Source organism: Oreochromis aureus, linkage group 5 (genome assembly GCF_013358895.1).
Source record: "Oreochromis aureus strain Israel breed Guangdong linkage group 5, ZZ_aureus, whole genome shotgun sequence".
Lineage (NCBI taxonomy): Eukaryota > Metazoa > Chordata > Actinopteri > Cichliformes > Cichlidae > Oreochromis > Oreochromis aureus.
Window position 1 is genome coordinate 30,331,871 of NC_052946.1, and position 288,358 is coordinate 30,620,228.

The window sequence follows — 288,358 nt, forward strand, 5'->3', positions numbered from 1 at the left end:
CAAGTCCTGCTTCCAAACTTGCCAGATCCAATTCAGCTGAACACCAGCATGTGTTGTAATAAGCTTGATACCAACAGGCCTCACTCTCAAACCACAGGGCCAAAAAGAGCTAAATAGAAGAGGCCTTCCCAGCAACCAATGTCCTTGCTTTATTGGGTGAAAACTGTTTGGTGGCAAGTTAATGGCCTACACAATATTAGGCATATGATTTTAATTTTATGGCTGATCACCGGATGTATATGTTATTAGTTGAGAAAGTTTATTTCAAGCAGAACTGCTGTAGTATTTTTAAAAGGGAATTACAAAAAACATCACCCTTCTATATTTCCATTGTAAATCTGCAGCTGCTCTTCAGAATCCACACTGCTGTAAAATCCAAGCCTGTGAGAATACGTTTTGATTCCAGCATGTGCGCCACCAACTCCCATCATGAGCTCTCAAAAAGAATTTTTAGTCTCACAGAAGCCACACAGGAGCTACGGGGGTCCCATTAAAATACTATCTTTGACTGCTGATATCATTCTGTGCCTGACATAGACTGTAAGTATGAAGCAATATGTGGAAATCTAAATCTGAAGAAAATACAGTCAGTGTTCAAATGTTTTTAGGTAGTTTCAGCGGTAAAGCACCTAAAAGTGTATTAGTTGTTGTCTGAACTGATGCTGGAATCTATTTGTGGAGAGGTGCTGGCCAGAACTATTTCTTGTGTCATTTGGTGGAAAAGTAAATGTGCTTCAAATTTCAGAACTCCGCTCTGACTTGTGATTTCTTTTTTCTGCCTCTCGGGCCGCTCGATCAAGCTCACACAGAAATAGTCACCGTGGTATGTACAGGCAAACTAACCTCCTTAGAAATGTTACACCAAGTAAAGAGATTATGAAATGATATGCTAAATAAAGAAGTTTGCTTCATATGCTCGTACTAAGCATAACTAAACCCAAGGATTGGGGATTTTATTCACAGCATGTCCTTTTTTTGGTTAGTCAGAATTGGACCCTTCACAAAGTAAGATGTTTAGGCACTCAATATTAATTTCTAAAGGCATGTTGGAATTTCCGTCTGTTATCTGCCTTCTGCAGACTCAGTCCCTCTGCGCTGCACTCACAGTTTGCTAAGTGGCTTGTCACCATTGTTTGCATTCACACCAAATGACTATAAAGCTTGTTCATTGGTTTCAATAAAGCTAACAAGCGCATTTTTCAGTGTGGATGCACAAAACAAAATAGCTGACTGTTTCTAAATGTCAACCTATTCCCCCAAGTGATTTATACACAATCATACTGCAAATACACAGAATTGAATTTGCCAACACATAACAGGCTCACAGTGTAGATTTAGAATGAGACTGGGCTGGATGCTTTGCAGACTTTGTAAGATCGATTTGCGTGAGAACAGTCCATGAAAGATGCAGTCCCAGAATTCACTGCAGAGGACATATAAAAACCAAACTCACTGCTGAATGTTATTAAAAGTATTGCTGGAATCTTTTTGAGCCATGTACTTCGAAAAGATAGATTTATAGATGATGCAACCAGTTATTTTTGGCATAAGAAATAAATTGGGTCAGAATTATTTCTTTTGAATGAAACAGTGACTGTTTCAACTCAAATTCTAAAACTACAGGCATTAATGTGCTGCAATAGCCATCTCCACCACCCTGTGAATGCTTTTCACCTGACTTCTGAATCTGGCTGCAGGAATCTGCTCTCATTCAGCCACAACAACTTTAGTGAGATTGGGCACCAATTTAGTTGATAAGGCTGAATTTAGAGCAGTTAGTCTTTTTAATGTCCTGGCTATAGTTATATAAAGTCAGACGGGTTATGTCATTTTCACTCTGAAAAAAAGTACATTGGAAGTCTATTTCTCTCTTTGCAGGTGCAATTTAGAACGCTATATCTCCAAAGTCAACTCCATAGGTGGCACATATTTGCACCATTTCTTCTAGATTTTAAATCTTTGTGCAGGCAAATGCAAATAGAAAATAGGCAAAATTTTAATTTCTCTTTTTTATGGATTGGCTGTTTATTTAAGTTAAATAAAATCTATTTAATGCATGCCAAGTTTCATTCTGCACCTGTCTTGTATACTGGTTAGTACTGCACAGTAAGAAGGTTCTTGCTTTTCTGGGACCTTTGTGCTCCCTGTGCCAGGTGGATTTTCTCAGAGTGCTCCTGTTTGCTCCAGCAGCCCAAAGACATGTTTTTTTTTTTTCTGTAGGTTAACTGGTGTAGTTTAGTTTGCTGTAGGTGCAGATTTGATATAACCTATAAAGCTTTGTGGTGTCAGTAAAACTGTTAAACTTATTGGAAACCTAATTTTGCTCCCTCTGAATGTGTAAAAAATTAGAGGATTGTCAAGTGTACATCAGGCAGTACCTACTACAAGTACTGCTGCAGTGTCGAGCTGTTGTACCCCTAAAGGTAAAATAGCTTATTTTCTGAGCGTGTAGTTACATCAGATTGGGAAGCTCGTTTCTTTATGCTCGGGCTTTGTCCACAGTTGAATTTTGGAGAAAAGGAACAAGCACATGTGCTGATTGGAAAGTGAAAATGATCAGAAACTACGTAGCTTTGTTCATATTGGATTAGCGAGGAGGTTTACTGAGGCAACAAATCACAAGGAACATTTTTGACACGCTGAGAATTTCACATAAAAGTCAGGTTTCTGATCTCTTTGTTTGATCTTCTTTCCCAACTTGGAAAACTGATAGAAAATGCTGATTGTGTCAGTATTACGTCAATATTCTAGCGACCCCCCCTTTTTCTATCCACGTTTTACCTGCCGGGACAAGCCCCATTTGGAGATAAAGCTAGCCCTGACGCTGACGCGCACTCGGGAGCGCGCACTCCGGAGTGGTTGACTCTCCTCATCATAAAGAAGCAAGAGACAGTCCGGATGCTCGGCACATCCCGGAGAGCGGACTACAGAGCTGCTGCTGCGCTGCGTTTCGGTCCTGTCCTGCTGCCAACCTGCAGCCATATGAGCGAACTGCTGTTTGAGGCTTAAATAACATCAGAGGAAAACAAGGAGAAACAAACACAAAGTAAGGAATCATCTCTGTTATAATTCTGGAAAAACGAATTACATCATTGCCAGAGAAAGTGCTTAGATTGCTTACTGTTGCGGCTAATATCGTTTCTTTGCTTTCCAAACATTGTTTCAGGTGTTTCTGTGACGTTTTTAAATTACTGCTATTTTATTCGTTCTGCCCTTTTTAAATAGATATTCATACTCAAACAGCAGACTGGGTCCAATTCCCAGTTCTGATGCCATCATGGACTTGAATCTTTATTTCTGAATCCTTTTATTGCAGATGTTTTAAACAGGATTGCTTCTGTCTGTAGTCCTTAATATTGTCACACAGGCTATTTTAATAACTTAATTAATGCTGAGGTTTTCCTTTCAGATTCACTGATTTAAAAAAAACGCGGTTTGACTGGCAGGCAGAGCGTCGCTCTTAACGGTTGTGAGCAACGAGTGAGTGTTTGCAAACATCGGATTAGATTTGGCTTGATGGCGGAAAAACAGATTTGACTCGACAATTAATTTAACTTTTGTGTGTCCTGCTGTCATGCTTTTAAATCAGATCAACATTACAAAGGAACTTAATGGATGAATGGTGTGGATAGTTATAAATGATCGGAGCGATTATCTCTTCCTGACAGCTCATTGTTGCTCACTGCACACCAAAGACGCTGTGTGTAACAGTGTGTGCGTGAGTGTGTGTGTGTGTGCTCGCGTGTTTGTTAGAGAGAGTGAGTGAGTGAGTGAGTGAGAGAGAGATGGGGGTGGGGGGGACTCTGTGTGTCACCTTGCAATTAAAAGTGAAAGGAGCAATTTTTGCAGACTCACTTGAAGGAGTTAATGCTAATTAATAGCAAGTCAATCAAGCAGGGGCGCATTAGACATGATCAGAGGGAGTGTGGAGGAACCCCACCGTGAGTGGACCTCAGGCCCAAATAAAACTGATTCGATCTTAAGTGAGTTGGAAATGAAAAGATAACTCAAGGACACATTTACAACATTTGATGTTCAAGTGGAAATTAATTTTGTGTCCTTTTCCAGATTCGGTTCAAAGACTTGGAAGATAGTGATTTGTCGTTAATGTTGTGCCTGGCAGAAGCCGCACACACTGTAATGAACCGAACTAGCATCTAGTCTACTGGTATCAAAGACCGATTGAAATTACCTCGAAAGAATCACTGTTTGTTTTCATTTTGCTCTTTCACTTGCTGCACAAATCTCCTCATTTCTTTCATCTTTTATTGATTTTCAGCCTAAAAGGCTACATTGCTAAACTCCCATCCAGTCTCCTCCACCGTGGTGTGAAACTCGCCTTGATCGCCACTGCCAAGCGTGGCTGCATCTGTTTGATCAAGATGCTTTCAACATTGGCAGGCAGTCAGTGCTGCTCGCTTCCACGGAGCGAGGGGGGAGAAGGGAAACTTTGGGTTCATATAATACGTTTGCATGCTTCACTTGATCATCTCTAAACAGGAGTACCCCCCCCCCACCCCACCTCGCTGACCGGTCAAACTGTTCCCATGCAGAATGTCCGGAGACAGACCCAGGTGTCCACATTTCATGGGTTAGAAAGGGGCAAGTATTGTTGTCAGCTGCTGAAGCCAGCTCTTTGTTGTTTGTTGTGTGTAAGAGGGGATTCAGCTGGTGCCCTTATCTGCCACAAAATAAGAGATGCCACGACACTTTGTTCTAATTAAGACAGGATAAATCCTCCCTCTCTTTCCATCTCTCTCTCACACTCCCGCTTTGATTTCAGTCTCTCTCCTCTCCCTCCCTCTCTCTTCCTGCCTCACTCCTTTCTTTCCCGCTCTCCTCTCTCTTAGAATTACATCTTATTTTCTCCTTTTCACTCAGTCCCCCCACCTCCTTTGTCTCTCTCATTCTCTTTCCTCTCTGTGGGATGCCTCTTGCTGTGCTTCTGGTGCTGTTTGTGTCTCACAGCATTTTTGGAACATGCCTCTATGTGGGTGTCTGGAGGAGGTTTCCCCGCTGTGAGTGTGTATTTGTGTGCATGCGATGATTGTAATAGAGAGAAAGCGTGTGTATGTGTGTGCGTCAGTGCATTCAGACGGGCGATAAGGGCCCCATCCCAGGATGTTGCTGATGTTACTTTGCATCAGTGACAATGTTCTGGCCTCGTTCCACATCTGTTGTACCTGCGACCAAATTACCACCGAATCATTTTGTCTCTCCCTGCTCCCTGCTCCGGCTCACTTGGTGACAGATGGACCTTCCTTATGGCTCTTGTTTTCTTTTTTTATCACCCTATGTTGCTTCCAGGGGCCTCCGCCATCCAATAAACACCTAAAAGCTGCAAAATCCTCCCAGTCTATGTGTGAATCCCATTGATATTGTTTGTGGAGGATTGGGGAGACAAAGCACTCTTATATTGCTGAAGTCAGTGGTATTGGCCCTTGAGGAAATGAAGTTTTATGGTGTTAACTGCAGCTTGGCAGACATGTTTATTATGCACAGGCATTTACTGGAGCTGTAATTTAGGTGCTTGTTATTGAGATGATATTTATGATAATTTGGTAGCATAAACTAGAGCTATTTTACAAATGATAAGGAGACTAGTAAGTGCAATACATCAAATATTCAGCATTATTCAAATGGAATGGAGCAAAACTGAGTTATATTTGTGACACAGCAGATTACACATCTATATTTCTTTGTTTAAATGTGCATTTTTTCTTCTTCTCCCGGTTTTCTTTCTGGTTCAAGCATAAACTCGAGCTGCTGCTCAGTGAACCAAGCAGCTGAAAAGAGATAGGTGGCTTTCCTTTTTTCCTGTGCAGCCACACACTCCCGAAGCGGCCCCTGGTCTCTTTTTGACAGCCTGTAATAAATTTGCAAATTGAGCATATGCTCACAAGCCTGATTATTAGCTGGTTGATAACTTTCTGCTCCAGTGGATAAGATCTACTGAGTAATTCTGACATTAATCAACAGGAGTGTATTCCTGAGTTAAACTTCAAATCGCTGTATGCGGCCTGGAAACAAGAAAAAAAAGTCTCGAAGGTGGCCTCTGTCTGACAACAGTCTGTTCCTGGATTCTTTGTTTGCTTTATCCTTATGGCCCTGCTGGTTGCTATGAGGGATAAAACAAGAGGAGCAGATGGCTCCTGGAGGTTTGGTGTCACAGCAGGTGAAGCTAAAAGATGCACACGTACAGCAGTTTAATACCAGGGTGGCCTCCTGTTCCGCCTCACTGCTTTTCCTCTCTCACTTTCCCAATATGAGCCGCAGATCTGGGTTCAATCTCTGTTAAGTCTATTCTTATATGAGTGTGTCCCGCTTAAGGGACTGACCAATTGATCAAAGCCCAGATAAACGCCCCTGATCTCATCAGAGCTTAATCATCCAGCCCTCTAATAGTGCCCCCTTTGCAATTTCTTGTGAGATTACCTATCATTTCATACTTACTCCGCTCTACTCTGATTCATGTGTCCCAGGTGGCACCACACTGTACGCCAGGCTTATAAAAACTGCTACAATATATATTGTGTTTTCTACACACAGTTAGAGAAAACCTGCTTTTCTCCGACCTGCTTCCAAAAAAATGTGGATTTTTTAAAACATTTTATTAGATTTTATATTACTACACACAGTTTCCCTCTGTACACTGATGAGCTCAGACACCAATAAATCTTTACACCTTTGAGAGTTGAGGTTCAAAGTATCATCCAAGATGCGTTCCTTTTAAAAATCTGTTTTTGTGTACTTGGTTGTTATTACTTCTGGACTTTAAATTTCCCATGGCATGATGTGAATCCTCTCCACTTCACATTATAAATATAGTTACACATAAACAGCCAAATATGAGCACCATAGTGCTGATGATAGATTTTTGTTGTTGTTGTTTTTGTTATTTGACATTAGGAGCAAATAATAAATAATCTAATTGGTTTTTCAGTTCCTTAAGTTTTTTTTCTCTTTCTAAGTCTGGATTAAAAAAAAGACACAACTTCATGTTATTTGACAGTCACTCACACACTTTGCGTTTTTTAGTTATTAAAGCCCTTTCCTAAAATCAAACGTTTCTGTCTATGAGAAGACCTAAATTTAGTTGTGGTAAAAACAACTTTTTAATATATGCAATTATAATGGGTTCCAATTCCTAATATACTGTTAAAAAACACTGTTGACTTTCCACCAAAAATGCAGCAATGCACAAACAAAGTCAGAGCCAAACCCTGCAAGGTTTCTGACATGAATGTAAAAAATAAAGGATTTAAAGCATTCAAAAGAAAATAGAAAGCACAACGAGTTTTTTGTGAGAAAAAGAAGATAAGAGCAATCAAAGTTGTTGTTGTTGTTGTTGTTGTTGTTTTTTAAGCAGAAAATGTGAAAGAAATAACCAAAACTGTCCCAACAGCGGCAGAAATCCTTGAACCCCCTCAGTGCTATTAAAAGTATCATTAAATGGGTTTTCGGAGCTTTTTATTCTTTCAACCAATAGCTATCTCACAGAAGCCATGAAAGCTAACGCCCAACTATAATTTGCTTGTTTAAATGTTGCCATTCAAGTTGCAGATTACCTCACTGTGGAATGAAAGTTGCCGGGCCACTCGTTTGGCCCGCCATCACCTCAGTAGCAGAGGCCCTGCTGTGCCCTACCTTCAACACACAGGCTTGTATAATACAAGCTCTGGCAAGAAGCTGTGTTGTTCATGGAGGTTGTTTATCACACACAAGAGACTGTGCTTAAAATGTGGAATGCCACCCGGAGTGCTCCATTATCATCCCCATCCTGTGTCTCCTCAAAGGGCCACCTGTTAGCAGCACATGAAAGTATGAGAGAGGAAAACAGGGAGCTGCTATGCCGAGATACGTGGCCTTCCTCCTTCGCCGCCTGCTTTCTCTTTCACATAGCACATCTATGAAGACCTTACTTTGGAATGGGTGCCTTCTTTTTCTGTGGAGGTGTAACAATGTTACTTTTTTATACTGGGAAAATAATTTTTTGAAGAGCCATGTTCTATATATATATTTTTATTGCTTAGCTTCTCCCATTATCTCCAATTCAGGTGATGCTGCTGTTTCTAACTCTACAAACAATGTGCGTGTTAATCCTAAAATATGTAGGTGTATGAAAAAATTCCTGACACAATAAACCATCAATAGAATAGATGTATTTCTTTAAAGAAATAGTTCAAAATCTTTGTAGAAATTATTTATTTATTCCTCTTTAAAGCCGCCTAACCAAAACTACAAGTTTATTCAAACAAGAAGCCATGAATTAGGTACTAGAATGCATTAAAAAGATGATCGCACATACATGATTTTGATTTCTTTAGTTTTTTTAGGGCACTCTGATGGACTGGTGCCCTGGTCCAGGTGAAGGGTGTACGCTGCGTCTCACCCTGTGGTAGCTGGGATAGGCTCCAGCCCTCCTCGCGACCCTGATAAGGATAAGCAAAGAGAATGGATGAATGATTGGACTTTATTTCTTTAGTTTATTTAGAGTCCTCTGATGGACTGGTGACCTGGTCCAGGGTGTACCCTGCTTCTTTCCTCATCACAGATAGGCTTCACTCCCTCCAGATAATGAATTGTATAACTAGGTAAGAAATGGACAATATATGTTGTGTATGAATTTTTATAACTAAAAGTCATTTTCGGCCATAGTCACCGGACAAAACTCTTAAATAGATATCAGGTGTGGTCTAAAGCTACATGACTAAACCTGGAATGTAAAAGCATATACACAATAAAAGCCTGTAAAAGAAAAAGATAACATACCATTATTGCTATAGTCACTGTATAAGCAAACAGTGACAGAAATAATTGTGTAAGCAACTAAAGTAAGAGTTAGAGATAACAGTAACAGTCAGCTTTCTCAATCCACTAATTGCCCGCACAACTGAGCAATTAGAGCATTAGTAGGTGTGATGAGGTCAAATGGTGAGTTCTGAAAAGGGTCTGAGTTGCCAAAGCTGTTTAGCTAACAGACAGGCATGTATCACAGGAGTAACATAAGCTGGGGCATCGCTTATGTGGCAAGAAGGCACATTTCCCCAGATGTCAAGCCATTACTGTGATAAATGTGTACAGAGGACTTTGGAGATGTAATCCCTTAATCAATCCCCTTGTTTCACTGCCCTGCACCACAGTTAACTTTAAATGTTTTGTTTGTTTCCCTTCTAAATCACCCCTTTGACCAGATAAGATCCAAGCCACTCGATACCAGCATCAATTCATGTGTCAAACAGACAGAGTGTAATCCCAGCTAAACACTATATATATGTGGGCGACACAGCTGATTACCCTCCCCTTCGACACTCTGCGGGCCTGTTTGACGATAAAGGTCTCGCCTCAGTGGCCAGCCCCACACTCTTGTTTGTTTGCTGCACAACTGGTCGAACTCCCGGAGGCAAACGGACAACGTTTGCCTTTTTAAATCCCTCGGAGCAATGCCGGCACCCGTAGTGCAAACTTCCCCTGACATCACCAGAATCCTCTGCAGCCCGCTCATCCACACACCCTGGCACCTGTGTGCTGTGTTTAGAAACACCTAAATAACTGACTTTAAAACCAAGGGTGTGCTTTTTCAGCTTGGTGTGTGTGCGTCACTGTGATAAAAGAACTGAGAGCTTATCAACCCCCCCAACTCCACCTTGGAGACACACACAGCACATGTGCCCACCATCACTGATGGCTCAATACTTTCCCTCATTGATTTTCTGTATGCCCTGCACTGCCATTTGTCTTTTAACACAAAGGAGTTACCTGCCACAGCGCCATAATAGCACTGTGTATGTCTGTCGCAATGGATTGTGCTGGCCTATTTAAGTGGAGGAGAAAACAAACCATCCTGTGTACATGATTTGCCATTAAGTTTGGGGTTTTTTAAAATACAGGGCAAATTGTGTTATGATTAAAGAAATAAACAAACATTTTCTAACATAAGGTGCAGATCAGTGTAAGCATCTTTAAAGGTTAATGACGGCTAGAACACATCAAGTTTTATAGTGAATAATTTCTGCAGTATTGAGAGGTCAACATGTTTTAATAGATTAATTTCGTCATTATGACAGTTATTTATTTTATGAAATTACTTTATTTTTCCCATTATTTATTTTTTCATAATCTAATTAATTGCTAGTAAAATAGAAATAATTTCTCACATCACAGCACAGGGCAGGATATCTAGCAGGACGACTGTAGAAATTGGTTCTAACATAAGCACATAGTACTCTATTGGATTACAATTGGATCTGAGCTTCATTGCAGTGCATGTTGGGATATCAAGATGGGAAAACTATTTTTACTTTTTTATTAAGCACCATTTCATTCACATTTGGATGAAGTGCCATTGTAGATATACAGAACCTCATATTTTAGTTCAGTCACACCTCACACATATGTTGACTTTTGCAATGAAAGGTACGGTTGGAGAGCACTTGAGACCGTTGAATAAGCAGTGATGAAGCATGTGCACATTGCAGTATCTCATAATGAGTAAGGCATAGAGGTCCTTGAATGAAGGGTGGAAAATCATTTTTTTAAATGAACAAGCATCTCACCATTGTCTCTTCAAATCCACCAAAATAAATGTGTGTGCTCGAGAGGCTGGCAGTGAAGTAGTCGCAATTTGTGGGATGATGAATACAGCAGAGTAGAGTACTCATCACAACACTCAAGGACCTGTGGTCTCCCAACTTTAGCTTCTGCACAAAAAGGCGGATAGGCAGAGCTAAATGAGGGACGCCCCTTTTGGAAGGAAGTTGCTCTAATTGTCTGATATTTTTCCAGAAGGACATGTCACTGAAGGAAATAATAATTGTTCAGGAACAGTCGTAGGAGAATGAAGAGGTCACAATTTATTGGAAAGGGAACTTGCAATATCAACTTTATAATGATGCTAGATGGAAAACCTGTGGATCATTAAAATAACTGGAAATAATGTTTAATGTGTGTACATTAATGTTTGTATATTTCTTTTAGTAACTTTTATTTTGGATAAATGCAGAATATGCAGATTATACAAATTATATAATAAAATTGAGTGCTGAAAGATAGGCAACTAGTATTTGATACTCAAAACTAATTGTTTTTTAAGATGTACAAATCCTCAACATAGCTTCTGTACTTTTGTGGAAAATCTGATCAAATCTGAAGACACCGCAGAATAAATTATGTGCAGCACTGAGAAATATTTTCTCCTCCCAGTAGGTGGTGTTGTGCTGGACAGACAATGGCTCTCTCCTGGAGTATGTTGCTGCTGTTTGCCACCCTGGCACTGTCATACAGCGCTGAGCATGGAGCTCCTCATGGCAAGAGGAGGCAGGCGCAGACCTCAGCAGGTGGCAGCAATGCCCTACAGCACCGCTCGCAAGGTCTACAGGGCCACGGATATAGCAGGAACCGCAGAGGGCACGGCGGCCGGGGTGCCAAGGCTGGAGCTGGGCTGCTATCTCACAGGCCCCTGCAACCCTTGGCCAGACCTGAGGATGATGGGACAGGCCTGGAAGGTCTCAGCCCAGTGAGACTGGAGATGGGTCCAGGCAGGGACAAAGACAGAGCTCGAATGAGTGTGAAGAGTCCATCCCAGGTCCAGGAGAACCACCTTGTAGGAACACGCAAGGAGAGAGGGCATGGGCATGGAAATGGACATGGGCACCATTCTGAGCACAGGAGACAAGGGAGCCGGCGTGAAAAGGGGCGTCACAGAAAAGGTGAGTGCACCACAAACCTACACATACATTTGTGCTCAAAAGTTTGCATGGGCATGAATGTCATGGTAATTTGGGCTTTTTCATGATTTACTTGAGCTGTTTTTGACTTTTCTTTTTCCATTTTGGAATGAATGTACAGCAAAGATCTTTAATTATTTAAAAAAACAAAACAAGGATTGGTGTAAAAATTTTAGTCTATTTTGTATTTTCTTTGATCTATACCGGGTCAAAAGTATGCATACAGGCTGAAATATATCCATTTACTCACTCAATTTGTTTTGGTGCTGAAGGTTCTGCAATGTCTTTTAATTTGACAAGACCAAGATTTATTAACTTCTTGTTATCATAATTGACTACATCAGGTAGTTTCTATTTGCAAGCACAAAAAGGATTTGTTTAAAAGCACTCAGACCAATATGCAGAACAATGGGAAAATTCAAAGGAACTCTGAAAGTCTAAGAAGGAGAATTGTAGATTTACACGTGTCAGAGGTCTATGGAGCCATTTCTAAACAACTGCAGATCATCAAATAATCATCAAATAGTTGTACATAAGTACAAGTTATTCACATGTGTCACCACTTTGCCTAGAAGGTCAGACAAGAGAAAAGTACCAGTGGCACTGTACAAAGCAGATGAAATAATGAAGTAGGACTACCTCCAAATTCCTCAACTTCACCTCAGATCATTGTCCTGCTAGGATATAGCAATGTTCCAGCATGACAATGATCCCAAATACAAACCAAAACTCTTTTGGATGGGATAAACCAGGCTAACATTAACCTGCTGGAAAGGCCTTCCTAAGTCCCCGACCTTACACCTATTGAAAATTTGTGGCCTACATTTAAAAGCCAGGTTCATGCCAGGAAATCAATTAAAATGAATTCTTTAAATGTCTTCTGTCAAGATGAGGGATCAAATATTCAGGCAGAATTATATCCAGAGGTTTGCTGATTGCTACCAAAAGTGCCTCAAAGTCTCACATTAAATGACATTCATATCCATGATGACTGAATGGAAACTTTTGACCACATCGATATACATACATCAGAGCCATTTAGGGGTTTCACTGCAAACTACAGGAAACTTTACACAGAAGTCATGTAGCCTCAGCAGGAAAATGAAGTTTGAATCAATTCAAATGAATGACAAATGAACTCTAGTTGTGATAGTACTGTAGTGTGGTATTATTGTGTACCTATACACTACTAACATGGAAACCTGAAAGGGACAATGTCATTGTAAATGTAAATGTCAGTTCACCCAACTTGCAAAAGACATGTTGTCTCATAGGTACCAATCTACATGACAACTTTCTACACTCCATCTCGATATTAAATGATCAGATGTCAGAATTTAAAACATCAATTAAGAGCAACATCCTTGCCTAGATCTATGGTCATTATATTGATACTGATATTGCCAAAAAGGTTTCACGAGTAGAGGAAAGCAAAGCAAAAACAGTTAAGTTAAGCATCCCACTCCATTTGTAGGCAAGTAGCCACGCCTCAGGGGCACAGCTAAAAAAAAGGTCTTTCTGTACATTGTCATTCTTCCCATGGTGCTCAACAGAACAATTGCTGTTACCTTAGAAACCACTGTTATATGTCATAACACTGTCAATTTGATCGAGTGGACAGTTTCAGCAGTTCTGACCCAGACAAACCTGTTTGGCTTTGAACCTAAATTAATAACAGTTACATTTGAAAGGTTCTGTAAATATGACATAATGTGACAAAATACAGTACTTTCAGGTATTAAAAGGAAATGTAAGAAGCTCAGGGACTGCATGACAGCTTGAAATACATTCTCATTTACCTCTACTGACTCTGATTTTATGTTATGAATGATTGTGGAGGTGAACTCAAGTTTTTGGTCTGGTGTTTGCAGAGGTCCAAACTGTGCAACAACAGGAACATCATCGTGGTGCACAGATGACACTGAGAAGCTTTTTATTAGACTCGTGCTGCAGAATAAATCATACTTTATGGAAACTTTGAAGAATTAGTCATAGCAAACAGAAAAACAACAACAATAGCAACAAAAATTAAAGGTTAAAAACATCTAAACCCCTTCAGTTTGAAATGCCATAGTGACAAAACTGTCTCATCTTAACTGCAGTTCAATATTAGTTTATTAGTATATTTTTATTGTTATTATTATTTTATATATTAGTATTTTAGATTAAACTTTCTGTAATAATCTACTGATATGATTTGCTGACATAAAAAAAAAAAAATGTATCTCTCTCTGTTCAGGGTTTTCTCCAGAGCTGAGCTCTGCATTGAAGGACAGAGATCTATTTGAGGATCCTCTCTCCTCCTCTGCTTCTGCCACCTCCCCCTCCCTCAGCATGACCCCACCCAATGAACCCCCTTCCCCCATCATTGGCGTCTTTGGCTCCGGCTCTTCTACGGTTACCACGGTGATGAACGAGCATCCCCCAACGCTGTCCCCGGCCTCAACCAAACCCCAGGTAACCAACGAAACTGGAGTGGTTATTAAAGGCTGGGTGTGTTGTGCCTCAGTGTGATTTCAATGTGTGGTGGAAATAGAGTGAAAATGGGCCCCATTACAGCCGTTATGCTGCCACAAGCCTCATAGCTCATCATAGAAATGGCACTCTCTACAGTGTGAACCCAAAAGTGCTGCTTGTGAAAAACGTCCTCCAGCAGGCCAAACTGGCTGGTTTTTGGTCACAGTTTGTATGATGGATATGGCCTGTTCTGTATAACAAAACGGCACCTCTGGAACCCAAAATCATGGCGTTCAGAGTCCAGCAGCACATTTTTCTGTAACTACCTTCCTATTCCTTTATTAAAGACCACCTCAGGGCAAAATCTATGGGCGCAGAGAGTCTTTTTTTTGTGTCTGGCTGGGCATGTGTCATGAAAAAATCTGCAGGGGTTATGAGGTATCACTCACCCCCCGTCACAGCCACCCAGCATGATGCTTCAACAACATTTATAATGGAAAATAATAATATATGGTTTCCTGAGACTCCTTCAGTCTGTTACAAATGAAATGTGGGGACAGAGAGAGTCTCTACATCAGGAAAGTTTTTATATTTGCCAAAACTGCCGTTAACACCCAACAGCCTGTAATATGTTTTGGGGAAATTTCTGCCATAGGACGATTTCTGCCTCTGTTTCACTGATTTTGTTGAAGAGATTTATTCAACACAACAAGTAAAACAGATTTCAATTGCCGCTAAAGTAAAAATTCAACTAGTTGATTTTCTATATAAAAATATGACAGTTAGGAACTGTTGAACTGCAGTTTGAAGAAAATTGAAGACATTTTGTGTTTCTTTTTAAATGTTTCTTTAGCGCTCACCGTCCCCCATTAACTTGCGTGTTGTGTGTGCATGCTTGACACCTTTTTCAAACCATTAGTAAATGTTATTTCTTTCAACCACGACCCTTCTGTAACCTTAACTGCATGTTTACTACTAAAGTCCTTTAAACCTTCATCTTTCCCAAACCTAACAAGCTCCTTTTGTACCACAGTCTAACTAAGCCTTACTATTGTGCTGTCACTAAAAATGGTTATTACATAGAGGTCTGCTTTTAGTGCTGCTTCTCTGCAGGCAAAATAATCCAAAATTATCCGAGTCATTTCCATTAAATTTGGTGGAGCACAGGCAAAGTGAGGCCCATCCAATTTTGAGTATCCCTTTCTTTAAAACTGCACGACGAGCACTGACCTCTGCAGAGTTCTTTATTTTTACACAGTAATTTTTAACAGCACATCTTAACAGCTGTAAGTTTAAAACAAACAATGGTTTTTAGTGAGGACCCTGGCGATGAATCATCATGCATCTTAGATCTCCTAATCACTCCTGATGGCATGCTCATGTTTGATTCATGAAACCTTGCTTTACCAAATATGTATGCCTTAGGATTGATCCTTTAAAAATAACAGCACATTGCTTAGTCACAACTGGAGTGAAAGACGAAGGAAAACTTTTTGGATGAGATTATGGTGATAATAGCAGAGATTATAGTCAAGCATTCTGTAGTATTTAATGGACTAAGCACTCTGACTGCTGACCAAATGAATGTAGTGCTGAAGTGTGTGGTCACTGCATTGAACAAGGTAGAAGCAGACAGACAGAGCTGGAAAATTCATCCCAGCTTTGGCCTCAGATGTATCCTGGACCTTATAACCAACAGAAAACTTATTTTTACATCAAATCTAGAGCCTGATTAGAAATAATTTCCTCATGGTTTTCAACTTAAAGTCATTCTCATTAATGAGATCCCTGACGTTTTGCTGCCCTATAATAATCTCACCCTAACCCATTGATTCTCTGATTCTTATTTACAAAAGGTCACTCGTCCTTTTTAGCTCATCAAATAAACAACTGGCAGTTGGATCATTAAAACAAGTGACATTAGGAATGAGGATGTTGGTGCAAGCTACCAGGACACAGGCGGGATGAACTAGCAAAATGTGATAAAACTTTTGAGTGGCAAAAACACAAACAAAATATTTCCAGGAATGGTCAGGCTATTTTCCAGGGGACTGACTGGTCTGTTGTTTTGATCTCTCATCTCAAATGTAATTTGCTCTGGAGCGGTTAAGCTTTAAGACATGAATCATCCCTGTAACACTAAAAACCCAGGATGAAACTTTTAGTTTCTTTGCTTTCCTTCTAAATCTGCTTCACATTAAAGGAGGGGAAAAAACAAAAGTGGGTAAAATAAAGACATTTACAATACACAGAAGACACAAAGAGACTATAAAGGTACAGACAACTATGTTTAAAACACGACAGGTGAAATCAATTAAGACAGGATAAGGAAAAACAACAAAGACAGGGAGTAAAAAATATATGACACAGACAAAGATCTTTCAAAATAAAATAGGGTGTCAATGCACGCACAAGGCAAGAATGGGGAAGCAAAGCAAACAAGGAAAAGGACAACGCTCAGGAAATGCAAAGGAAAAAGTAGAAAAGAACTATGACTCTTCTGAGACCCCAGAGAGCGCAGGAGCATACTGTACTCTGACAGCAGTCAAATATTATTGGGCCAAAGCAGAAAAAGCTGTTAGCCTCTCCTGAACCCAGATCCAGTTGTACGAAGATGCTGAGAGGCTTCTTAATTAATGTTCGATTTTATGCTGATGGTTTAATGAGCAGTAGAGGACAAGCAGGTAGCCCCCTGCAATTAAACTGATTGTTATTTTCACAGGCACATTTCCTGAGGGTAAAAGGACACAATTTGGATCCAAGAGGAGCTTTTTTTTTAATTGATCAAGCAATCCCCGTGAGATATCACAAAGTCCTACTGTGTAACATTTCTATTTTGTTTCACCTCTCTGAGGAAAGTGGCAGTAACCGTGTTCTTATGGCTTTTATTCACGTTAGGGATGTCTTAGCAATTCATCAAGAAGTTTTGCTTTATGACTAGACCATCAAACGCCGATCTCCACAACAATATTTTATTAAAGTACTTTTATATAAATTTGGATCAGTCACAAGGTATTAAGCTACTGACATGAATTTTGAATATCCTATTAGGAGCCTCAGAGTGCTATGTTTATGTGCCATGCATTACGCAGTACCACATGTCCTGTACTAGATTTTTTTAGCCATTCTTTGAGCCGTATAAATAGGCAGAACAGGAAAAAACTATTAAAGATAAGTAAAGATTCACAAATAAAGAAAAGGCAAGAGCAGCTAGAGGGGCAAAAATGTATCCATCCTAAAACAGCTGTTTTCTCCCACCTAATACAACAACACAATGGCTTTTTGATGATAGGTGATCATGATCTTGTTTTTAGAAAAAGTCCTTAAAAGGGACCTGTTATAATTATTATTTTTGTCAAGTACATTTCCTTCAAATACAGCAGATATCCTTAAAAGGATCTTCTGTATTAAGGATATCTTCTCTGTGTTCTCTGGCTTTGAGCAGATATGTCCCGCTTACCAGCTGTTCAAATCTTCTGTTTGGGAGGAACAGCCAATTAGAAGAAAGTTGGCCTAAAATAGCTTGTTTCAAACAGAGAATGAACAGATGCAAGGGCCTGTCTCCATCTAAGATAGAGCAAAGATAAATAAGGATCATTTTAAACTCATAACTGTGCATAGGTACTCGAGAAGAGTCGAAGAATTTGGTTCAGCAAACCTTGTTTTATTTTCTTTGACATATAGGAAAAACAGTTTTAAGTGGTTCGGGTCTTTTGGGTGGGCTTTTGTCTCACTCAGTATAGAAACCATCATTGTCAACCATCATACCTATAGTGCATCGCATGTTGCACTCTGCCATCCTGACATAAATGCATAAGGCAAAGATTTTCTTGCATGCTAATCACTTCCATTTGCTTTCATAGCTAAGACAACAACAAAACATAATGAAGTAAGAAATTACATTTTGTACCTTTCCATAACTGCAATGCAATTTCTTAAAAAAAAAAATACAGCTGGATTTCACTTAAACATGTCACTTCAACATCCACTCTGTGCTGTGTATGATCTGCAGGCAGTGGCTGTCCCCACTGACTAGAAAAGAAAAGGCATTTGTGCAATGAACTGCAAGTCTGTAAACTGTTTATATATTAACCACACAAGTTCTGCATGATGTGTATTTGTATGCTGGTGTGTGGCCAGCCATGTTCTCTGTTACCAATCGATTGGTTTTTAAAGCTCTGCTGCTATCCCTGTTGTCTCCGTGGGGATATTTTATAAATCAATGAAACATCACTGCTGCTGGTCACAACACAAGTCCAACGAGTTTCATTAAGAACACACCGAATACATTTACTAGCAAAACACAGTGAGAAAACCGAAATACACTCATTTATTGCTGCTGTGGTTTAATTGAAACAACTAAGCATTCATCACAGATGACAGAAATGTATTTACTGTCTGTGCTTGATAATGTCAGTATATGAGTATGGGTAAAAGGTAAGGTGTAGCTTCAAGGTACACTTTCATTTTCAGAGGTCTGGACGAGGAAAAGGACAAGGAGAGGTGATGCCAACGTTGGACATGGCTCTCTTTGATTGGACAGATTATGAGGACATGAAACCCGCAGACAACTGGTCATCTTCCAAGAAGAAAGGTTAGTAACGTTACTTTAATTTAAGCAAGCATGCTAGATGAAAATAATTCTAATTATCCTCATTATGTGTGATTAGTCCCATATATTTCAACTAACAACACCTCTTTAGCCACACTAGCAGCTCCCCAAGATATTCCTAAGGTATAGAAATACTCAATATCTGAACGTCTGTGCTCATTATGACACTATGTCTAACAGCTGTAATGTTAGGAACAAATACAACTTAAATTATTTTCTTAGACACGGCAGTTCAGTCATTGCAGATTAAAGAAATCTGCAGAATATTAAAAAAGTATTCAAAATTAAATATTTTGTCTTTATTGACACTAATGAAAAAGAAAACCCTCCTGTACAGAGTCTGGATGCAACACATTTCCTTCAGTCAAACAAAAACACCACTCAGATTGTGCTGTTTAAAAACAAAGACAGATGGATGAGTTCCCACCTAGAACCCAGGGCACCAAAGACCTCATTCTGTGAAAACTCTTTGAGAAATTATGGATGAGGACCTTAGTTTTACTGACCATATTGAGACTGTAACTAAAACAGCTTCTGTATTCAACAAATATAGCTCAAGTGAGATGTGTCAAAGCAAGATGTCGAGAAGCTTATTCATGGCTTTATCTGTTGTAGATTTGAGTACTGCTATGCTGTCTGTATCATCCTTCATAAAAAGACTATTAGACAGCTACTGTTAGGTCAGAATGCTGCTCCTGCAACTTTAACAATAACTAAGAAAAGCAGTCAAATCAAACCAGTTATTGGCTCTCATTATTTTAAAAAGAAGTTAAAAACAGCATTAATCAACACTGCTGGACATTTTAAAACTATTTAACTGCACTTATTTTTCTTATGTTAATTTTTTCATAAACAATAAACGTTTATTTTAAAATGTTTCTTTTAATTTTATCTTGTAAAACACTTTGGATAACTTTGTTTGAAAGGCCCTTCATGAATAAACTTCCCTTGACTTGCTTGTGGCTCCACAGAAACATCAGGATATCTATGTTTTTAATTTATCCACAAGAGACCTTGAATACCGTCAGAAAATCTCACATCAATCTATTTAACACGTGTTCACTGTTTAAGTAAAGGCATCTGCTGATGGTGCTACAGAAAGGTTAGGTGATGTGCCATTAAGGAGAAACCTTGAATATCTGCATCAAATTTTATGGTAATCTGTCACCACTGTGGTGAAGAGATTGACTGACTCAATATTGCTATTACTAGAGACATGTTAGGATGGCTACAAACTGCATTATTGGCACTTTATTTAAATTATATTTTAAATTTAAACAACTTGAAGTTACGGTGGCCCTGAGAGGCCAAACGGACTGCAACTTAAGAAAACACCAGCAATAAGAAAAACGCTGCAAAAGCACACAAAACACAACGGAAATGGGGAAAAACGACAACGGAAATAGGAAAAAACTAAACACAAATAGGAAAAAAGAAAACACAAATAGGAAAAACGAAAACAGAAATAGGAAAAAACACATTTCCAAAAGCACAAGGGAAGTGTTTCTGGGGAGACAATAACCCGACGGACCAGTTGCACGAACCAAAATATGCTAAGAATTGCGCTGGGAGACTTAAAAGAACTGGAGGATCTATCGGTTTTGTGAGGAAAGAAAAGACGAGAGGTAAGTGTGTTAGCCTAACTATTAGCCTAAAAATCCATCATCAGTATTATATGAATCATGATAAAACACGCCTACCATGTTTTGGGTTCCTGCAACTGGTCCGTTGGGTTATTGTCTCCCCAGAAACACTTCCCTTGTGTTTTTTCCTATTTCTGTTTTGTTTTTTCCTATTTCCGTTGTGTTTTGTGTGCTTTTGCAGCGTTTTTCTTATTGCTGGTGTTTTCTTAAGTTGCAGTCCGTTTGGCCTCCCAGGGCCACCGTATGAAGCTCAAGTAAATGAAATATAAACTCAATACATATCATAATCATTTTGTAAGAAGTAACAAAGCACTTACTGCTGGGGGGCAACTGGAGGGCTTAAATCTGCCATCAGTGTTTACGGGTGTCATGTTAAATATGTGAAGTAGAACGTCATTTTTATACATGAGGATAGCAGCAAGATTGAAGGGGAATGTTTACAAGACAGTAATGAGGCCTGCTATGATGTATGGTTTAAAAATGGTGACACTGACAAAAAGGAGGCTGAGCTGGAGGTGGCAGGGTTGAAGATATTGAGACTTTCATTGGGAGTGACCAGAATGGACAGGATTCAATATGCATACATCAGAGTAACAGCTCAGCTTTGGAAACAGAGTTCGAAGACAACAGAAAAGATTTTTGGATGTAGTGAAGGAGGAAATTCAGAGGGTTGGTGTGACCTAAAAGGATGCTAGGGATGTGGGTCACATGGAGACAGATGATGATGGTGACCCCTAAAGGAAGCAGCCGAAAGAAGATCACACTCCAAGTATAATTTTGTTACTGCGTGAAAAACCCAACAGTTTGCTTGGATGACGCTGCACACTGATCAGTGGTTTGATGCTCAAAGAGCTGTTTTAATTTCTTGTTCTGCAGACAAAAGGCGGAGTAAGAACCTCAGCAGTGGAAATATGACTGTGGATGCTGATGCAATTGAACCATGTGACCACCACCTGGACTGTCTTCCAGGTCGGTATAAACAAGAATCATACTTATCTTCCAGGACATTACTAATTTCTTATCGCTCTTGGCAGTCATCTTAAAATCCATTTATTGACTGTTTATAAAGTGATAAAACACCACACAGACCATGTATTCACCAGCATTGAAAACAGTGTTTTACACTGTTAGGACTGTGGTGTTGGTGTTGTATATTAAATGTCTATGCACACGTATAAAACATGCTTGATTGCTAAACGATGTGTTTTTCTTGAACAAGGTTCCTGTTGTGACCTGAGGCAACATGAGTGTAAACCTCACAACAGAGGTCTCAACAACAAATGCTACGACGACTGCATGTGTGAGGAAGGTGAGAGATTATTACTTTAGTTTTTTACTCGCTATAGCATCATTAGGCGCTTTAGCATCAGCATCAGCTCATCTCTTCATGTGCAGTTGTGCATTTGGGTCACTTCCCCCAAGTCTTACTGTTTACAATTAAGATTTTAAAAGTCTTTGACTGGTAATGGGTCCCCAGAGGGACTAAAAGATTAGAGGCTGACTAACATAGCAGTAAACAGAAAATTTCAAAGTGTCAGTAAATTGAGATTTTTAGTGTTTCATGACATTGTTTTGAGCTTAAAGTTGTTCATTTCATAGATTATGTGATGATAATGCAGAATTCTAACAAATATTAAATGTAAGTAATTTAATTTATACCTTCTCAGCTACATTAGCATTGCTGATTCAGCTCTTTATTCTATCCTAAAATAGAGCATCTCTACTAATGTTAAAGTACAGCCTCTAGTCATTCAAAGACTCATATTTTATCCAATTCAATCACCTTTTCAGATAATGGGTCACTTGTTATCTTTCAGGGTTTCGTTGTTACGCTAAATTTCACCGGAAGCGACGCGTGACCAGGAGAAGGGGTCGCTGCGTGGTGCCGGAGTCAGTCAGCAGTGACCAAGGGGGTTTCATTACCATATAAAGAGGAGGTGGTGAAGGCCAAGGTGGAGGAAGAACATAAAGAATGACACCCCCCGCCCCCCGACCAAGGAGCCACATGACCCTGCTAAACTGACCAAGTACTTAGAGGTGATGACTTGCTGGTTTTTCCAATCAAACCCACAATATATAAATCACCCTGCTGCCAACACCTAGTCAGCTAAAGCAAAGTAACAGGTGGCCAAAGTGGAAATAACATTTCAATGTTGCATTGTGGGATACGTTATGCAGCCTAATCCAGCAAATCACCAACTTTAAGCACACTTGTTTTAATTTAGTGTTGTTCATTCCCTGCAGGAAGACGGCCTCTCCAAATTCTTTTCATTAAGAAAGCCTGCAGTTTTTTTGTCTTTTTATTTGCCTGGTTGAAAAGATTCACTCATTGGGTGACACATCAGTGACTGAAGTTTGTAGCTATCACACAGATTAGGTTTTAATATTTACTGCCTTCATGGTTCCTGTTGATGTGGTTTAATTTTTAGGCAAGAACAGATTTTGTAAGTTTTCATCACGCTGACCTGTTCAAAATAATTTTTAGTATTGCTTTAAGATCTTTGGAGTCCCAGAACAGTGGCTTTTACCGCTTCAAGACTTTTAGACCAAGTTAAATAAAAATGGAAACAAAATAATGTTAAAAAAAATGATTTTCTCTTGGACTATTTGCCGTGACTATGTGAAGAAGCGTGTCAGATTTCGTTCCCCGTCCTCTTCTCTGAGCTGGTATTCCAAACAACTGCTAAAAGTTATTTTTTAAATATTATCTAAACTGGTCTGCTGTCCTGTACTGTATATATGAATGTGTTTGAATTACCAACACCTTTTTTAATTGACACCACTGTTAAAAATGTGCTTAATGATAGTAAGATAAACAAAATGCTTGTCTGACCTTCCATTTTACATGTTTGTTTTATTTATTCAGTACTCAAACACGTGTTTATATATTCAGTTCTTCTGCCTGTTTTTATTTTTACAATTAAAACACTTACTAGGACGTACACTGTGTGATGCTAAGCTGTTTCTACACGTCTACACACTGTTTGGCAAAACCATCTTTGCTATTAATCCTAAAAAGCAAATTCTCTATCCTTTAGACGGTAATTTTATCGACACTATTGTGTGATGAGACACAAGGAGAACATTTCTAAATGCAATTCTTATATCGCATAAAACATTTATTTGAAAAAAGTGCTTTACTCTTTTGAATTTTTGGACAAGAAAACATTTGATCTTCTTTTAAACTAGTGCTCAAACAAATATGATTTAAAACAGACATTTTTTGTTCATTTTCATAATTTCAATGAATAAATGACAGATAAGTAAGTAAAAACACGCCTACATTTCCTAAAACTTCAAACAGATAAAGTGATAAGCGCCTTCTTAGGGATTGACAGGTGGAATCTGTCTTATTTAAACTTTGACATCATAGGGTCAAGTTTTTTCTTTGCTAATGAGGTGTACAGTGTCACAAATCTAAAGAGCTCTCCAAGGCCTTCACAAGTAAAAGGTTTTGATTCTTGTGAGTCTGCCATGAGATTTAAAAAGATTTCCAGATAGAAACAAATCATTATTCTATAAATGGTGCAGATTTTAAATAACTGTTCATTTTTCCTGGCTGCCACAGGAAATGTATCTCATTTTGAAGAAGTGAGAAAAAAATCAGTCTCCAAGTACCTGAAAATGTAATCACGGGATCTGCAGATAACTCTCACAACCATCTGTATCAGTCTACAATCTGAGAGACACGTATTTGCAGTCTAAAAAGAGAATTGGAGCAAAACTATAATTGGCCAGTGTCCATTTATACAGAAAGACAAGACCTATTAGAATAATGTGTAAGCTTCTTCTAACTTAGGCACGGTGCTGGAAATGTTATGGCTTGGGGTTGCTTTGCCGCCTCAGACATGAGGCAACTTGCAGTCACTGACTCAACAAATAATTATTTATCTTACCAAAGATTATTTAATTGATCATAAGAGGTTATCTTTAAGAAAGCTGGACCTCACGTGGAGAGGATTAATAATTTAAACACACTACAAGAAAATAAAAAGAAAGTCCATGAAGTCCATAAAGATTATTAAAAATTAAGAATAATGACTGCAAAAATATATGTCTGCTAAAGAGAGCTATACAGACTCTTGAGATTAACACATACTAACTTTGACAAAAAAATGTCCCATTTTAAATAACTTCTAAAAGAAATTATTTAAAAAACATGTTCACAGGTAAAGATAATGAAAACCACTCCATGTGATTACTCTACCGCTGGGAATCTATGAATTTTTGGCACTTAAAATATGGTATTTATGTTATAATAACACCATATTTTCCTTGTTTTTGATTAAATTAGAACAGAACAAAATCATTTACTTTGCTTATGCTTTAGGAAAATCTATGCTTTAGGCTTACCTTGACACCTACATGTGTTTATGCAAATCAGTCAAATTAACACCTGCTTTTATAATAAGTAAAACATGCAGCAGCCAAAGCCATTTAAAATTGTAAAAATAATAATAAAACATGCCAGTTTCACTGCCACTGCCAAGCTAGCAGGGTTGATGGTGAAGGATGATGCTTGGATTGTTAAATTCTTTGTTTTTTCTTTTGGATGTGAAATCCATAGGCAGGGGGAATAGCAGGAGCCATTGTTATCTTTACATGTATGCAAAATTAACACGATAATGGTCAACGTAGCACACACAGGCTGTGATGCAAATATTCAGACTTGGTTGGGTTGTTTGTTTTTGGCTCAGGGTCAAAGGAAATCACTGGAAATGGGTAAAAGAGCCACATGAGGCTGCGACGCTGCAGTTTCAAGAGGAATAAGCCAAACATTGTACCAACCATGAAATAATAATTCGAGTCAGTTTTGAATTTAGAAACTGAAAAGATGTGTCCTTGTATTCTATTATAAATAGGCTTTTGGAACAAAAGATGGTGGGGGTACTGGAGGGTGGTTCATCATTCTGTGGAAGAGGCAAGTCATTTAATAGTTTAAGAATAACATTTCTCAGTGTAAAAACACAAAAAGAATGTGAAATCTTCATCATCTTCAGTGCTCAGTATCATTAAATTGGGATAAATCTTTGTATGCAAGGGACAAGGCTGAAAACCAACGGCTGTGATGTTGAGTTTTGCCCTCAAGCAGCTGAAGTCCAGTATCCAGAAAGCTTTAGAAACCACAGCAAGTGATGCCCTCGGTTCTGAAACACTTAGAGCGTGTTGTTAAATGGAGAGGTGATGCAACGCGCAGTGGGAATCATGCTTAAGTGTTTCTGGCATCAAAGTCAAATTAAGCATATGTTTGGCTTCGTTTTTGTTTGTTTTTTGTTTTTTTTAAATCCCCCTTCTCCTATTTATATTTTAAACTTTCTTGGAAACAGGGTTGCACAGAATATGTAATTAATCCCCTTCCACCACTGGGCCAGAAGTTAGTTAGCTAGTCCCTTTCTTTCATTATCTTATATCAGAGTTTTAAGGAAAAAAGATAAAATCTTTATGAAGATGAAGACTAAATGGCTCTCTTTGATCGATACACTTTGTAATGTAAGCCTGTTTCAAAGAGAGCATTTTCCTTAATATGGAGATTTTTGAGGGACGAAAGAAGCACCATCTATCTTCATGTAATAAGATAATCTGCCAGCTACACTTAAGTCTCAGAATGCTTTAACACAAAGCTTACGACACATTAGAGCAAGTGCAAGAAATTACATTCAGTTCAAATTACACAAAGCCTCTGCAAATCTATCCATATCAATATTTCATTAGATGAAGAAAGTAACACAGATTTTTCTTTCCTAAGCACCATCTCAGTTGAACTACGATTGTGCTATCCTGATTTACAGGCACAAAATAAAAGCAACAGTCATGTATTTTTTATATTTACCTATGTCAGAGTGCTCTGGTAGAGTGCCCTGTTGAAACCTCGCCAACAGCCAGAGAAAAGATAGATTACACACAGCCACATCCCAGTAGGGCTGCAGCTACAACAAATGCATGTTTACCTTTCTTGAATTAATTAACCCCCACAGTGTCTATTTTAAGGGAACTTTTCCAAATCAGGTTACTTCTAAGAGCACATAGATGAGCAAGAAATGAAAAGAAGTCACATGGGGCTAGTCCGAAATCTGCCTCCACGTGTCAAAACATCAAAGAAATTATTTGTGCTCAGTTCAAATATTAGTTTTTTTGTGAGTGCTGAATCTGTGCTGGACAAAGTTGTGATGTTACACTACAAACTGTAACATTTGTGTGTTTATCCCACTGCAGTCTCATTTTCACACACATGTATACACGAGCACATTCAGGACAGCACGTTAAGGCTGCTACATTTAATTATGGTGGCTTTTAAAGAATTAATCTTTCAGTCAAAGAGAAAAATTCATTTGTGTGTTGCCACAGGGGTCAGAGGTCACATGTGGGGTCAGAGGTCACATGTGGGGTCAGGGTTAATGCTGGATAGTGCAGAGACCATATGCCAACACTGGGCCATGAATCTCGCTTCAGTGAAAAGGGCACAGAAGTGCCAAAGACTGAGTCAGACTGCAGAACAGAAATCACAGAGAGTGAATCTCATATTAACATTTTAAAAGTTCGGCAGCTGCTCTCATCCACAGTGACTTACAGCGAGCTCAAAGGTTAAATGTGCTAAAGTCCAGGGACATAATGTCACACAGGCATCGGTGAGGAAGGCAAATGGCAGTCACGTAAGGAACGAGTGATACATACTTCATGATTCTGGTCATTTAGAATAGTAAGAACCAAAGGGCAAGGAACTCTCACCCTTTGAAATAATATAATAATCAGACAAGCACAGTTTTGAATGATTTCTACAGCTTTCAGCTGCACCTCCATCCACTGATTCTCTTCCATCATGGTGGGTGGAGCCTATCACAGCTGGCAGAGGGCAAGAGGCAGGGTAAACCCTTGACAGGTTGCCAGCCTGTCACAGCATCTGCACCTCCTGGCTTTCATCCACTGGAGCTGTACGTTTGGCAGTGTGATGACAGACGAGACTGCTTATACATATTTTATATGCTGTAAGTGTTTCTGTGGTGATATATGATTATGGCTATTACATATGTTTTTGTTAAAAACTATACTTATGGACTGAAAGACAAGAAAAATGTTTTCCACACCAGCTGTGTAAGGTAATATAGGAATGCACCTGCAAGATCTTTTGACCGGACTGTGATTTAATTGGACTTCAGCAAACGTCTTCAGGAATCTGGGATCCATCAATCCATACCAAATTTCCATGTGTTCTCCCTCCAGTTGTTGAACTAAATAAAGTTTTAGCCTACTTTGAAATCTGATTTGTGAATCCTTGTGAATTGAGTCCATATGTTGTATTCATTAAGACTCAATTATCATCAGAAAGGTGTTTACTAAGAACTCAGTGACATAGCTATAGGTTGTTTTTTTTTGGGGGGGGGGGATATATTGTACCAGTATCTATTTAAACAACAGGCATCACCATCTGCTGCAAGTAATGCTCAAAGTACTCCTTCAGTCACAACTTCCTTTTAAAGTCATTTTCACACTACTGTCTGTTAGTGCTCCTTTGATGTTATCAAACACAAAAGTTCTATGACAGTCTAATGGTCTTGTGGATACTGGATGATTTAATAATGCATGAAAACGTCTGCAAGAGTGTATGCTGATATGTTGATGTGCTGCCTGACAGTGTCTCATTAGAAGTAGCAAACAATAATAAACACATCTATCAGCATATACGTGACTACCAAACCCCTTTTTTTAATAAGCAGTGTCATTGTGGTATTCTATTTCATGAGCTGTAAACACACAGGCTTCCTCAAAATGTGCATTGATTACGTCACAGCTGGTCCAACCTACAATAAAGCTTAATGCTGCTTGACGTTAGCGTTGTTGATGTTCTGTTGAAACTGCTTTGAATACAAGTGACTGAAATAAACTTACTGAGTTCCTCTTTGGAGAGGCTGCTGGTTCACTCTCTCTGGCTGTTTCTGATATTAAGGCCCATCCATTTCATGCTGTTTAGTCGTGCTGAGTAAACTTAATAGTGTGTCACATCTGACAATGGCTCTCTGTCTTTAGCAACCGCTGATAGCTAAACCATTTTTAACTTGTTAGCTGTCCTCCATTGACCTTTGTTCTCCAAGCATTTCTTTTATATTTTTCCTTTTTCTATCCTTACCTGGGTAAAGACATGATTCGGGATGTGGATTAGCAGTTACTAAAATACAATAAATTAGCTGTGCTGTGAATGCATCTGCAAGAGTGGGTGGACTAAGCCACTTTGCCTCATTTGTAAGGGATGAAAGAGGCATCAGAGAGCTTCACTATTTGGAGCCCAGGGTGCTTGGGTAGTCAACCTCTATCACCACACTTTATATTTAGTTGACAGAATAATAATAACTCTTAAATAAAATTTTACTCGTTTAATTTTTTTAATATTAATCTTGTATTTTTTTCTGTCAGCAGTGAAAACTTCACAGATTTTTTTTAAATATTAATACACTTTTAGATAGGCCACTTAGGAAAATTGAACAGGGGTGTGATGCGAATCTGAGTACAGTTATATCCTCCCGAGAATGTGTAATAGAATAGTTTTTGGTCCATATCTTTTGACTTATTTGAGCTACTCTACTAAGATGTAATAAAGAAAATTCTGGACTTTCAATTGAAATCTCGTGTGTTTGGGTGGCCTCTTTTTACGGAGCCCCGCAGGGGACATGGGAGAAAAAAAAATTACGATGAACTTTTGCGAGATCTCCCGAGTTTGTTTTGCGAGATCTCGCAAAAGTCCGTCTTAATTTTTTTTTCTCCCATGTCCCCTGCGGGGCTCCGTACTCTTTTAGCCCCAAAGAGGCAGGAACTCACAAAGAAAAGTTCTTTTTTCAAGGTTCTCTGGAATATGTGGAAGTCTGCTGTATTGAAACTACAAAGTCCAGAAAACGGACTACAGAATGCCCATCTTACCTCACCCTAATAGGTTTTACCATGCTGTTTACCATGCGGGGAATATAAACTAAAAACACGAGTGAAATGTCATTTCAATATATAGAGAGAGTATATACAGTTATTATTAAATTATTAAATTCAAGTTCTGCTTAAGGAAGTGATCCAAGAAGCACGGAAGCGGCTGACTGCCGCACACATATTTCCGGGTCTCTTAGTTAGTTAGTAACCTTCCTAAGCAAATTTGCCAATTGGACCGCACCCCAGGGGCTGGGGGAAGGGGTGAGAGGGTGAGAGGGGCAGGAGTCACATGGGAACGAGTCAGGTTGCTGTCACATGGCTTGTGTTTGCAAGGCTGAGCCGACGGGAGGAGGGGTTTGGACAGAAGTTTGTGTAAGAAGAGAAACTGCGGTACTTTTTCATGTAGCTCTTTAACAAGTTGAAACGCCGAATCGGATCAAGGAGGAGCTGCTTTGTCCAAACAGACAATTATGGAAATCCCTGCCATAAATCTAAAGGTGAGGTTTACTTGCTGCGTTTCTGATTGCCTCGGTTTGTACGCTCAAACAAACGCTGGTTTTCAATGAAATGTCAGCTCTGTTCCTCAGTGGTAATTCCTCTGTGTGGCAACTACCTTCCTCTGCTTGTGACTCAGATCACAGTAAACTGCTGCTCTACTTTTTGCTATTAAGTAAGAAGTGTTTAAGGTAATGTTCAGGGGATAAGGTCCCCCCATTTTTGAGTGAGTGGCAGCAGGCCTTTTGACAGAGGTCAATATTTAAACATATAAACATTTATTTTCACTAACGCTGTGTTTTGGCAAACACTTTAAAAACTCATATGCAGTGAATTTGGAGGGAATATTAAATTATAAACGGATGCCTTTGATTAACTGTGAAACTGAACAGGGACAAAAGTGTCATTGTGCTCTGTCCACAGAATAAAATGGTTCAAATGTAATTTTGGACAGCTCTTTCAAGGATTATAAAACCTGTGATGTCAAAAGTAGGCTTGAAGGACACTAACACTAACTAATATCCTGTTTTGTGTAATATCATGTATTTTTTTATTTTCGTGCAGTGTATTCAAAACAGCAGAAAAAATCTAGTCATTCATTCATTTTTTTCAAATCAATTGATTTTACTTTGTTTCACAGAATTGAAGAAAATCATATGTATAAATAATGCAGTTTGGCAGGGCTGAAAACAATGACTTCAGTCTTCTTGGAGGGCTAAATAAAAAGAGGAAATCATTGCTATAGATTAGCTGATGATCTGAAGCTTTTAACTGGTGTGTGAGTGATAGATAGTTCAGTGTAAACACATTTTTGTCCTTCTCTATTCCAGGCCATCGTACTGGTGCACTGGCTTCTTACAGTCTGGTGAGTATGAGCACAGGCTTTTTTTCCACAAACCTGAGGAATTTCTCTCCTCTTTTGGCACACAGACACATGCTTATACTCCTGATTCAGGTCAATTCTTTCACCTACATGTCTTGTCCTCTGTGAAATTGCATGTAACTCTCCTGGAGTGTGTAAGAATCTGTCTCGTATGAATTGTGTGTTTCCTTCAGGGGGAGTATGGTGTGGCCGGTGCCGTCCTTCACATGGTCGAACTTTAGCGTTTTAGCAGTTGGAGTGTGGGCGATCGCACAGAGGGACTCAATAGATGCAGTGATCATGGTGAGTCTCTGCCTTCATTTCTTCATGCGCTCTTATAGCATCATGTGACACATAAAGTAGTCCAACTTTAGGCGCAGTGCTGCATATCTGTGCTAACCTATTTGTCTGTGGAATCTAGGGCATTCTGTGAGCATCCCTTTGAAAAAGATAGCCCTTAATTTACCACAGTACAGTAGCTGAGGCCCTCAGACAGTTTACATTTGCTTAAGGAGCCATTTTATTTTAAATGTTTGAAGTTTCAGAATTGTCAACCCTCATCATACCGTAACTCTGCACCCTTGACTGGAATTTCCATTGTACATTAGTGACATCAGCTGACTAAGGGAAAAAAACCAAAACAAAAGTGTGACTTGAGAATTGTTTTTTGATTGTGTTCTGAAGCAAGAACAGCTTTTAATGAGAGCTGTTATCAGATAGAAGGAAAACTTGTGCAGTTGGCTGTTCTGTCTGTCAGAGGAAACTATTTAGCGCCTCATCCTGACTGTGGGTCAGCAAAAGTACTGAGCCCTTCTCATAGACTGTATATAGAAGATGGCCACAATGGGTTGCGGTTTTTCAAGGCTTTAGATTTGGATTGAGTTTCACATTCTGGTTTTGGCTGTGTTCATTTTTTTTTTTTTTTTTTAAGTCAAATCTGACCATATTAACATGAGCAGGCAGTGAGGAGGAGTTGCCATCTATTGCTAGCTTGTTTGGTTAGCAAGGTACCTTCATAAAGTGTTGTAATATCAAATGGGATGCTTATTCTGACTTGCAACAAAACAGGCTTAAAATTAAAATTTTCATAATGGAGATAGTCAAAAGCATATTACTCACATGTGTTTTGTATGATTGAACACCAGAAACAACACCAGATGTCAAAATGCTTTATGCATTTTGACATCTGTGTAACGTTGGACATTTTAGCATGGGAACTGATTGGCCTGTGAAGCCAACCTCAGGGGCTGCAGCTTTTGGTGCTTCAGCTTCAGCTCTGATTTCATTTTTCAGCCCCAGAGGTTGCTGCATTTTAGTTGTGTTTTCACTGCATAAATACATTTATGCTGATGCAAAATATTTGTTACACTCTAAATCTTCGTGTCCTTGTAATGGGCGGATTCTTTCAGTTTCTGTTTGAATGATGTGGTTACTTGGTTTGTTTTAGTTAAATAAAATCTTTACTGCAATTGATGGGAAATTATATTAATCTCAGGGGGCTATGTAGCTTTGTGGATGACTCTAACCCACTATGACTAACTTTAACTGATAGATTTAACAAAGCTATACTTAAAGTCCACCTTTGAAGGCTTCATGCTTTGAGTGTTTGAAATGAAGGGATGAATCTTGATCAAAAACTAGCTGTCTGCTTTGTTGTTCTTTGACAGTTTGACAGTAATGGACTCTGTCACTGTACTGAACATTTGAGAATTATAGACCCTGTGATGTAACCACAGGATTCTTTAGCACTGAGTGGTATTTTAAATTAGATCAATCACTCACAAGTCACCCACCCAATCAACTGCAGGTAATATAGCCCACTATATAGCTTTTCCAGTATTGTTAAGTCTTGGCAGCATTTTTCTCAGGTGCCTTAAGTGAACTTACTTATTTTCAAGTGTTTAACTAATAGCATGTTTAACTCATATTTCTCTAATAATTATTTTTTTTATTGGAGAGTTATTTCTCATCTTACAATATGGATATTGACTGTCCCACATTATAAGACAAGATCTTTTTCTTTTTTTTTCTTTTTTTTTTTGTAATGGCTTACTGTAAAACTCTTTTTCCAGAACATGTATACTATACTTTTGTTTTTTTATATCACACCCATATATAAGTTAATATCCTTCAGCAACCAAATGACTTCATTTTCCATGTTACAATTATGTCGCTTTACATGTCTCTTTTGTGTGCTCCCTGTAGTTTCTCATAGGGATGATTTTGACAATATTGACCGACATCGTCCATCTCGGGATATTCTACCCACGCAGTGACCTGAACGACTTGTTACGCTTCAGCACAGGGATGGCCATCTTCAACCTGCTGCTCAAACCCATGTCCTGCTTCTTTGTCTACCAAATGTACCGCGAGCGAGGAGGAGATTACAACATCAACTTTGGTAAGTACGACTAGAAGGGTCACGTACAGTAGCATAAAACATTTTGAGATTTGAAAAGATTTTGGCTCAGGTTCCTTAGTTTTTTTCATTTTGTTATGATGAAAGATGTGAAAAGTTACTTAAAGCAGAAATACATACACAACATTTCAGAACTAGTGAGAAAGTATCTAAAATACCTGAGTCTACCCACCGCTTACAACCAAAGCTAAGGTATGGAGTAATGCATGTGTCCAAGGGCACTTTGATATCTTCCTTGTGTTGTTTTATGCCGTTTGCCATGAAAAGCAAACGGCATAAAATCTGCCGCTGAGCGAAAGCACTGGCAGATGATTCCACCGTCAAACTGATTAGTTATAGTCACAAGACTTAAAATGCAGAGAAATACTTGAGCTGCAGCTCGGCCAGTCAAAGAAACCGTTTCTCAATGAAATGTTTATTACATTTGTGTGTCATCCTGGCAACCAGTTTATACTGCATGGAGAAACACATTAAGCCCATGCAGGCCTACGAGTGTATGATCTGCCATGATAGCACATGGACAGAAATAGCGCAGGAGTGATGTGGAAAGAAACACAGATGGACTCAAATCTGATGAACACAGAAAGAGACACTTTGTGTTGGTACTGACTTTTGGGTGTATAGCGTTCTGTTTGCAGGCAAACATCTAATAAGCACGCTAACAAGTGAAGGGATGGTTGATAAAGTATGTGTGGTCATTGATTTGTAGACTTTACCTCTCTCTCTGCTGAGAGCTTTTCCATTAGAAATCCCACTGAGCTGTGACGTCTGCTGGACTCTTAAATCCCGGAAAATGTTACTCATTCATTAGCGTTTGATCCATAATAAGAGCAACAACAACACAAATGGGAAAAATAAAACCACATATTGTTGGTGTAATTCAATTTTATTACTATTAATATTAGTATTATAGGCAAAAATAGTATGTTATTTCACATCATGCTGGGCGAAGTAATGAAATTTCTCTTGCATTGTGACCCAAAACTGCAGTTGACAAAATATATTTCCTGCTTGCTTGGCAGATAATTGAATATTGATGAATGTGCTCTCTCTGTGGTTTTACTTTACCGCCACATTCACACAGCAGGTACATCCATTAGAGTGTGTAATGACTGATGAAAGCGGCTAATGTCAGTTTCAGACTATGTGAGTTTTAATTGCTGCCTGATTGCGTTGTTGGCATTTATATGGTTCCCCGCTGCACTGAGCACTCTGGGAACCAGACAATCAAGTGCATGTGAGTGAACTGTTGATTCAGGTATTTGGGGCTCCCAGAATTTTGATTGATGGACCTCTTATGGTGGTTGAATTACTCTGAGTTTGTGTATTAGACTTAACTTTTACATCCAATGCAGCAAAAACTGCACATTTGAGCCATCACACTTTTACGGTCAGTCAAAATGACTGTGGTCATTAAACCAATCACTGCTTAGCACCTATAAACAGGCAAATCCAGACTGTCAAAGCACATAGAGGTGAGGCAAGTACTTTACATGGGTAGATGAAAGCCTCAGAAACACTGAAATAGAACAGCAAGTAATAAGCTGTGATTTTCTTTACACTGTGAATGATTGGCAGGTAATTAAAACTATAAGCAAAATTGAAAGGAACAGGTGCCTTCTCATTTGTGAGCCATAGATGGTAGCATTTTTTTAATGTACATCTTGTTTTTACTGAGTTGGGCCATATTTTGTCTTCAGACCTGCCTTAATTCTTCATGGCATAGATTCAACATGGCTCTGGAAACATTTTTCAAAGATATTGATCCATATTGACACGACTGCATCACACGATGTTGCAGATTTGTCAGCTGAATTTTCTTTTCCATCACATCTCAAAGGTTCGTTCTTAGGTTGAGATCTCGTGGCATTACAGTGAGATCATTTTAATGTTTAAGAAACTATTTTGTGATGATTTGAGCTTTGTGAGATTCCAAGTTATCCTGCTGGGTAACTTGGCAGCTCTGGTGCAGTAGGAATTGAGGCTTATTAGACAGGGCACCCTTTTTTCCAGTCTTCTGTAGTCCAGTTTAAAATTGTAGCCTCATTTTACTGTTCTTAGCTGAGGGGAGTGGTGCCTGGTGGGGTCTCCTGCTACTGTAGCCCATGTTACAAGTTTGAAGGGTTGTTAGTTCAGCGATGGTCTTCTGCACACCTTGGTTGTAATGAGCTGCTTTTGCCTTCCTATCAGCTTGAAGCACTCTGGTCATTCTCTTCTGACCTCTGGCATCAACAAGCTACAAAAACAATTGTGGGCAATTTTTATTTGAGTGAAAAGGCACCCTGTTTGAGTTTAGGATCCTATTTATGTTTACGGCTAACTTCAATCATTTTGAGTTTTTACAATTGGCATTAGAAAAAGCCATTAGTTAACGGATTTCAATAAGTTCATACCTCAAACTGTACCAGTGTTATCCAGGGTTTGTTGTATTTGCTAAAGAGACTTAGCAAGCCCTCTCATGCTTAAAAACACACACACAGATAAGATTAATTTTTATCTCTGTTTGTGTAGTATGATTTTTAATCGTGTGCACGCAAAGAATATTGTAGACAGACCAAATAGCAGTCTGAACAGTTTCCACATCATACGGTAAATACTAGGCCTAACGCCTACCAGGGACCTTTAAGCTTTAGCCAACAAATGCATATTTAAGACTTTTTTAGGAGTCTGATTTTCATACAGTGCACCTCAAGACATTGAAAAAGTCAGTAAAAACTCTGCAGCCAGGGAAACTAAATACAACAAACGACTGGAAAATTGACGGTTGGTTGCTAGATAAACATAACAAGTCTGAAATGACAGACTCATCTTTTAAACACTTATCATTAATTTTGAGCAATGAGTCTGCTGCCATTATGTGTGAACTGTACCAGAACTGTGCCGTGATGTAAAGTGCAACAGCCTTGCCAGCGATAACTAAGTAAATTGCAGCTTAGCAGACTGCCTGCCATGCATTACCCTTAAATTAATGTGCTCCGAAATTAAATTAATGTGCTCTCCTTTAATATTTGTCCCCAACTTAAAATTTCGTTATTTTTCTTGCATGTCATCCCTTGTTCTTTTTGGCATACCTTACTGTCACACCTTAGTATTTAATTTTTGTAAAGGCTGATTTTTGTTGTTGTAGTTGGAATTTGATCATTTCTTCTTCTCTTCTCTTCTCTTCAACCTTTTGACCTCTCAGACTTTGAGACCTCTGTGGACAGTCGATGCACTACGGATAGTGCTGACAGTGCCTTTATTGGGCGCCGCTATTGATTCCTGGCCTCTTCCCTTTTTACAGTTTCTCTCCTCCAATCATCTCCTTCCAACTCCTTCTATGCAGGAAGTAAGATCCCATATCAGGCTGCAGGATGATACAGAGAAATAGATTTTTTTCCCCTTTTGTATTTCTTTCTAAACAATCATCTTGTCAGTGTTCTGTTGTCCATCTCTTTGTGTTTTTTTTAATCTGTCTTTTAATTTGACTGTTCCCACCTTCAGTAAGCCCATACCTGCCTGCATTGCTATGTTTGTTTGTAGAGATTGCTCTTATGCAAACACTATTTATTGTGTTTTAGGAGTTTATATGTTTCTGAAAGTTTGCATCAGCTATATGTTTTATTCAGGTTTTTAGTCTCCAGATGCCTCATTTGTGCTCTTGCATTGTATTTGCATGTATTAAAAGCAGAGCTGCATGATGCTGCACAATCTAAAATGAGCCTAATTAAAATCAACATGATGTGATCTGATACTAGACAGTGAGTATGGCCTGGTTTTATGCGCACGCTTTGTTGAGCTTTATGTGATGCCATCCTTTGGTCAATCTTTGTGCTATTGCCATTATTCCCATACAGCTGCAGTGAAACCAGATTTCTTGTTTTACTGGCATTAAAGGTGCATGTTTGTCACCGCAGTTGGACTCTGGACTGTGCAGAGGTGCTGTCTTTGAAACTCCAAAAGGGGATAGTTGATATTCTGGCCATGTCAGAGTTTGGACTGTTTGTTGTAGATGCTTCATGTGAAGTCCCTTTATAGAATTCTTCATATACGTTCTCATCTATAATACAGCAAGGAAGCTATATCCTCTGGTAAATGTTTTTTTTTTTTTATAATCTTGATTATTTGACTGCTGACAGAAGGACAAGAGATTTTTCATGTTCAATCTCACATCAGTGAAGTTCCTGTGCACAGACTCTTCTCAAAATGACTAATCAAACAGTCGTGGGGAAAAAAATAGAAGTGGTGAAATGGGAGGAATTTCTTCTTCCATCAAAGAAGGATTTTGAATAAAAGTGGCTGTTTTCTCAGTCTACCATTCATCAGAGGGAGTGTGTGTTTTTTAATGTATGCTGGTAATAACAGATTCAAGCGCTGTCATTTATATTTCTACAGACATGGCTAGGCAGTTGACTCAAGATAGCAAATCTGCACAACCGTTTCATGAATCTGTGTGTAAGGAGAAAGGGAAAAAAACAAAGAAAAAGATTTGAGCTTTCTGTGTGCCAGTACTTTAAATATGTATATCAACAACAGTCCAGTCTCCAAGGTTCATGATTAGATGTGGTTAAAAATGATAACTGGTGTTGAAGGTTTGTGGCTTGTCTCTGCAGGTTTCCCTTCTGTATCACGAAACAGAGATGCCTATCAGTCCATTGACCAGCAGGATGACTCCTCTACCTCAGGAAATCCCTTCAACCAGACCCCGGACAGCAAACCAGGAGTTCGCACTTACTGAACCAAGCAGCCGTTGAGCAATGCAGTGTTTTCCTTTCAGCAACACCTGTCCAGCACTTTGGGACAAGTATTATAATCGATTCTGTGTCATCCCTGTTTTGTACAGTTGGCGTGTAACTCTGAAAGTTTTATTATGCTAAGTAGTCATTTGTTTGAACTTCAGAGTGAAATGTGGCATAATTACACCCATTTTCATTTCATACTTTGGCACATACCTGCTGAACGCACGCAGAGGAAAAACTGTTCTCCCATTCCCATGCTGTGATGCCGTACTTTTCACCTTCTATTTTTAGTAGACAGGTGTTGAATTGAACCGCTGTGTCTACAGCGGTTTTGTTTTCTGTTACCTTTTTTATTTCCCAGAAATGTGGCACTTTCAGATGCTAAGAGTCCGTTTCTCATTTTGTAAGCAGTAGATTAATTTTTTTCAATTGTTTTTTTTTTTTTTTTATTTTAAATATTACAGTTCTGCTGACTAGACTGGAGGTTTTTGACAAAGGAGAAATGAAATTAATGTCCATTGCTGTGCCTTGGAAGTTACCCTTTGCTTTTGTATTTTTTCACCCAATGTGAAATTTGAACTGCTTCAACCAAACTGAACGCATAGCAAGAACTGTAGTTAATGTTTCATCTCCTAACTTGGCATGAAAATACACTCACTGCAAAGCAGATGGGTCCTATTCATTTATGCTGATATTTAGTGTCTTCAAAGTCCATACTAAGACTTTTTTCATATCAAGCTGCCAATCTACCAAAATGTAAAATATAGAGACTGCTGATTTTTGTAACATCACATAATCGTCAGTTAATGATTATTAAAAAAAAGTAAATGATTGTTTTCTTTGTTATTCTAATGGTTACAAGTAAATTGCTTAAGTATGTAAAACCTGTTTACAGTATATACACAGTAAATTACAGACCACACCATACTGATATGTTAGAATATGTCTCTGCTGTGTAGGCACAAGAGATATGAGAAAGTATTATTACACTAAAACTGTTCAAAGCTTGAAATGTTCACATCAGCACTGTGGTTACTGAAAATGTGCAACACGTCGTTCACTGAGCTTTTCAAGAAGTGTGTACTCTCAGTTTTTGCTGGCAGATTGTCCGACTTTGGTAGCGATATGAGTGTAAAGAAAAGCGGCTACAGGGATTGCATCATTTGGACAATTTGGAGTCGGTTCACTTTTGAAAGTGTTACAAGATTGGAGTTTTGTGTTTTTTGAAATCCTGATGAACTGTGTGACTAAATGGAGATGTGGTAACTATACTGGTCACAGTATAGAGATGTGAAATTATGCATGCCATAGTAGCGTGACCTATAGATCACAAGACACACCTTACTTGCAGTTACTAAAGAGCCTGTAAGAAGCATACTAAATAATGCAGAGTTGCAGTATTGCTTATGTAATGTTAGACAACTTCTAAAGTTTACTGTAAGTTGTGTTTTGAGAAACTGTTTTTGCACCAGAAGAAATGCAGGTTACCATAAGTTAACAAGAATAATTTTTTTTAATTAAGCCAAATGTTTAATCTAATAGCCTATTAATGTTATTTATGTTATTTATCAAGCTTTTATGTTAAGTTTAAACAGATATTACTGCTGTTGCTACTAAGAATTTCTATAATTAAGATAAAAAAATGAAGGTAACACTTAACTCACAAATCACAGGCTGAGGCTACTTTCACTATAGCATGGCCCCCACATACCTGTATTCAGCCCTGGCAACATCTGGATGGTGCCCTTGGGCTTTCCTCGGATCAAGGCATCAGTGAGCTTCTGGACAGACTGTAGTCCAGGTTCAGCATCACAGTTCATAAAGTCTGGATTCAGGCCTGTTGAACATGAGGGCCAGTCAATATCATCAGTGCCTTCATCATTCAGGGAGCTGCCTATGCACGTTTGCCATATGAGGCATTGTCCTGCACCAGGTGGTACTTAGTGCACCAAGATAAGGTCTGACAGTGCGACTGAGGATTTTATCCAGGCACCTAATAACAGTCAGGGTATTATTGGTTAGCACATTCAGGTCTGTGCAACCCTCAAAGGATATACCTTCCCAGATGATCGCTGTCAAACCGGTCATGCTTGAACATGTTGCATAACTTTTGCCGTTGCATCTCCAGAGTTTGTTGTGAATCTGCTGTAATTTGTAAGGAGAACTGGATGTAGCGGAGGGTTCTGGTGTTCTCTGCCACTGGGCTGTGAGCAGAGGTCCCACTGAATGACATCATGCTTTCATTCCACCCTTGTGGATTCTGATTCTGAGAGTTTGGTGTGAAACATACACAAGTAGCCTGCCAGAGGCCTTTTGTTGGGCTCTGGCAGTGCTCCTCTTGTTCCTGCCCACATAAAGGAGCAGATACCGGACCAGCAGCTGGATTGTTGCCCTTTTAGAGCAATGTCTTTCTTTTGTGTTTAATGGTCAATCTCCTCCACACCTCTGAGTGTGCAGGAGACACACAGTTAACATGGTGTGGATGAAAATACCTGAAGGAGTGGGCCTGAGTGGGCTGCAGGTTTCATCTCCTCCACTAGCAAAAAAGAAAATGAAAACATCGGTCAGAGGGATCTGTGATCTGTGGCCTCCACGTGTCATTTGCACAAAATCAGGTGAAATTGTTTAAGTATTATGTGGAAGTTTAACTGATTCTGTGTTATTCTGTGATGATCAAGTGTACCCTTAATTTTTTTTTTTTTTTGCACAGTCCATTTTCTTGCAATTTCATTTTTTTTCTTTTACCTTCTCTCATATACCTAGTTCCTCTCATCCTGCTCCACTAACATATATCTTTACCATTCATTTGTACCCCCGTCACAGAAGACAAGAAAAGACATTCATCTTCCTGTCCTCCATGCACTAAACCATTTTTGCACTCCACTGTGCATGCTCTGAGAGTCACACTACTTTCAATTTTGGCACATTTTGAAAATTCACGCTACAATGAGTGAGTTAAAATGACACAAATGTTTAATACACACAAAAGAATCATGAAAGTGAAAGATTCGTTCTCCACTGCCTCCCTCAGCACAGTTATAAAAATTCAAGTGACACAGTTGTACACACGTGGAATGTAAACCACCTCATTAGCATTTTTTACCCACACCTCTGGTGAAAACAGGTGTGGCTCAGTAAATTATATGTTGTAAATGAAAACCTTTTATATACTCTAAAAGTAGTAAGTTCACAGATTATGAACCTGTAGTCAAGGTTTTTGTCACTAAGGGCTTTTATTATGATGAGGTAGTTAGCTTAAATGGTTTATTGTCCTCAAATGTGCAGGCTGTGGAGCTGAAAGCCCTTGAGCTGAGAGCTTTGTCATCTGTTTGTAGATTGTAGTACCTTGTGGGCTTCTTTATAAAGTAGGGAAATTCAGTTTCTGCCACAATAGTATTGTTGAGTTTAAAAAAATGTTACAAAACAGTGTAAAATTTACATAAAAATAGAATTAAATGATTTCAAAATTATATAAACTTCATGTAAAAGAAAGGACATTTCAGAAATAAAAATGGGGACAGTTCACCAATTTGTCAAAGACTGCATGAGCAAATCAGTATATTCAAAGTATTTGCTCATCATCTATGGTGCGCAATATTAAAAGACTCGTAGGATCAGCCAAATTCCATACGCAAGGACAAAATCAAAACACAACGGTTGTGATCCACAGGGAGCAGTCGTGTAAAATAGACACGATTCTGTAGTGGTGTATGCAATGGAAATCTCTGCATGAGCTCAGGATGCTTCAAACAATATTAGTTATGTATTCAGTAAACAGTTTCTTCTTGCACTGGTAAGTGCAGCCTCTACCATTTAAAGACAAAAAAATATGATCCTAAAGCACTGTCACCTTTTTAGGGAGCTCAGTTAAGATGGACTGAGATGAAGAAGCTGCTGTGTGCATACCAAGAGGTTAACTGGTCAAAAAAAGTAAACTCTTAAACCTCTTGGAATAAACACCACATATTTTAACATCCACGCATCCATTCTCTTCCGCTTATCCTTGTCACCTTGGCTGGAGCCCCTACCATAGGGCGCGAGGCAGGGTACACCCTGGAGAGGTGGCGCCAGTCTAATAGAGACAGACAACCATTCACACTCGCACCTAATTTAGGTTTACCAATTAAGCTAACCCAAACACGGGAAGAACATGCAAACTCCACACAGAAAGGCCCCTGCCAGGTGGTGGAATCCAACTCAGGACCTTCTTGCTGTGAGGCAACAGTGCTGATCACCGCACCACTGTGCTGCCCTATAGTGAAACATTATGCTTTTGATTAAATGTTTGCTTTTTTCTATGGGAATGAGTGTTTTTTTCCTCTATAAATTTTACTCTCTACTTTTTGGTTGGTTAGATGGTTGGTTTAGGATAATAAATGATTGATCACATTAATGAGATTGTGACTTACGCACTGGACTGCCTCATTCAGGCTTGTTGTATAAAGACAGCTTTGACGTGATGGCTGAAAAGTTATGAATATACAAAAACACAAGTGAAGTTTGGAAAGCGTCTGATTTCCACTTTCAACTTGGCACTCCACTGTTTTAAAAGAGACAAAACATGGCAGCCATAAACATGGGTTTGCTCATATATATGAGCAAACCCCCAACCATAAACATGGAAGCAGCAGCCGTATTTTTTTTTCTCATATTATTTATCTGCCATATTGTAGGTCATCCAGGAGGGATGTCAGCCAACAGCAAGCCATGAAACTGAAAGAACCAAACAGCACAGTTAATATGTTCTCAGCATACAAAGTAGGCTCACGATTGCAGTTTAAGTTGAGTTGATTATTCACACCTGGGGAAGATGTTTAATTCATTTGCTCAAATGATTTAAGGATACGGTCAAAAACAAGGTACCATGATGATCTTTGAAAAATAATTTCCTTTTTTTTTCTTGTGATAACAGCTAGCTGAGGACAAAATGTATAGATAATCTGTGAAAGATAGAATGAGAGGCTGTGGCTTTAAAAGAGAAAAGAAAAAAAAACAACGTACGAAGACGACAGAGAGGGTGAAGGTGCACCAGAGGAGGTGGGGGAGGAGGTATGGCCACGAGCTCAACAAGCTGTTGATTAATAAGGAGCTGCAGGACTGCCTCTCCTGAGCCTTGCATGCATGCAGGTTTAACACATCCTCGGGCTCACACCTGATTCCTCTGAGTCAAGGACACGCTCACTCACTGCCATTGTGGTTCTATGCAATAAAAGGAACTCAATTTGTCAGCTCTGTTATTGCATTAGCCATGATCCCCAGAGAGCTCTGAAAAAAATGAATGCGTGGGCATCAGGACTGCAGACTTCCAACACCAATTTTCAGCATCTTTAGGTGTCCAATATTTCTGAAATGAAACTGGCCTGTAGGGTTTTTAAGGGAATTTATGTTGTTAAGTGAGCTATGTTTTCATTCCTCCATATTTTTTATTTAGAAAATCTGCTAATTTCTCTGTGGTGACTGAGATAAATGATGGCATTACTATAGTTTCATTTTTTCTCTCTCTAATGAGATATATAAGAATATAAGAATTAGTAACACAATCTAGTCTGTCAGCTTCAATTTACAGTTTAGGTTATGGAGATTTTACGTATTCCTTCATTTATTTTTGCCCTTCTTTCTCTTGTTAGTCTTTACTGTTTTCTCTCTAATCGTCAAACAAAAACTCAGGTTAAAATAAATTTCTGTTTATAAATGTGATCTCTGTGTAAATACAAAGGAAAAAATATTTTTAATGACATGCTTTCAGCTGAGGGTGAGGGTAAAAATGTGACCCTGAAAGCAACTGGGGTCAACCTGACTCCCTTGGCTGTGTTCCTGGGTAAATTATACAGCATGTGTGAGTGATAAAAAAAAAAATATTGACAAGCTCAAGCTGATGAGTCTCTAAATGAGTCTAGATGCACAGGAGAAAGAATCTTTGGCTTGCATAGATGATAAGTTATGGAAAGCGTTACTTTGATATCCCAGTCTTCAACATCTTAACCCCCCACCTGCTGTCTGGAGCTGCTCGGCAACCAGCCATAAGAAAACTACAAAAACAAAACAACAACAACAAAAATGCTCAAAAGTCCTCTGAGATTAAAAAGTGTTTACATGTGAAATTGATCCAGCAGTGACATTTTTATGCCTCAGGCATCTGGAGTCCCCTAGGAGAGCGCTCTCAACCCTTGACCTTTTCACACTGCAGCCTCATGCATCTGCCACCAGCGATAACGGCATCAAAATTGATTCCAATTACCCTCCAGTCCACACAAGCCTGAAGAGAAGGGGGTCAGCAAATCCCTGCCCATTAGGCAAGGACTGATTTATTTGCTGGATATAAAATAAAACTAAGTAAACACAATGAAAACAGAGTCAGTGTTTCTTGGGGTTATTTCACAAAAAGAAATCTGGAAAAAGGTGCTACTTCCTCTCTAATTTCAGTTCTGTTAAAAAGTTCTGAAACCATTCTGCAAAGGCAGTTTGGTTACAACAATCAGTCAGTCTGCATCACATCAGGTATCATTAAGAAGACAGAAATTTAAAGACAAATATTCTCAGTGTAAGTGGATAAAAAAGACTAGAACTGACAAAAAAAGGAAATGGATGTAAATAAAAAGATAATGCTAATGCTCTACAAAACTCATAAAGGCCCAATAGGAATAATCCCAGGAATAATGACTGATATCCTCCCTGGTTCTTGGACCTTAGGTTTGTAGTGTTTATGAGGGAGGGATAGCTCAGAGGGCAGGGATAGCTCAGAGGGAGGGATAGCTCAGAGGGCAGGGGTAGCTTTGAGGGTAGGGATAGCTCAGTTGGTAGAGTGGTTGCCCCATGATCGGAAGGGCGGGGGTTTGAATTCACTGAACGGCTACTCTGAGGTACCCCTGAGCAAGGTACCGTTCCTACACGCTGCTCCCCGGGTGCTGGATTGGTGGCTGCCCACTGCTTCACTGGGTGAATGGGTTAAATGCAGAGGACTTATTTCCCTATGGGGATTAATAAAGTATGTATTATTATTAAGGTTTCTTTTGGTTTTGAGAATGATTTTCTCCTTTGAGAGTTCATGATTCCTCTATTTTTGAATTTGTTTCTTTTGTAAATTAGCTTATCTTTGGTTTGGAGTTCTGTATGTAGTTTGTCTTTTCATCAGTGTATCCTCAGTTTTCCATTTCTGCATTCTCAGTTTAGTTACAGTTTCTTCCTGTTTTATTTTGGTAGTCTTTCATTTCTGGCGCTTTTTAGTTTTGATGCCCTGTTGGCTCATTGTTCCTGATTAGTTACAGCTGTGTTCCCCACCTGTTTGCTCTCCCCTCATTATCTTTTGTATAAATTGTCTGTTTCTGCTTATCCTTTTTTGTGTTGTCCCTTTTGCTGTGTCTCCTTTTTCTGTGTCCCAGTTAAATCTGATATTTGGATTTCCTGCTCTGCAGATGGTTTGGGATTTTTTGGGCACTTTCTTTATTTCGTTATACTTCTGGCATTAAAGATTTATTTTTAAATTTTGGGTCTGCAAGACTATAAGACACTCAATGTTTCATAACAGAGACATGTTTTTATATCCACTTTAAAAATCATCAAGACTGGTTGGTATCCTGGTAACAAAGTCCAATATCTGTGAACTTCACTAAAACATTTGATCTAATTTATGAGGGAAAAAAAGAATAAAGAAAGTTGTGGCCATCAGGTGTAACCACGTGACCCTTATATCAAATTGCAAAGGAAAACAAGCTTAAATGGAAAAACCACATGGTCTTTGATTTTTCTCGACATTTGATTTTATTTATTATTTTTATTATTTATTTTTATTATCTCTAAGATCTTTTATATACAAATGTAACGCACTAATTTAGCAATCTGTGCTTAGAAATGCTTATTCTCAAGTGGTCATGTGACTCCTTCTGGACTTACTGTTTTAAACTGCCCAACTTGCAAACCTAGCTTGCTGGTGAGTAGATAACTTAGCAGTCCACCCTCTTGTCTAAATATGGCTGAGTCCGACCTCCAAAAAACATGAAAGTGGCCAAAAAAAATTATTTTTCTTCCTCTACTTCTTCCCCCTTCTACCTCCTCTTCGTCCTCCTCCCTTTAGGGCTCACCACAGTGGATCATCTCTACATATCCTAAAATCCTAATACTGAGGCTCTGAAATGTGGAGAAACCATCTTTTATATATAGTCTATGCTTTAATCTTACAGAATATTCAAATATTCTCACTACGCAGGCTACCATACCCTTTTCCAACTCAACTAGGTTACACTACAAGCCTCAGACATGAAGATATTACTCTTCTTGTCTAGGTCTCCACTAAAGTCTGTTAATATTTTTCCTAAAATGTTTATTCCTTTAACATTTCACTGGGACCAAGTATTACAGTCAGATTAATGTGTAATTTATTAGGGCAGTCCAAGGGCATCAGTGCCTGAACCGACTTCCCATGACTGATTCAGAAGCAGGTATTCTTTTTTTTGTTTTTTTTGTTCTGTTAACTTGTTAATCCTTTGTGGAAAATTTCCATTGCTCTCATATGATCTTTGTAACTGTAATCCATTCAAATATAATAGCACATTTTAACAAATTAACCTGTCAAACCATTTCCAGCCAGCTAATTTTTAGAGCTAATTAGAGTTATGTTTTCATATTGAGTGCACTTCTGTATGCAGCATAATTAAGACTTTTAACTGTATTTTCACCCTCATTATAAAACCATGTGGTTTTATTCTTAATCTGCTCTATTTGCACTAACTGCATTCATCTTATTGTCATACATTTAAATTTCTTCCCTGACCCAATTTCTCCTGAATCATTAAACTTTCATTTTATCTTTTCCTTCTCTTCCATCTTTAATGCTTTTTTTTCTCAATTACATGTTGATTAGGATTTGAACATTTAAAAAATGGAGTTGTGAAGGCAGCATATCCTGTTAGTGTCTATACGAGCACTTCCAGTAAAATAAATGGCACAGAGGAGTGCTCTGTCTTTGCAGTCAAAAGAGAACCATCTCTCTTTAAACTTTCCATCCAAATGTGGTATAAATGATCCTCAAAAATATTGATATTTTTTTTCATGATGTAAAACGGCCTTTGGTTTTACCCCCCCGCCCAACCTACAGTAGGTGAGGAAGCACAACTCTTAGAGAGAGAGGGAATAATGAATAGTGAACATGAGCCTTGTACTTGGATGAGTGCAGATGATGAATGACCAGAGGGAGGAAGTACAGGACCAGAGCAGAAGCGCAGCCATTTGTTACTCTGCTGTCACAAATGTATTTTTAATGAATTTGCACCTCTGACTCTTCTGCAGAGCAAGACTGTTCCTTAAGGCCAATGTGACCCCAATATTTCCTCTGAAGTGGTGGCTCTGAATAAACCCACTTTAGCTTCTCCGGTGTAATGTAAATAACCTTGTCCTTCTGTTTGCTCAAACCATCAGTCTGGCTCCTCATTATTATCCGTACCTGTGCCCAGAATAGTTTCTGTGCTGGTAGCAGGTGTGGAGGTTTCACCTTGAATTACTACTTAGTGTGAAGCTGTGTATTACTCAACTATGTTGTTTTTCTTGGCAGATTAAAAGTCCTTTGAAACAACATCATTTACACTCCTCGACGGTCTCACCTTAAGTGATTTAAAATTCAAATTGTCCTGGTAATATACAGCGTGGAAGCCCCTCTAGATCACCCAGCCTTTGCAGTGAAATGTAAATACTTTCATATGCCAAGTCTTGTCAGTTTTATCATGGGATTTGTTTAAAATGCCAGCGTGATTAATTAAGAAAAGATAGAAGGGAGAAAGAAGGGCAGGAGAAGAAGTAAGAGTGTAAAAGTTTTCTACTGCTTTCCTGCAGGGCAAACACCTTAAAGCATGCCGCTGACACTTATGTGTGATGAAGTCCAGAGGCAAACCAAGAGGAATATATTTCATGCAGCAGTACAGAAAGCCTTAGTTGGCTGGGATATTGGGGATGAGTATGATGTTGGAAAAAGCTAGCAGGAGATGGAGGTTAAGGCAAGGCCAGTAACATTCACACACCTCTGCCATTTCAGCTCTCCTGCTTTTTGCATGTGGATGTTGAAACTGCAGGCAAAAAAAAAAAAAAGCTCCACACACAATCCTGGAATAGACTGCCCCATTTCACGTTACGCCGATGCACGAGATGATACACATGACACACATCAACATGTGACCTCAGCTGACACCAAGAATGACACACACATCATTGCATTTGCTGTGTTTCATCTGTGCTGTCACGCCGGTTCAACAGTCTTCTGGGTAATCGGACCCAGGCAGTCATCCATCATCAGCCTCCACAGGAAATGTTTTATGCAAAGAATAGATACCAGAAAAAGCAATTCCACACACACTGTAAAAAAAAAAACGACAGAGCGATAATTCACAGTCTCAGTGTACTCATCATTCTAACAGCAAAAACACAAACAGAGCAACAAAAGGCAATCCAGAAACGTCACCTTATTCACTTTTGTTAATGAATCCCATGACAGCTCTTTATGATATTGTTGTCTTTGTCCACATTGAATAAGGAGGTCCTGTAAGTCAGGCTCTGACAGGTGTGAGTCCTTGGCCTCCGTGTACATCCAGTTAGTGTCAATCCAAGGGCTCACCTTGGAGCTGTTGACAGCTTCCTGCTGCTGAGAAAATGTCATGGTGTGGACAGCCATGGGAGTCACATCCCATCCTGTGCTTGTTATAGCTGAATTAAAGCACGCTGGTGCAATGAGATGGTGTTTATGAAGGCATCTCATTGCCGCTGGACGCCTCTGTGGGGCCCCTCTGCCTGCCTGTACGGCGGGTCTTGACAGGATTCTCCCTCGAGCATCAGTGGGCGGCTGTTCTTGTCTCTGTCTTTGACACAAGTCTGGTTGTCACTGTGAATGAAAATAAATGACAATGCTCACCGTAAAACCAAACACATGAATCTTTTTGATGTCAGTGACTACATTTAACAGCATATATTACAACATTTTGGGTGAACATAAACAGAAATACAGATAATTGTTTGATTTTACTTTTATATGTCATTCTGATAAGAATGATGAAACAAGACATAAACATTTAAATGTGTGTGTGTGTGTGTGTGTGTGTGGGAGGGGGGGTCATTAGTTCTACAAATGAACAAAAAAGAAACACACACACACAAAAAGTTCCCTCAATCACTCAAACCTTTGCATCAAAGGCAGAAAAAATCCTCTGAGACTGAAGAATTTTTCCTGAGGTTTGAAGTCCTTAAATTAAAGTACATATAATCTCTTATTCACAAAACAAACAAAATCTTTCATGCTGTGTGGCAGCTCTTTTTTTCTAGCTGACAGTTTCTACTTAACATGAGTCTTCAGCTAGAGAAACCCTCAGTTAATCACAGCAAATATCAATACCTGTCTTGACAGTCTTTTGTCATTGTGCTGTCTTCATAGATTTTCAGCATCGTCTCAGTGCGGTCATCAAGGTGCTCTTTGGGCCCTTGAAACCTGCGAGACACATTTTAAGGGATGATTACACACAAACACAACGTAACTCTATCCACAGCCTTTCCTAGTAAGCCTGTTTGTTTCTTTAAAAAAATAGGTCACAAATGTTTTGCATGTAGTGGGGATAAAGATACACATCTACATTTACTGTGAATAAATGTCAAAGTTTTGCATTTGTGTGTGTGTCTAATACTTCATATTTTAGGAGATCGTGCTCTCTGTCTTTATGTAATCACTGAATCATTGCACCCAGACATTTCTTGCATAAATTTGTGGATGAAAGACTTTTATGGACATTGTGTTACTTTCACTCTTTATAATTTACTTACTTTCTGAAAGCTGATTATTTTTGGTGGAGCTTTCGTGTTTGAGTAACGAGGCTGTATCGTGTTGTATTTCACAATAAAAACTGTATACTTGGGGGCTGCTTTTTTTTGTGCTGCAGATTGACTTAAACTGTTAACTATCAGTGAGAGCTGCCTCTGTGTTGCCAGACATTGTAGTCATCCACTTTCTTAATACAACACCTGGGCTCAAGTCTCTCTTTCACTTTAGCAATGGACAGGATGTAGGGGCTGATCTGTCTAGCGATGGTGGTGAGGTAAGAGTTCTCCTGCTTCAGCTGCATCAGGTCCTGAAGCTGGGCTGCAGTCAGTAAACAAAGTTAATTAGACCTATAAAAAAAAGGAGCTTTAAATTTGAATTTTTGTTGTCATTATTGGGGACAAACCTTCATAGATCTCCTGCTCATTCGTGACCCTCTGAAAAGTCTCATCCCACATCTGCAAAGAAAAGGTGCAAAGTAAGCTGATTCTCACAGAGCAAAATGTTGCAGGAACTGCACTTGGTTCACTCAAGGGATACATTGGCATTTGCAATTTTCTTTTTTCTTCTGTTTGCATTCCCTGTAGTCTACATTTATGACAAATGGGTGAAAACTAGCTTGTTAATATGTAATATTTAGCTAGAGGTACCAATCAAGCACAAATGTTGATAGGTTTTAATGAGAAGTGCCTGGCAGAGGCAAGAACATACTAAATGTCAGGTATCACCTGGCGCACCTCTTCAAACATGACTCTCATAGTTTCTACTGTGGAGTACTGGGCAGCTATCTGACTGTCAATGTGTAGCGATCTGTCCAGGATCTCCCCCATTTTATCTGTGTTGATGATGGAGTGGTGCTTGGTCAAATCTCTGTGCAGCTCCTGGACCTGGTCCTTCAGATTCTGCATCTCTGTCTGCAGAGACTATAAACACACAGACATGCACATATATAGGGCAACCTGTAAGAACTTTCCTTCAAAATGATGGGTGTACAGATGCTTGTGAAGTGCAGCTGAGCATGAAAAACTTGCTGCTCACTACACGAGTTGAAAATAATCTCCTGGTGGAATTTATGCTGCTGTGTTTCACTGCTTTACTTCGTGGGCTCCTCGTGTACTGTTTCGTATCTCAGTGCGTCCAAATTCAGGTGATTTATAAAGTAAATATAAAACGGCAAAATATTTCATTTATCTTTATAACTAATATATCCTATTTTCTACTGATTACAAAAGCCTACTAAAAACAACAAATCATCTTTTTTATATTTAAGTAGCTGTAAGATGATGGTTCTCTTGTAACCATCATCTTAAGAAAAGAATCACCTTCAAACCTCTTACTCCTTGGTGTAAATATAATTAATTGTACAAACAAAAATATTTTGGGGCCTAAGGATTGGGTAATTACTATAAATCCTAAAGGTGAATCCACAATATTACAGGTCACACATATCAGCTCACCCTGTAGGCGTTCTCATAATTGCGGCAGTGCTCAGTGAAGGGTGTTTCCCTGCCCTCGGCCAAAAGAACCTTAGTGCAGATGTTGCGGTGAGAGGTGGGCCTTCGCCCAAACGCCGAGCCCAGGGGCATCTCACTGAGCGACGGGGAGCGACAAGACACAGAGAGAGGGGACTGGAGCCTGAAGAGACAGGACAAAAATCACACCTGCCTTTGTCCTCTAGTTTATACATGTGCTGTAACTGTCAATACCCACACTTTGTGTTTTTTGGAGTCATTTTTTAAATTAATTTAGTTAAAAATTTGTATATATTGTATAAATGGTTTATATACAAACATTTTGTCACAGTTTGTCGCATGATTTTCCATCAATACCCCCGACCCTAAACACATCACACGTAGCTTATCCCTATCCTTTAAACCAATAGAAGATTAAAGTTTTATATTTAGTTAATTGAGCTCCATTATTGACCATACTGGCCAGTATCATCAATGGTTGATATGCCTCCTAGGGCTGTCACCATATCACCAGAATCATGGTCAGAAGAACTCAGATTAAATATATTACCACAATATCTTATATTAAAAACAAAATTCAATTCTTAACAGTCAAATTAGTTAATAAGTCAAAACCTATAATATGTTTACATAATTTATTACAGGTTTTGTGTGTTTTGGTGAAATAATTAAATCAAATACTGTGCCAGAAAGTCAAGAGAGTCTGTAACCTTTACAAAATTTACTACATGCAAATATAGTCCATTTTTGGTTCTATTTTTCTTTCATTCTTATTTTTTGTTAAACTTTATCATGCTACACATTTTTAAAGCATATTCAAAATGTATAAGTTAGACTAATTTGTAAAGTCTCCTCTTTGCTTCTTCTTTCTTGGTACTTTGTAAGCTGTGCTGATTGTAACTCAAAGTTTTAAACATGTAACCTCATCAGTCACTTAGATTTATTATTGTAAGGTCTACCTTCCAATATAAAGCACCTTGAGGTGACTGTTGTTGTGATTTGGCGCTGTATAAATAAAACTGAATTGAATTTAGAAAGTATGAAAATCAGTACAGATATGTAAGCTACCAAAATCAAGTATCCACTATTAGGATCTTACTAATGTCTTTGGTGACAAACATAAATTTTTACATTTTCTTTCTATAAAATACTGCAAAATTTGGAGAAAGCAGACCATCTGCTGCTGTTCATATTAAAAACTAACCACAGAAAAAAAAGACAGACAGAGACAGTAAATCCGCAGAGGAACTGTTTAGAAGTTGTCACTATCATGAGTGCAGTCATGAGTAAATCAACATAACTGCTGTCACTCAAAAGAGTAGCGTCTTATTGTCATCACTTCTCTGAAAGTATAAAGGTATGCAAGCACAGCATGTGGTAGCGCAACTAAACCTGCTTTTATCTGGGTCCTGGTAGGACCATAATTTTGGCTTCATGCCTAAAACAGCATAAACAAGCAGAAAGGCGTTTTGTGGTGGGTGAGGTGTGAATGGATTACTCTCATGTTTCCATCTCCAAAAATCCAGGCTGTGTCTCAACACAGCTGATTAAAGACTTTGACAGTACTAAAGCAGCAGCATTCTTTGCATGAAAGAACTTACATGTACCACTTCACTGAGCTTCTGTTCTGTGAAATTATGATAAAAATAGGGCCAGCCAGCTGGCTGTCCACCAATCCCTGCTTGGTTTGCATCCTGCATTAGAAGCATTCAGACACAACAGCACATTCAGCTGAGTAACAGGCTACACCATGTGGGTGGTATTTTGAACTACCATATGGTAAAGAAAAGCTAATTTATTCCTCTGTTTCTGAATTGAGGTACAACGTGAAGTTCGAAGACTGATCAGTCAAGCACCTTGTGTAACCGCTGCCATCCTACAGTGTCACAGGCTTTAATGGAAATGTACCCACGAGTGCTAAAGCCAGGCTCTGATTCATAAACAAATTTAGCCAAATCTACACTGCAGTGGTGACTTAAATAAATATTCTGGGCTTACAATGCAAGTTAAGGTATATGTTATATACTCAAAAAGAAAAGAAATTACCTGCAACCTGGTGGCCTCTTACTCCTGCCTCTTTGTCCAGAGCTGATGCAACAGCAAACCTGTCTGAAACATATATTTCTCTCAGTCTGCTCTACACGTTATCCTCTGAACATCCAGCCCCTGTCCTCCCAGTAGTGACGCCAGTTAAAGACTTCGCCCGTGCTAAAACAGTGACATCAACGGTCTGGAACAAAACGGTCGGGCGGCCCCTGCGTGCCAACTTACAGATGAATCCGAGAGAGTTCTGTGAAGCCGGGATAAAAATAGTGCCAGGCGGCCGACTGACCACCAATCCCTACCTACTTTGCATCTTGCATTGGCAGGGCGTTAACTAAATTGCAAAGGAGAGTTGTCAGTATGTTGGCATTAGTGGGTGGGCTTAAGGACCTGTGAACAGTTGCGAGACACTGATGTGGAAAGAAAATGATCAGGGGAGTTTGTGTATGTGGATAATGACGTAAAGCAAAACAAGAGAGGACTGAACTCTTCGTATTTTTATGGGTAGCGGCATGTGTCATTGTAATGTAATTACAATGTGTAATTAATTTTATTTCATATTTTACTATTGAGAAGCACTTTGGTGTACCTCTGGTCTTTAAATGTGCTATATAAATAAAGTATTGATTGATTGATTGATTGATTGATTGATGTGTCATATTTACTGTCGACTTAATATGATTACAAAATGAAACAAATCTGTTTTGTAAAAAAAACAAACCCTCTTCTGATAATGTAAAGCTTGAGGAAAAAAAGAGAAAAAAATCACTGTGCAGGAACTGCAGGAGCACGTGCAACCACTCACGCATCCTTCTCCTGAATGTTATCTGGCCACGGCAGGACCAGACCTTTTTAATACAGGACGAAGGGCCTCCTGTCCAGCCTCCACACGACAAGGTGAGTTACATAAATATATCAGCGTACAGAGCTTACAGACAGATGAAATAACTGCCATACTGGCAGTCAGCACGGCGCCTCCTTTTGTCTCACTGCAGTCCATGTGCACTTGCAAAACATTTGGGGATTTTGAGTTTGGATGCTTCACAAGTGTGAAATTTTCTGCCCAGACTTTTGTTTTCTTGGAAGAATACAAAAGATGCCGTGGAAATATTCAGTTGGTGAAAGCACAATGTAAAAATAAAACTCACAGGAAGGGATCAGTTAGTGATTACATTTAAAGTGGTTCTAAGCCAAATGATCTTACCGTATTGCAGCACTTGTGGAACCAGTGACAGAAGGAGGGCAGCGTGGTCCTATCTGCAGCAGAGGCTCTAGACAGCGAGCAAACTCACTTCTGTACTCTGTGTTGATCTAATAGAGAGCAGAGATAAAGTCACTCAGCCTTATTCGGGTTAAAAAAAGAAAAAAGTACTTTAAGATTATACGACTTATTTGAAAATGCATCTGTTGATAATACAATCATAACACCCATGTCTCCATCATAGATTTTTTTTTATAAGAGATATATTTGTTAGCATGTTGCTTTAAATATTGAGATTACAGATATAGAGACACAAATGGCAGAAGCACTGCGGATATATTTTCTCATAGACACACCTCCTGCTGTCTGCTTTGCTGATTGGATTTATGAGATTAAAAGTTATGTGAATCTTCACCAAACCAGGAAATGTCTTTTGAGTTCACGAATCTACATACTGAAGCTCTCCAGTTGCCTTGAGATGATTAAATGCCTCACCCAAGATGTGTTACATATTTCTTTTTGCTTTCCTAGATTATAATCTATCTGTTTAACCGAGTGGCTTTTAATGATAAGTTTTAATAGCTCTTCCTGTATGAGTGATATTTGTTGCTGTCTGCAGCATTTATGTTATGTATTTCCACATATAACACAAAAACATCTCAGCCTTGCTTGCTGGAGTGTACTTACTTAGTCCTTTGCTATGCTTAGTCTTGCTGAAAAGATTCTGGGTAATTTGTTAGCCCATGTTTTGTTCTGATTCATTTATCGTGTGTCCTCTGTGCTTCTGTCATTTTGTCAGCTATTTCTCTTCCTTATTTAATCTGTTGCATTAAGCTATCAGAGATCCGCAGACAAACTGTGTTCTGTCAGTTATTAATAAACAAATATAGCGCACGTTAAAAGGCCCAAAACTTTTTTTTAAAGAAAAAGTAGTTCTGACTAAAAAAGAATAACAGATTAAACAACTAAAGGCTCCAGTGGATCGCTTTCTCAGTGTAACCTTTTCTATGTCTGAATGATGCTGTTCCTACTCACTTTGCTGCTCTGCACTGGTTTCAGTCGATGAGGGAGCTTTACAATCCTCTTCAGCCTCTCCATGAGTTGCTGTGTACGCAAGAACATCCAGGTGTGATTCAGTGACCTGTTTCACCTCCCCAAGACACTGTGGACCTCATCTATTTAAAAGCCTATTCAGTGCAGCTAATACGGCAACTTTTCTCTTGCCAAGAAAACTTCCCCAGAAAGAACAGAGCCCTTTGTGTACGCAGCAGACGGGGCAATCTTCTGTTATTAATTCATGCTTCTTCTTCCATACTCACTCATTCACTGTTACTTTCGTACGTCTTTTACTGAAAAAATACTAAAATACTGTCAAAATTATGGACATGGATCACAGTTTCTGTTCACCCAGTTTTTCATATACTTACATAGCCCATATCCAAAAACTCAAACTTGTTAGCTGAGCTGAGGAAGGCTGAACAGGTGACAAGGTGGACCTTTAAGGATGAAAAGTTAAAGATTAGAGTAAAAACAACAGATGCAGTAGAAGAAATTCACAAATGTATGCAGATCTATATAATACAAATCTACTGAAATAACCTATTAGCTGTTTTTTACTGTTGCTTTCACTGGCTGCTTGATTTGTTTTTGAAACATAAACCGTTTTGTTAAGTTAAAAAAAAGAATGTGTAATGGGGTGAAATTCTTACCCAGAATGTTTAAAAAGAAAAAAACCGGAGCCTTAACAGTCAAAGAAATTTCCCAGTTTAAACACAGTTAAACACGAGTAGTTAGTTGTTGTAAAAAATAGTGATGTATTGTTTACTTTATAATCTTTATCGTATGCTATCAGCTGTTTTGTTACCACCGTACTGTTTTTATTTCTTTATTATTGTTTTCCTTTTAGTTTTGTAATGTAATATCCATAAACAGATTCTATTTGGTTGGTTTTCACAATATGTGACACAACGTAGGCTTTTACAGCTTTTACCGTCGTTTTTGCACCACAAATTGGAGTGCTGCTGTATTTAACATTTTAACCACTAAATGTACTATGAAGATGAAATAATAAATAATAATCATCACAACTTTTGTGAATTAATGATTTAAAAAATAATGTATTACTCTATAAAAGTTTACATTACATTAATGTTAATATTTTTTGTGCAGATGCAGCCTTGATAGTATTAAACTGTATTTATAAAGGAAGGTATATTTTTTTTACAAGGTTTCTTGTAGTTAATTTGTTAGATTGTATCAGTGCCTTTAAAATGTGACAAGTGTTAATATGTGACCAGGTGGGAGTGATACTCTTCACACAATTGCCACGACCCAGTGCATGATGGGATTGATTGACACTGAAGGGGCATCTTGTGTATTCTCTCAGAAACCTGCAACTTTGATAAAATCTCAGCATTTGATGTCCTTGTAATGTGAAATGACTGTTTTAGCTTTTGATTCATTTGTAACCACAGCTCAACACTGGCTAACTGAATATGTCATAGTTAAATCAAAACAGATCATAATAAGTTGATTTATTATTAAAATTATATGCAGACAGATTTTTATGCTTTATTCACTGCATTATTGCAGTACAATCAGGTAATTCAAGTACTTTTTGCTGATATTTCGCGTTTTTACTCATTCTTTTACTAGTTCTGTTAATTGAGTATTTTTATGTTGTTCTGTGTGTACTCTTAATTTTTTAAGGATCCGAGTATTTTCTTTCAGGGTCTGATAGTTGTAGAGAAACAGAAACATTTGTCTACTTTGCAGCACTTAACCTGGAGGGTAGGTAGGAGTGCAGTAAGGTGTGACAGTTGCTCCTTTAGTGCTTTCTCCTTTTCTTCATGTTGGCTGCAAACACACAAATGCACAAATATGTAAGACTACACCTTCACATTCACACTTGCCACAACACACAGAGGAATCAGCTCAGGAGGTGCAACCGCAAACAACATACTCCATATTTCCAGGAGCTAATCTATCTGTCTTCTCTTGTAACAAACACACAGGCACAGATGCCGGCTCAGATACACAAAGCCTGACATAAATAGCCTTTAACGCCCTTCCGGGAAGGCAGCCGCTGGCTGGCTTCCAGGCAAGAGGGAGACAGAAAGAGATGGAGGACACCGGCCACAAAAAATCTCATTAAAGATCTCCACAGAGTGCAACTCCATACACTCACCCACTCAAATACATAAAATTGTTCCCATTCAATCATGCACACGTACACATGGAGTGCTTGGAGAGGCGAGCAAAAGTGCTTGCAACATTTTCCAGACAAAATAAAAACCTGGATAAACACAAATTTAAGTTTGAGAGTTTATCATCAGTTGGTGATAAGCCATTAGTCTTTCATAAATTTTACCTGACGTGCAGTTAATTGAACCAACGTACTAATTAGCTGCAACAGTGGCATTTAATCAAAGTTTACTGATTCTGATAGAAATCTATTTGTAATTATTTTCGTGGCATAGAGTCAATGTTAAATAGTTTGAGAAACAAAAGTTCTGCACAAGCAAGCAGCTAAAAAGTAAACAGCAGAGTGGGAAAGAAAAGATAATATTCTCAAGACAGTGTATTATATATTTTCACTTGACCCATCAGTCGTCATGAATATGTTCTGATTTAATGCAAAATGTAGAAAATCTACAGACAGCTTCTAGGCTTTCCCGGAGCAGTTGCTTTTGTTGATATTATAGACTTCAGTAAGTCTGTGATTTACATATCATATATTTGTTTACCAACACTTTTCAGTTGGCCTTATTTTCATTGAATGGATGCAGACACAAGCTGCAAACATTGACTTAAAAACTATAATCCTACTGAAGTGGTTTAAATTCAGCTCCATGCTTTGTTGAAATGAAAATCATCCAAGAAAAGGCGGACAGAGATTATTCCAGAGCAAACAGGGCACTGCTATTTATCACCCTGAGCACAATGCAGCATGATACAATGGAAAAAGGTATCAAGTCATACAGTGACAGCGGAATAATGGCATTCGGCTTCGTAAATATTATGACACAAACTGTGTGGAACAATGAAAGTGCATTTTCATGTAAGAACGGTAACTCTTTATAAATTTGTTTTTTACCTCTGAGCCGCTTTTAGCAGGATCTTCTTCCTCTCTTCTAGTTTTTCCTGTCAGATCAGAAAGGAGAAAACAGACTCTTTTATTCACCACAAAATAGCCTTGAGGTCTCTAACACTAATTTTCAACATAGTGAAAACACGGGTGTAAAATCCACAGTGTGCTTTCTGTTCTGTTTGATTGTGCATTTTGCAAATAAAATTCACTCTTCTCTCACAATTAGGTTAACAGAGACATCCAGTGGCCAAGCAGTGCTAATGGTGCCAGAATGTGCTGTGAAGAAGATGATTGGGGCAGATGATTAAATCTAAATAAAACTATCTGACAGCCATTCAGTTAGTCCAGATTAGTCCACTTCTCTGCAACTAATTTAATCTAAGCAGACCTGACACATTAAATCCTGGTAACCCAATGGATCATGTGAACATAATAAAAACATTTGGTATTAGAGATGATCTCTGCATTCACTTTAAACCCAAAAATATTTCTATAGACAGAAGTTTAGAGACAGTTGGATTTTTTTCCAGTAAACAATTTTAAGATTCAAAGAAGAGGACAGGGCAATAATCCTTTTTCTAAAGCTAAGGGATCATTTTAACATCTTTACACCTCACCACACCTGTCATCACAGCGCCTGTTGTGGTTACAGTGTTTAAACATTCTGATGCGTCATCATCAGAGCTAGACTGAAACGCTGTCAACACATTCAAATAAATATTTGTGTAAGCAGTTTTCTTTTCCTACAGTTGGCTGGGGAGGATAAACAACAGCAGCTGAATAAAATCGGATCAATATGTGACCTGCAAACTGTTGAACAGACTGCAGATTGCGTTCTCTTCTTCCTCCACGTTCAGACACACTTCTCCTAGCATAGCTCTCAGCAGAAGAATCGCCTCTCCAGTTGAAGTTTGCAGTTCCTTTACCACCTACAGAGGGAAGAGAGCGCTTGGTGATAATCGTGAGCTTTTTAACAACTTAATTAATGGGAATCATCTTTCATTTCAGGGAATGCAAGATAGTTCACTTGATTGTAGCACTTGATTGTACAGATATGCTTAATAAAGTCCTTGAGATTTGGACTGGTTTAAGTGTAGCTGTTTTTTTTAATGCCCAGTTCCAGGTAAAGCACACAAAACACAACAACCGCCCTTATTTCTGAAATATGTCCCCAAGCACCTTCAAGCCTGACGACGTGGTTACCCAGCCAGGCTGGGGATCAGATCTGAGGCAAGAGGAGTTGGGAGTTTAAGTATCTTCGGGTTGTGTTAATATGTGAAGGAAGAATAGAGCAGCAGACTGATAAGACCTCTACTCAGAGTAGAGCCTCTGCACCTCCTGATCCAATGGTGGTTTTGATATTTGACTAGGATGGATCTGATCTTATGAACCAGAACATAAGAGATGATGTCTCTCAGATGTCTTGATGAAAACATCTCTGTACAGTCTTAGTTATGATGGTGGAGGGGTGTTACAGGGGAGATAGAGGTCTGAGGAACTATGCTTGAAGTGCTTGCCCCGTAATCTAGAACAGGATAAGTGGCAAAAAATGGATGGACATACTGGAAATACTTTATTACTTGAAAATGTCACATATATGACTCTACAGTTCTATAGACTCTATGGTCTGGGTATGCAAGCTTTTCTTGGTAAGCCCAAAAAATGGGCAGTCAAATTGAAGCAAAAATAAAAATTTTATTTTAACGAGCTAAACAAATTTTGGGAACACCTGCACTACATCTCACATTATTATCAACACTTCAGAGTACCTGAATTATTCATAATGCTTTTTTTTTTTTTTTTGCCTTGAGTGTCATGAATATGTAGATGAACAAACAGGACTCTCTCACCAGCACAGCCTGGTCCAACATCTCACACCCCTGCACGTAAGCAGTTTCAATATCAATGCAGTGACTCCGACTCTCCCTGGGGAAAAACAAAAACACACCTGAATTAGCATGGAGAAGAGAAGAGAAGAGAAGAGAAGAGAAGAGAAGAGAAGAGAAGAGAAGAGAAGAGAAGAGAAGAGAAGAGAAGAGAAGAGAAGTTCTGACAGTCGTAAATTTTATGCAGCGGGTTCACTCACACTTGCATGTCCCTGAAGCATTTGATGCAAAGCATAGACTTATTCTCTGTAGAGAATAGGATGTAAGGTTCCTCGTGGAGAGCTGCGGAGACACAGATGCCTTTTAACTTCAGCTCACAGGAGTGCCAGAGTTAAAGTACTGCTATTCTGTTATTCTCATGAGCCGTATGTAACAAGTAAGGTTCATAATACAGACACAGGTTGCTGATTAAATTTAAAGACCACACTCATACCGACTGGGGTGTTAACACCACTCCTTTTTATGCTGCTTTTAAAAATTACCCACCACTGCGTGTGAGAGTATGATTAACATGTAGCCAGGAAAATTCAGCCGTAGCACTGGAATAACTACAGTTCTTATGAACATGTTTCTACACAGGTGTAATTGAGCCCCGTAGGTGAGTAATTCTTTTGGAGTAAATTACAGGTGGCACTCACAGCATTTCCTGTGTTTGGCTTTGGTGCGTTTGGCCAAGGACACAATCTCATGGTGGGAAAACATTCTGGCCTTGTGTGTCAGCTCCCTGCAGGCGGCGCACAATGGCTGGCTGCAAGTGTTACAGTAGTACATCACCCCTGTGTCCTGTATAAATAGGAATATTAAAAAATGTTTTAAAAGATTTATGAATATGTTTTATATTAAAATTTTCACTCTTGTACTCAGTGGTCATTTACACTTTAATTTAGAGAACATATATTATAGGAAGAATGTTAGCAGCATTATAATTGCATATGAAACATCAAAAAATTAAAACTGAAAAGCTGAAGTAAAAAATAAGGAGTTCTACAAACACTCCTGCAGAAATTAAGTGTTCAGCCCCTTTAAAAGCTGCATCCCTGTTAACCTTTGGTTTCTCCTATGCACTTATAAAGTCCAAGTAATAGGTCACCTGTCTCCTAATATGTGGCTATGAAATAAGCATGCCATTAAAAGGGACTGTTTTGGATCCTGGTAAAGCTGGCTGGGTTAAGCATGTGAACTGTATGTTTTAAGGCTATTTACTCCTGGGTTCAAATGAGCTTTGAGGCCATTTACTACATGCCTTTCTCCTGACTTTCCTGTCATAATAAAGGCTAAAGAATGGAAAACCTTTAAGAGAATGCAGGTAATTTTCTGGTTATCCATGGGCTCATTTAACATGAATTAATGTTGGTCTGTTAGATCAGTACCTTTTTGTTGCTTTCCTGGTCACAATTGGCACACTGCACCGTCTCCTCAGCATCTGCATTGTTGTCAACAAGAAACTTCAGAAGACGGTCCTCTGGTGGGAGGCTATTATTCCCTTTTACTATAGATGGGTATCTGTGGCAAAGACAAACAGCTTAAAAAAATCTGTTAAGAGGAATCATGAAAGTTATCTACAAACAGTATTCTGTGAATTTTCAAGTTCACTCCTGCCAAGAATCACTAATACAATAACAACACAGTAATATGCAGCTCTTTTTAAACTATACTTTCTGCAGTCCAGAGTTGTCATCCACTCATAACATATAGAGCATTCTAAAAAAAAATGCAATAAAAAAGGGCCTGACTGTCAGTCTATATCAGAGAATACTTTGCTTTTCTAAACTACACCAGACAGGTTCATCAGTTTGTAAATGGTGACAGTGTTTTTACAGGAGGCTGTGATTCAACACATAGTAATTTAAAATCTGTGTAACATGCAAAAGATCCATTCCCTTTTGCACAAAATCTGCTAAATCAAACATGTGGAGCTACCAACTATGGTGACCCCTTGTGAATAATGGAGCATCTAAAAGTAGCTTTTAATGTGATGCAGCACAGAGTAAACACACCCCTGTCCCAGTGTTTTCTAAAACACTGGGGGGGTTAGTGCTTTTTTCAAAGCACTAACATTTTCTCTCTTTTTTCCCCCCAAAACTGAACATTTACTTTACTAAGCAACGCATCTTTCTTCCAGCATTGGAATTAGTAGCAAAAATAACCAAAGATGCAATTTAAAAACAAAAAACAAACTTAAGAAAGTGAAGAAACATGATAGATAGATAGATAGATAGATAGATAGATAGATAGATAGATAGATAGATAGATAGATAGATAGATAGATAGATAGATAGATAGATAGATATTTCCAGTGATCTGCAAAAATATAACAAAATCACATATAATATAAGACAGAAAACAAAAATTTTAAAAAGAAAGAAAGAAAATTGCAAAACGAGCTTGTCCCCAAGTAGAAGAATAAAAACCTTTCAAATATTTTGGTGCAGTATTACAGCAACCCTGAGGGGGCAGCACTGGGGACCTAAACACTGCCGCCGTCACCGTCGAAGAAGAGAAAGCGGAAGACTCTGTCAAATAAACGTGCGCTGTAGCGGAGGTTTGGTGGTGTGTTATCTGGAAATTTCTAGCAAGAGCTATCTGTGTAGAGAAAGCGACAGCGTGTGTAACCTTGTCTACAAAGCGACGTTATAGTCAGCGTTAAACATGTCTGTTATTTCAGAGGAACATGTTCGAGGTGGCAGCGTTTTCAAGGATATTAGCGCAGACGACGACGACTGGCAGCCCACTGAGATTGAGAGCCTGTGTATGAACTGCTACAAGAACGGTACAACACGTTTGCTTCTGACCAAAATCCCTTTCTTTAAAGAAATAATTCTGAGCTCCTTCAGCTGCGCCAACTGTGGCTGGACAAACACTGAGATCCAGTCTGCGGGTCGGATTCAAGAGCAAGGCGTGTGTTACACGCTGAAAGTCAAAACAAAAGAGGACCTAAACCGAGAGGTTGTAAAAGCAGACAGCGCGACCACAAGGATCCCCGAGCTGGATTTTGAAATCCCTGCCTTCACTCAGAAAGGCTCTCTGTCTACCATTGAGGGTCTTTTAGACAGAGCAGTCGCAGGGTTGGAGCAAGACCAGGCTGTGAGGCGAGCCACAGATCCTGAGGTGGCTGGGAAGATAGAAGAATTCATCCAGAAGCTCAGGAAGCTAAAAGAGGTTGAAAATGAGTTCACGCTGGTGATTGAGGATCCATCTGGGAACAGTTTTGTGGAAAATCTTGTTGCACCGCAAAAAGATGAGGCTCTCACAGTAACCTTCTTCAAGCGGACAGTCCAGCAGGATATACAGCTGGGAATAAAGGCAGATGACGACCTGGATGAGGAACCAGAGGGCAACGACCTGGAGACGATGAGAAATGAAGTTCTGACATTCAACACTAACTGTCCCGAGTGCAACGCACCAGCCTCCACCAACATGAAACTGGTCCAGATCCCCCACTTCAAGGAGGTAATCATCATGGCCACTAACTGTGACAGCTGTGGCCATCGGACCAATGAGGTGAAATCAGGTGGAGCGACAGAGGCACTTGGCACCAAGATCACCCTGCACATCACTGATCCTTCAGACATGACCCGAGATTTGCTGAAATCAGAGACGTGTGCCGTCATCATCCCAGAGCTGGAGTTCGAGCTGGGGATGGCAGCCCTGGGTGGGAAGTTCACAACTCTTGAGGGCCTGCTGAAAGACATCAAAGACCTGACTGTCTCCAAAAACCCCTTCATCTGTGGGGACAGCAGCACTGCAGATCGGGTACAGAAGCTGCGTGAGTTTGGAGAGAAAATAGACAAGATCATTGTAGGAGAACTCGATGTCCATGTCATCCTTGATGACCCTGCAGGGAACAGCTATTTACAGAATGTCTACGCTCCGGAGCCAGATCCCGAGATGACTGTTGAGAAGTACACCCGCTCGTTTCAACAGAATGAAGAGCTGGGACTGAATGACATGAAGACTGAGAATTATGAAGAGAAAAATAATGTGCCAGCAGTACCTGGAGGGACTGAATGAGTTTATCTGTGCTAATTAATGTCCAAAAAGAAATCCCAGTATAATTAAGTTGCTCCATATTTTCGGCCACTTGGACACATTTTAAGTTAAACACTGGGTGAATACTCCCTTTCATTGGTATGTTGATCAATGAGAAGAATTCCAAGTTTTCTAAATGTACTTTAAAAATAAAAGGCATATAATAAGTTGTATAATAACACATTAAAATGCTGTTGTTAATCGTACATCCTTGATGACTTACTGCATTCTTGTGAAATCCCTGAAGATGGCACTGCATTTACTCAGATTAAAGTGATGCTTTTCTTTTAGTGGACCACATTCTGTGTGACAAATGTATTTATTTTGACACCTGTAAGCGTGCCATCATCCAAATACTGGTATTTAATTGGCAGTTTGACTCTGAACGATGAATTTTACTTTTTGTCATTGCCTTCAGCCTGAAATACAAATTCTCACTTCACTCATTTTTTCAGTAGTGTTCTCAATTTGTTGTACCTTGAACACAGCATTTTAACCTTATTTGTTTACAGATTATCAATATTTATTTTTTTACAGTGTAAAATATCCTATTAGCGCAGTATTAACTGACATGGAATAAACTGCAGCAAATTTCTAATTTCAAAGGTTAGAATTGGAGTGTTTATGTTTGATTAAAAAATCAATTTGAACTGAAGAGCGATTCGTTGTCTATCAACCAATTAAATTACCTTACATCTAATTAATACTGAATAAAATGACCACTTATCAAGGATGGTAAGAAAGTGTCTTATTTTCCTACACCTGTTTTAAGCCTACTTGTAGACCCCAAAACTTGTTACAGTGTGTGTTTGTTTTTTTAATTGTTTAAATAAAGTGTTTTTAGAACCCTCTAAACCAGTTTCCTACACTTGATTCAACCCATTCCTGTATTTAAAGAAATAAATACAGGACTGGGTTGAATCAAGTGTAGGAAACTGGTTTAGAGGGTTCTAAAAACTGTACATGAAGACTCAAACCCAAATGCTGTACAACCACACATAACCAGTTTTTGTTACATTACCACATCTGCACAGGCCTGTTTGACTTAAATATTGTTCTTTTTGCCTAATTTTTATTCAATTGCAGTGGTGCAATTGGTCCTCGACTATGAACGTTTAATCTAATTTTCATAGCAACAGGGATCCATTGTGTTCTACTAATAGAGTTGTGAGTTCCGAGATTATGTAGTTCTTGAGTGAGCAGCTGTTAGCTGATGGAAATAGCTGCCAGACAGTGGGCCCCTGTATCCTGAGGTCAGACAGCAGAGCAAAGTGGCTCTGTGCCCACTGAGTTATTACTATAAAAAAAAAAAAAACAGATCCAATATGCATATTATATGTAAAACCACAGTGTTGGTATTACTTTGACTTTTACTGTTGACTGTATAATCTGATGCACCTCATGACAGTTAAACTAGCTCTGAGGCAGTTAGATGTGGGGTTCCACAGTCATAGATTTTTCAAGGGAATTGTATGTTAATAAATTCACATATCTCATTTGCAGTGTAATATGGGTATATGTAAAGAATCAATATAAATTCAAATATAAACCCAGAGGAATTTGATATACAATGTTTTTGTTTTTAAAGCAGTTCCGGGTTTGAAACTACAAGAAAGCAGAAAGCATCTCAGAATAATTAAAATACTCTCAAATTCATCACCACTATATCTGATTCAGTTAAGACAAAGCCTTATGCGTTCTGACACAGTAGAATGAGACCGATGTAATCACTGTCCATTAGAGGACCTTTTTTATGGACCCCTGCTTTGATGAGGGAAAGTTAATACTGCAGATCTGAAGGTGACTGTGAACCACGGGTCATTCCTTAATAAGATATTAAATGGACTGCTATCATGTGACTTCTTTTGATTGTCCTAAGCTGTTAGCACTGCTGCCAAATACCGGTGTGCTTTGTTTGCTTTGTGACATGGCTTCATGGAACTTGCAGCCCCTTTGCGTATTGGGGCCAAGGGCTAAATAAGAGACTGGGTTGACCCTGCAGCTGCTTCAGCCACTCAGTTCTGCCCTACCCACACCGGGCCAGCAGTGGGTCATAGCAGCACCCTAAAAAACAAAACAGTGAGACTTGATGTTCTTCAGTCTCCTGCACAAACCCAAACAATCTATTTTTTAATTTACATGGAACCAATCCTGTTGAGCAGCGCTGCCCAAAATCCTTGAGGTGTTTTCAAGAAGTAAAGTTATATTTTATTATAAGAATCCAGCTTTATCATATTTTGACAGTTTTACTCAACCTTCTAATACAAATTATAAGTAATGTTGCTGTAAATTGTGTAAGGTTGTAATTCAAAATGAGAGTGTCTTTAAGCCACCAAAACCACAAGTCATTCACTTTGGTGTGATGTGGAGGCTCAGGTCTCCTAAGCACATACTAAAACACCATGTTTGACTTATACTTTCATAGTCTAATTTGACCATGACGAACTTCAAAGTGCCCTCTCTTACCCACAGAGGGGGCAGCTGAGGCGATTGTCAATAGTCCGACCTCTCAAGCAGCGGCCACAAAAGATGTGGTAGCAGTCCAATAAACATGGGGAATGGTACTGCTCATGGCACAGGTGACACACCAAGGGATGAACATTAGCACAATCCACTTTACACAGACTGCCCAAGTTGTTGAAGATTCCTCCTGCCATCTGGGAACAGAGTACATGAATAACAACAGTCCGTTAGTTTGTTCTTGGAACAGCCTTTTTTTTAAAACTACAAAATCACATTACTCTAAAAAGCTTTCGATTGTGCTGTGATACTGAATTACACCCCAAAGACCATCCCAAGTGTGATAATGAAACACTTTGATCATGAATAATTAAACAAGGACAACATTTATCGCTTACCTTGTCAGACAAGTAATACCAGCCTGTAAATTCGGTGACTATGCACAATCCACAGATCATAAATATATAACATAAAAATAGGATGTCATCACTAACATTATATCCACTATCAAACTAAACTTACTGTAAATGTAGCAGGCCGGTCTGTGGAAAGCACAGAGTGGCTCTGTCTTACCTTTTAGTGGTGCTATCAGCTACCCACAGCAGGAATGACAGCAATGCAGAAACTCTTCAATAGTAGGGCGATGGGCTCTGTCTGCCAGGCAGCTGACAGCACACACACACCTCATGCCAACCCCACGTGTTGCCAAAGTGCAAAAGGGAAATTTAATATTGCCATCCCACACAGACTGTAACAACAGTTGTCCTATTTCTAATGTCCTCCTGCTCAATCCCACATGTTCATCTGGAATATGTACATATATTTATACAACCTACTCATTCACATGTAATCTGTAGACTCAAGTAAAGTGAATTATTCCAAGGCCACATGTTTACATATATATATATATATATATATATATATATATATATATATATATATATATATATATATATATATATATATATATATATATATATATATATATATATATATATATATATATATATATATATATATATATATATATAATATATGGGCATATATATATATATATATATATACAGACATATATATGTATGTATTGGAAGAATGGGCCAAAAACAGCGAGCAATGCTTGAGTTTCTCCATACAGATAGTAGGTATTAAATAATTACAGTAACATGTTCAGTGTTTTCCTGTGATTTTCATTATTACACATGACTTAATTTATTTTGCATGTTTTGATTGGATGGGTTGTTACTGACATCTGGCAAGAATTTCATGCCAATAGCACCTTTAGAAATATGTGTTGCATGTTCAATACTTACTTTACCCACTGTATATAGTCTAAAAATAACTGTTTAGACACATTAGCGCTAATCGTATTGTTTACATCCTCCAAAACTGTTATATATGTTATATATATATGTGTTTTTAAATAATGTTTGCATATGTAGGTATGTGTATGTATATGTATACACATATACATCAGTCTGTTTATCTGTGCTTTTAATTTTACACAGCATCTGAGGGAGTATAGCTATAATTTCATTATCCTTCCCTAATAACAGTGAACTACAGGAAAAACTGTAATATATTGTAATGCCATCTAACAAAATTAATTTTTTCCTCAAGTGGACCACATTCTGTGTGACAAATTTATCTATTTTGATACCTAGAAGCATGTCATCATCCAAATACTGTTATCTTAACTGAGTTTGGCTCTGCTCTTTGATTTGGCAGCCAAATCAAATGAATCTTGAAGTTTGTGGTTGCCTTCAAACTTAAATACACATTCTCAGTTCTATCGGTAGTTTATTTTTTTAGTAATACTGTTAGTTTATTGCACTGTACCTTGAATACAGTCTTTTAAACTTTTTTGTTGCCAAAATATTATTATTGTTATTATTTTTATTTGTTTTCTTTTGCAGTGAAATATATCCTATAAATAACTTATTTTATTGGTTCAAAATGTAATGTATGTACACACACACACACACGCATGTCAGTCTGTCTTTTATATAAATTTTATGCACCATATGACAGAGTATAATGACAAAAACAGAAAAAATTGTAATATGTAATCACAATAATTGTAATGTCTTCTACCACCTTTGAAGGTATATTGATAACCTGCATAACACTATTACATTACTATTACTATTTATAATATAATAATAATAATGATGGTAGAATATCTTTTATTATTTTCTTTTATAATTCATTATGCTAGTTAGGTTATTACATATGTGTTTGATGTTATTCAACTTTTCTAAAAAAATTTATCTTTCCCTTTTAAAACCTATAATACTTAACTACGCACCTAACAGGAAGCTGTGTAGCTAAGTGCTAGGGTAGCGTCTCGCAGCCATCTTGAAATGCACTTTTCTGGGCAACTATTTTTAAAAAAAATATCAAAATTAAAACATTTTTAAAAATAAATATAGTATTATTATTTTTTACTTGGCCCAACATCAAGGTTTTAAAACCCCCATTAAATCTACAAGTTATACTTTATATTAAACATTTTAGCCACGTTTCTGCTGATCCAGGAATTTTATAGTTCTAAGTGCAATAATCTCTCTATGTCTGGTTCCACTCCAGCTGACAAACTACTGATTCGCGTCTTTGTTCGCGTCTGAACAACTTTGTTCGCGTCTGAACAAAGTTAACGTTTAGTGCAACTTTAAGTGGCATAAACAATTTCTCGTACCTTCTTTTTTCTATGTAGTGCGACATAATCGAGACTAGAAAAGTCGATGCGATCGATTTTGCGGCCGGCTCTTATATTTCCCGTGCAGCCTTTGCTCCTTCCCTTTTCGCTGAATTTGTCAGCCATGGCTCCGATTGTGAGTAGTAACACGACCAAATAAAAGTGCACACAGGCCACTTATTTTAGCTTGTCTTTCCATTTATAGACGTGTATATACGTGTGCACAGTAATATAGAAGAAACGAGTGTTCACGCGCGATTTTGTTTGCCTTTTTTAACGTTTCGTCTCAAACCACGTTTTGCTAACTGTTAGCGTAAGCTAGCAGCGATCGACGTGAGGGTTAACAGGGTGCATGTAAACAGTTGTTCATGGTTTTTGCAACATTCTTTTACGATATTTACTTAAAATGCTAGTATAAAATGTCTGGAACATATTGAACACGCTGTGACTAACCGCTAATAAAGATATCTGAACACTATTGCTGCTTCCTTACGCTTCGCTTTGGGGTTTTTCCGAGTTTAAGCAACTTTCTCCATTTGTGTTAGAAGAGGCAGGTGGTTAAGAAGCCGGGTGGGAAGAAGAAGAAGCAGATCCTGAAGTTCACCCTGGACTGCACCCACCCTGTTGAGGATGGCATCATGGATGCTGCCAACTTCGTGAGTAGATCACCTCTGAGAGAAATGACATCTTGTCTGGTAATCAGTGCAGCAGCTGTCAGACACAAATGCTCTGTGTCAGACACTACTGTCAAATAAGGGGCATCAATCAAAGCCCTGTATTAAGGTTCCAGTCAGTTGATATTAAAAGAAAAGAGAGAGGGAAAAAAAGACAGATGTCAGTCATATGTTCATAAGAAACTGATCTGTACGTTCATAAAGAGGCCTTCATTTCTGGTGCTTGCTGTGTGTGACTTGCTGTGTCCTCTGCACATGCAGGAGCAGTTCCTGCAGGAGCGCATCAAGGTGAACGGCAAAGCTGGAAATCTTGGTGGTGGTGTGGTGTCCATTGAGAGGAGCAAGAGTAAAATTGCTGTGAACTCTGAAGTTCCCTTCTCAAAGAGGTAAATAAAAGAAAAACAGTGCAACTATGCCATATTGTATTATTTGACTGGTCAGTCATTTGCCATTATACCAGCAATCCTCAGTAAATGCTGTGCACAGTGCTTGCTACAAGGCCTAAAAAGACAAATGTTAAGTTTAAAGAAAATCTCTGTTGTTTGTGTGGAATAGAGAAGTATGCAGAATCCTGTTGAATATAATTTTGAGGGAAATGAAACGCATTTGACATTTCAGCCACAGTAATATTGTAATAGACTTAATGAACAAACATGAGAAGACTCCAAACAAATATGGCTGTGTTTGGTTGTCACTTACACAGTGGTTGCAAAATTTTACTGATACTCAGCCTGAATGTGTCTTCTGACTGATCATGCTGTCTTTGTGGTTTCCCACTTATTTGAGAGCTTGTGATCTGATGTTTTTTCCAGTTCCAGCGCAAGTACATTTATCCAGTATTACATGAGCTGGTTTCACACAAGTGTGGCAATAAATACTCTGGACAGAGACACCACTGGAGAGTATCTACCTTATGTGAGAAGCCAAGAAATCTCATAAAAATGCTTAAAAAACAAATGATTTTTAGGGATCAGATAAGTTCATCATTGCTTGCCACATCGTGCAACAAGGTCCTGCTGCACCCTAATATGGGCATAACATCAAGTTTGATGTGTGTAGACATAACAATAAAAACTGACTGAATTGTAGGCTATGACACACAACTATGGTCTCTTCCTATGGTGTGTCATCTTAATGTGTACTCATGCTGCCCCAACTGCACAGTATTTTCTTCTATGCTTGAATTCATTACCTTTTTCACAAATTTTACTGCCACCTTTTTCTTTTGTGTGTGAAATTGTCATTGATCAGTGCCTAATTTCGTGTTGCATTCCTGTTGGTTGATTTAACAAAAAAAGAGGTAGGTTGTAGCATACACTTTGTAAGGTCAGTACACACTAGGGTGTCGTTGTGTGTCAGGTACAGAAAGCAAAGTAGAATATTTATTTTTTGACCATACTGTGTACATTCTGTGTCTACAGTACGTACAGTACTAAGAAAATACAAATACCATGTATTTAGAATGGTGGTATTGAAAGGTACCATAAGTATCGGTTCTGGTGACATGTGCCTACTGTGGAGGTCTCGTCCTCTGGCAGTCAGTTCTGAAGAAACATGCCTGCTGCTTAAAGGTTCTTCTGTGAACACATGAAGCAGTCTAAACACATAATGAGAGTTTCAGAATTATTGTATTAATGGTGGATTTGTCTGAAGTTTTGTGAATATTTTAAAAAACCAAAACTAATATCTAAAAGTGAGGTCTGTTTGAATTTCGATTCAGATTTATTTATATAGTGCCAAATTACAACAACAGTTGCCTCAAGCACCTTCGAAACACAGATGTTATTGTGAAGTGTAGTGCTTAATGTAACTGATTAGAGTGGCACAGCCAAAATGGTTATCTTGTTATCTCGTTATATATATTTATTAGGCTGTAGCCTCCACTTAATAATGATTCTAATGTTCTATTTGGACAATAAACAGTATTAACTATATAATAACCTAGATATAATAATGGTATATGTATTATACATCTGATCATTAAAGTACTTGAACTCCTTTTTAAAATTGGCTGTACCAAAGTTGCAAAACATACATATGCCCAGCTAATCCACATGTTTTAAATGTTGGGTTATGTGGGCCTGTGTGCATTTCTGGAACTTTCCCTAACCACCTTTATGTCCACTTCATACTGTAATTGTTCAGTAAATTTTAAACACCACCACCAGAGGGGGACTGTGGCACTCTCAGCCTTAAATGAAGCATTTGGTATAACCAGTGGAGATCTCCTAGGTTAGAGCTGATGCTAAAGCAAATTCATTTTGTGATCCCACTTTTCTGCTGGTCACGTTTATGGCAAAAACCACACAGAGCTCTTTTTTGTGCATCTGGGCTACTGAGAGTTTTAACTGTTGTACGTCGTGTTTAACGATTTCTACACCTTAATATAAATCTAGAAAAACAGCAGGATTTTGCTGCTTTTCGGTACATAAATTGTGAAATTTAAGGGCAGATTGACTCACACTCTTTCTGCTCTCTGCTTCCATTTTCAGGTACTTGAAGTATCTTACCAAGAAGTATCTGAAAAAGAACAACCTCAGGGACTGGCTGCGGGTGGTAGCTAACACCAAGGAGAGCTATGAGCTGCGCTACTTCCAGATCAACCAGGATGAGGAGGAAGAGGACGAAGATTAAACCTTACGCCGCTCTTAATAAAATACTTCGAGAGAAAACCCTTGATGGTCTTGTGTTTTATTTGGAAACATTTGGTTTGATTATGTTATCTGGATCCCACACAGATGATAAAAACAGAGATATGAACATGTGACTGTACACTCTGATTTCATTTAGCGTTTTTCAAAAATAATCCTTGATATTTAGATGCATGATGACAACTTTAATTGCATATAAATCTCTAATTTTTAGATTTAGGAATATTTTCTGGTTCTTTATTCTGATGTGGGATGGTGTTTTTTTTAGTCATCTGGTTATAAAAAGGTTTATTTGCATTGTGTGATTGCCCCCATCCCTCCTAAAGTCCTGCAGCATGTGGGATGAGCTGGGACTCTCAGCCTTTCATTTGTATATTTTGATAAAAGATAAAGTGACGCTGAAGCTGATACTTCCTCTGCTCAGCTCTCTGTGGGGCATCCTGTGATACAGCTGTGGTAACCTTGACAACAGTTAGACCACTGGCAGTCAGGACTCCTCACAGCTTGCAGTCATCAGCCTGCACTTGTGTGTTTTGTCAGGACAGTGTGGACGCTTGCAAGATGAAATCGAGTCAGGTGGTTGTTAGTTGGGGGTTTTATGCCTTAATTGACGTCTAAATCAACCAAAGCGTCCGTTTACACAAACGGTTTGGCTTCAAAATAGAAAGCAGTGCTGTGTTTCCACCTGCAGACACACTTTGAAGTGGAGCTTGTGAGTGAATAGAGCAGCAGCTGTGCGAGAAAGTGGGAGAAGTTTCTGTCTCAATTCTCCGGACTTCCAAAAGGAAATGGACAGGCGCGGGGAGTGCATCCGTCTATTAGCAGCACACGGCGCACGATGTGCATTTTTTTGCACGCTACTAGTTGAAGTGGTAACTAGGAGAGTATGACTAACTAGTTGTGGGTGAAATTATGGGATGCATCGTCATGGCAACAGACCAGACGTCACAATCTGGGCATGTGTGTTCCATTTTTGTCTTTCTTATTTTTCAGACTGGAAGACCTGGATAGAGATCATTGGAAAATATATATATTTTTTTAAAAATTATTTTTTTTATTTTACTCTTGGAGAGAAAGCCCCATGTTCGTTGCACAGAAATAAAAAAAATCTTACATTTTTCACAGCGACGAATACTATTCTTTTTGGGTGAAGAAAGAGACTGTGCTGCGGCGTCTGGAGGGTTAACTTTCAGTATTCCCAGCCTAAAAGGGGTTTGGGGGCTATGAGATAAAGATGCCGGGGTCGCTGAGCAATGAAGACGAGGGACAAGACGACATGGATTTTGAAGACGATATACCAGGTGAGGGAAAGGGGAGAGGCGGGGTGTCCTTCAGATAATTTTGCGCCGCTACGCCTTGAATGCGGGGAAAAGGGCTTGTCCTGCGTTCCTGAGACCGGAGAGGAGGGGTGGGGTGCAATAAGCAGAGTCATGCTATTATTTTTTTGGACGACCTACAGTCTTAAAGGTGGCAAAGGGTTGTAGTTTTTTTTTAATCTCTCCCCCCCACAGCTGTCCTCACATTCATCCTGATTTGGGGGCACGATGGAAACGCTGCTGCATGGTTTCTGTGGGCTGCCTTTTCTTTCACAGGCTGCATGCGTGTACAAGTGAATGGCTTTGAGTCCAAACACAAGTTTTGTTCAGAGAGCTGTTAAAAAAAACCCGTACTTTGCTCGTTTCCGTGTCAGTGTGTGCATTGGCGATTTTCTGTCCCTTTTTAGCTCGTGGATGTGCTCTTTTGTGGAAAAAAAGAAGGGGGGCTCCGGTGACAATGTGCGTGTTCATTTTGTGGATGATGCGCTGCCGTTAGCGCTCGTGATTAGGAAGCTGTTTCAACTTTAATTCTTTTTTCTCCCACTGCATGGCCGCAGAGGTGTGAAAGCCACGTGTGGGCTACAGTAAACAGAGCTTATCAAGTGTGCTCCTTTGCCTTGCGCGCTGATGACACCGGTTAGGTCACCGGCAGCCCTTCAGCTCTGGGTCGTGCGCGAACTGGAATTAACTCTAACCCACATTCTCTGCGTGCTGCTAATTCATTTCACATGGCAACTTCATACAAGAGAACCTGTGCAATAACATTCTCCAGGCTGAAAAATGAACATGTCATCAACTCTGGCAGTGAACCAGCTTTCAGTGCTCTTACAGTTTCCTCCCTTTTTTAAAAAAAATGGTCAAGATCAAATCAAGTCACAGGGGGTTTTAAGATTCCCTAATTAATGACCATGCACAAGAAGATACTTGCCAAATTTGGGCCATTTTGTTTTCTTTTGGCTGGTAAGTTTGTTAGGCTTTCTGGCAGGTGTCAATCCTAGGGCACAGGGGAATCCCAGTCTTAGTTTTTTTGGCAGGCATGGCTGTGCTTACTTGTGACATTTACTCAAATTGCTAACTGTGTGGTCCATAATGTACACCAAGGAGCAGGCATCAGAATCTTCATCTGCGTAACACAAACCCAGTTCTGAACTGCTAATGATTGGTTTCTTGATCTAGTGATGCAGCAGCTCAGGTGATGAAGTGCCCTCTTGTTGCAGCCTGCTGAGCTGAATCCAGACATAAGATTGTCCCGTGCAGCCAATGAAGTTCCTTTTATTTTAAAGTTCTTATAGCTTGCTCCAAACATCAGATGGTTGATGTCAAGGGCAAGATTTAAAAGATCCTGCTTTGCCCTCTGCTTCACTTTCACATTACCATGTGGAAAATGTTTGTGGTTGTAAAATACACTCCAAAGCCAAAAACAAAAGTCAGAAAGGTCGGAAAGTAAGAGCCCTGCTTTGGATCAGAGAGCTAGTTTCAGTGAAGTCAAATCACCCCCCAAAAATGAGGTCAGCTGACTCCCTCAATATACTGAATGACCAGGTTTTTCCATCAGTGGTTTTTGTTCTTCCCTGATAACAAAGACATTTTCCTGGATGACAGTACCAGGATTCATTGGGTTAAAACTGAAAGAGCGATTCAATGAGCACGAGACATCATTTTCCAACAGGGACTGGCCACCGCAGAGTACAGACTTTAACCCCTCTAAGAATCTTTGGGATTTGCTAGAGAAGATTTTAGCAGACTGTCAAGCCCATCGCCAATACAAGGCATGAAAGTAACACAGCTCTAGGTGGAAATAGGTGTTGTGACATTGCATAAGCTTATTGAAATGATGCCTTGATGAATGCTGGCCATGATCAAAGCTCAAGGTGCTCAAATGAAATATGTGAGTGTGTGACTGCTTTTTATTGGCCGGTCAGTGTAGATTCAGCATGAAATGAAGCTTCTAAAATCCAATGCAATGTTTTCTCCAGCAGCAGGCCCTCCTCGTCTTAAGTGTTGCTCAAATAATGCAGTGATGCGGAATATAGAATACATGTGAAAGAAGGCACAAGACGTTTTATTTATTAAATATCTTGCTGGTGTGTCTGTTGCATTGGTATTAGGTATTGCTCGTTACAGAGTGACGAAAAGCCATTTACTGGGACACTACTTCGGTGGTTTAATTGTGAGCAGTTGTCACAGTACTGAGTTGCCAAATTACAATCCTTGCTCATTTCGCATGTGTGTTATAAAGCTCTTGAACATCTGAGGCTTTGAAGTGCTGTCACAAAAAATGAGGTAGCATGCATACAATTACTAAATTCAAGGGTACCACTGGTTACCATTTCTTAGACAGAAAAAGGTAATTTACGCCACAGTATTCAAAAATTACCTCTGCGTTTAACACAAGGTCTGAGTATTGTGATATCTGCATTATTTGAGAAAATCCTTTGCATTAAACACACATTTCTTTTGTTTATATACATATTTTTTGACAAGGGTAATTTGTACTTGCTAGTTTTTCTGTGCGTTTATGTGCATCTTAGCAGTAAGCAAGTGAAAAACGAGACAGACAAAGAGAACGGAGAGTCAGAGGGGGAGTTAGAGCAACATCTGTGACTGCCATCCATATTTAGAGGCAGAATACAGGCACTGATGTGTGTCCTCAGTAACGCATTAGTTTGTTAAACATGTATAAGAAAGGAAGGCTGCAGCTGAATATGGCAGGTGAGTGAATATATGTCAGTATTAATTAAGTCTAAAAAATGAAGAATGTGTTTAAATTGCTTAAATATGCTTTGATAGGATTTTTGTAGTCATGTGTTTCTGGCTTCAAAAAAAATTTCTTGTAATATAATAAATACCAGTGTGATCCTCTGTGATGACGCACAATGTACCTACTTGAGGGTAAATCTAGTGAAACTCCGACACAGTGGTCCATATTGGTTTTGTCATCATGAAATTGTTCACAAAAGGGAGTCATTCTTCCTAGTCCGAAAATATGACTGTTTTATTGGAATAACTTTCCTTTAATTTGTCATATCACTCACTCATCACAACAAAATGCTGCGGATCAATTGTTATGCTGCTGATACACGAAGCACTTTCCAGACAGTTTATGACCTCATCAGCAGGCTTCAAAGTGATAGACAAGGTCAGAAATCCAGGTCAGAGTTTTCTACCATGAAGACACTTCAGTGCAATTAAAACACAACAGTGTGGGAGCACATTGTGTGCGGACTTCAGACCCCAAAATGCTATCCTATCACAGTCTTTATTTGTTGTGCCATGTAGCGTCCTAAGTCCCTTTGTTTCACTCTGGGCACTTACACTGTCACAGATTGTTCCATTGTGTTTTCTCTTTTAATTGCTTTGTTCTTCCATAAAATTGAAAGATTATCATGGGCTTTTGTGTGCCTACAAATGTTATCCCCAGTTGGAAAAGGGGCTATTTTTGGATCCCTCACTGTGAAAGTTGACACAGTTTTTTTTCTTAATGCGTGTGTATGTAGCCTAAGCATAAAAAAACATGCTTTTAAATATGTTTTTGCAAATGAGTGGTACATCATTTCTTATCTGTTTCCTATCTGTTTATATGGGATGTGCTATGACCTCAGAATAGATATACTACAATTTAATGATGCTATTTAGGCTTTATCCTTCCATCACTTAGATGATAACATTTTCTAATAATAGCCTACGGATGCTTTTGTCTGAAGGCATTTAAAGCCCGAGCCATAAGTACCTAATCGATGAAGAAAGGAAACCCTTTGGCCTCGTCTTCCCTGCATTGTGGGAAGCAATGCTGGGCAGCATTAAGTGGGTATTTCCACACAGGGGCCAACAGAGAAATGACTAATGTGCTTTCCAGTAAACTCTATCTTCCTCACTTGGGACTCGTTCATGAATCTCCCTTCTAATGGGTCAGTCTGGTGGCCAAGCCCTTGCAGGAAGGTCAGAACTGTGTCTGTGCCATCCGTCCACATTTTACAGAAGGCTTGTTTGCCAACTGGAGCTTTGGTCGTCTTCCTAACACAGTCTGTTGCCAGACCTCGGTGTGTCACATGACTGAGCACCCTCCCCTACTTCCAACACCTGGCACTGCCTGGTCCAGTCACCAAGCAGAAAGAATATCTCTCCCCTGATGGCTTTCCCCACGGGGACTTCACAGGCCATTTACTTTAGTCAGGGTTCAGATTTTAAGGCAATTCAGGTGATAAACACAGAGCTGTTTCAGGGAGCTGCATTGCTGTGACACATTCCTGTGTAACAAAAAATGATTACTGAGAACCCATGTGTTCAATATTTTATTTGACTCTCTGAGGATCTGTTATCAGCACGTCTTTTAAAGAAACATCAGCAAGCTAACATGGCCCCAGTTACAGCGCTTACAGGCTGATGTTTGGCAGATTTTATATTTAGAACATATATATATATAGTTTAGTGCCATCATTAATTACAGTAATGAGCGCGCAAAGCACAATGGTACAGCAGTAAAATAATGTATGACTGCCATTTTTTCTGCAAATTAAAAAATCGACTAGATTATAGTGCAGAAGAACGGATCATTATTAGTAGCTGTCTTATGGCGCCACGGTGGTATGTGTCAAATTTTCCAATAAACCAGTTGAACCTGTTGAACTAGTTCATTTAAAACTGCATATACTGAACTCAGTGAAAATATCATCAAAGTGGGGCTCATCCGCTGGGGACCTTGAACATCTGTATCAAATTTCACGTCAGTCCATTTTCTAATTATTGAGAAATTTTAGTCTGAACCATAGAGGTTAAACAACCAAGAGGCTGACATTGTCAGGCCTTGAGCATCAGCAGCAGCATGGCTAAAAAGAACTCAGCTCAGTCTGCTCAAAGTGAATTAGGTGCTTATCACCGAACCATTTAAACCCCACATCAGTAACACCGCATCACCACTGTCAAGTTGGATTGATTTATTTTACAATAAGCAGAGCCAAGGGCACAGAGATATGAACTGTACGCTTTGTGTAATCCAAAGCCATCTCGATCTGCACCTGAGCCATGTCATCATCTGTGCATCTGAGAGAGATGTAAGGCTTGCCGTGCTGCCGTCATAAGTTGCCTGGCAGGTGGCTAACCATGCATCTGAGACATAAAAGAGTTCCCCGTTTGAGCTACTGAATACATAAACTCAAGGCTTTATTTAGAAAAATAGAAAGTGGAGAAAAACACAAAGGTCTGTGGGAGAAGAAGAAAGAAGGAATGAGTAGCAAGGCAGTAAATGTCTGTCAGCACCTTTCCTATAATAATATTGGCCAAGAAAAGCACAAGTTACCCCCAGTTAGGGTTGAAGAAGGGATGACACAATTCATCTGGAAGCCAGGGCAGCACAATGAGTTTGACATTGCCTCTGATTAAGGCTTTGAAATCACTGTACTGTATTTGTACGCGTGGAATACCTCCTGCTAGCTTTGCTAAATAGAGGATAAGTGGCTGGTGAGGTTTGTGTGTCTACTACACAGGAATCCCTCCTCCCCAATCTCTCACTCCAGCTACCCAGGGGAGTGGTAGACTGCAGGGCTAGTGTTGGCTGATTGACTCTGATACATGTGCTGCATATTTCATGCCCTCCAGTCTGTCTGCGTGAGACACAGAGAGACAGGAGACATGCAGATAGACAGACTGGAAGAGACAGCGAGACAGTTGGGAGAATGAGATCAAATAAACCTTTTTGGGGCACTACAGTTTCGTCATGTGTGTACAATATTTTCTCTGTGTGACTTTTTACAGAGATGTATTGTTTGGGACTGTCGCTCTCCCTTACTTACTCCTCTGTGACCCACTGTGGCATCAGTGAAGTCTGCTGTGCTCAGCAGTCAGCACGTTTACACAGCAGCTTTGAGACGGTACAGCTGACAACCAGCAGCAGGTCCCTTTAGTCCCAGCAAGCATTAAAGGCAGAAGATATGCTCAGTATACCTCAGTGGTCCTCTAGGGAGTTCCCATTTAGCGGCAGGCCATGCACTCCATTTATTTGTGTTTTGATGGGTAAAGTTGATGCACACTCAATGATGTGTGATTATGAGGTTGATTTTGCCAAGTGCTCCTGTTGGTCTGACATTGATTCATCATTGTTATTTTCACAGGAGGCTAACTGACTTTTCATCGTGGTGAGCTTTCACAGTAGACTGAGCCTGCAGCAAATGAATATTTGTAACATCTATTGTTCATTTTTAATCTTTTTGATTAACCATTTTGTCTGAAATGTCAGAAATTTCGATTTCGATTTCCCAGAACCCGGGCTCGCGTCTTCATCTCTTGTTTTGTCTGCCCAAGTTTAAAACCCAAAGGTGTTTAATTCAGAGTAAAATCATATCCACACTTTGATAAAACAAAATCAAAAAATTGAATAACCACTTATTGAGGCAGCAAAATGTACGAGTCAGGCTGAATTTGTCAGTTTAGTCTTATTGCAAGCTGAATTATCTCTGTCGTTTAAGTGTACTAAGCAAATAATTCTCGTTTCCTCCGTGTTCAGATGAGGATGACGAAGGTGAGCGCAACACAGTTCCCCTCACACCTCTCGACCGCTTCTTTTCTGACGACGAGTCCCTCAAACAACAAAAGAAGAAGCCCAAAAAGATGAAGGAGGGAAAACTGCCGAAAGTTAAGAAGAGGAAAAAAGAGGTAAGGCGTAATTCACATTCAGCACCATCTGTCCAGACCTCGGACATAACAGCTTGGCAGGCATTTTGGCTGTAGCCGTATCCCGCATTCTCTATTTCTCAAACCATCGCTCTTTTGATGTCTCTGCAATTGGATCAAAGGTGTGTTTTGGCTGCTGGACTGCCTCTGTAATCTAAATGAGAGGCAGTGGACTGTCTCAGGCTTAGGGGAGGTTGGCAGCAGTGTCACTGTTACTGCCAGTGTAAGCTGTGGGCTCCAAGCGACAGTTTAGAGTGTAGATTTGTGCCTGTGGTGCTGGTGCTGATGGCAGGGACTGTAGGTCAGAGGCAATGTGTTCATGCCAATCCAGTAGCGGGAGTCAGAGTTATGACAGAGCGGTTTTGACAGTCCTTCGCCTCTAGCCTCTAATTTCCAATATTTAGATAGCAGGATTGAGCTTTGATTGGCTCAGAGCATTAACACCAGCGTGATGTTGATAATATTCCAGCTTATGAGGTGAACGCCTGCTGCTTTTTTGTGGCTAAAGGAGACAGAGAATAATGAAAAATTGTAAGCATTAAGAGGTGGCACAGTAGTGTGGTGGTTAGTGCTTGCTTCTTTACAGCAAGGAGGTTACAACCCCTCTGCTCAGGGTTTATCTGTGTGGAGGTTGCACGCTTTCTGTGTTTGAATGGGTTTCATTCAGGTATGCCAGGTTCCTCATATCAAAGTGATTGTTAGGTCAATAGATGATTCTAAATGGGTCATAGGCATGCAAGAGTATGTGATTATCTGTTTTGCTGCGTTAGCACTGTGATTGACTGGTTACCTGTGCAGAGTGTACCCTCATTAGTCAGACTCTAGGCAAGATTTTAAGAAAATGGATGGATGCTACCATCAGTACTGTACTTTATATTATTTGAGTTCCATTTTCTGAGGAGACACTGTTTATAAATTATTAATTATTTAATTTTCAATTTATTATTAAAGAGTTGGTTCGCCACAAACTCAAATTTGCATATTTTTCATCAGGCCTCTAGTGCTATTTATTCATTTGTATGAGCCGCCCAATTCTGTAGATATTGGCTCTAGACATGTTTCCTTTCTCTTGAATATAATGGCGAAAAATACATTTTATTTTGTAGTATTTAAAGCACCAAAAATATAGTAAAAAAACTGAGATGCAGTGCGTCATTCTGGAGTTGTTAAAATACATATTTTTACCAAGTTTTCAGCCATTTTATGTAGAAACAGTTTTCTTTTTACAAATTTGCATCCATCAAAAGAAGTGTAAATAAGCTTTCTAATGGTATAGTGGGGAAAAAACAAGCAGAGTGTATTGAAACAAGCAGTTTTAGGTTAGAGATCCAGTTTTATTCATACAGTGACCTTGTGGTTAAAAGTGCTGAAATTCGGATGATGATTATCTTTGGGCTAATAAGTCTATGAATGACCCTGTTTGCACTACAAAACAATGCATTTGATCCACCGTTACTTCATGATCTGCAGCTTGAAGGGCCATCCTACAAATAAAGTCTGCATTTTTGTGAAGTCAGCTCTTTAACTTCTGGAAAAGTTTTGTTTCTTCAAATTTCTTCAAAAGCCCAGAGGCTAAAAGAAATATTTATTATTCAGTAATTACAGGAATTCGCTGTATTCCCAGTGATCTCCCCGCTCATGTTGGCGAGCTGTAACCGTGTCAGTGACATAGCCAGGATGTTCCCCTCCGCTGACTGGAGATGCCAGGAGTACCGTGAGGAGTTTGGCTGGCCATGCTGCCACTCGGCCCTTTGGCTGCTTGTGGTAAACACTAAGCTCTGGGTCTCACTGAGCTAATGAAGCGGGGGGCTCCCCGTGACACTCTCCTTTCCCTAACTTACAGACACTGCTCTGTATTCTCCTTTTCTTCCCTCTCCTCCTGTCTCCCACATGCATCACCTCACTTTGCTTTGATTATGATGCTGCTGCTTTCTTTCGGTCTTGCTTTCTTGCTCCCCACCTTGCTGTATTTGTGTCTTTTTTCCCCTCCCATTGAGAAACCATTGCTCCTGTAATTCACTTCCAGTCACTCCCCAAAGGCTGGTGTCAGACAGGGGCCAAAAGTCAATTGGGGTCAGAGACTGTCAGTAGCACATCCCAGTCTGAGTTCACAGCTACTGGCGGGAGTAATGATAGCCACAGAGAGGTGCGCTGCGTTTGCTTGTCTTCTTCAGTCTGCAGTTAAACAAAGAAGCTGTGTAGGTATGACAGGATATTTAATGGGCTTTTAAAATATCTGTTAAATCAGTGAATTCTGGGTTCATGAAAAACAATTCATTTTAGCAGCAGAGGAAACTGCTGCATTTTGGCCACAATAAAACCCCCCCATGTAGCTGGTTCTTGTAGCATTCACATTTCGCTGAAATACAGTCAGTTTGAGATGAGCTTCTGTCTTGTTTTTATAACTTCTATATCCTCTCTGGGATTGTGAGTCAACAAAGAGCTGTTTCTGATTTCTGGAGAAAAGGAGAGGCCGTTGTTTAGAAACCATAAAATAAATTCTTAGAGCAGTTTTCCTTTTTTTCCTGTTGCACTACATTTTATTGAACATCCACTTCTTCGCTCATTTGATATTTTCTGTGGCATCCGCTCCAATCTCCCTAAGGCAGAGCCATTATGGGAAAGCATCTAATTTGATTAGGTTATCAGCACTTATCTGATTTTCTTTCCTCTGAAAGAACAGACACCATCTTTGCTGCTGTGCTGTTGTGTCCTTTGCTTTTATGATATGTGTTTAACATTGAACTCAGGGCCACCAAGAGACTGTTGCACAGTTTCACCTTGTCTTTGCAGTTGCTCTCAATAGTGGTTCTGCTTCTTTGCTTTTTGCTCCTCCATCTCCACCCCATCCCCCATCCACAATCTTCAATTTACTCTCTCTCTCCTTCTTTCTTTCTCTCTCTCTCTCTCTCTCTCTCTCCCTCCTTCTTCTTCTTATGCATAAATGAGATTTGTCTAGACGGGTGCTGGAGCACTGGCTCTGCAACCACAGGCCTCTGCATAACAAGCTCGTTATGCAAACGTGTCTGATTGGATGGCGCTGTTCCATTGGCTGCTGCTGTGATAGAGTGTGTGTGGGGGGGGGTGGGGGGAGTGAGTGGCAGGATAGAAAGAAAGAGTGAGAGAGGAAAGAGAAAGGGGGAGAAGTTAAGAGATAGAGTGAGAGAGAAAATAATGGGGTGGAGGGGTGAGAGAGGAGAGCTATGAGATGTAAAGGAGAGAAAGTAAGAGGAGGAGAGAGAGAGAGAGAACGAGAGAGAGTTAGAGAGAGCCAGACACTGCTCAAATTTGGTCACCATGGCAACACAGCCAGGCTGCTGGTAGGGTTGGCGGGCGCTGCGGCAACGTGAGCCTTTCCACTGCGCTACAGAGCGAAACGCCTGCAAGTCTCTCCATGGAGCCACACAGGCCTGCTGAGCAACAGGCAGCGAGCAGAGCACAAAGCTGCTGTGCTCTAATTTTGCTCCACTGCATGTGCACACACAAGTTCACTCACACATACAGTCATGTTTTACATATGCATAAACACGCGCGAAAAGGAACTCTCACAAAAATAGCGATTTTTTTTAAAAAAAAGGAAAGCACTCACAAAGAATGAGCGCACCCACACACACACACACACACACACACGCTCAAAAAAAAGAAAAACATGTCCACAAACACACAAAAATGCTCTCTCACAGGAACGTGCCCAGTCAGAGACAGGGGCACAAATGGAAATGCATATGCATACTTCCACAGGCCTACCACATTCAAACACACAAATAATTAGGTGGCATGTGCATGATGAGAGAAACAGCACACACTTTCCCCCTCTCGCTTACTCATGCGCACATACTATCGTGAGCAACCACTAGCTAGAATTTGTTCATATGCAGCATTCTTGGTCACACAAACAACACCTGTTAACTGTTAAATCCATACAGCCTTCCAGATGTCTCATATTAAACCAGCAGGATGCAACTCAGGCTACAGATTAACTCTGAGCTCTGATTGGCTTGGGTACCTCTTTTTCTGGGTTTTCGTTTCGTGTAAAAGCACATTTAAAAGGTGACCATGCATCCGCCTTGACTCTTCATCAAGTCACTGCTTGCTTGTACTAATTTAAATATTTCATCACAGGCAGAAGAGTTATCATATTAGCAAGGCAGCGACACTTTCGAGTGATGTAATTTAATTTATGCAAATGCCATCAAGTAGAAGCTTTTATCTAAACTGCTTTAAAGTGCATTCACAGCATATGTTTTTAGAGTGGGTGGCCTCTGTGGGAGCTCTAATCCCTCACCCTGGCAAAATTAATGTCATGCTTATTTGCTCTATCAAGTTTAGTATTTTAATTATCCCCACCTTTTTATCACTAGATATAAATTGGGTCTCAGAAGATAGCGCCTAGATTTCTTTTGTCCTGCTGTTTGTAAAATCCAAACCTGGAATCTAGTTGTGTCTCAGGAATCTGGCTTTGATGGCAGCTTTAGTCAGTCACACTCACGCCCTTAGGTAGAGCTGAAGTGAGATTCAAAGCCAGATTCTACTTGTTTACATTTATAAAAATAGCTGCTTGGCAGAAGCTCTACACTACATCAAAGAAATAGCTTAGACAACATTTTCATTTAGTAAAAATATAAATCCAAATATACTAAAATATACTTTCGGCCTGTAAAGATGCCAGATTGAGACTGAGAAAGATTTTAATGAGTGACATATTAACCTTTGCACAATTAAACAATATGCTGGGCTTGGTTATTTGGTTGTTGGTGTATATGTAATGTTTTTTTTACCTTCTCAAAATCCTCCAGGGAGCAATTCAGGCACGACTTGACAGTGACCTGGAAGAGACTTCAGAGGTGGAGGAGGAACGGGAACGTCCGGAAATCGGCTCTGAAAGTGAGAGCAGCATGTACGGTCCCACCAAGAAGAAGAAGAAGAAACCTAAGGAGAAGAAAGAGAAAAAGCCCAGAAAGAAGAAGAGAGATGAAGAGGATGACGATGATGATGATGATGATGGTAACATGAAAGTAAGTGTATGTTCATGATGCTGACAGAAATTGTCCAAAGTTGTTATCACACAGCACAAGGCCAGCCCTGTTTTCCATGCTTTAACTCCACTTGGTTAAGGTCAGTGAGCTGCCTGGGTGAAATGTGCGGGGAGCTGGACTGTGAATTCGCTGGACAATTACCTGCTGTTCTCACATGTGCAAATGGAGGGAACCGGCAGGTTAAAGAGCGTTTAGAGTCTGATCCGTTTGTAACGGACATTTGCATTTCTCTCACCTTTGTCAGCTAATCTCTAGAGAAGTTCGGGGGGTAATGCATGTGTAAAAATCACATTTGTCAAAATAAGTGACCATTCATTTCTTTATACAATAATCTGACGATAATGAAAAAACGTAATGATGCCAAGACTAAGTTTAATATTAAGTCTCAATTGACTAATGGTAGATGAAGTCAGGGAAGGTGTTTAACTTTTTAGCATAGTTATCATTATTATAGGCTTGCTTTGAAAGAAATAGTGTCTGAAAATATACCGAAACCTTGAAAACATCCTTTTTTTTGGATGTGGAAGGGTAAAAGATTAAAATAACTTTAATCTTCACATTTCATGTATTAAACATCATTAACATATGTGCGTTGATCTGTTATCTGTACACCCCTAGGAGCCTAAATCATCGAGCCAGCTGATGCACGAATGGGGTCTTGAAGATGTTCAGTATGGCTTCACTGAGGATGACTATAAAACCATTACCAACTACAAGGCTTTCAGCCAGTTCCTCAGGCAAGCATCTAATTTTGTCTGGATGATCTTTCATTGTGCTAAAGTGCTTTGTTTTGCCTCAGTTTCTCTGGACTGTCAAAGTCATTCTCTGAGAGTCTTCCAGCAAAACTCCACTGTGAGACTAGACTGTGTTGTGACGAGCAAACACTGCTCTTTTTGTTTGAGCTAGAAAGCTCGGCTGTTGGTATAAAGAGTCTGTCTCACCTGGGGCTGTCTGGCTCGGCTAAGCTTCTGCTCTGACAAAGTGGAGCATGAGCTCCTGCAGTGCCCCCTGTGTGTAGTCAGCTGCTTACTGGATGCCTGTGACAGCCAGGAGGCTCTGGGACTCGGTGCTCTGACCCACTATCTTTCACAGGCCAGCGTGCCAAACCTCAAGCTGTTGCCTGACAAATCGCAAACATGAAATGCACACAGCAAAGCAGGGAGAATAAAACTTAAGGGGCAGTGGAGTGTCAGCAAATCAAGACCCAGTTCCCTCCAGTGCTGTGGGAAGTAGAGCTTCTATTAACAGGAATGAAGTGTGACATAATAAAGCTGCCATTGTTGTTTCATCTCCCCCTGGTTTGATTCAGGCCTCTCATTGCCAAGAAGAACCCGAAGATTCCCATGTCAAAGATGATGACAGTGTTAGGGGCCAAGTGGCGAGAGTTCAGTGCCAACAACCCGTTCAAAGGTGCATCTGCCACCGCTGTGGCCGCCGCTGTGGCTGCTGCAGTGGAAACGGTTACTGTGGCACAGCCAACGTCTGTCAGCAGCAGCCAGCTGAGCTCTCAGCTGGGGCCGATCAAAAAAGCCAAAACCAAAGAGGGAAAGGGTAAGACCTAATAAAAAGCGAGATCATTTTTAAGAAACGATAGCAAGAATGCCATCTGATTAACAGATCTCATGACTGACTCTGTGTGTGCCAGGACCAGGAGTTAGAAAGAGAAGTAAGACTGTGAAAGAAGTGAAGAAGAAGCCCAAGCCGAAGAAGACCAAATCAAAGTCGGGCCAAAGTGGGAAGAAGAAGAAAGCATCCTCGGTATGTCTTGCAGAACCCCTTTCCCTCAGCTCATTTCTCAGTTTTTTCAGTCCATGCTTTGAATGACATCAAAGCCACCGGCCTGTTTGCAGCACTTATTGTGAAAGTTGGTTTATCTTAATTCTTTCTGTAGTTCTGCGCTCCTTAGTTTCTGTGTTTGCTTTTCTAGAGTGAGGAGGACTTCCTGGAGGAGTCGGACTTTGATGACATCAGCATCCACAGTGCCTCTGTGCTTTCTGATACCTCGGGGGCCGCCACCAAGAAAAAGGCCCGACGTGGGCGGAAAAAAAGGAAAAGTATGTTTACTGTCTACTCTTGCCATGCTCTGCGGTGTGTTTTTCCCTCTAAAATCCCATTGAAATCCCTCAGAACCAGACTGTTTGATTTTGGGTAATGAGTAAATTAAAATGTATTTTTTTAAGCTTTATTTATTCTGGGAATGCTTTCTAAAGGCAGATGGTCTTCCACAGCAGCTAGTGTGCTTATACTCATTAAGAGTTTTTTTTATATAGAGGATTCTAATTATCTTTTTTAAATCTATGCATCCATATCCATGTGACTCTCTATATGAGGGAACTGCCCATATTTAAATATTCTGTAACCTTCTCCAGAGGAGGACGGTGATGGCTATGAGACAGACCACCAAGACTACTGTGAGGTTTGCCAGCAGGGTGGAGAGATCATCCTGTGCGACACCTGTCCCAGAGCTTACCACCTGGTCTGTCTGGACCCTGAGCTGGAGAAGGCCCCAGAGGGAAAATGGAGCTGTCCACACTGTGTAAGTACATTAGTTTGAGCAGACTGACACATTTTGTAAGGTGGTGACTGCCCAAGTTGGATTCATGAGAGTTATTTTTGGTGATATCTTGGATGCAACTAGTCCAGGGCTATACAATGTAACAGCCTGAACTGTTGGCACAGTCTTTAACCGTCAGCTCAAGTGTGATGTGAATACGGAGTCAATAAAACGGGGTTAACAGAGAATACATTTGTTAACGAGGCTGAACTCTTTCCATGTTAATAAAAAACTGTATGCAATTTTTAGTATTAATTTTTAGGAAGTCTGAAACATCTTCTTGCTGGTCAGGTTTTTCATCTATTAAGGATTGAAACTCCCTCAGAAGTATTGTTAACACCTGCTCTGAAATCACAGGGATCAGGCAGAGAGATTAGTGCTCACTGTGAGGAAATCAGGTGATAAATAAGGCAAAAAACATTATTATCCATCCTGAGCATGTTTTGCCATCTGAGTTCAGGAAGTTGCTCTCAGGTCGCTGTTACTTTGTACCCAGTGTAGAACAAACAGATACTTAAAATCCTTCATTACCTCAGATATTAGACAATTAATGCTGACAGGGGTCATTCAGGTTATTTTTCTGTGATCATTATTATTATTTTATTTTTAATGGCTTTTTATTCTTATGATGTTAGTTGATTTCTGCCTTGACGTGCAACAGTGTTTGTGATTAGCATTTAAAGACTGTAGGTTGTGTGACTATTAAGAGGAATGTTTGACTTTGTGAATAGGTTTTGTGTATAAACTGCAAACAAACTGTGCTTTTTCAGGATTAGATATCAGAACCTGAAAACAGCCAAGAAATCACGCAATTAAGAACAACTGGACTTTCAGTGTTTACAATGTTCGTTATCTTAACTTTACTTTCTGCAAATATCTCAAACTATGTCTGAAACATTGACATAGTTAGAGTTAAATTGAATATGGATGCTTTGTTTTACTCCCTAACATGCCCACATCAACTGTGTCCTTTAGGAGAAGGAGGGAATCCAGTGGGAGGCCAAAGATGAAGATGAAGATGAGGAGGAGGCTCCAGGTGAGGAAGAGGATGACCACATGGAGTTTTGCAGAGTTTGTAAAGATGGAGGAGAGCTGCTGTGTTGTGATACCTGCCCATCATCCTACCATATCCACTGCCTCAACCCGCCGCTTCCCGAGATACCAAATGGGGAGTGGTTATGTCCGCGCTGTATGGTAAGCTCATCTCAGTCGCAGTAGAATTTGATATTGTTTTGCTGTAGTTTAAAAGGGCTAATAATTAGGCTTAGGTTCATGAAAATGTTGTAGTCAGAACAACTGGACATTTTACATACACTCATGATGGACATGAATGCCATGAATGGTACTTTGGGGATTTTCAGGATTTCTGAACTGTTTTTTTCCCCAGCATAAATGGTTGTACAGCAGACACTCTTAATGATTTTAAACAAGAACTGAGTGCACAAGTTTGATTTATTTTAGATTTACTATAATCCACACAGTGCCAAAGTGTTCTTGTAGTTTCTAATATATCCACATACTCTCAATGATATGTGGAGAAACTTTTCTTAGCAAGATGCATCTTGACAGGACACTTTTGGTAGTCATAAACAAACTTAAGGCATAATTCTGGCTGGATATTTGGCAACTCTTCTTGGCAGAATTGGTAAAGTTAATTAGTTGGTTTCCTTGAAAGTATCCAGTTTTTAAGCCTACTTCACACATTTTCAATAGTGTTGAGATCTGTGTTTTAGGAAGCCCATTCCAGAAGTTTAATCTTAACCCACTATATCCATTTCAAAAAACAGTTTTTATGTTTGTTTGGGATAACTGTCTTGTTGGAGTACTCCACTGTATTCAAGTTCTTGAACTTAGTCCACCTTTTTAATAACTTTATAGCTGGTACAATAATCTTAGATTTGAAAGTCTCACCTTTAAGCCTCTAAACACTGTCATTGTGGTCAGCTTGCCAAATTGTTGATTCTCTGACCATAAAACTTTCTCTAGGAGGCATTTCAGTCCAGCTTGAAGGTGTTGGTTTTGTTCAGCACCTTCTAAATCCATAGTGATGTAAAACTCGATTCATTGTTTGAACAGATGATCTTGGAATCTGCAGGGGTTTTTTTTTTTTTTTTTTTTTTTAGAAATGGCTTCAAGAGATCTTCCTAAATTGTATAAATCTACAGTTTTCCTTGTTAGAGCTTCACCAAGTTCCTTGGACTTTCGTATTGGTCTGAGTGTTGTTAAACAAATCCTTTTCTATGCTGGCAAAGAGAGAACTACCCGGTCAAAATAAAAGACATTGTAGAGACTTTAGCACCACTAATGAAAAGCTTTAAGTGAGTGTATGTTTGCATACTTTTGACCCTGTGTGCATTAGAGAAAATTGAAAATAAATACAAACTTGTGCACCAAAATCTTATTGTTTTAAAGTCATTAAAGATGTATGCTATCAATTCATTCACCATTCATCCTGGAAAAAGAGCAGTTCAAAAAATCATTAAAAGCCCAAAATTAGTGTGACATTCATCTCCATGATGAGTGTAAGTAACCCTCTGACCACAATTGTATATGTACACAATGATATTTAGTTTAACATTTTCTTTGGTGATTCAGTTCAAATTATTTTGTTTTTCAGTCTTTTCTCTTTGATGTTTAACGTCATGCTGCCCGGGGAGTACAAATGTGACACATTTACATCATGTTGATGTTAATTATAGAGCGCTGTCACTGATACATAATTGAATAAAGCATAAATATATATTGTTAGAAAGCCACAGCAAATAAGGGGCCAAAGTGACCTCTTTCACTTTGATAAGTGTGCACACCTACAGCAGTTTCAGCCATATTAGCTTGTTGATGTTAATGTGAAATATGTCTCGTTTAGGAGGGTGAATGCTTGTCAAAGACTTTCATATTTTTACAGAAACTCATTATTGTTACTTAGTCAGAAGCTAAGAAGAGCTGAGTGTGTAACAGAACCTTACTTTTTCCTTGCAGTGCCCTCCCCTCAAAGGAAAAGTACAAAAGATTCTGCACTGGACGTGGGGAGAAGCTCCGCTGCCAGCCGAACCACCTACAGGACCTGATGGCAAGCCAACAGATCCGCTCACCAAGCCCCCGCTCAAGGGCCGCCCAGAGAGGGAGTTCTTTGTTAAGTGGGCTGGCCTTTCGTACTGGCACTGCTCCTGGGTCAGCGAACTGCAGGTGAGATGCCAGAAGTCAGTCCAGTCTCAAATTAACATTTCTGCTCTTCTTGGCCAAAGTGTTCTCTTTGTTAAATATAGAACAAACCAAAGGAGCCAAGAGAGGATTTTACTGGACGATCTATTACTTTTTAATATAATATTAGAAAAACGCAATGTCCTTTAGCTATTTTGTTTTTAGAGCAATCTATTTTTCAGTTTTTCATGGAGAAGTTTTCCGTCAAATGCTCGACACAGTACCTCATTTATTTTACAGGAACTTTTTCTTTACTAATATCAGTCTGGGTTTTTTGTAACTAATTAAATCAGTTTCATTGTTATAGATGGAAAATAATATAATGCATTTTTGTACCTCCTTCGCTCAAGGAGGTGCTTGAAGGAAACTTACAAAACCAATAGTTTTGCTTTGTTGCTGGTTGTGCAGTTGGAGCTGTACCACACGGTCATGTACCGGAACTATCAGCGTAAGAACGACATGGACGAGCCCCCGCCATATGACTACGGCTCCGGAGAGGAGGAGCTCAACAGTGAGAAGAGGAAGAGCAAAGATCCCCAGTATGCTGCGATGGAGGAGCGCTTCTACCGTTATGGCATTAAACCAGAGTGGATGGTTATCCACCGGATACTCAATCATAGGTGGCTGCTCACACAGACTCTCAGATCAGGATTTTCAGGATGTATTTAAAATACAATAAATTTTATAGACCTGAAATTATAATAACAAAGCTACTGCTCTGAATTAATTTGTACTAGTTGCCATCTTGCTTTTACTCTCTCACCCATATTTCTCTTTGGATGGATGTTATTCATCACCACATAGACAAATGAGGTTATTGGTCTTTAGATTTTCTTACTTTTTGAAATAATTAGAATATTTTTTCTATTTTGTTGCTTATAAATGATTATAGCTAAAGCTAAATGATTATCTTCCATATGGCGGTCTCATGTCAAGTTGTTTTTCAGTGTCTGTTTAATGATCAGTATGATACACTTTCTAAAACCTGCAGCTGTTTTCTGCTTTGTAGTTTTGATAAAGATGGTGACGTGCACTACTTGATCAAGTGGAGAGACCTGCCCTACGACCAGTGCACCTGGGAGGTGGATGATTTTGACATCCCAGATTATGAAAGTCATAAACCTTCTTACTGGGATCACAGGTTAGTTAACTGTATTTTGTACCTTTTTCAAGTAGGTTTGTCACGGTGTGAAGATGACAGCGAGAACACAGAAATCCCCTGCACACAAAAGTAAACAAAAGCATATGCCTACATCTGCCGCTGTTTCCCTTCATCCTCGCCCTCTGTCTGTGACAACCGTTAGAGTCATTTGTTGTCACATGAAATTGTTGCTTCATTATTTTTTTTCCTTTTTCTCAGAGAGCAAATTTTAGGAGAGGATCAGCGCCCCCTTGTGGTGAGGAAAGGCAAGAAACTAAAAGAGGACCATCCAAAAAGAGAAGTCCCTCCTGATGCTCCAATCATAGATGTAAGTTTGGATATTTGGGTCCACTTCTGCCAACTGAACTGTGTTTGCCTGCAGCAGGTTTTTGCAGCAAACATTTCAAAAGTAATGCTGTCGATCTAAAGCTACAATTTATCGTGGCTGATCATCTTGGATTCTATATTTTAACTGCACATATACAGTACTGTGAAAAAGTATGAGTCACCCCTCATTTCTTTGCATTTTGTTTGGAAAATGGTAAATAGGTGCTACGAAATATGGGCTACATGGATATAAAGAATAGAAGTCAAAACCGGAGTTTGTACCATTCTAATGAGCTTGATATGAACACCTTCATTCTTCCGGACAGCCTGAACTCTCTTAGGCAATCCTTCATATAATTTCTTTAAGTATAATTCAGGGATAGTTCTCCAGGCCTCTTGAAGGACATTCAAAGCTCTTCTTTGGATGTTGACTGTGTTCTGTTCAATTCTCTGTCAAGAGGATCCGACACTGTTTCAGTAGGGTTGAAATCCAGGCTCTGGGGAGGCCAATCCATAACTGATAGTTTTCCATTGTGTGTTTTTCTATTCGGGTATGCTTTTACTGCACTGAGAGTGCTTTAAAATGGCATTGCATGTTGGATCAAAATCTTATGGTACTGTTCTGCAATTATAATTTTAGCAGTTTTTGCAAGATCAAACCATGATAGAGTTTTCACCATGTTTTACATGGTGAAGCACCAGATGCATCTCTCAGATCTTATCTCGTTTTCCTGGATTTTTTCACATTTCATAAGGACATGACTTTTAGATACTGTTCATCTGCTGTTGGTAGTTTTTTAGGCCTCCCTCTTCTTGTTTTGTCCAACTGTTCATTTTTTTAAAGGCAAATTATGTGTTTTTGTGACAGATTGCTTGTAATGAAGCCCATAAAGATAAAATTTCAGATTTGTCCTTTGCTAAGTTTTCTTATGTTTATGCTAATGTTTTTTTATGCTTAAATGATTCATAGGTTGATATTAAGTTGTTCAAAAACTACAAGATCTGGACTGAAAATGAGAGCCAAAGTAAAAAAATAAAAAAGCATTGAAAGACCTTCCGAAAGACACATACAAGATACTGCCTCCTTTTTCTATTATCAGCCCACCATCAAGTTTGAGCACCAGCCATGGTACATTAATGCCACTGGGGGAACGCTACACCCGTACCAGCTGGAAGGCCTGAACTGGTTGAGGTTCTCTTGGGCTCAGGGCACAGATACGATCCTGGCTGATGAAATGGGCCTGGGAAAGACGGTGCAGACAATAGTGTTTCTCTACTCGCTGTATAAGGAGGTAAGACTGAAAGGCTGTCCTCTTTTATCATTTCCATATTGCATTGCATAGATCACATTTTGGTTCTGTGAGTGTAATTCATAAAGCACCTGTTAGTAATATAAATGGGAATATAAACTTAGAGCTAATAATATTGTGCATAAAAAGTAAAATGATAAACTGAGTTCTTCTTCATGTGATGTATTTTATGGTGAAGTAACCTCATGTCTCCGGTCTCTGTCAGGGTCATTCCAAAGGACCTTTCTTGGTGAGCGCACCCCTTTCCACTATCATTAACTGGGAGAGAGAATTCGAGATGTGGGCTCCAGATTTCTATGTGGTGACTTACACTGGAGACAAAGACAGCAGGGCAATCATCAGGGAGAACGAGTTCACCTTTGAAGACAGTGCAGTAAAATCAGGGCGAAAGGTGTTCCGTATGAAGGTAGTGTACCTCATGCTCATCCATGTTTTTCTCACCAAACCCCAGTCAAAATACTGTTTTTCAAGTGCATGCATTTTGAATCCGCAGGTAAGGTGGTTGGAATTGTACCAGCATGAAATAAAGGATGATTTTACTTTGTTTTTAATTCATTTTATGCCTATTACATGCAGCACATACTAAATCATCGTATCTGTCATGCGATCTGCTCCCTTGCAGAAAGACACTCCTATCAAGTTCCATGTGCTGCTGACATCTTATGAGCTGATTACTATAGATCAAGCCATTCTGAGCTCTATCACCTGGGCCTGTCTGGTGGTAGATGAAGCCCACAGACTGAAAAACAACCAATCAAAGGTAAAACTGCACCGCCTGCACTGAGATATATCCTATCATATGCTTTGGAAGCAGAAACAGCATCCTTTTAACAGAAAAAGAAAAATGCATGAGCAGGATGATGAAGTAATTTTGAGAGGAGAGTGTATATCTCTGCGTATGGCATTGCCTTTCATCGTCTTGCACAATGTCTCATGCTCAGTTTTTCAGAATTCTCAATGGGTATAAGATCTACTACAAGCTGCTGCTCACTGGAACTCCTCTTCAAAACAACCTAGAAGAGCTGTTCCACCTCCTTAACTTCCTCACCCCAGAGCGCTTCAAGTATGTACTGTCTCTTTTCTATCGTATATAATTTCCTACCTTTTATTTTTTTTCATGGATTTCATGCATTAAATTATGATATATAATGTTATGAACAATAAAAAATAAAAACAGGTATAAAGTAAATGTAAATAACTTCATAATAAATAATTCTGTATAAACTGATTTTTAAGTCTTTTTTAATAGTCTTCTAAAGCCAATGAAAATTCACCATCATCTAATATTTTTTTGCCCATATAGACTCAGTTTCTGTGCAGCTCAGGTAAACTGGTATAGATTTTATGACTGATCCTCCTTATTATCTTATAAGTTCAGCCCAGTAATGAGTCTTGTCCATTTTAAACTCCAGAATTTTCATTCTGGAGTTTCACATGTTCCACATTTCCAACGTCACAGGCACAGCTAACTGACCAAAACACTTTTACATTTTGTGATGAATCAAACTATCTGCATCCATTTTCAAGCAGTTCTAAGTCAGCGCATTGTACTGGAGCAAAAATAGATAGATCTCTTGTTTTAAATAAAACACATTTAAATCAAGAAATAGGCTTTCTTTAATATAATTTCATTTCATTGTGTAATTCGTCTCCATGTGACCTGCAGTAACCTGGAAGGCTTCCTGGAGGAGTTTGCTGATATCTCTAAAGAGGATCAGATCAAGAAGCTCCACGACCTGCTGGGACCTCACATGCTCAGGAGGCTGAAAGCTGATGTCTTCAAGAATATGCCTGCAAAGACAGAGCTGATTGTCAGAGTGGAGCTTAGCCCCATGCAGAAGTAAGCCTGAAAAAAAATAAGCATAACCATTTTGAAGGAAGCATGGGAAAATAATTGATTGTGATTTTCATTTCTTCTCCTGATTCTATCTGACCTCTGACCTGCAGGAAATATTACAAGTTTATCTTGACACGAAACTTCGAGGCTTTGAACTCCAAAGGTGGAGGGAACCAGGTGTCCCTGCTCAACATTATGATGGACCTGAAAAAGTGCTGCAACCACCCTTACCTGTTCCCTGTGGCCGCTGTGGTAATGCAGATTTACTTTATTTGTTTTATTTCAGAGTACAGAGTATCTCTTTAAGATGCTAAGGATTACTTATATCAACCAACACAGAAAACTAGAAAACTGCCCCTTTTTCTGAGTTCGGTTTAACATGTTATTCAGAGATACTGTAGAAAGCAATGATTCTCGAGCTAATCTCCATCCTGGCATTGATTGTTTTATCTTGAAGGAGGCTCCTGTTTTACCCAATGGTTCTTATGATGGCAACCTACTGGTGAAGTCCTCAGGAAAACTGACGCTGCTTCAGAAAATGCTAAAAAAGCTCAAAGATGAAGGACACAGAGTTCTCATTTTCTCTCAGGTAACACTCAAATAAATGTATGTGCCAGAGTTCGTCTATATTTTAGCCATTTCTGTGCGATGGCAGTTTTATGTGATGAATGACATCAAAGACAATTTCAGTTTTTTTAGCTGTAAGGTCCAACATTGTGTTTACAGATGACAAAGATGCTGGATCTGCTTGAGGACTTTCTTGAGTTTGAGGGTTATAAATATGAACGTATTGATGGGGGAATTACTGGAGGTCTAAGGCAGGAAGCCATTGACCGCTTCAATGGTGAGGGGTTTTTTTTTTTTGTGCACTTGCACATTTGTCTCAGTCTGGCTTTCACTTACTGACACACTCTTAAACACACAAAGCAACTCGCTGCTCTGTTTTATGTCACAGCACCAGGCGCGCAGCAGTTCTGCTTCTTGCTTTCAACACGAGCTGGAGGCCTTGGCATCAACCTGGCCAGCGCAGATACTGTCATCATCTACGACTCTGACTGGAATCCTCACAATGACATCCAAGTACGGACTCCACATAGAATATGAGATAGATTCTTATTTAAATGTTTAATTATTATTATTTATTTGTAATTTGTAACAAGTTGAGCTTTAATTCTCAAGTAAAAAATCATCTCTTTAATTTCACCTCTTCACTCCAGTGTCATGCCTTGTATCTTCCTCTTTGTTACAGGCATTTAGCAGAGCGCACCGTATAGGCCAAAACAAGAAAGTGATGATCTACCGGTTTGTGACTCGAGGCTCAGTGGAGGAGCGAATCACCCAAGTGGCCAAAAGGAAAATGATGCTGACTCACCTGGTGGTGCGCCCTGGCCTGGGCTCCAAAATGGGCTCCATGTCCAAACAAGAACTGGATGACATCCTAAAGTTTGGAACTGAGGAGCTTTTTAAAGATGAAATGGAAGCAGCACGAACAATGGGTCTGTCTATGTGTATGCTGACGTATGTTTCTGTTATGAGGGTTGAACAAAAGCGTACCCATTTTTATTGGGGTTTGCCGAGTCAAAGATGTTCCTATGCTAGAAACCTATTTGTATAGATTTCTATCAGCATTTCTAAGCTTACACACTTTTTCTCTGCTCAAAAGCGCCTCCGCTCGTTATTAAGTAAAAGCCTCTCATTACCAGGTGATAACAAAGATGGTGAGGAGGGCAGTGTGATTCACTACGACGATGATGCTATCTCAAAGCTGCTGGACCGCAGCCAGGATGCCACTGAAGACACAGAGATACAGAATATGAATGAGTACCTGAGCTCCTTCAAGGTGGCTCAGTATGTGGTGAAAGAAGAAGATGGAGAGGTGAGATTTTAACCGTGTTCACATCATGTGACATCATGATAATTGGGGTCGCACACACAAAAAGAAGAGTTCACCAGCAGACTGTAGATCTCATTTATATCACAGTTCAATTATTTTGCTCAATACGCTACCTTCAACATGCTTAAAATAGGCCTTGTTTTAGAGATACTTACGCATGTGTCCTAATGTGCTATTATTCAGGAGGAGGTAGAGCGAGAGATCATTAAGCAAGAGGAGAACGTGGATCCGGACTACTGGGAAAAACTCCTTCGCCACCACTATGAGCAGCAGCAGGAAGATCTGGCGCGAAATCTGGGCAAAGGCAAACGCATCCGAAAGCAGGTCAACTACAACGATACGACCCAGGAAGACCAAGGTAGGCTCAAGAGACACACAGAACCTCCCTATCAACAGCAGCATGTCTGCCGAGTTTTATTAGAGAGACAAGAGTGTGGCATTATCTCAAAATGGGATCATTTGGGTGTATCCTCTTCATTGTAACTCTTTAAAAGAGCTATTGGCGACAGAATTCATTATACTGCCCTAAAGCTCACTTGTACCTCATGCATTTATGTAGTTTTATCAATGGGTGTCAAAGCACTCCTTTTTGGAGTAATTCTGCATGCTCAGCATCCTGTCGATTGTAGTTGTCCTGCAGTTGAACTTTTATTTAAGAGTGAATAAAGACTTTAAAGCTCAGTGTAGCTTAGAGTACACTCAAAGTTAAAGTGATTGTCTGCCATAGTTGCCAACCCTCACTTCACTTCCAGAGGCCTGAAGTGGTACAGTATGTGCATGCCCGACTGTAGTGGTCTGTAGTAATCTGCAGTGCCATGGCGCCCTCAGGTGGCCACCAACAGAAGCGAACGCAATGTACTGTTTCTCTTTGATGTGTGGCTCAGAATGGCAGGATGATCTTTCAGACAATCAGTCGGAGTACTCCGTGGGGTCCGAGGACGAGGACGAAGATTTCGAGGAGAGGCCTGAAGGTAGGCAGCAAAAAACACGATAAGCCACATTTGAATATAAACAAAACAGATTCTTACTGTATTATTTCTGTCATTATACATGTCCCTACATGTGCCCATCTTTCTGACAATGGACTTTATTTTGTTCTACATAGGAGGACGCAGACAATCACGTCGGCAGCTCAAGAGTGAGAAAGACAAACCTCTTCCACCCTTACTGGCTCGGGTTGGAGGCAGTATCGAGGTATGAATTCCAGGAAGTCCTCACATATCTTCAAGTGTATTGGCTTACTTTAATTGTTTGTCTTACCAGATCATTTTGTAGTCAGTCAATTTAGAATATTTCCTTATTTGAAGAAAATTTTACATTTTTGAGCAGCACGTCAGGAAGCATCACTGCTCTGCAGCTGATCATGTGCTTCTCTGTAAAATGAGAAATCAGGATCAATAAATTCTCACCCGTTATTACATTATAAAACACATATCCACAAGTATAATTTAGAACTGTTTTAATATAAAAGGGAATACTTCTTATGTCTTTCTACTGCTTCTTTCTGACTTTTTGAATTCATAACCTCTTTATCTAAAACCTCTCTATTACTCTGTTTTCTCATTATCATCATTTCAAGGTCCTTGGGTTCAACGCTCGTCAGAGGAAAGCCTTCCTTAATGCCATCATGCGCTGGGGCATGCCCCCTCAGGATGCTTTCAACTCTCACTGGCTGGTTAGGGACCTGAGAGGGAAGAGTGAGCGCGAGTTCAGGTGAAGCCCTAATATTATTCATTCTTCAACTATGACACAAGTAGCGTTATTTGAATCAGCTGTAATTTTGTTTTCACACAGTGCAATTTTTTCTCGAGAGGGGCCTGTCATTATATTAAGTGGCAGCTCTTGGCTCTTTCATCAACTGTTTACACTGTTTGCTAGCCCATGGCAATGCTCCAGATCGCTCATATCAAGTTGGTAAAGGTCGGCCTTGCCAATTTCACTTTAAATTGGAGCAGTGGGAAAGAAAATGCCCACAGGTTGTTAAAACTCTAAAATTTTATGCCTGCAAATTATAACATGTCACTCCTGTTGCTGCTATTGCAGCAAATAACACTATTGGCAAACCTATTACTTTGACCTCGTTCTCAATCAGTCAGTTGAAGTGATGGCATTATGTTTTACCTATTCAAATATCCCCACAACACTGACATAATGAGCCAGAGGTGACAGCACACAAAGCGACTCACTACACTGCATCAGCCTTTACTTAAGCTGTCTGCTATGTATTGATAGTTACTTTAATAATTAGAGTTGACACATCTTATATGTAGTTATGGATACCCATTTTACTAAGCTTCATTAAACAGATCAGAAAATATTAACCTGTAGCTTACATGCTGATGTAGTGTAACAGTGCACCTGTCTAGTACACAGTGTCATCTGTGTAGTTTCAGTTTCTAATAGATGTAAAAATGTACAACATGGTGAATAAGGCAAATCTGGCATGAAAGGTAGGGTATATATGTGCTTCCAGCAACAAACATCTTAAGCACTCGCTGTGGTGTTCGGACCGTGTCCAGTGTGTAATAAAAAGCCTGTGAAACGTATATAATCGTCTTTTCCTAAAGAAGAAGCTTTGATACTGTCAGGAGAGTAGTTTGGGCAGAGTGAGAGTGTGATACACTGACTGAAAATGGGCGTCTCACACCAAGTTTTTTCTCATGATGTTGTTATTTAGGGAATTCTCCAAAATGTCATGTCATTTAGTGAGCCTGCAGCGGAAACATGTTTGAGTTCAGAGTGTATCACCTCGAAACAGTGAGATTTCTGCGATCAGGGTGTGCATTCTTGAATGACGTTAAGATGACAGGAAAGGAGTGCATGTCTGAAACAAGGTCATTGCTACCTCCCTAGTCGTTAGTAGGGGTTTGAAAATGTGAGGTTGTGCTGGTAACCTTATAGAAATATTTGTGTTCCTCAGGGCCTACGTGTCTCTGTTCATGAGACATTTATGTGAGCCGGGGGCAGATGGAGCAGAGACCTTTGCCGATGGAGTCCCTCGCGAGGGGCTGTCTCGTCAGCATGTTCTTACCAGGATCGGAGTCATGTCCCTTGTCAGGAAAAAGGTACCGATTATTCAGCCAAAGAAATTTTCATCCTTTGCTGGAACATTGAGATTAGAAAAAGTAGGTCAGCCCATCTTGGAAGAAGCCAAAGCAGGGGGGGGTAATCTTTGGGTACAAACTTTTTCCTGCTTTGAACATCATGCATATTGCAAAATAAGATGTTTTTTGGAGATTTGTTGGCAGTGAATACATCTGAGACTGAAGTGAATGAAGATTTGTGTGTAAAGTGTTTAGAAAGGTTAGAAAGTTACTAAATACAGTTTCCACAATATTCGCCAATGTAGGATCACAGGCTAATACTACTTTTTCTTTATATTATACAGTACTGTGCAATTCTCTTGAGCCACCCTTGATTTCTTACCTTCTTACAATTCTTACAAATGGTCCTTTACAATAGTTCTTTTGCTGTTTTGTTTTTTTTAGTATTTATTTTTATTTATTTAGTCATTTAACACTGACCTATGAATAATTTAATCATAAAAACACACCTAACTCAAGGGATGGAGGGACCAAAGAAGTAATATGGATGGCATCCAGGTGAAGAGACTCTCAATGACTTCTTCAGTCACTTGGAAATCACTGAAAGTTTGATTTTGTTCATCTGGACTCTGTTTCCAGATAAACAGAATCAACTTTCTGGGATTTCCTTACCTGAGTTATTCATCCCGCATCGAGATTTTGACTCACTTGGGTAAGAACTGCCTAAAATTGGCATGTGAGTACAAGCAAACAGCACGTACATCACTCTTGGATCAGTGATGAAATGTTGTTCCAACTTTCTGAGGTCCTTCAAGAAGCCTGGAGAACTATTCCTGAAGACTACTTAAGTAAATTAGAAGAAAGTTGCCTAAGAGAGTTTAGGCTTTGTTGAAGAATAAAGGTGATCATACCAAATATTGACTTTCAGGCTCATTTGAACTGTTAACCTTTCTAACTGTCTGTCTTTATATGTTTTATTTCCTGTTAACAGGTGTTTTAATAAATTGTTGCACCAGTTTTCACAACAAAATATAAAGAAGTTATGACGAGCTTGGGACTTTTGCACACTACTGTATAAAGCAAATAAAAATAGCTATATTAATTAATTTATTTAAATCTACACATAGTAAACTTGTAGCCTTTATTTTTATGATTACAGTATTTTTAAAAAGTATAATATTACTGTATTACCTGCTCAAGTACTACAGATAGAGATTAGCAAGTAGCTACAGCTGGCAGAATACAACTCTTCCCTTATGAGAGCAGTTTAAAATTAGATTTTCTATTAATGTTTTTGTGCATGGCCTGTGGCAAATAAAGTTTTTAAAACGTGTTGAAAAACCGAGTTGCCATGATAACTAGGCTAAGTTTGAAGTTAAAATGAGCTGGTCCATCTGGCTTGAGCCAGAATTAATATTTTACTAGTGCTTAATTATGCTACATGTACTTTATAATTTTATAATAGAGTTCTTCCTAATGCCTTATTTAAAGAAAGTAGGACATGCAGTGAAAGTATAGGATCTTTTTATTACAGTTGAATCTCTTTTTTTTTTTACTGTAGGTCCAAGAGTTTGAGCATGTAAATGGGAAGTTAAGTTCTCCTGATCTGATTCCCATTGGAATGGAGCTGAAGAAACTGAATGAGAGTGTATCCTCTGATCCCAACACGCCTGTGCCAGCCAGCCCTGTTGCTACTCAGCCCAGCACTCCTATCCCACAAGGTCTGCTTTGCTCATGTTCTGTTTTCCTCTAAATGTTAAAGTTCATGCTGTATCACTTTATGACTGGAAATGAGCTGAGTTGTTGTTTTCTGGAATGTAGAAAAAAACGAGTCTTTCTTGGGTACTGCAGAGGACAAGGAAACCACAGAGCCAGAGAGCAAGAAACTGTCAGAGCAGGAAGTGAGTCCTTTTTTCCTCCCTTTAACCACTACTTTCTTTCTTTTCTCCTTTATTGTCTTGTCCATCATCTCATGGGTCATCACACTGTAACCATAACTCATCATTCTCAGAAGACGCTTGTCAAACTCAGACACCTTTTAACTTGTCTCTTTTTGCCCTTTACCGACTCTATCCTTTCTCCCTCTGTTGTCCTGTCTGTTTTCCCTCGGCAGGCTTCCACTGTTGAGCCAGCATCTGCACCCGAGAAGGCAACTGACAGTGACGAGAACAAGGGCAACTCAGAGGAGAAAACAGGAGATGAGAGGAACAGAACCGAGTCGCCCTCCACAAAGACGGAGCCATCTGCTAACCCAAAAGAGCCAGCTTTCAAACAGTCCGAGGCGCAATCTACTCACACCTCACCTAAGAGTGAGTGGTTTATGATCTGTGTGCTCCAGATTTTATTCATCTGCAAGGCTGTGCTTTGTTTATTCATTCTTTTTTCTTCTATCCTCAGTGGAGCCATGCAAAGAAACCGAAAAGTCCTCAGAAAAAGGAGACACTGATTCTCCTCTGGCAAAAACTGAAGACAAGGAAAATAAACCAGGTAAACATGCTATGACTCCTTAAATTAAAGATGGAGGATTATTGTGCTATATACACCACTATATACACCACAGATATTTATTTTAATGAACTGTAACTTTTGCAGATGATGTAAAGAGTGAAGATGCATTAGAGGGTCGATTAAATGGAGACAAGGACACTTTGGATGAGATGGACGAGAGCAGGAAGGAAGACAAAAATGGATTCAAAGCAAAGTTCATGTTTAATATAGCTGATGGAGGTTTTACAGGTAAGAATCAATCCGATTTCTGTTATTTGTCCTTAATATACCTGATGCTGACTGACCCGGTGTCACCTGCAGTACTCTGGTCACATTCGTCCTTCATATAGACATATGAGATAAAGCTGATCAATTATACTCTGAGCAGCTATATCTGCTCAAATTTATCTGTTATATCTGCTTTGGTTTATCTGTCTGCTATATGTTTAAAATATACCAGATATATACTATATATGCTATATCTAGTCTTGCAGCTGGAAATCCTAAATTTAAATATGACTCTGAGTTCGCAAAGTCACTAACAAATGTTGTGTCACTGGGAGAAATTGTCAGTTATAACCTCATCAGGTAGTCTTCTGAGTCTGATTTTGTGAGACAGCTATTGGTTCTTTCTCCTCCCACTTTTCCTCCCTTTCCTCCCGTGTTTTCTTTGGTTTACTCAGAATCTCTGCAGGTTATTTCAGGTGTCACACTGATTTATCTTTGTTTTGATATAAGTTTTGTTTGTGTGTATATGCTCTTATTTCTCTTTACGTGTTACAGACATATGGGATATTACTTTGTATTTTTGTAAGAACCCTGTTTTTATTCTTACGCCGTCAGAGCTGCACACCCTCTGGCAGACTGAAGAGCGAGCAGCGCTGTCTTCTGGAAAGATGCATGACATCTGGCACCGTCGCCATGACTACTGGCTGTTGGCTGGCATCGTGACGTATCCTTTTCTCCAGAGTGAGGAGCGAGAAGCATATGGCAGAGTAATGTAATTACTTATGACAGAAGTAGCTGCGGAGCTGATATTTACAAAATGTGAGGATGATGTAAAACTACGCTTTCCTGCTTCCTTTTTATTTGAAGAATTTTATGAGGTTTTTCTTGCTCCCGTTCGCTTTCTTTGACCGTGAATTTATCTCAGACATGGTTACGCTCGCTGGCAAGACATTCAGAATGATCCACGTTATGCGATTCTGAATGAGCCTTTCAAGACCGAGATGCATAAGGGCAACTATTTAGAAATGAAGAACAAATTCCTGGCTCGCCGCTTTAAGGCAAGTGTGGAGTTTTTGTTTTTAAAAAAGAAAAACAGAAAAATAACAATAATACATTTTTCACATATTATAATCTGAATACAAATGGAACCAGTTTGCATCTCCCTGCTATGTCTGCATTTCATACACACTTCTCTTTGTTTCTTTGCCTCTCTGTAGTTGTTAGAGCAGGCTCTGGTGATCGAGGAGCAGCTGAGGCGGGCAGCTTACCTGAATATGACCCAGGACCCGAGTCACCCTGCCATGGCACTCAACACGCGCTTTGCCGAGGTGGAATGTCTGGCTGAGTCCCACCAGCACCTGTCCAAAGAGTCACTGGCTGGGAACAAACCTGCCAACGCCGTGCTGCACAAAGGTCCGCAGCCCAGTGTCAAAAACAGCAACAGTTTAACCTGGCAAGATTCAGCTACCCAGTGCTGAAAAATAGCTTTTTGCGATGCAAAGTAACTGGTTTGTTTGTGCTTTGTTCTGTTTCAAATCAGATGTAGGAGGAAATATTAACTTGAATCTCCCTAAAATCTTCCTAGAATTACCAGCACTTCAGTATTTTTTAACTGACACGACGTATTTTATGAAATAAATAATATTTGTGTTTCTTTCACAGTGTCCTGTGTTGTTAGAATCAGAATACTAATACCAGAGGAAATTATGTGGTCACAGTTGCTCCAAGACAGTAAGAACACTAAGGAACAAGTTAAAACGCCAATATAAAAAATTACAAATGTTACAAACAATTGCAGAATAGCTCCAATAATAGAAACAGCTCTACGTATGTCATTCAGTGGTGCATTTGGGTAATCTTAGCCTCTAACTGAGCGTGCTCCTGTGGCTGGTCAGCGTGTCATGGAGTGTTTGGGTGGGTTAGAACTAGAAGAGATTTATAACAAGTGAAAAAACTTCTGCAGTTACACTTTAAAAAGTCTTTTTTCATGTTATTTGAAACAGTGTCAGTCTCATTTCACTAATTACTAGTACACAAAAGCTACTTTAACCTGTTAATAATACATGTTTTGTTTCCAAATGGAGACAGCAGTAAATTCCATCCATCCAGATAGAAAACAGGATGCCAAAGGAAGCATTTACAGATATTTCCACTCCACTGTTTTGTGAAGAGCTTCTAAAAGGCAGCCAGTAAATATCCTGTTTGACACAGTGGCTTCATTTTATGTTAATTTGACTCACCATTAAAACATGCTTACAGTGATTAGTAGGATGAAAGTTTGGGAAGAGGCCAAAGACTGATTGAAACTGAGGCGTTAAAATGTTATCGTTTCAAAATGATGCTGACTGTGACCCTCACTGATTTGTCTGCCAGTGAAAAATGTTTTGGCATTTAGTTCTTGGCAGTTGTTAATTTCAGGTCCTGGAACAAACAAATTAGCTTTTTTAATTATTTGAGGTTCACACTAATTTTGTCAAGGGTGTTGGAAAAGTTTTAAATGCATTTTCCCGACATTTTATCTCACTCCTTCTTTTAATACTAACATAAGTGAAACTGCTCTTGTGTGTGTTCGTGCTCTTGCAGTGCTGAACCAGCTGGAGGAACTTCTGAGTGACATGAAAGCAGATGTGACACGACTGCCCAACATGCTGTCCAGGATCCCACCGGTGTCGGCGCGCCTGCAGATGTCTGAGCGGAGCATCCTGAGCCGCCTCACCAGCCGAGGCAATGAACCTCCACCGCAGCAGGTGAGATGGAGCGTGGTTGTCAAGGAGATCAGGTGGTTTTGGAAAGCTTAAAACAAAACGTAATTAAAATTATTTGAGCTCATTTCCTGTAAAACATGTTAAGGCTCAGAAGTGGGCAACTTGGCTAAGTAAATTTAAGAAAAAAGAAAAGCTGTGTCCCAAAACCTTTGAAGTTCTTCGTTGTCACAACTACACAGCCACATTATTCCTTTGAAATCTCAAACTTAGGCTCGCTATTCCCCACGGAAGATTTCCCTCAGGTGTGATATGGGGAAAGAAAAATCTCCCTTAAGTTGTTTACTTTCACCACTGTGCTCCACATTTTGCTCCCAGAGGATTTAACAAAAAAATTGTTGTGTCTTTACTTTCCTCTCTGCTGTAGAGTGTGTGTTTTGTTCTGTTATACAAGGGATCATTTCAGCCAAGTAGTCTCTGTGGCCATGTGCTCTGACAGTCTTTTTTTGGTTGTTATGACAACGCTTTCCTGACCATGAGACAGTCAACATACTTTCCTCCGCTTTTATCTGTGTTTACTTTGCTGGTGTAGAAAGAAAACTTCTCTGACAGAGCAACTCAAGCCTGTTAAGTTCTGTATAGTAGAAAAAAAACCTCCTACTGAATACCTGCTGTAATCACAAAGATGTTTACAGCAGGATGGCTAATCCTTTGTGTGTGTTTCAGCCGTTTAGTCCAGGTGGGTTTGGCTGCTCCCAGATGTACAGCGGCAGTTTTGGAGGGGGATTCAGAGGACCAGGCGGACAGCCTATGGTTAACTACAGTCAGATGCCCTTAGGACCTTACGTCAGCGGTAACAATCAACATTTTGCACTATATCGTATGTGAAACACAACACGGGTTGCATTTTAATTTCATGTGCAATAGACTGAGAGATTACATGTACAGTAAATGATGTCAACTTGGCAAACATACAATAAAAAGCTACAAGCACTAACCCAGAAGCACTAGTTTTCATTGTTAACTGCTTAGATAAGTCAAGTGATTGTTAAGGATCATTTTAATTAAGCAAGAATCCATGTTAATCAACTTATTATCATTGTTCTTGCTATCCTTACTTAATGCTAATAGGCAGTCATTTAAGAGTAGAAACCCACAGGTTTTAAACAGTCACATTAGCTAAATTCTATCTTCCCACATCACTGCAGATGTCCATTGTGCACTTTGGCCTATGACCTAGCTTTATAAATAGCTGGTCATAGAGCTTTAATTTGTCATAGAGCTAATTTTGGGGGGGGGTTTAAAGAAAGATTTAGAATTTACTGACTTTGTTTTGCCTTTAGACAACTGTCTCATACCATCTGGCAAAATTCTCATTGTGCTTTAAAAATGTAAACATTCACATTCATAATGTTTGAGTGAAGCACTAAAGATCCCTTCTCTTTTCAGTCTCCTCTAATGGCCCCCCACCCCCTACAAGCCATCTGGACAAGAAGTCACTTGACTCCTTGAGGGACGTGGCTACGCCTGACCTCAAATCAGGCAAACCTAGTGATGTCATCTGTATTGAGGACTAGACCAGCTCTGTAACACTGACCTCAGGTCAGAAACTCCCAGGGATGGAATCTCAATGGATGACTACTGACCAACTCTTACGCCACTCTCTCCTTGTTCTCTCGCTCCTTCCTAACTCCAGATCTAAAAGTCAAGCTCTCTTCTCTCTACGGATAAGGCAATTAACTTTTTAATGCAGACGTATGTATCTTAACAATTGCACTTTTATCTTTAAAGAATCCTATAGAAGTATTTCAGTAGATGTTTGCTTTTGTTTACCTGTGATGGAAAGCTGCGGATTAGGAAGGAAAATGGAGCAGCTTTGAAAAGAGGATTTTTTTTCTTTCGCTCTGCACTACAGTGGAAGACTCGAGCAAGTTGGTGGCACTGAGTTCCTGACGCGCTTGATTGGGGCTCATTCTGATTCTGGAATGTGTGTTTTATTTGCGCCAGCCTCAATTCTTTTCATCTGCATACACTCAGTTGCTTTTACTCATCTGCCTATTTACTGTACACTGTGACTGTGCTCCCCCTGGAGCTTGTCCCCTGTGAAGAGTGGAGGAATCGAGGATGCCTACAGTCATAGCTTGATAAGAGATTGCTTTTTGAAGGCCAGTATTGTTATTTTAAATAAACTTGTGTTTTGTCATTCATGTTGTAACCTGTGAAGAAAATATTGATTTGAAAGCATCGAGAACTATTAACATGTATGCAGTAGCTGGACACAGGCTTTCGGAGAATCCTCTAAAGACTGCCACCTGCTGGTAATCTTAAGAAAGTAATTTCTGCTAAACCTGCAGGGAGACTTGACTGCAGTACCTGGGAACATTGGCCTCTTGTACTGTATATACTGAGAGACTGCTGTTTATTTTACCTCACATATGTCTAATGATAGTGAACACATGTAAACATACATGGATGAAATCAGAAGCCTGGCTTAGTGTTGTACATGAAAATCAAGTGAGAGAAAACTTTGGGAGTGGCAAGAATGATTTTTAATGCATTTTAGAGAAGACTGAGTATTTCTGTGTATGGTACAATATTTGTGATTCTTTCTATATTTGAATGTTAGTAGTGGCTGTAGAGCTTAACCCTGGGGCCATGACCGGTGGGACTTCATTGTAAACAGGGACCCATCTGGTACATCCACATACAGGGCTTCAGTGTTACCAAGACTAGAGTCCTGAATGGAGGGTGGAGTTTTATCCCTCTTATATCCCAGGGACTTTCCCAGTTCCCTTTTAATTGTTAGGACTAAATAAGAACACATGTGCTTATGGTGCAATGTCACCTCAAGTTTAGCATTTGATGCAGACTGCGCTTTTGTTTGCTTCTCTTTTTGTTGAGGTTAAATCTAATGTTTTTGGTCACTTGGTGCCATTAAAGGATATGATCCAGAATGATTTGTTCTTTGATGCAGTGCATTTCCTCCGCAGAGGTTAAGACTGTAAATTGTGGTGTCACAGTCAAAGCTTTTCATTCGAAGTAATATTCTCTGTGTATCAGCATTCAAGGACCATCATTGCTTTTAGATGATGTCGTCACTTCCAGCCTCCTTAGTAACAGTGTACGTGGTCATTTATTGCTTTACCTGGTGATAAGGCTACTACATGTCTACTCATTCCATCTACTGTTTTCTGCTAAAGTGACTGTGCACCTGGTAAAACAGTCTTTTTATAAATTCACACGTATTTAATTTTCTATTAACACACTGCAAAAATATTAGGACTAAATGTACAAATCTATCTTTTTTTTTTCTTTTTCCAAAGATATGTTTGTATTATGATTATTATTATGCCATTGCCACGGCACCTATTTGAAAATGCTGAAAGGATAATTGTTATTGACTAATCTAAAGTGAAGAAATAGTGATTTATGGTGAGTGTATATCCTTACTCTGTTTTTTGCCAGTTCAAATGGTTGTCCTTAGGTGCTCTCTTCTGATTCCCTCTTCATTTTTCAGCTTGTATCGCACTCATCGTTTCTCGAAATGCTTTGACTTAAAAGTCAAATTCAAAACATTACAATTTGGAAAGCATCATGAGACTAATCTTGAGTGCACTACGCTTTTTTAGTGTGAATCGATGCTGTTTTCGTTACCGTTTTTGTTCATGCCAGCAACTACTTGACCATGACATGGATGGTTGACAGACAGAACCTCAGAAACATGTAAATACTTGTTGAAATTGAAAGATTTTTCAGAGATAAGTCCATGTCATATAGATTTTTGTATTAAACTGAAAAAGATGAATGTTTACTGGATGGTGTTGCCATAGAACTGCTATGTGCACTGTATGTGCTCATCAATCAAAAACTTGTCTTTTTCCTCTGGAGCTGTGACCATGAGATGACGTCGAAAAACATACGTCGAAATACTTCACTGAAATGCAATCAAACTGAAGTCAGTATGAATGTAATGTCTGTTAAAAAGGCTTCAGTCTAATATTACCAATATGTTAACAATGTATGCACATGCTTATTAACGTGGCTTCAAAAGCTACCAAAAGACCCTGTTAAAAGGCACCTTTGTTGCAGTGAATGCACAGCATGTGAAGCGTTTGATGGTTCACTTTTGGGAGGTGGTGGTATATCAGGCATTTACAGACAATGAGCGCCAAGCAGTGTTATGGTACTGATATTTGTGCTGTATAGCAGTTGAATGAAAAAGTGAATTGTCATCTTTTTATTTGTATTCTGTGTATTTGTTCAATGTGTTTTAATAAATCTTCTGAACAACAGAATATTTTCTGGTCAGTTCTTGCCCTGTACTCAGTCTGGAAACAGCTGAAGAAGCATGCAGATAAATAACTGAGCTGAGGATTTCATAATCAAAGCGAATGACATTTGTCTACACTTCTCCTCACACATTACATTGTGTTCATATACAGCGACTTCTAGCACATGTTGCAGTGTGCATGAGCTTGCAGAACTGCAAATGTGATTATTGTCAGAAATAGAAATACTGAAGTACTCTGAATGAAAAAAAGAAAGCCAAAAATACTAAGTGAATGAATAAATGTAACAATAAATAGTAAAATTCTGATACAGGACTGCTAAACACAGAGTCCAAGAGGCAACTGGCCCACCAAAGGGTCGAATCTGGCCAGCTCTCCCAGCAGTTTGCCACACCTTTTGCCAGACAGGAGGAGAAGCCAAACCCCAGGTAACTCAGACAAAGAAAGATGTATTAATATAACAAAACAGAACTTTGACCTTGCAGTGTTAATATGTGTGCACGCCATATAAACATTGGAAGGTGTGATGGAAAAATAAATAAATTTAATAAAGAAACAATATTGGACAGTAAGTAGAATATATTAAAGTAGTGACTGCAACATAAACTAAAGTGAATCAACTGGTGGTGAGGTGTGGAGCTTACCATATGTGGCTTGCCATCACACTTATTAAATTAAATGGGTGTTTACCTGTATTTCTTGTCATTATAGTAAGCTTACTTAAAATCAAACTGGGTCATTGAACTTAAGGGAGTTTGATCACCCTGGTCCAATTCAAATTGAGTACCTTTATTTATGAATGCTGATAGTTTGTGGTTAACATGGTCCCAAGATGCTTCCATTGTGATACTAACTCACCAGTTCCCCATGTTGTTTCAGATATTCACTGTAGTGCATCCTGGACACATTGCCAAAACATGACAGGGCTAGCACAGACAGATGACACACTCTCTGTGGCTGATTTAGAATAACCAGTTACCCTAAATTGCATGTAATTTGGTCTGTGGTCACCAAGACATAAAATGTGCATGTATGGAATCGTCAGTCAAATGTGATTTAAAAAGAAAAAAAGAAAAGTTTTTTGGTTTTTGTGTGATTTCCCGTTACCCACAGATTTCAGTTCAGGATTCTCTGAGTGCATCTCTGTCTCATAATGTCAAAAGTTGTGTATCAAAATGTCTAGCTTTAAAACAAACCTATATAAAAATTGCTATTAAAATAAGTCCATATTTTTGTTTTTTAGAATGCAAGGGATTATTTCCCATCCTCTCAATGTGTCTAACTTAAACAAAAATAATAATAAATAAGAAAGTATATACATTTATCTTCCACTCAGATAATAAATTGCTTCTTTAAAGTCCGTATTAAAGCTTTTATATAAACGCACCTAAAACACACAGGCTGTGTGTGGTGTGGGGGGAACACAAGGATTATAGTATTAAGAATTACTTTGCTGGAGAACCAAATGTATTTTTTCATCTATTGTTTTAATTCAACCGGCTGCCTAGCACAGACACCTTCATCCCACACGGAAGTGCTGTGAGATAGCGTTGCCCCTAATTCCTCCAGTCCAACCCCTTTTTGTCTGAATCTCGCCCCTGATTGGTGGAAATATCATCCGCTAGGCATTTCATTGGCTGCATGCTTGCCTTTGTCAATCTGCTATTGGTCAGTTGTGACTGAGAACCCTCACCCCGCTTTGTGCCGCTGTCTGGACAGCAGCAGGGGTCTGGAGAGTGGGAGGAGGGAGAAAAACCAAAGAAAGGACAAAATGAAACTGGATGAGCTGAGGGGTGGCGGGTGGGGGCAATAAAAAAACGAGAGGGGAGACAGAGGGAGGAACCGAACCAGGCAGCCAAGAGAGGCAGCGAAAAAGGGGAGGGAGCAAAGAAGGTTACCTCATCTGGAACTGTACACACGGTGCAGGGGAGAAGTTGTGGGAAAGTAAACAGGACAGGAGAATTCCAATCTGTGTTCAGCCACTTGCAGCCCTCAGAGGAGACTATAAAGATGAGTGTGCTGGAGCTGTGGTAAAAGCTGAGAGTTTATGGGAAGCTACCAGGATTAAAGGGTCATCAGGGAGTGCCTGAAGCTTCTCGGAGGACACACTACTGAGGACAAGGAGGTGAGAGGCATATTTGTTGTGTTCCAAATAGGTTCTCCCTTTCCTTGTCTTATTTTTTTTTTTTTATCATTTTAATCTGTCTCTTCTCCTTCTCACTCCCCACTCTCAGCATGGTTAGCATGTTGCAAAGACAGCAGCTTTGTCCAAGAGGGCTATTGATGGAGTGGAGTTGGGGGTGGGTGTGCTGGTTTGTGCCTCTCTGTCTCTCAGTCCGGCACTTAGAAGGGCAGCTGAATGGACAAGAAAATGTGGAGGAGAAGAGCAAAGGATGGGAATGGTAGATACCCGTGTGGCCCTTTGGCAGAGTACACACCATCATGGACGATTAAACCTGAGCCTGCCTCAAATAGCCAGCAGGGATACAGAGGATGAGGCCTTGTTATGATAGCAATTTCAGAGACAGACACCAGGAAGGATGAGAGAGGGATTGGTGGCTCAACCTAGACCCAAAACACCTACTGGCTGGGTTTTTTAGCACACTTCTCCACTGCCTTCAGCTATAAAAGAGATTCCCTGGCCTGATCCCGGCCTAAACCATTCCAGTTTGACGGTTGCTTCCCGGCGTACAATGGCCCCTTCTAGGATGGATTTCACACTGCCTCTATACTCTCAGCAGAATAGAAAGGGGACACAGGAGGGTGGAGGGTTGGAGTTGGGGGGCCTAAGGGACCTCTGACCAAGTAATTTGCATTTTGTGCTAGGGCTCTGTTTCTGCTTCACTGGCCGGATGTCCAACGCATTTTTTTTTTTTAAAGAAACTCTATGGGCTCACTGTATCAGATTTTTTTCTCCTTAGTCACAGTCCAGCACTTCCAACAGACATTAGGAATCCATTCATGCATGTCTTTAAATTACCACAAAGACTTTACTATCAGTGGACACCCTCTTCATTTTGCCAAACATTCACCCATGAAACTTGCACACATGCACTCACACAGTGTACACATGTAAGGCCTTGAGACTGAACTTAACAATAAGCCATTTGATAGTGGGTACACGCCTCCCAAATGTTTACCGGTGTACTGTATCACACACTGACTACATTCCCCTGGGATGTAGTCAAGAATTAGATAATTAACTAGTAGAACACATTCAGAACTGTTTGGATGTAGAAGCTTATCTGCAGTATTTTGTAGTCACAGTAATGTCATGTTACCCAAACATGTCTTATCTTATTTCCTGTTAGCCCTTTTTGATAACAAATTCTAAGGCCAAGTCAACTTAACAAAACTGGTAACAAATAATCTTCACCTATTGTGCAGTACCTGAGTTTAGATTGAAAAACTGAAGGATTTCATTAGCCTAATCGCCAACGACATGTTTAGTAGGTTAGTTGGTGATTCTAAACTGGCTATTTTTCTGAATGTGAGTGTGAATGGTTAGTTGTCCCTCTGTGTTAGCCCTTTTAATGTACTGGCAAGCTGTTCAGGTCCATCATGGCATATTCTGAATTACAAGTGAATGGGTTTACAGACACCATCTCTACTTTTTTAATAAAGTACAGTTAGGTCCATATATATTTGGACACTGACAAAAGTTTAATTTTTACCTGTTTACTGAAACATATTCCAGTTATAGTTATATAATGGACATAATGTGTAGACTCAGCTTTTATTTGAGGGTATCCACATTCAAATTGAGGGGTTTAGGAGTTTCGGCTCCTTAACATGTGCCACCCTCTTTTTAAAGGCACCAAAAGTAACTGGACCCAAAAGGCAGTGTGGGCAATTCCTTCGTTATGTCATTGTCAATTGAACAGATAAAGGGCCTGGAGTTGATTTGAGGTGTGGCACTTGCATCTGGTAGATTTTGCTGTAAACAGACAACATGCGGTCAAAGTAGCTCTCCGTGCAGGTGAAACAAGCTTTTCTTAAGCTGCTAACGGACAGAAAAACAGAAACGGAAAAAAACCCATCTGAGAAACTGCTACAAAGGAGTGGCAAAATCAGTTTTGTACATCCTAAGAAAGAAAGCAAGCACTGGTGTACTCAGCAATGCAAAAAGACTCGAACGTCCACGGAAGACAGCAGTGGTGGATGATCGCAGAATCATTTCCATGATGAAGCAAAATCCCTTCACAACAGCCAACCAAGTGAACAACACTAAACTCCAGAAAAATGCAGTCAAAATGATTGGGCGGTGTTTCATTATACAGATGGACAATGACCCAAAGCATACAGCCAAAGCAACCCAGGAGTTTATTTAAGCAAAGAACTGGAATATTCTTGAATGGCCAAGTCAGTCATCTGATCTTAATGAGCATCCATTTCTCTTGTTGGAGACTAAACTTTGGACAGAAAGGCTTACAAATAGACAGCAAATTCCTCCAAGTACTTTTGAGCCCCTGAAATGAAGGGGTTGTGTTAAAAATGCTTGAGTTGCTTATATTTTTATGCAATCTTTTTGTTCAACCCACTAAATTAAAGCTGAAAGTCTGCATTTCAGCTATATCTGAGTTGTCATTTAAAATTAATTGTGATAATGTACAGAACCAAAATTAGAAAAAAAAAGTTGTCTCTGCCCAAATATTTATAGACCCAATTGTAGTTGGATCAGGTGACCCTGAATCCTTCCTTAGTTATGCCGCAATTGGCTCAGGCTGTTGGCAGCTTCCCATGATGCCCTGGGTCTTTGTTCTTCATTCACCTCTTTTCACTTTCTGTGTTTATACACTCTGACAATGAAAGTTTGCCCTGTTACTTTGAGCTGCATAACTCTGTGTTTATGCATTTAATCATTAGTTGTTAAACTCAGGCTCACTTCCACAGTCTGGCCTTTGTCCAGTCTTCCTCCCCTCAGCCCCAACCGGTTGTGGCAGATAGCTGTCCCTCCCTGTGGCTGGTTCTGCCAAAGGTTACTTTGTGTTAAAAGGGAGTTTTTTCTTCTCACTGTCACCAAAATTTGAAAAAAAAAGTTGTCTCCTCCCAAATATTTATAGACCTAACTGTAGTTGGATCGGGTGACCCCGAATCCTCCTTTAGTTATGCTGCAATTGGCTCAGGCTCTTGCCAGCTTTGTTCATAGGGGGTCATCTAATTGTTGGGGTTTTTTCTGTGTTATTGAAGTGTCTTTACCTTGCAATATTAAGTGCCTTGAGGCAACTATTGTTATGATTTGGCATCATATAAATAGGATAGAATAGAAGTGAAATTACATTTTTGAGCCATAAGGAAACATTTGTTTGAAATTCAGTGAAATTGACTATGTTTATTAATTAGCAATAACAGTCTCTTCTTTTGATAAACTAACCTTCATCGGTCACAGTGAGTGTTAAAACAAACATAATGCTGGCACTCACTCAAAAGTTCTCTTAGTGTGGGAATATCTTTTTATCTTGTTTTTGCTTCAGGAACTATGAAAGGAAATGTGAAGTTTAAAAAGTACTGACATAAAGCATTGACAAACAACCAGTGTTGGTTAAATTAAGGTAGGGTTTTCAAGGTCTGACACTTTGTATGCCTTTATAATGTTGGAATTTTTGATTAGTAGTTTCAGTCAGAAATATAATTCTATATAACCTTTACACTACAGAAAATGTCTTTTGGAATATGATAATTCTCATACAGGATCTTTGGGTTTTAAGGACTGCCTTTTTCCCCTTTGGTTTCAAAGTGGATTTTTTTAAGGGGGGAGTTTTGCATTTATTTGCAGTGTGGAGTAGACAGGAAAGGAGGTGAGAGTAGGGGAAGATGAGCAGCAAAGGGCCGTGGGTAAGACTTGAACCCAGGATGCTGCATTTCAGCCATATGGCACATGGTCGCCTGCTCAATCAGTGAGCTGAACTGGAAAATAGATTTTTTTTACTTGATTTGACTGATGTAATTGTGCGAAAACAACTGTGTTCTTTAATTTAGCAATTCAGCAGCAATGTGGTATTTTGAAGTCTCTTTATGTACTCTGTGAACTATGTTATAGATACTCATGTATGTGGAACTGCTGACGGTACTGACAAAAAAGCCAAAACATCAAATTTGAGAAAAATAATTAACTTGGTGTCCTGTTCCAAACATAGGTATGCACCTATACTTTTCACCCCATAAACTATTTTCATCTTCAGCCTCTCACTATTTACACTTTTTAAAAATCTTCTATGTTGTTTCTGCACAAATGTGCCAACCTGTCTGATACTGCTAAGTTATGCAAGTATAGAAATCTGATTTTGGAACGTAAGAAACACTAGGAACTAAAGCTTAGGGCACCCTGACCTCTGTAGTATTGACTAGCCTCTTTCAGATTTTATGAAACTAAGATTTCAATTAAATGACATGTTTAATGGAATTGCAGGAAGGTTTAATTGAACTATTATTAAAAGAACTTCTTGAGATTTCGTAAGAAAACCAAAGACATTCTTTCATTTGGGAGCACATTTTCATATGTACCATGATCTCTGATTTGACTGGCACATCAAAAGAGCAGCCACCCCTGTTTGGCACTGACAATGAAAGTTTGCCTTGTTACTTTAAAGTGCACAATAGCGAACATCAAACAAACACAATGTCAAATCTAATGCTAAAGGCAACAGCAGACTGCAGAAATCTAAGAAAGTCACTGCACATATCAAAAACTGAATTGTCTGAGATTGTTTACATAAGACATTTTAGATTTACCTAAGTGTAGTTCTTGTAACTATTGTTGTTCTGTGGTCCCAGTTGCTGTTTTTATTGTTACGCTCTAGCCTGGAGCAAGATCAGATAGAAGAGACTGACATCTACTTGGAACTCAGAGGAAAGCCATTCAGGAGTTTTTATTGGGAACAGGGAAATATTCCCACTATATTTGGATGCTCCAGTATTAGTCTGTACTATCTTTTATGTGGACAAAGAGCAAATCAATAAAACACTTACAGCATACATCATACAAGCTCATAATAGCACTTCACACAGGGATTTTTGTTGAGTATTTGATGTTACTGGAGAATTCCCCTTTATGTATCAGACAACTTTGATATTTAGAAACACTTGTGATGAATGTTATGATTTTTCAGGCATGTCTCTGAAAAATCTAAGGGGGTGACTTTTTTAATGATTATATGCAGTAGACATTGGAGACGTTGAACCTAAAAACGCAAAAAACCTTCTTCCTGGTTTCTTATTAGTTTTTGCATATTTGTCATACTTACATGCTTCAGATCATCAAACAAACTTTTAGACAAACAAAAAACAAAGATAATACAAAACCCAGTTTATAAACACTGATTTCATTTACTATGGGAGAAAAGCTATCCAAAAGTAACTGGCCCCATGTGAAAAAGCAACTGCCCCTTAAACCGAATAAATGATTGCGACACCCTTGCAATCAAGTGTTAGCAATAATTGGCCATGAGTCTTTCACATCACTGCAGAGGAATTTTGGCCCACTCTTCTTTACAGAATTGATTTAATTCAGCCACACTGGAGGGTTTTTGAATGTGAATGACCTGTTTAAGGTCGTGCTAAAACATCTCAATTAGATTTTAATCTGGACTTTGACTAGGCAACTCCAAAACCATTTTTAAAGCAGTTCAGAGGTTTACTTACTGGTGTGTTTCATATCATTGTCCTGTTGCATAGCCCAAACGCGCTTGAACTCTAGGGCATGAACTGATGGCCGGAGATTCTCCTTCAGGATTTCATGGTAGAGCAGAGAATTTTTGATCCCAAGTCATCAACGTCATAAAGCAGCAAATCAACCCCAGACAATCACACTACCATCATGTTTGTTGTGGTGTGATGTTCTTTTTATGAAATGCTCTTTTAGTTTTATACCAGATGTAACGAGACGCAGTCCTTTCAAAAAGTTCCACTTTTCTTTCATCAGTAATATTTTCCCCAAAGTTGTGGGGATCATCGAGATGTTGTTTGGCAAAGGTGAGACGAGCCTTTGTGTTCTTTTTGGTTCCGACTGGCTCCAACAGTCTTGGTCGTTGTGTCCTTGGGCAAGCCACTTCACCCGTTGCCTACTGGTGGTGGTCGGAGGGCCCGGTGGCGCCAGTGTCCGGCAGCCTCGCCTCTGTCAGTGCGCCACAGGGCAGCTGTGGCTACAATGTAGCTTGCCATCATCAGTGTGTGAATGGGTGGATGACTGAATGTAGTGTAAAGCGCTTTGGGGTCCATAGGGACTAAGTAAAGCACTATACAAATACAGGCCATTTACCATTTACAGGAGTGTTTTCATCTCTCCCACTCTCAACTCTCCCACGCATGCCATTTTTGCCCAGTCTATTTCTTATTGTTGAATCGTGAACACTAATGTTAACTGAAGCCAGTGAGGCCTGCAGTTCTTTGTTGTTCTGGGTTCTTTTATGGCCTCCTGGTTGAGTCGTCGCTGTGCTCTTGGAGTATTTTTGGTAGGCCAGGCACTCTTGGCAAGGTTCACTGCAGGTTTTCAGGCTCACTCACTGTGGATTGCTGGTGGCCCAAAGCCTTAGAAATGATTCTGCAACCCATCATGGCGTAATGGGTTGCTTTTTAAGATCCTTTAGCCCAGAGGTTCCCAAAGTGTGGGGCCCGCCCCCTAGGGGGGGCGCAGAGCCATTGCAGGGGGGGCAGGGTATGAAAAGGAAAAAAAAAAAAAAAAAGAGCGCTTGGACACTGCTAATGGACAGGTTTTTGACGGGGCTCCCACACAAACGCAAAGCAGGAGATGAAGCATCGCCAAATATGTTTCCAAACCAACTTCCTTCCAAGCCAAAGACAGGAAAATATGATGAAGCATATCTTCCCTTTGGCTTCACCTGCACAAGTGCCAAGGTAGGTCTCCCCTGCAAAACTAGTTTCCCTGCGTCGGGAGCAGCGCTGGGCTCTCCAAATCACGGACAAACAGTATCCCACATTCTTGATTTTTAGTTCACAAACACTTCTTGTAATAACTAACTACTCCTGACATTTTGGACATGTTAGCTCTTTATGCAGTAAAGTTACGGTGGGATACAAATAATATCAGGCTGATCCTGCCGTAATTTGTTCCCCCGGTTCAAATCACGGACAAACAGTATCCCACAGCTGTTTTTGTTATTGAACCTATTTTGCACAGAGAGACATTTTTTGAAAAATGTATTGATAGCAATGTTGAATATTATTACACAGGAAAAAAAAACAACTACACCTAAAATAATTACACCGTGATGCCTCTGCCTTTCTAAATGGAGGGACAGTAACTGCGTGTGTATATGTAAGCGTGTAAAACCTGAAGATAGTCAGATTAACAGTATTTTGTCTCTATCTGCCATTCTGCAATTCATCTCATGTAAACAGTAACGTGGCGCACAGCGTGACGTGAAAAGAGGCACATACCTTTGACGTTGCGTGACGAACTCTGTATTCCTCCTCCACACGTAAACGCAAAAAAGGAGTTTTAAATAATCTCCGTTTTCGGTGAATCGCAACGCCGTTTACGTGTTGACGAAAAGCCCAAACGCATAGAAACACCTGAGTTTTCAAAAATACCCGTGTAGGTGTGGACGTAGCGTAAAAGAGTTAGTAGTATATTTTATCACTACCTGTAATTTATTGCCGTTTACTTGTATTTGCTTAATTGTTTACTAAATGTTTGAGGTGTGAAATAAACCGCAATGGAGTTTGTAAACAAAATATGGGTGTGTGTGTTTGGAGGATGTGTTTGTGTGGGGGGGGAACATTTTTCTTTTAAAAAGGGGGGCCTGGCAAAAAAAATTTGGGAACCACTGCTTTAGCCTATTTAACTTTACCAGAAATTCAGCAGGCCTATCCAAATCTGACTGGCATATTGGAACAAAACAGGTTTTGAATATTCCTTAACAGGCTCCTGTTAAGGAATGAGCTGATCACAGCTCATTGGAATTCACAAATCTTGGGTGAAACTCTTTTTTTTTTTTTTCTTTTTTTTAGCATATATACAGAAGAAATATATCAACATTTGATACAGGCAATGTCTTTGGGCCTTTGTTTTCTAACATTTGAATTGTAAGGTGAATAACAGCATATTGATTAAAATGTTCCTCTAGACCTTTGAGTAATTGCTTTCATTCATTTCTAATGGCTGACTGCAGGACTTATTGAACTTAACCTTTCTTACATATGTTTCTGTCAAATCCTCCAATTAGTGATGTATTGTTAACCTCACAGGTAAATCGAGGCATACAGAGACACCCAGATTACATGTAAAATCATCAGTAATGGTTTTGCAAAAGAACAGGTGAAAATAAAAGAGAAGGGAATTAACATAGATACTATAGTAATTTGGGCTAGTTTGGATTAATCAACAATCCATTTCAAGCCTATGCAGGTACAGCAGTCAGTTAGTCTTACACATTTTTGCAGATATGTTATACTTAACATACATTATGTTTTGGTAAAAAAAAAAAAACTACTTCTGGTCAACACAGTCAGGATATTCTTCAGCCTTTGAACAGTAAGGGACACACGTGTATTGCCCACTATTGTGCTGTGTAAACAAATGGGATATGGGGAAGTCGCAGTTAGTCCTACTGTTTCCTTGATTAATGTGACATCACCAGCAAATGTGCTGTTGTGAGCTGACATTACCACCAAATCTCTGTACAGCAGAGGGCATGTGAAGGCCAAAATGGTTCTTGAATGAATAATATATCCCCATATGTCTGAACAGTGAAAACATGACAGCAGATCTGGGAGAAAGTAGGAATAAACGATCAGAAATGTGTAAAGATAGCCCTCTTATCATATTGTGCTTACAGTGTGTTATTGCATTGCACATGGCCTTTGGCACAGGCGTCTTGTGAATCTCTCGTGATCATTCATAAAGTATAAACCAATAAGGCTTATCTTCTGGGTTCAAAGTCTTTGGTAGGGCAAGTCTATGTGTAAGCAAATCCATGAAATCCACAAATGTCTGTGAACAACCTCCCACTCAAATTGTTACGCCTTTTGACAGCCAAAGAAAGACATATTCCGTTTGTTCTCAAAGAACTGTTTGCAGTTACTAAATTGGCCAAGTCACATTTATATCTCCTGATAGGAAGTCCACCGGGATGCTGAAGAAAAGATGAAGAAGGAAGGAATGCCAGCGGCAGAATCATCTCTGCCTGGCACTGTTTGTTCCTGTCAATGGTCTGCTAGTCTCTCATTGTCTGCTGAGTGTTTGTGTGCCACTTTCTGTAAAGGAAAACCCTAAAGTAGTGGTGCTCTCAGTGACTCTCTGTTGCATCTTTCCAATGCTGTTTATTCAGTCATCACCAGCTGCTGTTCTTTGCTTTTGTCTATAGATATATACAATATAGTCAGCCACTGACTGTTGGCTGTGAGGTTTATCTGTATTTGGTCTAGTACTAAATATGAAGCCCAGCAGTTGTTTTTTTCTTCTAACTTTAAACTCTGTGATTTAATTTCATTTTTAAAGAAAATTACGCACCCTTACTGCTTTGTTAAGTTGTTAAGTAAACTACAATAGAGAGATGAGATGGAATCATGGAGCACAAATTGGATGCCAAGGACCCACAAGATTTCACTCAGTAATCAAAGACAGCACACTTTGAATGGAAATAAAATGCAGACGAGAACAATACTAAATATGCAAATCCAACAACTGCCACATTTAAAGTACGACAAGGTTTCAGCTACAAGGTACTCTGTAAATGTGTGTCCTGGCACACCAAGGTTTAAGCGTAAAAAAGACACAAATATTCCACTTTCCCTGTACGCATACATCCCTCCTCTCATTACCACATTTGGTACACAGTGAGGGAGTTTTCAGAGCCCTATGTAGGTCAGGGACAGGGTGTGTAGGAGTTGGTTTCATCTCTATTCTGTGATGTATCTCATTTTCCCCACAAGAATAGCTTTCACACAGAACCACTCCTGGGGCTCTTTATTTTTCTAAGCTTGAATCTTTTTGATGGCTTGTCCAAATGCTTTCTTTCAAAGAAAGTTTGTTCAGAATACCTGTCATTTTAATTCTGAGGGGGCTATTTCAAGTGAAAGATTCTGGGTTGCGGTTTTCTATTAGTATTCACAAGCAGAACCTTAGTTTAAGCCACCAGCTATCCTGTTGTCTTGAAATAATTCATAAACATCAATATTTCCATTGTCATTCATGTGTTGGCTCAGGCCAAGTCTATAGTGAAGAAATGAGAGTGATTCTCCATCCAGTAAGGCTTTTATCTGTGGAAGCGTGACAGCAGAAACTTTCCAATAAACTTGGTGTTAAGCTTGGCTGATGTTTATTTTTTCACTATTTATGTTTTTACCCTACTAACATTTCAGTCTGGCATGTGTATGATAAAGATGGTGAAATTTACATTCACCTAAATAAATAAATACATAAATAAAATGAAGCAGTATGAAGGAAAGGTATGAACAGTGGGCTGACTAAATGATTGAACTTTGCTACTTGGCTAACTGGCACCAGATATGCTACTTTGTTAAACTAATTGTGTTATCAAGTGCTACAGTCAATCACTGGCACTGTACCCCAACAGTTCCCCTCCCCCATTATAGCTATAAACAAGAATACTGACAAGTATAATGGGGGGGTCTGTCCAAGCCTTTCCAAAAGGGTCACTGTTGACAACTCAGCTGAATTCTGCTGATATACTTTTTTAACTGTAAATAATACTAAGACATTCAGTTTCATAAAGAAAAGGATAAACACCATTGCTAATAAGTTATTGCAGTAACAACCCAGCTCATGTTCATTATTTGGGTAATAGTAGCTCAGTGCTATCACTTAGCTTAACTTAGGAAGACACTGATTTTGGAGCACATGAGTGTATGCAATTCAAACTTTGGGAAGTACCTCTCATAAGAGGTCATTCCATCAGCTCATGAAGCCGTAGCTTTAAAGCATGATCTCACTTAAAAATTGTCAAACAAACGGAAAAGTGTTGAAGAGATTCTGTGCTCACAGTCAGTGACCCCAACTGTTCCAGTGTGTGGTGCGTTTATTAGCTGACTTCTGCACCTTGAGAAAATGTGTGTGGTTGCATAATGGTTCCTGATGCAGTTTTAAAATGTTTTTTTCAGCTTGCATTTTTTTTATTTGTGTGTAACCTCCAGAGGTGGTCGAGTGTACATGTGTGAATGTAAGTGACACTATCAGTGTAAGTCTCCTTTCTCTCTCCCTGTGATTATTTTGTTACTTTTAGAATAGCTCATTACTCAAAATGTAAATTTGTATTTAACTGATAATGACACTGGTAGTTCAGGACACGTCTGCTTTCTTTTGCTTGAAGACCCATTCCAGCATGTTATTGCACACCAGTGAGCTGAATGGAGAACCAGTTTGAGGTTTTACTCTCTTTAGTCGCAGCTTTCTAAAATAGTCCACAAAGCAGTATCTGTGTTGGCTAGCTCACCTTTATCACTCAGAATACCCCCCACAAATTTTATTAGGTACACTTTAATTCTCACAGTCTCACATTTCAACAGGTAGCTAGGCTCGGTTAAATGTTCCACCACCATCCCTCAGGTGGCATTTTCATGTAGGAATGTACGTTACGTGACCTTAATGCAGGTCATGCAATGCAGTATCAGTTTAAGAAAGTGGAGGGTCTTTTTTAAAAAAAAATGTTTTTAAAAGGGATTTCTAAATACACCAGCATAATGCAATACTGTGATATTGCATAAACCCTATTGAAACATTCATGCATTCCTGCTACTTCTTTCCTTAAAAAAAATCCTCCTTTCTTTTACAAAGAGATGCAGTGATAGGTTACACAGCCACAATCCAAATGTCTAGTGAATTAATCAGTACCTCACCGCAGTGACGAATGTAGAAACAATGCTTTTCGAGGACAGAACAGAAGTTTTTTCATCCACAAAAGAGTCATTGTTGAGTTGACCAGGGAGTGGGCCGAATGGAGAAACTGTGTATGTGGTACAGAGGTTGTGAAAGAGGTCAAAGGCTGTGTTGGCATGCAGTTGTTAACAAGCAGAGAACCAGTTTCTGAGGAAAGGCTTGTGCTCTTTTAAATTGTTCTGTTTTTTGTTAATTTAAATACCCACAAATGTTAGCAATATTCCAACATTTTCCTAAAACTACTGTTAAGTTTTGGGGACTTGAATCAGCCCTTGTGTTCCTTAAAAAACACTTCAAAAATCACCATTTCCAATCTCTGCAAAAATGCATGCTTAACTTTACCTAACACTAACATGAGGTAAGTCAGATGAATCAACATGATAAAGCAAGTGTGTAGTTCATCTCTGAATGTTTGTAGTTAGTCTGCACTGCCTCTCTCTCTCTCTCTCCTCTGCAGAATATCCAATGTGTTCCCATGAAGCAATTTTTTTCTCTCTTGTTTTTTTGGCCCACTTTGCACCAGAAAGAGGAAACCAGCGTGCTGAAAAGAGTGAACTATAATTGTTAGAAAAACACCAACTATGTTGACGGCTGGTAAAAACACATTCAGTTATTTTGTGTTATTTTAATTACCCGAAAAGGAAAATGGACAGAAGAAAGAAAGAAAGTATGAACTTATACAAAATGCAGCAAGATATTAAAAACAGTTTTATTGATTAAAAAAAAACACTATAATTCGGACATAAAAAAGTGGTATCGTGCACAAAAACAGTTATTTTTGTGTTATTTTAATTACCTGATGTAAAATGTATGAAAGTCCATTACTGTATATAGTAACTGTTAAGTCTAATATACCCTAATAAGCTATAGTACTTTTTCCTTTGGGAAACCGTCTGTGCAGTCTGCAAGTTGAAGAAAGATGTTGAATCTATTTAATTATTCTTGAAAAATAATTTAATTCTGTTTTTTTTCACACTGCATCAAATTAAAGTTGATTACGTTGATTAAGCATCATGAGGTGGAGGGTGGGGGTGGTTCCCTATTTTTTTTTTGTTGGGAGTTTGCAACCCTAGTTTTGTGTTATTTTAATTACCCATGTTGGTATGTTATTGGTGTTTCAAGATTAAAATGAAAACTAATGAAGCTACTCTTCAAACACATTTGCTTTAGGATTGAAAGCCATCACTAAACCAGAAGCACAGCACAAATAAACATCATCCAAATTGAGCTGTCAGCAAGCAGTAAAAGCTAATGAGAGCCATAACAGACATTATCCTTGTATCCAGGTCAAACAAAATTGCTCACAATGATTTTTACAATCCTCAAGCAACATGTTTCATGGCTGTGTTCCCGTGCAGCCATCCCATGTTTAGCTGCCTCCGCTCCGTGCTGTCATTTTCCCAAAGCAGTCTGACAAACTGCCCCCCTAATCCCAACAATGTTCCCGGACTGGAAGCAGTTTGGTGCTAATCGAAATGCAAAGCAGATGCTGGGTTCAGGAGTGGTACACTAAAATGGGCCGAAATGGAGTAAGTACAACATATTTAATAATTGTGTGGAGCAATTTAGTACCTTGTGGGAATGTGTGTGATAGAAATTATAAAACAACAAAATAAAACAGAATTTTGAAAGTACGATTGCAAAATCACAATGAAATGGCCTTTATTATGTGTACCTGTGTGAAAGATTCTAAAATCATAATGTGTTTATTGAGAAGACAAGATGAATTCAGCTTCTTCTTACAGTGTTCTCTATGCATCCATAATACAGTTATCTGTTGTGTGAATGCCTTAATTTCCTCAGTATTTAAAAAAGTGTACATGAATGTTATTTCTACAAAAAAAAAGTCCACTGTTCATCCTTTTGTTCTGAACACACTGCAAGGTTAAAAGTTCATTTTTTCCAGTTTGGTGTTGTTTAGTAAAATACAAATCTTTATCTCCTACTTCTTTGTGGCTGTTAAGCAGCTTTGGTATGTTTGCAAAGTTAAGACGACATTCCAGTCTTCGAGCTTATTTACCTTTTTGCCTTGATCCTGGTATTAAAAGTGCAGTTATGGGAGTTAAAACAACATATTTAATGTCTGCACAATGTTTTGTGATGGAGCAGCTTATTATTAGACTTGGGATAATATAACCACCACCTTTTCTCTGCTTTCTACTTGGAGTGTAGTATTACCCTGTCATTCAGTGCGTCAAGTAACCTTATCTTTTTCAATGCTGAGATCTTTTTTGATTACGTGGACACAATACTTTTTCTTGTTTTGTTCTCCAAGTTATTATCTGTTATGAAAATGTTATAAACAAAACCATTTACACTAGACGTTTCACTCTTTTTCAGCGATTATGTCTACTGTGGTGTCTCAGCAACTGCTAAAACAGGATGGAGAGGATGATGACGAGGAGCAAGGAGAAGAGTTTGAGTTTGATGACAGTACAGATGAGGATAAACTTCAGGAAGACAGTAAGACGATCATAGACTGTGTCAAACCTGTCCAAGCATCAAAGCATGAAGACAACGTGACATCAGGCAGCATCTCACAAACATTTACTGACAGCACACGGCTTCCTACAGCTTCACCTTCTGCTGGGCCAGACAGCGTTGCCACCAAGGATCCAGCTTCAGTTTCTACCACAGGTAACTAGTGTACAGAAGTAAAAGGGGTATCAGGCAAATGCTCATGTGGCTTCTTAGTTACATATTTTGTAAAATAATAAATAAATTCTACAAAACAGCATAAGTGATTGGCCAATCTAATGTGTACACTGGGGGCTGTGCGATTATAGTTATTATATTTTTAAGGAGAAAAGTCAGCAATCTTCTTTAAACAGTTATTTATAGTAAAATTTATTTATTTTTTAGATAATTTTAAATGTCAAGGGATTTGCCAATTTTATGTTTGAACTGAAACAGATAGTCCCTTTGAAATCCTTTTAAGACCACCCATTTACTCCTTTTTATCTTCCACTACAAAACTTAACTCTATCAAACATATCAAAGCCACACATCAAACAGATAAAAGACCATGGGATTTCATACTCACTTTGGCTGATGGACTACATACAGTCCAAGTCGGTCTCAATTGAAATGATTGTGCAATACCATATATTAAGAAAAATAACCTTCAGAAATGCCTTTCTTCCTTCCATTTTTTTTTAATTTAAGAAGAGGATTTTATTAAAAAACCAAGTGAAAGGCAGCTCTTGCGCAGCTCACTTAAAAATTCCCCAGGCATCTGAAAGTATTAGGCTATTTCCTGTAAAATTATCTTCTGATTTAAGGCAGTTTCCATTTACAAAACAGATGATGAACAGCCTGAGAGCCTACTGCAGTGCGGTACAATGTAAGCCTCACAGTGGAGAGGCACAAAAACTGACAATCAGTCTTTGTGCTTCAAACAACTCGTCTAGATCTAGAATTACTTATAATTTTCCAGACATTTTCACACCTGCACAGCAATGCTGGCGTCACCACAAAAGATGAAGATATTCATTTTATTAAAACGTAATGCTAGCCATCCAAAGTGGACCCAAGTTGTGGCCTTGGGCCGCATGTTTGGCACTCCTCAATGTTAACAAACCGCCAGCCAACATGCCGACGCTTGTCACAGAGCAACAGCAGCCTGCAGACACAATCCACCTTTGCATAATAACAGTATATGATTGCATTCACAGCAACGAGCTACCGCAAGGTAACTTCGGGCGGCGATCGTGTGGGTAGCTGTTAACTTGTTCTTTACGGAAGTTACATTCCTTGTTTTTTGCTTTTTGCGAACTGTCTTTCCATCTATGTACAACCCTGCATCAACAGCTTTATTGGGCACGCGGTAAGGCTAGCCATTGAGGTACAGTACCTCAATGGCCTCTGGTATTCGTCTCCTTTTTTATGTTGCGGCTTTTGAGCCGGGTCGTAACAATGGACACAGGTAAACAAACGGATATGAACCGAAATATCAGAAATAAGTAATTTACTCGTGTAGGCATCGACAAAAATATAATAATCTAATCCATGTCCTGACGAAACTAGCTGGCATAGTTAGATATGACGTTACTCAAACTCAGCACTGGGCAGCCGCATAAACTAGTTCAAGGACAGCCGTTTGCGGTGATCGGCTTTTAAGGTAGTGAAGGACTGTCGCGGTAAGAGATGGGCAATGCTGTTTCTTAGACGTATAGCTACTTTTCTATACATTGTATCCCGTAAACACGTAACACGACACCCAGAGCAGTCTGTGAACACCTCTAGCCTGAGCAGCAATGTGACCCACGTGGCTCGTTGGTCTAGGGGTATGATTCTCGCTTAGGGTGCGAGAGGTCCCGGGTTCAAATCCCGGACGAGCCCTAGGTGTGTTTCATTTTTAATAGTAAGAATCACCAGTATAGGTGAAGAGAGCTTCTCTTTCAGCATGCAGTGGTTATTTGTGCATATTTATCTTACAGTGCTATTTCTGTACATATGTGCTTCATTTTCTTTGGAATAATTTGCCTCATGCTTGCTGTTTTGCTATTATTAACATTAAGGACTTCAGTGAATTACACAGAGTCGGTAGGTACTTTCAGCTGCCCCTTTGTTTCCCAAGGGGTTATGACAGGACATGGATCACATGTGTGATTTGGCACAGACTTTTTTTTCCCCTTCCTCGGGATGGGCATCTGGTGTAATATCTGCGCCCTGAGGCTGGGTGTTTCTCCTCCTGGCTTCTCCCAAGAATCTTTTGCAAACATGATGACTGTGTAACCTACATCATGGATTTACCACCTTCATAACAATACTTAGTCTGTTTTCATTGTTATGTTTTCTTAGTACTAGATTACAATACTGCTGGGGTAGGCACATGACCCTCCATGACCCTGAATTAGATAAGCAGAAGAGAATGAATGGATGGGTGGATGGATTATGATTACTCATGTAAAAACTTCCAGATGTGGAAATACTGTATAATTTATAAAACGTTTTTAATAAGCATCCAAAGCTTTGCACTCAGTGTTACATCCTCCTGTCTTTTGGTCTAAAAAGCAAATAAATGTCTATCAAATGTAGTGAGGTAGAAGTATGAAATAGAATAAAGTCAGCAGTATAAGTGAAAATGTCTGTGTGGTTGGCTGTACAGGGGTTTCGAGTCATCAAAATGATACCTATTCTGGTTACAAAAGACTATTAAAAGTACACTGAAAGTACAAATGGAATAAAATGGAGCTTTCTTATCCACAAAAGTGAAGTGTTCTGATATTTTTCACCTGTGAAACCCACACGCTCCAGCCCTGTTATATTACGCAACTTCCATTAAACTGCCCCTGGGCATAACGCTGAACTGCTACCTACTATGCTACTGCCTAATAGCTCATCTCAGGTAAGCTGAGATGTAAATGTGATTTTTCATTACTTAATGTGATCTGATCTGTTTTCTGTAGCCAGACAGAGTCTCATTGACTTCAACCAGTTGCTTGTGGCTTTAATCTTTCCTTAAAAGGATTTAATTGTTGCCCGAAGCAGACAGGCGTTAGAGAGCAGAGTTAACTTTCCTCTTAATTGGATGAACTTATGTAGATATAAGTATGATATATTTACTACCTGGCTAATGTTGCCAAATAGGCCCTGGTAATTACATGCTCAGATAAAGAGGGAGATTTAGGTCTTGGAGAAGTTCTGTTGGACAAAGTGGAGTGATTAGTCCTTAATTAAAAAGCTTTTTTAGCAAGTATGTGTGGTAATCCGTTAAGTGGGCTGTGAGATGCGTAGGGGAATTCTGGGTGTCGATAATAGTGTGTAGTGGAGGTCTTATGTAATCGAGGGCTGAGAGCAGCTAAAATGTAGATTCTTCCCTCACTTAGATGACTCAAGCTTTTGTGAAAGGTGCCAAAGGAGACTGATCATAGCCTTTGACTAAGATCACCTTTTTTTTTGTACAGAACGTATGCCATCAGAATACATTACAATCAAGCAAATCTTTTAGCTGTGGTTTATACACATATTGCTTCACTTTTAGTAATACTCATGAGTTTATTTAAATTCTAAACACAAAGTTAGTTTATGAAAATTTCTGCATATGAGTAGTAAATAAATAATAAATACACCAGAGTCACAAAATGTCTTTTTATCATGTGGTAAAGTTTCATTTTAAAGTTTTTACATATGTGCTTCATTTTCTTTGGAATAATTTGCCTCATGCTTGCTGTTTTGCTCTTTTTGACAGATGTTCCAGTTACTGAGTCACCCAACTGGTAAGTTGCCTTCAATTATGATCAGACCATGGGGAAAATCACTAAGGGGTGGTGGAGAAAATAAACTCATCACTATTATGTCATTACGCCTGCGATTATGTCATGCTTGCACTTCATCCAAACATGACATTGAGTCGGAGATACTGTGACGTTATAACATTTAGATGCCAGATGACACGTCACAGATAATGACAAGAGGTGATGTCAAGTATGAAGTGCTTCTGCTGATACAGTTCTAGAGGGAAATCACAGGATTGCCTGACTCACAATGATGCATACAGTATATTAGGATTAGCCTCATCTATAATTCATAATGTAGTAATGTAAATTTTACAAGTCTTTCTTGCAATGCAATTTAGTTTTATTCATATAGCACCAAATCATAACATATATCAACTTAGCACACTTTACATAGTAAAGACTAGACCTGGTTTCTCTCCATTATCCTTTGCAAATGTCTCCCTAGTGGAAATGAAGCAAGTCTAAATGTATGCATGTACTGACAGTGAGGTGCATGTCGATTACAAAAACGGGGACAGTGTTTCTGTGAAGACCCGTGTGTTTGTTTTTGTCATTGCTTTGAGTAGAACAAATTGAATTCCATTAATCTTCATTGTATAAGTGTTGTGGTACCTGTTAAAGCCCTGCACATATGGAACGCCCACAGGTTCATTCCAGGTTTTTTTTTGTTGTTGTTGTTGCTGATTAGACTTCTTAGAACTGTGTGGGCGTGTATGACTATAAATGACAGCTCCCTCCCTCGCCTGTTAGCTTTGCTCTGAGATGTGGGGGAGGACTCCATGTACTCATATCTGTACACAGAGTCCTCACATAATTCCAAGCAGAAGTCTGACTGCCTCCAACCTGAGGAGTGGTCTAATCAGCCAGAATAGCTGAATATGCTTGTGTGGGTGTACAGGGACATTAGGAGGCAGATCACGCCATAACTTGGCGCATAATACTAACTGCGTGGTTCTCTGCCACGGGGAGTACATTTTACTTATTTTTGTTGTGATTTTGGAAATATTACATATAATATTTGACATTCACGAATGACACTTCCTACATGCATGAATACATGATAATCCAGTACCTGACTCTGAATCATTGGAAATGTAAAATGAACAGCAGACACAATATCCTTTCCTGAGAAGGTGCATGAAATGACCTCGATATTGATGCAGTCAGAAATCATCTTTCATGCAGTTAAGATGATTTGCTGTGAGGCGTCTGCATAGTAAATGATGATTTGATAGTTTATTGATTCCACTAAGGAAACTGTCTTTTTGCCTCCTGCTCTCCACGGGGAGGTCAGCAATCAAAGTCACTTACAGAACAGAAACCCAGACACTGACGGGCAGAATTAGTTTCTCCAAAGCATATTTCAGCTCACGGTGAGCTTGAACTCACCGTAAGTTTGAAAGGCAGTCATCCTATTAAATCCCCAAAGGTAAAATCCATTACGCCAGTCAATAATAAGGAAAATAAAATGAACACTGAAATTATCCGCAATATTCAAACACTTGACTTACACTGGTTATATCGTTACAGCTGAACTTATCAAAAGGTAGATTATCCCAGATTCTAAGTGGTATGTTTGATTAAAAGAAGGACAGTTCTCAGTTTTCAGCTACCCATAATCACTCAGGATCACTCAGGGTTCACGACTCAAGTGTAGAGCAAAAACTGACCCGTGTGTTTCAGTCCCACAGGAGAGATATTCTGGCACACATTTAAGAAAAAGCTGTACAATGTCAGTGATAGAAAGGTGTCAGAACGCAGGAAAGATTGTGTGGAGATACGTAGCGACAGACTGGTCAAAGAGCCCACACTGACCCCATCTCCTCTGTTGAAAGTGCTTTAATGGGCATGTGAGTGAATGGAAGTAGACGTGGTCTGATGAGTCACATTTGCTGTTACACCATGTGGTTGACTGTCTATGTGGCAGCAGGACACACTATTTTAAAAAGGCTGCAGAGGCACGCTATGGGCAGTATTCTGGGTCTTACCATTGATTTAGATTTTATTTTGACCTGTAACACTTACTAAATATTGTTTAGTTTTTAGAGACCATACACCCCTTCATAGTAACACTCTTCCCTGATGGCAGTGTCGTCTTCGGCAGATTAATAGCTCTTACTCTACTACAAAAATTGTTTCGGAATAGATTTAGGTGTTGTCTTGGCCTCTATATTCCCTGGTGCTCCGATCAAATATCTGGGGGATGTGCTGGAAAATTAAGCTGTTCTTTGTTCTTCTTAGCTTTGTAGCTTATACTGCTTTTTGTACTATATTTTACACACTGACCTTGTGTGCAGTTCTATTGTTTTTAGTTCTGTCTATGAAAAAAACATTTTAAAACTACAAAAAAAGACCAAAAAAACCCCCCTTTGGTTTGAGATCTCATCAGAATAATTTCTCTCTACACTCTGTGCTTGCTTGATGGAAACCATGAGGTCTCCCACCTGTGCTTCTAGGAAGTGTGTTCAGAAACCTCTGCTGATAGTTTGGATTCCTGTCGACTTTCCTGTGCTGAAAGAAGTTGCCTGTGTTTGAGCACAGGTGTGAGCGTGTCTGTATGTGTACGTTTCTGCTGTGTGCATATGTGAGTGCATAAATGATTATATACGTGTGTGCTTGCGTGCCTGTGTGTGTGCGATAAAGTCACAGCGAGGTCTTGGCAATTTCTCATTTGGGAAGATTTCTGCTGAGTGCACATTTCCAGTTTGGTTTAGTCAATAGTCTGCCTTTTAAAGAAAAGCTATCAATAGCACTTTCCACAATCAAGGTGTTAAGACTGTCAGCACATCCACTAAATCTGTCAGCAGTTTTAGAATAATATTACCAAAATTACTTTGCGATTGTTATTGTAGAAATATGTTTTTTTTAACACTGCTATGACAGCACATCAGCTCGTTACAGCTATTAGGCTCAAAGCAGCACTTCTCTCCTGAGTTTTATGTGCATGCCAGTGTTTGATACCAGCATTTACCTCTGACTTCACATTTTATCCCTTGACAGATAGTTTTCATTAAACGGATGACACGGAACCTCAGCAGTGAAAAGATTAGCACAAAAGATACCATGACAACGTGTCTGCATGCATCTGTTTTATGCACACAGAGCTCTAACCTTACAGAATAACTTTTTTCTTTTTCACTTTTTATTGTTTTTCCCCACAGAAGTTTTTTGCCTTCACCTTTTTTTCCCTTTTGCAACTTTGCGGGGAACTTTACACATTTGCCCTTGGAAAGCAACGTGTCTAATCTACCATGAAGAACACATTTATTTTTCACAGCCACTTTGTTTGAAGAACTCTCACCTTGTGCTTCCCTCTGTTGGTTGTGCTGTGAACGAAAAAGAAACAAAGATGATTCTGTAAAAACATTAAAAGCAAACTAGTATATAAATATAATGAGAAGCCATGAACTCAAGACTTGCAGTGCAGTCTAATTGGAGTCTGTCATGTACACCAAAGCTTGGCATTAACACAATGTGCAATTTGGAAAAGGTTCAGGATAAGTAGTGGGCAGATAAAGGGTTACTCAGTGTGCTTAATAAAAACACTAAAAGTGCTACTGTTTATTATTTGTTCTTTAAATTATGTTTGGACACTTTAACTTAGATGAAGATCATTCAGATCACTGTGGCGAGGTGTGGTTTGTGGTTCAGCTGGGGATGTGTTCACAACGTTTAGTGGCGTGTAGTGTCTGTGCTGCACTCAGCGGTGATGCGGGGGTCATCGGACGCTTACTATGGTGAGAAGGAGATGGCAGGGCCCCGCCGGCTCTGGTAATTCACTCCACGGGAGATTTTCCACTAGAACAGCATCGTGATGACACCCTACGCTCAGCCTTTCACCAAGTGATAAGAATTGATGGTCACACGGTGTGCCCTGATGCAGCGCTGACCTACCCGCATTTTGTATTGATTAAAGATGGGCTTTATCGAGTGAGTCGTGACACTCGCACAGAAGAGGAACACGCCCAGCTGTTGGCGCCTAAGAGCTGCTGCGAAATGAATCTCCAGGCAGCTCATTATAACCCAGTGGCAGGGATTATAGCATATGACAATACTCTGGAATGAATTATGGCCCAAATTATTGGCCGTGCATTCGGGGGGATGTGCACCGATGATGCGTGTCCAGCCTGGGATGTGAGCTGGTCAACTAACCGGCCATACCAAAAGAGCCTTTGCGCCCTTTACCATTAGTGGAGGACCCTTTTGAGCACATTGATATGGACCTCTTTGGGCCATTTAACCTTAACCAGAGTGCATGGGGCTATATTGTATTAGTTCTGGTGGATTATGCCACTGAACAACATTTCTGCAAGGAGTATGGTGCAGGTGCTGTTTCAGGTCATCTCTTGAAAGAGATACAGCACATTGTTCATGTCTTCCACACGAAAGGAGCTGTATAGGCATTAAATTGTTTTTTTGCAATGTGGGAGGTGACCCAAGCATCCAAAGGATTTTCTCCCTTTAAATTACTGTTAATTACACCTGAAGAGAGCATGTGCAGCGGATGGCCACGGTCCTGGAGTCCCTGAGGCTGGCGGGTTCACTGGCAACCCGAAGGAATGTGTGGTTGGATGGAGGGAGGTATAGTATTTGGAGTACCACTTGGGAGGTGGGGAGGTGCGCCTTCAGATAGATAAAAAAGCAGCTGTTGCATCCTGCCTGCGTCCCAAGACCAAAAAAGAGGTGAGGTGGGCTGGCTGGTTACTACTGCTGGTGCCTGGTTTTGCAGAGCCTGACCGACGCCTTGACTGATCTCACCCGAAAGGGGGCAGAATAAAACCGTCAGTCTGCAGTTTTATTCTGCAGACCAGTCCATTGGCCAGGGCGCAGATGGTTGTGGCTGATTTCCTGTCCTGCTCGCACGGAGGGGGGGAAGTAGGCTAGGCCAGATAGCTCGCCGGCCTAAGTTGGGCGATGGGGGTTGTGGCGGGATGTTGTTTGTGACTCAGCTGCAGGGGAGAGGGTGGAGCAGTGGGTTCCGGGTGTGGTGTCAGGGGAGGCTGATGCACACAGCTGTTTTCCATCGCATGGCCATGCCTTCCCTACTTCAGTAGGATGCCGAAACCTGGGGAAGGTGTGCTGCACGGAACGAGGTGGCTGAAAAGCCGCATGAGCAGGAAGCAAATTGTAAATGAAGTCAGTCACGTGTCTGTAACACTGTGTGCTTTGGGTCCTTTCTACCACACATATTAAGAGCAATCACCAGAGAAATTCTGATAATTCCAAAGGGTCACAAGTCTTTTCCTTTTAGCTCTATCAGAGATGATCAGGAGAGATCAGGGGGCAAAATGGGTAGAGATTTGGCATATAGCACTGCTCTGGTGCTGTTGGTAAAGAGAATGGAAACAGATGGAAATGCAGTATTTGCATTCACGCAGCTTCCACTTTAGGCTGTGCTCTGCCCCAGGCTATGTCATTTGCATTGAAAAATCATTCCTCTTTCTCTCCTTAAGCTATATGACTCACTAGGGCTTATAGGCAGAGATAAGTTGTGACGGGGGTGCGCAAAGATATTCCTGGATCGATTGCTACCCTGCTCAAATTACTCATACTTGACATGAATGCACACAGTCAGGGAGGCAATCTGTGTATCACTATTGTTCTGACTCTGCTCTTTTCCCACACAAGTAATTTTAATGACAAGAGATCAGTTCATTGCGAGAAATGTGATGAGAAATAGCTCTTTTTTTGTTTTCATGTGGGTGGAGATCCTTTTTGTCCTTCAGATTGAGATGAATGATGCCACATCATAGACAATGCATCAGAGTAATACTTTGCAGAACTTGACACCACTGTAAAACCAAACGGTATTATCAGTAGCTGTAATACAACATGTTGGCAGGGCGTATCTGCTTCCACCTATGTGGCAAGCGTTTATTGTGCAACAGGGAATAAATGGCACAAATGAGAACTGAAGCTATATTTATATATATATGTATAATTTGAAAATATTTACAATGCCTTTTGTGTGTATATGTAGAGACATAACCAGTTTAATGTAAAAGAGGAGAGAATTTAAAACGGTGTTTGTGATGTTTCCATCATGCAATGCTTCCACCACAAACACTCAGTTAATCTTACCTTTTCATAGTCCATAGATTGCAGATGGTACAAACGCCTTCCTGCTAGCTTTGATCACTGTATGCGCTGTGCATGCTCCTGCAGTGAAAGATAACAGTTTGCAAGATTGTTGAATGCCAACAGTGTATTTCAAGCTTGCAAGGCTACCTCCCCAACAGTTCCCGTGGACAACATTCTTCTGGCACGTCTCATTTGTCTACCAGTTGCCCATCACTCTGAGTAGCTGCTGCTGCTGGTACTGGCATTGCAAGTGTTGCTGAGGTGTTTAGCTGAGAGACAATTTAATTAGTGTAGATGAGATTCTCCTACATGCTGGATCCTGTCATATTATCAGTCATGTGGGGGAGAAAAATGCCTCACTGGCAGCATCAACACAAGCATTGTGATAGCTGTATCAACACGATTTCCCCCTGTGGTGCTAGAGTCTGATTTTAATAGCTGGTTCAGGGCATGTTTTCATTCATAAAGCCAGTAGTAATTATAGTCAGCCTCAGGCATGACAGACAACGATATGACAGTGCTCAGGGACAAGTTAAGTGACTCAAGTAGCACACTTTGGGCTTTGCAAAAGTTCTTGTGAATAATTGAATCAGCAAAGTATAGCCCAGTTACAACTGAGGGTATCACTGTTTTTTGGGGTTTTTTTTAATGGCATAACATTGCTGTCACAAGATTTAAACAATAATTCTATAATATGTAGCTATTTTCAGTATTGGTAGGAAGTTGTTCATGACCAAAGAGCCTCTAAATACCATTGAAAAAACCCCAACAATTAAAAAATACCCCAAAAAAGAAAGCAATGAGACAGGTTATAGAGGCTGAGCAGTCCTCTTAATTTATTATTGGCTTCTGATCTGATTTCACAACTGCATATCAAAACACATAGTGGCACAATGTCCACGTACAGTTTAGTGTTCATATATATGACAGAAGTCATTGAAATTTTCCTTTTTCTGGTGGCTTGGTAAAAATTATGTTAACTTTTACTTTTGATGTTTCAAAAAGCTTGATTAAACGAAACACAAATGAGAAAACAAGCAGAAATTATGTTAGAGACTTTTCTTTGGTCATTGGATGGTGCCAGAATTCCCCAATGCAGGAAAAAAACTGTCATCACTTCCAACCAAATTTCTTTGAAATCAGTTTTTGTCTTGGAGAAACCTCTTAAATATCAAATAAGCACAAAGACAAAAGGGACAACAAAACATCCTCTTTGTTAGAGGTAAAGCTGCACAGCTGGCCAAATTGGGAAAAGAATTCTGTTCCTGTTTTCCGAAAGAAGTTACTTCAGAAACGTCACATGAATTTGACAGTAGCAAGATGTGTTCTGTCACACTTTAGGGAGTGTGCATTTGTACGCTTGAACAGCAAAGAACTATTTTCGACCACCCCCCACCCACCCACCTCCAACCACTCTGCCTCCCCTTCCTCCCATTGAAATTAACTTATTATGAGGCACACAGAACTCGATGTTAGTTTAACTGTGCTAATGTTTGGGTACCTTCCAGTGCCTCAGCAGCAGAAGCAGATGAGCCCAGTGCTTCAGTTCCTTGTGTAGGACAGGAGCTCCAGGGTTTTCCTGTGGCACCATCAGCTGTGGAGTCCCCGGTCGATTCAGGAGACCACAGCAAAGAAACCGTCAAGCAAGGCTCGAGGGGCATCCCTGAAGGTACAAAGCTAAATTATATTGACAGTGAACCGATGCACCTTATATTGTAGATCAAGGGTTCAATTTCAGACCAAAAAAGATTAAACCTAAGCTTGCCTTGGGACTCCAACTCATTCCACCTATGTATTACAGTGTTCACATTGCGGATAGATCTGATAGAAAAACCAATATAGCCTCCAGAATTGGGTAAACAGTACTGTGGACCACACCATAATGACACTGGCAATATGAATTGTAAACAGTATTTTGTTAGTATCACGCATTCCATCTCTTGACCTTGATCAAAGGTGGCAAGAACACCGTATTACAAATCTGCGGTCATCTCATGGCTCATTGATTTCTACATTGAAAGGCCAGACACACATAAAGATGCCTTCATGTGTATAAACACATATGTACCCCTTTCAAACATATACTGGCTCACACACACACACACACATTCTGTGCCATGATTTGATTTCTACACAGACATGACATGAATCCAATTAATTTAGGACGAGGATCAATAGAGTACCATTTCCATGAGGGAAAATTGCTTTCGGATTTCGACTCAGTCAGCAGTGCTGCTGTTTGAAGGTGGCTCAGAAACGAGAGATGTAAAGGAGCCCTGCAGTACTGCATGACGTTTTTTATGTCCCACCCCTCTGATGCATTTTCACACAGGGGCCTCCGCTTTAGTCTGAATGCGTACAATGCAGTTAAATTGATCAAATAATGGAAGTATATTAAACCTTTCTTCCTGATATCTAAAATTAAAATACAGAAAATGGTAGATGCAAGCTGACTTAAAGCAAGAAAAATGACTACAGTTGTGCTGATGCTAATGAGAAATTTATTACTATTTCACGCTTGCCACATTTTCAGATAAAGTCTTCAGTTGTCGGACTTTGTATTTTCCATGTGGATTAACCTGCGCTTGAACCGAAGTTGTGTATTATTTAGACAAATTCTGATTTAGTTTGACAAAACATATTGCGTGCGATTCATCATGAATAATTACGTTTTTCCTCTTTCTTAAAGCAACAATATATTTTGTGATCATAGATATTATATGGATTAGAGTGTGCCTTTAGATGCAGTAAGGACTAAGAATGAGTTTATTCAAATGTCATTTTGTTGCTGTGGAGAAAACTTAAATATAAAGTAAGAAAACACAGTGAAGAACTTCTGGTATACCACATTTAAAGTAAAAAGCCATGTTCCCAAGAGGCCCAGTCACTTTGCCGATATGCTGAGAGTCAGGCTGATAGCCCAACTCCAGTTGTTTTCGTCTCTGTTGTGAATCCTCTTTGAATGCACAGGCATCGGAAACCAAGCGAGGTATAACGAACATTTGTGGAGCTAATCCTTTTTTGTTGGGGGAAAAAAAGAGAGAAAGAAAAGAATACTTTATCTTCTGGCTTGTATTGCAAGGTTATTTTAAATTTTAGACTCAATAATCCATGATAGAATTCACATCTTCAGTCAGATTAATTGAAAACAGTGATTGTTGCTGTTCAGGGTTTAGGGGAAAGTGTTGCAGACAAATCACAGTTTAAGACCAAATCAATAAAGCTCACTGAGCTAAATTAGGCTGAAACACTCTCAAAGCAGTTAATGACAAATCCTGCCAAGCGTGGAGAGAGAATGGGTCAATAGCTCAAACAAGCCTGATACAATCATCTTATGTCATGTAGGCAAAGCCGTTGTGGCAACAATACACAAGATACACATGATACTTGGCAGATCTTCCTATGAATGATGATGTTTAAATGCTGTTAATGCCACAAATATGGAAATATTCAAAAGCTAAGTGACACCCAGAGTCTAAACGATAGAGCATAAACATTCAGTCAGTGTAAAGCTGTGTTTGATTGTATTTGTTGTTTTTTGAGAGATATAAAAGAGTGATGTAACAAAAGCAGGTGCAGCTATTGTACTGAAAGTCAGAACAACAGTGTTTATTTCAATTCTGCTGTTTTACTCTGCCAACTCTGCGTGACTGAAGCCGAACCACCGACGGCAGAGGCTTCGGAGGTGATCTATGATGATGTTCCAAGCGAAGAACCCCTCTCTCCTGATGAAGGTTAGGAGCTGTAGACACCTATTCACTTTTTTTGCTTGCTTTCTCATAGATCTCATTATGCAGCTTCTGATGTGTAATAGTTTTTGTGTTTAGCAGATATGATCTATGAAGACGTTCAGAGAGACACTGGTGCTTTGGAGGCAGGCAATGGATGGAGCTCCAGTGAGTTTGAAAGCTACGATGAGCATTCTGATAATGAGGCCAAACTACCAACAAAGAGCAAGGTAGAGCCTGTGTGAATGCATCCGTTTCCTTCTCTACACAAGTTGTCATTTCTCTAGATTGTAAATGGCATCATGACTGACCAGGTTGTTTTGGTTGGTTTCCAGCAGATAGGAAAAAAAAATCAATGTGAATATTTCATCTGGTGCTTCTGCTGTGCAGTTGTCTTTATTAATGTATAGAACTGTAAGGAAACTATAAATAACATAAAAAATGTATACCAGGCTGTCTAGCTTTATACTTTCATTGTGGGATGAAAGTAAACACAAGGCATTTCTTTTTGAAAAGCCTCAGATCTCTTTGCCTCTTTTCTGCCAAGGATGCTGTTAATCAGTGTTCGGCTTCAGAGTGTCCTTCCACATGATGGCACTGTGTTCACATTCACAATGTGCTGCATTTCTTTTCATGCTTCACCAGCCTTCAACACGCATACACCGTTGCAGGCATAAGAAAAAATTTCAATCACTCTAATAAAAGTATTTTGCTCAGTTGAATCTTTATCAATGTATGGATTTATACCTACCTTTACATATTTTTACATATTGAAGGTGTTGATATAACTCCATGGAAATCCAAGAGAAGCTCAAGTTAAATTAATGCTTTGAGAAGCGAGGGAGACCATAGGTAACAAAATGCTGCTTGTGAAGGGAGAGAAAAATGAGTTCAGGTAATTACACGAGGGTGTGGTGTGAAAATCCCTCCACAGGTCTCTTTGCAAACTTGTCCCAGGCCACTGAACAAAAGGAACGATTCAACGTCACTGGTTTGACAATTAATGGACCATTAAAGCCCAGTAACCCTTTTTGGCAAGTACAGCCTTGATCAAAAATATACTTTTTTCAATTAGCTTCGTCCAATTAATTTTATACCAAGTATACCTAAAGTTCTCATCTTACCGAAGAAACCTGGGAGACCTGCAATAGAGTTTCCTTATTTAATATGTTCACTAAACCGCCTGACCCCTGCCATCCTTCTCTAAATCAAAGGCCATCAGTCTGATACTGCATAACCCCTCTGACCAATGCAGTGCTTCGAGCTTTCACTCTGCGCTTGTGATTAATTCCCAGTGTTTCGTTGCTTGTTTTGCCTTGATCTCTTTGCCTCCATTTCCCTTTTCTGTTTCCTTTTTCCTGCTTTCATCCCTCTTTTGCCTTTTGTGGCTAAACACAACCCGCACCTATGCCCTGCCCTTCCTTGTCCGAAACCTGTAGCTCTCTCCTGAAGTGCGTCGGCTGAGGGAACGGTGTGCCAGGACCAAACGAGAACTGGCCATGAGGCTGTCTGGAAAGCACAACTATGACATCAAGGTATATCTCCAGCAGCAAGTGAACACAGCAATATCTCACCGTGTCTTTAGAGAGCTAAAAATCACTCTGCTAGATGTTTGCCAATAGGATTGACCCTGAGCTGAAATATGCTGTCTTGTATGCTCAGCTGATATAAAGGCTTAACTGGCTTGCCATACCATCCTTCCCAACTTTCCTGTGGACTCTGACTTTAATTTAAGATTCCTGGTCGGTCTATTGGTCTCTCTCTCTGACTCTCTCTTTTCCTGCCTGGTTTAATATTAAGATATATTTGTGGAACTCGTTAATTATTAACTAATATTCAGCATATTTGCTTCCATAAACACTAGCGCAACTTGCCCCCAATTAATGACCTACTTTCCTGAAGTAGCATTGTTTAAAAATACTAGCACTCTGGGTATATTCTGGGTCTGTGGAGTCTTGTTGCAGGGCTATTCTGATACTAAAGGTGGAGTTTGTGGTCAGCTGAATTCTCCCACCATGAGCTACGCAGCTCTGTTGCTCTCATGTGGAACTCTCTTACCATAATCTTACCATGATACGCTCATAGACTCGCTGATTAGAGCCTGTTCAGCGACCCACAGGGAGTTGCAGATGGTGAGATTCATGATGAGTCTACTGAGCGCCACTTCTCTCCATCTCTCTCCAGAGGTGCACAGTAGGTTACCAAGTTGCCACAGCATGGCACCTTCCTCATGCACTAACACTCCTTTGTTGTCTCTGTCTGCTCTTTCTAACTAGGTTCAGCAGCTCATGAAGGCAGCAAGAAGCGGAACGAAGGATGGGCTTGAAAGGACCAAAATAGCCGTCATGCGAAAAGTTTCCTTCCTGCAGAGAAAAGATCAATTGGGTAATGCAGGAAAGTCTAAAACTTTGTAAATCTTGGTCAACTGGCTTTTGGGGATAGAAGTTATACTATGTTTAGGAAGTTATGAAGTTTGGGTTTTGTAACTCTTTACAGTTGACACTTTGAATTATAGGCAGTTGCTTGTATATAAAGCTAGCCAAGCCAAAGAAGTGTTTCAGGGAGAGAGAGTAGAAAGTCTTACTTTTTCTTTATACAAATCCCTTCAGGGAGAAATGAAAGCACTGTGAAAAACAGATCTCACTGATTATAACTATAATAAATAAAACAGACACGCTTCCTCAGTTTTCCGACAGACAGTGTGGTCGAGTGATTCTTTTTTTTTTTCTTTTTTTGATGCTAGAGAAAGCAGAAGAATGAAGCACCTCATGTGTTCTCATATATGTTGCGTTATGAGGACCTTCGCTTAATGGATTAGCATCCATTAATGGAGAACTGAGCAGCCCCATAAACCACAGGCACTAAACCCACACCTCCAACAAATCTTAAAGCCATCACAAAGAAGTAAAGAGGCCAGTGTTGCTATTTTTAGGTATTGATCGAAGGAAATCAACACAGCATTGTATTTCTTTTCCACCAGTCCTCTGTCATCGTTCCAAAATCTTTAATTGGAATTTTGGAAGCTTCTGGTATTTATGTCTTTATGGTTAGTGGTGAAGTAGGGATTTTTGAAACTGTTGAATGTCTTTGTGCCAATGCAGAGATGAGAATGTTTTGGGCTGTGTCTTTGCAGTCACACTCCTTTGTGCCTCCTTTACTCCTACAGAAATACAGTATTGTTTGATTTTTATTTTTTTTCATTTTTCTAAAGGCCTCTCTGCCTCACCCGCTTTCACTCTCTCACTTCTTTCTCCATTGCGCTCCCTTTTCAGAGAGTACAGAAGTCTCTTCATATTTTAGAGGTAATAAACTTAGTGTGTCGCCGTTTTTCTCCAACTGCAGTGAGATGTGAGGGCTGCATTTTTGTTATTCTCGCTCTCCCTGCCTCAATCTGTGTCATATACGCACTCTTTAACCATTCTGTGTCATTCTCTTTTTTTCCCCATTTCTCAACATCTACAGAAGAGGAGGATGATGCAGGATATCTGGATGTGGCTGTGTCAGAAGTGAAGCATCCTCCCCCACAGCTGAGCCCGATGCCAGAGGGGCTGACCAGCCACCAGGTACATCAGAGGGCTTTTTGTCGCAAGCTTGTGCATGTTCTAAACGTAACATCTTTATGGTTATTGTGTTTCCAGTTGAGGCTGTTAATAGTATTTATTGTTTCCGCAGTATTTGCCTCACACTCTACTTTTCATCCTCTTTCGAAAAGCGTTGCATTTTGTATCTGGTACAACCGTTGCTTTCATGTCAAACAAATCCAATGATTCATGCAGTCTGCTGTAAACCTTGTTCAAACTTTCAGTGTTTTCCTCCTGTGACAAACATATTATCATAGTTCAATCCATCAGACTGTGCCATGCTTAACTGAAAGCATACACATACTTCTGCCCAATCATATCTTCTTTGCGCTAGATCTCCTGACTGGTCTGTTGTCTGCGCAGGTTGTCAGGCGCCATATCCTTGGCTCCATCATTCAGAGTGAGCGCAGCTACCTGGAATCTCTCAGGAGAATCTTGCAGGTAAGCTGTTTAGTCCAGTTGTCCTCTTCTGCCACATGCAATATCATCAAAATTTAACTGTTATGAATTACACTGAAAAGAGAAGCGGCGGTATCAATCAAATTATCGAGGTGTCTCGGTGTAAATAATCCTGATAAAACACCCATCCTCGTTTTTGTGATGTTGTACCGCTGCCGTGGGAGAGAGGCACAGTTGTGGTTGCATAGAAGGGGTGCAGCTTCGCGTCCTTAATCTCCCTTTTTGGAGGGGAAAAAGATGCTTGTTATCTCCTAATCGGTGAAAAATAAGAGGCGCACCTACTGAAATGGAATAAACAGTGATCAGTGGCTTCACAGCAAAATCCTTCATTGTAAAGATAGAATGGGCTACCTTTGTTCTTGAGTGACATGATTGCTTATTATACATAGGTTGGATTAGCTCATTTGAAATTTCTCTTTTCTTAGTCAGAGTCCTGATAAATATAAATATAGTATCTTCAAACATATGAAAATAAGAATCTATACCTACCACAATTAGATACAGAATTGTAAATCCATTATTAGAACTACATTTTTTATTATAACATAGAAAAACTACTTTGCAGTTATACTGAGCTACCTTGCAAATTTTTTATGTTAATTATCAGTTTGCTGTGGTGGATATGCACAGACAAGACTTGCAAAACAACTAGAAGGGCTCTTGGAGAGCAAATCCTTTTCCAGTGCCAATGCCAATGCCCTATCTCCAGTATTAGCATTGAGTTATAATGCTCATTTCCAGCTCCATATTTCCTCTCTTGGACTCTCTTTGACATCATACAGATCCAAAAGTAGAAGAAAAATGTTGGTAATCAGCCATTTAGAGCTTGGCACGAGTTTTTGGTTCATAACAATTACTTGCATATACACTGAGCTCATTATTTTAAACTTTGTCAGCTGTAATAAGAGTTGCACCCAGCATGTAACAAGTGTATATATGACAGGAAATACAGAAAAGTATAATGGACTGCACTTTAAAAATTTAATGGACTCTTTCCCAAATTTAATGGGTTCTTCCTTCAGATCTGTCAACTCAATGCACTCTGTTTCCATCTTCAGTCTGACAGTGCCTCAAATCTAGCAGACATACAGCTGTGGTCAGAAGTTTACATACGCTCGTCATAGGCAATAATGTCATGGTAATTTCGGGCGTTTAATGATTTCTTTGAACTGTTCTTTTTTTCAGAGTGGAATTTTTATATAGCATACATCTTTAATGACTTGGGTGCATAAGTTTGAATTTATTTTGGATTTTCTATAATCTATACAGGGTCAAAAGTCTGGGCTCAAATATATACGTGTACTCGCTTAAATCTTTTGATTAATAGTGCTGAAGGTTCCATGTCTTTTACTTGACAAGGCCAAGGTCTGTTAACCTCTTAATTTAAGGGACACAGCAAAGACCTTAGAAGGAGAATTATAGATTTACACAAGTTGGGAAGTCTTCTCAGACCATTTCTAAACAGCTGCAGATTCCAAGATCATCAGTTCAAACAACTGTACAGCTGACATCACTGTGAATACAGGCATCTTTTATATACCAGGTGTACCAGGAAAAAATGACCAACATGGTTACTGCATTTGATTTTATTTTCTGTTAAATAACACTTTTATCTTTAACTTACAGCTTACACATTATATCTATACTTCAGCAAGTACAGGTTCAAGGAAGTTACTCGTCATCCACAGAGCATTAAGTCATTTCTGTACGCTGTATAGGCCAATATACCCATCAGTGCTGACTGAAGAATTAAGCCTCTTTTCGCCATGTTGTTTTTTTAATCTATAACTGCTGGGAGCTCTTTTTTTGTCATTATTATTCTGGCTTTTGTGATTACAGGTCACATTGAGTTCTGAACATGTTTGTTAGTGGCAAATGCTATTTTACAATCCTTGAATTACTGGGCTTCCAGGCAGAATAACTGAATTTTCTTTCTCTCCCTGATTCACAAGAAATTCGTCTGTTACCCTGAAGTTTATGTCTGTTTATGCTTCTGACAAGAGAAATGCTTAAGAGAGTGGATTGCTGGTCCCTCTTAAGAACCTAACCTTCCACCCACATACTGTATGTTGATATACAGAAAAATGAAAACACAATTTTCTGTCACAATCTCCCCAGGAGTACCACCGACCACTGATGGAAGCTGATCCACGCATCCTGAGCCCACGGAAAATCCGGCCTATATTTTACAGAATCAGGGAGATCACCCAGTGCCACTCCATGTTTCAGATTGCACTGGCATCACGTGTGGCCGAGTGGGACAGTACTGAGAAAATCGGAGACTTATTTGTTGCATCGGTTAGTGTGCGTGCATGTGCATGTTTATGGTGTGTGCGTGGGGCAAATAGAAATGAAACTGGAGGATAATTTGCTGTCTTATACACGTGTGTGTGTGTTTACGTGCATTCTTTGTTTGTTTCTAAAATGCAATCAAAGTCTTGCGTTCTGTCTAGAGGCACTCATATTGTTTTTACCATTTCTGGCTAACATTATAACACCGGCTTTGCTACCAGGGTTATAATGAGCTACAGGTTTTAGATTGAGCAAACAAGGATAGTTTACTCCAAACATGGAATCAATTACAGTTGTGATGAATATCTCCGATGCATCCACTGCTCTCTGGGATGTGTGTTTACAACTTTTGGCACTAGAATAGTAGTGTTCAGGAAGAGCTTTCCTATGTGAGTCTCAGCCATGTGCTCACCCATAAGGTTGGCTCATTATTTGCCTATCAGAGGGGCTGATTTGACTCCCTGCACTGCTGGCCATTATAGTGCTATTCCATTGATATCATAATGCCTACCACCAAATGAGGACACATTGGAAACAAGAGTACTGGGACTGCGTACTCCTCACTGAGCAGCCTCTTTTTCATGTGGTAATGTACCTGTACCTGCAGGGCTTGTTGTAATATCTGAAAGGCAGTATCCTGAGGGGCAGTGTGAGCAAAGAGGGTTAAATCCTTCATGCAATTTGCCAATTCCCCACTACACCTCATACTGCCACTATCAGCTGTCTGGTGTGGGTTTAATTGAGGATAGAGAATAAATGACACAAAACGGACACACCCCCTTCCCCCACAGACGCACACACATGCACGCACACACACTCGCTCACTCTGCCGGCTCATTCCTCTTTGCCCAACTTCTCAAATGGCTCGTGAAGGGTGTTTTTCAGTAACTGGAATGGTAAACAAACCATTTTAAAACACTATACTTAAACATCCATTTCCTGGCCTCTCTTTACATTAAAATTAAAGGTTGCAGGTCGTCCTGCAAAAAGGATGGTTAGTCATTTGTGATATTAGAGGAAATTACACGACAGTGGATTCTGCTATAAAAACAAAAACACGGTAGAGCACCGGAGCCTCTGCTTGTCTAGCTGTTGGCTCAGATTCAGAAAATGATGCTTTCTGTTTGTGCTTTCTGTTCCTACAGTTTTCCAAGTCCATGGTGCTGGATGTATACAGCGACTATGTAAACAACTTCACTAATGCCATGGCGCTCATTAAAAAGGCGTGCATGTCCAAACCAGCTTTTCTGGAATTCCTAAAGGTGAGCTTTCAACCAGAGTATAGTGTGCATATTTGTCTTATTTACAGATTAATATGAATCATTTGTGATTTAGCTCCTATTTTTTTTCCTTTTAGTGTTTAGTAAATGCTGAATCTAGCAAATCCCCAAATCTCATTGAGCCATATAATTAAATCATACATTTTTGCTTTTTCAAACATACAAATAGTTAAGTTTATAAAAATGTGGTTATTTACACAAAATTGGGATTCAGCTCATTGATTGTATTAAATTATGGTCTGATTTAGTGTGTATGTGTGTGTGTGTGCGATTTAAAGGCGTGCTTCGCTGTTTACTTAATGTTTCAGACATTAATTAGAAATCATGGGCTCATGGATAGGAAATAAAGTACCACAGTGTATGGAGGATGCCATGAAATGATTTAACAATTCCCTCTGCTCCCAGCATTTACGCATGAGTATGACCCAGATCATTGAGCTGTAATGCTGATTTACAGAACCATATCACCCGGCTGACAGGCTTGCATGTTACTCCAGATAAAATGTGTCCTGTTCTTTCTCTTGAAAGGTTCCTCTTTCTCTCCCACTGCATGTTGCACCTCTTACTGCCAATGGGATGACAAACAAAATTACAAATTACATGGACATAAAGAAGAAAAAACACTGAACTCATGACAGGTTTTAATGGGTTCTTTTTCAAATATTGCAGCAGCAGTGACATTATCATGTTATTTCACTGTGACAGCAAAGTGATAGCTATAGTTGTAGATGTGCAACTTAGTGAGTTCAGCACACATCATATGATATAGTGATTTACATATAGCGTTGAATACTGAAACCATGAATAAGAAAATCAGACAATACATAAAATCTCAGAAACGCTATGACTGTAAGTAGTCCTCATTGATTCAGATTTGGACTAATGGTACTTTTAGACATTTTGTACTTATGCGCATTAAAGTGTAGCTTAATCCAGATCACAAGTTCCGTTAGTAAAGCAAATGTGAAGTGAGCTTGTTCTTGGATGGCAAGACTTGTTATTAACCCTGCTGGAGATGTCACTGGCCTAATGTAGTTCATGTTAGATGTGGAGGGAAGTGCACACTTGATAGGTCCAATCCAGTCTTGCCCTATTCCCCTTTTTTCACATTAGAAAATGATTGAACAGTCCCCCCCCAAAAAAAATTAACATGGGGGACTGTTCAATCATTTACGTCATGTCGGTAAATGCTGTGGCATCTTGCTGTTTGATGTTTAGGTTGCCTGGCAACAAACACAGTTTTATGCAGCAAAATGGTTATATTTCTGGTAACATTGTCAGGTGCTTGCTTTAAAATAAAATAATTGATTGATTGATCATGCATGTGCTGTTCAAAAACCTCTCTGCTGTGTGCTTTTTGCCTCTTCCTCACCTGCTTCGTGGCACAGCAACAGATACTTTGCAGACAGTGGTTTGAATGACAAATGACAAAATGGGGCTTTGTTGCATCATCCTACATTGTGGCTGTCACAAAGTACAATTTGTTTTCTAGATGTCATCACAGAAAGAGATGTTTTCTCCTTGGATACCACTTTGAACTTTTTTTTTTTTTTTGGCTTTGGATCTCATTTTAAGAACCTTGATGGGATAATCAGAAGTTAAAATGGGTGGAGGAATCCCAAGATTTGGCACAGCAGTGAAGTGGTTAAATGACTAAATTAGAAATAAGCCACAAAACAATTTGTACTTTGAGCTCCAGTTAATTTGTTTTCTTTGGCACAGTCTTTGATTATTGGCTGTGTTCAGCAGACCTGTGCAGACTGGTGCTATGAGGTTTACTGCTTTTTGTGTTTTAAACCTCTGCCCGGTAAAAAGCCAGTGTAAAGGTGAAATTCAACAGCAAATAACACCAGTGAGCATTACCTACTTAAAATTCATTGAAATTGATAACTGTTAACAAAGCCCTTTTAGAAGCACGTCTTGCCACTCAACAGCCATTTTGAAACAAGCGTTGTATAAAATTTGCTCTCATTTAAAAAAAACTGCATAGAATGATCAATAAAGAAATCCTTAAAACAGTCTGCTGACTGTGTCTCCAAATAGGATTTAAAAAAGCGTTTTCTTTTTGCATTTCGACCACCATATTGGAATCCCCCACTGATTCTGATTTAGCACCGTTTTAGTGCCACGTATGTCTCTTGTAATATCTCTTCAGTTAACTGTGACCTAACCTGACAGTAACCATGGACATTGCACCAGTCCAGTCTACTTACTGTCCAGGAACAAAACAAAATTAACAGAATCCACTTTGTTGTAAATGACATTTCATAATAAATGAAATAATGGGATAATGCCATTGACAGAGAATTAGGGATATTGTGCTTAAACTTTAAGCATAAACTTGATCTTTTTCCATCTGTGAGAATAGCCTTCTCACACATTAACATTTTTCCTCTTATCTGGAAAATACAGCAACTGTGCCTTTAGCTAGCAGACTGATTCTGAGTCAAACTGCACAGAAACAGTTTGTGTTTGGTGATATTTGATGAGCATTTTTAAAGGCTGCATGGGGAACTGTTGCAACTTTAATGCCATCTGCATGCAAGCGCACGTGACAGACATGGGAAGAAAAACGAGGATGTGTTGAGAGTACAGGCAGCACCATGGGGTAACATTACTTTCTGATTTGTTGATTGAGTATCTCTTTGGCATCAGCTGGAAGCATCACCAAGCTGCAGCTCATAAAAAATTAACCCGATTAATATTATGTATTAAACTGCCTATCAGATTTAATTACTCATTAATTGCAGGTGCTTTACCACCAAGTTCCTGATCATTTTGGCCCACTTTTATCTCTGGTGGGAGCTGATGTTGATGTTACATGGTTAAAACCGTTAACCCCCCCGGTCTTTCTAGCTCCCTTAATGGAGATACCCTTTAGTTCATCATATATTAAGAAACAACTCCAGGGTTTTTCTGGACACTTCTTATTAGTGTGGAACGAGTCTTACTCTGCCTCACTTGGTGTTTCCCACGACCTCTCTATTAAGTGAAGTATTCAGATCATGTCCTGAATGAGGAGTCAGGTGAACGTCTACTGCATTCAGATTATCTGAGACAGTATTATGGTTTTATAGGCCATCTGTGTTAGACAGATTTGACTGTACATGACTGCCCTCCAAAAGGGAAATAGAGACGTTCTTTTTAAAACTGCTCTCACCTTCAACTGCCTGACACCACTCAAACATTTTAGTGCACCAAGCAGGCTTGCCTTGGCCAGGTGTGGTGAAAAAGATTTTAATCTGATCGTTTGAAATTCTTTACGGATTCCACTCAGCGGTCACCTTTGGTTTACAAAGTTACCTTAAAAAAGTTGCGTCCGTCAGTGTGTGAACATTAGATCAGGCAGATAAAATCTTAGAGATCACTGCCTTGTACTTGCAGTTGTGTTTGAATAGGAGGGTGGTTGCAGACTACTGCCAACTTGTCTTTGTCAAAGGATTGTGTGTAACTTGTCTTCTGTGTTAGTATTTTCTTTATACAAGGTACACTATTGAGTCACAACTGATGGACAAGAAACAAGTTCAAATCTTTTGCCATCATTAAGAAACACTGGTCTTTGATAATACTGCATGATCAAAAACTAATGGAATTATGACATATAAGGAATAAAAAACCAGTAGCACAGTAGGTGTTGTTTTCTATGAAATACTGTGCTTTAATTCTTGCTCATGCGTTTTCATGATAGTCAGTATGGGATCATAAAGGAGATATGTGAGAAAATATGACGAGCTAATAGTGGACGTAGTCGTCAGCTTTTTTCATGAATTTCTTCTTTCATTTGAGGGTGGAATGCTACTCCCGTGCCACTCGCTGGAAGTGACACGGGAGTAGCATTCCTATATTATTCGTATAATATTCAAATTACATTAAATTATGGACTTTTTAAAGTGAACATAGACTAAATACTATCGTTTCACTTGTTAACTGGTTTAAATCACTGTTAAAGGAAATCAGTCAGTTTTCTTGTCCCATGATTCTACTAACAGGGACCACTAGCACATAATTGCATCTAATCTAGGGTGCATTACACACAACATAAAATGTCATACACCAATGACTCCCACCAGCATTAATGCTCCACCAAAACCACACTCAGTGGGCTCAAAGGGATGTTTGACCAAATCCAATTCCTCCTCAGCACAGACATGTCTGTTGTCCATAACTGACAACGTATCCTATTTCAAATAGCAGTCCAAACTAAAGTCAATAATGATCAGCAAAACAGTTTGTTTTAGTTCCTAAGCATAAAAAATGAGATGCAAGATGCCTTCTGGTCTTTTTCAATCTTTCTTTTTTACAGTTTGGTTTATCCAAACTGTTCCACCATACAGTCTGTTAAATAGGTCCTGGCGGTGTCATCATGCCATAGACTTAACACTGCACCAAGCGATATCTTTTCCTGACCTGCACCCACAGAAATACATTAGACATAACGCACTCAAAGAAACTCCCCTTTTATACACTCATATGACTAATACACCCTGATTTTCATACCTTATTCACCCACTCACACACCCACACGTGGTCTAAAGAGAATTCTGACTAGCTCCTTTTAAAGCAGGAATAACATAGTTTCCTCTTAATGGCCTTTTTTGAAAGAGTTTTTCTCTAACTGCACAATTCTGTTTTCTTTTTTCCTTTTGGTTTCAGAAAAAGCAGGCATCAAGTGTTGATCGGATCACTCTGTACGGCCTGATGGTTAAGCCCATTCAGCGATTCCCTCAGTTCATACTGCTCCTGCAGGTATAAAGTGTTGTTTTTAGAGCCTAGTAATTTTATTTCTTTTCTTTTAATCAATCTCTTTATGTCTTACTTGCTTTCAATATAAGAAACTTTGGTCACATTAAAGACTGAGCATATAGACTAAAGATGCAACGCTGCAATGCAATGCAATTGATTATGGATTTTAAGTCCAAAGTACATTTCCTCGCATACTTTCAAAGCAGGGAAAGTAGCTAGCCACATCAGTTTTTCATATTACTGTCTTTATGTCCTAGCTTCCATTTTCCATTTTGAGCAAAGATTTGGATTTGAGCTTGACTTGCTGGATCTGCAGTAGCTCATTTCATCCCTCAGTAGGCATTGATTATCCATGAATTCCAAAGATAAGTTATGAATGTGAATCAGGCATTTTCTTCCAGCCTAAACTCAGTACTCTAAAGAAGAAGTGTATGTATTAAATCATACATTACAGGGAAGTAGACCTGAAGGCGCAGAGGTGCAGCTAAGATGCATATCAAGAAAACATTTATATTTTCACTGGGTCATAGATGCAGATGGAAGGCACAGAACATGCATGTTAACAGACATTTGGGGGGTTTGAATCGGTTTTGTTGATTTTGTGCTTTATAGAGTTAACATAACCACAGGAAAATTAGTGTGATATACATTTTTACCCAAAGTGAGCATTTGATCCTGATTGGGATATTTCAAGTTGGGGACAACACTCCTAATCAGTCCACATTAATTCACTGTATTTCAGGATAAAGGTAAAAACACTGAATGGCTTATAATTCTAACAAGTTATACCTTTACTTAAAACTTTTTTGTGACCTTTTTTAGGACATGCTTAAGAATACGCCCAAAGGACATGTGGATCGCCTGCCCCTGCAGCTTGCTCTCACAGAGCTAGAGGTGCTGGCTGAGAAGCTGAATGAACAGAAACGAGTAGCCGACCAGATTGCAGAGACTCAACAGCTAGCCCGCAGCGTTAGTGATCGCTTGCTCAGTAAGGTGACTGGATACGCATGCACTCCCGCATAAACATATCTGCATTTGCACACACGTGCATATGCCCCAATCAAATCAGCTGTGAACCAGTCCACTGAGCTCTGTAACTCCACATGTTGTTATCACTGTGAGCCAAACACCTAAAATTAAACTAGTATAAAGCAATCACTTATATCACTTTCCCAAACATTAATCTAGGGAGGCATTTTTATTTAGAGAAATTACCTCATAGAAACGATGCCCATTATCATCCCCAAACAGTACCAAATGCGGTGGCAGAGGCGTTGCTTCTCCATTACCACTCTGAAATTACAGTCCTGCCGCTGCGAATCTGAACAAATGCTGCTCTGAATAAGAAGAATTAGGGGGTAAATGAGACATTTAATTGGAAACTGTAAGAGAGCTATCTCTTTCACCCTGTCGCTCTCCCTCTTCCTTTCTCTCTCTCTCTCTCTCCTCTTTACCTCCTCTCTATTCCCCTCTTGCACTCCATTGCTTACTCTCTTGCTTACCTTCTCACTCAGCTTATATACTCTTCTTCTCTTTCTCTAGTGTGACTGCTTTTTTCTCTGTCTTCTTCACTTTTTCGCCCTCCCTTTTTTACTTCTCTCTATCAGCCCCTGCTTTCCAGGACTCTGAGATGAGCTGATTCGGCCAATCTCCTCCACTCACACAGAATTCCATTTGCTGCGGTGACACTGCAGAATTCCAATAGGAAACACTCGCCTCTATTGCCCTCATAACTATCCAATGAAATATTCATTCTTTGTCTCAAAGTATCTAAGTCACCAGAACAGGACAGATAACCATGCGAGAGAGTTTCATACACCCACATACACAAATGCACTCCCACTCACATGAGCGCACGTGCACGGTGCACTGCCGTGTGTGTCTATTGATGCTTGAAGACTTTAAGAATGTATTCTCATAACAGCCCACATCTCGAAGGAGCTGTATGGTTTTGTGCCCATCAAATAGCAGTCCGAGTCAGACTAATGAGTCATTCTGTGAGCTATCTGAGCCAAAATCAGCTACTTCTTGTAGATAGGACATTCTCTTTTCTGAAATGTGGTCAGCTGCGTTATTGCACTGCAGGTTGTAGAATGAACGCAGCAGAGAGTTTCATTATTTGCTAAAATTCGTGCCTTTTAGCGAGTACAAACATCAATGTATCAGGATGTGAGCTTCATCTTTGAACTTAACCCGGTGCTTGCACTACAGTGGTATTATTTTAATTGTGATGAGTCTGGCTTATTTTGGTGCAGTGTGCATAAAATAAAAGTATTGATTTAGGCAGTCATAAAAGAAGCTGGACCAAAGTGATAAAAGGCTTTCCTTTGCCATTTCCCTTAGCCAAACATATGGATGACTGAAAAGGAAAGCATGTGCCAACATAGTGTAGCATAAATTCCATCTGTTATTGGATTCTTTAACTGTCTCTGTGTGGGTGTTCGTGTTAAAGGGGTGCACACAACAGCTAATGCATTTGTATCCCTGTGTAGCTGCCCTGTTGTGGTGGAAAGGATTGTATGTCCAAGTGTTCATAAGCTAAGCCAGTTTGGACTCTGTGTTAGTGGGATGGTGGAGAGCATAGTATAGGCAACAGGACAAGGAATAATTGTAAGCATATTTCTGAAGCATTGGGGGAAAAAAATCATGCAAACCTTTCTTGCCCTTGAATTAAACTGAAGGTTGGCTTTATGATCCTCTCTCATTACTTAAGAATTGTATGAAAAGCAGAGGTAGGCAGAAGGGCATGCGCGGGTTACTTTAACTAAGTCTGTAGAATAAATGTGCTTTAGATGTATTTGCGTATACATTCAGGACACACACATTAAACGACCTTGAGAAGGATGAGTGTGTTGCTAATCCCTGATGAGACATCTGTTCCTCCAAGCCTGACTTGTGCGTCCTCCAGGCACTGAACTCCAGAGGACTGGCCCTTTGTGATACTGTCTTCTGTGCCTCTGATCTGATTGCTGTGTCCCTTTTAGCAACTGAACTCGGAGCAGGGGTCACTCGTCCTTTGTGAGACGCTTATTGAGACTGTGTATGGTGAGCGGGGACAAGTCCTGAAGTCGAAGGAGAGAAAGGTCTTCCTCTTTGATGATGTACTCATCTGTGCCAACATAAATGTCAAGTAAGTCCCTCTTGTAGAGCAAATTGAGCTAAATGCCCTTGCATCCTAGAACACTTTGCTAATGCGTTCCTAATGTGTAGTTCTAGCATGAAGTTGTGTGCAAGTTGTGAAAAGACAGTGTGGTACGCTGCACAGTTAGAAGAAATTGCTATTAGGTGGCAAAGGCTCTAATGTTGTGCCCTAGGTTTCGCAAGGATATTTTGGCAAACTGCATAGTAAAGAGAAATAGCTGCTAGGGGTTTTGAGCACTATCTGGAATTGCAGCAGCTTTATCAGCTTTAAACAAATGGTAGAATACCTAACTACAGCTTCAGGACTTCTAGATTACTGACATAAAACATTTTTTGGTTTCTGTCCAATTTATCTTATGTGACAGCACCATTGATCACATCTCTCACTCTCTCTTCCTGCATTTCTCTCACTCTTCCCCTGTCTCTTTCTGTCTGTCCCTCTCTTTCTTCAGAGAAGTAAACAGGAAAGGGATTTTGTATATTTTGCAAAGCCCCTGTCAAAGATGTCGCTTAAAGCCTTCTTGTTCAGCCTTCAAAGCAATTATCACTCTTCGTCTCATTCAACTCGAGTGTCCCGAAGTTGACTTTGTCTGCCCTCCAGGAACTTGACAAACCGATCACAATGTTGATTGTCTGCGTGATTACAGGAATACATGAATAGCAATGAACTCCTCCTCACAGCCAGGGGTACAATTTTGGTGGGGAACATGGGTGATCATAAAAATTCTAATTCCCACTACCAACCACCTTTGTAACATTTCACAGAGCATCTCGTTCCATCGAGTGTTTGGTGTAGTGCTTTTAGCGGGAACATTTGGCTAGAGCGAGGTTTTCTCTTGAGTTGTTTTCCTTTTAATTACATCCCTCCTTTTTTTTCTCTCTCCGTCTCTAACAGAGGGCCTCCAGATATCAGCAGCCTAGTCCCTGTTGGCCCCAAGTACACAATTAAGTGGAGCGCCCCCCTTCAACAGGTGCAAGTAGTAGAAGTTGGGCAGGAGGGCTCTCAAAGCAAAGACACCTTGTTCCAGCAGAGTGGGGCTAAGAGGCCAAGTGGTACCTTCACGTCAGGTAAAAACAAGAATGCGAACACGTCAAACTGTCTTTTCTCATTTATTTTCTTAATCTCATCACTGGGACTGACTGTTAGCCCCAGCCCTTGCTTCTGACTCAGCAAGCCTAATCTGTTTCTGTTCTGAAGTATCGCATGGAGGGGAGGAGATGCGTCCGCGCTGCTTGTCACTCTGATTGAGGATGTGTTTGTGAGGAGGATAGTGATGATGGTCACTTGTTCTCATCTGCCTGGGGTGTTTTATCTTGGAGAGCGATGTGGGGCTAGTGAGCCCCCTGCTGCATCATCCTCACAGTCTCATTTCACTCTCTGATAGACCACAAACACATCTAGAGTGGAGTCATCAATCTGCAGAGATTATTCCCTCCCTTTCCAGGCCCAATTAGAGAGCCAGTAGCTGTAGATAGGAATCTGTGGTTGAAACACTAGTTCTCCCACCACCCCTCACAAAACTCTGGTGTATACAGAGCTTGACGAGATCCCTGATAAATGTGCCATGGGAAAAGGGAGATACAAAGCCTTATCAGGATGTAATGCTACACACTTTTTAAAGTTGCAGCTCCATGACTTAAATATTAATGGCGCCTTCTTCAGAGCTCTCCGTGTCACGCTCGGCGAGCTGCTAGTGTTTTGAGAGTTGGTTTAGATTCTCAGAGGATTTAGTTTTTGCAGTTGTTCAGGTAGTCTATGGTTGTATACTCACTACTTTGCTGCAAGGTTTTGGGATCGTTTAGGGTTAGCTCTCACCCACCTGTCTGTCTTCCTTTTACCTGTGTATAACTCTGCAAGTGTTATGCCCCTCAGAGGTGCTGGATACTGATTCTAACATTCTCTGTTCTCTTTTTTTGCCATTTCGACACAGTGTGGTAACCTTAATCATGTCTATCCAGAAACCTCTCTGAACATCTGTGGGGCTGTTTCCCAAATTTTCATTCTGACTGGCAGTCCCATCTATTTATAGTCCCCTGTGATGTCATTCAGTAGGGTGTCTAGTCTAAATCCTTCTCTCCCTCAGCATGGCTCAAAATGGAGTCATTTTTCATCTTCTGCGGGCCCCAGTACCCTTCTTTATTGAAGAAAGCTGGCCTTTAGGGAAATGCAGGCCAGTCTTTTTTACTCTACCCAATGAATCTGCCTGTGTCTCTATCGTGTTGTCTCTCTACTTGTTTTTACTAATACACAGAAGACCCGACAATGTTTATGGGTTGTTTTTTTATTTCCTGAAAAGCCAATTGTGCAATTTGTTTACTCTCATGCTGTCCTACCTCGTTTTGCCCTTTTTATTGCTGCTTCCCTTTTGACCCACTCTCAGAAAAGCTATTTTTTGTCAGAAGTGTAACAGCGGGCTTTGGCTGAGAGTCAGACAAGGATTTTGGTGCAGGTGTGAATCTGCATTGTCTCTAAAGCTACCAGCTAGCATTACCGGTACAACAGCTGAGTGCCAGGATGGACCCCTCTGGGCTCAAGCCTTCCACACCAGTGAGTTATATGCCTGGCGGCTCGTGTGGATAGCCGTGTCTGAGTGTATAAACCATATCGTGCCTCACCAACTGGATTACGCTGGATTACAACTCAGCACATTCACCTCTCTGGCCATAGCCAACAGCAAGCCCGCGAGGACTCGACAAACCTGCACAGGGTTCCCGGCAGTCTCCTCGGGGAGAAAAGAAAAACGTTGTTTTTGCGGCTCGCAGCCCACCCCTTTGTATTCAGATGTCTCACCTATTGATTTCCTTCCACAGATGACAGATGTCACTGTCTCTCTGTGTCAAAGATCCCATTAAACCCCAAAAGCTACAATGGAGCTTTTTAGATGAACAATACCAGGCTGCCTCTCTCTGTCTCTCTCCCTTCCCTATTTGGGCTATACCCTAATTTCACGTATGCACGTGAATACACAGAAAGCTGCAGGTCCCATTGGAGATGCATGCCTCACCAAGCCTGCCTACCAGCTCTGCTCTTCTGCTACTTTATTGTGTGGTAGTGATGACAGTGCAGGACAGCTCTGGAGCAAAAGCTACCTGCAGAATTTAATTAGGTGGTTCTCATAGAGCCTGCTGCTTGGGAGATGTGGGCCAGGGGAGCTAGGACTGAGGATGGCAGACAGGAGGAGACGCAACTATTGATTCCTGGCAGTAGGAGAGAGAGACTTTGAAGGAAGCGGACCTCAAATCGATGCTGAATTTTGCGTCTAATGAGACACCTGCATTCCTTTTGGCCAGTAAAAGGGCATCATGGCTCCAAATAACAGTTTCTCCATCTAATTTTTTTTTTTTTTACTCATAAATTCACTCTCTGTAGTTCAACAAATAATGAAGATCGATCCATCTGCACATCGAACCTCTTTTATTAGTGCCACTGGAGTTTCAACAAAAGCAACTTTTCTTTCGGCGCTTCCATGAGTTCTAAGGAACAACGTCACCATGTTCTTTACATTTTTTGAACACTGAGTACATTTATAATATAAACTGAAGTGGCATTGAATCAATTTATTTTCTATCAATCAACTAACAATTTAAATATCAACAATTTATCAAATAATTAGTCAAGGAATACTGTAAACTGTCCACTTGTTACAGCTTCTCAAACCTGAAAAGTCTCTTCATTATTATCCACATTTATTTTTGTAACAGTAATATATGTAATATATTCCCTGATTACTAGCAGTTGTTGAACAACGTCTGCACTCTTTCTTTAAATAATAGTAGAGGTGGTCATTTCATAAACTCTCCAACTTTGTGTGTTGTCTCTTAGGTAGAGCAATCCTAGGCCCTCCACGGCTTTACCAGGAGCTACAAGAGCTACAACATGACCTTTCTGTTGTGGAAGAGGTCACTCTGCTTGTGGGTACATTGGAAGGGACATATCAGGTACTTGTCTCTTTATGCGACTTTTGCTGTTCCTGGAGTGTCTCACAGGGAAGTGTGTATCCCAGAACATTTGTAGTACAGCAAAATTAGCTGAAAGACAAGGCATTGGACATTGGCTTTGTCAGTCCAGCTGACTCTACGGGCCAAACCACAAAAGTCACAGCGTGTCGTTTGTCATATGGCTACAAAGGATAAATCTCTCAGGGTTTGTTTAGAGAACTTAATTGTCAACTATAAAGTAAGAAGAAAAAAAATTGCACTGACCTTGAGGCATGCTGTTCTCCTCCCAAAAACCGCTTTCAGCATCACAAATTATTCATAAACGCGTTATCTCAAGGCATCGAATGGAAATGGTTGAAGTATGGAATGTGTTCTGTAAACTGACAATACCTTCTAAGCCTTGAGAACACACTGAAGATTCACAGAGGTAGCAAAGACAACAATGAAGTATGCTCAGTTAAATTAAATCTCTGAACTCAGTGTAAACTCAGTGATCACATTTGGATAGTGAAAAGACCGTTTGGGGAGTCTGTTTCTGTTCCTGTAAAAGATATCGCAAAAGGCTTCAAGATGTTTTAAGTATGAACAAAGAGATGTATAATATGCTTCTCGGATCACTGGTTTCTAAGAGCCAAGTTTCAAATCCGTCTAATTATCAATAGTAGCACAACTGTGAGAATGAGATGTACCTCTCATATATTAAAGGAGTGTCAGATTTGTTATGTTGCAAAAGAAGCTGTCAGGACCCCTCCTGCAGAGTTTAAATCAGGGCACAGTAGTGCAGCACTATCACATTAACAGTGCCATACACTGCATACAGTAACACCTCCAGGGAGGTATACTCCAGCAATCACCAAAGAACCTCTCAGGCTAATGGTGGCACCTTTGCCTCCCTGCACTTAATGAGCATAATGTCCTCAGGAAGAGTGATATTCGCCTTGCACTAAATGACATTCACTTTCCACAGAGTTCTAATATTGTCCGCGGAACAAATAGACAGAATACCTCTGCACAGCTCATTGACTTCAGAAAATTGATTTGATTCTGTTTGACTTGAGGGTCTATGTTTTACTGTAAAATGGATACTAGTACTGAAGTCAATTCAGAATTTCACTTGATAAGATAAAAATGCTTGTTCAATATGTTATTTGAAGCACATTGCCTCAAATCACCTACTGCCTTTTTTTTTTTCTTTTTTTTTCAAATGGATGTGTGGCAGTTTCTCAGTTTGTGTGCAACAGTATCAAGTACATCTATAGTATACACCTGTGCTCTGTGAACACATTTTGTACTTGGGTCTGTGCTAGATGACCTAGTGTACGCTAGAACTGAGAAACAGTTTTTAACTGTGTGTTTTTCTGTCAAAGAACCTCAACACCACTGTGGCCCAGGACTGGTGTCTGGCTCTGCAGAGGCTTATCCGCATCAAAGAAGAACAGATCCAGAGCGCTAACAAATGTCGCTTACGCCTGCAGGTGCCTGGCAGGCCAGACAAGTGAGTATTTCACATACAGATGTGGATCCAAGTAAAATGTACTGTTTAAGTGTATGTGGCATGAAGAGTAAAAAAAAACAACCCAAAAACAAACAAAACTCCATTAACATTTGAGAAGATAATTAAGAAGGAGATTTTAATGCATGTTGAACACCATCTTGACCCCTTCCAGTTTGCCTATAGAGCAGGGAGAGGTGTGGAGGATGCTGTTGTCACACTCCTGCATCTCTTGTATAAGCATCTTGAGGCCCCCCACACCCATGCAAGATTATTATTTGCTGACTTTTCATCTGCATTTAATACAATTCAACCCTTCTTACTTGCTGACAGGCTTTACAATCATTTTAAACTTGACACTAGTCTGGTCGGCTGGGTGACAGACTTTCTGACTAATAGGTCACAATGCGTGAGGGTGAATCATGTATTTTCTGATGTGCTCTCCTCCTCTACTGGATCACCCCAGGGTTGTTGCCTCTCTCCCCTTCTGTTCATTCTGTACACAAATGAGTGTCGCAGCAATTTCTCGAACAGACATATCCTGAAGTTTGCTGACGACACAGTAATCGTCAGTCTTCTAGTGAGGGATGAGTCAGGCCATGGACAGGTTGTAGATGATTTTGTGAATTGGTGTGATGAGTCCTTCCTTTCACTTAATGTGTCAAAAACTAAAGACATGATTATTGATTTTAGGAAGTCCTCTTATAGCTCATCACCCACTATCATTAAAACTGCCGATATTGGGATAGTTGAGAGTTATAAATATCTAGGCGTGGTACTTGACCATAAACTGTGTTTTGAATCTCATGCTGATGCCACTACTAAAAAAGTTCAACAAAGACTGTTCTTTTTAAGGAAAATGGGATCTTTTAATGTCTCATCTGAGATGTTGTCTTTGTTTTATAGAAGTTTTATTGAATCTGTGATGTCTTTTTGTATCGCTGCCTGGTTTGGTAACCTGACAGTGAAGAATAAGAATCGGTTGGGACTTCTGGTAAAAACCGCTAGCAAAATTTCAGGGCGCTGGCAAGATGGACTTTTGGCCATCTACAATAGAAATGTGCTTAGAAAGGCTCATTCTATTATTAATTGTGTGAACCATCCACTTCACAGCGAGTTTGAGTTGTTGCCTTCCGCCGCCGTTTTAGGGTACCTCCGAGGAGGACAAAAGACTCCAGGTCTCTTTTATCCCTACTGCATCTTGTCTCCTTAATGGCAAATAACTGTCCTTGAACCTTCTATCATTATTATTGTTATTATTATTTATAGTATTGTTCTGTTCATTTTTATCCTGCTGCTAAACTAATTTCCCCTTGTGGGACAATAAAGAAATTGAATTGAATTGAATTGAATTAACAGTAGTTCAAAAGTGGTTTTTGGTAAATGGTTTAAATGTTCAAATGATGAAATTACCAAACACTGACAGAACCTGGCAGTCATATAAACCACTAAACGATAACACCCAGTGATGAGCGTTTTATAACCAATGATTATATTAATTAGTTATTATATTACTGTGCATGTTCTATCACCGTGGAGAATTAGGCTTATGCTCGGCTAGAATCCATGCTCCCTATGCTTTGCAACGTTTTTATTCTCCCATGCCAAGCAGCCGCCGAGGCTGATAGATGAAGCCCATGCGCAACGCAAAAAACTGCAGTTCCTCAATTGGACACTTGAGCTTGAGTCATTTAAAAATTCCAACACTATAGTAGAAATAAACCTATTTAAAATCTAATTGAAAAGACATTTTTGGTCTTTATGATTTACTTCTTTTTTATATAACTGGTATACAACATATATTTAAACCATTTAAATTATATTAGGGCTTAAAGTTGTGATTTATTTGGTTTTTAAAAACACAAAAATCTACAACCACAATTTAAAAAAAAAATGTTGGAACGTTGTGTAAATTGCAAATCAATACAGAATGCAATAAGTTACAGATATTGTGTTTTAAACTGACAAAAATTGAAAAGAAAAAATGGCAGAAAAATTCTAAAAACATCCCAGAAACATCTGGAAACTGTTGAGACCAGTTGCTAGATTTGTGGGAGAATAATGTTGTCCCCTTCTTGTCTGATATAGGATTCTAGCTGCTTCTTGGTTTTCTTTGCTCTTTGTTTTTTCTGTTCCATGTCATCAAATGTTTTTATTTGTTAAAGTCTGGACTGCAGAAAGGCCAATTCAGGACTCAGACTCTTTCATTCCTAAGCCTTGTTGTTGTAATAGGTGTATTATGCGGGACAGTATTGGTTTACTGAAATATTCAAGGTTGGTCTAAAAACTCTTTATATACTTTTCAGTATTGATGGTGCCATTTCCGTATGTACAAGTCCATACAGTCAGGCTTTGTTATTTTGCTCTGATAACGAGCTGGGTGGTCTGTCTTCTCTTTAGTCTGAAGAACATGGCTTACATTTTTTCAGAAAAAGAATTTCAAGTTTTCCGTTTTCTACTTTGCCTCTTTCAATTTAAACAAGTCTTGGCTCAGAGAAGACAGCAGCGTTTCTGGATCACGTTCACATATGGCTTCTTCTTTGCACGGTAGAGCTTTACCTTACATTTGTGGATGGCATGGCAATCTGTGTTTACAGACACTGGTTTCTGGAAGTGAGTCCATGCAGTGATTGACACGACAGAGTCAAGTCTATTTTAATGCAGTGCTGCCTGAGGGCCCAAAGGTTATGAGCATCCAATACTGAGTTTTGACCTTGTCTCTTGCACAGAGAGATTTCTCCAGTCACTCTCCATCTTTTGATGATATTATGTACGTATTATTATGATGATAAGAAAGGCAAAGTCTTTGCACTGGGAAATTTTATTCTGACAGGGCAGTTTTTTGCAGAATGGTAAACCTCTTTGAGGCGCTCTTTTTTTATACCCAGTCACATTGCTGACCTGTTGCCAATTAGCTTAATTAGTTGCAAAATGTTCCTCCAGCTGTTTCTTTTTAGTACCATTTACTTTTCCAGCCTTTTGCTCACAACTTTTTAGAGTTGTGTTACGGCCATTCCATTCCATTACTAGCATAAGCTGATTACAGCTCTAGGGCTTTTCTAATGGCTGTCCACAAACCGGTCGCTGATTTCACAGTGGCTACATCCATCTTTTATATACAGTCAGTTACAGTTCCAGCTGGCAAAAGCTGTGGCTGGAAGCTTTCTGTTTTTGGGTACATTTGTGCATATGTTGATACATCTCACAACATTTCTTAAGTGCCTTGAGGAAAAATTTACAGCTTTGGCACAAAAATTCACTTGGACTCATTTGATTAGATTTTAGAGTTCAGAGGTTAATCTCCTTTTCCAAGAACACAGTATCTCAGGAACACTTGAATTCATTTATATTTGCAGTAAATGCCTAAATTCATATATTTTTATATTTGTTAATGTGAGAGAGGCAGAAAATACTGGAAGAACAATATGATGGGGTAAAAGCAACAGGAGTTGTGGTAACATACATCCTCTTAGAACCGTGGGCCAACAGGCACCTTGACCTTTTGCAAATCAGAGGTGCGAACAGTTTGGTCTGTCGTGACTGGGTAATTACCCAAGTCAAATAATTCATTTTATTCAGTGCTTGGATTGAATAATGAATTGTCTCCACAAAATGTTCCTTTTTTGGAGCGTTTAATGAGAAACGTTTTTTGCTTTGGCCTTTACTTAACTCTTGGCCCCTAATGTGTAATTTTTATGAATTGCCCGCTAATATCTTTCTTCATTTACGGTGTGTTTATACTGTCCTGAAATGGAAGATATTCTGTCCTATAATTGGATTTCCTGACTGTGGGGTGCCCTAATATAAATGTTGTACTCTTATAGTTCTTATATTTAGTTTTATTAAGTCACAGAAAATTTGTAAAATGTGATACTGTGAACTTTCAGGCATGTTTTCTTCAATAGTCCAAACACAAAACAACATTAGATTTTTTATTGTCTTAGGTTAAAATACAAAGCTGCATACAATGCACAGAAGGTTACCTTGCACAGAAGTGCTAGTGTTACATGTTGAGGTGCATCCTGGTGGGTGGATTGACTAATGAATGACTGAACACCTACTTAGAGACCAACAAAGACGGCAAGGAGAGAGCATATGAGTAGCTTAGAGTGCTGGAACAAGAACTGGAAAATAGCAAATAATGGCAGATTATAATGGATTCCATTTCGTGGCTTCTGCTGGGAATAGGATAAGAAAGAGGCAAGGGAGGACAAAAAGAGAAAGATTGCGATAAAGAAGCCAGAGCCCTGCTGAGACATACTAAGCAGGGGGAGGAGAGGAAGAAAGAAAGAGTGAGAGTGATGAGCGACCTCCCCCATGAAAGATTTGGCTTGGTGCCGGCAGGGCAGCGGCAGTCAGAAGAGTGGGCCTAATGCTTCAGAGCCAGAGAGAATCTAACTGTGCCAAACCAAGCTAAAGTGACAGCTTGAGCAGCGGAGCTGTGCAGATCACTTCTCCCACATCTCCCAGCTTCCTCATCGGCTGTCACACCAGGCCTGCAGGGCCAATCTGCTTACTCAGATGTTTGGTGGAGCCAGATGCCACGCTTACAAGAGAGTCCCCGAATTCCCCTTTAAGGGGTACCCTATTTGCTGAGTTCCTGTGATAATGTCATTAGCAACTGAACTGACAAGGAGATTTCCCACCCCGACATATGTCCAAGCTGTATATTTGTACTTAAAAATTCAATACTGTAGAGCAAGACTCGTGTTGAAATCATACTTGGAGTTTTTGTGGTGACGTAAAAGATAACAATGTCAGCTGAAAGAGAGAAATCTCCTGTAGGGAAAAAGAGCCAATTCTGGTTGTGTGATAGCAATCTAATTGAGGCTGGGCCTCAGTGCTGGGTGGCTGGACCGGCAGTGAGCCTCGGGGCTGGGGTGACAGGTGGCACAGCGGGTACCCGAGCCATTCTGACACTACCCAGGGTGCAATAGCGGCAGATTGTAGGGGAGAGCAGTGGACAGACTGGCTCTGTTTCTCTCAAACACACACACACACACACACACACACACACACACACACACACACACACACACACACACACACACACACACACACACACACACAGTTTTTTCCTTGCATGTCCTTTTTTTGTTTTGTGACTAATATGGTTCACAATTTCTGGTTCACAGTCTGTGTTTCTTAGAAATACACACACACACACACACACACACACACACACACACACACACACACACACACACACACACACACACACACACACACACACACACACACACACACACACACACACACTGTTTCCTAACTGTCCTTTTCCGTTTTGTAACTAGTATGATTCATAAGCATTACCCTGCTTCCAGCACCTGTATGTTACGTGTATTCACATAGACTTCCCACTGACAAATGCAACTGCAAAAAAAGCAAGCATGTATTTCACACGATGAGGCACACACATTATGGGGCAGAAACATAGATACACACTCTCGCATGCAGAGCTAAGCCTTTGCTCTGCTGGTGAGAGAGTGGGACCGCAGCAGGGACCCCCTGTACTGAGTTGGTCCCCTCCTGTCTGGCCGCAAGCGACTCTCTGCAGTCAGGCAGCACATCACAGCCTCCACACTGCAAACAGACGAGTACGTGGAGAGAATCCCGACTGCTGCCTCAAAGGCACCAGCCTACGTGTGACAGCAGTTCATTAACATCCTCTTTTACTGCGTCTGCAGTAGCAACCACAGGCATAGATTCATGGACCATACTGGCAAGCGATAGATACAGAGTTCAAATTTCATAGTTTAACCAAATGTGTTTGTTGCTTCATCCACTTACACCACCAGAACAGCATACACAAAAGAGCAGTATTATAAGCCAGAGAAACATTTTTTTTCTTCCTTTTTTTATTTAATGGAAGCTTTTATGTGCCGAATGCCTGCAAGGCAGGTGGCAGTACTTTAGCTCGCAGTCAGATGACTGATTTCTAGCGCATTCTGACTGACAGTCTTATCTTTGCATCTGTACAGCAGAGGTTTTTCTTTGATTGTTCCACGTGTCTAACAAGAAACATACAGAAGGCATGACATGATATTAATACCAGAAGCCCTAGTTTCAGGAAAAGGTTTCTTGCTTGGACTACAGTCTTGGAAATGGTGTTTTCTTTAGCTTTAGATTAAAGTTATTCATGCTTTTTCCAACTCTCAGATGTTTTCTGTCACACAAATAAAAGGGGACTAAAATAGAATTGAACTTTACATTACTCTTTTAGTAGGAATTGACAATTAATGACAAGCAAATCTGCCGCTTGAATGGGCAGCAAACTAACTGAATTGTTTGCAGGGAAGGGCAGCGGAGTAACTAAATAACTGGATGACTCTTTTAATTAAGCACAGCTGGACTGAAGAGAAGGGATCTTGTGTCGGCACTTCTGTGATTTAGTTACCAGTATCTGGAACAACAAGACATATATATACTGAGGTTGGCAGGTGAGGCAAATCATCAGGCTGGTGAGTAAAAGCACACAACAGAGTGAGGATCCTGGGCAGCGGCCTAAGTACTGGAGAGCATCCAGGGCAGCGGGAGACACTTGTGTCCCAAATTTCTGAAGATGGCAGTGTTAGTATAACATCTGTAACATACTTGTGAATACATACTTATGTGAAAGGCACTCCACCTTTGCACCTACCTGCGCTGTTCTCCTATTTATAGCCACTTTTATCCAGGGACAGGTTGCTCTTTTGTTTCTTTTTCTCCCTTCTTATTCCCACATGTACAGTACGCACATTCGCACAAGTATGTGGCAAAGAATAACCACCGTTCTCTACTTTGAGCTAGTTATCGTTTGTAGTGGGGCTGGAGCTGAGGGGCACCGAAGACACGTTTTCCTTGGTCAGCTTTAAGTGGAAACATTTTACTTACTGCTCGAGCAGTCAGGACTGTTGGAGGAGTATGCTCTTATTAAATGAAGAGGTATCTTACATTATCTGAACCTGTTTCCACAAGAACATATTCATAAATAGCTTTTTGTTATGTATTGATTTTTTTTGTAGAAATGCTTCTAACCTTTACACCATGAATTTTAATTGCTAGATACTACTCAATTTAGATGTCAAATGTTCTAAAACTTTCTTTTATTTATATCTCCAGCGCCTGACAGTAACATCAGTTAGATAGTGGACGGCCCACTCAGCTGTCTGCTCTCCTCTTCATAGTTATAAAGATATGATTCTTGTGAGTTAACATTAACTTTTCATAATGCAAAGAAAAATAACTTGTACTAACAACAACTCTGCCAAGCTCACAGAAATCTTTAAATGAATAATTCCATATAGCTAGAGAAAGTGGAAAAAAACCCACTTCACATCTAACACTGCTTATTTTAAATGTAGCCTTAAGCTGTGGAATAAATCATATAATAAGGTCACCTCACCCTGTTAACTACTTTAACTGTAAACACCGAGGCAACCAATTAAGATGAAATTAAATTAAATTTAACCATGTCCTCTAAGTATAATTCTTTTGTGTAGCAGAGATATTTCCACTACAAGGATTGCAGGCTGACTTGAGACTTGTATTAATACAGACAAGCAGATATTTACTTGCGATCAACAGTATCGCAGATAAAACCACAGTGTATGCTGTCCGTGTCTGTTTTTATTGTGTCATCTGCAGGAGGGCTGTGCCTGGTGCTGGATTCACAAACATTTAAGTATCAAGACTGCTACTGTGGCGGTTTGAGCATTCATTCAGATTTTAGGCCCTCTGGAAGTTGTAACCTGCATCACCAAAAGCCAAACATGATTTTGCACATTATCACGAAACGCCTCTATAAATCAGATTTGATCCTGACGCACTTTAAGTGTATCTCTCCTGAAGTTCCATCAAGTCCTACCCGAACTAAATCTGAATGCTTCCCTTAGTTATCTGACTTTTTGCAGAACAAACTTTCTCTTTGATTCTGTGGAGGACGGGGGTGAACTGAAGGATGGGTGCATGACAGGCTGCCACTCAGCACTCAATCCTACATCTGTCCCGTCCTTGTGCATTAGTATCACACATGTGCTTCGGCACTGACCTGCTCCCATAAATCCATTGGGCGAGCGCCTCTCTTCGCTCCCTTGCCCCGCTTTGCCCTCTCTCTGTTCCCCTCCCCTTCCCTTTTCTCTTTACCTCTCAGCCTTTCTCATCTCGCCTCTGCCAGCGTGCCCGAGTCTAGTTCTCCATTCTGGCAATGCACCACACCTGCACTGCGGCTGTCAATCAGAGGGCAGGAGGGAGGAATGGAGACTGCGCTCAGTTTAGCATGTTTGATGCCGTGTGGGCATGAAGTGTTACCTAAGGAATGTAGCCAGGAGAGTAGTTGTATTCTCATCACACCCTGTCTACCCTTCTGTCTTCGACAAATTGCCTTTCCTATATTTAAGCAGCAAATGGTATGAATTACACCTCTTTGTGAAAGGTCCACTTTTTCAACATGTCAAGGAAGTTTGAGATCTTAGTTACTTTATTCTGTTCCTGTCTTCAATCTCTCTCTCTCACTATACGTGTGTGTGTCTCTCTCTGACGTTTTCATCCTTCCTCTATGAAATTAAAATTAATTTGTGGCGGGCAGTGGCAGGTATGACAGAAGCATAATATCCGACTGCGCACTGCTCTCCACTCAATTACCTTCTAATGATTCCTGAGTGTGAAATTGTCTTTCTTATGTGTGCCTGAGACCCTAGCCCCTCCCCACCCCTTTTTCTGCATTCCCTTGCACTTTTCTTTTTTTTTTCTTTCATTGCCTCAGAATCACTGCAGAATAGCTGTACAGGTGACTGAAAGTAAAGCATTATTTTGGAAAGCTGCTTAGCGCTCTAAAAAGATGTCCCATCCTTGGCCAGACAATTTACTTGCACTTCCAATAAAGCCTGATCAACCCAGGCACCACACCACCATCTGTCCGTGGTTCGACACTGACTGAGTCATTGTTAACTCGGGGCCAGTCTCTGCCAGTCTTGTTTTAGACTGCTAGGAACTTAGAGGTTATTGTATTTGACTGAAAAGAGAGTGAAAAATCAACACATGCATGACTAGTGGTCTCGAGCTGACAAAAAACCTGACAAAACAGGATGCTTGAAGAGACTAAGTGTTTAGACAGGCGTCTCTTACCCGGGGATGAGTTTTGTGTTTCTAGCACTTTACACAACCTTTAAGTAATTCAAACAGAAAATCTACTTTAAAACATTTTGCTCTGGGAGAGACCTTGCATTTCACGACCCATTTTGATACTGGGTTTGGTAATGACTTTTGGAGTGTTTTCTATTGGGTGGGAAAACCCGCTTAAAGCTTTTACATAAGACACGCTCAGTGTCACAGGCATAGGTCTTGTTTCAGCACCAGGAAGGAACACATTAAGCTGAGAATCTTGGGGTGTCGAGACCTTAATTTCCTGCCTTCAGGTGAATTTTAATGCACCAAATTGGGCCTTTTTTTAATGCAAGAACATTCAGGCACTAGCTAACAGTTTAACATATACTGCAGTATAATCCAGTGAGACTAATGCTTTCAAACAATTACCCTCAACTTTTATCATTTACTGTTTACTGCTGAGTCAGCACACATATAGGTATGATCCTCTTTTATCCTTTTTTGTGTTTGTGTGATTCCAGACATTAGTGAAAGGTAAAATTTCTACCTGATATAGCACAATGGTGCTCAAGCGCATGGCAACCGTGCATAGTATATAAGGCATTTGAGTGCTTTAAGCTTAAGCAGCCAGTAAGGCTCAGCCCATAACAATTTGACTGACGTGTATTTGTTTACCACACATGTTTTTTTGTTTTTTTTTTGTTTGCAACCCAGGACTAGAGAGAAAAAGAAATTGACCAGAGGGGATAAAGGAGACACAACACCAGCTGGCTTTAAGGCTAATGACAGTGTTAACAGCTGGCAAATTTAGGGTGGTTGGCTGTGTGTTAGTGAGGAGTCAGTGCAAGTAAAATATTTTGTCTTCACATGTTTGGACTGCAGTTTGCATTGATAAAATTCAGATTGTTCTGAATTAAAATTGTAAAAACTCCTTTGTGCTATTTATCACGAATAATTTTCTGTTTTCTGTTGCTCACTTGTCAGTTTGTTTCCTGGCACTAATTTTGTCAGTTGTTTGCTTCCTAAATCTGAAAATATGCACATATTCAGAAAATATGGGAGAATCTTGATCATTTTCAGTTGTCGGCACTGTTGTTTTTATTGTTTTTTACTTTTTACTTTTTTGAATTTTTATCCAATTTAAAAGTTAGCATTTTTTCCTTTCATATTATACATATTTTAAACTCATGTAATTTTAAAAGGACTTTATGAAATAACCTTTCTAATTCTACGTGCTGGCTACCTTGAAGAAACAACCTGTAAATACATGTAGATACTGATAACCAATATTACCATAAAGCATTGGAGGCAAAATGCAAATTTGTATAAAGGCCATAAGCAAACTATATTAACGGGATATAAGGATGCAGGTCATTTTTCAGCTTTGTTTAACTTCAAGTTATGAGTTCCTAATGGAAATGCACATAAACAGAGTAGCTAGTGTTGTTCAGGGCATTTGTTTCCTCTGGTAAATTATTCCCTTTCCATTTATTCAACTTTTGAGCACCTTCATTAATTAATGACTGTGTCTTATGGTTTGCCAGCATAGTGTGTAATTTGAGGATAAAGAAATGCCCAAGTCACTCACTTCCTGTCTGCACTCCATGCAAGATATCTACTATCTTTGTCACATGAAGACTAGAAAAGAGTTAAAAGAAACTTTTCTTGGCACTCTAATAGCAGAATCATTTTCTGCTAAGTTTGGTATTCATAAACTTGTCTTTCTTTTAAATTGAGAGATTAAAATCTTGTTTTAAAAAAAAAAGAAAAACTAAGAAAACTGTTACATGCTGACTGAAAGTATATTAATTTAAAATGAACATGTATTTCCAAATTTCTCAGTATGTCAAGTATACAAATCCTTCATTCTACCGGTCATTTTGTTCCTCTATTCCCTTCACACCTATACTATCTGGTTTCCCACTGTGACTGAGTTTCTTTCAAAAGGCTCTAACTGATCAGAGCCTGTGCTGGTTGTGCCAGTGAAGCCCACGCGTTAGTGGCATTTTGAACACTGGAGGCTACCTATAAGCGATTTAGTGGGACCATGCTGTGTGATCATCACAACCCAAACTGAATGTTGACGTGCAGGCTGAAATTATAAAGCCCCAGCTTACTGGACTGAACTGCTGTAAAGCTACAAGCAGGCAAGCAGCTGTTATGACATAAAAAATCTTGTTGTATTAAACTTAAAGTCCCATGAAATGAAAAATTTCTTTTGGTGCTCTGTTGGTGCCGTTTCTCTGAGTGTATTGTTCTGCTTTCTGTTTTTATATAGAACATCTCGAGAATATGTCAAAAATGTGCTTTTGCTCTCTTTCGTGTGCCTTTAAGGTAATCAGCCTTGTAGTGCTTACAATGTATTAATAAAGATAAATAAAAAGAGGTAAATATAAAACAAGTTCACCAGTTTGTCACTTTAATTATGTGTTAAAGCAGATGTTTTGATTAGTTTAATTCACAATTTAAACACATTTTTTAATCCCTTTTTTTGGGGGCATTTCTCAGCCAGTTATATACTAACGCATGGCCTCAGTTTGTTTTGTTTGGTTAAGGTCATTACTGCTTGGTAGCGCACAGAAAGGAGTGATTACATGCAACAGTTAGAGTGTGATTCCTCTGCTTTTAGAGCTCCATTGGTTGAATCCTCCCTGCTGTTTTGTTTTGGGGATCAAGAACGCCTTTGCATTTATATGTTTATTTAGTTGTTTTACTGCACCAGTAACACTGATGCAATTTTCAGTTCAGTGAAATGAGACCTGTTAAGCATGCTGTTTTTTTCCCCCTGTTTTCCTCATTCTGGTTTAAGCTTCATGCTTTCACAATAATGTGAATTTGAATTTGTAGCCTTCTGTTTTGATGTCACAATGATGTCAGGCCTACTTTGTTGTATACCACTTAAAATGACTCCTGGATCCCAACAACAGAGACAAAATCCATCCATTCATTCTTTTATCTTTTTATCCAAATCAGGGTTGCAGTGGGGCATGGAACATATCTACGCCTCCACAGCTTTAATAGGGTGTATGCCACAGATCTAACAGAGAAACAGACAATCATTCACACCTACTGTCAATTTAGAACAACCGATTAACCTAACCAGCAGTACTTGGAGAGAATCCATACAGGCTGGACAGGAACATGCAAACTCCACCCAAACGCCACCAAATTGCACAAATATAATAAAAATAGAAGAAATAATACCCCAAAAGTGTTTGTGCTATTGCTTAATAATGCCTTTTGGCAAATATGTTATAAATAAAATTCAGTATATTAATGCATATGATGTCTGCATCCATCTGAGGCTGAGTCTGTGTTTTTTTGTGCATGTGTTTTCTCCACCAGGTCAGGGCGTCCTGTCAGTTTCATGGTGGTCTTCAACACTCCTAACCCCCTTAGTAAGATCTCTTGGGTCAACCGTCTGCACTTGGCCAAGATTGCACTACGTAAGCACACACAAACACACACATTCACAAAGGCATACATGCAGTCTAACACAAACAGAAAGGATTACGAAGTCATTTCTTTTTAAACAGGATGATGTAATACAATGAAATGCAATGACAATGTTTTAAGTCAGACGCTCAGGCACATCATCAGTGTTTGCTTCTTACTCTATTGGCTAAGTACTAAGTATTACGGCTTATGTGAGCAGAGAAAAGGATTCTCACTTGGGTCACCTGAAGTTTATGTTGAACAATGAAGCAAACTGTTAAAACGTTACGTTAATACAGTTTTCCATCTGTCTGTTGTGGAAACAATCATCAGTGATCATTCAGGAAAGATTCCCGCCTAAGAGAGGTTACTATTGTCACTGAAAAAGCATTAGCTTTAGAACTGTTTTATAGCTCTATATCCTACCATTTTTAATGCAGCAAGTCTTCTTTTTTCTAATTCTGGACATCACGACTGGGTATCAAGACTTCACAACGTACACATTCAACATAGAAAGAAATAAAATTGGCCAGACCCTGCCCAGCAGGGAGCAGCACAGTTCTTCTTTATCTCCCTAACCTCTTTCCTCTAACCCTTGTCTTGCTCTGCCCAGACTTTTGCCTATTATGCAATCTGACCATGCTGTAGTACAGGAGATCTTCCTGTCTTTGGTTCATCAGTGCATTCTGTCATCCAGTGGCAAAAGCAGAAACAAGACTCTCGAGGACAGTAATCTGCTTATTTATCCATGAAGGCGCATTTTCAACTTAATCACCACCTCTGTTTCCTTTTTCCAATCCTTTCCGTCTCACTGTATTGCCTTGAGCACTTTATATGTCACATACAGTTTATTCTGGGTTTGTTGTGCGTGCAATGTGTCCCCTTACACAGCTCTTGTGCAAATTCAATTGCACTGTGCATGCTGTTGGTCTTCCAACAAAGCTCTTGTGCAGTTTTAATTTTACCGATGTGGTTTCTTTCATCCAAGAGGCTGTTGCATTGAGTGTTAGCACAGAAAAAAAATCGTTTTCGAAGGTTTTGTAGCTAGATTAAAGAAAACTCTATGAAATGTCTTGTTTAGATAAGTGGCCATGTATTTGGGAATGATTTAATACCCCTACTGGGCTTTGAAATGAACAGGGGGTCGGATAAATCTTGGTTGTGCAATGGTCAAGAGGAAATTTGAAATGTTTTGTGCTTTACAGGAGTTTTCCCAAAAACTATACTTCTGCTGTATCTAGAAATTCTCCAATCTTGCACATTACAATAAAAAAACAACACTGGATTCTTCCCATGTGCTGCCAGCGTACCTCTCACAGCAGGGGTATAGAGGTGCAAGAAGCATGAAGTGCACCTGTAGACCCTCCAGTAGAGCCTGCTGTATATGGTTTGTGTCAGAGTGACATCAAAGACATCAGGCTGAGAGCAGAGGATTCTGTGGTGGCAGTGAAGCGCAGCATCCCCAGTCTTTCCTTGTTGCTCACACCTTTATCAGCAACACAGCAGGCGTACTGATGAGGACAGCACCATAGTTATAACACGCAGCTCTCCTCCCCTATGGCTTCTGTGTGGACATGGGTATTATTCAAAGCCAAATCATGCAAATTATCCATAGTTGTCATACTCACAAGGAACCCCCAAGCTGCAGTTATTACTCATTTATATAGACCATCCATATCAAATATGAATTCAAGAGAATACTGAGGAGAATACAATGACCAGAAGAAGATTAAAAGTATGCAATTTTAACCCACTGTGCTTAAATTAATCCAGTAAACAAAATATATTTGGCATTCACAGGGGAGGAAGACAAACATTGAATTTTCTCGGTTTATTGGATTTGACATCTTTAGAAAGAACCTGAACAGCCTGAAGACAATGGATAAAATGCTATCAAAATGTAAATATTGTATTGTATTATTATTATATTACTGTAATGTTTATTCACTATAACGGCAATGTCAGCACCCTATCTGTGTTTGCCACGTTACCTTTCTACCTTGCAGCGTCAAGTGCTTGTCACTGACATTACAATTTTCCTTTGACTTAGAAAAGTGTCACATCTTTGACATATCTAAGATTGTAAGATTTTGGGCCTTTAGCCAACACTGCTATCAAGGCCATGTTACCATGAGAACTGCAGTAACATACGTCTAGATTTTACCATCACCAACATGACAAGCAGTCAAGTGTGAGGAGAACAAGCTTGAAGGTACAAGGAAAAGTAATAAAGTAGCAGAGTAGGGACAAGGAATGAAATAAGAGCGAAGCAAGAAGTACAGAGGAGATGTTGTATGGCAAGATGAGTTCAAAGAGGGGAAAAGAGAGATTATAGACAACCTCCCGCTGCAGTCAAGATATCAAGTAATTATGTGATTACTACATATCACGTTCAAGACACGGATTTGGGCAGTGTAGGCTGGAGGAAGCATGAAGACCATCTTTCAGCTTGATTCCCTGTCAGTGATTGACAGCATATGTGTTTAAACCTGTGCTTATTTTGATGATGTTTGCTTTTTTGATTGGATTATCAAAAAACAACTAGGGTTAAGTCTCAGATTTTGTCTCAGGATAACATCATATATTTACAAAGAACTTAAGTTGCAACATTATTTTTTGGACTTTAATATATACATGCCTTGGTTCTTTCGATCTGCAGAGCTCCGTGGTGTTATTTCATGCTCTTTTGACTTTTTTGCCCAGAAATGATAGAAGTAACTCTCGTATTATGCATCATACAGCTGTATCAGTGCAGTTTTAGGATCACTGCAGTCTTAACTTACCAGTGACATGCACAAAAATGATGCACATAAAAGTGCGAGCAATTGGAAAAAGTCGTGACTTGAGAAAAGTTGCTTGTTTTCGTTCTATTTTTTTTTTCAAAGTAGTTGTCTGGGGCCATTTTACATTTCTCTTACCCTTGAAGAGAGCGAGCCAGAGAGAGAGGGAGAGATGTAAGATATTCACAGCTGACAGTACACACAATGTCTCTGTACTTCATTTGCAATCACAAACTGAAACTAATGGAAATTTTTAATAGCTAATAAGGGTATAGAGTTTATGAAAACAAAATAATAAAAAAACCTTGTTTACCTAAGCTGGTCTAAAAACATTTTCCAAAAGTATAAATTAAATGAGCGGACTGTAGTTCATCTTTCTGTTTATTTGTGATAGCTTCTATAGGATTACAGGAGTGCAGAGGAACCCAAATGCTGTAAAGTAAGCGACACCACATGCAAACCATAAATGACTGTTGAATATTAATACACAGTTTAGTGCTAATTTTATTTTATTAATCTAGAACATATGTTGTGCAACTAAATAGATTCTAAAAATTTAAGCAATTCTGACCAACTGTCTAAAATCGTCTTGCATCGCCAATTTCATGAAGACATGCATTGGTTTATTCTTGACAATATTTGTGTGACCAGCTGTTACACTTATAAATTGTCTGTTCTAAAATATCTTCATTAATTTAGAATCGGGGTCATAATTCCACAAAATATATATTTTTTCCAGTTGATCACAGAAGCATTTAGATCACTTACATTACACCCGTTTGGTAATGGAGCTGCCCTGTGACCCATTGGTACTCAGCAAATCATTCATTTCAAAACAAATGGTACAGGGGAGGGCAGGGAGATGGATTTCATTGAATCCCTTGGGGAAATAGATCAGCACCAACCTGGTCAGGATGACAATTACGTGTTAATTGTATTACAACCACACTTTGCCTTCCCATTTAACCAAATGTAATTACAATATGGGAGTTGTTGATTTAATTTCACGGATGGCGTGCTGTCGTCGAGGCTTCCTCATCATTGCAATCGTAGGCAGGCCTGGCCTGTGCTCAGGGGAGACCTAGAGTTGAATCAGCATTTCAAACGCACCGAACCATGGTCTTGTTTAGTCTGAAATGGGTGCCTTGCTTCGAAATGTCCCTGAATAGTGGACAACACAAGTAGATAATGTTCGCATGCATGATTTAGTGAGCGATTAGATATCACAAAACTCATTTTCCCAGACCCATCTTCACACTAGTGTTTATCCTGTTACCCCCATTTAGAGAAAATACGGCTCCATCACTCTGACGTACTTGGTGGCCTTCCCTGTGCGTGCCACATGTGAATATCACTGACTTTTAATGACATTTCTGTGCACTGTATTTAAGTCTTATTAGTGTTTTGCCCATTAACAATGGTTTGTTGATACATTTTTGTCTCTTAACTCATTGCACCTTGATCATCCATAAACCTTTGGTTTCTTGGTAGTTTAAAAAAACTACCGCATGATGTGCTTCAGCAAGATGTTTAAAATGCTCTGGTAATGGAGCTTTACATATGCTTATGGCAGCAAATTCTGACAAGACATGCTTCCAGAAAACAGTTTTTGTCACTTTTGAGTGCATGTGGTGTAGTTATGAGGCCTAGAAATAAAAAGTGAGAATTATCCTATGGTGGTTCCTTGCCAGGAGCCCTGGGGTCCATTAATAACCTGGTGTGCCACTGCATCTTTTATGCCTCTCCGAGTGGCCCTACTGTTTCTGAAGGGTCTTCGTGAAATAGCCAGAAGCATTGCTTAATTAATGGGTTTTCTCACTGCAGAATTAATTGCTTCCTTCCATGCAGTCCCAGCTCTTTCAGGCAGGGTTAAGGCTGCAGACTTTGATGGCCCTCACAAGAAGAACAAGAGGCCGTCAAATCATGAGAGACTGTCGCTGAGACATTGGAGACAGAAGTGGAAAAATGAATGAGGGTAAAGAGAGAGAGAGAGATGGTGAAGTTGTGTGGGACTGTGTGTGTGTGTGTGTTTGTGTGTGGAGGTGAGAAAGTGGCGGTTGTGGAGGGGGGGTGAAAGGATGATTGAGACAAGCAATCAGTCCCACTGCAGGGAACAGAGGGCAGACAGGGGGCTGTTGCCTGCGGTTACACTGCTAAGTGTGGCGGTCTCTCACTTTTTCCCTCGTACGTGGATCAATAGATGAGTTGAGTGCGGCTTGGGGGTTCTGGCACACACTCTGACACGCCTTCTTAATCCACTGTGTGATAACCTATGCCATGCCGATGTATACCACACAGCAGACAAGTAAGGGTAGAGAATACAAAATCCACCCGGTCTTATGGGAGACCGTCAGGGGTTTACTTCCATTAGCCAAGGGATTTAGATTACTTGGTTGCTATGGTGACTGATATTGTTGCATCTCTTCAGATAACATTAGTCAACCCTACGTGGAACTGTTATCTTTTATTTTTGTGCCAGTCAGCTAAAGGAGGTGGAAAGATTTCTTTTGAACACCTTTTTTTTCTTTAACTAAACATTCAAGGAAAACCTCCCATTTAAAAAAGGCATTCATTGGAAGGATTTTCTGTTAGCCCTAAAATTAATCTGTCAGACAGCAGAGATTATCTCCCTATCTCACTGTGCTCAAACATGGGAAATGTTTATGATGAGCAAACATTATCACGGATTTAATTAACAGATCCCACACTCGCATTGATCCATGGGAAATATCAATTGCACTGGTGTATTTAATTAGTCTATATCTTTGGCCTTTGTGTCACAAGGGTTGATAGAGTGCCATGATCTGCAAATTAATCTTAATCAGCAAAAGACTTGAAACAAAAGCATGATAAGAATAAAGAAACTGAGAAACTAAATCTCCCTACTTAGTATTCCAATCCAGAAGCTTTACAAATGATGTTGTTATGAATAGTTATGGTAGAGTAGCTGGGATTGAGTAGAACTGACCATGACCTTTAGTTTGTAATCTCATCTTTCACATAGATTGCTTTTAATTAACACTGTATTAAAATAAACATCACCACTGGAAATCACTGCAATTTTTTTTTTCTTTTTAAGACGGTAAAATGTTATTTGAAAAAATACAGTGTTATGATTTAATTGATTGTTTTGTTAGTTTTTATTGTAACAAGACACTAACGCTGGTATAAAATGGTCAACAGTGTTCCATTAAATCCTTACGATGGAGATTTGCAGGAAATGCAGACCGAGAACAGACTGAATACTTCAGTGTCATTAGGGGCTAGAAACAGCAGTCACGTATAGATGTAACTCCATTTTTGCGAGTGGGAGCATAGCTCAGTAATTGACTTCAATATGGTTTACCCTGAGATAATAAGTGTAGCCCTTGCCCAAACAGGTGGTAGCTTGCCCTGCAGAAGTGCCATTAGCAGTCATTTAACTAAGAGCACACTAATAGAACCATAGCATCCGGGCATTTGAATTTAATATGTACCTCAGCCCCCTGGTGAGATTATGATTTAGTAAGCCTGCTGGTGCGAGAGTATTTGCCTGTAAATGGCAAACTGAAAGCTACATTTTGACTTCTGAATATTTTCTCAGTCTCTCTATAGATTTTTCCCAGGAGACTACACAGAAACACAGGATTTGCTGGTTTAGAGGAAACCCAAGTGGTTCATTTGAAGATTTTGCAAACAGCGCAAAAATTAAATGTTAAATATCAAAGGAGTTAGATTCATGGGAACTACAGTGTTCTTGTAATCTGTCAAAGGTTGTATCTGTCATTTTTTCTTGATTTATTATCGTGTATATTTGTAATCCCATTTAACCAATGTGATGTAGTTTGCATGTGACACCAGCGTGAAAGACCTTTATGGTAAGCTGCCAAATGACGAGGATGATATGATTGATTTCTCATGTTTTTGCATGGGGGTGAGGCAAACAGGAAAATCAGTCAAAATCTAGTTATCTACATGGTCTGTGATGTTTCCAGGGAATCTGATTGAACTGTTACTTGGGCATACTTAACCAGATTTTCCAATTTTCCAGAGTGAGATTTTTTTTTTTTTCGTTTAAGATGTTTATCCATATGGTTCATGCGTTCTGTTTAACTGTTTTCCAACAGAGAATTAACAACTAAGCTGATAAACGTTGTACTGTCACATAATTTTATATGTCAATTTCTTTGGCTCAAAGGTTGTATTGAAAACAGCTGCTTCTGATCGGAGACCTCAGTAAGAAAAATACTGTCTGTATGTGATATTAAAGCACATTTTTAACAGTCTGCTTACAGGTGGATGCATATTCCAAGCCTCTACGTTTAAGTTACTAACCACCTGCATGAAAAATAACGGTCTCATTTCATAATACCATAATAACTCACCTGTTTGGTTGTTATTTAGACTGCTTTTGTTAGTACTTTGCTGCAGTGTCCTGCCTGTGTCGACAATTTCCCACAATTGGAATCTAATTGGTATGCATTGGAAGATACAATAAGTTGCATGTCCTACACCGCTGCTTGTAATTGCGATTCGAAAGCTAACGTGACTGTCTTTCGCTACTGATTTGTAAAGCCTATCTGTGGTAAATTCAACACGATGTGAATCTAGTTTGAGGTACAGATTGCAGTGTGCTGTGAAGACACAAACAAATGCTGTAAGCATGTGAAATGCAGTTTGCTTATAAATATAGTTATTTGGCTATTGTCCTTAAAAAGGACAAAAGCTAACATATGATATACCAATATCACATTTGTTGTGGTAATAGAGATAAATACAGCAAAAGTTTTTGTGTGCATCAATAGGAGCAGTTCAGGCTCCTTTATTAGCTGATGTAACATCTGGATATTAAATATAGAGGTTATAAAAGCTGATTAGTAACCTGAAAGTTACTAGTTTAAATTCCTGTCCCTTTGTTGACATGTTCTTCCATTATATAGTGTGTTTGTGCATTATATTGTGGATGAATCTAATTCACAGAATTAGAATTGAACTAAGACTTGGGACACTATTTGCTCCAGTCTGTGTTTGAATTACATATAATGAATATTGTGCATACAAGAGTAATTTTACAAGGAGTGGGACCATGTGCATGTCATGGTCTGCCTTTTCCTCTGTGTGTGTGTGTGTGTGTGTGGTTCATATATTAGTTGTCAAAAAAACAACCACACACCAGAGCTTGCCCTGTTGTTATGTGTTTACACGATGTGATTGGTTGCTGTTGTTGTGATGAAAAACTAGCCCCACAATTCAGTTGGCCAACACATGACATCACCTCATTCAAAGTGAATGAGAAGTGAGACCACTGAAGTCTAAAATGCTTGTGTGAGAGTCCTTCTTTATAGGAGAAATGGGATGTAACAGGAGTACTTGATTGTTAGATTTTCCTGTGTTTAAAGGTTTGACTGATGCAAAATAAATTCTCAGATGCGAAAGTGTACTGTGTAGTTGTACATGCGTGTGAATGTGCGAGTGTGTGTGTGAGGATACTGGCCTGTGTGTCCCTATTCGATGCCGTATTCAATTTAGGTCTGTGCTTATCATTTGTTCACCGTTATTCATCTTCATTACTACATGGCAAAGACTGAAGGTTAAGGCTAATTTGTGTTCTTTCCTACCACTTTTCTCTCTGTCATTTTCTTTGAATCCCAGTCCTTTTCATTCCCCGTGTTTCTCTCTATGTATTTGTCTTTTAATTTTTACTGAGTGACAATTTAGTAAAAGGAGTCAGCGTACCCAAACGGCACATTATTTATGCTAATCTAATAATTAGTTGAAGAAAGTCGATAATTTCTCTGTGGAATAGAAAACCACTGAACTTGCTGCCCCGTCGTCAATTAGTCTTTAATAAGTGACCTCACACCTCCATGAATCGTAGCAGGAGCTTGCTGAGGGATAGTCGGCATACAAGCCAACCACACACAAAATAATCACTGTATTCAATAATACTCCACAATTCAAGATGATTAAAAAAAGGATTTACATTAACCTTGCTTTTAGTGTGACTGTTTAAGTGTTGAGATAACGCACTCAAATGGATGAATTCTTTGTAATATCTGCAATAAGTATCTAACATAAAGCATAATTTGATTATACAGCTTAAAAGATGTTCGTATTATAAGTAAATTATATCAAGTATGTTGTGTGTATGGGGTCGACAAGGTACAATCTGTATGCAAAGCTGCTTAGAATTTATAATATAATGTACAAGTATTTTTTTCTTTATATCTTTACAGGAGTCAGGAATATAGCCTGTTATACTTGAGGATATTTTGATTAACAGAATATTAATATCAGTTTACTTTTTCCAATGTAAATTTTGTTTTTAAAATTGCTTTCAAGCCATTCACATCAAATAATTCAAAGTGACAAAATTAAAATTTGGATTTGAAAAGTAAGCAACCTTATAAAAGAATTAAAAACTGAGACCTTTCATTACAGAAGCACTCGTGATTTTTGCTGTAGCATTCCAAATTGTGGCCAAATGGATCCTGTTTGCTTTTCTTTTTGTCTTTTTTTTTTTTTTAAATGTCTAAAATTTGATTGGAGTCCATCAATGGAATATCTTTATGAACATACATCTGTAATGAAGATGTTGAATTTATAGACAACAAGAAAAACATTTCTGGCCCTGGGGTAGTTCTGGTTTTTGCTTGCAGTCCATTTATAGTCTGTGGTCAATTGGCCAGTCAGTTTACAGAGGGCTTTAATTTTCTAAAATGTATTCTTGAAATTATCGGTCATTGCCTAACAATTCAGTGGACAGGATGACAAAATTAAAAGCCTTCTTCCTGATCTCTTCTTACTACACTGAAAGCCCAAAGATGGGAAATGATCCTCCTCCTTGATCATGTGGATAAGACAATTATTTGGACACAACTTGAAATATACAATACATAGCAAACACATGTTTATTATCTACTCATTATCTGGGTAATATCAAGCACTGGGACAGCAAAACCATGCTGAGGGGGGGTTTGTTTGTCTCAGGGACAGGAAGACTGTGCAAAGCTGTGCAAAGGTTGAATGCAGCCAAATACAGAGGTCCTTGGAGAAAACCTGTTACAGGCTCACCTCATTTGAGTTTGGGGAAATAGTTCATCTATTTGCAGTGAACATTCTGTCACAATATTGCAGAAATGACTTCAGGACAAGTCTCTGACTGTCCTTGAGTAGCCAAAGCTAAGACATAAACCCCTTAGAAGACTTGTTTTAAGCCTGTAGACATTCACCTAAGAAGGTTTGAATTTGTAATGGCTGCCAAATGGCAAAGAACTATTTTTATACAAAAAAGTGACAATTCACATACAACAAATAATTTAATTTTTTTTTAATGGTTTATTGAATGTATGTTGATTGAAAAAATGACAGTTGTGATTCTGCTGTTAAGAATCCAGTAGAGCTGAAAGAAACTCTGTAGAGATCAAAAGTTTCAGTATGGAAATGTGAAAATTACAAGAAAATACAAGGTACAAAGCACAGGATGAAAGTCATTGAAAGAAATATCTAAAAAAGATAGAATGCACTTATCTAAGTCTACACAATTTTGCCCTTGATCATTCTTATTGCTTCCTTTGTATAAATGTGTTTTGGCTTTTATTTATACTGCTAAAGCTTCAAATATCATAACCATGCAAGATGCCTAAAACAACATCAATATTAAAAAGATATTAAAAATCCAGGAATAGTATTTGAATTTAAACATATTAAACACAAAGCATGATAGCTGATATGCTGATGGGAACAGGTGGATTTTGAGCTGTAATTTAAACTGTGTGATAGAGACTAGTTGTAAGAAGGTGAAAAGGGTAGTATGTTCCAAAGACGAGGCGCAGCACAGCTAAAGGCTCTGGCAAACAATGCGTTTAGTCTGAAACGAGGAGCAGTCAGGACAGCTCCTGAGGTTGAGCGTAAAGCACAGGATGGGGTGTAAGGGTGAAGGAGCTCTAAGAGATATGGGGGTGCCAACTCACTGAGAGCTTTAGAAGTGAAAAGCACAGTCTTGTATTGGATGCACTTGGGAATGGGGAGCCAAGTTGGATAGGTGTAATATGGTCTGTGAACTTGGTGCAGGTGATGATTCTTGCTTTAGAGTTTTTGAGGAGATGAGAGAGAATGGCATTACAATAATCCAAATTAGGGGTGACCAGGGCTTGAACCAGAACTTGGATGTTGTGTTGAGAAAGAAAAGTGCATAGTCTAGAAATGTTACATAGGTGGAATAGGCTGACTGTGACATTATTTGTGTGAGTGGTAAAAAAGAGAATGTCTAGCGAACCAACTATGGACACAACAATAGGGTGTACTCTGGAAAGTGAGTACTTTGAGTTGATATCTATGACTTCAGTTTTATTGCTTTTTGGTTTGAGCTGATTGATTGTTATCCAAGTGGTGATGGCTTCTAGGCGGGCAGTGAGGTTAGAAGATGAAGAGGTGTTAGGGTTTGTGGAAATATATAGTTATATCCTATCAGCATAAAACTGAAACTGTATTTCAAATTGGAAAAAAATATTTCCAATAGGAAGGAGATAAATTATAAATAGCAGGGGTCCCAGAACTGATCCCTGAGGGACACCATGTGTTCTGGAGGCTGATGGAGTGCAGAGAGTCTTGCCTTGGGCAAACTGTTTCCTGCATTTTTTGCAAGAAAAGGAGAGCTATTGTCGTGCTATGTCCTTGATTCCAGTGCTGGTCAGTCATTCTAAAATGAGAGAATGGGAAATGTTAAAAGTAGCACTGAGGTCAAGAAGGCTAAAGGTGAATGTGAGAAGACCAACACCTGAGATACAAGGAGGACGTCATTGTTCATTTTTACCAAGAACTATTGCAGTGTTGTTTCTAGAATGAAAACTGTCTCATAAAGGTTACTGTTAACTAAGTGGGCCTGAAGCTATGATGGTATTGTACATTCCAAGATTTTAGAAATAAATGAAAGGTTGGAAAAGGGCCTATGGTCATTGAGCTTGTTGGGGTCTAGATAAAATTTGCAAGAACAGGGGTGATAGAGGCTGTTTTGAGGGATGTAGGAAGAGTAGCCGTGGAGAGGGGAGTTAATTATGACAGTTATGATTGAAGACAGTGTAGCATGGCAGTCTTTGACCAGTGTGGTTGCAAGGGGCATGTAGTAGTTCTGGATATTGTGATGTGTATGTGTTTTAAACTGAGGATAGCTGAAAGAAGGATAATGTCAGGAGTGAAATACTTGAAGTGTTTCCTTAAAGGAAGTAGTCTTGAACCAGGGTAGAAGAATTCAGTTGTAGATGGATGCTGAAAATTTTGTTGGAGAAATTTCTGCAGGTTATTTCTGTTAATTTTTTGGAAAAACAGGGTCTGACTGTTTCTCTCGTCCAAACCAAAAAAAATCTGAGTAATCCAATGATTTTGCAGTAATGCAAGCATTCTTGTAGAGGACTTGGTGATTAAGGTATTTTTTCTTGGGTACAGCCAGGCTAGTTTTCTTGGCCAAGATAACTGACTGACTCTTAAATTTTATCTCCTAACTTAAGAATAAGGATACGATACTCCTATAAAACAAACTCTGCAATTAGCTTTTTCCTTTTGCTCATTATAATGCATCTGTGATCTCTACCAGCTTATACCTAGATAAAATATGCAAACAAACCAGAAAGGAGAGCTGTTAAATTTCATGCTCAGTTTAGTTTCTATACATTGAAAGAGATGATTACACAATTCCATAATGGGAGTACTTTGGCAGAATTGCCCAGTGACTTGTCAGGGGTACACCTGTTGTAAGGCTCAGTGCTATGAGGCTCACATACCAGGCAAATCCATTATATTATAACACAAATCCGGCAGTTGCATTTTTCCTGCTGGGGCAGACTCTCACTGTTGATTAAGTAAAGGTTTAATCACTGTTGAAGCCCTGCATTGGCAGTACCTGGCCTCGCCTCCTACAACAGGGAATAAGCCTCTGGCTGATTATTCACATGCTAATCACACCATTCATATTATATACCTGAGATTGTGAAATGTCTTTATGGTGATTTTATGTGGTTTGACATAGCTTGAAATAGTTTACAGATTAGCTCAGCTGTGGGAATGAGATGCATGTTCAAAAGAAATAAAACAAGTACATAAACTAAACATTGAGTTGGGGTGACCTAAGTAAGAATGAATAGAAAAGAGTCTCTTTTTTTCTATTTCAGGAGAGGAAAATTCACCAGGCTGGTTATGTGGAGAGGATGAAGGAAAGACGACAGCCCCCTTTTGGTATCCACTGCTTGCCTGTCACATGTCTGTCTTTGCTACAAAATCAACAGAGAGAAAGGTAATTTTGCTTCTGTGATTAAAGGACAAAAATCAATTTTTAAAAACAGTTAGTTTGTACACATGTTTCTGAAATTTCAAAGATCAGAATCTGATTTCTCTAAAGCCCCTGCCAGCACTGCTTTCCAACAGTCTAATGGTATTTAAACATATAGGCCATGTTATATAGTTTTTAACATGGCTGTCTCATTTACAGATGGGCAGACACAAAATTGGGACGGCATCTCTATGTAGCACCTTGAATTGCACACCAAAGTCATTGTTTTGGAGAATGTTATAAACAGCAAGAACATAAAAAACCCCAGAGAAATAGATTCTCTCCTTCAGTCTCTATCTTACATTCACACTCTGCCCAAACTAATCTCATGGAAACCTCAAATCTGCTGTTTTGGGAAAAAACAGTAGTACATCTTAAGGTTTTAGTGCACGCAGGACAAAGTCTGAACATTAGGCTTTTTAACATTTAAACACCAACACTGGTACACAAATATCACTGAGAGGAAGAGGCACAGATTTTATTACCAGAGGTGCAAACAAACCACTCCATTAAAACAAAACTCCTTTTATGTCTGTTGAATTTTCCTCTTTTTCCCCAGTTTGCTTTATTATCTGTTATAATTTAATGTTGATTTAAAAAAAAAAACAACAACTTTAGGGTTTTACTATGATAAGGACAGAGTCTGTGATGACTCATTACTGATGACTATACCTTAATCCATCCATGAGGAAGGTTGGAGCACTCACCCACAGAGCACGACAGCAGTAATTCATTAATAAGTTAAACCATTTCTGGCATGGAGACTAGAGCATTCAGGGTCTAACAGGAAATGGCATTATGTCCCCCGCTTTAGACAGGTGAGCTGTTAAACAGTCCAAATTTATAAGCTGGAGTCTAATAATTGTCTAATGCAAATCCAGAGATTTCTTGGTCTGTGTTTTTGCTGGAAACAGCTGTCATCATAACAGACACACACATGCACATATACACAAATACACAAGTTCGAAAGTGTTATTACAATTCTCTGCAGTTAGTGCTTACAGTATTGGTTTCTAGAAGTGCAGCAAGCCTGTTAAATGTTCACACCACGCCCTGGCTCTTCCTGATGGAGTTGCGGATATGTCTCAATGAAGCATCACTTTACCAGATTGAGGAAGCCAATGGTGTTACATATCCCATGTCTGGAATGGGCTAAATTGCATCACAGGTTTCAGCTTGCTTATTGATGGTCAAAGCAGCACATCTGGTGTATTATTAAGCTGTACCTTGTTGAGGATTATGGGTGTATGTAATTTTATCTTGTAGCATTAGCAATCCACTGGATGAACGCATTCTGCTTTTTAATACTCTCACTGACTCGGTATAATTTAATTGGAAGTGCAGCAATAGTGCTAATAATGACTGATGAAGTATAAACAGTGGAACAAATTAAATTTTTAGCTGGATCATCTTACTGTTGTTGTCAGTTCAGAATTTTAAATCTCTGCTTCTTTTTGAACTTGCCAATTGTGCTTTAGCTGCAAATATTTTGATGTGTTCAGTGTTTTTGAACTGGCAGTGTTTATATTCAGGAAGCAAAGTGCCTCTTAAGATCAATCTGTCAAACCAATTTGACTTTCACTGACGTTAACTTTTCCTGTGAAGCAGCCATTAGTCCATAGTGGTGGCAGAATGGCTCCTTTAATAAAGATTTTGTCAAAAGAGATCATAGTGCCATTTTACACAGCCATTTCCCATTGAATGTAATCAAAGCCCACTTGCACTGACCTAACAGATAAAAATACACCATCTCAGTGATGATCTCACTCAAAAATACATAAACTATTCGAATTACAAGGTGACACGCAAGCTTTTGCTTCAGGTTGCTGGCTCAAGAATTTCGATCAATACAAGCTGTTAAGACCTAGAAGCCGCCGATAGATCAAATGGTCAGTACAGGTGAGAGATAGACTTAAGGGGCTTTAGAAGTCAGTGGTAATGGTATAAAATCAGTTTGCAAGGGCTGAAAGATGATATTTCCGACCACATTTTCTATATCCATAATGTGGTTATGGGTCCTACTGTGCAAGTTGGAATGTGGCGGGGAGGCAAATTACCACAGCCACCAGGGGAGGATGTTATAAAGTGATCATGCAATTATCTTAATGGCTGTGGGACAACCAAGCATAAATCAATCTTCCAGCATTAGATTAAGACCTGTACAGCAAACCATTGTCTGCTAGCCATGTTGATGAGAGAGGACGATAAGGTGAAAGAGCAGCTGGTGAAAAGTGGAAAAAGTGCAGCACTGACACAGTGGGGTCAGGGTGGGGTGTGGGATTTCCCCAAAGGTGCTAATGACTATCTGGAGTATTTTGCAAAAGCGTGTTACACCCGTGTAGAAGCCGAGCCAAGTGAATTAATGAATTTTGAGCCAGAGGGATGCTGCAGTCTCTAAGGATCTGCTGATACCACCGTCTTCTTGCACAAATAAATGAAGCACCTGAGCACACCAGTGAAAATCATGGCAGCTATGTCAGTTACAAACCTTGTTTACCGCAAAATTGGTCCATGTGGTGAAATGAACATGCATGAGTAAAAGGTAGAAGCATTTACGCTTGTACTTCTGTGTGTGCAGGTATTATGTTCATGCTTCCTTAACTCTATGAATGTGCATGACTTGCGCGTTGCGCTATATTTGAGTGTATACTGTAGCTTTGGAATTTTATGCATCTCAAGAATGAGTTAGTAATGGGAACGGGGGCCTAGGTATCAGAAAGCTGGAGAGGTAGGCAGTAGTATTTCTTTCCTTTTTTTGACTAAAGAGAAGGTAGCATTAAATGGAGTGACTTTAAGTCCTTCATGCAGAGCAGACTGTGATTAGGGGCTTAACTCAGCAGCAGCCCCCCACTCCCTCTCTGTGTCTCCATCTTTGCCTCAGACACTGCCTCTGGGAAACACACGCCTCTCTGTGCCAAAGCTCCACAGCTCTTTCTCCAGCTTTTGCAGCTTCTCTTGGCAGTCTGAGTTACAGTGAGTAGAAAGGATGAAGAAAAGGCAAAAAAGAAATCCCAGATTAAAAAAGATGTGGCCGAAGGGGCCAAAGCCATTTCCTACAAAAATAAAGTTCTAAAGCAGCATAGCATGAACAACACGCACAGGTCACCTTAGGGAGCTCAATTCACTGCTGGCTGTGTGCAGCTCTGTGTGCCCCGGTCCACTCAGTGGGAGCTGGAGTGGGCTACTGGGCGAACTCGTTAGGCGCCGGAGATAAACCTTATCACAAGTCTGCTGAGTGAGAACAGCAGGGGTGGACTGATTCCTCTCAATTTATCTCTTTCATTCTTTTCCTCTCTTTCTCCCTCGTTCTCTCTGTCTCTCACATACACACAAACACACAGAGGATCAGGCACTATCTTGGTTAATAGACAAACCACATTCTGATGGTCCTTGTTGTTTAAAGAGTCAGTGCACGCTCTGTTTCACTGCCCTCTTTGCCACTTTGAAAGATGAAACGGAGCAGGTTTGGCAGTTGGCCCAAAGGGAGGGTGTGAGGTGGTTGGGTTAAGGGATTAATAGGAAATCCTATAGCAGAAAGGGTAACAGCCGAACCAGACTTCTATACAGGAGAATTGGCTGTTAAATTGAACAATTAATACTATTTTCTGCAGCAGTTGCATGTTGGTGCATGATGTCAGTCTTAACAGGATTGATGTTTTTAATTATTACAGATAAACAGATTAAACGTTAGCTCAGAATTTGACTGAATTTTTGCCGAACTGTTCCCGAGTGCATCGGTGGTGATTCTAATAAACATAGCACTGAAATGAACCAGTTCTGAAACTCGGGGTGTGTTTAGAAAACAATCAGTTTTAAATTCAATTAACTGCGTAAGTCATTTGTCAAAGTAAAATGCCAAATGTAAGCTACTTTTATCTTTTCAGTTTCAGTATATTTACTATTTTGTATTGTACGATTGGAACACTTGGGTTTCAGCCCAAAGGCTGGATGAAGCAGTTTAAAAATGGCATCCTAGACTCTGTGGTGACGTGGTAATTTTTCATTACTTGAACTGTGAGAAGAGTTGCAGCTCTAAAAGGAGGTAGTAGCTGAATCAGGAATGGTATTTACTGTACTGTATTTGCTGTAAAAGGAAAAAAAAGGACATGATATCTTTTGGCATGGACCGTAATCATGTTTGTTTGCTCTTTCTCCCCTTTCATCTCTCTTTGACTGTACAGCTCCTACAGTTTAATCGGCCGTATCTTTCGGTTTTGTCAGACAGGCTGTGTTAGTTTGAAGCCTGGAGACCAATAATGGAGGCATTTATGAAACCCAGTAATCTGACAGCTCAGCAAGCTGTTTAACAACTGGCATTCGATGGCGTCACATGGAGCACTTGGAACTGAATTACTTAAATTACATACCTGTCTCTATCTAGGACACATACTGTATGTTTTCTTGTGCACAGTATTTCTGTCCCACCACTTAGTCAGCAAGGCTCTGAAGATGATCAGTGCCTACTTCCTTTCCTGATCTAACCATTTTCAAAGAGGTATATGTGCATTCTGTATTTGCAGTATTTTACAGTTAGGGGACAAATAGTGATTCACAAATGCCTCATATCTTCTCCAGTAGGAAAGCACCTCTTCTTCTGCCGCTCTAAAAAGGTTCTTTACGATCCAAGACTACAAAGACTTGCGAAATAGTAAAGGGACATGTTTCTAGACTCCATTTATGAGGCATTAGGCTAGGATGGGGTTGAGGATGGCTGCTATGCCAGAGCTCTTATAATACCTTGGGGGATTTCATCATGTATGCTTTGAAGTGCGGAATGACAAACTGGAAGGGGTTTGGACTGCATCAGGGTTAGCCTTCTTTCTCTATTTCTGAGAGGATTAGCTTCTGTGTCTCAGCTCAGAAAACGGCAAAGCCTGCTCACATCTCGCCGCTAATACACTCCACTAGTTTACATAGATCGCACAGATCATCGCCATTATTATTTATTTACTTACTGATGTTTGCTGTAGTCAAACAAACACGTTTGAATTGATTGCTACTAAGCCTCGAAAACTATTAATTATAGCTGCTCCGGTCTTTACCATCTGTTGAAACACACCGTTCTGGTCGCCGAGGTCAATGCTTGTTTACTGGACTAGCTGGTGCTTTTGGGCCATGTTGTGCATGTCCCTCTCACTTGCTGTGTCATCCATCTTTCCTGGTGATGGAGTGATAAGAGAGCCCCAATGCACATTCAGCTAGGCACATGAAAGTGACTGCATGTACAGAAAATGAGCGGGTTGAGTGGCACCCCTGGCAGCAGCATACACTGTGTTCATGGCTACATTTATGGCATTGTCTGGGGAATGAGTGATTTACAGACATAATGACTCAAAGCTCTTACACCCAAGATGAATGAAAGGGTTCACTTTGAAGGCTCTGTGTGTGTGTGTGCGTGTGTGTGGACAGTACAGATGAGACACGATGTTATGAAATATGGATTAAAAAGGACGACAGTGTGAAAAGGTGGCCTTCCCCTGTAGCAACACATTTCTGATGATTTATTTCCTTTTCCCCCTCTAGACTCTTTTTATTCAAATTTTTTAAAGGTAAAGTCATCAAATTGACAAGTTACGCAATGCTTGTCCCTCTGTTTTTCTTGAAGGTCATTTGCTACCTTTCAAAGTAGCAGCTTCAGCCACCTCTCTGATTTGTTGAGAAAAGATGCCCCAGCATGGATTAAAAGCTCGTTCTGTCCACATAGCCACCCAGGCGTAGCGGCTCCCCTTCTAACTCTGCAGTAATATCCTTCTGGCAAACAGAAAAACACAAACAGCAGGATGCGCAAGTGCTTGAGACTGTTTCGAGAGAGCACATCGATCTCTCTCAGACCCGATCCTCATCAAGATCACTTTGCTTATATTGTTAAAGGCTTGACATTAACTTTGAAGCATCTGTCCAAATATCTGACAAGTGTGTTTAGATTTCACGTAACTAAACATGAGTCTCTTTTAATTTTTTTTTCATTTTTCAATGCATAGTGCAGTTCTCAGATTCTGAATGAACAATAGAAAGCAAACAAAATAATTAAAATAATTAATTTATCCGTGATTCTTATAAGTGGCTATAAACTATGTAACCTTGAAATACTTCACAATAGACCTCGACCCAGCTACAGGCAAATATAAGGTGAAGAAATTGTTGTCGCTTTACAGATTATCTTATTATTTTTCGGTCGACATCATATTTGGAAAAAATGTTTCTCAAGGCACATTCATGAACATTTACTGATTAATTAGTTTCAGTGCCATTTCAATTCAAGCCACTGCTATCCTGTAAATAATCTCTTCATTTAATCCCTCAGTTGATTAGTCACTGATCATCTTATCATCAATACTGTTTTACAGGCACATTTCCTACTAGTTCTATAAATCGCCATATCCGTGCCTAGCAGGTCACATTTAAGAAAGTTTCTACATCAATTTATTAATAATTGCTGGAATGGAAATGAAACATGTGTCCCTATTTTCACAATGATTGCAATTTTGTAAAACAAAATCAGGTGTGTCTGAGGCTTTATAAATTGACTCTTGATTAGTCAATCATAGAATTCTGAGTTGGGTAAATGATGGGGAAATAATTCAGACTGTTATTCTGCATCTAACTGTTATTTGGAATATTTAACTAAATAGTGAATAAAGACAAACTCTTTTGTTTGTTTCTGACTTTTAACCTGTTCACTGAGCACAGTGGCGCATTAGAAATTTAGGATACTCAACATACATTGGGTCATATTAATAATGATGTTCAGTAAGTCAATAGAAGCTGTGATCTGTTGCTATATTTTATTTTTTCTTCATAATTTTTTGCTGCAGCGATGCTCAGATCTAACACCAATAACTGCACTTTAGCATTTTCGATTTAACTCCAAACAAGGCTAATATGTTCATGTGCGCAGCTTCTGGGTTTTATTTGTTTGCAAGGTTTGCATTTTAGATTCTGAAGACTTATAGTACATGCTCACCACAAATTAAGCATCATGCTGATGTTTTCACAGGATAACCGGAGTTATTGGAGTTATTGCTTATATGTTTGAATAATTGCTGTCTTAAGCATTAAATGCATAGATGCTAGCACATTCTTTTTTTAGAACTGCTTTTTGTGTTTGTTTCTATCCACAAACTAGTATTTAAAATGGATTTGGTATAAAAACTGTATCCTCTGATTAGTAGATGTAACTGATTGCTGTAATTGCTCTATTTTTAAGCCACTATCTGAAGCTTTGTAAACATGGACCATTGTCCTCACTACAAAAACAGAGCACTTCTGTTCATGCTCATCTTCTGAGTTCAGAGAGGGCAGAGGAGCGTTTGGCATGCAGAATATAACAAAGCAGGAGGAAGTGTCAGTCTAATTTCTCTGTGTGAAGCTGGATCACAGCAGACCTGTCGCCGGAGCTGATACGTCTTGGCCCTTCTGGTCACTGCGGCTCACCACAGCAAAACCCAACCCCAGACACACCAAACTTGTCACTGTCACAAATACAGGGGGCATTGACAACATGCGGTTTCAGACTGCTTGACATTCCCGATCAAAGAGCCCTCTCTCTGAGGTCAGGGCAGAAGTCAAACTTTGGCATTCGCTGAGAACAACTCTGGGGGAGTTGTGACAGTTCCCAACATTTTGGCTAATGTACCGGAGTGTCCAGAGGTCACGCTTTCTTTGTAGATCTGGATCTACCCTGCCTTTGGTCAGCAGCATCAGCAGCCGAGATTATTGAAGTCCAGTAATAGTTAGAAGGTGCTTCGTATAATATTGGAGTGACTGCTGTGTGCCTTACTTTACAATCAATTTAAATTCTATATCAACAGTTATAAACAGGAGCTGACTATGAAAGTGGGAATTTGTTACAATTTTAAGAGCACCTGTAAAAAAACGTACTAGACTAAAAAAAAAAGAAACATAAGGTAAGAGTTTAAAGCCTAAAGCATATTATTTTTATAATGAGTGATGCTGACCTTGTACTCTGATACCAGAGTGGAGTTATTGTATTGTGTAGTCATTGTATTGTATTGCAAATGGCTGCCAAGCTCACTAACAGTAACCACTTTTTGTCCCTGCCTTATTGGCCAGCAGGGCGATACAGCTTGGACTGCCAGAGCAGGCATTAAAGTTGCTGAAATAAACAGCGGTGTTTCGAAATAAATAGTGCAAACTCTGAAAGGCTTTTGTAGTACCTGCATGTTAAAATAATCATGTCATCATTACCGCCTGCGTATCTAAGCTTTTAATTAATTTGCTAAACAGCTGGAACTAGGAACAGTGAAAAGGATTTGAAATTTTTAATTTATGGTGTAATGAATGGATTGAGGTGGTTTTGCAACTGCTGAGTCTTGCTGTCACAGTTAGTGCTGCGGAGCAAGACTCTTTCACTGGATGCATTTTCAGTTTTCTTATTATTTACACATGCTGTGCATAGTCTTTGTAAACTAGTTAAAGGCTTTGCATTGTTCACTTTCCTCTGCTTTCCTCCTAGCAATCTCCTTTCCAAAAGAGGGCAGTGCAGTGTCTGTATAAATGTGAATAGAGCAGCCACACCCCTGCTTGACAGTGAGGTCATTTGCAAAGGGCCTGATCTGGTGCTGTGACAGCTAACATACTAATTACAGGGAATCATAGACACTCTAGCAATGCCTGAGAGTGGAGTTCTCCTTCTCGGGCCCTGGGTTTCTGCTCACTCTGTACTTGTCAAGATAGCATGCAGGAACAAATTATGTACCCAGAAGGGAAATCCTGCAGATCTGCTAAATGTGCTAATTTGGTCACATTTTCCTCTGTGATTATACATCAATGTGGGAAGGATGATAGGAAAAAGCTGCATTGAGTCAAAAGGAAAGGGATGAAGGCCATCTTGTCTTTGAGTTCCTATTGTGCTAAACAAGTCCTGTCTGTTGCAGTGATAGCTTCTCTCCTTATATTGCTTTTCTAGTTAGTCTAATTAGTGTTCCTGCTTCATATTTTTAAGACATGCAGAGCTACTGCTCTGAATGCTGCTTAATTTATTGTTGTTGGCCACTGGTAAGCTTTTTAAGGATAGGCTGTCTTTGCATTCTGATCTCTCTTTATGAAGGTGCAAACACCAGGATTACTTTTAGCTTTCAAATTTTTCAGAATGTTTGTTCAATTCATTTAATTACTGTGGAAACTCATGAATTTGCCGTTCAGTTCAGTCATGAAAGAAGAACCAAGAACCAATCTAAGATCATCACATCATGGTTAGAAAATTATGTTCGTCAAAAGTAACAGAAGAAGAATAAAAATTGAGACAACTAGCCTTAACCTATGGTGCTTAAAGTACTGTTTAAAAACCAAAGATTTATGTTTGTTTTATGTTATGCCAAAGAGGCCACCATAGATTTAGTGTCCAAGGATTGTAAGGGGCACATTCAAATTTGGGAGGTACTCCTTGATGTGCAGAGCTTCCTTGGCAAAAGTGTTACAGCCACCAAATGGCTAGGACTGAGCTGGCACCAAGGTTCCCTTTGTTCTGCATTTCCTGCCATCTGATATTAAGGATTATAGAAAGCCCTGTCCAGTCTTACGCCCAGGGTTTCATCTGGGACCCCATGTTGACACACAGTTGTGTCAGTTTCTGTGTTTGAGGTGAGTAAAGATCCCACATCCCAAGCTTGTTTGGACCCAGTACGGATATCTCCTGTCTCTGGCAAAAGGGAAGGGAAGATGGAGGAAGTGATTGAATACACAGTAGCCCGTAGTCCTCTTTTGAACCCATTAATGCAGGGGCAGTACAACCGCTTTCATCCAGAGTTGGAACTGCCATGGCCGCAGGAGTCAGCGGTGTGGGTGTGTGGATCCGTGTGTGTGTATCTGTGAAGAGGGGGCATAGCGACACAGCGAATTTGCATCACATTTGTTGAGCGTGTTGCAATCGTTCAGCCAGGAGCGGTGAAGGACACGAGGAATAAAATCTCAGTCGAGTCATGAATATGAGTTTGTAATGTCCTACCAATGTCAGGCTGTGGCTTTGAGCAGAGATATGCAAAACCACTCTCCAGCTTCATTCCACTTATTGCTGATATGATCTGTGGCATAGCCAGGGGAGACAGGGAATCGTTACTGTACAGACAGTGGTTATTAAATTGGAGGAAATGTCCTGAGCCAGTTTTAATAATAAGCTGATAGCCATATGGTTTTGCTGAAAGTCCTAACCCCCTCTAAAAGGCCCAATACGGGCCTATCAAGAGTTAAAAATCAGGTTGTCTACTCAGCCTTCTTGTGCAGATGGTTTAATCTTATTGTCTTCAAATGACTTTGAATATTCTGAGTGTAACGCAGGCCTGCAAGCACAGCAGGTGGTTGGCCCTTTGATCTCTGCTTGTTGATGCTAGTGGAATTTAAATCACAGGGTGACATCTAGCTCATGAAATCATAACATTAACAGCAAGTTTCTGCTTTGATCCTGTTGTCCTTTTGTATTAGGTTCATTACAGATTATGATAAATTGCAAGAGTGATAATGAGCAAACAACACTTTGCTGTGGCCATATGGTCATGTCTTGAGAGTGTGACTGTCCACAAGCACTATGTTTGTGAAATTTTGTGTGCATACGGTATACTCTACATGTATGTGCAATGGAAATGTTTTGTCTTACCAACTCTTTGACCTTTACAAAATCTGCCTGCAGGTACAAATAAGGTAACCTGAACCTGAATGACCTCTGTTTCAGCGTCCATTTACTTTTCCCTTTTAAATAGAAAAAAATAAGTTTTAAAAAAGTTATTATTAGTTAAAACTTACTAGTTACAGCAGATTGTGATTTGCGTATAATAGTTACCAGTGAATAGAGAAGAGGTTCTAAGACTTAATGTCCATGTTTGGGATTCAGTCCGAGATTTCTTATGGCAGGAAGAATGAATCATTGAATCGCAAGCACATAAATATGTTAGTTAACCTCTCTCTAACCTCAGAGATTACTCTATGCAACTCTGCAGGTCTTTGTTCAATTTTGCTGTCACCATTAAAAAAATCATCAATTGTTATTAAATATTCATGATATACTTTTTTTCATTACTTATAGACTTCTCTATTAGTAAAATAATATCTCAGTTGTTTCTATAGCAACATTACACCGTGCCAATAATTTATTTACACAGCTCTTCTCTGTTTCTGGGTAAAATGTGCAAAAACAATGTCCCTTCGTCCCTATATGTACCTGTCACACAGAATGGCCATGTTGAATATGGGCCCAACAGTCAGTAGTGTAAAAGGAGCCTCTGCTTACTTAAAAAAAACAATAATAAGACTAACAGACTGGACTGTCTCATCACTCTGTTAGTATTAAGTAGTTCAAATACATTACCCAAACTGTCCTCAAGTGTGCCAGTGTGACCTCGGAGGTATTAAAACTACAGGTTGACAGAAGTCAGAGTTTCTTTATTCCAAATGTAGTCATTATCTTTTTTTTGTTTCTTTTTCAAAATTCTGTTTCTTAGACAACAACCAAAAAGTACATCATTTAGAATTAGATTAATAGACAAGGATTCCTTTGTAAATTGATAAAAAGATAAAGGGATAATTAAACCTTTGGATCGTTTTATCGTTTGGCTTTTTTTGGTGTCGGTGTCAAAAAGAACTGCAAAGCAGATCAAGGGTGTTCATAAACAACTGATGGGATTTTGACCCTTGTGCCATCTGCTGACCAGCAGAATTGAATCATTGAAAAAGAAAAAAACAAAGCGTAGGTGTCTCATTGAAGCACAGTTGTTACATGCTTTCACTTCATGTAGTTGAAATCTTGTCTCTGGTTGTCCTCCCCCTCCTCCATTACTCTGGTCAAGAATTCTCACTGAACATTTGCTAAATGTCACCTTGTCTTTTGTTTCTTTCAGCTCTCACCATCTGTCTTTCGATTCTTCGTAGCATTTTTTTTTCTTTGTTTGTGTATGTGTTCAAACTGCGTTGTGTATACCTCACTATGAATTATTTTTTACGTATACTGACTGATTTACTTTCTTTTTTTAAATGTTATTTTCTTATTTGTTTTTTGTACTTTCGTTCAAGCACAGAGCAGACCCAATATATTAGGAGTTTCAAGGGAATTTTTGTGCAAGATTAGAAATCAGTTACTCAACTGGGACAAGGCTGAACAAGTTTAGAGCACATTAGATGTAGAGAGCACGCTCCATAGCAGACACGCTTGTCAGTGCTACACTGACATAAAAGGTCAGATTAAGACGAAAAAAATGTGGTTAACCAAGTCAGTATCGTGTTATTTAGAAATACCAGTGCGTCAGGGTTGCCTTCTTGATAATCTGAGCAGAAAACTTTGAAAAATCTCTCATATTTGTGGTTTGTTTAGTGTGCATTACCTGTAGCAAGGCTTTGGATGTAAGCAATTTCAGGTTGACTGGCGATTCATTTTGCGGCCATCCTGCCTGTAGCCTGAGGCAGTGGGGTTGCAGTGGGGAGGGAGCGCAAACACCAGTCAATTACCAGTTAATAAACAGTGGAAGTTTTCTATTAGTGCTTGTTAGTGCGTGTAAAAGATTGTTGGTATGTGGAATTGGGGGAAGTCACTGTGACTATGGAATCCGAAAAAAATAGTACAGCCATATTTGCTTTCTCTGGGTGTAATATACAGCACCCAGCCCTCTCTGTGCATGCCATTTAAAGAGATAATATTTATTTGATTTTCAGAAGGCCATGGTGCAGTGTATAGCGTTTCCAAATACTTTTTTTGTCTCGTAAAAAGGTCCAGAAATGTGTGGTCAGGAGTTTCTAGTAAGGCAATATATCATAATTGACTATAAAGCTCTCTTTCCAATAAAGCATATATAAGCGTAGTGGAGGCCAAACAATGCAACGCTGGCTGCAGCGTGTCTCGTCTTCTTGTTGATAACATTATAGGACCCTAGTGAGTATGATGCATGGACTTTTTTCCGGAAAGCAATTGTCAAAAATCCCACGTGTAGTAAATCTCCCACATATCTGAAAGCAGGTTTCACTGTGCTTACAGAGGAACATTGCTGTAAGGAAAAACAGTGCACCTGAGTAGCCTTGGGTTGTATAACAACATTAATTGGATTTGGAGAAGTCATCTTTTGCAAGGGAACACTGTTCTGACAGTCTGACAGCCAGAAGCATGAATCATTAAAATGCTACCCTGTCATATTAGACCACTACCAATCTCTACCACTGCATGCATTTGCAGTTGTTGTTGCACAGAGCCAAGAGCTGTACCAGCATGTACACCAACTAGGCAAAATCTTCACAGTACATAAAAGACAATAACAATAAATGGTCCCATCCATTCTTCCCTGTAGGATTGTAATTTAATTACACACATTTCACATTTATTTTCAGAAGAGCAGTGGAAGCTCCCGTGCTTACCATTGCCACCTGGAGCCAGCATCTGGGCTGGCGCCCTCTTGGGGTAATGGGTGGGGCACTTTGCAACTTGTTCTCTAACGTGTGCCTTTCTCTTATTTTTGCATTTGTCCCTCTTGATTGTATATATTTCTCCTTTTTGCTGTTTATTCCCGCTGTCTATTATTTATATTTTATTTTGGCACAGTGACAGTAAAAGGCTATTCTATCCTATTCTGTTCTATTCCATTCTATTCATTGGTAACCAGCAGCTGGGAGCCCGCGCTCTCATCACATCAACAAATCTTGCTTTAATTAGCTCACCTGCCCATTTCCTCCCTTTTCTTCCCCCGTGTTCCCTGAAGTCCTCCATCAACCCTCCCTCAGCTGGCTTACAGGCTCACCTTCCTCTCTCATCCTGCCTCCCGCGCAGGGGAATAGCGTTAGCTTTTCAACTTCACACCTACAGCTCTGCAGGCACACACACGCAGAATGTGCGATAAACGAGACTGACAATAGACTTTGAGAAGGCTTGGATCTTATTGATTTTTAAATGGGGCCTCACTGATACGGTATTAGCATTGGGATTGCCAGTGATATGGCCATTGCTGAAGGCTCACATTTCCTAGGTGCCTGTCAATATAATTTGCACATTCACAGGTAGAAATGGTCTTACAGGCTCTGTTGTTATGCTCACCCGTGCTCTTTCCACTGGCTGCTTAAAGAACTTCAATAAGTGGACCAGTGGTTTACTGTATTGATCATAGTCACTGTCTGCACTTTAATGGGAGCCAGATCTATCCTTGGCTTGGTATCCTTGTGTATTTCAGGCCTTGTGAGCTATTTCCACTCAAATTGTTCATGTAGCAGTTGAAGAGCTTCATTTCAAATTGATAATATAGAAAATATGACTCACACTAATTATCACATGATTGTGTGGAATTAAATAATTGCCCTATAAGGAAAGAAGTGCTGTTTAACATTTTAAGCATAATAAGGGGTCATTAGCAAATAGCTAATTACTTATACAATATTCTAAAATGAGATTTCCTCTTTATATCCGCAATCATTTTTACAAGAGTAGGCGTCAAATTTTTCGAATGGTGGATAACTCATTAAGGAAGGAGCCTCTTCATTTACAAATGAGTTCTTTATCTGAATGATCCGAATGCACATTCCTGTTTTTGAATACTGCTTCCATTTGTACTGCCAGACTGACTTTGCTAACTCAAAAAGTAATCTAGGTCTGGGAAGTTTGGCCTGCAATGCTTACCGGTCTCAGGTGACTGATAAACTCCAACCACCATTGTGCTGCCAGCACCGTAAGCTATAGTGTTCCAGTCCCTCTGGTCCACCGCCACTCTCTTTCTCTTAACCACAGGGCTTCCATATGGGTACCTATTATGGCTGCCACTTAATTACCTATCAAAAAACATTTCACAGCTCTTGACGGAGGGCTTGCAGAAGGGGAAAAGGGGAAAAGGGGTGGGGAGGCAGGGATAAAGGAGAAAAAAGCAGGGATAAAAAGAGCATGAACGATGCAAGAGAAATGGGAAATTGGGACTGAAAGATTGATAGAGAGGATGAGCCATGCATCTGTGAATTTGAATAAATGGAGAGAGACACAGAGGGAGTGGAGAAATAGCCTCGCAGTGCAGATGAGGGGAGCCGTGAGCTATCCACTACCATTTTTTTGTTTAGTGTTTACAAACACACCCAACAAGAGAGAAAAGAGGGAGGGTCTTGGACAAGGGTGGCTATAAATTACCTGTGATTGATGCTTGCTGCCATAGAGGACGACAGTTAAAGACGCGCAGCTCTTATTGTTGACACTCTGTTCACTTTCACTCACCCTTCCCATTCTCAAAAGCAGCACCTTACCCACTGTCACCTCCCATCATCCCGACAACACACAATTAGCTGTTCTCTCTGTCACACAGTCCACCCTTAGCGGTCATGCAGTAAAATGGTAATCATTTCCTATATGACAGACTGCTGGTTAGAAAAGCTGGGGGTTTGATCGGGTATAGACTCCACACTGCAAATGTCAATGTCTCATTTACAACCTGTCAAATAACTTTAGATTTATTTTACTTTTTTAAAACTTATTAGCTCTTTTGTATTGATAATAAATACTTTGACAGGTACTTTGTCTTTCACATCATTGTGCATTCAAGTTTGACAAGTTAATATTGTAAAGTTAGCAGCTATACTAAATCCCAGGTGCTTTTTAAGGGAATAATCTTTGCAAAATTATTGCACGTGGAAATAATAAGGAGTTTCACTTTTCTGCCTTTGCCTTCTATGTTTAAATTGTTATTTTTGTGTTTCAAAGTTTTCCAAACAAAATGTATAAAGTGCACTGAGCAAAAGAATTCATAGAGCGAATAAGTTGATAAGAAGGGAGCTGAGGGCACTAGAGGAAAAAAAAAACCTAAACTGAAAAGTAACAAATCCAATAATTTTTTATAAAGAAAGCTCAAACTAAACTAGAACCCCAATAGTTGCCTCCAACAATAGCTGGAACATCAAACATTGTTTTGGTGTTGTTCTTTTGATCTTGCCAATGGTAGCAGAATGCAAAGTAACATTTAACACCTGCTGGTTATATAATAATAGGACATTGCATGGAAAACGCTGTGTTTTTCTGTGTCAGTGTTCTTAGAATTCAACTCATGAGTATTTCAACAGCAAACGAGTAAAAAGAATATATACAGTTGTGGTCAAAAGTTTACATATACTCATCACGGGCATGGATATCATGGTAATTTTGGCCTTTTCAGGATGTCTTTCAACTGCTCTTTTTTAAAGGTTATATAGTTGTACAGCAAAAACTTTTAGCAAATAAAAAAAAGCAAGAATTGGATGCACAAGTTTGAAATTATTTTGGCTTTTCTCTAATATGCACTGTGTCAAAAGTATACATATACCCCCACCAATAATTGGTTAAATGTCCCATTTAACCAGCTCGTCCAAATGATTTTTGGTAGCCATCAACAAGCTTCTTCCATAATCCTGGCTAGACATTTGACGACTCTTTTTGGCGGTATTGGTAGATTTTATTTGCTTTGTTGGCACAGCCCCAGCTTTTACGCTACAAATGTTTTAATAGGGTTGAGGTCTGGGCTTTGGGCAGTCCATTCCAGAAGCATAATATTAGTCTGCTTTATCCATTCCAAAACCACTTTTGATGCCAGAAAGCCAGAAATTAATCAAGCATGATATTCAACCACTAAAACAATTTTTATTTTTTATTTTTTTATGGGAAAGCCAGTAAATAACTGTAATTTGGCTTTTTAATCAAACAAAAATGATTTGCTTTACTGCTTTTTTTTGGATGAATTTTAAAATTCATGGATAACAATAACAATAATTATGTTTTAGGATTAAAAAGCTAGCACATACTGGTGGATTAACCATAAACATAAAAAAATGTAAAACTTGCATTGGGTGATGATGTAATATGAATGTAATAAGTAATGTTTGTGGGAAGGTATATAACAAGGTTCTGTCAGTGTAAAAGGAAAAAAAATAAAAGGTAAATTATGGAGCCATGTTAAATACATTATATAAGCAATATTCATTTTTGTCTCTTAAAGCTTGAAGCTGCTCTCCACAATCCTGTTCATTGTGCGCTGTTGGGCTTCTCTGCAGCAAGTACATCCTTACCTCAAGGATACCTCTGGGTAAGTAACATCTTCCCTACACATGCATGCAGACATTACATTACAGGCATTTAAAGTAAAAAAACAAACTCTTCACTCTTAGAGTGAAGAGATCTGATGGTGGTGATGAAACATTTAGTTCCTGAGAGGGGCGATCTCATCTGGAGTGCTTTAGGCTATAACCTTAAAAACCACATCTCCACCAAACTGGCCATCTATTGGAGATAGTGCTCTCAACTGCTATCATCATCAAAACAGCGAGTAGATTTTACAGGAAAGGTGTTTCATTCAGTAAAGTTCTGGCAGCACACAGGGACCTTGACGCTTTAATATTGGCTTTCCTTTAATTTGTCACCAGTCTGTACATGAGTGTATATAAGCACGCACACGCTGTTTAATGTCCATTGACTAAAATCAAGGGAGAAGAATGCTTGTTTTATTGGTACTGATTATTTAAGCTTTTCACACAATTACCATGACAATTTAAATGTCCTTCCTAAATTTTCCTCTCATTCATTAAAGAGCGAATAAAAAATCTATCTCAAGGCTAAGAGCAGGATGTGCAACATTTTTCTCAGTAAAATATCGCCCGAAAACTGAATTCATTCTGTAAAAAGGCTACCGTTGAGTAACTGCTGCAGAGTGTTTCATGATGAGCGAGGAAAATTGCAGAGCCTGACTATCGCATCGTGTCTCGGGACTTGTGGAAATTTAGCTGAATCTACAAAGAAGGGGAGAATTTAGAATGATGCAGACAATCTATTATTGCTATTAATCTTCCAGTTTTAATTTTTTCTTCCCCTTCTTTTTGGAGAAGGTGGGTAATTTATCAGTTAATCCTCCCTGACCTAAAAGGTGGTTAAATCAAGTACAGGCCCTCCAAGAGACAGACTATGGCTCAGTGTCTCAGGCTTAATTGCTTTTGTGTTGGTATTCTAAAGAAGACTGGATGCTCACTCAGATGAGGAAAAGGAGATATGGTGCCATTACCATTTATGTTCTTGTGATATCAGCTTTTAAAGGAGAACAGAAAGTTCCAGTTTTAACCGTGTCCGAATTGAAATCTTTTTCAGTTGACTAACTGCAATTTGTATGTGACCATCAAAGGTTTGCGGGCCTTTTCGTATTCTCAGTTATTTAGAAACATTTTCAGGTGATAGCATCAGAGGTTTCATTTCGAAGTCAAATATTTAGGGACTAAATTCCAATTTTAGTGACGATCAAGCTAAAAATGTAAGTTTCTTTTACCTTACAGTAAAAGGGTTCTATGTGGTTTGTTCATATTCTCCTGTGCTTGTTTTGGGTTCTTCTTCTGGGTTCTCCCACAGTTGAAAAGCAGGCCATAGTAATGTCTTGCATGCTCAATAATCCAGGTGACTGCAGAAGTCACCTGGATGAGTGACGAAACGTTTCTCCCACTGAAAACGCTACGTCCTGTTGAACAGAATCAAATATCTGGGGCGTGCTGTGTTGATGCGGTCTATTTTAACCCAGGAAACTTGAATGACATGTCAGATCTTAATGAGTGAAATGTCCAAGTTGAAAATCATGACTAATGTACTGATGCAATTTGCTGAAAGAAAATAAATAAATGATGTACAATGGCCACTGCAAATGAAAGTCCAAATCACACCAACAATGAAAGTTAAAATTGTGCAAGTTTCCCATTCAGTTCCCTTGAGCATCATATAAGTACGCTTCAAAAGGGAAAATGCTGGAGTTTACTCAGATGGAACATTGCTTGGTAAAAAACGGAAATGTATCTCTTGACGTATTTATAATTTTGTTTGGAAACGAAACTACTCTAAATTGTTTTTACACTTATTGCTCTTCCATAAGTTCAAAATATCTCCCTGTGGAGACTGAAGGACTGAGAGTCCTTTGTGTTGAATGTGTTTTATAACAGGAATCCATTCAGGAGGTAATTTTGCTTTGTTATGAATTAAAGTCTCAGGAGTGAATTTCCTTTGCATTCTGCTTACGCAGTAGTGCACAGTACGCAAACCAACCTTGCAGACAGGACAAGCAGTTCCTGAGTAGCACTGGTCCTTTCTTTTTCTATCGCAGTGATTGTTCCATACAGTACGGTACAAAATGTAACAAAAAGATGGTTTCCAATAAAGAAAAAGATAGTGAAGGCCCGAGGAACCAGGACGAATAATTAGTGGCTGAGTGTTCCGCCTCCAGTTGGTTCTACCTCCCTGGCAGGCTTGTCAAATAAGGGATGACACTAATCATGTTAAAGTGAGATGGGCTATGGGGATTTCTGCGTGCTTTGATCAGAGTAATGACATTGTGTCTAATCATCCTGATACCCCAGTGTTTCCCTGTTTGCCTTCACCTTCCTTGTCCCACTTTCCCCAACTTCCTACTTCTCATTTTAGATAAAGGCCTCATGAATTGTGGTTTTGTCCATTTTCTTTACGCACCTATTCAACAAGCTACCTTTCATAGCTACTTTAAATCATGAGAAACTTAAAAATATAACAGCTTCAGAGTAAATTAACAATGCAGTGACCCATGGTTTGCATTCTGTGTGGTGAAAAGAATTTAGGAGAGGGTGCCATCCTAACCACTCTCCCACACCTCCTCACTGCATGCAGAATAATCTCATTAATGCTGGCAGAGAAAGTTTGTTTTTCTTTCTGCAAGGCAAAGATTCTTTCCAGGGCACAACTCCAAATGTATCTGTTCCTTTAAATACGTCTTTGTGTGGACGCCACAGATTCCCCGGATAGGTTAAACTAAGGCTGTTTGGGTTTTGGGAGGTACAAGTGGACGTGTGAATGTTAAATTGTGTAAGAGGCAGGATGAAGGGGTCTAGGCCTCTGGCTCTGTTTCCACACTCCTTTGAATCCATTTTTGGGCTCCTTCCTGCAAGATAAGTTCTCCCTATCGTCGTTTCACCCTGTGCAACAGAGCATTATTTGTTCTGGCTCCTTCTCAAGAGCTCGAAGGATCGCTCCTGTCCAGATTCTGCGCACTGATACAAATCAAACAAATGATTGCATGCAAATAAGGGTGAGCGTGGAGGAGAAGAGCTAAAGACTATATTTAGCTCCTGTCACATTCGCACGATGTGATTCATACAGAGAATAAATCCTCGCTGTCTCGCAGCAAGCTGCTGTGTGTGTTCTTTTCCAAGAACAGCATTGTGTTTTGTATGTACATCTACCTTGGCTTCTCACAGGAGTAATGAAATCATATTGAAAACTCAAAGTGACACTTTAATTGTTTAGGAATGAAAGCAATGTCATCTTAATTGGAATTGCATCAGAGATAGGTTGGAGGGTTCCTGCCCTTTTAGTTTTCTCAGCATTGGTTTTGACAGGCTTACTCACAGACCAATAAATGTGCAGTAAAAATGTGGTACACAGGATATCAAGCTTCTATTGAGGCAGACTTTTAGCTACAGCTCAGGGCGTCAATCGCCTTGAGGAATCTGTCACGGGTGGTGATGCTTCACCACCCATGACAAATTTATGGAGCATCAAGCAAAGTGGGCGACATCTACAGTCATTGATTGGTGAAAACTTTCTCCACATCGGGCCTCCACGAAACTGAGCTGTCAATAGCTCAGTTTGTACCCTTGTATATATCTGAATATTAGAACTGAGAGCAGCGTCTCAGATGTTTAGTGTGACCTTGGACTTGTTAATATCAGATGTCAGTACATTTAATTGAAAATGATTTTTCTTTTCTCTTTGTAATGAACTGACTCCAGCAATAGATCAGTCACTTGATCTTGTAAAGTAACAAAAACCATCATGATTAAACAACTCAAAGCCTTTCAAAAACTTACGAGAGTCCCTCTGTTCTTCACTGATGAAAAGATCGCACAAGTTTCAAGATTTGTTTGATGTTCTGGCGATGACATTGTGAATCCATTATATAATGGTATTTAATAGCCTAAAGAATATAAAAGGGAGTGAGTTTGGGCTACAAACAGAACGCTTTAATAGGATAATTGGTTCAAGTTTTTTAGGCCTACATTGTTGTCAGGTAGATAATGTTTAATCATGATACTATCCTCTTGCCTTCAGTGAACATACACTGAAATTGTGACCTAAGAGAACTGCTCGGGTTGTGCTCCCTGCTACTGGTATCCTTTTTTCAGCAAAATAGCTTATTATCCGTGGCATTATGATTCAGTCCACTGGTACCGCTTAACATGAGGTCTCAACCTTTTTTACTCAAGGTTTTTTCCTTTCTACAGGTGGCTGGTGGAGCAGAAGGTTCCCAAGGACAGATAGAGATATTTTCCCTCAACAGACCCATGCCACGGGCTGTAAAGAGCCTGCAAGTAGATTCTCCAGTCCGATGTCTTGAATATGTCCCGCTACCTTCCCCGACTGACGAAGTGGAGTCGGGAGTTCCAAAGACACCCTCGGCAATCGGCTCCAATATTTGTGTTGGATTAGACGATGGCCGGTGAGCGATACAAAAAATAAGAGAGGTTTAATGTCAGAAAAGGCCAATTTTTGAAGCTATGTTTAGTGTAACAGAAAAAGCACAAATTCAAAGATAAGGGAAGAAATGGCTTTGGGTATACCTGACATCTTCTGTTTTAAAATAATCTGCTGTATTATCCTCTGTTATGGTCCCCTGGGATTTCTAGCAGTATAGATTTGCTTGTCAGTATTTCATCAAAGCAAGATATCAGAGATGAAACCTCAACACGGCATCAATGCCGCTACTTTAGCTAAGATCACTGTTTCATTTTCAAATAATAAACCTTCTGATCCTCACTGTGTGAGATAGGGGATAGGTTTAATCCCAGTCCCCTGTCACAGTTACAGTGCATAAATTGTTGTTGTTGTTTTAGACAGAGAATACTCCTATGTCTATAAATTTAGTTATTTTTATTAACGTTAGTGTTAGTCATTTACATAGGAACTGATATGTCAGCAGTTTGTTTATGCTGACATATTCCTTTTCAGTGTAAGTGTCTATTCAGGGGCAAGGGAAAAAAGATATAATAAAATAATAACAACTAATAAATATAAAAAAAAAACACAATTTCAGCATTTTAGCACAGCTTGTCAGCTCCGATGTCACTTAACATTTTTTCTCAGTCAGAAAGAAACAAATGTGATGTGCATTTGTCATTCTGAAGAAGACAATAAGATGCAGCAAAGTTCAGATGGCATTTCAAACACAAGAAAGACGGAGTAGTCCCACATACTCAATGCTCTGTGCACTCTTAAATCAAACTGCATGAAAACGAGGCACTCTGTCATTTCAAATGATGCTCATTTATCATGTTGGCTTGTGCCGCTGTTGTTCTTACAGAGTGCTGGTCTATGGCAGTGTGGACACTGCAGCACAATGCTTACTGACCCTCCATAACCCAGAGGGGTGCCCTGTGCTCTGCCTGAAGCACTCCTCCCGCTTCCTGTTTGCAGGACTGCGGAACGGGACCATGATGGTTTATGGAAGAAATAACAGTGGTAAGGTGCTCCTGAAGCTGCTTTGCTATAGTTTAGTGTCTGTCAGGGGTGGCTACCTGTGTGTGTGTGTGTGTGTGTGTGTGTGTGTGTGTGTGTGTGTGTGTGTGTGTGTGTGTGTGTGTGTGTGTGTGTGTGTGTGTGTGTGTGTGTGTGTGTGTGTGTGTGTGTGTGTGTGTGTGCTAGTTAAGGAAGTTAAGGATGTATCATTGACACTGGGTGTAATTTGCCCTTTGTAATGGGTATAAAAAGATAAAGACATCAGAAAATAAATGCATATTTATATTAAATAAATGCTAAAAATGCTGTTTTGTTTTCTTTTTTAAAAACATGTATATCCTGTAGAGATGGCAAATGAGGTGTGTTGTTTTTCCCCCAGTGCAAAACAGACCCAATTACACAGGCAGAAAGCATTATTTTTTTTTTTTTTACAACAAATTACATTTAGATTACTTTGTTGGTTATTTACTCATGTGAGGTCATCCCATATTTCAGGTCTTTTTGTGCCTCTACAGATAGGCACCTGCATGGCACTGATGTCAACTCCTAATGAGATGTGACACCAAAATGGGCTAAAAAGTTTTTTATAGTTGATTTCTAATAGGGATCGTTAATCAACAATAATAATTTTCCCAGCAGTGAAATAATTAGTACAAATGGGTTTGCGGTTTTCTTTCATTAGGTATTTATAAAACATCTATTGTATTCAAATGTAAATTGTTTTCATTAATTTGGTCTGCAAATGTGTGTGTGTGTGTGTGTGTGTGTGTGTGTGTGTGTGTGTGTGTTTAGATAAAATAATTTTAAAATAAATAGATTTCATATATATATATATATATATATATATATATAGGAGTAGTTTTGAAATTATTGCCATAGAATCACTTTTCTCAGTACGCTACACTTCCCTTTCCCAGTGATTTTCACACCTGCTGAAAGTATGAAAATAACACTACACCATGTGGTAGATGGCATGCCATGTTTAGTCAGGCATTGCAAAGGCCAAGGGGGCTTAACACCATCTCAGCAGTGCTTTGCAGTCTTCACAGCCAGCAGGAGCACAATAGCTCTATCACCAGATTCCTTTTACCTGGCCACAGTATGTCAACAGGCTTGCCTGCTTGCCTCTTATGCTCCTCTCTCCTCCCAAGCAGAAAGGATGATTAATTACACCAAGCTGCTGCATACCGATTAAAATTACTATTCATGCTTTGCATTAAAAAAAAAAAAAATTTAAAAAAAGAGGACAGGAGAAGAGCTCTGGAGGTTGCTCAGGAATGTTTGTGGGTTCGGCACATCTGTTAGAGACTTATGCCCTTGACTAGCATGTTGCTGTCTGAAAACGAGTCTACAGCATTCAGGATATACCAAGGCTTCAGCTGAAACCTGTGTCAATATATTATACTGCTTATCTCACTGAGAAGTGCATATTGAATATCATGTACTCTTACGATGATAATATTACACAAATCGTGGGAGGGAAGTTTGGTTAACTGCAACAAGAATGGTCCATATGTTAAAGAGAGAGAAGTAACGGCGTGGCATTGCTTCGCGATAGTGGCCAGAGGGACATTTACAAGATTGAATTTTGAAAAGGTGAAAAAAATGACCTTTATAACATGCCAAACAATTAACCTGTGGAAGTCAGAAGGCATTGTAAAGCTATTCTGCACTGAAAGGCAGAAATAAACAACTCAAAATGTTAATTAAATGGCTGGATGCACTCTTCTCTAATTTTGCTTCATTAACGCATAGCAAAGGAAATTCTCGTGTAATTTACTTTATAATGTGCTTCTGTGGTAGCCACAGTGTGTGCCCCGTGATTAAAACTCAAAATAAAAGGGTCTGCTTCATTTTCACACTGATGAACCAAAGAACGAGGATGAAGTGTCGAGAGCCAAAATTTCAGCTTTTTTGTTTTATTTTTTAATTGACAAAAGACCTGGTGATAAAGATGTTGGGAAATGCATTAAAGTGCACACAAGGCTCGTTGGGATATGGGTGGCAAGGGTGTAAGCATTGTTCTACACAGTGTGTGGCGTTACACAGTGTGTGGTGAGACGCAGTGTGTGGTATTTCAAATGGAAGTCCACAATCTTTAGTCAACCTGTAGTTCTCTCACATAGTTGTTCATTAGAATGAAAAAAACAAATCTCTTCTGTGAACCCTCTCCGCTGAAGCTTTCGTAATTGCTCAACAGTGTTAAAGAGCTCTATTTATATTTATTTTTTTTTATTTTTTTCTGAATAAACACCAAGCTAGCTTGCTGTGGTACAAGTGGGAAGAATTGACTTTAATTGCCTTACTCAGTGTGAAAGGGCTCCAACAGAAGTGGGGCATGTGTTCAGACTTTATTAATATAACTGTAGGCTAGCTGTGATAATAGCCTTTTCTGATTCTAAGGGGTTTCTCACATGTTGGTTGTAGTTTTGAGCATTGTGGTGTTTGGGTTTTTTTTCTCATTTCGTTACTGTTTTTGTTCCTCAGATGATCTTTGGGACCCTAAATCCCATAGATGTGTAAGCCTGGGTACAGAGCCAGTTCGGACACTGCTGGTGTTAGACGACTCAGTGTGGGCGAGCTGCGGGAACTCTGTCACAGTCGTGGAAATATCTAGCTTCAACACACAGGTAAATAAAGAAACTGTTTCTGGACATAGAATTTGGCGGTGTATACAGCTGCTAAAAATGTAAACAGCCAGTGATTTTTCTACATTGCTTCAAACTAAATAAAACAGAGCAAAACACAAAACTTAGTGTTGGTATTTGAATAATGTTGAATTTCACAGCTGATAGTAAATCAGCATTATGAAAAAGCCCATAGAACAAATAGAAATGTATTTGGTTGAAACAAGTCAGATATAGTTAGCAAGTAGCTGATGAGCTGATAGCAGCTGATAGCTGTTGTCACTCCCTGTGTGTGTGAAATCTCATTTCCACATGGCCAATGACAGAAGAGAAATTATTGCATGCTAAAATTCAGTTGTTAGAGCATCCGTTTGTTTGCTGCTAATATTTTGTTCTAAGAAATATTAGTTAATGTTATATTTTCGACTGTATCTAGATTTAGCATCTCATTACGATTACCTATCATATTAAGAAATGTGGAAGCTGTTTAAAAACAGGTTAAGAAATAAACTTCAAAGAGATTATCTTTGACTTTTTCCAAAAGGTTACACGAGCAAATAAATGAGTTCAGTGAAAATCCACATTACAGTGGTTTTGTTCTATTTTTGTTTTCTGCAACATTTGAAGAAATGCAAACTTACACTCCTTTCATTTTCTGCGAAGATTTATGCAGCCATCCTAGAGAGCCAGCATTCTAATCTGTGATGTAATCAAGATTTACTGCCTGGAGCTGCTGCATAGACAGAGACGCAGACCCCTTGTAGAGTCATACAGTGTTTGTTGGAGTTCTTGCTCACAAAAACGTCTTATTTTTCTGTGCCACTCAAAGTTGCGGCACAGAATGTGTACCATTCTCTCTAGAAAATTATCCCGGGTGTTGCCTTTGTCACTGTTTCCATTTTTCGTGTAGTCATCCTCCAAGGTGTTCTTCTGTACAGCGCGTCATTAGCCGTTTAGAGCAGGGTGACTTCTCCAGCTGAGGTACACAATAATGAATGACATAAAACAAACTCTTCTGGGTAATGTTAATATGGTATTCCGATGCAAAACTGCAAACCATTACTGTTTAATTATAGCTCCCAGATGTAAGTCTACGTGGCTGTATAAATGGACAGGGTGTTAGCTTAAATGAGCATGTGTACCAAGTAAACCTTTCCTGGGTAAATAAATGTTTATGACATATAAAATTAATTTGCTGAATTTAATTAAAAAATAACCTAACAAACAAAAACACTACCAATTAAGAGAATTCACTTCATTTCGTTTCATATAAGTGTTTTTCATTTTCATTGTAAATGAGTTACATTTTCGGGGGGGAAAAGAAAGCGGTAGAAAATGTACCACCTTCATTTCATCACTTTTTCAATTTGCAATTACTGATGTTTTTGTTCCCCCTATGCCTATCATAAAAACTGCAGATGTACTTGCCCAAAAGGTAGAGGAAAAAAATCTTCCTCAAAAATCAGAATTATATAAGATACATTTTTATAGGTGTTGTTTTTGGGGTTTTTTTCAGAAAAATCATGTGACAGATCTGGATATTCAAATCAAAAATAGCTGCGTGCATAAACAGGACTGAGTTGAGCTAGTCTCTCCTTTTATTCCTTCACCTTTTTTCCCCTAGTCTACTTCTCCAGAGACACAAGCTTAATCAGCTGAATGACCACGCAGTTCTGGTTCACAGTATCTCCCACAGAGCTTAGCAGGTCAGCTCTGGTTACTACTTTGCTAACCTTGTCTTCCTCACTAATATGGACTCAAGAGGGCTGACTTCACAGGGGCTGTGGTGCATATCCAGGATCTAGACAAGCAGTATTTGGCACCTGCAGGAAGAGATATGACTTGGTTCAAGGCTCAAGGGTCGTGGACTCAATTCTACTTCACTTCATTGTTTTCCCACATGGATGTTCACCACTTTGTGAGATTTGTACTTCTGAATCATTTATCTGTGACTCTGCTGGACACATGCCCCGTTTCATTTGATGCACCCTGCTGCTCGGCGTGAGAGTCTTTTTAAATGTTCACAATCAAGGCCTTGGCTGCACAGTGTTATTTAAATATATCATTTTTAGTCTGTTTGGGTAAACAAGAAAATACTTCCTATGGTGTTGAAATTGCCTTCAACAGATCCCCAAAGGATTGTCATAACACTTGCAAAATTGTATGGACTCTCAGCTTTGTATTATTTAATTATATTCACTCTAGCCCAGTGGAGTACGTGAAAATTATAGTGCTGCCAAATGCTTAAAATACCATGTTTGTAAGGAAAGAGGAAAGCAAAAATAGAAGAAAGAATACATTTAGAAATTTAGAAGCCGCTATCAGTTTTATCACACAAATGTTTTATGTAGTTCAAAAAGCACTTTTCACTGCTGTGTCTGTAGCTGGAAACAGAAGAGCAGTGTTATTTTAACCAAAATGCGAATATTAGCATGACGATGACAACATCTTAATGCTCAGATAGTACACAGTTTATCATGTTCAGCTCTAAAAACAAAGTACAGTTTATGACCCAACCTCAACAGATTTTCCCTGTTTATAAAAATGGATCACCATTTAATCGTTATTTGTGATTCAACCTCTTGGAACCATCTAGCAAAATTTCATGGTAATCTAGCCAATATTAATCAAAATGCTTTACTCAGGACGCCCGTTGCCGTCCGAGTTGTTAGTGGTGCTAAAATGGTTTTTCAGACAGAAGCAGAGATCCGATCCTTGCCAAGATCAGCATTAGTTCCCACTAATCACACCTCTAATTTGGCACACATCTGTTTTATGCATAGACTGAATTTGAAGTTCTGTAAGGTTTAGAAGTGAATTCATATTTGTGTTCATTTACAGAAATATGTTCACAGAGGTGTGTTGTTTACCTATGCAGCTTTCAAAGGGTTATAGTAATGTGCTGACTGTCTCTGTGGTTTTCCTATATTTTATGCAGTTTAAGATCTTCTAGCTTCAGACTGGTGGAGTTGATAAAGTGTGGCAAGACTAAAGGTGCTGCTTTAGAGAGTTATCCATCTCCATCAGGCTGTTTCTTTTCAGTAAGAGTGATCAACTACCACACAGCAAGCCCTCACTTTACAACTTTTTGGAAATGGTCGTGACAGCAAGGCTACGTGGTTAGGAAGTGACTTGTCAATCAAGACGTGAAAGTAATGATTGAGACCACATGCTCATCAGGAAAAAATGTATTGATGTATTATTTTAAGTCCGAAATTGGAGCATTTTCTAATGCAGTCGACCTTGCAGTCGCTCCTACTGGCCATGAAAATATAGCTTTAAAAGTTGTGCTTTTGTGTTATTCTCAGCTGTTTGTTTTCTTGTATTCAGTCTAAGACTAACAGAGCTCGACCTAGATGTCATTCAGCTGGCACTCCAACAAAAAAATACCCCCTCTTGACCTAAAAAGGATTGCCACCAACTCTTTCCCCCACCCCCACACCCACTGTGTCTCTTCACATACAATTGCTACAGTCACGCTGTGAGGCGTGTTCACACCGGCCAACCCTATTTACACCAAACGCACACACACAGACAGAGGTGTGTGTCAGGGTGGAGGGAACAGTGTTTTCATTTGTTATTAAAATGTTTCACTCAAACAAAAACAATAAAATTACTAAAATTATAACCCTGTTTACATTCACATCACGCCAGAGGAAAGGGTTTGGTAGCAGCAGGAACTGCTGAATACGACGGGACTCTGAAACACCTTCATTGATTAGAAAATGAAGAAAATTTCAACCAATCAAGGGATTTTTTATTTAGTAGATTGTCACGCAGTAGGGGATCTGAATATGATAGTAAAACAGAGCTCGGTTTGTTTGTTTTGATTCATACACAAATTTCATTTTGCTCGAAAACTGCCAAGCTTGGCTTCGTTATTTCAGGCACTCAAGATCCAGTCTCAGTATCATTACAGTGCTCCACAAACTCCAACAGTCTGCGGAGGTTTGAGTCACTCCCATATAACCAGACCTTAACAAAGTAGGACATACGTGGGCATACAGGCTTTGATCAATACTGACTGGCAGGCCTTGTTCTTTCCTCTTCCCATTACTATTTCTTACTCTTCCTGCTTTCGCCTATCACTCACACGTTCACTCAGCTCCTTCGCCCTTAGAGTGAAGATGTGGACTTTGCACTCAGAAAAGGACAAAGACACCTTGTCACCCTGTGTAATGAAGGACTAATGAGCTGTTCAGACCAGCTGTAGTGTTTGTGGCTTTAGCTCTGCTGTTATTTCCCACTGCTGGTGGGAGGAATATAGGAGAGATGTTGCTGTTAGTGTGACACTGCCGAGCTGAGTGGAAAGGGCACATTACTACTGTCAAGCTTCACTGACTACCTCATCTCTGTAAGCAGCGTTGGATTCAGGAGACTAATACCACGTTGTTGGTTGGGGGCAACAGTTGTGGCTTTTACTTACCTCGTATTTGACACAAAACAATGGGCATTCACTGTGTTTTATCTACAGTATACGAGTGATGAAATATATAATGGATTTTGCAGTGCGGGCTGAAATGTGAATCGATGCTTTTGTAAATTTTATTACACACATTAAATCAATATTTTAAATATTCTTAGGCACTTTTTGAGAATCCTTGTAGCCCCGTCAGATGGGCTTGATGTGTTGGTTTCGTTTTTCCAGGATCCCATCCAGGTGGTTTCACACATATGGCAGGAAAGATGGCGTCTAACCGCCGCAGTATGTTACCCATTGATGAGCTGGAAGTCCGTTTTAGAGCCACCTTGCTCGATATTGAGTAATCCATTACTTATACATCACATGCAGTGCAACAGAATTTTTCTCTCCAAACGTGTCAACATATTTGAATTGCAATGGCTTATTGGAGGTGAAATTTTCCTTGTTATTATGGATATCTAATTTTTCGATGGCTGCACTTGAAAAACGTAGAGATGCACTGCATATTGTTTCCCTAGTGGAACAGGCACCCACTGCTGAGGAGTCAATTAAAAGGGAAAACACATCAAAGGCTTCTCTCCTTTTCCCTAATTTCAAACAAAGGAGGACCCACTGGCAAGGGCACACAAACAGGTGGTAATCCCTGTCTGCCGGTGCACTTGGGTTGGGGTGGGTGGTGCATTTTCATCCACACTGAGTCACTCTCACTGACTAATTGCCCAGCTTCATGCAACTTGTGCATTGACAGTGATATGAGTTTCAAGATGATGCCCAAACCAGCCCTTGTCACGCCTTAGACCGCAGGGGCTGTATGTGTTGCCATGATAAGGCTCATTGCATTTATTTCAAGCTACTCATTAAGACTGTGCCCAAAACTCTTTTTCCATTGTGCTCTTAAAATGATAGAAGCCAAGGGAATGATGCAAAAACATGCCCCGTGTGTCAGTGACTCTTTAAATTACAAAATTAGGAGGGACAGTTAGACTTTATTTGTAGAGCAACACTAAATGTATTATTCAGGGGACTTCTACTTCGACCTCATCGAGTTGTAATACAACCACGACAGTCGTTTTGGATGTTTATGGAGAAAATGAACACTACACTCTTTGAAATTTGAATTGAAGCCAAAATAATTGGAACGCTAACTGAAAATTTTGTCATTTTTTCTCTGTTTCGCTTTGTATTTTAGCTGGATTTTTATAGTTGATGCTGAAAATCTTGCAAATATAGTACCGAGGCCTCAATATTGGATGTCCACGCATTATGTGGAGAAAAAGTCATGTGTGTTTGAAAGACCAGAACGAGAATCCGGAGAGAGCTAACCTTTCAGTTTTCTAAATGTTTTGTATATTATTTATTGATGAAATGGGTGATTGCATTTTCTTCACATGTTGTTATAACAGAAATAACTGTTTGTTTTACAGAAGTTTGAAGTTCATCCAGACCCGCTGGTCAGTGTTGCACACATGGCGTGTGCTGGTGGAGGGGTGTGGATGGCATTCTCAGAAGGTTCCTCCATTCGTCTCTTTCACACTGAAACGTTGGAACTTCTGCAGGAAATCAACATCTCAACACGCTCAACGTTCCAGAACACTGGTACACACCTATTTAATTTTTTGGTTTTTGCCTTTATTGCACGATGTGATGCTTTCCTCCAGAATACAGAGAAATATTCTTCTCCTTTGGGTCTTGCACTCACAAGACTGACCTGATAAGTATCCATCTCGGGCCTCTGGAAAGCCATAATAGTCTCTCGGTGAATGACAGGGATTAATAAAAAAAGATTAATGTCACTAAGCAGTAGTAAAATGGCAACCTTAAAGATTTTATACAGAGGATTACTTTGAAAATATTCTTGCCTTTCTTCAAATCCATGCTTGTTTAATATCGTGCCATTTTACCTCTTCTTCTCTACATGCACCTCCCCTCTATCCTCTTTTTGAGTTAATATTTTACTTTCTTTTTGTCCCACTTTTTCCCTTACGCTCCCTTTTTCATCTTTTCCACTCTGCTTTAAAATCCTCTCACCCCCGTTTTACTTCTCACTGCAGTGTGTTTAGGATGCCACAGAGAACCCATTACTTCCTGTGCACCTTCCTTCATGATGGATGAAATATTTATCTGCAACTCTGGGTGTTTTTCCCTTTTTTAAGCAAGAACTATGGTAAACAAATTAGAGCGTACCTAAAAGTGTCTAATGTGATAATGATAGTTTGACTCAATGTCAACTTCGCTCAAACATCTTCAGGTGGCAGCTTGTGCACCTATTAGCCTATTTGTAACATGAATTCACAATATTTGAAGATCGCTTTAAGCTTAAGGGAGAGGTATAAATGCATCTGGATTCAGAAAATTTGGTCCTTTTATTGAGTCACACCAGAGTGTGATTGATGTATTTAGAGCATTACTCAAAGCCGTGGAAGCACTCCATCTTATCAGGAATAAAAAGCTTTTCTCTTGTGAGTTGTGTAAAGAAAGAATACCAACAGGCATATGTTTCAAGCACAGAACTTTTCTCCTTTAGATCAAAGTTCCTTTTTTTTTTTTTTTTTCGCTCACGAGGAGACTTTAAGGAGAACAGGCTCCTATGGCCATAGTATCTGGAGAAAACTGTGACCCAGAGGTCATTTTCACCCAGCGCTGGTGCTCCCCCTTGAAATATGCAGTAGATTTGTGGGAGGGTCACCGCCTCAAGGCTTGGCCCTGGGGGAAGTTACAGGGTGAAAAGAAAAAGAGTTGCGCAGCTCATGTCTTCTGGGTCCACAAAAGGAAGAGGATCTTTGACTTAAGTTGTGATTTGTTGAGCTCACAAGAGAAAAGCGGATCCCTCGACACTCTACAACCAAAGATACTGCACATGAATTACTGATAGTTGCTTTCCATCACTGGGTCTCTGCTCCCTTAGGTTTCTCCTTGACTTATGCTAGGACATGCAGTAATGATATACCCCCTAATCCTCTCCCCTTAATGTGATTTATACTCAACAGGGAATTCCAGTTGCAGTAAACAACAGAGAAGTTTCTGAGGCAGCGAAAACTGCTGATCTCTTCTCTACTAATGCCTTTAATAGTTCTATCCTTAGGGTGAAAAAAAAAATATCCCAAAATAAACTCCTCAGTGACATATCGTAGGGAAACATTTATCTTTTGGAGACATCTTCTTTTTAAGCTCCCACGATAAACCCACTACATTTCGGAGTGTGTACATTGCTGTAAAAATTGGAGGTGCAATATTGCTCGAGGTTAAGCTATACCTCCTTAATCTTTGCCATTATCCCTCTGTATCACTGTTCTAAAGACAATGCCTGGTGCCCACATCTTCCGACTTAACTTGAGATTTCATGGTAGCCCGTGAGTGGGTGTTCATGAGCATCATTCTCTCACTTAAGCCCTCTAACCAAAGCACAAACAGACAAACAGCTCAAATAAACAGTTTTGAGATAAAAGCCATTTCTCCCAGACGTCTAACTAACTGCTGTGACCCTCTAAGGTCTCCATCCAAAGGCCTCTGCGCTCTGTTTGCTCACTGCACTTCCTCTTGTACACACTGCATCAACTTCTTACTTGGCAGGATTCATCTCTGCACAGTGAAATTAATTAATTAATAACAGCGTTGAGCCACTCATGCAAATCGTCATAATCTGAGCATGACACACAACCGCGTGTAAATACAGCTACACATGTAAATGAGCATTCTCTTGGTTGTATTCAAATGACTGTTGGTGTAATTCAATTATCATTGCCATGGATATTATGGTAAATGGTTCTATAGATAACTAGGCCACAGTGGGAGCCAAAAGCTGAGGGACCACATAAGGAATGCAAAAATAAATCCACAGCAACAATGCTTTTTTAGTCCTTTGTTAACTGGAAACAAAGAATGTGCATGTACAATAAGAGGGTGCAATTATCCTTTCCAAGGCACTAATGCAGTGCTACAAACAGCTCTGCAGTGGGAAACCTAACAGCACAAAATATATGTTGAATATTGCATCATGCTCTATAACAGAATTTCAAAGTTAACTTTATCCAAAGGATTATTAACACACTCTAATGGAAAAGAAAATATGCCAGAACTGTACCAGAATGAATAACAACTTGCTGCAGTGCATCACATCTGGTGTTATTAACTACAGACGAGAATAAATAAGCAGGTAAAGAACTGAAGCTAATTCTGCTCGTCCACTTGCACAGCGATGGCCCTGGTTAAGATAAATAAAAAGACACAAAAATCATAACTTTTTATAGATGAGTGTGTGCGTGCATGTGTGTTATCAGGAGAGTTGGAACTCCCTCCACTACAGTCAGCAAAACATTTCTTCCATGCCTTCTGCTTCGCTTGCACTCTAAATCTTCCCAGAAATTGCAAAATAAATATATTTTGAATAATAATATGAAAATTACAGCCCACAATTTTAAAAATAAATCAGCTAGTATAATTATGAAGCAGCTGAAAATGATATTTTTAATAAGAATGGCCAGTAAAAAACAGCAGAGGTTCAAGCTACGAATAAGACAACATATTGCTCTTCCCAAAATAAAATAAAACAGGAGGTGACTGTGTCTCAACAAAACTGTCACAGAGTAAAAAACACCAACCTGATATGAACTGAAATGAGCTCGTTTAATAGCCTTCATATCACAGTATCAGTTTTGTGCAGCACTGTTTTGGGGAGACACACCTGACACATACCTGCACAGCAGATAATACACAAACTTGTGGCCTACAGCATGTAGTATACACGCTCATATTTTCAGATGTTTTAATGCTGTTGTTTTCATTTTTCATTCAGGTTTTGTTTTCAATGCCAAAGTGACTTTCATGGCTCCGTACAAGATAAAAAGGAATCCAAAAGAATAACATTAAAGGAGCTTAGTTGGATTTTACTTATTACCAGTTAGATTTGGCCTGCTGCACACCATCAGTACTTTTTAAAAATCAGACCCATGTTCGTTTTAAAGTTGGGTTTGTTTTAGTATAGAAGGTGCAGTGACTGTGAAGCAGGTGAAAACGTTGTAGCTCCACATTTCTGAAGCACTCAGTTCGCAGACAAAAATGTTTAATATTGAGTTCACAGTCTCGTTTCTTCTGTTGTGCTTCTATGAGTTTTCTTTCAACTGGGTCAGTAACAAGAACATGGATCCAACTTTTCATAATCTTATGTAACCCAGAGCCCTAGGTGGCTGTGCTGTGCATGTGTTAAGCTTGGCAAATACAGACTGATCACAGAGCTTAAACCTTACCTAAAGCTAACACCGGGAATCAACAATGAAAGTATTTCTATTTATTTATTTATTTGGACATACTAAGACTGAACTGTTCTGGTATTATTAAAATAAATGAAAGCCCATAATTCATTCTCTAAAAGATAGACCATCCAGTCTGGTTGTATCTTTTTATCAGCAGGGAGTCTATTTTTATTCCACAATCTCCAATAACATGCTGGAGTTTTGAACTATGTTATTCTATAACAATACGTGGTGAAGAAAACTCAATTTTCTGTCAATGTTTTCTATATTGCAGGTCAGAAGAGCATGCGAGTCACAAGTCTTCTAATTTGCCAGGGGCTGTTATGGGTGGGCACAGCTCAAGGCTTAATTATCACTCTTCCAGTTTCCAAACTGGAGGGCATCCCCAAAATAACAGGTATGGATCAGAAGGGGGTGTCTGACTCTGATTGAACAGCCTCTTAAGAGGTCAAAAGAAAATGGAAGAGTTGTTCTTTTTTTCGAAAGAAAATTACTCTGCACTGCCCATTATTGAGGTCGCACTTCACATTCTTCTTGTTACCGTGGGAATCAGTGCAAATATAACTAGCTGACAAGACACAAATCATTCTGTGTATATATGTTTTCGAAGGATAATTTAAAAACTGCTTGGCTGTGTTTTGTTTATAATGCCAAGGGAATGAGGTCATTAGTTTCCCACTTGCAGTACTCTTACTTCACGGCCATCTTATTCCAGGCTAGTTTATTAAATAATATGTAAATATGCCACAAACTATAGCTGCCGTTATTGCTGTTATATTGGTAGGATTATGATAAATAGACACAGTAAACAGCAGATGACATATGATCCAAGGCTGGGTTCAAATCATTTAAAGTTCATACATTTGAAATTGGAACTTGCATTATTCTCACATTTAATTGATGACGTCTTGACCCCCCGACCCTGTTTATAGCAGAATGCCATTTGAATATTTTGTCTTCTGCCTTCTTCAGGAAAGGGAATGATCTCACTAAATGCCCACTGTGGGCCTGTGGACTTTTTGGCGGCCACCACAAGCTCTCTGTCTCCTGAACTTCTAAAGAGGGATTCTGTTGGGGATAGCCCAGACTCTGCATGTGGAGGTGAGGATCGCAGTGACAACTCCTCTCAGGAATCCCTGCAACCATCCAGCTCCTACCAGGGAGAGGGGAGAGGCAAAGGGCGTGGCGTTCTGCTGCAGTATAAGCTGCGCTCCACGTCGGGACTGCCCGGACGGCCGTTAACGGCGCTGGGCGACGAGGCGTCGGACTCCTCGCTGGAGTCTTTAGAGCACAGCGTGGAAGACGGATCTATCTACGAGCTCAGCGATGACCCAGAAATGTGGGTCCGGGGACGCACTTGTGAAAGGGATGGGGGCCGCAGGGACAGGGTGATTTCTGCTGCAGTTATCTCTGGAGGAAAAGGTTTTCGCAGACTGAAGGAGGGAGCAGCAGCAGGTACTAGGACAAGTGGGGAGGGTTTAGAGAATATTCTTATGGTATGGCAGCTCCCACTGACAGTGTGATGTGGCAAACTTATGTGTATTCATAGAATTCTTCATAGCTTAGGCTTGAATCACCTACTCCATAAATTCTGTACATTTGAGTATATGATGAGAAGGCGGTGCCTCTGTCCCAGAGCATGACATGTTATGTTCGAACCTGTGAAATAAGCACGCTAATGAGTTAATGCTGCTTATAAGTCAGCCCATAGGATCCTTTGAATGTTTAGGATGGCGCATCATGATCGTTCCAGCAGAGGCACAGGCCACTACAGATTAGGTGTGTGCTGTGGGATTGTTTTGAGCAGCTCCCTGCCTTAGTTAAGACTGATACGCCACAATTTAACCTCATCATTGCTACATGTGCCGTGCCACATCTACTCGGTGCAAAGGATTTCTGTGTGAGCACCCATGGACACGACGCCTTTGAGAGGCAGGCTTTGTGGAATCTGCCATGCTCTGCAGAGTTAGAAATGGACGTCTTTTATCTGATCCTGTGGGAGAGATCCCATCTGTTTAGAGCTGAAAGCTGGGGACTACCATCGCATCACAAAGCACATTAGCATCACTTTATAAGCTTTGCCAGCTTTTTTCTCATCCCATACAATGTGAATGTGCGATACCTTGCATTGTGTCTCAAAGCTGAATCGGTGCTCTGGGAAAAAAAAGAATGTCATTTTTCTTATTTTTTTGCAGGTGTTGCAAAAATGACTCTTGGTTCTTAAAGCTTACTTTGCCTATATTAAGGAGAGTCATCTTAGTACGGTGTTTAAAAAAAAAAAAGGATAGCAAGAGAGAGAAAAAACATGATTTGGAAAACTACTTGATGAGAGTCACAGATGGTGATAATCTACATTACAGAATCTATAATCACACTGCAAAATGATCTAATTATTACAGTTTTATTTGATCAAATGAAACTTTTCAGTGCCAGAGCAGCGTATTATCTTCCCGCAATATTATAAATGCCAGATATGTGTTTCATTAGTCACTGGCATCTATCAGCATAATTAAACAAATGTGCACCCTGGTTTGTGAATACTCGGCTCACATCAGTTGGAAGCCCCATTCAAATATTCAAAGTTAGACTCAAACGAATGATGAAATGAAAGCGCTGCAGCCATCTAAACTGCTGTCAGCTGTGTACAAATACAAATGCTCATGTTTACAGGACCATTAATTTCGGTAACAGAAGAAGATTCTGACTAAATATGTTCTAATACAGCTACAATACAATTAACAGATGGTCGTGATGATGTATATTACCAGTGATATCACCCAGGACTTTAGGTCATGGAGAATTTTTCTTGTTTTCCTTCTGTTTTGCTAATGTTTTGTAAATATTTGGAATTTTAGTCAAACATTTTGTCCATAATATTTTATAATCAGGATATGAAGATGTCCTTAAACAGCCTGTCATTCCTTATGTATAGAAACCTCACAATGTTTCTGTGGTTGTCATGTCTTGAGATTAGTTGATTTACAGAATCTGTGTTTAACCAAAAAAAATATATAAAACTCTTTTTTTTTTAAATAATTAAAAAAAAATACAAAGGGATAAAGTATATGTAATGCAGTGTCCTTAGAGTCCATCCATATTTTTAAACTTGTGAGCACCCAACAGTATGAGAAGTGTTCAGTGGTACTGTGTGAAGTATTTGAAAGGTTTTCCTTCAAGACGTCTTAAAGTTGAACACGTGTTGGCAGTCTTGTAAACACAGGCTTTCGATCATAGAGGAACCTAAATCAAAAGGTACGTATTTTACAATGCACATTTTTCATGGTGTGCAGGCACAGTAGGGTGGAGGCCACACAAGTATCCAACTATGAACTGAGTTTTGTTGATTTTCAATAAGCCTGGCGATGGTTAAGGTTATGGTATATCATTTTTCTCCACCTCTATTCTACTTAGCTTTTCCACCACACGTGGATTCTCATCTTATCCCTTTATCGCAGAAGCATGAAGTTCATGTTTTGTATTTCCCTGAGGCACATCGAGGTTTATTCTGTCTTTTCTTCTGCTCCTCACAAGTGAGATTCAAAAAACGTTTTAAACATCCCGCTGTCAGCCAGAATCATTCAGGAAAAAGATAAAATAAAATAAAATGATGTAAACTGTCCTTGGATGCTGTCATCTAAATGTAAATCTAAATGTCACATCAGAAATGTATATTTTAATTCATGTGAAATTCAATGCGGCTGAAGGCACATAACTCACAGTAACTGTAGGGATTGTTCATTCAGCCGTTTTTAGGGTTATTTTTTGCCTCGACTGGAGGGGGAATAGACAGCAAACATGGCTGGAATCAAACCAGGAGTATTGCATTTGGCTACTATGGCACTTAACTTATTTAAACAGAGCATAAATGTAATTTCTGCAATAAAAGTTTCATATCACATATCAACCTTGGCATTTCATTTGCTTACAGTATTGGCCTGCAGGTATTATCCATGCACTGAATGTTAATACTCAAGAATGAACATAATGTATTACTAATTAGAAGTTCTACTGTACTAAACCTATTTCATTTTATATAAAGGACTGCAACTCTACTGATGTTTTGAAATAAGAGGCAGTTTACACATTGTTTTCTTCCTGTGGTGATCTATATAAGTAGATTTGACAATTATTTCTTTGAGCTAGGATAACATTTACTCACAAAGATGCTGAGATTTGACAACATTGTGACAGTACTGAAAGCAAGAAGTCTCTGTTGTAAACACCCATCACCTACTGTATTTGATGTCGTTGTACGCATAATTTTCCTGTGCAGTGAAGCATTATTACTGTCATAAAAGATGCATTCACCCTAAGTTCCTCCTCTTAGGTTTGTTGGCTTATTTACAGGCTTCATTGTCACATAGTTCCCAGATCTCAGTGACTCATTACTTTGGCGAGTGGAATATTATCATAGCTGATAGAAATGTAACGTCAATAAGGTTAGAAAAGCGATGAAGAAGAATTATACTTCAAGTAATAATATTGCACTTGAGTGGCCACAAGCATATAGGAAAAAAATGCCTGTTTCCTTTTGCTGCAATACTTCAATGTTACATGTCTAAATATTGTCTAATGTGCATATACTAAATTAAAGCATTTCATTGAAGATGAAGAGTTCAAGCTTGATTTTTATTTATTTACATGACTGATTAATAATAACGGGGCAGTGGATGCTGTCAAAAGTTTACTATATTTCTTTGTCATTAAAATGTTGCTACTTCTCTGAGATTTAGCAGCAGAATATCCTCTATTTGTTTGATATCATCATTTGGGTAATTGCCTCACTTTATTTTGTGTTTGGTTATTTAGATTATAACAGGCTTAATCTGTTGGAAGCCGGGCTTTAAAAAAAAAAAAGAAACAACAACAAAAACGGAACTTTTTGGGGACTACTGAGACTGAGGAAAACAAAATCTGATGTAATTTTTTCCTTAATTTTGTGCTCAGTGGTTTCCCACTACCCCCAAGACATCACATCACAGACTACTTAGTCCAGGACTTTTTTCTTGTTATTTCCCAAGAGCATTGTTGGCTTAAAACTGAAGACGGCATCAACTTTACAAGTGGATTTAATTTAAAAGAAGAAGAAGAAGAAGAAAAGCATTGATTATATCCTTTAACAGTCAGTAGGGGACAAAATGTTCCAAGCCTATATTTCCTTAGATTGACAGCTTTTGTCAATCATAGGCACTTTACAGAGATGTAGTTTCTATAAGTGCAGTCTTTGAGTAGAACTTCTAACTTAAATTATCGCCATTGAGACTTGTTTTGTCACATCCTTTATGCCTCTTCACCTTCATCGTAGGTAAAGTGCCAGCGGCTTATGTCGTTGCATGGCACACTGCACTTCAGGGAGACGGGCAGGATTGTTACCGGCTCACTCAAAAACACACTGGGGAACTCCTACCATTCCTCATCCATCCTCTTCCGCCCCTCCTCCCTCTATTGCCTCTGCCTGTCTTCCTCTCTCTCCCTCAATGTGTTTTTTTTATTCTTCTTATTTAAAATGTGCCAATGAAGTCTTTACAAATATAGAATACTTTGTAGCAGTAAATCCAGCCATGCTTTTTCCTCATGAGTAATTCTCAGGTCAGTGTACACGGGTGTCCTTTGACCACAGTTATATTAATAGTCTCCTCTTCCTGCTACTTTCACATGGAGCAGTCAGGCCACATGAAGGCTCCCTTTAGTGCTGACAATGTCAGATAAAGGTTCAGAGGGTGGGGGTAATGGGGCTGTGCGCCAATGAGTTGAGCTTCCACAGCAGCCTACAGGAAATTACCACGAAAGGTCAGCTCTTAAATAAACCATAAATGATGGACTAAACAAAGAGAGGTCAAACTGTGGTTCAGCTGTATGCAGCAGATTTAGATTACATGTCTAAACTGATCACAACCAGCTGAGGTATAAACCTATTGTAACCTTGTGCCCATCAGCTGAGGCTGAAGAGGAAATAACTAAAATATCTATATTGGAGCCTGAGTGGTAGTTGCCAGTATATCAGTATGGACCTGTTTTAAAGGTCAATAAATGAAAATTTTAAATCATTGATCCACTCGATCATTTGATGAGTGGTGATACTGCATAGTTTTGCACACCTGAGTCCATTCTGCAACTTACTGCCCCAATCACTTGTGGTGGACCTCATGGTTCCATTTTAGGGCTTCATAATGTTTACCTTTTTTTGAGCTCCATTTAGGATCAATTTTCCAAGCATAATGTCTGCTCTGATCACTTAATAATCTTTGATGACAAACAAATAGTCTTTAGATTTGGATGGCTCCAGTTATGCTACTTTTCTGCTAAATTGCCCTTTGTGATGTGTAACGCTGGATGGAGCTAAACGCCAGGTGAGATCGAACCCGCACATCGACATCCGAAATGTAGATGACAGGTGGAAATTTGACAAACACATCATATCACTGATAGCTGAGGGAATAGGTAATTTAGATTCTATCCAGTCTATCCAAAAATGACATAATAATTTTTTTTGTTTGCTGATTCTTTTTACTTTTTAATAGACACAGGTTGCACAGTCTGGATAAAATTCACATATTACAGACAAGTGCTAAAAATAATCCCGAATATGCACATTCAAGCACACGTTCGTGCATACATACTTACATGCAAGCATTAATGCACACTGTAACAAAATTTTAGGGCACAACCCTGAAAGAAAAAAGAAGAAGAGAGTAGGGATTTGCAGTACATGAGTAATCTGAGAGGCGAAACGATTGTTACCACTGCACTAATCTTCTTAATATTTGATTGCTGTAATACACTGCTCTTATTGCTCAATCCACACATTTTCACATTTGTAGCTGGTGCAAAATTATGCTGGACCATATTTCCATATTGATTGTGCGGGTTTAGTGTTGTGTCTCACTTTTGTGTTGTATCATGTTTATTTTATGTACGCATTGATTTTACGGTTTGTATCAAGTTCTTGTTTTCAGTTTTTTTTAGTTTTTGTTGAGCTTATAGTTTTTATTTTAACCTGTTTTTCTGCATTGCTATTTATTTTGTGGCTTATCACCCTGTTTTTAAATACACTATGCAAATGAACATGAACTAATTTTCTTTTTTTATATAAAATAGTGATAGCTTCCAAAGTCACTGATTCAGTTAGATAAACATAAAAGATCTAGATCAGAAAATAATGCATTCTCTGCCATTAATATGCCTCTTCATTTCTTGGGTATGCGCACAATCTAGGTTTTGTTTACTTGTACTCCTTTCAGTTTTGCCGCAAGCTCTCATTTACCCAAACTTTTTGGCTTAAAGATGTTATCGTGGGAGCATCCAATACGCAAACATGCATCCAGCAGCACAATAAGGATGACACCACAACAGGGAGCTCCTGGAAAAGTCCATAAAACTCCAGTAAGAACTGAGAATGTAACACTGATCTGATAAAGCAGTGCTCAATTGCTTCTTGTACCAAGGTCAACAATGGAGCACATGCTTGCCTAGAAGCGAAATGAGAGGCCAGAATGCTGTGCCAGCATTCCACTGTCAAACCCCAAACAGTATAAGGCATAAATAAGTGTGCTTTTTCTGGTGGGACTTCACAAACCCCCTTTTCTAAACCTTTCTATAGATATTTTCTGCCAATTAACCCTGCTCCAGGAGAGATTTGCCTATCTCAAGCCCCAGCTTTGCGCCTGTGCAGCTTGCGGCGTCACTCTCCCTACGTCTCAGGTATAATTTGCATGCCTCGGTCAAGGCTAAACTGAAGCGGATGAAGCTTTGCAGTTTGAAGGTCTCCCTGCTTTATCTGCCGACTCCTAAAAGCCTGGCATATTTGCATTGCTTTTCATTTCCGCAGGCTTGGCAGTACGAATGATAAAGGAAGAAGAGCACACTGTACAAACCTTGCTTAACAAAGGAGGCAGTAGCTACTGATTTGCATACGAAGAATGCATGGATAAGGCCCGCACAGGGCTGCCTCGGGTCTTATTATCACCCTCCATCGACGCTCGGAGCTGATGCCTGTCAACATCTAATGCACAGCCCCAAAGAGATAGGCTAGGTCACATCATGATGGCAGATGTAACTGTCTCCTCTGGCAATGTCAGCTTCAAATAAACAGAAAAAAAAAAAATCAATATTTCAATAGTGGATATTGTTTTTGAGTTCAGAAACTTAGAGCTGAACTAAATTCCCTCAATGTCTCATTTTAAGTAGTCCTGTCTTTTACAATCCTCTCCTGCCTGCTTATACTAATGTTTTATTTACAACTTTTTAATCATGCAAAAGACTAATAAAATTTTGATAACTGTACATTATTTAACTTGTCCCAAAGGAGAGAGGTCTGTTTAATGGCATGATACATGGCCTGTATTCCATCCATCCATTCGCTTCCGCTACATGGCCTGTATTGAATAGTAATAATCTCCCAGAGTATCTCTCTCTTTGTCCATCTACTTGTATAAAGGTACTGAAAAATGAAAATGTGATTGCTGCTTGTAAAAGTAGTGTCTCTGTGTGCTTTGCATTGCTTTATGTCCCCTTGACAATGGCATTTATGATTTTTTTTTTTTTGGCAGTCTGTAAAATCATAATAGGTGAAGTGCAACTTGCAGAGTTTTATGGCCAATTTTCTCCAAATGCATTTATATAATGTCTCAGGCCAACGTTCCTATCCCCACTATTTATTTAGGGTGCTATGCATAAACTTGCCAGTTTTACATGTGTCTGCACACCCTTCTGTCCTGCAGTGTTTTATTTTCTAAGTCTGTTTAGGCCTTTGAAGGGCGACCTTCAATTCATATATCTGTTGCTATAACTCTTTGCTACTACCTCAGTGGGACCTCTGTAGAGAAGATAAAATTTCTTTTTATGTCTCGCAGTGTATCAAGTCACTTTTATGCCAACATTTCTCTGACTATTCAAACAAAATGAGAATGTTAGCATTCGGGTCCAGGTTTTCTCCTTTTTGCATCCCTGTTGAATTTGGAAGCCAGCCAGAGAGCATTTCAGAGGTAAATAATGTGTTGAATGTGGCTCTAACCTGCCTGCATTTCACCGGAGGGGCAAAACTATGACTTGAATTTTTTTCTTTTCAGTATCAAAAGCAACAACATCTCGTCTTCGCCGTCTCTGTCAATCAGTGTGACACCTCCGAGGCAACGCTTGCATCACCTGAATCACATGATTCACAGGATAGCTAAGCAATTTTCATTTTTGATCCATTGTTTTTAATATTAGCCATATTTCCAACCATCCAAGTAGCTCTGCTTTTTTTTTTTTTTTGGTTTTTGTTCAGTTTTCTGTGACTCTCATTCACATGTTTCTGACTTGTTCTCACTCTTACGCTTCTTCATTATCTCCCTCTCCATCTCTCTCCTTTTCTTAGTCCTGCATCACTTTCTCCCTGGGGGAAGAGATGTGCTGCACCTTTTACTGCTCTAGTCTTCAGCATGACAGATGGAGGCTATTAAAACACATTTTCATTGTATTATGGTAAATATGGCAGCCATGTTTTATAAAATATTACTGTTCCCAAGACAGTGCTAAAGGATGCAAGAGGAAATCATAACTGTCCTGCCATGGGTTTCTCTATGTATATAAAGTAGTTGTGGTATCTCTGATTTAGTTACTGTGGGTTGTTTTTACAGAGCTACGGCACGTCAGCTGTGGTTTTGATGGCCCTAGTTCAGAATGAAGTATTAAAAAAAAAAAAAGAAGATATGACATAAGCTCATCAAGCATGATTTCCTGTCTTGCACGAAAGGAGTGTAACAGAGTAATGGACTTTTTTACAAGGCATCAGGTTTGACAGCCACTTACATGGTGCAGTTAAGATTCTTGGTTTTCCAGAGGTATAGAAAATCAATGTGAGTGGTGGCAGGTATGATATTTATTCAAAATGCACTCCCTCTCTTGATAAAAAGAGGAGAGGAGGGTTGGCTTGGCAAGAAGCTTGGCAGCTTTTAGGCTGTCTGTTTTATAGAGTGGACATTCACATAACCAGCAATGACAGTTTCTATTTTTATACCCCTCACTCCTCTGAGAAAGACCCTGCAATCCAACACTGTCACAGCAGTTGGTTGGACCACAGAGAATTCATTTCTTTTTCAAATATAGAATAGAAAAAAAACATTGTATTTAAACAGTAGTAATGCAAAATAATGATCCAAAACATGTCCAATATGTTAAAACAGAATGAGCAAAATTTAAACAAAAAAAGTTATTTATTTATTGCTTTTTAGGCAATAAAGTCTGAAAACACAGTCAGCCTTGTTCATAACTAAAGTTAGGCTACTGTTATTTAGGGCTGAGAATCGTAGAGTAACTCACAGCTTGTGACTCTTTGTGACAGAATAAGAAAAAAAAATACCTCTAAAAAGGCAAAATCCCAGTAGTCTCACACTCTGACTCCCTCTGTGTGTATAATTATTATTAAATCTAAATAATTCATTTAATTAGCTTTCTGATTTGTGTTCCCCTGCTGTGGACCATTTTCCCAGTTTCTTCTTAATCACTGCACGTTAGTTAACTTTAGGTTTTTTTAAACTCCAAAATATTTAAGAAGCAAAAGAAGTCCTGAAGTAGTAACAGGTAAGATAGACATTTGGTTCCAGTGCATTAATAACTGCATCCCAAAACAAAGTGATACAATAAACTGCTCCTTCGATATTTTGTTCTAACCATATTGGTATTTCTGTAATAATGTTTAAAATGTGTAATTTTCCTTTTTTTGTGTGTGTGTCAGCAGAGAAAGCAGGGCTTCATGGCAGTGCAGCTGCACACTCAGCACATTTCCTAACTAAGTTTCAAGAGGAGGTGAGACTGCCAGTGGTCAGGGACTACAAGTTTGTGAACAATACTGAAGAGGCAGAGAAATGCAGTGACTGTGTCATTTGGCTGCTATAGTTAAGATCAAATATAACTTCGAATCTGTAAATACAAAACAAAATACAAATACATATATGAAAAATCCAATAAACGAAAATTATTTTAGCTACAACACCAATAATATTTAGGGCAGAAAGTTTGGATTAGAGTTTACAATTTACATTTATATCTAAATTTAGACTTTTCATAGCAAGGAACAATTTTGGGTTGCTGTAATTACTTTTTCTGTAATGTAGTAATTCAGTTCAATTGAATTTTATTTACATAGTACTACTGAATCACAACAACAGTTGCCTCAAGGCGCATTTTATTGTAAGGTAAAAACCATACAATAATACAAAGAAAACAGAGAAACCCCCAACAATCATAGGTCCTCCTATGAGCAAGGGCTTTGGAGACAGCGGGAAGTAAAAACCCACTTTTAACAAGAAGCAACCTCCAGCAGAACCAGGGTCAGGGCGGGGTGGCCTTTTGTCATGACTAGTTGGGGTTAAGGGAGGAAGACAGGACAAAGACACGCTGTGGAAGAGAGCCAGAGATTAATAATAACTAATAATTAAATGCAGAGAGGTATAAAGTTAAACGTGACTTTTTCAAACCTTTGAACTTGCATTACACTCAGCTGATGGAGGAAAATGGAAGAGGAGAAGTGGAGCTGTGGACATTAGTTTTAATTATTTATTGCTTTATATTTCCCACAAAGGCACAAATAGCTGATGGTAAAGTGCATACACACTCAAACCATAAACAACTACAGCTAACACACTGACTCTGCACGGACAACATGCCAACATTAGCAGCGAAAAACCCGGAGTGATGTTAAAAGTGAGTGCATGCCAAACCCATCCAAGCAACCAAAGCTTGGTTTTCAACAGGTAACGAAAGCTGAGATGCTACAAGTAGTCAGGCTCGCGGCACTGTAGCCCATTTCTTCCTTGTATGTGTTTCTAGTATGACTGCTCTAGCGTTGCTGAAGTGCTCTTTGGGCTGGTTTTCAGCTTTGCTGTCGGCTTTGTGTTAAAATTTGAACACTAGGAGAAAGAACTTGTGTTCATCCTCATTAGAAAAGGGATATGTGTCAGTGTTTGGGACAGCAGCCTTGGGTTTATGTTGTTAAGTGGTAATGACAATGCATCTCATGGCATATAAGGTAGTAACTTTAAAGTGATGCAATGAGTAGTGTAATTACTTTCTCCAGCCAATAATTAGGTAAAATAATTTACTTCTTTCAAATAAAATTAACGAGGATTTTGTAATTTTTTTCATAATGACTCCAAAAGTATCAGTGTGTTTTGAAACATACTGATGATAAGGATCCACGTACAATGAGGCTTTTAGTTTTAGTTTGTCTGCTTATTTTTCTGTAAGTCACACCAGCTTATAGCGACTCGTGTGGGGAGTGATTCATGGCCCCTAAGCATACACAAGCCAATCAGATGGTACCTGCCCTGCCAGAGGTGCCAGACAAACAGACTGAAGACAAACAGCAAGTAAACAAGTTTTTGGTGAAACGAGATGCAAATCTTGTGAGGAAGAATTTTTTATGTTCAAGACAAACACAACTCATTCAAACTGAAGATTTTCCTGTAATTCAGGATATGGCCATGCATATTGCTTTGAAAAGCACATTTTGCTGAAAATGCAGCTGTGTAAAAGTTTTACTTTGTCTATTCACTTTACACACATCTCAGCAAGAAAGGAATGTTGCTCCAAATTTTCTATACTCCAAGGTGGCTCAGTGTCTTCAACATTTATTCAGTGTTGTTCAAACAGTAAAAATGAGCGCTTCACTTAAGCCACCCATCAGGCTTTGATGCATTGTGCATCTGGTACAAGTGTGCAGAAGCATCCATCCTTAGACACAATTAGTGATCCAGTTGGTGTTCCAAAAGCACAGCTCATTAAAAAGAGGAGAAAAGTCGACGCATCGTTTCATTAGTTCTTTTGGTGCTATTAGCATGTTTGCAGCATTTTTTTTTTAAACTGTATGGCTGTGCAAAAGTCACAGCCATACAGTTACAAGTACCAACATGTTCAATGACAGCTCATTTTCCCAACCCACTTGTTTAAACCTGGAGTAAGTGAGACATTTATTTGTTGTTTGGTCTAGCTGATTTAAGCCTTTCAGCTATACCAGCTTTAACAGGCCAAAGCATTTATTGAGCGTATTGACTGAATATAGCCCTTCACTGAAACCCTGTTAAATTTTGACCAATTTTCTTTTATTGTTACTCTTCCTCTGCTTGTCTGCAGGGTTGAGGACTCTCAGCAGTGGATTCAGAAAATCCTGAAATACTTGACGAATGAAGTTTACCATCCACTGTGTGGTGCAATCATCTTCAGCACAACACACTAATGTGCACATTTCTCTACCCTCATTTCTTTTTTGGATCTGCTTTCCAACCGTCTCAGTTTGTATAACAGCCTCATCTAATCAAAACGGGAACTTTTAACAGTAACAGTGGATATTCTGTGTCACGTAAATATTAGACATATGCGTTATTTCACACTTTGCCTACCATATGAGAAACACACCCATGTTTTGCAAAAAAAAATATTCTTTACATTCCATAAAAGCTATCATTTAATTATACTGTTTTTGTTCTAGAATATATTTCAGCAATGGAAAATAGCTGCTTACTGTTTTACAAACTTTAAATTCAAATTTTTTATTTTATTGTTATTTCTCCTGTGGGGTCAGTAAAGTTCTATTTTTCATGCATTATATTATGCTAATTCCTAATTTGATTAAAAAAACAATTAACACTTTAAAAAACCCACACTTCTTTCTAGAGAAGTAGCATCAGTTCATTAAGAGCAGTCAGAGGATGCTGGATACAAATGCAAGGTTTACTCCCCTGTTGTTACAGAGGTAAGGCAAAGTGGGAGTTCACAGTAAAGGCCGTTGTGCACTGCGAAGGTCACACTTGGAGTATACAGTACAAACAGCGGATGAGTTAGTGCTCTGAATTCATGAACAGCCACTGTTTGCAAAGTGCAAACAGATGCCCATAATCCCAGTTTACAAAGATGCCTTTCTCTTGGACACTCTGTATAATGGAAAAGGTACAAAAACGGTATTAATGTCAGAGCAACTGTCAACAAAAGACATATCAGCTATTGCTTTCTTTTTTGCTTTGGAGACATTAACACAATAGAGAGTGGGCATATCTGAGGAGCATTTCTTAACACCCCCCCCATCCCTCCATTTTTTTTTAACAGATTGGACTCACTGGTTCTTTCTTATTGCTTGAGGTAGTTGTCACACAGTAAATCAAAATGGGCCAGGCAGACAAATAAGCCAATGGTTACTGAAGCGATTATGTTGCTGTCACAGTCTAAAGGGTTTCTGTATTTGCCAGAGTCTGTGGGATTTTTTTTTTTTGTCTCATCTCTAATATAGGATTACCCCTTTGGCATGCAGAGCAAGTTTAACTAAACAGTTTAATGTTCTAGTGCCTGAGCATTACCACACAGCCACAGGGATCCTAGCTCAGATTTAAGAAATTAGGTGGCAAAATTGAATAAACCCCATACCCCAAAGGACTTTTATTGTGATATCAACAATCCAGGTGGCAGAAAGTAGAAGGTAATCTTACAGAGTATAACCACTGGAGACAGAATGTGGTGTATACATGTCAAATTGGCTGGTGTGCCTAAGGTTTAATGCTCATGCAATATGAAAAGCTCAGTGAGAGGATGTCAGGGACAGTTAAAGCTTATCAGATACATTATGTAAGGGTCTCTATGGACAGGAAGCCAATACTGCAGATGGAAAATCTACTCATGCTGAGCAAGATGGAGTGAGAACAATGTCATACTGTATTTTCCACAATTCGCTATTTAACTTAACATTCATTGTTTTCTTGTGTGGGTGACATAATTATCAGTATTTTTTTTAGTAAATGTTCTAATACCATGTTCTCTTTTCACAAGCTAACAATGAAAATAAAATACGCCGTTACCAGAGCGCCACATTTTTTTAATTTTAAAAAAAAAATGCATTTTTAATCTTTTTTGTCTGGATCGCAAATCAGGTGATATTTTGCTCAAGACTGAAATTTAGCGACATTGTTAGACAAACTGTGCAGAAAATTTTGCACTACATTTCTAGCAGATCAAAGTTTCTATTTCCAATATCTTCTGATTGAATTGGCACAAGAACTGGTGCTAAATGGGCTAAAGTTGTTCAAAACATTTTTTATGACTCAAACTAAGGCTATTACCCCATGTACCTGGGCTGCACTACTTACTAGAACAAATGTTAAAATGGTAATATAAGAACACTGGGCGGGATGGATTCAATGGCAGGACTCATAGAGGTCAGGTTTTGCACATTTATTTACAGTGAAAACAACAGGGTGATATATACAGGTTGTGATGGGGGAAACAGAGGCTCCAGGGATCCAGGCAAAAGGGCCATCCAAGCAATCCAAACTCTCCTCGCTCATTCAGCTCAGGTAGTCTCTCCAAGCACTCCAGGGAGGGAAAAATCCAGGGAAGGTCTGTAAAACGAAGGAAAGAACAATGAGATTAGTTGCAAGGGAAACACACTAGACTAAAGAGCCAGGGCTTTACTAACAGCATAGTTCAGCAATCCAGCAAAGAATGACTCTCAGCCACCACCTTAAGTACTGGCCTGCTGATGAGATCATCTGGAACAGGTGGTTGATTGCTGCAGGCATGTTCAGCCAGAGGCAGGAACCCATGATGAGTCCCGCCCATGAACACTGATATACACACAAGCATAGAGAAAGGAGAGGAAGACAGAGAGAAAACAAAGCCTGGAGCGGGCAGCTCAGGAGGACTGAGGGACCATGATAGGTAAACTTGTAGATCCTATCTGATAAACACGAGCACGAAAGCCACTATCAGCATGAGCACTTTAATTTCTAATATAAATCATGTCCCTCAATTTTGAGACATATACGCTTCCAGGGGAAATATTTCGAGCTGGCTTCAAACATCATTATTTACTTATTTTAACTGCCACTACAGGTATTAAACCATATCTTCAATTTAACCTAACTATTACCACATGGTCAGTGTAATTTCAATATGCTCTTCAAGTGGGATCCACACATGATTAACTTGGAATAAGATTAACTTGTTCCCAAGAAAAAGAGAATGGACTATTACCCTGCAGGTGGTTCTGGCTCGAAGACCTATGATTACCTGGAAGCAATTTTATGTTAGGTATCTTATCACTTGTTCATTGTGGTACAACTGCAGGTTGTAGACCTTTAACATTAATTTCCCCTGAAGTATAAATTCGCCATTTACACAAAGGCTTTTTTGTGCTTTAGCCCTATAATGGAAATAAGGAAACCTTACTCTATAACCAGAAAACCCAGTAATTTTGAGTTAACCAGTAATATGAGGAACATTTCCTTTTTGAGTCTGATGTGAATACTTCACATTAATTAAAAGGCTATTATTACATTACATCATATTTAAGTCAAAAAGAAAAAAAGAGTGATTTCGTTAACCTAACATCACAGGAAATAAATGAAGGAGAAACTATAAATACTGTTTATGGCATTTTCTATAATTTTCAGTACAACAGTATGTATCTTGATATTAATTAATTCACTAAAGAAAGTCGAATCAAACTCACATCACTGTACCACAGACAGAAAACTAAATAAGCTCAGATAAACAAAACAAAATAAAATATATTACAATATGTAAATCTGAAATGCCAATATATTTACAACACATACACCGTCCTCAGCTCACTCAGTATGACTACCTTATTCATGTAGTAATTTATTCCCACTGGTTCTGTACATTAACCACACAAATTCTAGATTCCTTCTTCCACCCACCGAGCTGTCAACCTGTATTTCTGCTCTGCTACATATACCCATGATATGCATTATTGCAGAAACATTACTGTGGGGCTCCACTTATCTTAGACTGTCTGTCAGCATTGCTTTTTGCACATTATCACACTTTCCAGCCCCAGGAATTATGTCCGTGTTCTAAAATCTCCCTAATAGGTCCCTCATGTTGTTCACTATAATCCCATCATGTTAAGCTGTTTGGTTGTTATAGACTAATCATACCTTACTCTAAAACTATGATTGCTCTATACTTGAAGCTGTCTTAAAATGTATAGCGAAGTGACTGAATGTTCAGAGGATTATCTATATAGCGAAGTGCCAAGTGTATGTGTCTTTTTACTGCGCCTATTCCTGTAAAAGATGTGTTGCCCATGTACTGTGATCACACATCGGTTTACTTGGAGTACATTTCCCTTGCAACTATGATATCAGGGTAGTACCATGTATATATATATTTCACAGGACAAATAAAGAAATTCTGGTGCTGACAAATTGCCCAGCAGCTACACTGGGTGACAGGGCCTACAGTAAAGCCAGTTTTCCTTTGATGACTCACAGCATCCTTGAAAGTAGAAACTGTAACCTTGTTACTTTCCAGTATGCAAGTGCTGGATGTATGCGGCAAGATTTATCTGTTTTCTTTTTTCCCTTCATCTCAAGGTTCATTCTTTGTGCACACTAATCATTCTTAAGTGACCTTACCTCAGACTTTCCTTGTTGATGCATTTTTGGGTTCCAAGTGATAGTTAGTGAACTCAACCTTTCAGTCTTTTTGATGTTAAGGTACCTAATGAAAGCTATTCCACGCTGCTTCATAAAGTAAAGAAATGTGTTGGATATATAATAAATGAAATAAACAATATATGGAATACGTGGGAAATAGACTGTACATTTATCATATGATAAATGATGATGTACCATAGTTAGTTAGTTAAGCAATCATTGACACTGTTTTGTGCTAATTTGGGAGGAAGAATAGAGGCTTGAATCAAAGGACCAGCTGTATAAGCTATATCACTACTACTGGTTGTGGCCAAGCACACTGTAAAAAACAACTGACTGAAGTAACTGTTCACTAGCTTTTTTGTAAGGTGGACAGCTTCAAATTATATAACCATCCATCTGCACCTAAAATCAGTCTAGAATCACCAGTTAACTTAACAAGCAAGTCTTTGGACATACAGTCATCTAAAACCATATTTAAAAAAAAAAGAAAAGTCAACTAATACATCTTTTGAAAAATTACTATTGGAGATATAATAGATTTTAACTGGAATATTACTTGTATAGATGGTGTCAAATGCACCAGTGTGAGGCGCATGTGCAGCAGATTCTTGAGATCCCTAATCAAGTAACCTGTCTCAGGTGTGAAACTCACACAGCTGAGGGAGTGAAAAAGTTGACCTTTTTTAGTCAGACAGCACCTTCTCTACAGGTATACATTTCTGTGAGATCCCACCACTCAGAAAAGTAAAAATGAACTACAATGATGAGGCACACCACTTAAGGGAGCGAAAGACGGAGCTGTTCAAGTCTTTTCAAGATGTAAGTGCCACCAAGCTAATAGATACGTTGACTCTTGCCTCACTAATACAGCTGGAGTTAACCACTGATTCTTTATTGGGTGCTGAAAACAAGCTTCGGCATTTCATATACAGCAACTGATTGAACTAAAATAAATGGTAAACGTGTCATTATTTGCTGTTTTTAAGTTAGATTTGATTTCTAAGCAGAATTATAGCTCCTAACAACTCAGATTTGCTTGGAAATCCCTCAAACAGCAGCTACCGAGTCTAACCATTCATCATTTATGGTCTGTTCCTTGATGTAAGTCCTTTTTGCTGAATGGGTGGTGGAGTAACAAACCATTTCCCCTTTAAGAAGGAGAGATGGTTGCTAAACCTATTGTACTGTGTATATATAGCAAATCCTACATTATACAAACACTGCTAAATCTAACAAAGCAATTTTATTTCTGAAACTAAATCTCACATTTGAACAGGAAAGCGAGCCTAGAGTATAAAGTGGTGCCCTTGTAGAAACAAATATACACCAGTGCAGCATCTTCATAATTGGTCCTGTAACCTTGTTTTCCGTTATTTTTCAGCATCAAAGTGCCACATGATGCATTGGCTTGTTTGCGTTTTTCTGAAACTTTTGAGGTGAGTGTGGTCAAGGTTGCAGGACTTATTGTATCTGTTATCTAAAGTTCTCTTCATCTCAAGGTTCAACTTAGTATGTGCTAATAATGCTCCACTGACCTTTGCACTGTTTGTTGTTATAAATTTGATTTAAAAACAAAACGAAAAGGTTGTATCTGTAGGTTTGATCGCTAAGATATTTGTGTATATGGAGAACGGATTTCTGCATCTTGTCCTTGTCACATGACCACATTAAATTATCATCCATGTTCTTGTACTCTTTACTGCTAATACGATTAATAGGAAGATCTGGGGTTTTTTCTATGTTTAAAAAAAAATAAACTGGAATATCTTTCTTGGTAATAAGAGGAAACATCTCTGATCCCTAAATATATAGCCAGAATTGTGCATAGTAAGGAGTACATGTGTCCGATGTATGCATATTTTACTGGAAAACTGCAGTTAGAAATCTGTATCTCAGTCGTTGTCTGAAGAGTCCTCCCTCTCCATCGCTATGAACATAAAGATGCTGAGCATGCATGGCTTGTATTTTACAGCAAATGTCTAATTTGCCAAGAAACAAGAGACCAGAATGTGAATGGCAGGAGGACTGAGGCTGGGAACCATCGGACACAGTGTGTGGAAGCTGGTAGGAAGCAGAAACAGGCCTGGGTTTTGGCAGGTTTCAAGTGACAGAATTTGGATGCAGTTGGCTTTAGGCACAGTTGTTGATTTAGAAATAACAGGGTTGGCCCTCTTGGGTAACTCCTCTTCTCTTCCCACCTTTGGGCTCCATATGTGAAAATTGCATTGAGTGGGAATTGGTCAAAAAGCTGATTTTAGCCAAGTAGGGGTTCAGGTATGACAAATATCTAACAGATTGCTGTGACTGTTCAGACCTCTGTTTGCATGATAATAAGCTGGTACAGTAATAAATAAATACAAAACCATATACAAAGAAAGTGAGCATAGTAAAGTACTCGGTTTAGTCATAAAGCATTATCTAGCTCCTGTATGAAGGTATGAAATAATAGGTTGGACTCATTTTGGTTTTATGCTGGGACTTTCACTGTTGTGCTGTTGCCATTAACATTTATAGACATGTGAGGGTTATTTTTTCAAAATACTTTTCACCCAGAGTTTTAATTATAAATGCTGTGCGTCTGACACTCAGTATCCTAATGGCATATTAGCCAAACAGACTTTCATTTTCATGGCAGAGCATGGGATTTTTTGACTGCACCTGTTCTGAAAATGTGCAAGTAATCAAAGCACATTCAAACATCCTTTTGATATCTGAGGTGGCTCTGAGGGCTTGGGAGCTGGTTCCCACAGGCAGAGTGCAGCACTTTTGAGCCCTAATGATGTAAACCAGTGGAAAAAGAGTAAGTCTGCAGTGGCATCAAGGCTTAATTGCTCTTGTACGTAAAGCCATTCTCCTGTTCTAGGACTTAATGAGAGAGATGCCAATGTGTTACAGTCAACTTGCCTCTTCATGTGTTACCGTGATGATAATTAGAATTCACTTGGATGTGTACTGGTTTGGAGTGGGCCCAAATCAAACCAACAGATCAATGTCTAAGCAGGCAGTGTTTGTGGTTATACTGGTTGCAGCAATGAAGCGTGAAGAGAGGGAGAGCCTGTGGTGATGTAGGCAAAACATCAATTGCGTTGTCTTCCATAGCACATGCACAAGCCTGCATGCACCTGCGCACCACTTGCATTTTTAAGTGCACTGGTCTCTGTTTTCTTCTATATACTCCATCAATGTGTGTGCATAGTACACAGAGCAGTGTATCAAGGACACGCTCTAATCTAGTTCCAGGGCTTTCTTACGATTTCTGTTTAGTCTTAGACAGATTTAGAACTCCATTAAAAATACAGAATATGTCTAATTAAGCTAAACCGAGTTAGTCAAAACACACTGTTAACACGGTGAGAGGCGTTTCTGAAAAAGATCATTCTCTGCACCATTTGCTCTGGACTATCAGTTTCACTCAAACTGCTTATGATGATTATAAGACAAAAGGGGATTTTCAAAACATGGAAGTCTTAACCTGTAGGTCTTTCTAAAATGTTTTATGTGTACTGGTGTCAAGGTGTACTTTAGTGTAAAAAGCTTGTAATTAAATTATTAAAAGAAACACTAACATATGAAGAAAATCCTTTAATCATTACTGTTTGGGTCAAAATTTGAAATTGAACTGCAGTAAGAATACCCCAAATGTTGCACTTTTACCCTCAGATATGATCATTTTTTCTAAAATGACCCCAAATACAAAAATGAAAACATTGTAGAATTTTGTGCTGTTGTGCAAGTACTTTAAATTTTTGGTACATTGTACATTTTGTACAAGTCGAGGAACACAAAACATCAAAAAAGAAATCAATTTATTTATGATTTATACTGAGATTGATTCTTAATCTAACTGATGTTAAAATGGGGCTCAAAAGAGGGATTTGAGGGTCACAAGATTATAAAGACACATAAGCTGCCTTTTTAGTGAGTGTTGGAAACTCATATGAAAGTCCCGCACGTTCAAGCTAGTCTGTGCTTTAAATGAACAAATAGTCAATCTTATAACTACATGGCAGCTCTGAGAATCTTTTTTTTTTCTTATCATGGATGTTTTGGCCAAAAATTAGTGTTATAAAAACAAAAACAATTGGAAGCCTTTTAGTCATTAAACGATGCTTTGACTATATGCATAGGATTCTTTTTCTGCTTGTATCATCCTTTGTGTTATGAAGCATTTGGTTGAATCTGAGTATACAAACTGTATGAACATCCATGCTGTTGCTTCTGTTTGTGGCAGTGAAATCGCCGACAAATGCCAGTTACATTGGCAGTCACACTTGCCCTAGCCGCAACAGAAGCACCACATTCTTTTACAGATGAGGTGGTATGCTTCGGGTCATGAACTGTTCATTTTTCTTTCTCTCTACACTTTTGTTTATTCGTTACCTTGACAGAAGTTTACTTTTTTTAATTTGTCAGCTGTGCTCCTCATTTTTCTGTTTTAGATTTACCAGGAGTTTGCATCGTATAATGAATTCCTGGGGTGTGTACTTGGGGTTAACCCTGGGTTTTCTTTCTTCTTATTGGGGCCCTGTCAGGGCCTGGGTCTGTGACCCAGCGTTTTGAATTTATTTGGTATTGTTGATTTCTTATGTTAAAATAATGTTTAGTTCGTGTGTTGTTCTTAAGATTGTAGTTGAGTTGGTTATTTTGACTTATGAGATAGTGTTAAGTTGTCTTAGTTGAATCTTAGTCTGGTTTATGTTTTAGGTCTCTGTGTTTATGGAGTCTTTTCGTGTCCTCTGTGTAGTCTGTCTTGTCCCTTATGTTAAACGTCTAAGTTATGCCCGTGCCATCGACTCCCTTTTCTGTTCCCAGTTACCTCTCCTTATGTTCCATCCGTCCCCAGTCTGTCATGTGTTTTATGTCTACATGTTCCATTGCCAAGCTCATGTTGCGTGTCTATGTCTCTCCATGTTTCCTGTGCTATTTTGAAAGGTCTAGTGTTTCTTTCTAGTGTTACTTTAAGTCACAGGATTATTTTCAAGCTTCGTCTTATTTTTACATTCCTCTATCAGCCATAATTAAAGACTTGCTTTTTCTGTCCCCCTCATGTTTTCCCGCTTTTGGGTCCGCACCTCAAACAAACTGGCTACTCCGCTGTAGCAGACCTATTGCTGCATAAAGAGTTGGGGGTCTAAATTTTTTTTAAAGTTTTTTTTCTAAATGCTTTCTAATTTTTTTTGTAACTCCCCAATGAGTGCCAGTTAAAAAATTATACAGATATATCAATCAATCGCTGTATGCAACTTGATTTCTTTATTTTTATCTGTAGTTATTATTTGTTTGCTGCAAGCAAATTTAGAACAACTATATTATCCTATAAGCATGACTATATAAACCTAAAGCAGGACACTTATTTGTAAATCGGTGGACTTTACATCAAATTCACACTTTGCCTAGTCTAAGCCTATATTTGAATTCTGTTTTGGTATATGTTCTTTGCTCTGTTAAACACCACTGATGCTGCAGCAGAAAGAATAGAAATTAAAAATGTTTTGTGCACACTTAAATGTTAATTTAATGGACTACTCATTACAGTCAATCATGATATTGAGAAGTCTGTTAACTTCCACAGTCAGCATTTTTTGATGACTTTCCTTTCTGCCTTCAAACAGGCAGAACTTCATTAATTTAGTGGCACTTTTCAAGTCTTACTGACCAAAGCACTTACAGCACATGTGCATTTAGTGCTTTTAATACTAAACTACTGTGCATCGCTTTTCCTTTCACACACACACTCACACCCCTAATTTATCTGCAGCAGCTGTCTTACTTTCACTTTATATTTTAGGTATAACCTCTATATTTTCCCCATAGTAGGCTACATTTTTATTTTCCTTTGTAAAATAGTTATTTAACCATAATTGTGATTAGTCAGATGCTGACAACTTCACACCTTTCGTATTAATGTGCAGGGAAATAATGACTTAACTCATCAAGTTGATAGCTTCGTACCACCTCATAGTACAGGCTTCTTGTCATGAGTCTTGTACTGACAACACTATGGTTTTATTTTCTTTTAAGCCTCATTCACTCCTTTGCAGCGTCAACCTCATACTGACAGCCAAATCCACCTGCAACTTAATGGCAACTGTCAGCTTAGTCACCTAAGCACTAAATAATAGTGTAAACCTACTGAAATTAAAGCAGAAACTTTTTCTTATTATAGAAAATGACATTAAAGCATTTTTTTTCCATGTCCTGTTTAGGTTATTGTTTCTTGTGAGTCTCAAAAGAAATGGTATTTGAATGACTACAGACTGTTATTGTTGCTCTGCACCTATCATCACCTGAACCCGCAACTGAAATAATTGGGTATGACTACACCTGGTGGTAGTCCATGACCCAAAGGTACAGGCGCAATTTTCCCATTTCATTGCGAACACATAATAATTATGTTTATCTGATCACTCATAGAGCATCAGCGCGGAAACAAAGCATTTGTGATCATTTATCCTTTCGAATGTCAGCCGTTACAGTGCAGCTGTTAACACTGAAGTGTTTTCCTGTCTCAGCTCTCTGCAGATTGGTATGAACCCTCTCCATCTGACGATGTACTGTCAAAATACAGTCACATCACTGATGTGCTTCGTGGATTTACACTTGAGAATTTATCACCTGACTAGCTAGCTTTGCATTATTCATTGAGCAGGGAGAGTGAGACTACAATCTGAATGCAGACGGCGTTGTATTCACACTCAGCCATATGACAGCATTCCCTTCACAATGCCCTTGTTAAAACTCTGCTTTGGGTAACAGGAGGCAAAGACAACCCATAGCCTCATTACAATCCTAGCTGCATTTGTTGAACACTAACAGTGGAGGGGAAAAAAATATGAACTGTCATTTTAAATCCCTTTGCAAGAGCTTCCGTTCGTTTACAAGAAGTGGAGTCACTCCAAGTGAACACCCATTGGATCCTTGAAAACTTGTTCCACAGCAACAACAAAACGTAAACTACATTTTTATGTTCAAAAACAACGAAAAATTACTGCACCACATTTCCTGTGAACCGTATATTAGTCTGAGCTTGTATTAGAAAGAGGCAGATTCCACTGCTCAGGACAACTTTCATGTAACAAACACAAATTCTATATCTCAAATATATATATATATATATATATATATATATATATATATTTTTTTTTCCAACTATGCAATATAATTGTCATGTAAGCTCATTTGTAACACCAATATTTACAATTTATTTTACTATGCAAAATTAAAACTTTGTCTATAAATATGCAATTTCAGACGTATAGTATACGTATACAGCTGCTTGAAAAATAATCATATTTCTTCATGTGTAGATGAGTTACATGTCTTATGTCTTTGTGTATTATTGTATGTTTTCAAATAAATGATTCTTAAAATTAGTTTAATTTCTTTTGCTTAAAACTGATATTTATTTCCATTAATTCCTTGCATTTCATTTTTTTAAAGTATTTAATGTGTGTTCTTTTTCTTGGATCTCTCAGCCAGTGTAATATTTTGCTGTAGGACTGCAACAAAATCTAATACAGTCTATAATTCCTGGCCATGTGGTTCACATGATAGATTATTGCAGTGCAATTTTAACAGATATAGAAATACAGTCTAGCCCTCTGATCTTCAACTGCTTGCTGACAAATGGATAAAAACCATAACATACACAATTAAAGCTATTATACAAAGCAATTCATCAAGTTTTATCAGCAGTGACAGTCTGTGTAACGAGTGGCTGGCAGAACTGATCTTGTCTGAATAACTGCCTTGTTATACCTTACCAATATTCCCAGGGGATTAGGGGTTTTAGCCCTGTATACATCAATGAAGTATCAGCAGTCTAGAGCAGTCTTGTTAAAATATAATTGGCTATTCTTGTAAGCTCTATTCATACACTCTCTTACCATTAAAGTACCAACTGCCCTCCCAGAATACCTGACATACTAACCTTTTCACAGTTGTCTCTAAATGGCAAAGTTAAAAAAAAAAAAAAAAAGTCACAGAGCAATCTACCTCTGGGCCCAATTTATATGTATATTGTACCAAACAGATGCCTGTAACCAACAGAGCTCTCTTAGGCCATGATTTATTTAGACTGGTTTAAACACTAGGGATGTAATTTTGTGCTAACTAAAATGGCATTTATTGACTATGCAGCTTATTTAATTACAAGAAACCTACTCTAAACCAATCCAACTGTCCCTCACAATTATAGTTTTCCCCTCTTAACGCTACAGTGCTTAGGAAGGACTAATCAGTGCAGTCATTGTCAGAGTTCTGTAGATATAATCCCTTTAATTTGTGTTGTTGTATAATGCTATTCATCGCCATCATTATCATGCTAAAATGTTGCCAGGGAAGGATCGTCATAGTCTGTATCTGGTCTATATTAGCTGAACCGACCACTGACTACTGTTAAGAACACACACAGTTTCAGTCAGGCTAAGAGAAGATCAGCAGATTGTTCTTTTCTTTTGTTGGATCATTATGACAGCTGTGGTCCCAGGCTGTTCGTAGCAAGTCTGACTGACAGGCTCAGTGCTGTGGAGCTGACAGGCTTAGCACGTCCATTGGCAGATACAGATGTCACATGCACCACAGGTCCATCTTGCAGCTGGGAATAGAGTACAGGGCAGCCATTACCAAAGGGCCAGAGAACACACAGGGCAGCTTTACAAAGATACCCAGTGACTTGAAGGCTGAACACATCTTTTTTTTTTTTTTTTTAGTTGCCATGTGAGTCACAATTGAATGAAAAGATTCAAAGTTTAAACTGTGCTGTTTGTTGATGAAAAGCATATTTGAATGATTGCATGCTAAATAAACCCCACACCTATTAGATGCTAGGCATGTCAAATATCCTCCCACAACAACCTTTACAAATGCCAGAAATGAATAAAGATGGGTCTTCTCCAAGGATGGCTCAGCAACTATACAGCATGTAAAAAGAAGTTGTAAAAGCTGCTCAGTTTAACTGACTTATGTGACCTAATTGGATGTGACAAAGTTCAGCATCTCTTGGGGATAGGATTAAGAACACATTGTGGAATGCAGCCTGTTCGGACAAAATCGATTATGACACTAATCCTTGATGAATAATGAGTATGATCATTTATCAGAGACGCCGCTGGGGAAAGTCCATTGTATGATGATAAAATGATGCTTGGAGGGGAAATTTGAAATGGTCCATTTACTAATACATGGTGGTAATGATAGAAACCTTCTCTGTGAGGATAATGTGCAGTGCCCTAAAGCACCAGCTTAAGACCTTTTCAACCCACGGGTGAAAAGGCCAATTGAGAAAACCAATTTAACTAATACAGTTGAATCTGTGTGAAATACCTGATGCAAAATACTCAGTGACACAGGTAAGTTGCCTGCTCCTCTGGGAGGATATAAACTCACTTCCCTCAAGCTGCAGTGCTTAAATAATTTAACACATAAAAGACTACGTGAGGGATGTGTTGACTGAAAATCAATTGGATGTCCACAGTCTCATATGTCTCTTTCGCAGTGTTGGCACTAGCACTTCTTTAAAAGGTGCAATAGGTTTTCCCTGCAGGGGCTCTACTCAGAAAGTACTTCAGGAATCCAGCACATAGCAACAGTGCTTCCTTACAAAATTTAAGAGACAGGTCACTGAAGCTATGACTTTCAGTTATACCAGTCTTTAAAATTTTAACCTTGACTGTGAAAAACAGAGGAAACAAAGGGACTACTCTGAGCCTTATCATGAACCAGTAGTGAACAAAAAATTCACAAAGCGAGCCCAAAACTTTTGTTTTGTATAATGTTCAGTAATCTTGTTGGATTGTAATTATGGAAGAGGAGTTCATTTGAGAACAATGCTATTTTGGAATAATCCCTTCAGACACTACCAGACTCATTATAATCCTAAAAGTCATAGAGGCTTTGCAGTTGGGACACAAAACTCCAAGCAAAACAGACTGAAGTAGCCGCACATTCTTAACTCAGACACACTGGTGCTGCTCAGTTTCTTGATGAAGGTGGTTTGTATTCCCAGTAGGTAGAAATATTCTCAGTATTATCCATGTGTTTTCCCTCCTTGTGTCAACCTTGCCCAAACCCGCAGGAAGATCTTTATTATTGGTTAATTTGTTATCAAAGTCTCATAAAAAATCACAAGGAGCTCTTTCAAATACACAGTAATGTCTATTTTGTGTCATTTATGACCCCTAATTTCTTTGCTTTCAAGGCGAAATATTTTCTTGGAAACTGAAGAAGTAGAGAATGAAAGAAGTGTCAGGCTTGCAGAGGATGAACAGTATGTGAAAGTCATATTTTAAAATAAAATCTAGCAAAGACCTGACACAGAACCTGAGAAATGTATCTGACCCTTTTGTTTATTAATCTAAAGTTCACTGAAGAAGCATCATAAATGGTCTTTGTTCAAGGGAGGCTGCAAAGAAGCCATTCTTAAGGATAGGAAATGGGGGGAAAAAAGATTAAAGTATGCCAAGTTATACAAGAACTGGATTGATATTAAGTAGCAGTGGTATGGAGTGATTAATCCACCATACAATACTACAGTGTTTTTTTTTTTTTTTTTTTTTTTTTTTTTGGCATGACTGATCCCAAACACTCACAATGAGGAAACATCATAACTGGATAGGAAAAAAAACAGTCACAGTTACCGTAGTAACGATCAGTCATGGATTGGCCTCCCCAGAGCCCAGACGTCTACTGAGCTTTGAATGTCCTTCAAGAAGTATGAAGAAGTATTCTTGAAAACAACTTAAAGAAATTACCAAAATTTGCTAAAATCTAAGTGAGTTGAGGCTGTGTTGAAGAAAAAGCGTGGGCATACTAAATATTGACTTCCAAGCTTGCCAGAAATGTACAAACTTTGTTTTTGCCTGATATACTTTATTTCTATGTGCACGTTTCGATGCCTCTCTACAGCGATTTTCCCTTTTTCTATCAATATATCAAGAACTGAGGGGTAGCTCAAGACTTGCAAGTGCTGTACATCATAAAATGCTTTCAGTGTTTTCTCTGCTCAAAATTCTATCACCCCTGTTTTTCTTTGTTTGCAAATATTTATACCTGAATAGAATTTCAAGAAGTCAAAACTCCAACACTACTTACACAGTACTGTATACATGTATAGCAATAGTTTTGTTTTGTCTTAAAAAAATGCATTACAGGTGACATGACAAGAAGGAATCGTTTGTAAAACCAGCAAGAGCCTAGTTCAGCCAGCAGGGCATTTATTTATAAATTCCCTCCATATCAAGGCTTTCTATTTGTCTCAGCACCGCCCGAGTCCACGGCTTGTTCAACATGCACCTATAAGAATTTTAGGGAGTTCTGACGCAGATAATCAATCATGTGTTTGAGATTCAGTAATATTTCTGTGGTATGTTGTTTGAGGGTCCTGTAAAATATGGCAATGTGCTATACTACATTGCCATATTTTACAGGACTTTGTCATCCTTCCTTCCCAAGAAAATCACACTTGCCACCAACATTTCAACATATGTGGTGCAAGTGCAAAGAAGGGTTGGTGTTTCAGTTTGCCTGAACGTATGTCAATATGATAAAAAGTTGAAAAAATAAACATGTGAACGCAAATAAAACAAACATCCAAAGCTCTAAAAACTGATTTAAAAATATATTTAGGTGCCCCTGAAATTGTAAAGTAAAATAAAATAAATAAATGGACATCTCTTCATTTAACCTGTAAAGAATGTTAGATTTAGCTCACAAGCAGGTTTTTAGTTATTGTGGTGTTTGGTTATTAGACCAAAAATAAGACCTGGTTTATTCTATATCTTGGAAACTGTCATGGAAAAATAACATGGAAATGAAGTAGGGCCTTTCCTTTGTTTTTCTCCATCTTTTTCTGCACTCAACATAGAAGCATCATGGATACAGCAGCGTTTGCTAGATGACTCAATTTGTAATAGCGCCAAAGCTGAATTCTTGATTTATGAACAGTCAGGGATCTACAAGAGGCTATTAAATATAGGGAACGAGGAGGAGTGAGGTGTATGAATGTAAATTAAAATGCAGGATTTTCCTAGGCAGTGCTGAGAACCTGTGCAAAGATGGTTTTGGTATGAGAAGTATTTGAAGTTTATACCATACATGGATGATTACAAAGTCATTTTTTGTATAGAATTTCTAGTGTGACCATCTTGCAGTACAGTCAAAGTGTATTGATGGTGACAGCATAAATTAAGACAATCATTCATGCAGCACCCGGTATGTAAATGTCTGCTGTGTGTGTGTGTGTGTGTGTGTGTGTGTGTGTGTGTGTGTGTGTGTGTGTGTGTGTGTGTACACTGATTATATAAGTGTGTGAGTCAAAGTGAATGAAAGGCAGGCTTATGCTGGTGGGGAACTGTGTGCGTTTATGAAATACATCCAAGCTCAACCTGAGTTTGTTGATTCAACTCCACGAGTTTGGACAGAGACATTTCACAGAGCATAATTCTGCTTTGCAAAGCCACCAAAACTCAGCGAGGCATACTTTCAGGGCCCTGAAAGTTCCACAACGTCAAACGCGCTGATCCAAGCATTTCCATCTCAACAATGGTTGTAGTAATTTAAATGATCTGACAGGTACATCCTCTCTCTTGACAGACGCAAGTTATTACAAAGAGTTTGTGATTCACATATGGGCTGAGCTGAGGCTATACCAAGTACAGAAGCACAATCCCTTTCATTCACGTATTCCCTTGGATATATACTTTTAGACCCAATTTAAATCTGGTGCTTGTAAGGGGACATACGATAAAACAGATGCTTAAACAAACAGCTGCTTCTTGGTTTTCACCAGCTGCTTAATAAAAATGCCATAATGGCCTAAGCAGTCACATGCCGTACTGTGTTTTTCAGTTTAGAATTTGGTGTCAAAATGTATGAAGTGAAGAGAAACTTTTTTTTTTTTTTTTTTTTCTACTAACACCACCACAATTTTTGTGGTACTGCTTACTACAGGATTTCATGGAGCTCAGAGGTAAAATTGAAAACAAGCAAATCAGTCACGATATTTGTAGGAACTTTTCTGATATAAGCCTTTAAATATCCTAGTCTAGCAGCTCAATCCAGTATCACGGCAAAATGTGTAATAGAAATGCTGGCCCACCTCCTTGTGCTGTTTCTCCAAGTTACTGCAACTTCTGCATGTGTGTCTATTTCACTTTTCAGAGAGGCAAAGCTCGAAATGGACACGGTGGACCAGCGTGTCTATTAGACGCTTTGCTGTGATATCGGTTTGAGCAGCTACGGTGTAGAGGTAGCAGTGGTGGCCCTTCCGTATTCTCATCAGCATCAGATATACCTTTTTATGAACAGAACAGTGGATGCCACAAAACTAACAACAAAGTACACGCCAGTGCATCTGCAACCAAAGTTGGCAGTCAATCTATGCAATATTGCATATCCATGGCCACAGGGGTATAAAATCAAGCGTCTAGGTGTTCAGACTGGTTTTACAAATAACTTGAAAGAATGAGTCACTCTCAGGAGCTCAGTGAATTCCAGTGTGATATGTGATAAGATGCCACCTGTAAACAAATCCAGTTGTGAAAAAAAGAAAAAAAGAAAAAGTGGTAGCGATTGGGAATGACAGAAACTCAGCCATGAGGTGGTAGGCAACATAAAATCACAGAGTGGTGTTAGCTGATGCTGAGGTGCAGTGTGTGCAGAGGTTGCTAACTTTCTGTAGAGTGTGTTGCTATAGACTTCCAAACTTCATGTGGCCTTCAGATTAGCTCAAGACCGGCGTGTAGAGAACTTTGTGGAATGGGACTTCCATGGTTGAGCAGTCTTACATCACCAAGCTCAAAGTGTTGGATGCAGTGATGTAAAGCATGCAACCATTGGACTCTAGAGCAGTGGAGACGTCCTCAAATCATGTCTCTGTGAGGCAATGCAATGAAGGAGTCTGGTTTGCCGGTTTCCAGGAGAACAGTACTTGTCTGATGACATTGTTCCAAGTGTAAAGTTTGGGTCGGGATTAATGGTTGTTTTTCAGAGTTGAGATCGGAACCATACCCAGTTTAAACCCAACATTTTCGAGGGGGGGATTTATGCTCCCAACCACTGGGTTTAAATCTTGCTCCTACATGACTGCGCACCAGTACACAAAACAAGGTTAGAACTGAAGAAGCGTCTGGACTTCTTTGAGTTGGTGAAGCGTTTCACCTCTTCAAGCTTCTTCAGTTCTAAGGTCAAATGGCCGAGAGTCCCAGATTTAAACCCAGTTTAAACCCCTCTTTGGGGGATACTCCCACTGGGTTTAAATCTGGGACTCTCGCCATTTGACCTTAGAACTGAAGAAGCTCGGATGAGAGGTGAAACGTCTTCAGCAACAAAGTCCAGACGCTTTTCTTTGCAAACTCCTTTGACTACGATGACCTGGATGACTGAGAACCTTCACAGACATAAGGTCCATAAAGGCATGAGCCTGTTTGGTGTGGAAGGACTTCACTGGGTTGCACAGAGTGCTGACCTCAACCTGACAGAACATCTTTGGGAAGAATTAGAACAGATACTGTGAGCCAGACCTTCTCTTCCAACATCAGTGTCTGACCTCACAAACGCACTGTCAAAAAATCCCATAAACAATCCTAAACCTTGTGAAAACCTTTCCTTGGAGAGTTAAAGCTCTTATCGCTGCAAAGGCTGGGCTAACATCATATTAAACCCTGTGGATTAAGAATGGGATGTCACTCAGGTTCATATGTGTGTGAAGGCAGACGAGCAGTTACTTTTATAGATATAGACTATATAATTAAATGTGGTTAATTGTACATACAGCCAGGTTTTGAGTCATAATTTGAGTGGAGATAAATAATAGACCAGATGTGTTCTTCCTGTGTGTGACAGAGAGACTGGGTATTACAAGAGCCACAACTGTCACCTATGCTAAGACTTGTGGACCACCATATCACTCAATACACCCTAAACACAACTAGAATGCAGATGTTCAATTGTACTGTTTTCATAGCATCTCAAATCTTAAATCCTATCTCAGCATGCACTGGTTCTCACATAACCCAAAGCCTGCTAAAGCATCAAGTCCAGAACAAAAAGGTGAAAGCCAACATACATTTCCAAGTTGTCAAAATGTTGATGTGCTTAGCCAATGAGTTTTGAGCACATCTCTGTTGGCCATGAAGATGTTTGCTTTAGTGAATGGTAATTTTGAGGTTCTTAACATTAATACCTCCATAGTGGAATGTGTTAAGTTAGCAGGGCTCTTGACCTAGTACCCACATCCATTACAGTAGCTTTCAAGAATGAATAATCTGTCAGTCAGGTTAAACTGAAGGAATGTAGTTGACAGTGATTCTACCACTCAGCATTATTGACCTGTGCCTCCCACACAGTACATAAAGGTCAGCATAATGTCTCAAAAAATAGTGGAGAACAGAGAACCGCTTAGCTTAAGGCTCGCTGTGGAGACCTCATGTAGTCTTTCAGAGACATGACAAGATGGGGTTGAAGGTCAAAATGCTATTTTAGTGTGGCATTTTCTCTTGGCCCCGATGTCTCAGGGAAGCACAGGCCAAAGAAGCTGCCAGGAACCAGCCATTTTTACTAACCAATGTTTAAAGGCTTGAAACTTTCTTACAGTCTTGCTGATATGGTGAGATGTTTCTTGAGGGTTTGTTTCAACTGGCAGTTTTCTTAATTTAGTCAAATTATGTGGTCTTGATATTTTGACCCAATAGCATAAAAATCTTGTTACTAAACATAACTGACTTGTTTCTTTCTCTTTATTACAGCAGCAGGATTTGGTTGCTGTCATCAACCAGCTGTGAGGAAAGAAACCTAACATGCGGAATGACAGTAAATTGGAAAAAATCCAACAACTTTAGCAGCCTGAAACTATCGTAGAAATCCTTTTTCTTATATCAGCTGTCTTAAAAACATAACAAAAACCCGTACTTCATTTCTTATCAGGGTAGATTGCCATTAGGCTGCAGACCTAACTGCAGAGCAAGTTATTTTCAAAACTATTGACCAAGATCACCAGGACCAAGGAAGAGATGGCCTAGTTTTGGCCTCTCATGGTAAGCTTTAAATAGCTTTAGTTTTTTTTTTCTTTTTAATATGGCACTTTTCTAGTTTCATCAACTCAAAAAGCACACACACACATTTGTGCATTGTTTTTCCTGTCACACACGCTCTCATTCTGCTTTAGCTGCAGCAGCTGTGTTGTAGTGAACCTGTATTTTATTTTTAAGCTCTGTGTTTTTTTGCATTTAAGATTCGTCCCTAAGGTTGCAGTTGATCTGTTTGTGTGTTGTTGTTGTTGTTGTTTTTTAATTGGTCATATGTGACCAGCAATGATTTGTGTATGCCCTTATAACTAACTCAGGAATATGTAAACATCACTAATGCTTAATGCTCTAAAAAACGTAACGCTGTTTCTAAGTGGTTGATAGTAGAATAGCTTCAGCCACATAGAAATCATCAGTAGTTTCATGGGTTTATAGCATTCTGTAAGTCCTTAGAAAGAGTATAGTTAAATGTCTAAACTTCTTGAATGAAGGTATTAAGTGCTGTAAGGCTAGGCAGGTCCATTGTAGCTGAGGAAAGTGGTGATCTCGGTGATTCACACATGAACTGATGCTCCAGTAATTAATTCTTCATTCTGTCACTGCTGAATACAGATTATTATCCCCAGAACAAAAATGTAGGGTACTGCCTTTAAGCAGTAACCAATCTCTTCCCAGTGCAACGTGTTTGATGGAAGTGGCACTTCGGAGTGTTGACACATGATGCATCGGTGATGATTTCACAGAACACATGTGAAAACCATTTACTCAGTAGTGTCTCAGCGTTGGAGTATGTGAAAAGAAGTGGATGAAGAAGAGAATTGAATGAAAAAGTAATGGACATGTGTACGCTGAGTACATGTGCTACTATATAAGAACGTTCCACACAGTGCCTTGAAGATCTTTGTCAGTTCCAATGCATTCAGTCCTGCATGTGACCATTTTAGAACATACTTGTGGCTACAATATAGCAATGCACACTTTTTTAATTTTTTTTTTTTTTACATATAACCAGGGATTTGACATTATAAAAGCTCTAATTTGTGAATGGTTTATGGTATACTGGAAATATTAACTATTAAACTTGTTCCAGTGGAGATGAACCATATGGGCTTTCTAAGAGGCAGGGGCATGAAAAAATTAGACTGTTCTTTTGTGGAGTTAAGTCAGATGGTCATTTTAAACAATGTAAAAATAAACTCTTTTTTTTTTTTTTTCATTCAGTTTACAAGACTGTTAAGTTGGAAGAGTGAAAACATACATTAGTTGAAATTAGTCATACTAATGATGTCATAACACTATACAGTGTTTATACAATGCTCCTGATAAATGTGTAGCCGAATGATGTGCCCGAAAATCAAAACACTGACCCCTTTCTCTCCCAAACAGCCAAAATTAGATCCAGAGAACGGAACATTTAAAGACTTTACAGATGGAAAGTAGAAAACGGAGAGTCTGATCATGATCCAAAGAAAAATCCCCAAATGAGATGTGGGTTTAAATGTGAGATCCTAATATAATTCATGCTCTGACAGAAGCTTTATGGTAAAATGCATGAAAAGAAGAAATAAATTCTCATCCCAGCTTGCCAGTTCTGGAACATACTTTCATAAAATTACCATCCTTTTAAGCCTTTTAGCATTTTTATTTCATTTTTACCTCTACTAACTTTAAATTTTGTTATTTTTCATTTTCTTTTAATGCTTAATTTAACATTTAACTAAGTAACAATAGTCAAAGAAGTTGGAGAACACTGGCTCATTATTATGCCTCTAATATTTGTCTCTAATCAACTGTTCTAAATGACCAAACACTTGGTGCCAATGGGAAGGAAAAGGTCCCTTTTAACAGGAAGAATCTTCACGTAAAATCGGGAATTGCAAAAGTAGTGTATAAACACCTGGGAAGTGAAAGGTTAGGAGAAGAGAGGTTGGAGGATGGATCATGGGAGGTCACCCAACAGCTGAGCCTTTAGCAGGATGAATGGTTTTGGATCACCTGATCGAGCTCTAACTACAAATTTTATTAAAAGAAAGAAGGAAAGAAACCAAGAAAGCTCTAGGCATAATCTTAAAGCTTTCTTTAAAAACATTTGTTTCCCTAATCCAAACTGGGTGTTGGTTACACAGTAGGGACCTGAAAGGCTTTGCTTCCCATCCTACTTCTGGAAACCCTATGAACCACAAATAAGCCTACAGTTCAAAGTGCTCTATTAGGATTATGTAGTCATTAAATTCTGGATTTAACATGGAACCAAAGAAGAGAAGCAAATATGGTAGAAATGTGGTTTAGCTAGTAACTCCCCAAACCTCAAAGTAACTTTCAGCTACTCTGAAAGGATGTTTCTAGTCTTAACAATGTTACATTGATAAAAGAAAGCAGTCCTACATATTTGTTTAAAGCGCATGGTGTAGGGCATTGTGACCCAAAGGTTCATCACAGTGTTACTTGAGGCCAAGGTAATGCCATCTAGAGGAAGTATCTTGTTACATCATATTTCTAAGATTTTTAGGGCCAAGTACATTAAGCTCAGTTTTTTTCAGAATTTAGTAGATAATAAATGCAAGACATCAAGGCCTTCATATCTTTAAGACATGCCTGTATTTTAATTAATAGATTAATGTCATCTGGCTTCATAGATAAATATAGCAATGAAAATTTTGATTTCAGATCCCTGACGAACTAACTTGTGTGTGGAAAAGACTCTCAATTTACATGCACAATCTGAATCTATCAGGAAATCATTCAAACCAGTGCAGGGCAACTCCTTTAATACCAAGCATGTATTCAAGTTACCGTGGTAAAGTGTTGATTAGTAAAATATTGTGATCAACAGCTTTGCATGGTGCACTGAGGTCTGACAGGAGAAGCACAGAGCTGAGTCCACTGCATCATTAGTGACTTCAATAGTGCTGTTTCTGTGCTATGACGAAATCTAAATTCTGGATGAATCTCTTGAAATAAACCATTACTCTGCAAATGATCACATAGTGATTGCATTATCAATACAGTTAATAATGAGCTAAATCCTTTTAATCACAGTAAATGGTATTGTCGCCTTTGTTTCCAACTCTTGTTATCTTTTCAAAAAAGACACATCTCTGCATGAATGTTGTTAAATAAATATGCACAAAAAAAACTATTCATGTTTTTTTTTTTTTTTTCAATGATGTTCATGTTTCATGAGATGATTATAATTTTATACTTGTGTTATATTTGCATCCTAGCAAAGGTGCCATTATCCCCTTTGAAGATGTTGCAAAGGAGTGGGCTGTGTGATGAGGTATTGTCTCATTTTGTTTTGTTGAACTGGGTATTTCTTTTGAACAGTCCAACCAGAATGTACTTCAGATAATTACAAGACACACACACACACACACACACACACACACACACACACACACACACACACACACACACACACACACACACACACACACACACACACACACACACACACAAAAACAACAAACCCCCTGAAACTTCTGGTGTTCATTAATGAACCGAAAAGATGAAACATTATGTGTTAGTATGAAACAATGAAGAAGTAGAGGCCGATCAAGCACAACCTCTGATTGCTAACTCCGAAATGTACGAGTGATTACAAACACATCATCATCACCTTAGGTGCAAATTAATGTTTTTAGTTTTACATGAGTGTCAACTCATGCACAGCTCACTTAAGATACTGACGTCAGCTGCCAGTGTAATTACTTAACAGAGTACCCTGCACTGAAAAAAACATCACTTTGATTAACATGAAAAAATAGGCTCAACAATTGCACGCATTAACATTATGTTTATTCAGCATTAGTTTTCTAATTTTAATTTGTTGAATTCAAATGACTTTTATATGATGATTTTTATTCATGTCGAGTCTTTACAGCTATCTCACAGCTCAGTAAGCTATAATTCATGCTTACATTTAAACTATTTTATCTTTACTGTATTCAGTTACCATATGCAATACAAATATGTTGTTTCAATTTAATAATTCCAACACATATTCTATTATTATGTATGTTAAGCCACTATCAACATGTTTGCTATGTTTGCATCAGTTATCAACATAAAGCTACTTTTATAAATACGACTGGCTAACTACTGTAACACTAAAGTTATTTTTATGCATAAAAGTATAATTTTTGTGATGTTTTTAAAGAGCTATTGGGAAGATACGGTTCTATGGCAACAGGTATAAGTGAAATTAGTATAAAATGTCTCATAGCAAAGTAGTAAAGCAGGACTCAACACACTTGGTATTTTCTTTGAAAGGATGCCTTCTACTGTAGCTCCAAGATCAGATGGCAGCTGTAGTTTCTCACAAGGTATACTTAAATTCAGGAGAATACTCTGAGATAAAGGTAAGTGTCTAGTAGTAGTCCAAATTGTATAGCAGTAGCTATTACAGAATTATCTGACTCTTATAAGACCAAAGGACAGCCCTGATGTCCTGTGGCTTGTATCTATGTTTTAAGAGCACACTATTTACACTGTTGTCTCCTCAAAGCATCCCTGGATGTGAAATCACTACAATTTCAAAACAGTGCTTTATAAGTTTTAACTCTATATCAAATTAAAACTGCTGGCCCAAAATGTCAATTTGATAAGCAAAATGTTTCATAGTCAAAGTCAGTCAGGGCTATATTATTGACACTCCCATTGAACTCATCAAGAAAGTGAAGGCATAATGTAAAGCAGCACGTTCCAAACAGTGCATCCATAAACTGAAGTTTCAAGTTAGTGTTAAGAGTACACCGTCTTCGTACCTCTAATAAATTTTGTGACAGATTGTGAAGTCTGTGTTGTGTCAGCCTTTGACAGCTGATGTCTTCGAAGATCACTTTGCTGGCACATCACTGCTTGATGTGTCTTTGCATTTAAGGGCACTTTAGCTATTTTAAAAAAAAGTTTTTCTTTCCATTAAAAAAAGCAAAAAAACATAAATACAGTTTAAATACTCACTCATAACATAAAGCCTGTGCAATGATACTCAAAGTGAAGTCAAGACTGCTGCTTTTCACAGGAGTAAGCAGATATCTGTTCATCATCATCATCTGCAAATGCAATACAATAGAGATGTTTCAGCAAGCCAGTTGTATCCACCACACTACATTAGCTTAACTGTGATCGCTGATACCTCTACTTATTACAGGACACTGATCTAAAATCTAAAATGTTTCACTTAGATCACATTTGCTATGATATCATATTGATCATATTATTTGATAGCTGTTATTGTTAGCTGGTCAGAGCATTATGTTTGCCTTTGATGTTTCTCAATAACCTTCTTAGCCACAAGAAGTCCCATACAAATGTATGAAGGCTCTACACTTTCTCTTCTGTCTTTATTTATTTATTTATTTATTTATTTATTCCTTCAAAGTCTAGCACTCCAGACCTATAGTAATGTTTTTAAGCAAGAACCAAAATGGACCTAACTACAGGTAAGGTTTTTTTGAGGGAAACTGTGGCAGAGCTTCAGGAGAACACATAACCACTTTCTTCCATTTCAACATGATTAACTGTAAAAGACTGACACTCTGTTAAGATTATATAAAGAGTGCAGACTTAATTTTATTTAGATGATGCTTAGATGAAAAATTAAAATTAGACATGCTGGACATATGAAGTCCAAACATGTCATTTTAGCAGTTACCCGATTACTGTATTTTCAGTGTGTCTACAGCAGCTTGAACCAAGAATGAATTTGATTAAGTTTGAATTACCACCACAGCAGACTTCATAATGTAAAACATTATTTATGTTCCTAAATTGTTGCATTTGTCAAATTACTTTGACCTCTTCATGATGTAAATTGATCTACAAATGTATCAGCTTAAACAACGTATGAATATTTCAGTTATTGTAGCACAGAGAACCATGGAATGAGGCTTATGGTTAAATTATGCATCCTAGAGTGGTGAGCTCATTAGCCCCCAGGAGGTCCCTCTAAATAGACCACAGGCCTCATCCAGGCCTCCATTTAGAGGCTATAGAAGGAAAATAGGCATGGAAACCATGCTAATGGTTCACAACCTGATGAAAGTGAACTGATAATGGCACAATAGTCACACAATGATTCAAATTAGATGCTTCCATCTCATATTGTATTGTCCATTTCTAACTGCAGGCTAAGCATCCATCTGTAAGTGATTCATAACAGCTCTTTATGAGTCACATCCTCCCTCAAGGATTGTGTGTAATAAAGACTGCTGAGGAGAATAAAGTGTTTGATCACGCATCAGTCCGTTGGCATGACAGCCTAATCCAATAACTGCTCCTTAAGGAGGTCACACTGAAAACTTCGGGCTAGTTGCAGACAACACAGAAAAATATAGATGATTATTTCCATTATTCACCATTACAGTTATGACTACTGTTATAGTGAGGCAGATGCGTCATTCCATAACTGGTAAGAAATTTAATTTCTAGACACACAGTATGACCTGCCTTTGGGGGCCTGCTGGCATGAGGAATCTGTATGATGTAATAAGTGGCAAGAATCCTTAAATCTACCCTGATAAACAGCGATTCCTGTTGTAGCTTATTGTATCATAACAATCCCACTGCTTCCTGTGGTTATTGTCAGCCAAGACTATGTGTCACCTTCTAACTGAAGACTTAAACTCGGTGAAGGTGTAGAGTCCCCCTGGGAGTCCCATTACTCGTAACAATCCCTGCATCTCACTACTCAGAGGGCGGGCGCATGGCGTGATATACACCTTCACATTAGCCCCTGACAAGAAAGGGTTGTTTTTGATGAAGTGTGTTGCTTTGGTGACAGCCTCCTCTCTCATGAAGAATATTTACACAGCCACAAGTGGAGGGCTGTAAATAAATTGGCTTGTGGTGAACCGCAAAGTCACCAGACCTTTACCTGCAGAGAAAGCAGAGGTCGGGGCTGATGACAATCTTTCTTGTCTCCATCTTACCATAATTGCAGCAATGGATCTATACAATACCCTGAAAAAAATGTCAGTTATTTTAGCATATTTGTGGATTGTTGCTGAGTCCAGCTTTTTCGATTTAACTCACTGTGACTGCTCGGAAAGCTTCTACAGCCTGTAAGATGTCACTGTTAGGAAATGTAAAGAGGGGAGCTCATGTGTGTTATGGGTGCTGTGGTCATCAACCGTCTTTGAATGTTTTAAGGAAGAAATGCAGATTGGTTCAGTGTATTTGCAGTTGCTAATCATCTAAGTTGTTGTTACTTTGTTTATGTTTATGGTTAGCACACCTGGTTGATTTCATTGTTCATTTTCACCAGCTGGTTGGGAGCGTTTAGATGCCAAAAACTGTTTTCCTGTGTTTAGGCAGTGAAATCTACCAATTCAGGAACAGATAATAAACAGATTATTTCCCTTTCCCCTTTTGGAAACCCTGCACACTGACAGAAGACTTAGATCAGTCTTTGCAATGACCCAGTGTGTCAAGGCAATCACAGAATGAGCACTATGTGAATATCCCTCTGACAGCAGCAGCTTTGACAGTACTGCAGGATTTGGTGCCATGTGAATAAAAATCCTGGTTTTGTGGTCCATGTAGAATAGTGTAATGGGTAATCTTGGGAATCTATAATTTAAAGTACAAAAAAAATCTTTGCGCAGAGCTATATACTGTACATTAACACAGTGAACACTGATATCTTTCTGGCTGAAGGGTATAGAATAGCCATGAATGTGAATATGTATATTGCTCTGTTCTTCATGATCTGCTGAATAGCTGACATTCACTGATTCATTCAACAGACACTTTCATGTTTTTTTTAATTTGAAAAACAAAAACGACTTTACCTTGGATAGCTTGTGCACAAAGAAGATTTTTACCGGCAATGTCCTAAAAGGAAAAAACAAAGACAAAATGAATGTAATATTTGACTTTGCAACTTTCATTATTGTGAATTTTTTCCATTTTGCTGGAAAACAATGCAATTAATATTGTATGAGAGCAATGTGAAATCACCCACTGTCATGGCACTCCAATAAAATAAGCCCCATAGTGCCCAAGCTGTGAGGATTAAAAATCAGGTGCTCGAGGCATTACATCTGATCACCACCAGTGTTTGGAACTGTAGACACATTACATTTCTGTGTAATGCGCTGACATAAAGCAGTACTTTTGCTATATTTATGCAAAAGTTTAGTCGAGTATTGGATAGGACAAAAATAGCAAAGTTGTCCAAAACTTTTGATGGGTGGATATATCCATGTTGCTTCTTAGTGAGTGGCCGAGAACACTGAAGACATTCAAAGAAAAGAACAAAATGTGCCCGGGCAAGAAAGAGCTCTGTTATCCACTACTGCAAACACAACAAAAGCACCTGACCCCAACCAAGCATCCAAGGATGTATTTTCAAAAGGGAAGAAAAGCAGAAGTGAACAGGCTGTAGCACTGCTTATAGTTAGATTTTTGGAAAATTTTGGCCATTTTCTACTTTGCTGTTGGCTTTGTGGTAGAACCTGGATACTAAAAAAGGTATGATGGCCAATGTAAAGTTTTATGTGACACATACAGTCGTCGGTTTGTAGAAGCCTCCATGTTGCACAGCCATCGTGAATACAATGGCTGAGAAATTGCATTTTATTCATGCAACTAGAGACCGAACACACATGTAGAAAGCCTTAAAAGTTACTTTTTATTTAGAGATCGCAAATATATGATCATTTACATTATCATTTACAACAGTTTTACATCTATGTTTTCATCCTATCTTTCTCTTTATGTCTTTTCCCTCCTCTTCATCTGGCTCCTCCATCACCGCTCATCTCCTGAATTAATTAAGTAAAAAAAAGTGTCATCATCCAAAAACATATGGACTGAACTGTACATTAGTAACCCAAGTCAGGTTTCTTGTTGTTGTAGTTCACTAAAATATCCCATTTTGTATGTTTTTGGTTTCTGGAATTGGGTTTGCTACTTGATTATGGAACTACATGGTCTTGTTTTCAATAGCATCCATCCTATTCAACAGAATCCTCTGCGTGTGTGTGTCTGCACACATGTGTGGTGTTATTGTCATCATTGCTTGCTAACCTTTAATTAACCAGACAGCATATTTTCCTACAAGGCTCTTTGTGTGTATTTGGCTGCTTGCTGTAGGCCATCTGTATCAGTACAATAATTTTAATAGTCTACAGTATCTCATGCATAAATCTTTTATATAAAATGCAACCTGAATAGTGATCAAATGAGGAAAGGATAAATACACGCTGTTCTAAACTGCCCATCTTACTTGCTCTCCTTCTCCCTTAAAACATTCCCTAGTAAGGCAAAAACTCAAACAAAGCAGTTCACTCAGCTAAAGAACTCCCTATATTTGAAAGATTAGATAAGGACGACAAGTTGAGTGCAGCCTTTTGCAGTCTAAGGTGAGTTTGAGCGCACAACAATTCAAGAGTCCACGTATGCAAAGACCTGACAGACATATTTTGGCAGTTCCACCCACAAGCTTAAAACATATTTTTATGACAGGTAGTATTTGGTGATCTAAAGAGCGAAATATATATTTCTTAAACGAGCAGCAAAGGTGTCGAATTTTCGTGTCTGCAGCTCCTAAAATTTGGGAAATAATTACAGGCACCTGACATTAGTAGTGATTCACTTTGTTTCTTTGTCAGCAGCTGTTTCTCTCAGTGGTGCAGTGAGCTGTTTCCCCTGCCTGTCAGGGCTGCAGTTGACAGGGGCACTTAGAGTGGTCACCCTGAAAGTACATCCTTAAATGAAACACTCTGCACTGTCTGCAATATGTCCGTGGTTGTGTTGTGGCTTACTTAGCAGATAGTGATAGTGTCTTGCGTGACGCATATCTTTTAAGCAGAAGTTCCACAGTCCTTAATTAAGCAAAAGTTATTTCTGGAGGAAAGTAATGTGCTGACAATCACACAGTGTTTACTTCAATCAGGCAGGTTCACTTGTGCTACTGTGCACACTGTAATTAAAGTCTGCCTGGACTCACTGTAGAGTAGATTAGGACATCTGTTCATTTCTTTTCATTGAGAAGTGGCTCGTGGTGGAGGGACTTACTCTGGAATGTTCACGTGTCATGGAATACTAATTAATATAGCACACACAATCAGCCTATAATCATGAGCTCGCAATATGTTAGACATATTGGTAGGGAAATAGACATCACCATTCCCTCTCTCTGTCATGCTTTTTCCTGGCTGAATCCTAAGTGATGCTGCATCTCCTTGAAGAAATTAAAATGACAGATCATAATGTATTTTTATTACAAGAAATTTTACAGAAAAAAAAATATCCAAATCCTCGTTTCATTGATTTTTATTAGTTTCCCTTCATTACGATGTGGCCTTTTTGTGCTGTGTGGGCAAACTAATTATATCAAATACACAAATCGCACATATTTTGCTCATCTTGTTTATTTGTCTAGTGGTTAAAATTGGCCTGTCTCTTTATTTTGCTTACACTTTGGCTTACTGGCTTTATATCTGGAAGCCAAATCGTCAAAATAATGAATATTCTACCCACAATAATGCAATATCAGATTTATGAGCGAGCATCAAGCAAAGTATCTGAGTTAATCTATATCTATATATATCTATATCTATATATATATGAGATATGGATCTATAGAGATATAGAGATATAGATATATCTATATATAGATATTATTTTTTTTATATATATATATATTTTTTTTAAAGGCAACTGCAGCTGACAAAAGTGGGATGTGAATTTTGGGACCACATGGTGAGCTTGTCTTCATCTGGCCCAGCAGGGGTGCCACTGGCCACCTCTTCCATTCTCTGAACCTTTTGTCAGAGCACCACTTATCTGTTCACCCAGAACAGTGGCTGGCTTCAGTCTAGGTTCATCCTCTCCGTCCCCTCATGCTGTTTTGCGGCATTCCTTTGTGAAGAAGAGGGCAGGCTAATACCTGTGCTATTTGCAATGCTCAGGAGCATCTTATCACATACATGCAAAATCCCTGGCCTAGGAAGGGAGCAGCTAGCCCTGTGTTGTTGGGAAGAGGCTGAGGCTGTGGTAAGCAGTGGCAGGAAGGCAGCCTTATCTTAGTGTGAGCAGCCATGGCACCCCTCCCTATCCCTCTAAACTCCACACATCCTCTCAGATTAACAACACCCATCTCCTCCCTGCACCCCCTGCACATCCCCTTATCCACCTCCCTGGCTCCCAAGCGTCCTTGAACAGACATCATTACTGTGATTATTATTGTTTATCAGGTTGATGAATACAGAACAAAGCATTGTCCTGCTTTGTTCTGGAGTAGCTTTGTTCTGGATTTTCTGTTTGTTTGTGGTTTTATCATGGAGGTAACAAGGAGAGCTATCAAGTGTATGCTAACAGGCCTTCTGGGAGGAATGTTTCCACTGGACGCTGAGCAGGAAGTGGTAACATATATAACACCCCTGATTTAGAACAGCTTGCTAGTTTACCTTGATCCTCTCTGTGCGAATGACTGCAATCCTGATGTTTTGTGTACTGTGGTTTATGCTGTATTCCTCTGTGCACTGTTGTACGAAGAAATGATGCACTCAAACACACACACTTCTAAATATTCTAAATAATAGTACCCTCCTTGAGTATTTAGCCATGTGCTTTGCTGCTTTGTTGGTCTGTAAAGAATTTTACAATGACCCAGTTTGTTAAAAGCACGTTATAAATGAATTTTGCTAGCTTAGAATTGACTTGTTATATGTTTACAGCTCCCACAAAACTGTATGCACAGTGGAAAAATCCATTTTTCATTTTCAAGAAATCTGATTTGGGTTTTCATTACTCAATTATTCTCCACTGAAAGCTAACCTAAGGGCAGTCTGTCATCAGAATCTGCACAACTCTCCTGGCAGCATGATTCAGTCACAAACACTGCATTTCTCTTGTCCTTAGTACTTAAATATGCAATTACATATTTATTGTTGAGATAGAGGATACAATGCCAAAGGTTAAGGATTTAAAAACAAACTTTTTAATCCTCATAAGCCAAGCTCTTTTTGTCTGCTCTCTCTGTATGGCAAAACACATTTTAAACTAAGAGTAGGGCATCTGTTGATTTCCGAAGACAAACGGGCATCTTAATTAAATTCAAAGTGGTTTATGCAAAGACATTATTCAAATCATAATGTCTGAGAAATTAAGTTGGAATGCATTTGAAACATGAAGTCAAATATACTGGAAGGGGAGCAAAATGGTTTAATTAAATCCCTATAGTCGTCATTAGCATGCAGGCTTCTGGAGCCCTGGTCACAGATTACATGTGATGCGCTAAAAAGCTGACGAGCACTTTTATTCAAAAGTTATTAACTTTTTAAGCACCCAATTACGTCTGCTGGATTGTAAGCACACAACTTATAATCTTCTAAGGCAACTCTGGCTTAGGATCATTGTCCCTCTGAAGTATGGCCAATTAAGCCTGGTTGAGGTCTGACAGAGGAAAAACAGACCTTGTAATATCAATAATGTCTTATTTTTTTATTCCCAGAGTTAAAGCAAAACAAGGGCTACAAAAAGCTTACATTCCCTCCGTTACTAGATGATTCACATGCAAAACAAAAAGGGAAAATATAGTAAACAATCACATTAATTATTCAGCTTTCTTGCAAGGCATAGTGCATGAAAGCATATCAAACGATAGAGGTGATTTCCACAGACTATCAGCTTTGCCATCATGACAGGTGATAGAATGAAAGGAAAAGATTCGCAAAAAAGGAAATAGTTTGTTTTCGATTTACTCTGTGTAGAACTCTGCGATTCGTCTCTGTACTTATCTTTTGACTACACTTTATTTATTCAATATTTCATCCCATCTCTTTAGAGAGAGCAGAATATCTGTTTGCTTTTTACAAAAGAAAGTGCTGACTTATAGCCCCCCTCAAAATCCAGACTTCATTCCGTACCCTTACTGTGCACTGGCAGCCAGTCCCAGGCTTATTATAGTTTCTTATATTTTCATTAGTTTCTTTATTGTTTTAATTCAGTTTCCATTCAGTGAGTTTCCAGAGTGCATTTGCTTATCTTTATTAAGTTAGCTTATGTGTTTATGTTTTAATTTTATTTCATTATTACTGTATAATGATTTGCATAATAATTTGTCATGAGTAAGAGTTTATATTTAAGAACAGTTATAGAATACTACAAATATGCCATGTCACATTTGTGCTTCCACAGTGTAGTCCTAGGTGGTTTTCATTTTTTTTTCCAGATGTCTTGTTTTTATTTAGCTAATAAAAACAAGACATCTGAAATCTTTTTGTATTTTTTTTGTGTTTGTTTTCCCCCGGCACACCTAGCTTGGGTTTTGGTTTACTCTAATAACCTTGTCTTAGAAAAACAATCAACAGCATCATCAAGCAAAACTTAAAAGACAACAGTAGCTCAATTGCAAGGGCACATAATACCATGTACTACCTGTTAACACACAGAGGGCTATTTTGTTTACAGGAGACACTTTATGGAATTGGCATGTTCATGTGCTGCATCATTTTGCACTAGTCCGTCTTGGTATTTGTCAACTTACTGGAATTCTGCCAGTCAGGTAGAGGAAGCTCATGGGGTGAAGCTGTCATTGCAAAGACTGGAGGTGTCATGAGTAACTTGGGTCAGCTGTCAACCAAATAACAGAGTGTTTCAATCCTTGACTGCCTCCCAGGGTGTACGTCCCAGCGGCGCACACTCCCTTGCCAGGATACAGTGTAGCACAATGCTATGATGGCCATTGGTGGGATCTAGCCATCAGCCTGCTTTAGACCTCTCTGCCCTACAACCCTAAGAAGCTCAAAGCCTTTGACACTGATAGCACTAAAATGGATAAAGACATGTGGTTGCATGGAGACAGCAGACAACATCGCCTAAGTCTGAGCACAATTGAGAGAGGTCAAAATGTATTACTTTCATCCACCAAGATAAAAATTAACTATTGATCTTGAAAATGCCTCTAGTGATTCTATTCAGCTTAAAATCACAGTGTGATGAGACGCACTTTTTTTATTAGCGATTTCGGAACATTATGGTGCTTTTTCTGACATAATAACTGAAAGCTACTCTTCCAAGAGAATAAAAATGTAGTGGCGGTCTTACAAGCTGTGCAGTATGAATCTGTTTAATATATATTATTGTAGCTATAGGGTCAAAACTTCTGTGTAATTCTACTTTTCTTCATCCCACAACTCACATATTATCGCTGATTTAAAATAACACACAGCACACTTGGTTAAAAGAACATGGGCCAAAAAGACACTTAAATCCCCAATAAGCTACAGTAGCAACCAGGCCTGACAGCAAGTTTTCGACTTAAAGCTGACGTGAAAGTGAATAGCTCTCACCCGAGCCCCTGGTTTGTCAAAACTATATTTGCTTTTAATCTTCTTATTGAGTCCAATGCCGGCCTTTTAAAGACCAATGGAAAAAATGTAAATCACATATAAATGAGGAGTAATTCTGATTTCCTCACTCCACTTGTCCCTCACTGACCATATCCAATTTTCTGAGTTATATTATCAGGCCTGGTGAAGTGGTCAGCACACTAAAGGAGCTAATATCTGTCAGACCAGCTGCTCTGCCATTGCACACAGAAAGCCTGATTCATACTTTGCTCTGTTACCCCATTTAAATGGACAGACTGGAGCTAATTTTAAATAAAGTCTAATTACTGACATGGTTTTGAAACGAATAGAAACATAAGCTGTGGCTACCATCTAGTAGCAATTATTCGGTGGCATTATTCATCTTAAATAGAGTGAAACAGACTGTAGTGCATTAATTTCCTTTTAACTTTCTTTGGACTAACGTCAAAGTTCAGAGTTCATATAATATTTTTTTTTTCTCTTTTAAACTTTGATGAAGTTAGGCTGTGAAACAGTTCAAACTACGTGAATATCTTACTTCAGAAAGGACTGTCGCTGTCCAGTAATGAACCAATCTCCTGCCAAGTTGCACCAAAATTAAATACTGAACCAATTAAATGGGAATAATTCAAATCTATATGATTTATATGGCAGAATAAGAGTGTAACACAGATGGCTGATTAGGTATTTTTCATCACTAGTTCTTACTCATTATAGACAAAATGAAAGAACCAGATATCAGAGAGTTGAAGAAGACCAGGAAAAATAGTAACAGATGGGTTGCATATAATAAGAACACCAGTGTATCATCATATAGCTTTGCATATGACTGAGCGAACAGTCTTTAACAGTCTTGTTTTTCTGAAACTAGATTTTTAAGTTCCGGTGATGAAATTTTAAAAGAAAAAAGTCATTCATTCGATGTTTGATAAATGTCTATACAGTTTTTTGTTTTTACATATTTTGTTTTATAATATGAACAATAAATATAAAAATGGCTCAAAGCACCACATTTGTCTGCCAAAGGTAAGATATGAAAGCTAATTCAAAAATAACTGAACATTGTTTCACATTAAATTGTTCCATTTATTGTATGAATTCATTTTTTGTTCACTTTTCATAATTTTCTTCATTGAAATGTGTCTGTGCCCCACTTTTTAGTATTAATTGTGACTGTAAAAAAATACAATAGTAAACTTTTTGGACCAAACAAATATAATCTGCAATTAAAATAGAATTGAGAAAGATATTATGGATTGTATCGCTTGTGGGGAAAGGTAAAGGGCAACATGTCTTTACAGCTGCAAGCTACAAGAAAAGCATATAAATATTCTTAATGAATAAATTATAAGTGAAATAATAAAAAGCTTTCAAAAAAAAAAAAACTTGGAAGAGTTGAAAGTGACCATTTTTTGCAAAATGACAGTGTCCTGACCTTCCACCCACCCGTTTTTCTGAGACATGTTGGTTGTTTAGCTCACTGGAAAGAATGTGGGAGGTGTAAATGTTATCTTTTTCCCTCACACAGTGAAATCCTTGCACCTCAAAGGTTTTAGAAAGTTACAGGCATACACAGAACAGTTGCTCCATCAAAAATATTGATCATTGAAACCGTAGATGTAGACATGCCATTTGATCCGAGCTGAGGAAGTGCTATAATGTATTTACAGTAATGTGTTATGTCTGGAGTTGATGTGGCTATTACCACCAGATCCTTCTTCCAGAGTGCTGTGAGACTGATATTTAAGGCATCCTCATCCTCCCCTGGATTCTCACCAACAAATGTTCTTGTTCACCTATCAAATTTTAATGAAGTCTTTACGTGTATCAATGTGACTTAAGACATTATTATTTTGAAAAAGGAATTATAGTTTTTATTAGAAAAATGAAATGAGTTATGTTCTTTACCAAAGGTACAATCAGCTTTCTACAAAGGCTTAATCCTTCAAATTCTGAAATAAATACCACTGAATTTGTGACTTTGAAGCAGAATTAAGCTAATTTCACACATACACTGCAGCCCTAAACATTATCCAAAGGAGGTGCATGTGAAAACACAAAGTTGCAAAGTGATTCACAGTTTGAATAAATCCACACATTAAAAATAAGTATATATATGTTTCAGACACAGACTCAGACACACAGTCTTCATTCATTCCAACCCTCACACTTCTATACACACATCAGATGTAAAAACTACAATCAAAATTAATCTGATAAAGATTAGGGAAAAGATGACCTATAAAAATGAGTTTTCAGCAGTAGTTTAAATTGTCGTTCATTTTCTGATTCTCCAATAAAAAGCCTGTACAATCTATGTTTGTCCCCATGTGAGAACAGAGCGGGTAATTGGTGAATTCACAGAGAACACCTGGAAGTCTATCCACATGTCCTCACATGTCCTTCCCTCTGCAAGCGCTACACAGGCAGCACCATAATTGCACCATTTCCAAAAAGAGCATTTCCTGTTGTGTGCTGCATAACATAAAAGCCCCTGAGACAGGGCAACTTCTAAAAATGTCCCATCTGATTCTCCCAACACTTTATGGAGTTCATGTTTGGAAAAATGTGTTATTCCTTACAGTCTCCCACGTTCAGTGACCAACTTTACAGCATAATGGAACCTGACATGGATTGGCCTCTGTGGATTCTATCATAACACCTGTGTGGTGGGTGAATGTTTTTATAACTCATCCATATGGATACTGGAATCAGGAGGATGGCTTATTTGTTCCACAGGTGCCCTAACACAGAAAGTCATCTCGGCTAATAAGAAGTCACTGACCTACTATTCTGTATGGTGTGGTTTTGTTTTCACCTTCTGGAATACTTTTAGTGGAATTATCTGACAAAAAATATGACTTTCTGATTGTTGGAACTGGTTCAAGAAATTTGTGCTCCAATTTCGGTAAATTTATTGTTTTATTTAGCAGGCATGTGACGTTGTGCTTAGGCTTAGTTAAATTTAAGTTAAGTTAAATGTGTTTTGCCAGCCCAGCAGTGGCCAGAATGCTAAAATGTCCAGTCCAGAAACCAACAGTTGATTTCTGGTAGCTCTGCCCCTTATCTACATACAATCGGTCACATCACACCCCTATATTAAACAGATTTTTTACTTCAACTACATGTAATGTGTGAGAAGTTTGGCTTATTTTAGCTCAAGTTAAATGTTTAATGTTACCATAATAAAGTATATAACGATCCAAGCAAGGAATCAACCAAAAAACAACAAATACTTCGACTGAGTGTTTAGAATATTCCCGTTGAGCAAGTGGAGGAGACAAAACTATTACGTATAACTGTTAATTGTAAATGACCATGGTCTAAACATATTGATAATATTGAAGGTAAAATGGGTGGAGGTCTGTGAGTGGATAGAAGAGGTTTAAAATTAATGAACCAGAGGATATAAAACAGGTTCTAAATGTATTAATTTTGTCACAGCTTGATTATTCCAGTGTGATCTGTTCAAGTATCTCAGAATGAAGCAGCAAGATGTGCATTGCAATGTGCTTACAGAACTATTGTAAAAGATAGCCAGACTAGATTATCATGCATAACTGTTGGACAGAGATCAGCATATACACTATTAAGTTTAACGAGTCACGTACTAAAGACAAGAATGGTGAATGTATTCTATTAACAACTGTTTTTACATTTTAGTCAACGTAGTTATCAAGCATGAGCTGCAACAGAAAATAGATGTACACTGTCAAAAGTAAGCAATATACAGAAAACAGTAATTTAATGAGTTATGAAACGGTTACCATCTTGTATTGTACATCAGAGTAATTTAGATATTAGAGCAGTTTAAATATTAAAACTGTAATCAAAATTAATAAGAACTGTAATTAAAATTGTTTGGATAAAGATGTCAGGGAATGGAGATGCATATGTGTCTTGTGACTATGAGAGCAAATTGATCTTGGAATTAAAATATGCATGCATGTAAAATATAGAGATGTGTAATTGGGACATGCACCAACATAAATAGACACATAAATAAAAAATAAATAAAAAAATGACAGTGGAGAATAAGTATTGTTTATTAGAATGTCTATTTATTGTATGAATTTCAGTTTCCTTCTTTTGATTCTCATTCTTGTGATGTCTTTTTATCAGGTGGTTTTTTAGGTTATGTATTAGGGGCACCCCTGAGCAAGGTACCGTCCCTACACACTGCTCCCCAGGCGCCTGCTTAGTGGCTGCCCACTGCTTCACTGAGTGAATGGGTCAAATGCAGAGAAAAACAAGTAATTTCCCCACGGGGATCAATAAAGTATACATTATTATTATTATTATTATTATTATTATTATTAGACTGAATGTGCAAGGACTGCAGGAAGAGTAGCTAAGGTTGAGGCTGATGCTAATGAGCAACCTGATTTAAAAAAAAAAAACGAACTACAGAGATGTCGGTTTAGACTGTACTGAGTATTAGTCCAGTAGCAGTTTTACATTTATAAGCTGTAATCATCACTCTGAGGTAGCGCCTGGGAGTCTTGAGAAAAGTGTTCACATGTAAGGCAATATCAGAATCAATGTAGACATCACTTTCCTAAATCTATAAAATGAAATATAAGAAATAAATAAATACAACCAAGAACTGAATTGGTATACTGAAATACTGAATGGTCAAAGTAAATTTGTTAAAATGCATTGGTATTATTCATCTAATTTTTTTCCACTAGTCCTATTTTAACACAGACTGAGTCATCAGACTCCTGCATACCAGTTCTTAGCTTGACTGCACTTTCCCTCTCTTGCTCTCTTTCTCTTTCTCTCTCACACACACACACACACACACACACACACAGTGGAAAGTGACAAGAGACGGCTGAAGCGAAACAATATAAATCATGTTGATGACGTTTGCAATTAAGTAAAAAGTTTTGCAAACACACCAAAAAAAGCTGTTTGTGTAGCAAGTCTGAAATTTTTCCAAAGTGCTGCTGCTTTGCTGTCAACTTCCTCCATGCTACCTTCTAGCTGCTGTCTCCATGTGGCAAAGCAAGCAGAGAAATGAATTAAACAGACTGGCCCACAGTTATTCATAACACAGATCTCCAGCTTTTCGAGCTGGGATTGGACTGAATTCCAATCCAAATGTCAGAATGGTTCATCCCTAATTCAGACAGACATTCAGACAAACTCATAGGATGAAAACTTACCAGTTTCACAGTAGCTGGTTTTAAATTAATTCCCTTAGCTTATTACGTTAGTGTAGTTTTCACTATTATCATTTATTGAAAAGAGGTGGTTACCGCCCCCCCCCCCTCGAGATTTTAAAATGCTCCCCAGTGTCAAGACTGCCAAACTGAAGCAATAAGTATTGACGCAAAAAATAAACTGTGACCTCTGTCAAAAGGAAAGGTCAGAGTCCCAAATTCTCTGTCCCAAAAGGCGTCCTGTCAGCTGCTATCACAAACAGCATTAACCCAGCTTGGTGGCACTCCTGTGGAAATCCCACCAGCAATTTTCACCATCTAAATGAACTGTCATTCTCTTGTCATAGTTAACTCTAACTGATTCCCAGCCTCTAATCTCCTAAGCTGATATTCCAAAAGGACACAAAGATTAAAAAAAAAAGAGAGAGGGAGAGAGAAAACTCGAGGAATGATTTCACATTTGGGTCATTTGACAGTCATTGTAGTTCATTTCTGAAGGTTTAAGGCTCATGGCAATAATATTATTCATCATTCTGTATAGTGTTTAATGGACATTTTGACATAATCTCCATTTACTGCGGATTTTAAATGTACGGCACAGTTAAGTGGTGGACACTGATGGCCATATTCCTTTGGTATTCAACTGTCATTCAATTTTAATGCACTGGTCGTGTCTAGTGTGTTGCTTGTTACTAACTTGTTTAACAGTTAAAATGTCCAATTACACAGTTGGATGACCATTAAGACTACATAAGCATGCAACATGAATGAGCCATTGAAATTGGTTTTGCTGTGTGAAATAATCTTAAGTCCCAATAGCATTATGCAAATGATGATGAATATTTAGACAAAGAAAGTGATGCTGATTTTCTTGTGACTTCGCCATATATAAACTTTGCCTCTACTAAGCTAAAAACAGAATATATTAATTGTAAAGTTTGCTCTGCGGAAGCAGCTGCAGGCTGAAACAAAATCTTTCTTTGCTTAAAATATTTGCTGTCACGATCATCCATGTTCTTTGCCCCATCCCCTACACCCCTTCTGGTCGTTAGCCCATTTATTACAGTACACATGTGTGATTGATACACGTCTTGGAGACACAACCGCAGCATACTTGCATCAAAAGTGAGGGTCCTCTTCTCAGACTGCCAGTTTTGCTCTGCTGATGTTTTGCTTACACAAGCAGTCGCTCCCATTCTCATATGCCTGCATCAGTCATATGAGGGTAGTCTCTCTCTGGTGATGGCTCTGTAAATAATATCCTTTCACACAGGTAAACAACGTTCCACTCCCAGCACACGCTATATTATTTCTACCACAAAATATTTTTTTATTTAACAGTAATAGTCTCTTGTGACCCACGTCTGAGTCTGCATCTATGAGGAACCTTTAGTACAACACAGGGAAAGTATGAAAGTAAAGAAAAATCAAGTATTTTTATGAGCATATGCAGATGTGTTTTGCCAGTTCAAAGAAGTTGCTCAAAATGCGCAGGAGCTGAAGTTTCAACCTTGTTCTATGTATTCCAGTATTTTTAAATCTCTGTTTGGGGAAAAAATGTTTTAACTAAGTTAAAGGTAGAAGGAAAGCATTCTGTCAAAGTGCTCCTAACGCCTGTAAGCACAGTAAATAGATATTGAAAGCATATAGTGGTATCTGGAGAAGGTAACGCCTGGTGTAAGAGCTGATAAGAAACTGTTACAAGTGCCATAAGTAAGGTTTTTACCACTCCACAGCACAAAATAATCTTAAAACATCTCTGGTGGCCTGATGGGGGTGGTGATCAATACCAGTGACACAATGATTGCCCTGCTGGGTGCTGAGATCTCTGGATTTTTCAGTCTATTCTTTGTTCAGAATAAGCATCGGTTCAGCTGAACTTGCACTAGCAGACAATGCTACAAGTAATGTCTGTTTGATTTGTCCTCTAGTTAGCTTGTTTACATGGCCGTGATTGTAAAAGTGTAGCTTCTGTTTGTGTCAATTATGGTAAACTGTGACAGAGACTTGTTGACGCCACGTCTTGTCATTGATAAAGGCAGATAATTTATGATCACTTATTACCCATTTAATTAAGGCATGTTGCATTATCCCATTTATCATGGTTAATGTGCAACTCCCACCAAGGGCACAAGGCTGGATTTATTTGTGCCATACTGAGGCTTGTTTAGAGCTGGTGTAATTCCTCTCACCTATCCTTTTATCAAATGACATTGCAACACTGATGTTTTTTGTCTAAGTTCTATTACGGAGCGATACAAGTGTTCCTCGATTCCTCAAAAGGATCTCATTAAAGACATTTGATAAGTACCCCTCTCCCCAGGGTATATCAAGAAACTCATTAAATCCCAAGTTAAAATAAAGCCCCCAACATTCACTGTCACATTACCAGAGTCTGAGACATCCAAGGGCTGTTTGTATGTCTGGGGAGTGGCAAAAAGAAGCAGCAGAGACGTGACACGCAGTGTTTTGCGGGAGTGATTAGTGCTGCAATATGGGATTTAACAGTGTGAATACATACTTTGTACGAGGCATGGTCCACTCACCCTCCTTGACCTTCTCCAACAGAGGCGCTTGACTAAAACAAATGATGAGCATCTGCTTTGGAGTCAGTGTAGGTGACAGAGAGACACAAACTCATCAGGCTTCCAGGATCAGTGGTATATTTTAACCCAGGATAAAATACCCTCAGCGCCTTTGGTGATCCAATAGATAGTAAAACAGTTTCCCTACAAGAATTTTGACCTTGGCTGGATGATTCCCTGCTTACTACAGAAATGTCTGGGGGCACACAAAGTAGGGCAAGGCTAAAATGTTATCTATACCATATGCATAAAACTGGTGTGTATGAGTGTGTGTCTAAGTTTTGTGTTGTGCATAAGTATATATAAGTATGGTAATTTTCACAATAAAAGCCTAAAACATCATTGTGCCATAGTAAGATTAAAACCTTGAATACTACACATTTGAGGATGTGAAGTATAGTTTGGAAAAAAATTTCCCATTGACATAGAAACACTTTTAATTTATTTACCACAGTCAACTGCTGGCTATTCAACTACAACTTCAAAAATGCTGTAAATACTTGTAACAAATAGGACATATGTAACCGGTGTGTTTCTGCGTTGTGTCTGACAAAGAAAGGTAAAAGAAAGACCTCCAAGTAAATAACTTGCTCGCTCCAGCTCCTACAACCAAATGCAAACAGTGGGGGAGAGGGTTAGCTCAACCCATCACAACTCCCAAGCTAGCCAGAATTATATATTCATGCTAGCGTTAATGGCGCCTAAAACACATTTGTGGCACACACATACTACACATTTATAGCATCTAACAAAAAACAGACATAATGATGACAATAATTGAACTAAAATCACAGTCAGAAACATCAGGGTGGCTAAATATGAATTATATGTGTGTTGTACAGGGTCTGGAAAGAAATGACACCCACCTCTCCCACAGGGGAATTGTAGAAAAGGGGAGAGGCCAAAGGGGTACACTGTATTTATAGGGTTGCACCAAAGAAGAAGAAGAACAATGAGGAGGGGCTCTAACTGATAATGAATATAACTACAGGCTTGAAGGTCCTAACAGTCAGGTATAAAGAACACATTTTGTGTAATTATAACAATATGTAATCTATGACTGGGTTACACATACATTTCTTTTGGGTTGGTCAACATTCATAATAGACTGCAAATCTTTCCAGAGAAAATAAGAGCTTTTTTCTGTATGAATATAGCCATAACTACATTTAAATCCTCTACTGCAGTCATTCATACGTTGCAGTCAGTGAGGTGAAATAATTTTGACCTGTTTTGTAAACTGCCAGTATAGTCAAATAGTGCTTAAGGTTCTTACAGTGTAATATCTATGATTCGTTCAGTTATAATTACAATATTCTAGTCATGTATGATTGTATGATTTTTCCATTAAAAATGTAATATTTGTTTCTTCTTATTAATTACTAAAGGTGTAGAAGCTTTTGAACTGCTGTGCTGAACCAGTTCTGCCATGTTTATAAAAAACAACTATTTGCAGTATGTAAGTTTAAATCACAAAGGGAAACAAGAATAATAGTTCTGACCTTTGAGTGCAATCTTTTAACTTGTGACCAAAGCCACAAAATGTGGACTTAAATACCAAGTAACTATTGTAGCCTAAAGCTTTCCTCGTAAAATATAAATCACAGTTAGTTTGAACATAATAAGCCTTAAGCAAAGTAACAAAATGATCATTACATCCAATTACATTCCACTTTATGAAAATGCTGGACTAGATAAACAAGACTGGCTTACTGATGATCACAGATGCCTGATTATGTTTTAAAAATCATGGTGCAAACTTGGAAAGATACATAATTGGTGAGAGGTCTGGGGATCAAGAATCATCCTCCTGTACTCATCTAGCGGAGTTAAATTGAGAGTGAACATGAATGCATCAAGAAAACTATATCCAGTTAAGGACAGAAGGAAAGTATTAGAAGAATGGCTGTTTAATGCTTGAAAATAGTTCTAAAAACATTATGTAGTCTGAAATGTTAGCAGTAAGAAGGCGATTCATTTTGAAGATAAAGCAAGGACAAAAAAAATAATAACTAAAATATTTTGGACAATTAAATCTAGTAGACAATGTCAAACCACAGGTTTTTTATTTTCTCTCCATAAACGAGGCCATCTAAAGAGTCTAACAAATGCAACAAAGCAGCAAAGGTTTGGACATTTGAAATGGTCTTGCAAAATCCAATTAATAACCCTTATCTTCTAGTTTTCTGTTTTATAGCACCATTATCTGTTAAGTTGAACGAATTCATCATCATAACGTCAATAGGTAAGGGTGATGCTTTGAACAAAATGAATGCATTTGCTCCTTTTACTTCATGTCCCATGGTCCTCTACATTTTTAGTGATTAATTAAATCAGCAAATTTAAAATAGTTCTTCCTGTCTGCAAACACAAGAGGTGGGCAGCATTTCACAAATGAAAATACTGATATTAAGCACCACAACTGTAGATGACCACAGTGAACTATCTAAGTCCATTGATTGGGATTAGAAAAATTAAAGTATTGAGCGTTTCTGTAATTTATTTTTATTCATGTCCAATACATAAAAAAGGGAAAGGGAAAAAGAAAAAGGCTTTTAATCCAGCATACAAACTATTGAATCAAACAATGCAGTATTCTCAAATATAAAAACAATATTATCATTTTAGTACAGATATGTTTGTTACCATTACACATTTTTAAGAAGCCAGGCTCAATTGTTTCTAACAGACAGTCCCACTACAGTGGCCTTGTAGCTCACACTCCATCTGCCATGACGTATTTGCTTTGTGATGTTTGAGAAGAGTGAGACGTGAATGTGAATCAAATACACATCATCACAAAACACCTGCTTCATAATTCACCATTGATGGTGCATTCTGTGGCTTAGTTCAAGCTTACTGTATTTTTAAAAGAACTCAGAGACTTAGGGACAGAGACTTGAAGCAATAGATAATGAGGATTAGACATATGTAATTATAATTGTCTTGCTACGTTGGGTGAGCATATTCATGAATACCAAAATTCCTCAACAAAGGAGTTATTCTGTCAGGCCAGAGGTACCGAAGAGCTATTGTATGTGTCTTTTGACCTGTTTTAAGCTACAGGATAAGAAGTTCAGGATAAAAAGTTCACTCGTCTAACAGACAGAAACTACGATTTAGCAGGTTAAATACAATTTGATCCAACTATACTCAAGAAAGACAAACAGGATAAGAATTTGTTTATCTCCTGTTTATATACTGTAACATACAGTACATTCAGGTGATTGATAGGAGTCATTAACAGTCTTAAGGCTAAACAATTAGTTAAGGGCTTTTAGAAAAGAAGGTCAAATGTCAGTTAACTTGGTGAAAAACATCAGTCATTCTTTTTTTATTGACCCACTTTAATGTAGCGCTGATGTTTTTTGTGGTAAGAAAAAGAGATGGCAGAGGGACTCCCAAGTAAAACTGAGGGGAAAAGTACTAAGGTAAAATATTCTAAGCAGTACAGTATAATACTCTAAAAAGACTAAATACTTTCAGTATGTAAAAACAAATGTTGGACTATTTCTTCTCCCATGGGATAGTGACCTTAGAGAGAAGATCAAATTGTCTCAAGTGAAAGTCACTAACAGGTGGCAAAACCATGAATATTTGTTACAGTAAATGAAGTTATCCAATGTGAAGTTATCCATAAGTCAATCCAGTATTCAGATTCTCAGCTCAACCAAGATCCTCTTATTTCTGCATACCTCAACTCAACTCTATACCTTTTCCATCCACTGTAGCCCATGCATTTAAATAGGATATTTAACTGAACTGCACCAGCATTTTGGTATATATGATGGTCACTTGTACAATTCTGGAAAGTCGACCTCACAGTTTGAGCCCTGGGATATAACATTTTAATTTATTTATGCCTTATTCCAAATCCATATCAAGTGTCAGTGAATACTGTATCTCTTATGGGGTGGAAAAAATATGTTGAAACTAAAGTTGCTTAGAGTGAAAATCTGCTGTATTAGCAGTCTCTGAGTCATTTAAGACTTTGAATACTTTAAATGGGCTTTGATTTGAATTCCATGTCATTTAATTGCTGATCATCATCTCTAAAATGTCTTGTAGCACATGTATATTTAAAACACACAGCATGCGCATTGAAAACCACAGTATTAATGCTTAGCAGACTTAGAAACAAATTACTTTCCTGTTGTTCCTGTGGGCTGTAAAACTGCCTCAGGGTTTGAGGTCATGCCCTTCAGTTGTCTGGTGGAAAAACCTGGACACAGTTTGACAGCTGTAGGAAAAAATATATACAACTCACAGACACCGCAGAGCCATGACTGAGCAAGAGAAATTACTTTTTGCCAACATCCAGCCTGAACAAAGTCAGACAGAATACAATTTCATTTTGGTACACATTTAGGAATTTTAGATTGTGTGAATTTACTCAATGCCAGACTTCATATGTTATTGCCAGTAGTTCAGATATTAGCATTATTGTTCACATTTTTAGGCATAAGAGTGACAAAACTGTCATTTTTTTTTAATCATCATAAATTTGGACAGGTTTTATAGTCTTACAGTTCTGCACCTTAATACAGAAAGTATCAATCTTAAATGGACATTTGTAAAGGTTACTAGGCTTTTGTGAATTCCTGGATGATTACTAGTTGCTGCACAAAAGGGCATGACTAATACCAATATCCCTGCAAAGATAGCCTCTTAAACTTAATGAGCTTTGAAGCCAGAGGCTTGACCAATCAGTAATGTATGTGAAGTCATTTAGATGGAAACTAAAAGCTTTGAACTTAGAACTTAATCTGTGCCCCTTGAATCTGGTGTCATGCAAATATCTACATAAAAAATGTGTTATTGATGGAAAGTTAAGCATGACTCGGGAAATTAATGATCTCCGTTTGACACCAATTTATGAGGCAACATATCTCACTAGATATTTATAAACACCTAAAAAATAAATAAATAAGAAGGACAAGTCAGCAAGCAGTGAATGTAGTAAAATCTGCATTTAACTAAATAGTATTGATGACTGGGTCCAGACCATTTAGTTGTGTCAGCACACTGTTGCAGATCACTTGCACTGGAGTGAAATACATGAAATACAGGAATTTTAAAGGTTACTTGAAGATTTACTTTGATATTGTTTTATTACTTCTGCTATTATTTTTTTCTTACACATACAATATGTTCTAATAAAAACATCACATTTGACAAATTACTTCCATTTTGGTCATAATACACTAATGATGTTCTTAATGTATTGCAATAATGTGAAAGAAAGCTTTGGCAAAAGTTCAGACATGAAAAAATATTTTATTTCACATCATCAGTCTTAATTCTTCTTTGGGTAAATCGCTTGGTTTTTTCCACTCTTTCTTTTTTCCTTTGCCTTCTTTACTTTCCCAATCTGTTCACTTCTTTAAGACCTCTGACTAGTGATTGTTTTCTCTGCTTTTGGATGCTTTTCTTTAAATAGCATTGAAATTCTATTTGGAGTTACTGGCTTACTGCTGTGCAACCCACCAACTCTTCATTACCATCATATCATCCAAAGTGCCCAGGTAGATTCAGTTGAAAATTTCCATTAACCACCCGCTGTGTTTACTTTACTATCACGAGCATTTAAATTTGAGGATGGGGGGGAGGGAAGGTGTTCCTATCCCATCTTTTTTAATAAAGATTCATCACAATGATATTTGGTGATTGCCAAAGGTTTTCCTTGTTGCTAACCTCAATTATACATCAAACATTAGAAAGATTAGAAATTAAATGGGGGGCTTAAATGCTACAGTGTATTACATACCAGCATTGACACGTTTTAAGATGTGGTAGTTGTGATTTGAAAGGACTAGAATAATAGTTGTGGCCAGGCTGGCCTCTGGCACGATGTACAAGATCAAACCAGTCATTGTGCACAAATGAGAATAGCAATCCTTTGCTTCTCAATATGTGGCCAAGTAAAAGAAACTCTGAGGCGTGCAGGTCTCTATGCCCTCTCACTGGCCTGCTTAATGCTTAATCAGCCACCCAGTGTGACAAACTCAACTAAAACAGAAGCTGTCACACTGAGCTGTAAAGAGTTGGCCCGACTGTGTCAAGTCTGTGGAGGACATTTCATAAAGAGCTCCAGCTAAAACACCAGCTGGACACTGACGACCTTTTCACACAAACTTTGAACCAAGGTTTGCAACAAGGTTCACATTATGTAACTGTGTAGGCATTTCATATCCTTATTTTGGTTTTAGATTTCAGTTATGCAAGTGCACTGTAACCGATGAGTACGACCGGCACACTGTTGACTTGTCATCATCCAAGGAAAGCGATCTTTAGGTCCATAATTTGTTGGACAAAGACATAATTTTTTTTTGTATAACAGCACACTGGATTTTAAATAAAACAACCAATATGTGATTGAAGTGCAGACTCTCTCTCTGAGAGATTTATTTTATTGATGGCCTCCTTTGGTTTCACTGACATCTTTTTGGACCTCACATTTAAAATTACAGTGAAAAGCTATAAAATAGAAATTCAACACCTTGAATCAACTTCACATATTATGTCATTTTTTTTTCTCAAATAACAAGGGACCATTCCTCACCTGGCCATCAAACTGCTTGTCAGTCAGTTGTCAGTCATTTTTGAACCTGGGGCACTATGTATGAAAATGAATGTAATTCCTAAACAGTTAATGCAAAAGTTTTGTGAGCTGAAAAAAAGCACTTCAACATATATGTATATAAAATTCAGTATGGTGTTGTACAGAGGCAAAAATACAAGAAATTATGGACCTAATTATTATTATGACATTATACCTACAAATAAGCTAATAAGCTTCTATAACCGATGAATAAACACAAATGTATTGATTAGCCTTTTTATAGATAATATTTAAATGAAAATGTTGCGTCCTATTGTTCTGCATTCTAGTGAAGCTCATTTTTCCTTTTACAGTCCTGACAAGAGTCTGCAATTGGTCTTAAAGTCTAAACCCTCAAAAAAATAAAAATAAAAAGATTGATCATATGTCTGCTTTTTGGGCCAGACCGTGGTTCTCGGGTTTCACAAATTTAGGGGTGAAAGCATCCTGACTTAACTCCTTCTTTTATTGAATAACCTCTCTGGTTGAAGGACGATTTATATAGGAGACAACACATTTGGAATGAAAGATTGTGTTCTTTCAACTAGAGTTTCTTTTTTTAAACACCCCAACCCTTTTTGCAATGAAATGTGTTGGGTCAGCTTGAGCCATCAGGTTGCACCAACGCTTGTGTCCATTAACAGGAACATTGCAGCTCTGCTAGTGCAATCCTCCACCTCAGTCTGAAGCAAAAGAAAACATGAGAAAAACATCTTACACAGAAACAGATCACCAACAATAAATGTAATAGAGTGTATCCATGGCTGGCAAGAGAAGCCTACCTAAGAGCAAGGGATTTACACAAGCACAAAAGTAAAATACTCAAAGGGAAGATGACCAGTCAACATAATTTAGCTAGCTCAAGCAATCTTGCATTGCAAGGGCAAAAGTAAATAATTTCAAAGACTATTAGAGAAACCAGACTAAGGTTCACCAGCACTGATCTGAACTTTTTTTTCTTTTCTTAGAGATGCTTCATGTTTAGGATGATCTGCTTTTTTCTATTATTCATTTCCTCCTATCGAAGCAGAACTTTTGTCTTGTAGATCACAGTTATAACTTTTGAGGGCTGCCATAAATATGTGTACAAGTGGTAAAAAAAAACAAAAAATGTCTTCTTTTAGATGAACCAAACAGGTCATGGTTACATTTAGTGCATTAAGGGCAATGAGGCAGCATAAGCAGTTCTAAGAAGTCATGTACAAACTTGCCAACATGTTACTCCAAGGACAAATTTACATCTACTGCTAGCAAACAAGTGATTCTTTTTGTTTTGTCATAAAAACCAAGACTCAATTATAACAGTCAAAAATCAAGTATAGTATTTTTCTTCTTTTCTGGAAAAAAATACAACATTTCAGAAAAAAGTTACAAAGGTTTTATTCTTTTTTTCTGTCATTAAAATAGATTATAGAAGGATTATGTGTCCTTAGCCATATGATGGTTCACTGTGTTCTGGCTTGTTCAGCGTGTGATTCTAGATTCGAGGACACCTTTCAATGAACACTTTTCTACCTAGGTGTTACAGATCTTTTTGTTCAGACTCCCACACTGCTCAAAGGAGCAGTCAATGCTCTCACTCATTTAATTATGGCTATGTGATGTACTGGCTAAAAGTTATACCTCACCTGGCTTCCCTAATCTGATGACAAATAAGGGTGACATCCATCTCACCATGTCAGAAATAGTAATGACCACAGTTTCTCTTCTCTCTTTGGTCTATATTGATGCAAGACAGCCATTCGGCATCAACTCCCCGTTCATCCTTCCTTTACTTTTACCATTCATCACAGCAACTCCCAACAGATGAGATCGTTTAACACTGGGCACGAATGTTGATGTGCACTCTCTCCTTCTCTTAAAGAAGAGCCTCTGTGATTTCAAGTTCAGAGCATGGCTTCAAAGGAATTTGTCACTGGGATGGACATTTTAATTGGATCATTAACTTTTGGAAAGACTCCTTCAGATAACGTGATGAGTCAGTTTTTCTGCCCTAACCAAAGCTCAAACACAGTCTTTTACACACACATCTGACAACATCTTCATATGCACTATTTCCACCTATTACAAGTGACTCTACTCACTCCCTGTTTCTGCCCGTCTGGTTCAGTAGAAAGGTCGAAAAACATTGGTGTAGATTTTTGTGAAGCCATAAAACCCTTAATAGATTAAAAATTTGCCGTGGAGCTTAATATTTAAACATGTATGCAGATGTGCACAGTAGATCAGTTTGCACTTATAAAGAAAAAATTTAAATACGGGCATATTTGTTTTTTATTTCAGAAGGCCTTTTGCCTTTTCATAGTTTTCACAAGAGGTGTAAAGTTAAGAACTGCCAAGAAAATGTTTGTCTTTGCGTGTCTGTGATCAGTGGAGATGAAAACAAAATCTGAGCATGCAGATTCACTTTTGTCTCGATATTTGCCACAATATTACTCAAAAATGTGTTGATTGCAAATCAGTTCAAGTAAATGCGAGACGGAACACATCTTATGCTCTTGGACTTTAAAACACTGCCACACTACAAGCAATAAAAACAGGGAAGGAGAGTAGTAGAGAGATTTCCAATTCTCAAAACCTATTGAAAATTACTCTTGCTAGACAGATGAGGTGAGAATGAAAATAGAAACATACAATGGAGGGAAGACTTTCTTTTTACCCCCTTTGCCTGTGATCAGTAATCACTGAGGCAGGCAGGAGAGAGTAATCTCAGAGAGGGTTCAACAATTCTGCCCATCCTGAGATTACATTATTTTCCCAAATTGCAAGTGAAGTCTCTCAATCCACTAGCCAATGAATCAACAGTGTAGGTAGGGAGCAGAGAGCTGTGTATGGCGTGTCATCTAAGACAAGGTGTGTGTGAGGCATTCCATTAAGGAAAGAACAACTGGGAATACTCTGTGTGGAACATAAAGGCAAAGCAGTGCAATGGCAGCAGAAAATTATTTCTTAGAACCAGACTGCAAAGGTTCCCGGGAGCAATCCTCATCTCTTAGAAACGAATGCACGATGTAAAACGTGCTAATAAATATTTTCGAGCATTGTTGAGAAATATAACACTTTAAATGTGTATGAAAATCCATAAATACACAAATGTATAGAAAAAAAGGACTTGATGTTCCTAAAAGTATTACCAAACCAATTTCATCATGGCAGACCATTATTTCTGATTTGATATGAACCAAGAACAGAAAAGGTACAAAGGTTGTTCTTGCCATTTTCTATTTCATACATTTTTAGTCCGTGTATTTATTTACTCAAGGATGATTTGCTTACTATGTAACTGTCACAAGTAATCATGAGATATGTGCTGGATGTGTGTGCAGCTCTGGGTTCAAATGTTTTGATTAAAAATGTAATTACAAGTGCCTCATTCTTTTGTAGTGTGCTATTTGAATGGACTGTGTAAAGTTAACTGCATAACTGACCTGTTTTGTTCATATCCAGAAAGTAAATGTGTGCATAGAAATAGAATCAAGCCTCCCCCCCTACAAATTTATTACAATGCAATGCAGAGTCAAGGTGTTCCTTAACTAGACAGCTGTTTAACTAGAGTAACTGGGCTCAGCTACACATGGTAGACAAGTTCTGCTTCTGTCTTCTGCCTTCATCAGCAATCTTTAGCTATATTTTATTTGCTATATAGTGAAATTATTGCTTACATGTCAGGCCCCAAGTTTTGTATTGTTTTACTGAAACGCTAGTTATACAATAATCTTAGCCTGAGAGTTTCAGCTTTGCATGCTTAGGTGTGAGAGAAGAGATATCACGAAGGCGGACATTTTCACTGTTGAATCAGTCTAAACCCTTTTTAAGAATTCTGCATTTAAGTTTTGTAGAGGCTACAACGTAACCTACAGCAGCGTTTATGGCTATGCATGCAGTATTATGTGTTAATTACCTTCTGGTTCTGTCCCCTCATTTTACACACAGTGCCAGCCACAATGGAAACAAATAAAATTCCAGGACTATTTTCCCTCCTGGGTCCCCACTTTTTGTTGTGGTTAGTGTTTGTTTCAAAGGCAAACATATTTATGTGTTGAGATTTTCCACTTCTTTTTTCTCCTTTCTGAAGCGTTAGAGAATCCCCCTGCTGAATGCACTGACATTTGTCCTCATATTGATACTAAGGTTATTGTTCTTTATGTTGAGATGATTATTTTTATTCTCTTACTGATAAATTCAAAACTGCAGTAG

General features: G+C 39.0%; 7 protein-coding genes and 1 non-coding gene across 12 annotated transcripts; 7 read left to right on the plus strand and 1 right to left on the minus strand.

Moving 5' to 3' along the window:
- Positions 1-2,816: 2,816 nt before the first annotated feature.
- Positions 2,817-23,357, plus strand: draxina (dorsal inhibitory axon guidance protein a). The gene is made up of 7 exons (XM_031733199.2): positions 2,817-3,046; positions 11,203-11,708; positions 13,966-14,183; positions 18,657-18,777; positions 21,315-21,407; positions 21,658-21,747; positions 22,256-23,357. The coding sequence occupies exons 2-7, from the start codon at positions 11,228-11,230 to the stop codon at positions 22,366-22,368; spliced, it is 1,116 nt and encodes a 371-aa protein (XP_031589059.1). The 5' UTR covers positions 2,817-3,046; positions 11,203-11,227; the 3' UTR covers positions 22,369-23,357.
- A 6,173-nt stretch (positions 23,358-29,530) lies between these two features.
- LOC116315076 (angiotensin II receptor-associated protein) lies at positions 29,531-38,671 on the plus strand. Its single transcript, XM_031733240.2, has 5 exons — positions 29,531-29,842; positions 30,671-30,705; positions 30,897-31,005; positions 32,908-33,103; positions 37,714-38,671. The coding sequence occupies exons 1-5, from the start codon at positions 29,816-29,818 to the stop codon at positions 37,836-37,838; spliced, it is 492 nt and encodes a 163-aa protein (XP_031589100.1). The 5' UTR covers positions 29,531-29,815; the 3' UTR covers positions 37,839-38,671.
- A 9,110-nt stretch (positions 38,672-47,781) lies between these two features.
- rnf207a (ring finger protein 207a) lies at positions 47,782-69,635 on the minus strand. Of its 3 annotated transcripts, XR_005613104.1 has the most exons (20): positions 69,501-69,635; positions 66,812-67,002; positions 61,687-61,819; positions 60,955-61,099; positions 60,517-60,598; positions 60,281-60,356; positions 59,234-59,359; positions 58,437-58,483; positions 57,124-57,196; positions 55,768-55,836; positions 55,376-55,444; positions 54,344-54,450; positions 53,143-53,205; positions 51,082-51,259; positions 50,362-50,547; positions 50,031-50,082; positions 49,828-49,945; positions 49,208-49,300; positions 48,284-48,700; positions 47,782-48,177 (listed from the first exon to the last, which is right to left on the minus strand). XR_005613104.1 is itself a non-coding variant. In XM_039612381.1 (19 exons), the coding sequence occupies exons 1-19, from the start codon at positions 69,624-69,626 to the stop codon at positions 48,574-48,576; spliced, it is 2,061 nt and encodes a 686-aa protein (XP_039468315.1). In that variant the 5' UTR covers positions 69,627-69,635; the 3' UTR covers positions 48,207-48,573. The 3 variants fall into 3 exon arrangements, 2 of the variants coding, with proteins under 2 accessions (XP_039468315.1, XP_039468316.1); XM_039612381.1 differs by lacking the exon at positions 47,782-48,177 and having other exon boundaries at positions 48,207-48,700; XM_039612382.1 differs by lacking the exons at positions 47,782-48,177; positions 53,143-53,205 and having other exon boundaries at positions 48,207-48,700.
- Positions 62,794-65,075, plus strand: zpr1 (ZPR1 zinc finger). The gene has a single exon (XM_031733243.2). It carries the CDS (start codon positions 62,966-62,968, stop codon positions 64,325-64,327), a length of 1,362 nt encoding a protein of 453 aa, XP_031589103.1. The 5' UTR covers positions 62,794-62,965; the 3' UTR covers positions 64,328-65,075.
- Positions 69,625-72,808, plus strand: rpl22 (ribosomal protein L22). The gene is made up of 4 exons (XM_031733244.2): positions 69,625-69,636; positions 70,046-70,156; positions 70,436-70,560; positions 72,667-72,808. Exons 1-4 carry the CDS (start codon positions 69,625-69,627, stop codon positions 72,806-72,808), a joined length of 390 nt encoding a protein of 129 aa, XP_031589104.2.
- A 1,013-nt stretch (positions 72,809-73,821) lies between these two features.
- On the plus strand, positions 73,822-110,839 carry chd5 (chromodomain helicase DNA binding protein 5). The gene is made up of 40 exons (XM_039611845.1): positions 73,822-74,126; positions 80,641-80,789; positions 85,604-85,822; positions 86,462-86,580; positions 87,153-87,394; positions 87,489-87,601; positions 87,771-87,897; positions 88,213-88,379; positions 89,373-89,591; positions 91,377-91,583; positions 92,007-92,218; positions 92,608-92,739; positions 92,959-93,067; positions 94,167-94,358; positions 94,582-94,782; positions 94,999-95,136; positions 95,318-95,439; positions 96,043-96,216; positions 96,324-96,465; positions 96,671-96,802; positions 96,940-97,057; positions 97,169-97,293; positions 97,463-97,709; positions 97,917-98,089; positions 98,291-98,465; positions 98,992-99,078; positions 99,213-99,301; positions 99,687-99,820; positions 101,028-101,172; positions 102,713-102,872; positions 102,973-103,052; positions 103,265-103,460; positions 103,549-103,638; positions 103,744-103,887; positions 104,482-104,590; positions 104,792-104,924; positions 105,084-105,279; positions 106,450-106,613; positions 107,295-107,421; positions 108,018-110,839. The coding sequence occupies exons 1-40, from the start codon at positions 74,060-74,062 to the stop codon at positions 108,143-108,145; spliced, it is 6,003 nt and encodes a 2,000-aa protein (XP_039467779.1). The 5' UTR covers positions 73,822-74,059; the 3' UTR covers positions 108,146-110,839.
- A 1,773-nt stretch (positions 110,840-112,612) lies between these two features.
- Positions 112,613-226,641, plus strand: arhgef10la (Rho guanine nucleotide exchange factor (GEF) 10-like a). Of its 3 annotated transcripts, none has more exons than XM_031733246.2 (27): positions 112,613-112,982; positions 127,053-127,349; positions 130,906-130,933; positions 138,544-138,704; positions 140,692-140,769; positions 140,863-140,993; positions 142,203-142,298; positions 143,040-143,148; positions 144,226-144,326; positions 144,708-144,785; positions 146,922-147,101; positions 148,241-148,357; positions 153,029-153,121; positions 153,941-154,111; positions 156,103-156,248; positions 157,155-157,327; positions 160,083-160,198; positions 161,566-161,693; positions 174,120-174,220; positions 187,135-187,256; positions 204,218-204,304; positions 208,500-208,714; positions 209,576-209,733; positions 212,218-212,360; positions 218,205-218,376; positions 222,304-222,426; positions 223,002-226,641. In XM_031733246.2, exons 2-27 carry the CDS (start codon positions 127,058-127,060, stop codon positions 223,550-223,552), a joined length of 3,870 nt encoding a protein of 1,289 aa, XP_031589106.1. In that variant the 5' UTR covers positions 112,613-112,982; positions 127,053-127,057; the 3' UTR covers positions 223,553-226,641. The 3 variants fall into 3 exon arrangements, with proteins under 3 accessions (XP_031589106.1, XP_031589108.1, XP_031589109.1); XM_031733248.2 differs by having other exon boundaries at positions 140,866-140,993; XM_031733249.2 differs by lacking the exon at positions 142,203-142,298.
- Positions 128,982-129,053, plus strand: trnap-agg. The gene has a single exon. It is a non-coding gene; the product is annotated as a tRNA-Pro (tRNA).
- Positions 226,642-288,358: the final 61,717 nt, after the last annotated feature.

Excerpts from the sequence above, each read along its gene's own strand:
- draxina (XM_031733199.2), top strand. The coding sequence starts at position 11,228 with ATGGCTCTCTCCTGGAGTATGTTGCTGCTGTTTGCCACCCTGGCACTG. Across the intron at positions 11,709-13,965 it reads AAAGGGGCGTCACAGAAAAG|GGTTTTCTCCAGAGCTGAGC; the intron begins GTGAGTGCACCA and ends CTCTCTGTTCAG. Across the intron at positions 14,184-18,656 it reads CGGCCTCAACCAAACCCCAG|AGGTCTGGACGAGGAAAAGG; the intron begins GTAACCAACGAA and ends TTTCATTTTCAG.
- LOC116315076 (XM_031733240.2), top strand. The coding sequence starts at position 29,816 with ATGGAAATCCCTGCCATAAATCTAAAG. Across the intron at positions 29,843-30,670 it reads TCCCTGCCATAAATCTAAAG|GCCATCGTACTGGTGCACTG; the intron begins GTGAGGTTTACT and ends TCTCTATTCCAG. Across the intron at positions 31,006-32,907 it reads CAATAGATGCAGTGATCATG|TTTCTCATAGGGATGATTTT; the intron begins GTGAGTCTCTGC and ends TGCTCCCTGTAG.
- zpr1 (XM_031733243.2), top strand. The coding sequence starts at position 62,966 with ATGTCTGTTATTTCAGAGGAACATGTTCGAGGTGGCAGCGTTTTCAAG.
- rpl22 (XM_031733244.2), top strand. Across the intron at positions 70,157-70,435 it reads TCATGGATGCTGCCAACTTC|GAGCAGTTCCTGCAGGAGCG; the intron begins GTGAGTAGATCA and ends CTGCACATGCAG. Across the intron at positions 70,561-72,666 it reads GAAGTTCCCTTCTCAAAGAG|GTACTTGAAGTATCTTACCA; the intron begins GTAAATAAAAGA and ends TTCCATTTTCAG.
- rnf207a (XM_039612381.1), bottom strand. The coding sequence starts at position 69,626 with ATGGCTGACAAATTCAGCGAAAAGGGAAGGAGCAAAGGCTGCACGGGA. Across the intron at positions 55,445-55,767 it reads AGTTTTTGGATATGGGCTAT|CAACTCATGGAGAGGCTGAA; the intron begins GTAAGTATATGA and ends TTGCGTACACAG. Across the intron at positions 50,548-51,081 it reads ATTATGAGAACGCCTACAGG|TCTCTGCAGACAGAGATGCA; the intron begins GTGAGCTGATAT and ends GTGTGTTTATAG.
- chd5 (XM_039611845.1), top strand. The coding sequence starts at position 74,060 with ATGCCGGGGTCGCTGAGCAATGAAGACGAGGGACAAGACGACATGGAT. Across the intron at positions 87,602-87,770 it reads AGAAGAAGAAAGCATCCTCG|AGTGAGGAGGACTTCCTGGA; the intron begins GTATGTCTTGCA and ends TTGCTTTTCTAG. Across the intron at positions 95,137-95,317 it reads TGAAAAACAACCAATCAAAG|TTTTTCAGAATTCTCAATGG; the intron begins GTAAAACTGCAC and ends TCTCATGCTCAG.
- arhgef10la (XM_031733246.2), top strand. The coding sequence starts at position 127,058 with ATGTCTACTGTGGTGTCTCAGCAACTGCTAAAACAGGATGGAGAGGAT. Across the intron at positions 161,694-174,119 it reads GTGCCTGGCAGGCCAGACAA|GTCAGGGCGTCCTGTCAGTT; the intron begins GTGAGTATTTCA and ends TTTCTCCACCAG. Across the intron at positions 218,377-222,303 it reads CTCAACGTTCCAGAACACTG|GTCAGAAGAGCATGCGAGTC; the intron begins GTACACACCTAT and ends TCTATATTGCAG.